At 35.8% G+C, this 288,358-nt stretch overlaps 1 protein-coding gene across 1 annotated transcript; it reads right to left on the bottom strand.

The window, feature by feature from the left end:
- Positions 1–19,991: 19,991 nt before the first annotated feature.
- AKAP6 (A-kinase anchoring protein 6) lies at positions 19,992–234,791 on the bottom strand. The gene is made up of 14 exons (XM_053946534.1): positions 234,476–234,791; positions 202,257–202,508; positions 196,266–198,050; positions 175,591–175,713; positions 160,247–160,343; positions 158,827–158,990; positions 104,927–105,075; positions 98,321–98,441; positions 69,199–69,345; positions 65,520–65,744; positions 47,667–47,882; positions 26,402–29,459; positions 25,993–26,287; positions 19,992–20,951 (listed from the first exon to the last, which is right to left on the bottom strand). Exons 1-13 carry the CDS (start codon positions 234,788–234,790, stop codon positions 26,034–26,036), a joined length of 6,906 nt encoding a protein of 2,301 aa, XP_053802509.1. The 5' UTR covers position 234,791; the 3' UTR covers positions 19,992–20,951; positions 25,993–26,033.
- Positions 234,792–288,358: the final 53,567 nt, after the last annotated feature.

Below are 288,358 nucleotides of genomic sequence, written 5' to 3' on the forward strand. Positions count from 1 at the left end.
TTTAATTTCTCTTATCAGTTATGACAGGCACTTAGCTCAACCTGGCTCCTTCTAAAGTAAGCAGGAGTGCAAACGGTGTATCCAGAAGGCTCAAGAATAGCACTAAGCTGACATTTCTCAATGTATATGTAGCTCACCTCTGTGCCAGAGAGAGATCAAGCCTGGAACCACCCCACCATGCAACTTGGTTTCCATGTGAAGACAGATCAGGAAAGGAGCTGTAACATATCTGAAAATACTCTTGATGAGCACACAGGGTAAAATACCTTGTCTGTTAGACTGGCTTTATCCTTGGTATTACAGAGACAGCTTTCTTTTGCTAAATTACATCACTTGGTTGAAATGCTTTCTTTCTTCTCTGAGTTTTGGGTTTGGGTTTTTTCCTCCCCTTTAAGATCTTTCCATTTTCAATTTCCACAGCAACATGTTAAATCTTGTTTAAGTCTTATTCCATCATTCATCATGAATTCACAGGACTGCCTCCTGAACCTCATGCTCTGATTTTTTTTTATTTTCAGTAGCAAGTGAAGTAATATGTTTCGATAAAAGTGACATTTTGCCATCATCAGCTTATTCTCAACTTGCAAACTTTAAGTCTTCATTTTGGTCTTATTCATTAGATCCTAAAATCATTCCTCAGCTAAAATTTTCATAGGATTCAAAGAGAATTTTCTCTGAATTAAGACTGTCATTTCAGGTTTCTTTGGTGGCTTTTCACTGCAAAATTTTACCTGACTGACGAAGAAGGTGGGATGGTTTTTACACCATATTTATTTTGTATTGGAAAAAAAAAAAAAAAGAAAAAGAAGCGGCTTTCCAGCTTTTTTTCTGAATAAAAAAAAAAATTTAATAATTCAATCTCTTATTTTATACACAGAGCTACTACTAATATCATTATGAAATACACATCCATTTAAGGAGTAGTCAAATCTTTTTTGTTGTAAAAAATAAGGAAGTAAGACACCTGGTACATTAGATGAAGGAATAACTGAAATAAACTCAAGAAACCTTTCTGAATAACTTTCAGTCAAAAAACCCTGAAGTGGCCAAGAATGATTATGAATCTTCAGAACAAACAAACAAAACAAATCAAAAACAAAAGGCAAAACCACAGAAGATTGAGAGCAGTCTGTTTCTAATAGGCTTTTTGAGCATTAAAGCTCTCTTAAAAACATCACTCACAACTGCATGGCTAACGCCAGGAGTGACTGAACTTAAGCTCTGAAATCACAAAGCACAAACCAGTGTCTAAACTTAATCCACATTGGGAGGGGATATTGTACCTTCCTGTAAATGGTAGACTAGAGTGGCCCATTTCTTTCATTCTTTGAAGGTAGAAAATGCTGAAGTAACTTGGAGACATTAAAATAATAAGCCTTTAGAAAAGCAACATTAGTTAACAAATTATTGTAGAACATGGTTCCTCTAGATGTGAGTAGAGCTCTCTTTACAAGTAATTTAACTATCAGACTGGGAGAAAAAATAACTGGTTTTCTGACAGCCAGTTTGGCTGACTCCCCCACCATCAGCAGATGCTCTTGCTCAGGACACAAGTCCCAGCTTTTTTTTCTTTTTTTCATGTTCCCACTATGTGGAATAGCAGGACTCTGATATTGAGCTCTCATTCCTCTGGGCAGAGCTCCAACTCTAAGCTCACCTCATGTGTCTTATGGGTGCCTGCCAGGCAGGTAAAGACAACTGTCCTTTAGAAATTACAAAGCAGATTTAGCAGCTTGTGAATACCTTGTTACTGAGACTGATACACCCTCCTAATTTTTGGCACTGCTCCTTGGAGGAAAAAAGTAATCATGAAATACAGTAGGGATAATTACCAAATTGAGAAGAGAAAGCTTTCAGATGAGCAACAGGCATATTTTGGAGGAGGGAGAGGAGAGTGTTTGCTATTTTTAATTACAGCTCATTAGACACAGAGAATCAGCTCTCAAATCAGTGGGGAGAATGGCATAACTTCAGTAAAAGTCAAATGAAACACCAAAATATCATATAAATTGGAAATTTCTTTGCTCTGTTTTGAATTGTTTTCCTCTACAAATCTGCTTCTCTTGGCTGCACCACTTCATCATATAAACACAGCCTAAGTCATATCTCTAGAGGGAAACATCTGATGCTGAAGATCCAGCACCCATGCCATGAATTTTCTAATGTTTATCCACCTCAAGGATGGAAAATGATTCATTCAAACTTGCTTTAGTCTGGTGCTGTACATCAGAGCTGTGTGATAGAGCTCCTATACATTAGGGCATTGGGCCATAATTTTAAAAATGTTTTACCTGACAGCAGAGCAGGCTGTGTGCTTTCACATCACCTGCAATGTGAAGTAAAGTCTGGAAAGTGGAAATCATTGCAATCTACTACTCAAAAACATGCTTTGAATCCAAATGAAAATGGTAGTTTAAGTATAAATCATCTTAAATATGAATGATCTGCAGCAAATTAAGGCTATAAAAGTAGTAGGCGAACTCCTGCAAGAAAATGATCAGCAGCTGGGAGAGATATGGCAGCTAATTTTTGACCAGGAAGTGAGTTAGAGGCAGCATAGGAATCTGTGGTACAAATCCCACATTCATATCCATAAACCCCTTAAGTGATGCAACCGTGATATCACATCCCTGAAGTATATCTCATTGCAACATGAACACTACAACTGCAGATTTGGTGTATCTTGATGTCATTAAGAGTCTGTCATAGGGCAGTGATTATAGAAAATTATTTATGCTATTGCAACCTCACATTTTATGTTCCCTATGTTAGCATTTTTTTGAGTCCTTTTTTTCTTTGTCATATATTTCTCCTTTTATTTGAAATGTGGAAGTTGATGGATTTGGTGTAAAACTGGTTTAATTGAGATTCCATTTAGATTCTACTCTATAGTATGATGAAATTCCAACTAGTCTAGCACTGTAATTAATTAGAAACCTGTTTAAGACATAGAATGGTATGTCTCAATTTCTAAATTGCCTATCAAGAGTATTGCATTAAATTTTTATGTTTTCATGCGGAAGTAGTACTGATGTCTATAATAAAATGCCTTTGGATCTGGGTTCAGAGGGTGATTTTGAGACTGAGAGGAAATGAGTCCAAGTGATATTAAATGTAAATCATAACATGTACATGAATTCTGACCACTTGTAACCTTTGTGTCTCTCCTTCACACTTTTTCCTCATGTCTCTTTCTTCCATCACTTTCTCATTTATGTGAAGAGCTCTGCTACATGCGAATGACACAAGATTTCTCTCTGAGATACAAGAGAAACAGATAAAGAAAGAACTTCCTTTACATGATTTTTTCAGAATTGCCCTGCAATCCTGTGTAGACAAGACATTCCTCATAACATGTTGGCTCAGATTTCAGAAAGATGGGAAGTAGCAGAAAGGCTAACACAAAGCTATATGTCTACACAGAGCACTGGTCCAGTAATTTTTGGAGACATAATTGTCATAATACCTATCTATAAGAATTAATTGCAGAAAAGAATATGCTCTGCAGATGCTATTAATTCATCGCCATCAAGAGTGCAATATTCTTGCCACAACCAAAAAGGGATCAATAAACATATTTGAAACCAGACTCAGGGTTGGCTTTTTAAGCTACAGTTTCCTCACAAAACTCTTAAGCAAATAGCATTTTCTAGACTATGCAAAAATAGGGAACTGATACGAGTTAGTCTGACTTCTTTTTCAAAGCATTTGAAACTAATTTAAGTAATGTTAACGCAAGGAAATACATTCAATAATTGTTGCTCATGTTTACACTCCTTTTCTTGAAATTCCAAGAGAAATATAAAGTACCTAGCACCTGAAGAACAATATTTGCATGATATAATTATTTTTCCACATGAAAGAAAAAAACGCTCTGTAGAATTAATGGTATTACAGAGTGAGCAGACAACATGATGAAACTGAATAAAGCTTATGAGGCAATGATAGGCATTGAGTGCATGTGTTGCAGCAAGATGATGCAAAGTTCAGGTATTCTTTTTTGGGCCTCCCCTCAGAGTACAAAGTAATAATTTTACTCCTTTGAAACCAGAGATACTCCAACTAAGATTTTCAGGAAGCTTTGAAAGGAAATAGACATTTATTGTAGGCACTTTTGGTAGAGGTAAGAAACATCTTATTGGAGGAGGGAATTACAGGGAAGTTATTCTTCATTGTGTACACATAAAGCAATATTTTAAATTATTTTAATTTTTTTTCTCTTATTATATCTTTGAGATAGTAAGATATTGCATTGATAAGATAAGCATTGGTCTTTGGTGCACTAATTGAGTTTAATATTAGTTTTTCACGTCATAGTCATGCTTTGAGCATGTCCATAGATATATGCCATGGTGTAAGGGAACTAGTGCACACCTAAAACATGAAAAACCTTTTACTAACTTCTACAGTTTTCCCATTACCTACTCTTCTCAAAGCATGCTATGAATCAAATCCTCTGTTTTCATGGTAAAGTAGTACTTTTGAAAGGTAATTTAGAGGTTGAAATCGTCTATTGAGATACATAGCAGAATTAGTAATAATTGTCCAATTTTGCCCATTACTACTTGTCCAATTCACTGACTGGATTGACTGTTTTCAGAGCAAAACTGTCATTCACATTGGAGACCTCTGCAATGGTTACTCTCTTCTTCCAACACTTGAATAAAATACATGCTACTCATGCATTTATGAAATAAATATTATTGCTGGAGTTCAAATCTCTTCTTTCCTATGGTATTAGTTCAGTTAGCTAAGTCTCTACCTACATGGATCTCTCTAATATAGTAGCTGTTAACCTGCATTATCAGATATTTTCTATCATAGCTTTAATTTTCTGTCTTGAAAAGGGCTTTGTTGACTTAGATTGACAAGGAAGATACCAGTTCTTTTCATTTGTTTCATTGACTTTGGTAAGGCACCAACCAGGGAGTGGAGCTACATCTGTCATTTACAGATACACTAGATCTACAGATTCTGTGTAGATTCCCACTAAGTGAATTTATGGTACCATCAGCATGCAGTTCTCAGATGTAGCTGTCTCACAGCTGTTCTGTTGTGGGTTATTCTCATTAATGATAAATTAATAGCATGATAAAAATATCTGGGAAATAATATCAAGAGAGATCAGAAGCCATTTTTGAGCTCTATGACATAGATTTAAAGGGAGAAAAAAGATCCTTAAGTCAGTGAACTTCAGGTGTATAGAATAACACGAAGAGTTTATACGCACGTGCAAATGCCAAAAAGGAGAAAACTATTTTGAACAAATAATGTTAAATCCAGGAAAAAAATGCATCATGTATCATTCCATTAATATTTTCTCTGAGAAAATAAATATGTGAGGGGCTAATCCTGTTCTCTACATGTACAAAACTCCCTTCAAGTCAGTGAGAGTTTTGCTGGTGTTAGAACTTCCTGATTAGTACCCAAATTTATTCAGATTTACAGTTTGAACTGACTCCTAATCTTTCCAGTAAAAATACAACACTTAGTGGTCCCGAATTCAGTGAAGACATCCACATAGACAGATTCTTATTTACAGCCAGAGTGATTTACAGGGGCAGAGACTAAATCTGCCATTAAGATTGTTGACATAGCCTTCCTCAAAAGCAGGCCAAGAAACATTAACGTAAAACTCTCTTCTTATTACTGAGTGTTGTTTATAGCTGTTCTGTCGCTTGCTCATCTCATATAGATTCAGTACAACTCCTCATGAATTCATTCCCCAACGCCAATTTTTGTGCTTTATTTCCGTTTCTGTTAAAGAGACCTAACTGCAGCAAAGTAAATATTTTTCTGGTACTGGAAATATCGAATTTATATACAAATTTCACGAGAAGCTTTTATATATAGGCAGGCCATCAGCTTAATAAGATTATAAACTCTGCTAGTTTCATTAAGCTGCAAGAGTGTTTCATTTGCAGTGGCTTTTTGGACACTGTGACAGTGTACCATTGCACATGAACTTGTGCTCTGAACAAGAACTTCAAAGCAATTTTAAAATCTTTTACAAAATCTTCTTGAATATTCCAGATAGATTCTATTTGCTTGGCATTGTCAGAACAAGTGATTAATTAAAATAAACAAGCAACATCCCGAAAGAGACAAACTAAAATGAAACTCCCTACCACATTACTAGAAAAGAAACTGTAACTTGTTTTACCTGTCCACCAAAAATAATTTGTCTCATCCGGATAAAATATGCAACTTTGGTGAAGAAATAGAAAGAAAAAACATAAAACCTAATGCATTTGTAATTTTGAAGAAAATATGTCAATATTTTCAGCTAACAGCCTGGCTATATAACTTTACAAATACCTTTCAAATAAAGTCTTTCAAAATAAGGGAGAGTTTTATACACCATCCTTCTAAACTGAAGAAGATTGATGATATTTTAGGAAATAATTTTATCCCCCTAAAAAAAAACTACTGTTGCACCTAAAAACCCAAACTAACTTGACTACTTCCTTTCTCCAAAGCAAATAATTAAAAGTTAAATCAGAGAAGCGTGGTAAGTTATGCAATTAATTATTGGAAGAGCATCTGGATCTTGAAAGTTTTAGCAAGCACAAGGAAATAATTGCAGTAGGATCTTCTTTAGGTTTGATACATTTTGCATAACTTTTTTGCTGTTAAATGAATCATTGCTATTTGTCACTCAGATATTTCTGAAGTAATTAAACTACAACATATCCTGGCTTGGTCCATGATATACAGCCATAATGCTATTTCAGAGGTCAAACTCTGTGATAGTCTTGATTATTTCTGATTTATGTCAAGGCAGATGCATGGTTTTTGTATGTGTTCTCCACATCTCTGCTGAGTTTGTAAAACATGCTGAGCACAATGAGCTAGGTCATAACTGCTCTTTAAAATGTGCTTTGCAGAAGATTTAAGAGAAGGAAAAAAGTGGACTACGTATAGGATTTTGTACTCATTGCTGGAAGCATGGTCCATATCACAGTCAGTTTGTATTACAGTAGTATTAAGCTATATGTTGAATTTTGCTTAAAACTCCATTGCTACAATGAAGGATGATCTTTAGTTTCAAAAGCACAGAGAGTGAAAGAAAACTGAGGAGGTAGAGCCACAAGCCATATTATCTGTGGAAGTTATATTTAATATAGGCCTTGATAATTAAAAGTTTTCTGAGAGCTCTGAAAAGCATTCAGATCATCAGATTTAATGACTTTGGGGCGCCTAAATTAGGTGTTTCAAGTTTGGGAGCCTAAATTCAATCTACATGACCTAATTTGAAATCTGTCATTTAAACAGGGGCGATCAGAATTTCTGAAAAACAACTCTCATGTTTCAATACTCAAATGTGGATTAAGATCCCCAGTTTTGAGACCTACATTCAGTTATTTTGCATTAGATCGTGATGTTCTTTCTTTTAGAGCTGCAGAGAATGTGGAGGGAGCCAACAGTGTCTACAGCAGCACTACAGGGGCATTTCTCTATTCAGATCTTGTTTTTGTAAGAATGGATTAGTTTCTGTTGGTTTTTTTTTTTTTTCCCCTTTTCCCTTGAAGTGAAACAACAGGGTATTTTTAAAGGTGTATTATGACATTAGAGGTGTACTGCAAAGTTCTAAAACTTCTTAGAAGATACCTATCTAAGAAGAGAGGAAAAAAGGCTCTTTTGTCAGTCTTGATAACAAATGCTGTATCTTCAGAGCTTTTAACAGGAATTGTAAACAATGAGATGAATAGTTGCTGTTGACAGGAAGAAGTAGGGCACAATTTTTAGACATGGCAAGGATTACTAGAATCAAGGAAACGTGGCAATTAAAAGATTGAGGACATTAACATCCATTTAATATCTTTTATTAAACAAGAAAGAAAGTTATTGTGTCTTAGCTATAAAATATTTTATACATCATAACTGTCATTAGTAACTTGTTGATAGAGATTCTTGTTCATAGAAAATAAATCAGAAAGTTTCTACCTATCAAAAAAACAATGTTTTGAACAAGACCAGAAATGGAATAAAGTAGTGACAGTTTTGTCCCATTAAAGATAATGTTTTACTCTCTTCAGAAGAACATTGTCTGATGTGAATAAATTTAAGAACAAGATGAATACCTCTAAAGATCTTCTCAGTTCCTAGGTTATCCTTGCAAACTGGAAGTTGCCTGCTTGAGTTTTAGTTATGAAAAGCACCTTTGAAAAGCTGCTCAGTGGGCTCACAGGGACAACCAGCCTATCCTTCCCACATTTAGGGATTCTTAAGGGCTCCTCCCGGACTTGAGAGGCAACTTGAACCTGTTTACTTTATAAGGCAGGCAAAGTTTTCCATTGAATAAAATTTTGGCTTAGAGCTCGTTCTAACTGCAAAATTCTGTGTTAGCCATGGGAATAAGCACAAGGTATTTGTCTGCTTAGATTTCAATAATTTATCCTCTGAGGCACCCAATGGATAGCAAGTTTAGCCAAGTAGTTTGAGGGAATGTTTAAACAGAATTTTTCCATGTGTTAAACAAACATTGATGACTGACAGTAAAACATAAGTTAAAGTCATAAGAAAAATAATCACAGAATCCATTCCTATGATAGAGAGCTTTCCAAAGGTACATGAAATCCCATTTGAAGCTAAACAATGTAGCCCATTACTGTCAGAATTTCTTCCCTTTTCTTAGCTTTAGATATTATTTGACTTGGTGCATTTTAAAAAACTATTTTTGCATAGCTGTGAAGTGCTTGGCCATAGCCTGAGCTTCCCAATATGGGGAAGTTTATCAAGTGACATCTCAATTGTTAACTACTCTGTCAAGATAGGAGTATTTGAAAATGTAATTAATAGCTGTTTTTTGTGGTAACGTTGAGAGTTTTATCCTGTATTTCCGGACAATTGCTTTGAAACATATTTCTTAGTCACCTCTGCTTAGAACTTCTCTTCCCCCTCCTCCTTGATCTTTAAAAATGAGGTCAAACTTGAATTTTAGGTCACAGTGGAGAAGTACAAAAATCAGTAACTACTTCATACTGTGCCTTATAATAACCATTCATCCACCATCTTGATGTTTTATCAAAAAGCTGAGAAGCAATGAGTTTCATAGTCACTAATTATTAAAAAAGGCATATCATTTTGATTGACAAATAATTCATCTTATCAATATATGATAACCTGAAGACTTCAGTGTTATTCAAAACTTTATTTATTATTTCAAGTTCAAGACCTTAACATTCTATAACTAGAATAGCTTTTGTATATGTTTTGGTTCTAAGAGGAATCAAAGTAGTTTAAATGCAGCTAAGAAACTTCTGAAAATTGCTTTAGAATTGCTTTAGACACAGCAGTGTCTTCAGAACTCTGAGTACTTATTAAGCATCTCTCTTCATGCAACATTTTGTATTTGTACCCTTGTGGAGTGGGCCCTGCCAGCCAAGGCAGGAGTATGCATGGCTTTGCAACCTACCAGTCCCCTGCAATGTTCCAGCACCCAGAATGAAGTTCTTTATGGGAACCAGAAATTAAATTGCGTTAGTTCATTTAAAGCGATAGTCAATAAAAAACAGAGAGCAGCTCAAAATGAAAAACAGAAGCAGCTTGCTCCTTTCTAGAAGGAAGGGTAAGGCTCCTAGGTGTGATGGCCATACTGGTACTAAAGACAGAAAGAGGGGAGGTAGTAAAAGAAGCAAGCAAGGACTCCAAACCCTAACCCAAATTCAGATCCAGGTTCTAAGGGTTTCAAAATGTAAAATTATAGGCACTTGAAATTGTCCTTTTAATTTCTGTATTCAATTATTTTGCTTTCACTGGCTCTTATGAAAGAGAAAGAAAGAGAGACATAACTGAGGCTGGAAGACTAGCAGAGAAGAGATGAGGAAAGCACAGTCCTGTTCTCTTTGTTGCACCCCTTTGCTATAGAAAACTCACTGCTTCTTTTGCAAACTTGAGAGAGGTCAAAAAAGAAGAACAAATGTGACCCCTAGAAAATAATCTCTTTCATCACTCTTGCTCTGCTAAGGATACACTTCTTGTCTTGCAAATGGAGCCATTTGACAATCATTGCTCTCAGTGTCTGGTTAAGCTTCATCTTTGGTTCTAACAACTAGTGCACTTTTGACCTCCCTGTGCTGTCATAGACATACAGTGGCAAAAAAGGTCAAGGAAGAACTTTTCCACAAAGATTATAGTCTGGCAAACCTTTTCCTCTGGGCAGCCTTAGAACATGGATATTGGCCTTATTGGACTGATTTTAAGGAAATTCAAGGTTGCTGCAGTGTAAGCAAAGACTGTCTCTCTTCTACTGTTGCTGTGGAGCCCCACACTAGTCCCCTTTCTGAGACATGCTTTTCTTCCGTGTATTTATGGTCAGCTTTCTGTGCCTTTCAAAAGGGAGGGGAATAAGAGATTTTTGTTCTCTGCAAAAATATGGGCTTGTCTAGCCATGGTGAGAGCAAAGGGTCCAGCAGTGATTGGAACAGGAAAAGTAAGTGCACTTTTTGGAATTACTAAATTATTCATCTGTCCAGAGTTTATATACAAGCTCTAGAAATACACATAGTAATAAATATTAAAAAAATTAAAGTTTCTGGTTTTACACTAATAAAAACTAAGCCTGTTTTTACACTAATAAAAACTAACCATATAAATGTCTTATATAAATACTCTTAACTCTTAGGTTTTAAAACAAGTTAATACTGAAATAACTATTTCATGTTTGTCTTAAAAAAACATTAAAATCTTGGTCTTGCACAAGTGGCCAGGAATTGAAATCAAGGAACTAGCCTATAATCTAATCTAGGAGAATTATTGGAAAGATCCACTTAAAGATCTTTTCCTGTAATTGTTTCTTCTTTTTCATGTTTATACTCTAATACACATGGTATGCTACAAATAAACTTGGTCTCTGTCATTAGCCAGTACTAAAGGGCAATTTGTCATGTGTTATTACACTGTGCATTTAGCAGCTTGAATTGTGAAGAGGATCTAAATTCTGCAAAATCTAGTGTTGGCAGCAATGATCACGAATTGCAATGCAAATTAAAATATATAGCTAGTTAATGTATTATATAATTTATACATTTCTTTAGAATGTATTATATATTTATATTTCCTTTTTCCAAAATACTTACAACAGTAGAAAGTAAAGATTTAATTATGAAAAAAAAATTGTTTTAAACCTTCTATTTCTAACTGAACCTTGAACTAGATTTCTATGTCTAGAATGACATAATGAAAAATATTAAGTAATATGCAACATCATAGCAAGCTTACCATACTTAAAATGCTAGAATGCTACTTAGCCAAAAGTATTGACAGATGACGAAGTATAGTCTGGATGAAACTACTATAGCATGAGGAAATCACTATGCCTTTTTAAAGCAGACAAATTTATTCTTTAGGCAGATTCATCCCACTTCATTAGCACTTTTATGAGTTCCAATTAGTTGTTTCTGGTTTTCACCTATGTAACAGAAGATTATCTTGCATAAAGACTGGCTATTTATGGGGCCACTGTGGTGTGTTTTCCATCATAACAATACTGCCTTTCTAAGCAACTTATCTTAGTCTCATCCAGTTCCCATACTGTATCTTGTGTCACCACTTATTTATTTATATACTGCTTTCCCTAGTGTATAGAAGACCTCACTACCCAGCTTCTACTTTCCAACACCGCAGAAAAAGAAATACTCAGAGGTCTTTTCCCCCTTTCATTCTAACCATGTTCTCTGTGTTGAGAATAGAATTTCCTAATATGCAAAACAAATCATGATAGTCTGGAGCCTCCTTTATGGTCTAGGCATTACTAGTAGATGAAGCAGCAAGCGCTCCTTTTCCAGAACCACTATTTAGGGATCCTTGTGTAGGAACAGCTTGGCTTCTGTTCACTAAGATTGTCACAATAAAATTCCAGTTACGGACTTCAGACCTATCTTTAAAAGTGGATGAGCATAAATGGAAGAACTTTATACTACATAGGTTTGCTTCTTTTTAAAATTTGGCTGATGAGAAACATAGAATTTGTTTATTTGAGAGAAGGCATACAGAGGAAGTTTTGAGGGTTGTTTGTTTTTACCTTTTAATAACAAACAGATATTCTCCCAAAAACTACTGTATTGTTGCCTCTAGTGCAAGGCAAAAATAACCATACAGTCACAAAAGAAGGACTGGGGAAAATTACTCAAATGATATGTTCATTTGAATGTTTTTGTGTGTTGTCTCATTGGTAATGAAGCATAAGATAAGGACATTTTTATCCAAACTGATGTTTCAGCAAATAATATTGTAAAGATGGTATATTTACGGGGTAGTTTGTAGATTCAAGTGTACAATTCAATAATTGTAGACATTGCAATAGTTCTCCTTGTGGCCCACACCTACCTTGAGAAATGTTTTCCTTTGTTGTGCAGAAGCCACACCAAATCACTCTACTCCATGTGCTGGCTTATATACGTCACTTATAAAATTCTACTTTCCAAGGAACCGATCTGTCATTTCATTCTTTCCTATTAAAGACTGTCAGCTGCCATTCACTAGGGTGTCTGGGAAGTTTCTCTCACATTTTTAAGCCTTTGTTTTCCAGCTCAACACACATATTCAGTGCTGAAAGTCAAGATTTTCCCCAGAGGCCCATTTTTCCACAGCACCAGATCTCTATGTGTTGCAGACACTAAATAACTGCAGTTCTAATACCTTTAAAAATGTCATGTCAAACTTCTTTTTAGAAGAGCTGGATGAAATCTCAGCTCCTGTTCACAGAAGCCAGGGTTCAGCAGCAGATCTGTTTTGATGAAATCTCAGCCTCTGTTCACAGGTGCCAGTTGAAGGAGGTGAGACAGGGCAAATCAAGAACATTGTTCTGGCAGTGCAAGAGTGGCAGGAAGTACGTTCCTGAAATTTTTTGTCTTATATACTTCATGAGTATATAATAAAAAATAATTATTAGAATGTAGATTTCTAAAATAAACATAAACTTTCATGATGTCATCATTTTAATTTTATGATGCTTAAGACACACTTTGAGATATATTTCCTTAGTGTGTTTACTGTCACAGTAAGAATTAGTAAAGATAAATACTGTTGATCATGATTGAAAAAACATTAAAAAATAATTTTAGTGTATACCATATTCTAAAAGAACCACTTGAATCTTTGCGTGAGGATATATAAGTTGGCTTGCTGTTGAAACTATATAGGTTTTTTTCTAAGAAAAATTTTTAATTAAGAATTCCAGTTGCATGCAAAACACAGTTTCTCTCCAGGCTCATTTAAAGACTCATGAAGTAAAAGCCCTGGTACAGAATTGTCTTCAATGAAAAAAAAAAAAAAAAAAAAAAGCATATTATTGCATAAAACTTTCAAAGTATCATGAAAGTCTAAGACAAATATAATTATTATTATCGGTGTATCACCTCAAACATCTTGTTGTAAATGTCATTACATCAGATGAGTTTGAAAACAGTTTTCCATTTTGCACTTTATTTGACAAGGTGATTCACTGTGTAGTGCTGTTTAAGATGTCAGTCCCCATGGAAAGAATTGAATTGTACTGATGTGCTCATGAGCATTTCTCCATCAAAGTATGTGATTAAAGAGGGGGTATTCTGAAATATTGTTACCCAACTGGCCTGAAATATGAGTGTTTTCTCTATTGAAATATAATTTATCACAGTCAACTCCGTGTAACTAAACATGTATATGTTAAATGCAACATATGAAAAGTTGTTTATAATTATCCACAAAATCATATTTGTGATAAGTTTTTATGCTGCAACACAATGGCTTGTCAAGGAATTAAAATAATTTGGTTTTGACACCACATCTTCATTTTCAACAGTGAAATGATGAGTAAGGAAAAGATACCCAGACATTTTCTATGCATTTTTTATGTGCCTTGAGTGTGTCATTGGCTCTTTTTTGATTGCCTCAGTGAAAGACAGAAATTTTCTTTCTTGCTTTAGCCATTTTTGCATTGAATTTGGAAAATTTCCCCCTGTCCTTTCAGCATACAACAGATTTCATCATGGAAAATTAAGTTTGTTCTCCACTGCCATTCATTTGGACCAACCTCCTCTCTTGGCACAGCTGCCCATTCTATATTTACACTCCTTTACAATCTCATTAAGCTATTTGACTCAATAATTTAATGACAAAATGAAATTCCATAGTTTAATTCTATATCATGTGAAGGAGTATAGTATCTCCTTCCATCATGTCTGAATTCACTATCAGTTCATTTCCACAAGTGACTTGTTATTATGTGGCTAGAGGAAGAAGAAAAGACAGATTTTTCTTAACCAAATCATTCATTATTTTGAATGCTATCAAGTCTATTATGTTACAAAATGCTATCAAATAGTTATAGATATATACTGTATAACTTTCCTTCTCCTTTCCTTTCCTTTCCTTTCCTTTCCTTTCCTTTCCTTTCCTTTCCTTTCCTTTCCTTTCCTTTCCTTTCCTTTCCTTTCCTTTCCTTTCCTTTCCTTTCCTTTCCTTTCCTTTCCTTTCCTTTCCTTTCCTTTCCTTTCCTTTCCTTTCCTTTCCTTTCCTTTCCTTTCCTTTCCTTTCCTTTCCTTTCCTTTTCCTTTCCTTTCCTTTCCTTTCCTTCCCTTCCCTTCCCTTCCCTTCCCTTCCCTTCCCTTCCCTTCCCCCTCCCCTTCCCCTTTCCCCTTTCCCCTTTCCCCTTTCCCTTTCCCCTTTCCCCTTTCCCCTTTCCCCTTCCTCTTCCCCCTTCCCCTTCCCCCTTCCCCTTATTTTACTTCTACACAGGCACCATTTACATTTCCTGATGCAGTATATGGTATGGCTGAGGACTAAGCTGCTGATACACTTGCTGCCTTTGTCTTCCAATCTTACTGTGGCCACCAAGAGTGGTGAGGGGCACGAAAATATGTACTAACAAGTTACAATTTGACTTTTCTCACAGCTGACAATAATTACTAAGAACACATCCCTCCCCCTCCGAAGAAATCACACAGATACCCCTCATCCTCTGAGAAGAAACCTCCTCTTCAATAGCCTGTGTTTCATGCAATCAAATGTTAATTAACTGACAATGGTACACCTGATTGATATGCTTGGCATAACTGAACAGCAGATTCAGAAAAATGAGTATTCATGAATAGTATCACTTTACACTTTCAATACAAAGTCTAGCAATAGAGATAAATCTCTTTCAAAACAGTGTATGCTCCTATTATTCTACAAATACTTTAACCAAAGCTAGTTCCCATCAGCCATCCTTGAAGCTCCACCTCCTTCTCTGCTCCTCTCTTCTTTTTCTTTTATCAGCCAGCATGACATTTGTTGATCTGAATCCTCCCTCCAGTTTACTTGGCACAGCTTCAGCATCATGCATCTCCAGGAATATTTATACTCTAAAATTACTGAGTTATACAATTCTAAGTTTATGTTTTAACTTAGCTAATCCCCCCCACTCTCCAGAAATAAAATAATACTGCTTGCTATTGCAAAGGAAATTCCATTTTTAAAGCACTGAAGCGCTTAGAATTCCTCCTGCCAGCCACTTTCTCTTCACTCCAAGCCACTATGGCTCTGGTGCCACTTGCCCACCTTTTAAAGCATTACCTTTAAATTGTCTATTACAAACATAAGTTGCAAATCCTTCATTTCCTTCCAGAGTTGTGCAAGAAGAAAATGTACAAGTGGAGAAATGTTCAGCTTGAAAGACCAGGGGATAAGATGCAGGAATATACACAATGAGCAGCAGGAGGTATGAGAAACATTTATGTTGTCATTTAAGGCAAACTCCTTACAGAAGAAGCTTTCTTTAGTAGTCATATTAATAGTGGCTAATTGAGCTGTATGTGCATGGAAAGCTTTTTAAAGGCTTTGCCTCCACAAAATATGGCCAAAAGCAGCACTGATGGGCTCAGCTGGCACAGACAGCAACCCGACAGAACTGTGACGTTGGGGTTTTTTTGATTCATGCAACCATTTCAACCACTGACATTTCCATAACCTTTTCAGCACTTTGAAAAGCCCTACTTTGAGGTAAGTAAAGCAAAAACTGTAGAGATTTGTCTAACATCACTGTGTCAGGATAAATAATGATCAGTTAATAGAAGTATAATAATGCTACTCAGCTTGGAATATTCTTGATTAAACTACTGGCAGGGACTACTAGGATTTACACAATGATTGCTTTTTTTGTTTTCTTTTCCTTTTATATTTTTTTTCTCCCATTGTGTGTTATTTAAAATCTGCTTGCTAAAATTTCTTTTTAAAGCTTGTTAGAGGCAGATGTTTCTCAGACCAAATTTGGTCCACTTCCTTATGAAGAAACAACAAAACCCATGGCCTCCAAAGTGAATTCTATGTTCAGGTTTTTTATTCAAGAGTAACAGAGCATAAATTCAGGTATATATGCACCATAGCCTGTATGAGAAATTGACATACCACCTTGCCTAATGTTATTTTCAGTACTACTTATCTCCCCATGAAAAAAAAGGTAAATATTTGCAATATATGGTTGATGTTCACTAGAAGTTCTTCCAAAGTCTGATTATTTTTTTCATTCTGTAAATGAAGTGCATCAAGAATGGTTTGTCTTTTTCACTATTTCTTGAAATCTTGTCAAATATGCCTTTCCCTGTCACTTTCATAATGTTTGGAAAATGCTACAACTAGATCCTTGCTGCATTCAAAACACCCTTACACTAATTGCGAGAAAGAAAAATGTTTAAAATATTTCATATGTTTTAAAAATTATTTTCCCTCCATTTCCAGAATGCCACAGAGACATGGGCTCAACATAAAGGCAGAGGCAAAAATATTTACTTATCTAACTGTTCTTTTCATACCATATTTAATTTAATTTTAACCATTGTATAATTCTATAATTCTTGTAAATTTTAATAACTAGTTTGACAATAACTATGATATCACAGTAATATTTGTAATCTAAAATTACTGATTTATACAACTCTAACTTCAGTTTTAACTTAGATTATTTCTCCACTCACCAGAAATAAAGTAATATTGCTTTCTAGTGCAAAGGAAAGTCCATTTTTAAAGCACTGAAGCACTTAGAATTCCTCTAGTACACAGACTTAAGTGATGCCAAGTTCATTTATGGCATAGTCCTTAACACATTTCTAATATCAGAGATAAACATGTATTTACTGAGCAAATAATGGTCACATGAAAAATGTAAGCTTTTCAGGTTGGTAGAAATGGCATAAAAGACAGGGCAACTCTGAAAAATCAGACACACAGCACTGAAGGCAATAGATCAGATGTCATTTGTTGGCCAAAACCCCTCTCAAAGTGATGCTATTATTAGGAATAAGTTTGTTATAACTTGTCAGTGGAGGAGATTGACTTGGCTAAGAACTTGACATCCCTGTTAATCCTCTTGAGCCAAGTGCGGTCTGGCCTAAACATTAATAACCCCTTTTCTGTGCATAATAGCACAGAAAAATTTGCAACATTGTTCCCAATATCTTCTGGCCAAATAAAAAGGGACCAAAAAAACCAAAACCAGCCCTTCTTAGCAGATACATGTTATTCAAAATATGTTGTTTTCATCAACACAGGGGAATTGCAATGAAATGCTAAAATATGTGGTGTGGAAGGCTATGTGCTTCCTGTTACCAAGGAGGAAGGTCAAGATGTTGTCTAAATGACAGCAACTCTTTATTTGAGTTTATTGCAAACCAAACGGGAACAATTTGAGAATATTTTCATGTTGTTTGCATGCTGATGTCTACACATTTATACAATGAACAGCAGAAACAATTGTCAGACCATGGAGACACCACCTGACTTACTTACCAGTACAGTGCTACAGATGCAGTGTATCACTAAAAATCTTTTACTTACCTTGGGAAAAATGCAAACCATTAAGTGGGAAAGACTGGGGACATGGCTTAGAAGGCTATCCATATTTAAAACTAATGTGATTGGAAAAAACATTTTAAACTGTAGTCCCAGACATGTATTTTAGCACTAGTGTTAGCATGCACTCCCTTTGCTTAGAGCTGGAGAGCTCTGGGAGAAATGTGAAGTAGGCAGGAAAAGGAGATCCATGTGTCAGGGCCATTGCTGTCAAATGGCCTCCTCACACATTGCAGATGTTGCTCAAGCATGAGCCAGGGAGTGTGTGGAATAAAAAGCAGCCTGTGGAACTTTAGTAGAGAATAAATTCTGCAGAAAGCTTGCAGCGTTCCTCTCTGCCACAAAAGAATTTCACCAGCAGGAATGAGTTCTATACAGGACTCTCTGCATGGGCTGATCTTAAGGTACTCTTGGTATATCAACATTAGTTTTATACCATACCAATATTTTCCTTTAGGAAATTGCAATAAGGTCCAGCATAATATGGCCATAAGCATGACTTACACTAAGAGAGAAAACAGTCCTGTGTAATATATATATCAGTGTTTCACTTAGAAATCAATTTTTATTGACAACAAAGTCAATTCTGAGAATAAAAAGTGTAAAAGGGTAAATTTTCCAGCCAAAAAAAGCCTAAAAATGGTAACTTTATCTCATGAGACCAAATAATATAGATCTGGGATCTATATAGTCAAATTAAAATGTTCCAATCTCTCAGAGAGGAACCACAGAAATTTGAGTTGGGACCATATAGTATTGCAGATATTGTATGATGAATATGTGCTTTATTGATTTGACAAGTAATACTGTTTTCCCCCAGGAAAAAAGTAAATTTGTGGCAAATGGCCTAATAGAATGGTACAAGTAATTGATGGAGTTATGCACAGTCTGTTGGGTGAGATGACAGATCTGAAAAGCCTCTGAATTATTAGTTTTCCTGTTGCCACAGTGCAAGGTGTGACTATAGTTAAAGTTTAAAAAAATATAGCATAAACCACAAAATATTAGGGTGAAAAGAAGAATAATTATTAACTCAATTCCTCTGTCAAGATAATTTAAAAATCATGGTTGAGATAACTCATAAATAAACATAATTGTCACTGCAAAAATTTTACTAAAATTAGGAGTTATATTTTGAATTACCATATATATATATATATATATGTGTGTATATATATATATATATCTTAAAATATTTAAAATATAATAAAGTGGTCATTAGCTATTTAGTTATACATTTTAGGTAATTATCAGTTAACTTGTTAGACTTGTACCTGATAAAAGACATGCATGTGCAGAAATCTCTGCAGATTCAAAAGGTTCAGATAATAAATAGTTGTTCTTATTTATACTTAAAGATAAGCATTGTTATTGCTACCCTACAAACATCACAGCTTGCTTAAGGCTACACTGTGGAAATTTAAATTGAGAGACAAATAATTTCCCTCTTGCAGTAATAGGAAGCTGTTAACATATTGGAAAACATGAGATTGTTCTTAAATACCTGTTCCTTCAGTTTTGCATGAATCTATCTTCTGGTCAGTGTAGCTTCTCTCTGCTTGTAGCTAAGTAGCATCAAACTGATGCCCATGTTTTAAAGGAGGAATGTTGAAGCTTTTTGTAGAAACCTTTATATAGTTGGAAATACAATGATTAAAGGTCGCATTAGAGGGCATTGTCTGTCTTAAATTTCCTGACATTCCTTCCCAATAGTGTTTCTGGGAGATGAATGCCATGTTTGCAGAGCTAACTTATAAAGCTGGCTGGTTGGCTTTTTTTGGCCACTCAGTATCATTTTAGCAAAAGACAAAAGCACTTGAAATGTACAATCTGAGTCATCAAAACAGCCAACTGCTAGAGTGTCTAGATAGAGCTGATTTGATACGTTTATGTAAATGAATGAAATTTTAAGAATTGTACAACAAACTGTTGCTGATAAACAATGAAAAGATCTGCTATAAAATATTATATGAGATACTAAATATTTGTGTCTCCTTGTTTGGCCCAAAAGACCTACAGAATCTTTAATGACAAAGGTCTTTACCTCTGAGTTAGATAATACAAATCTTCACCAGTTTAAGAGTTCCATATCTCTAAGGAATATTTGCAAAGAAAACCATATTCTTTGGAATTTTGATAAAGCATTCTGTGCTTGGAACGCAGGTAAGACAGATCACCAATTCTGCTTTTTTTTTCCCCAATATACTATGTTTATTATGCCAATTCTAATTACCATGCAATCTAATGGTTTTAAGGCTTATAATTTCCACATCACTGGACATCACAAACATGAAAGCATTTTATACTGTCATTATACATCAATGTTTGCAGTTGGTTATACATATATACAGAAATTATTCACACATCTTAACCTTGCTATTTCCTCCTTTCAAACCAACATAATTTTACTGTGAAAGCAGCTTTTTAATAAATGGTATAAGAAATACAGCAAGGCACACATTTTTTAAAAACTTTTTTTCTCATTACCACCTCAAGAAGCATAAAAACCCAAAATGTTATACTTAATTCAGTAGAATGTCAACAGTTTCTAATATACAACACTATGTAGTTGTTTCTTGAAGTGTTGCATAGATTAAAATTTTAAATTAAATAAATAAAACACCATTTATTTAAATTGCTTAATTTTTAGATGTATTTAATCAGGAGGACCAATGACTTCTTTTTGCTGCAATCCAACAAAATAGTCACTTTAAAAGCAAAATAGTTTCAATAAACTTATGCCTTATACAGATAAATATTAAATTTGATACATAAAATAGAAGAGTACTGACAGGTACAATTCTGAAAAGATTAATCAGACTGACCGTGAATTCTATAGTACTTTAAAGAACAGAACCAGTGGTAAGTAGTACAGGAGCATCCAATTTAGGAAGGGGAGGTCATTAGAGGTAGCTTGGGAGAGGAATCCATATGAAGGCAAATGGTCTTGCTACAAAACAAAATGATCACTGAAATAGGACTAGCATATGCAGCCTGACCACAAAGCCAACATGGACAAACCACATTTGGAAACAAAATTTATCTCGGGAGTCAGTTTAATGAAGGGCAGTGATACAATGGAATTGGAGGTCATCCCAGGGTTTACAGGATGAACCTGCACCTGAATTGCAGCCAAGTTTCTAAAAGGAAACAGAAAAGTAATAGTAGGTTACAGAAAATGAAGTTTTATTTGCAAAACATAGGTCTTCCAGAACAATAATAGATAGCCAATAAATGGTCACATGCCAGAGTCTTTAATGCAGAAGCATACAGTAGGCAAAAAATGACTTTTAACAGCCTGAGGTACGAGTTAGTGTGAAAAAATGAACTGATGTAGAAAAGTCACTGATTTTCAGAAAACTTTGCTTCTAAAGAAACAAGGGTATCCATCTCATTGGACCTTTTCCCTGGATCTTGTCCTCATCTTTATCTGTGAACTTACCTCCAGCATACAGAAGTGCACCAACCAATGAAAACATGGAAATTTTCAAAAGTCAAGCAACAAAAAGATCTATCCAACAATTACTTTAATATTTGTGCAAACATATATAGTAAGACATCAATGGAGAAGAGGAAAAGACTTTCACAGATGTGGTCTGTGAATAGAATTATCAGTATCATCACTGCACTCTTAAATTGTAAATAACTATTTAGACACTTCTAGTACCAGCAATGAGTTAAATTTACCTACTATAGAATTATCCAGCTCAGAGTTTAGGGTTAAACTATTCAGCAAAGAGCATGGGCTTATGATGAGAATTATGAAGAAATAACTGTCAGAATACAGCTCAAAGATTAGTGCAAAGTACATCTCATAGGCATTTCCTAGGAGGCACTCCAGACATGCATTATGTGCCTTCCAAGTTAAGCAGGAATATCTGGATCTATCCAGTTACTGTCTCCTTTGATCTTTTTTTGTTGTAACTGACCACATCCCTCCTCATTTATACAAGAAATACTCTTACTTGGAAATATTGAAAAGCTCAACTGTCTGTTTAGATATTAATGAAGAACTGATCTGAATAAAGCAGAAGATTGTATCAAAAGGTTTCTACAATTCTGGCATGAGTAAGAAAAGTCTCACTGATGGATTTTTCAAAAATGATGTAATTCATAGATTTCAATACAAGATTCTCTGTTCATTTAGCTTTTTTAAAGTCAGGTACTGTAAGGAGCTAAAAAGTCAGACTGCTCTAAACTCTATAAAGAGACTTCATATTGTTTACTTTCCTATAAAAATCTCTAAAAAAAAAGTAAGCAAAAATTTAGATTATTATTGTAGTCTCTAAAAGTAAATTATTATGTATTAACTATTATGTAAACTTGGGTTCTCTTCTCCTGTAGTAAATAAATAACTAATAGTCCTTTGCATTTATGTACCGTCTTTTATCTGTGGATCTCAAAATACATGTATGTATATAAGCTACTCTTCATAGGTCTCACTGGTCATTATTCTCATTATTTTGTTGTTAAAAAAAATGAGACAAGGAAGGAAAAAGTCATACAAAATATCTATTGCTGAGCAGGAAATAACAGTCAGGCGCTTTGAGCACCAGTGCTGGGTTTCTCCTGGTGATAGTGGCAGAATATTCTATCTAATTGTGCAGCACTGTCAGATAAAATCAATTTAGTTTTCTTAAATGCAAGTAAATTATTTTCCCCCTAAATTAAAACTTAAATTTAAAATACAGAAATAAGGAAGTAGCTTTTGGATTTACTTGTAAGAACTAACAGATTACACACAGAATTCTATGGCTTATCTAGAAAATACTTTGGATAGAACACATTCATGTCCTGAATGTATTGATCTCTATGCATATTGACTTTGTAACTAAAAGTTCCCATCCCATTGGTGAGTCATGGGTCACAGTGACAGCAGAAGATCACATGACTCATGTACAGATGGATCTTTCAAGGTGACCCCTAACTGAGAAATAAAATCAGCACAGCTTTATGAGCACCTCTGCTGAAGAACTCTGTGTTGGCTCATGTGAAAGAGTAGTCAGTGCTGTCAGAGATATCTTTGAGCCTGCCCACAGAATTATTATAATTTTTCCACAATGGTCTTTTTATTTTTTTTCTTTTTTTTTTCTTTTTGGTAGCACACTATTAAACAACAGGATTGGAACATTTGACAAAAATATTTATTCACTATTAGTTTTAATCTCCTGATTAAGCCAGAGTAAATACAAAAGCAACCTACATCTGAAACCGTGCCTTTTTCAGCTTTGAATTCTCAGTATGCTTTTAAGGTACACATATAGTATAGATTTTTTTTTTTCTAAGTATTGCAGCTACACATGGAATTACACATTTAAATGAGCTTACAGAACAGGTGCTTCAGTAAAAATAATGGTGTTTGCCATTTATCTTTCAAATTAAATAATGTGTTTTTAAATAGTAACTTTTTTCATAATACACTTATGGGAACAACATTTATCTGTCACATTTTAAAAGATGTATTAGTAATAAATGTAAATTACCTTTGGAAAATCAGTAATTAGCCTCATCAAAAAATAAACAATCTGCCACCAAAAAGATAATCTTTAGCATAGTTAAGTATAATAACTGTTATTTGAATAAGTTAACAAATTAGGATAGATTGCTTCTGTAATTCATTCCCCATAGCATGAGACATGAAGTTAAAGCATCAAGCTTGTGAATGGGGGAAGGGAGCTCAGACTTTAGTGAAACCAAACCTAGCAGCTCATATTTTCATTTTTGGTGTGTCAGAGATAAACTATATGTATTCCTGAACTTTACTACTGGGAATAATACAGTACATAGTTATCATTGAAGTAATGCTATATGTACAAGTTAAGAATCAGTGTATCTTCCTACATATAAAAAGTGGGAATGTAGTATGAAGGGCTTTGTTCTCTTAAAATAATTTGTCAGCCCCTGGGCAAAAGTGGAAGCTATAACATAACCCTATTATGTTGTTGTATCTAGATTCTGCATTATATTTTATTGCATTGTGGGGCATTTATTATTAAATCTATAGTCTGTGTCCAATCTTAGACCTCACACAAACTGCATATTTTCATTTCCAGTATTATGGAAAAAAAAAACATCTAGCTAACATGCTATAAGTAACTATAAAGTTCTGAAGAGTGAGGTAAGTTTATGCAGTATTTTGAGATCCTCAGAGTAAAAGTACTAATGAATTGAAAAGACATGTCATTATCAGGGAAAGAATGAGAACAAGGATAAATTCACACTCACTACAGCAAGTAATCTTCCTCAAAATAATATTATAAAAATTAGTGAAAAAATAAGACAACTAGTAAAACAATAACTCGGAAAGCTTAGTTTCAGTTAACAATCTCAGACTTTTGTCATCATCTCAATTTCCAAATAGAGATTTCTATATACACGTTAGCAATTTAATTTAATTCTAGAATACATAGAATCATCTATGAGTTTTGTAATTCATAGTTGATTTCCATTGCTTTTCCAGTTGTTTGGATATGTCCAAGTATTAACCTAATTGGCAATCAGCAGGTCATGATAGCCTATTTCAAAGCCATTCCTGACATATCCTCTTTGCTATGATGGTTCCAAGATAATGCATTAGTCAAATAGGGATGTGTTGAGATAACAGCAAGCTGTAGACTATTGCTGGCATAACCTAAAGGCTTTGCTGGAAATACATATGTGAATGTGGGAATGCTGGGTAAACCACCAATAAATGGAAAGCCCAAAGCTTAGAAATATAACATAACAAAATAAAAAATGAGGAAGTTAGATCTCTAAGAGCAGCAAAGTAATCTATTTTGTATAAACCAGATGAAATCCTCTGCTACAGCTACATAGTTTGCCATAGGAGAGTACTAATATTTTCCATGGGCAGTGATGAATAACAGCCTTTTCTCCTGCCAACGTCTTGGAATCATAGCATAACTTAGGTTGGAAGGAAACTTGAACATCAACTGGTCCAACCTCCTGTTAAAAGGAAGGCTGTTTTCAAAGGTAGAAAAGATTATTCAGGGCCACATCCACTTGAATTTTGAAAATCTCCACAGATGGAGATTCAAGAACTCACCAAGGAAACCTGTCCCATGCTTAGCCTTGTGTTTTAGTGTAAATTCCCTTTCTACAGCTTCTGGCAACCAGTAGCATTTGGAATTGGATTGGCATTTGGAGTTGCTGTTCTGGCTGTGGTCTGCTGGAGGAGTGTTTCCAAAGACTAATGGCATTTGATAGATCTGTGCTGGCTTTTGGGTCACCAAACAAGTGAGACTCAAAACAGCAGTGCTGCATGATAGGAACTGATTCAAAAGTTGCTTTGTAGATCCTCTTCTGTTATTAAATGTGCAGCTATTGTTCAACATTTATGTGAGGTCAGAAATTCCAGATCTGAATCACTTTCAAACATTGGTAGAGATCAGGACCACCTTTTTGCCTTAGGTTCCATCATCTTATTCATGTTTCAAAATGCTTACCCCAAAATAGAACCAAAGGTTGCAGTACTGATAGTCACAGCTGGGTGACTATCAGTTTCCATCTCCATTAGCATCCCATTATATACTTTCATGATGTTCTAAAGATTTGCTGTTTTGGAAACCTCAGCTTTGGCCTAATGCTATGTTGTAATAAATGTGTTCTTAATAATGTCTTACTGAATTAAAATCATTGTAAACTGACATCAGGAGATGACTTATTATCTCTCTATTCTCCAGTCTGCTTAGCCATTCGTCATGGTTTGCCTAGAAATATTGTAGAACTCCAACTCACTAGTCAAACAAACTAGTTCCAGTAGAACTGGAAGTTCAGCTTTATCAAGTGCTTTTCAACCCCTCCTAAGACCAGATGCCTGCAGAGAAAGGCTTCAATGAGCAGGGATGGTTTCTGGTTCCCTCAGCTGAGGAGGGAAAGAAGGCTGATATATTATGTTGGAAGAATTCCCAGGGTCTGCAAGATAGCAGACTTGTTCCAGAAGGGAGCAGCTCCAGTCAGTGCAAAGCCAAAGGGCATAAAGCAATTAGTATTCACTGCATTTGTTGACTAGTGGCATGTAAACTGGGATTATAGTGTAATCAAAACAAATGACATAGTATTATCATGAAACAGAAGCCCTGGCTGATTATTCATCTCCTTTCATTGTACAAAAAAAGTTAAAAAAAAAAAAAAGGTAAAAAAGGTAAAAAAAAAAAAAAGTGCAACTTGTAGAGTACATACCTGTTTTTAGAATAATCTATGTGTCTGGAGAGGGTTACATTCTATCTGTGCATATTTATATGTCTTTCCTTATGAAGTTTCAGGAGATGTTCTTCACAAGTAAGAGTTTTTCTGTTCTGATGTAAACCATCCTTTTTCTGTGAATGGCCAGGCTTTATCTGAAAATCTGTAGCTGAAGCCTCTTCAGAAGCAGTAACACATCCTTTTTTCTCTTCTGTTCCAGCTGATTTTCCTGCACTACTCTTTTTAGTGCTAACCTCTGGAGAATTCTTTTCCAAACTTTCATTTTGTCCATCTGAAAACAGCAAATCATCATCAGCATTTTTTGAATTACTTGATGCACATTTTTTGTTAGTATTTGGAATATTTATATCATTGTCATCCCCACATAAGAAAGATAAATCCCTACCTTCAGAAGAAGTTTTAACTTCTAATGACTCTGGAGTCACTTCACCTAGTGACTCTGCAGATGTTTCAGAAATAGGGTTAGAAACAGGTTTCTGCTGCTCAACTTGTGCTTCAGAAGAACCATTAGAAATAGACTGCTGCTGCTGCTCAACCCATTCCTCCTCAGGACAGGCTTCAAAGAAACATTCAATATCTTCTCTCTCATCTGTGAAGTCCAGTGGCACAGGAGTGCTGCTCTTTTCCTCTATGTATTTGATTACCTCTCCACAGTCACTATCATGAGAAGAAAGTGAAAGATAAGAATAGAAGTCCCCTTTTCTTAGCTGAATGGGTCTGTGAGAGTGTTCTAATACTTTTTCCTTGATCTGTGCTAATGAAGCTGGAGCAGATGACTCACATTCGGGTTGTGACTTACTTTTCAAAGCTGTTGATGCCATGTCTATTATCTCCCTCACAAAATGGTGTACTGAGCCATCTTCCATGTTTTTTTTATCAAAATCAGCAGATTCACAGTTACAGCACATATCAAAACCATTGGCTGATGAGTTGCATTCTGCTTCGCTGGATTTCAAGGCTGCACAGCAATCAAGAAATTTTTCAGTAGCGTTTATTCTATGTTGTTGACCACTAGGTAAAGATGGCTGTAAAGCTGTATCTTGTATGCCTATGGAATTAATTTCTGAGGAACATTCAAGACAAGGCTTTTTTGCAGGAGAGGAAGTAACAGAGTGATGATCAGGCTGAAGATGACTTTGACATTCTCTTGGAGAGTTCCTGGATCCAGCTGAGGACAGAACAGTCTCCTTGCCATCCATATGTGAATCATCTGAACTGTCTGTAAATGCTTCACAGACACCACACTCATTTTCAGCTTCTCTGACATCAAGTGATGCATGAGTTTTGGGGGTTGCTGCTACTCTAGCAAGACCTTCCTTTTCACTGCCAAGAGTATTTTCAACATTGCCATTCTCCATATCATCCACAAGCTGATCCTTCACAACCTGAGAGATGTCTTTCACTGGGCGACTTTTTGTCCCTTTTTCACGATCACATGGTATATTCTTACTATTGCCATTATTTTCCGATATTTTCTGCACTGAACCATTCAACAGTGTTTCAATGTTTAATGTGTCTGTGGCTTTTGATGTGTCATTACTAACTTCTTTACTGCGCTGAATTTCATCACTGAGGTTACTTTTTCTTTTTTCCCTTGTCAAGGAAAATTTTGGTCTAATCCAGGTTTGAAGCTCGTTTTTTATATAATCAAGTCCTGAAATTAAATTGCATTCTTCATAAATATCCTCATCAGTTGCTATACTGGAGTCGTCATCTTCATCTTTGATACCTAGCTCTTCCTCAGTTAAGGTAAGGGTGGAACTTGAAAGCAAATCACTGTCATCTTCATCATCAGTACAAGCAGAAGTGCAGGAGACATTAACAATCATGCTGACATTGACATCACTCTCATCAGCTACAGATCTATTAAGATGTTTTCTAAATGATGCATTTGAATCTGGTATTTTATTTCTGTGTAGTACAATGTCTTCAGAGCAGAGAGAAAGATCCTCGCTGCTGCTGAGTTCAGTGAGAGAAGCTGCTGAATCTTCATTGATTGAAGATGCAATATCTAGAGAGAGCTGTCCAGTAAAAGACATTTTTTGAGAGCTACTTTGGAGTGTTATATCAGAGATGCTGCGCTTTATTTTTTGATCTGAAGGACTCTGGATATTCTCCAAGCGATTCAAAAGATCTAAAGTCCTTTTACTGAGCTCTCCAACAGAATCACTGCTTGCACTTATGTCTCCAGAGCCATGATGACTAAAAAGATCTTCATTGCTTTTGTAGGAAGTCAGCCAGCTCTCCAAAGAGGCACTTCGCTGAAGACCATCTCCACTTTTAAAAATACCTGAGCTGAACAAATCACCTACTACCGACAGAGATTCTAAAGAAGAACTATGAGATAAAGTGGAAACCTGTCTTGTATTCTCTGTAACAGGTAATTTTTTTACAGTTTCTGCAGATTTACATGAATTGGGATCTGATTCTCCACAGATACTTGCCAGAGTATGATCATGAATAAACCCATCTGGTTGTGACTCTCCAGACTTAAGTTCGGATTTACCAGGTATTTTGTCAAAACAAAAGTCATGAAACAAACTACCCTCTGTATGTGTTTTTTCAATCTGCGATTGTTTCATTATCACTGGTAATTTGAATTTGGAGCCTTGAAGATATGAATAATCATAAAATGTAAAGACATCATGTTTTCCTTGCAATTCTTCTGGACAACCAGGGTTAGACATAGTAATGCTGTCCAAATCCTCATCATTTTCACTTCCACAGCATGCAGAAGGAGCCAATTGGAAATCATCTGAAAGACTAGTATGATCTTCTTCATCTTGCTTTAGTTTTGGTTTTATTACATTATCCACTTGGATTTCCACCTGCCCAATTTCAGGATTACTCTGACTGCTTTCAGTATCATTTAGCAAAAAAATTTCTGAATTATTTGTAGTTTCTGTATCACATTCACTCACTATCCCACTCTCACTCTCAGAATGCCTGCTTATGTTTCCACTCTGATACATGCAGTTATATGGTTTTGCCAATGTGGTACCTCCTATTAGATCTGGCAGGGATTTGGTAGATGAAAATGATGAGTCTTTACTAAGACTTTTGTTTAAAATGTTAGACTGCATTACACTGGAGAGTCTGGATGTTTTTTTCAAAAAAGGCATATGTTTTTTTTCTGATAATTCAATATTATGAAGGCTATAGACCTGATAGATGTGAGGATTTGGAGGGGAAGTAATGTTGGGACAATAAAGAGGAATTCCATGATTACTGATACTTTCATCCTCATTCACATCATTATCACCACATTCTTCTGAAGCAGGTTTCTGGTTTAGATCATCCTTGTTGAGCTCCTGATCAGGATCACTTAAGTCTTCATGAATACTGATGAGCTTATTACTTATGTCAGTTTCATCCCATTCTAGTGCATCTTCACTTGGACCATTTAGATCCATCAAACTGGGATCAATAACATTTAGAGGCTCCTGTAAAAGAAAAGTCAAAGATTAAAAATATTTACAGCTGTACTTTAAATGTGCTCCCACTAAAATCATGTAAGTTAATGGAAGTAAAGTGCATTTTTGGAACAATGATCACTAATAGGCTTTTAATTTTGTTACGCTTTGTGTGCTATTAAAATGATCAATTAAAATGAAACCTATTACATTTTGAAAGATTTCTTAGACTTATTTGTTTCTTCTTACTTGCTGTCAAAATATAATACAGAAATTTGACTTTAATTTATATTAATTGTGGTTAGTAACTTTATATATAATAAGTTTTAACTTGGAATCACACAGGAGGGTGTTAGTGAAAAACATGCAATTATGTTGGATATATGAAAATCTTTCTTAGCCTGCTTAAGTTTAAAATAGTTAAGATGTAAAAGATTTATGAAAACATTTTTGAAATGTTTGTAACAAGCTTCTGTGTAGTCAGTCGTTAAACAACAGATCAGAAGTCTTAATGCATTTTTGCTAGAATTTGTATTTATCCTTTACTTGATAATAAAGGCAGTACAAATGACCAGTAAGACTAATGAATGTTGATATGTACAGCTGAAAGATCAAGTACTACAGGAGTTTCAAATAATGTTTGCTCTGTTACCTTTCTCTGAAAAATGTCTGATAAACAAGTGTGAGAAACTTAATTTTCTTTTTAGAATATTTGTAACTTTCCAGTACTGTTTGTTATTATGACTCAGAACATATGAAAACAAGAATTGATCCCTCTAGAAACATGTGTGGCAGAGGAAGAACACCTTGACAACTTTTCTCACTCACTCACTTGATTTATCAAGTGGCCAACAGTACCAAACCACTTTAAGCCCTTGAAAATAAGACTGAAATGGTCCCTGATTTGGGGGCCGAGCACAAATTAATTTCACTTTATTTTGCTATTTCCTGAGAGGCCTCCATATTAGAGAAGGCTTTGCTTTTACAAGGAGTCTTGTAATAGAATTGTTGACTAATGTAGAATTGTTTAGTTTAAATCATCTGAACATCTGAACAGTGATTACTGTATCCAGAAACACAAACACTTCTTCCAAGAAACCTTTCAACTCTGATCTCTTGCTTTCTCCAATTTTCTTTGAGCAAGTGATGTTTTTAAAATACAGCACTGACATGATGCCAAACAGCCAGAGCAAATCCCAGCAAATATAAAGCAGATAAAATGAAGCTGTAGTCCAACGAAGTGCAGTTCTGTACAATTTTGTTACTGACTTAGACTCATCAAGACCCAGCCAAGGTTAATTGTGGAGAGAAAGGCATGTACTTCTGACTTCAATTCTCAGTTGGAAACTCTCTTTGAAGTAAGAACTAAAGCTTCACAGCCCTTTTGTGAGCTCAATAGTTAGGACATAGATTTTGGGCTGGGACACTTTGCCAGACTGGGCATAAGAGATATGAACCAAGCTATTCTCTCAGGAGAAGCCCTACCTACATGCTGTTCTTAAAAGAAACTTTCTTGTCCTGTGTCATTTTGAATAAAACAAATATTAATTTGGTCATAGATGAGGAGAATTTTGTCCTGTAGTGCTGTGTTTGGCATGTTTAATCAGCAAGAGACACAACTCCAGTGCCTATTTAATTATGGATATAGGTGGCATTGTTTCTGTGCAAGAAACAAGGCTATATCATCCCAGTATGTCCAGTAAACAAGAGGCTAAAACAATCAATGGAAATCAGGTGGAATTATTTCCCCCAAACTGGGCAGCTATCCACCATTCAATGGGGTGATGTGATTATTAACTTATTTGATAAATCAAGACTCTCTCCATCTAAGATAAATCTGTGTCCTCGTGCTTCATTGGGCTTAGCTGTAATGTAGGTCCCTGAGTACTGCAGCTGTATTAAGATATCACATATAATAATGGGCAGAACTGCAGGTGTGAAAGAATTTTTTCATTCTTGGCAGGTTAGGAGGCCTTCGGTATTTCCTGAATCTGTCATTACTAATGTTGCAGCTTTGAGTCTCTTTGTGGATCTACCTACCCCAAAATTTTTATAGAGTACCTTTGCTAGAGTTCTTTCTTTTCCCCCATGAGACACTGGCTAAAGAAAAATTCCTGCAAAAACACCCATTTGTTAGAAAGCTCTGGCTATCGGAGCAGTTCTGTACATTGTGGAGTCCAGAAATCCTTATTTGGATTTGCCAGTTTGCCATGTTTTAATAAAAGCTCCTGGTTTGTACTTAGCTGGACTCCGTTTCCCAGCTGTAGCTGACCCTTAACTAACATTTAAGTAAAATTCAGGAAAATATAATTATTTGAAAACCTGTTAGATTAAAAAAGAAATCATATTCAATGGCTCATTTTCTCTGTGTCATGTTTTATGACACTGTCATACTCAGCTTAGGAAGACATTGCTGTGGGAAGTTTCCTAAGCTGCTTGATTTTACTGTTTTAAGCTTCTGCCAGCTGCAAGAAGAAATTACTGAAGGCAGGAAATCAGCAGCAGGTTCCAAGAATTTTATGTTCCATAGAATCTGATTCTGTTTCAAAACAAAACATTTGGTCCTCATTGGTCAGGAAGATAACCTTCCCTCTGTAAATCAGCACTTGGCTGCTTGTTTGTTCAGCAAGTCAGATGGACTAAAACAATAAAACATGTAGAGTTGTGACCTCAGCCCATTCATCTTCACTGAGTGCTCCCCACTTCAAAGCCTATTTTTTTATTCTTAAAATGCACACGCTTTTCTGAGGCCTGGCATATACTCAGAAGTTTTGCAGGCTTAGCTTGATGGCAGGGGATTTTAAAAAAATATATTTATTTAGTTTAGTTCTATTTTCCTTCTGATTGTTGTTTATACTTGCAAAGACTCTTATGTAGATATGGTCATTTTACTAATATAGATTTCTCTCTCCAAGGAACTGACTAAATTGATATTACTAAATTACTACTGTAGTTATAAACATCATATCCCTTGAAGTACAACTTTAGTGGTTATCAGCTACACTGGCAGCCCTTCCAAAGTACAGGAAAAGTTTTAACTTTGAAACAAACCGCTCAGCTTAAGTCACACACATTCTGTATTTGGCAGTTTTAGTACAGGTATATATTTTCCCTATATTTTTGTACAAAATTTAGTGAACTGTTCAAACAAGGCAGAGATTGAGGTAGTTTTTGGAAGTGCCACACCATAACCTCTGGAATAAATCTCTGGAGTGAAGAATGGAAGGTGGTGTCACTCCAACCTACATTTGCACTGACAGCAGTAATGAGGTAAAAACCCAGGAATTTTTAGGAACCATTTTTATCATATCAGATATCCCTTTTTCAGGCTGCTCAGTGCAGAGGTAGGATGCCAGATTATTAGAGTTATAATGTTAGTAATAGATTATTAGGTCTTGCCAACAGAATGTATAAAATTCACCAACCTTATCCTTTACTTGGTGTTATACAGAGGAGGGTACAAATGATAAATGTCAGATAGTGCCAGAGATAAATTCTGTTTGCTCACTTTACTGGGAAAAATGGTGTTGTTTCTTCTTCTGTCCATGTTTTCATTTGAATGAACTGTATAGTATTGCACAATTCATCTTTTACACAAGGTAGATTAATCTTCTACTGCCATTGTCAATTTGGAAAGCTTTACTTGTGTAAGAGCTGCAGCATGTTTTTTATTTTGCTGCAGTAAATTAAGAATATATCTTTCCTAGAGAGTTTGACTCTTTAGGGAGACTCCAAAGGAAGTTCTACCTTGCCTGGATGAAGGTATCCGAGTGACTTGTCCCAGTGAAAAGAGTCTGTGTATGGCAGGGGGATTGGAACTAGATGATCTTTGAGGTCCCTTCTAAGCCAAACCATTCTCTGACTTAATGATTCTCTGATCCCTTCTTGAACTGCAAATACCCAAAAAGGAAGAGGTCTATCACAGACAGACATGCTGATTTCCACGTGTAAGACAGATTATATTTAAAGAGAGTCCTGGAGGGTGCTACAGAACATCACATTTCAATGGAGTGAGCCCCGTATGCTGACTCCTAAGCCCTGGCTTTGCTGAAGTCTGTGGCAAAATGTTGCAAAGGTACCTGTCCCGTCTGGCAAAAACTTTTTGGTTTTTTTTTTTTTTTTTTTTTTTTTTTGGTCCTGTCTGGCAAAAACATTTTGGATACAGGTTTGTGTAATTGATGGCACTAAATTTCCTGGAATTCAGAAACTTTTGTTTTTATATGTGAAGGAATATGTGAGTAAAAACATATATTTAATTTTTCTAAAAATGGGTAGTTTTAAAGTAGGTCTGAGTGGTCTCTAACATTATAAAGTCACTAAACATGGGGAAAACAAAGGAATAGAGATAAAGATTGGGGTTTTTTTCTTCTCTCTGTACTTCTCCAAAAAATCCCGAGAGACAGAATTATGTCACTCTGTCCCGAGAATGTGAATGTCACAACTAAAATCCACTACATTTAGAGAAGAACTCTAGGATCAGTAAGAAAAGTAAGAAACAGCAAATAGTTTTGACCAAGAAAGTAAAAAAAATTCTCAATGTAATAAGAATCAAAAGATGCACAATATTATGCATATTTCTGTTTTTTTGCATATTGCCACTAGATAAACAACACTTAGGAAGCATATACTGTTGCATGAAACGTTTTAAGTATGATTAAGTGAATAATCAATCAAATTATAGACTCAGAAAAGTGAAAGTTTAAATTAATTCTAATGTACTTGAAAGTGCTGCTTTAAGGATTTTAGCTATTCCTACTTTGAATCCAGAACTATTTTGCTCAGGAAAGCATTCCCATTTCAGTGGGATAACTCTTGTGAGCACAATTAGGTGTGTGCTTAAATCCTTGTAGAGTTGGTGTTTAATGGCTAACCAGTTATCTGCAGAAAATGTTAATGGGAAGAAATAAGGTTATTAAGCCAAATAAAGACATTTCCTCCCCAATGCTCTTTAAGGAAAAGTGTCAAAATATATATATTTTTTTTTTAACTAAAACAAGAATAGTCTAGCTTTTTTTCTGAAGCAAATGATATTAAACAATGATTCTCTGTTTTGGCTTCATTTGCATGTGCTACTCCAGTACAGATACTTTGTGTTGGTGAAACAGGCCTCTAATGTAACCCCTACGTACTATTATATTTTTTTTAAGGAATTAACATGAAAAAAAGAGCTTTTACAATAATAAATACAAACTCTGTTCTTCCTCCCTCCCTGCAACATATCCTTCAGTTGCTGTGGCCAAATTATCCAAACTCAACTGCATTTAAGGGCCAGGGAAAAACAGAAAAAGGACAGAAAACCATCCCCCACCTCCAGGAATGTGTGCACATTCAAGGAAGACAAACATGATTTTGTCTTTTGAAAAATGCAAGCATGCCAAGTACTTCTGCTGAGGGAAATAGTCGAGTACAGTGCCACTTCACCTCTGCCTCACTTAAACTTATTTTCTAAATGGTGTTCCCTGTATCACAGTCATCAGAAAAACTATCCCCATTTCCCAACACCAATTTTTAATATGCATATGCATAAGCATATGCATATGCATAATATTCCCTGTGCATAACACTGAAGTGGCCTACACATTACAATATATTGTCAGAATATCTGGAAGCAGTGTGCTTTATCACAGAGAATGAAAGAAACATACATGAACATACATATTTGTTACAATTGCAATTAAAAGCAAGCACACATTTATTTCCTGAGAAAATAAGATCTAAATCTGTGGTAATCTCCTACTGCATTTTACAACTATTATTGCCTCTCTCAATGACATTACACGCTCAATCCTGCACATGCAGAGTTCCTCCTTCTCTTTTAGGGGTCATGTATGCTTACAGGTAGTGCCAGGGTCCTACACAGGTGGTTGTATGCACAGATTCCTGTACCACAGGAAGGACACTTGACTTTGCCTCTGCCCACTGCAGTCACAGATGTCACCTGCATGGCTCACAGTATGAGCTGGGAACAACAGAGACTCCACTTTTGCTCAGGTCTCTGTGATGATGTTTGAAGTTCTCGGATAATGCTCAGAAATAACAGTCTAAAGGACTACTATTGTCATATCTAGGTTTTAAAACAGATCATTTTCTTTATCATGGCAGCAGCTTTGTGGGCACATCGCCTAAGAACAGGCAAAATAACTGCAGTGGCATTTTAAGAGGATGCCCAGCTGAAAACTATTAACCCCTGCTAGAAGGAGAAGTATTTTAAGTCAGAGATATTGTCCATTCTCTAGGCATTCTTCTGCTATTTCTATGTCACTTGATGCTAGGTAAAATTCTGGGGTCAGTTGTGCCTGCATATGAGTCTTATGAGAGTATTCTAACTCCCTTGGTAAGCTGCCTACAGTGTCAGATGGACAAAAGAGTGAAAGGCTCCAGCCTCTCCATCACACTCCACTCACACATCACACTGGAGTGTACAAGCCAGGCTGAAACAGAAGGTGAGCCACGTCAGCAGAAGGCCTGCAGGAACTAACTTTGATCACAGATCAAGGCAAAAGCAGGGACTCAATGAGTTCAGTCCTTGCTCTGTGTCCAAAGGATCATTGTTAATGACCTACTCATTATCTGTTTTCCATCCTCTACAGAAGCATTTGCCTCTTTTTTTTTTTGCCACCATATCCTTTCTAACATCCATGTTTTTTTATTTGCTAAAGAATCCCTTTAGATGTTACTAGAAAGAAGAACATCTATAACATTTTTATATTGAATAATATTGTCATCCAAATAGGTTTACAATCCCAGACCTATATCCCAAGTTGTGTATTTGGGCTTTTTTTTTGTGATGAGAAAACCTGGTTACATGACATATTTTACCAACTGTTGTTTTTACTGCTTTGTAGCTTTCTTTTCATCTGTCAAGAGGTTACATGACAGGATTTTTTGCCCTTGAATGTCATTTCATATCTCACCTTTACTTCAGAGAAATATATGTTTTTCTTTGTTCAAGAATCCATCACAAGCCCTTTATGAAACTCTTAGAAAAACATTCCTGGCTTTATCTAAAACCAAAATGTTTCCATGCACACATAGTTCAGAACAGAGCAAATCCTGGCACTACTCCTCAGATACATGCCCATGCAAGTTGGTGAGAGTTCATCCATGCAAAGTCTCAGAATTTAACCCAAAAAGTTTCTTTATAGTTAAGACTATCAAATATCTAGAAAAAAACAGGGAATTTGTCGAACATCATATTAATGCCAAATCAATTGCATTCCACATTTAGATGCTCATAAACAAATTTGTACCAGCAAAGCAAAATGGCACAATAAAATCACTGTTGCTTTCTATAGTAAAAATGTGGTGAACCTCGGATCCAGGAAGAAATAGATGATGTCTGGCTTCAGATCAGGAGGCTGAAGGATAGCTTTATTAAAACTATACTAGATTACATTAATATACTATTTAAAGAGATATTATACTATTTTATATACCTACTTCTTACTAGTTACCTAACTAACTTGTGACTCTCTGCTGAGAGTCTGAGACACAGCTGGATCCCATTGGTCATTGAACCCAAACAACCTTCACTAGAATCCAATCAAGCGAGCACTTCAGGTGAACTATCTCTATACCACATTCCACATGGGGAAAACAAAGGAGCAGAGATAAAGATTCTTTTCTTCCCTCTGTGCTTCTCCAAGAAATCCTGAGAGACAGAATTATGTCTCTCTGTCCAGAGAATGAATGTCACAGCTTTCTCTTTGTACTAGTTAAGAGGTCAGCATATTGTTAATAATTGTTAATAATAGTTTTGATTTAGTATCATTTACATTGGAACTGGTACTCCTTTACCAGTGTACTCTCAGTTAAACCAGAACATCTCAGTGGGTGCTGTGAATGGACTCAGTAGATGCAATAGCCATCTCCAATCTACAGCAGGCACATCAGGACACTGAAATCATGGCTTTTTAAAGAACTTTGTTTCAGCAGAAATGAGGGTTTGTGAAAAACTTTGAAGAGTGAGAATCACCATAGAAACATAGACAGATATAAGGTACAAAAGAGCAGGACATAAGCCCTTGGGAACTTGACCTTAGGAGAAACCTAGGAAAAAAGTTTTCTCTTGAATAGAGAGACTTGAATTTCTAAATAAAAAATTCTTCCAGTATACTGGAAAGGGAGACTTTATCTATTATTTATGAATTACAGGACTGCATGAAAAATACCCATCCCTATCATCAGTTTCTTCTTCTGAATCAGTTGAGAGACCACCAAATTCACATTATCAATGAGAATGGACTCCCTGTCTCCCTTATATAAATTTTCAATGCAATTTCTCTGCAATTTCAGTTCTGGTATTTCCTGAAGCGATTGATTCACCATCCGTAAATTTAAGATATCAACTTGAGGGGAGTCAATAAGCAAGTATTGTTAAGTCAAAGTCTAGGATAATACTGCATATTACAAGTACATGCACAGTCTGCCCACCTATGGATTTCCAAGTGCTAAGTTAAACACCACACTTGTCAGTAAGTGGCAGGGAGTTCTGGCAATGAATCAAAATTACAATGGTAAGCACTTTGAGGCTACAACAGCACAATTGCTCCTTGCCACTACACAGACTATGCCTAAAAAAAGCTGCTCTTCAAATGTTGCAATATAGAAACACTGGCCTAATCTCCAAATATAAGCAGTTCCTAGGTAGGTACAGCTCTTTCACCAAGATCATCTCATCTTTGAACTTCCAGATTATTTTCTTTTCTTCTCTTGTAAGTGATGATTATACCTCTCTCTATACATAATAGATGTCAACACAGCTCTGGAGCTGGCTGGAAAAAAAGATTGGAATTTCCAATCTAAGCTAGTACATTGAATAGGTCCTGTGCAGTGTCTCAGGTGCACAGTTTGGTTTGGTCACTTGCAAAATGATTTGATATAAGCATACTTTGTAGAAATTCACTTGGAAAAAGCCAAAGTAGTGGACAACTATATCTTGCTATTGTAAGGGGTTTATACATGTCTGTCTTAGTCTGACAGAGTAAAAAATTACAATAGGGAGTAACTCACTGTTACAAAATCACTATATTGCCACTATTCAACTTTCTTCTCTTACGGGTGAGTTTATTTTAAATGTTACATAGCTTAAACTTGGGCTCAAATCAAAACATAAGTTAAAGATTTCAGTCTATCCACAATGACTATTTTCAGTGCTGGTGAGGCCCAAAAAGTCCAATGAATATTAAGAGTTTACAAAGCAGTAACTGAAGGGCACAGGGCTATTAGTATTAATGTTATCAGTAGAAGTGTTGTTAATATGCAGTATAGAGCTCTAAGTCTTTCAGCTGCAGCTGCTCAGGTTTTTACTGAAGCTGTATGTTTGACATGTACTTTTTGTGTAGTGCTTAGGAATTTTGGAACAGTTTATGGTATTTAGTTTCACACTGAAACAATATTCCACCCCTTTTAAAAATCAAAATGGATTTTTAGAATAAAGTGTCTTTCTGAATTGTTCAGTAAACCAGTAAACCTGCTGAATGAGCTGTGACTCCATAAAGTTTAGGAACTCATTTATTATGTTTGTAGATCAGACACTGCATTTATTCACAAAGTGAATCTCTCAAACTTAGCTTTCATTAGAGCTGCGGGGAGGCCCAGTTCTTCTCACTTTGCTTGAGAAGGTGAAGCTCAAGAAGATAATTAACCATGAAACAATGAGGAGGCTTGCTGGGTAAGCACTAGTGTGAAAACAGTTACTCCTCACAAAGGAGGGGAAATTAGCTAGCTGGATAAAAAAGGAAGTGTCAGACAAGACTGAAAGGACTGCAAGTGTAAGTAGATAGCTCTCGCATCATTAATGCAATTTTTTTAACATTTAAACATCACTGGTTTCTAAATTTAAATGCACTTAACTGCTATGTGTTAGGTGATATTAATATGCCATTTAAAAATAATTTTTCTTAAAACTTTCCATTTTCAAATTTCACCACTTTTAGTCATCCTTCCCACACATGAAAAAAGTCACTGCCTCTAAGTACTGTATTCTTGTTTACAAAGTCGATGTAAACAGAGTGTTCTAAAAAAGATTCTGTTTGCTCATTGTATTTTATAAACTCATTATTTTATGTTAATACAGGTCTTTTTTTATGAACAGAGTTTCTTTTGATTATACTGTTTCACAGAGTAAAAACTTATGATATATCTTTCCTTTCAAAACTTCCTTCAACTTGAACAGTGTTCCCTGAAGCAGCCACATTTTTGGCAGAAATTCAGTTGTATGCTATGCCAAAAGAAATAGAATAAACAAACACTGCTTAACGCAGCTGGCTAGGTAATTTACATATTACTGCACACACCAAACACGAAGACCTGGATATGGATTAGAGCTACAGCAATGACACAAACATATATAAGGAGAAATGAAACTCAGATCATCATTGCTCATGATTTTCATTTTATTATTTAATGTGCATTATAATACCTCTGATATAAATGTATGTGCACACTTAAATATTAAGTAGATGTATTTATTATAATTTCTGTATATATATTTCTCTTTATAGAAAAACTATGCTAGAAATGTCTTGATAAACTATTAGGTGGGTACATTTTTGAAACTTTTCTTCTGGTGAAAGCACACTATCTAAATGGCTGTATTACAGCTTTTGGAAATAGCAAAAACCCCTCCAAATACAATGAAAACATCCCTAGGCATTTTGTAAAACTTCTTCACTGTACACATAGCATAGGTAGGCCTCCAAATCTACAAGTTCATGTGCTTTCAAACAGCAACAGTCATTTTAGGTGAGATCAACAGTCCATTCAGCTGAGTCTGCAGTGGTTGGTAATGAATGTTTATGGAAAAGTTAGAAAACCCTCAAACATATAGAAAGATACAGAAGCTGCCCTCCCAAATTTGAGAAGTCAGCCTGTGGGGACTTTCAGAGTTGGAATTTAATAAGCATTTATTTATGTCCTCTCCATTAATTTGTCTGATTACTTAGTGCAGTCATTTGTATTTTTGCTATCCTCCACATCCTGTAAGAACAAATTTCTTTTTTATTATGCACTCCATGAAAATAGTATTCCCTTTTGATTGTTTTAAATCTCCTGCCTGATAATTTTATTTGGTACCTTTTTCTTTCTGTGTTAAGAAAAAAGAGTAAATAATTGTACCTTAGTTATTATCATTTATTTTTAAAATAGTTTTTAATTGCATTCCTGTCTGCTTAGCACTGATGCAGCTCCTAGAATATCCTATAACAGTGAACAGTGAGATACTGACTATGCATATACTTCCTGAAGATCCTGCAAATATATTTCCATAGTGGCATAAGTACTGTCTTCTATCATCCAATATAGAAGGCCCTTGTAAGATGAAAAAACTGCAGTGCAACCTGTCAGAAAATAAGGTTTCTTCCTCTTTTTCTAAAAACTATTTTATTTGAGAACTCTTGGAAAAAAAAGACCTGAAGATTAGCCTCAGTTACACTCATATACTGTTCCTTGCAGAACTGGATTCATTAGACTTGCAGAGCAACCAGTCATGAATTTAACTAAAAAATCACAAGTTTGTGACTTTCATATTTCCCTTAACTGTAATTTTTAAAATAATCCCGGCCTGAGCAATAGACTTACAATTAGTGGATATTAGGCATCTAAATAAAACACTGACTTCATCCTGCAATTTGAACACAATGCATTGCAATGAGAGTCAGTGTCTGCTGAGCACTATTAAATATCTGACCCTGTACTTAAGTGCCTAAATAGGAAGTGAGTTCTTTTGAAGACCTCTGTCCTTGAAAATTAAAACCTAACCATTTTAGCTTTTATTTTTAATGAGGTATTTTTGCTGTTTAAATGGTGTTTGACAGTTCTTTCAGCATCAGCGTGCTTTGGAAACATCATATTTCCAATTTCTGAATATTATTTATTTTCCCACTAAAATTGATTATTCCTGAGAATTTGTCTGGTTTGGCTGGAGTTATGATTTTGAACTTTCCATCATTTTACAAAGCCATGGCAAAACATGATATCTGCCAGAGTGAGGAAAACAGTGGAATAATATAGCAGATTGGTGAAATGCAGGGAATATTTCACCCTTGGATTGTTACCTTATACTTTTAGTTGCGACAGAAAGATTTGCAGTCCCTGAGGATGTAGTAGAGCCCTCTGTTGAAAGACTTAAATATATTTCTTTTTTTCTTTCTATTCACTCTAAAAACCTACCGTTGCAGGTGGCCACTCAGGAGACTCTCTCAAGAATACAACATAACATTTATCTGAATTTTGACTAACGTTGACTGGATCTGGAATTTTTTTACTAAGATCTGCTCAATAACAACGGTTTTCCCAGCTTTGTTTTGTCAGATCATCCAGACTCTGTGCACTGCCATGATGGCTGCCCTCATAACTATGGCTGGTCCTCAAGAAAATTTACTAGAAACACAGAATTTCTTGCAAGAATGTGGGATGTATTACCTATCTTCAATTAAGTTCAAGAAAAATCTAGACCTAGGATAAGCATCTGCATAACTGTATTTTAGATCCTACGGATGATTGTTTCATGTCACAAATCAGACTCAATGCAACCCAGAAGCTCAAAACCATACACACTTCAAGTATGAGGATGGTGCATCATATTACAAACTCTAAAATCAAATATCCATTCACTTAAAAATTAAATATTTTAAGGAAGCACCAAAGTGAGCAAATGCAAGTAATCAAGACAGTACTGTCATAGACTATATGAAAGATGTCCAATACAAAAACGAAAACACAAGTCATTAAATAATTTGTAATGGCTAGATCATGTAATGGGTGTTCAGCACTTTACAATATGTAGTGTGCCCTTCTCATCCAATTAAGTTAATCATCTCTCAGTACTTTTCTGTGCTAGACACTCCTGACGAAATTCTAAATTTTATGCAAGATTTTTAGCTAGGACTCACAAAATGATGGCTTGTGATTAAATAAGAAACTTTTAGAAACCAAGATTTTTTTAGTGAACCTATCTAGCAAATGACAAAGACATTTTTCACCCCTGAAACAAGGGGGTTTGTGTGTCTTTTTTAAGCTTAGAACAAGTGTCATTCTATGGGTTGAAAAAATATTGCATCAGTGAAGTAAATGTAGAGAAGTGGAGACACCATGCCTAACATTATAAAAAACTGTTTTCTTTCCCAGAAAGCATCACATAAACAGATAAATAGAGTAAAAGAATAAAGATACTAAATCAGAAGCAATATAGTATACTTTAACAATTTGTTCTTCTAAATGCATTATAAAGAAGTAAACCAGGAGGTTGACGGGTAAAAATCCTGAAAAACCATTTAAGCAGGCTCTTTACCTCCTAAGAAACAATCTTGTGGAAAGAAGTGCCTTTCTTTTTTCTTCTTTTTTTTTTTTCAAGTGAGCTGTCTCACCACTGCAGATTTTCCCAAGTCCTTGCAACTCTAATTAAAATGTGGTAATTGGTTATGTTACCTCAATTACCATGATGCATGGACATTGATACAAAGCGACACCAATTGAATCCCTTGGGTGTTATACCCCAAGGCCATCCCATTTATTGTGGCCTTATTATTTTCAATTATGTGGTTGGATGTACAGCATACTTTCAAGCCAATACAGATGAAGGTTCCACTGGACTTTCAGTGTAACGTACACATAAGATGACTCAGAAGAAGAGAATAAATTTTTTTCCATGAGGTATAGTAGTGAACTTGGTGATCAGACAAATTAATATTTCAGACATTTTCAGGACAATGTGAGAATTAGGGCACCTTAACTCAAATCGCCTTAGCTCAAAATCTCCATTTTAAATGCATGAGTAATACTGTCCCTTCAATAATTAGCCCTCTCTGTTGAATAAGAAAAGAAATTGTCTGTTCCATAAAACAGGTATGTTTCTCATTCAATGAATGAGCATTCTGGATAAAAAGCAGCTTCTCCACTCACCAAAAAGGCAGGAATATTGAATTGCAGCTAAAGTAAAATCCATTAGAAACCACAGTTTTTTATCTTTCTCCCTGTCCCGAAAAAGTGAATTTCCACAGTCATCTCATTGTAGTTTTCTATACAGAGACATACCTGATCTGGGCAAGACATGCATAAACTGGAATCCTCTGTAGCAGCTGAAATTATCCATTGAGGTTAAACACATAATTTGCCTTGGGTATACCACTGTCTGAGCAAAAAAACTTTTTAAAAAGTTGCAGAAAACAACTTACATATTTGCACTTGGATTTAATTTATGGGCACAACTATGATTGAATCCATCCCAAAACCATTTTTTAACTTTTCAGTCTTTCAAATAGACTATATCTTCTAAAGGAAAGTGCATAGCGAGTTAAAGCTTCTCCAGCTGTTGAATAGGAATTTTAGATGGCAATTTTGAGTTTAGTTAAATGAAGATTGTTGCTATTGCTATTGCAATTGCCAGGCAGTATTCTTTTTCCTTTAAGACAATTGCTAGCAGGGTCTTGTTAGACAAGCTATAAGGCATCTGTGTAATCCTGAAGCTAAAATTAAGGTGATATATAACATTATATCAGCAAAATATGGAATGATAAATCTGAATGAAAAGAATTTACTAGAAAAAAAAAAACAAATCAAACCAAAACAAAACAATAAAAAAAAAACAAAACAAAAAACAAACAAAAAAAAAAACAAAACAAAAAAAAAAAAAAAAAAACAAAAAAAAAAAAAAAACAAAAAAAAAAAAAAAACACCACAACACCAAAACAAACAGATGGGGGAGATAAAAACCTCTTTTGCTAAAACAAATTAGGACTGCTTCCAGTTTTCTGAGGTTTTTCATTTTATGAATACCTCATTCTATATAGCCAGATTAACCTACTGAATCTAATCATGATTCGTCTTTCTGGAGCTTTTTTTTAAATCTTATTGATAATTTCACATTCTACATAGAACTTTTTGTTTATGAGCTTTTACCTGACTGTAGGTGCATGAAGTACATGTTAATAACTTGTTATTTGTAAACTTATGGTGCCCACTATTGCAAAAGGTGAGCAAAACTAAAAACTGCTGAAGACCAGTCCAAAATGAATGAAGACAATTCAAAAGAAACATAAAGGTTTTCTGTGGTTAATACCAGCATACCTTTGTAATATTTTAAGTGGCCCAGATAAGTGAGTGAATGTAAAAAAGGGCAGAAAGGGGACAAAGGAAAATCCCAGTACACAATTGGAAAACAGTAGAAGATGAAAGAGACTCTTGCACTGAGGCTATACAAGCATCTGGGGCATCTTATTTACTGTCAGCAAGTCAGATGCCATGAATGAGTCAGATGCCATCAGGCTATAAAAACATCTCATTTGTTTTCATAAATTACAGTATTTTGTGGGCAACCACAAAGACAGACTTGTTACCAAGGGATACAGTTTGTGTGCCAAGACTGGCACACCACCAAATTCAGAGATATGGTAGCAGAAGAAATGGTTCTGGTACCTACCCAAGAAATGACTGCACAGGAACTGAGTGAAAAGGAAGGTTAGAACATGCCAACTCAGGCAAGAAAAGTCAAAGAAACATGAATTCTGCAGTGGCTGAAGCATATTTAAATGTTGATAATATGGGTAATTCTATCAGCAAGAGAAACTTGTAGAAACTGACATACTTAAAAGAAGCATTATTATAAAGAAGCCTGAGATGAGAGGTTCCAAAACAAAACAGTCCACAGTGAAAATTAGATGAGCATCATGAGCAGCCATCTAAATGGCTGCTATTTCTTAGCAGAAAGAATGATACACCCCTCAACCAGTGAAAGTCAGCTCAGCCCAGCAAATAAATCCAGATCACCTCAGGCAAAGTGGGAACAAAGCAGAGGGTACCTTGTGAAGTTCCAAGCCTCCAGATATCAAGTGAGATTCTGTACTCATATCCTCACCATGCCTCAACTCCTGATCGATTGCAATCCCAAACAGAAACACAAGACTCCACTCCTGCTGCAAGAGCAGCACCAAGCTCTAATTAGCTGTTAACAGTTTATTTAGAGCAACTGCTTCCATACAGCCACTGCTCACATGCAAAAGAGAATAATATGCATTCATTACAGTAACTTGGACCTCTGTCAGCACTCTCTAACATATCTCACAAACGCAACTTCTTTCTGTTCCAAGTCAAATAGGAGATACATATTTACTAAAAAAAAAAACCAAAAACCAAAAAAAAACCAAAAAAACCAAACAAACAAAAAAAAACCAAACAAACAAAAAAAAAAAAAACCACAAAAAAACACCAACCTGCTGATTTGTGGTATTTTACCTTTAAGATAACACAGTTGGAATGCAGTTCACTCCTTCTTGGGCTGTTACTGACCCAACAATACTCAGCCTCTAACAAAAAAAAATCAGGATTTTGAGAGCTGCCTTTTGGTTTGGATGTTGCCTAAATACTGCACATACTTATTTTTGAAGCTCCAAAGTTCAGCTGTTCTTCTACTGCTGGTCAGATCATTAAACATTTTGTGTAGCACTAACCAAATTTATTAGAGCTATTGCTGCAACACATTAGTAATATGACAAAAAATATTCCTAAAATGGAACTATCACAAAAACATAACCATCAAGAGAAAACCTCTGCTACTGTATTTTCTTTCTTTATCAATTTTTTCTATTCCTCAGCCTCATATTTATCTTCTAACCCATTCACTTGCCCAGCCTATTTCATTGATGAATTCTTTTACTTCTGTTCTCATTTCTTGCTCTCCTAGACTCATTACCATCAAAACTCTCTGCAACTGTTGAGATGGCATTAGTCTTCTTTTATTCCTTGTCTTTCCTCTCAATTAAATGTAATATATTGTTTCAAACTCCTACCTACAATTTCCATAAAGCTTTTTTTCTGGATCCCCACTAATTCTGGATTTTCCTTTAATTCCACTGAAATTTCTGTAATATTTTCTCACAATCTCAATTATCTTCACTTTTCACATTGCCAGTTGACTAATCCCATGCTTGTAAAACCAACGCTAACACTACATTTGCTTTTCAGGGATGAGTTCTTTCCATGCTGCCTCATACAGAGCCCCTTTTGACTTGTCCTAACCATCTGTTCAAACCTCTTCCTTCATCGAGTCCCATTTCTATATCAATATCTACAGCAAAAGAGCCAATAAAACAAACTAGCAGAGGAGCATTCCTATGTTATAAAGTTTTGAAAAAGGCAGGCAAGCAACATTATTGTCACCTTCACCAGTTCACTTGTCCACAGCATCCTTCTCACTAACTCACCATTTCTTGGGCTGTTTAGACTGCATTTTCACTCAGGAACTGCTAGAGATTCTAAACAATGCCTTATGTATCTTCAAACGGTATGACCCTAACTGAACTAGAGAATTATAGCTTCTGTTATTTTTGTAAAGAAACTTTAAAAAAAAGAAATCAAAAGTAGTATTTCACTGTTAGTCAGATAATTGCTAAGAGGGATGTGTCTAGGTTTTTTTTTCCTTTGCTTTGCTTGATACAAACCTAAAAAAACTCTATGACTTATTCCCGAATCTCACCAAGACTCTTCAGTACAGGAACTACATAGGAACTACGTATATTGCTGTCAGTGTAGCTGCAGTATACGGACTTCAGCAGTGTGATAGTTGCACAAAACATGCTGAGCCAATTAATCAATGGTGTTACAGTCAATGGTGTTACAGTAGGGATTATTTTATTCCCACTGCTTTGTAATATAGTTTTATGCTGTAGAAAACCGATCTAATTCATGCCACTTAACGGATGGTTTAAGCAGAGTGCTATTTTGCCTCTTAGGAATCATTTCCCTGAGATAAAAGCAAATTACTACATTTTACTTATATTCAAATAACAGAGGATTGTATATTAATCACATACCCATGGCATTCTATGTGAAATACACATCTACTGCTGGGATGCTAATTAAAACCAGTCTTAGTTACACAGGAAATTCTTTTTCTAAAATATACTTACAGTCAGTGAAATATGTCTCTAGACCCAGTTCTGTTAGGTACTGAGCAACTTAGCACCAGGAGAGGATTGCTTTTTTTACTGGGTGGGATCAGATATGATGAGATTAAATATCCAGAAAATACAATATGTATGTGGGAGTTTATATTATTAAATAATGTTGTCCATACAATACTGTGTGAAAAAACTGAAGATTCACTTGTAGGCAGTAAAGATTAAGAATGGCATCTTTGTCAGAAAAACAACTCAGAGATGGGTATGTTTTTCTCATGCTGAAAAAGTGTTTCTTGTGAAGAATGAAATCCCACAAGACCTTTTTAAAGCAAGCATCACTCACCGAGTCTTTTTCCGATCGCTTCTGTAGCCTGGTTTGCCAGTGGACAGCTTGCATGACAATGGCTTCCCACCTTCTCTCAAGGTTTACGATTATCAACTGCATGGACTGGTGATCTGCATTTAGGTTGCAGGTCTCCTGATCATCCAGGAGGTGCTGGCATAATCGCAGCACAGAGGCTACCCCACGGCGCCTCTGCTTGATCTCAGAGCATAGGGACTGAAGGACAGACAAACAGCAGATGTCAGCATGGAATACTTTGCAAACTAAAACATTAATTTTTATCTGATATTTAGCGGTGCCCAATCTCTGTCTTGCAATATTTTTTTCAGGTCTTCCATAAATTCCTATGCTTCTGTCAAAGCTTAGTGTTTTATTTTCAGATAAATACAGTCTTAACCTTAATAACACAGACAGACTAACACTACGTTCAGTCTTCTTCAAACAAATGCCATACATAGCTAACTGTCTCTATAATGCTGAAAGTTTTATGGTGTAGACTCGTTTATTCTTCCTTTCCTTTTCATTCAACTGGGTCACATCTGAAATTAGTTACCCTGACAGTAATCAGCTTCAGAAATTCTACAGAAAATAAGAGGGAAAAATTGTAGTCATGCAATGAGAATATGTATATTTTTAGAAAAAACAATAGAAATTATGGGTTTTATGTGCCCTGTCACAGGAGAAACATTACAGAAGGAGAAAATTCACTATAAAATTGTTTACAGATGTTTTTTGTTATCATAAAATATTTTCAGGGTAGTTCCATATTCAAGTAAATGTAGGAAAACTGTGACAATTGTATCCCGCCTGAAAAGGAGTTATTCACTGCATTTATTTCATATACTGATTCCAGTGCTACTGAGAATGCAGTCTGACGTAAATTGGACGATGGGAGACAATTGCTAAGCCCTAATATTGAAGCTTGATGGGAGCCAGGATGTGTCAGTTCTCCACCAAAACCCTAAGAAACTGTACTGAGAATCTTGTTGAGCAGCAGAATAAATAATGCATCCTACATGCCAGAACTAGAGTGAGGTCTACCACCTGGAAGCAGTTAATGGCATGGGGTGCTTCCAAGCATGGTTTTATCCATGATTATACTCTACTGTCACTGAACATCAAACCAGCATTTTTTAAACTCATAACAAATTTTAATAATGACATCTATGAAGCTGGGGTACAGAAGGCAGAAATGCACATGAGGATGACTGCTTCAGCCCAGGTTCTGAGATCCTTTGCTTTTATAACATTGCATAGCTCAAACATTCAATAATTATCATAGGGCTCAGCTACTCCTGAATTTAACAGGACTGTGCTCTACACATGGGAGCTTTCCAGATAATTTAAATTGTAACTTGCCAACATCTGTTGCCCTCTGTGGGACACCACAGATGAAAGTGCATGACCTCATGAGAAAATTTGAACTATCACCTTTCTTGAAGACAGGGTGTTTGTCTCTAAACTTCCAGTTAATGATAAGAAGCAAACAAAAAAAAGCCACTACATGTCTCAAAGCTGTTCAGAAGCGTTAACTGATAAAAAACCAGGACCGTTTTTCTTAATTTTATTAGCAAAACAAAAACTTTCTATAGAAAAGTGAATTCCAGTTCCAGTTTTTGTCACTGTTTCTTTAAAAATTGACATTTATAATTAGAAATGTCATAACTCAAAGGAGTATTTTGCTGCTGTTCTTGATCAATAATATTAAGCTGAAAGCATGAACCAAAAGGTTGCTATATACATCTAAAAACATGTATCTTTTCTTTGCAAGGGATAGTGTGCAAAAGACAGGGATTTATTTTAAAGCCTTCAAGAGAAATAATGATTAAACTCACAAACATAGCTGAATTACTAATCTACTTTCACTAGCACTATTGGGCCATCCTAACAGATTGCTTATTAATCAACAAGGGTAAACAAGGCAATGCAATCTCATTTAAAGCAGAAGTTTTAATGCCTAAAAGTATTTGTGTTCAAAATGTTATTCCCGATAAGCCTTCATTAGAAGACATCTTAAAATGATTAAGTACATTTCATTGTAAAGTACACTTAGTATAGTAGCAGGTGGACATTTCATACAGATGTTCCACTTATTGATATAATGCATTCTATAGCTATTTAAATTACCCTAACTCTATAATAGCTAGAATTCTATTACTTCTGTAATGAGAGAACCCTGTACCTTTAATATTTCTGAATTTTAAATAAGGTGAATGACAAATTCCCAAACCACTATTTATGGCAAAATATGACCAGGAATTTTATTATTCAATTTATACCAGAGCTGCATTTTCACTTGTGTTTCCTGAACTTGCCCTTATTTATTTTCCTAGAGTTCATTACTAGTTTCCTTCGTGGTTCTTGATGTAACCACCACGTCTGACACATTTCCTTTCTGATGCTGTTCGTTAGCTTAATGTCAGATCAGGAAAAATACCAGCCAACCAAACCAGACCAAAAAGTCCATCTAAAGTCAGGGTTCTTATTTTACATTTTATAACAGCTAGGCAATTCAGTTTTTTTGGAAGCAACGGTAAGTTATACACCGATCACAGCCAAATTTATGTAGGTCTACATTAACTTCATAGAAGTCAATATAGCTCAGAATCTGGCCCCATAACATTAATTTACCTTGGTCTATCTGATTAAGTCATCCCTTATAAATATTGGTCTTTTCTGATACAATGCCTTTTAACATGATGAGGTAAGGAGAATTGCATTCATAAGCCATTATAGGGGACTTTAAGTGAGGCCTTTACATTGTGTTATCTGAAAGCAGAGCTACAGCGTCCAAGTCATTTCTAATTTATATCAATTTTACACCGGCATAATAACAGTAGCTTTACTGAAGCTATTTCTGATTTACATGGCTGTGACAGTACAATTAGGCCTGTGGCACTTTTGTTTCAATTTTATTACATGATATTATGGTTAATATTAAACAGGAGAAGAATGAAGTGCTTGTATCTAACAGTGTATTGAAATAGTTGGCTATAGACACAATACTTTAAAACCCAGAGAACTTAATCATGTAAAGACATCTTTAAGCCCTATATAATAGCACTAGCAATAATGACTTTAAGCAGTATTAGGGTCTCGTGTTCAGTGTCCTAAAGGGACACAATAATTGCCTATAGCTCATGACATGATACATACACTGGTGTTGTATATCCATCCAGGTTTTGCTATTGTTAAAATGGCATCCTTGTATAAAAACCTGTCAATATAGTAATTGCACATGCAAAGTACGCTTCCAGATTGACAGTTTCTTTAATTATTTGCTTCTGCATTCTACATTGTGAGTGTAGAAGCTATAATTCATGTTTGATAAAAGTAAATTAATTTAAAAATTTGATGAATAAGGAAATATGATGAGTATCTCGCTTGAGCCTAGGGCCTTACTGTTTACAGCTGCTATAGTAAGGTCCTGGGCACTTGAAGGTTCAGAAAATTAGGATGTGATCTAACTGTACACCGAGTTGCATCACTTAGGCTCACTTACTCTTCTGTGTGTGCAGAAGATTTGCTGAAGTGTAGATTAAGAGATCAAACACTTAAAATTTTGTCCCCTCATACTATCATGTGTCCATTGAGCTGTGATAAACGTAAAAACAACCCAAATCTTTGCAAATGTGGGAGAAACAAATTCGCTTAAGTCATTTGCAGTGAGACTTAAATAAATGTATTTGACTTTTTTGCCGTAGGCTAAGAGTATACACAGTAACTGCAACTGCTGTGTATGATGTTGACTTTGTGTCTGAGTCATTTGCTTCATAACAGATAGCCTGATATCGTTGAGGTGTTAGTCATTAGAATGTTTTTATGGTCATGGTTTCCCATACTGAGGATTCCGGTCCATGCTGCTAGAATTTTGGAAGGCTTTACTTCCCCCTGCCTACTCCTATTTTCAGTGCTTTGAAGTTATCACCTGCATAGCTAAAAAGGGCTACCTGAAACTACTTTCACAGCTTGCTAATACCATGACTTAAATCATCAGGAAAAGCCTCTGCTGAGTCAAATGACATCAAACACTCCTTCCAAGTCAAGGGCTAATGGCACTATCTATGGGGATGGAAGTGGCCATGAACTGAACAGAAGGCATAGAAAGGTGGGAAGTCCAGGAATGTTATAGCTCCTCAAGCACCAGTAATTCTCCATCCCTCAGCCTTCCTGCAGCATATCAGCACCTGAGCTGTGCTGCACCATCTGCTCCGCATGACTGAAAGATGTGTATGGGAAGTTAGCTTTCTTACACAAGGTGTAAGATAAGTAGGCCACTGAAACATGTTACATCAAGAATCTTGACCAGGTGTTTATATTAACTATTTAAGACTTTTGATTAATTCAGTGGGACTAATTACGCTTAAAAGTAGTTTAAAAGTCATTGTAAAATTAGTTGAATTGCCTTAAACTAATCCACACAATTTGCCTAATCCACATAATCCACACATTTGCCACATAGGTCATTAAGATGTTTTCATAGCCTCATTTATAACATATTGTTTGGAGAATTCATTTTCATAGAATTTGAAATTTCTTGTTTTCACTCTACAACTGGACTAAATGTTCATGTAGAGATGGCCAGAGTTTTGAAAATAGTTGGACAATGAGAAACAGTAATTTAAACAGATGGATCTTCTTTGTGCTTTCAGGTCCAGAAGAAATGCCAAGGTATACTGAGATAAGTACTATTTCTGGGTTTCTGTGTATGCACGGGCAACACAGGCTGTTTTTAGGAACACAAAAGAAATTCAGCTGCCGATAAATGACCAGATCTAAGAGGAAGTGTCTGTCTAACCTTGGTCTGTTAAAGGCTTACTCTTCCTCCTTGTTGCATAATGTGGGGATGTGAGGGAGGGGATGATACACTTCTGATTGCACCAGTTGTTCTTTGATGGAAGATGGATCTGCTGTTCTTTAGTACAACAATCACATGCAGAAATTAAGGCAGGATCTGAGAATGGAAGTCACCCTTCTGTGTACACCAATCAAACTACACCTCTTAGTATTTATTTGCCTTTTTATGCCTGATTTTTGGCTAGGACAGCATTTTAGGTTTTAAAAGTGATCATGTAAAATTTTTAAGTATCACAACTAACAGAAATAATACATCAATAAAAAGAAACAAGAAAACAGGGAAACAGGGAAAATAAAAGAGGAAATGCTTGCAAAAGTTGAATAAAATTTAGTTTTCAGTGTTGTCTGTGAAATGGCAATGCCTGTTGGAACTTCTCAGGGTAATGCATTCTTGCAGGACAGATGGTGAAAAGAAGAATTTTTGGTTCTGAATGGAAAAGAAAATCAACAATTTCTCAAAAAATATTAATAGGGGAATAATTCCTTAAAATAAAAAAGCTAAATGACAGAGATAGAAAATGAATGATTACTTGTCATGGTTTAGAAAAATACTGCCAAACCTGTGTGCTTTTGCTGATTTCAAGGTTAAAAGAATATGTCACCTAATATGGGAAATCTACTCAGTTGCATACTGTGTGACTTAATCTATATTGAAGCTAAATATTCTATAAGTATGCAGTGAAGTGCAAAAAACAGCAATTGAAAAATGACATGATTAAATGGCACAACATGCAATCATTTGCTCTCAATTATATCAATGTATCTTCTTCATTTCAAGGACGCAGGCAGAAATATTGTTTTTTAAATGCCTCTATTAAATTGGGCACCAATAATAAAATAGATGAGAGCCCTAATAAGCTCATTTGCGTAACATATATCACACACCACAAAACTATTCTCTTCAAACGGGTTTGTTCATAGATCTGTCTCCCAGTTGTCACCAATCATAGCTATAGTAAAAGATTTTAAAGGTACAAAGCTTGCAGACCATTCAGCGAAAAACCTTTGTACTTAACCCTTGAGAGAAATGTAATGCTAATTATGGAAAAAGTATTGATATAATATCTTTCCTGTCACATTTTATTATGATGACAGTCACAACAGAATCTGGGAATGACATTTTAGAAATATCATCTAATTGCAAGTCAGAAATACTGAATGACAATTTAAAGTAGAATATCACTTCTTTCAAAATAGTGAACTGGTTCTCTTCATTTAAAAGCCCTACTTTTAATATATTATAACCACTAAATTGCTACACTGATCGTATCTCTGTAACTGACTGCAAAGTGTTAGGATATTTCTCTTACAAAAGAACTGTGTCTCTTTCTAAACCTATGAAAAATGACAATGAACTAGAAGGAAAAAAGACTTCATTTTTGTACTAGCTTTAGGAATGTACATAGAGGTTTGCATTCTACATATAAGAAAGTATTTAATGAATTATTTTCATTAGCTTTAAAAAGTTACATGGGTATCTGTACTTATTTGAATAAATAATTGAATTACTTATTATTATATGTATTATTAACATAATTATTTATATGCTGTTTTATTATTATTTTAATAATTAAATTCATTAACTAGGTAAATATATTTATATTAAGTAAAATATTTACTTTTAAATAGCATTCCCATTTTCTCTAGAAGTAAAATATATGCATTAAAAACAGTCGCAATTCAGACTAGATGGTTCTGGACCCATTCCATAAAAGCTACTATTATATCTATATGGCATTTTTTACCTTCTTTTTCCTCTTCCTTATGCCTGTTTAAGTACTTCAAAATATTTGTTTGTAAGAATACCATTCAATGGTCTGTTATTTAGCTCATACTCCCATGTAACTGGTAATATGTAATATACTCCTCTTCATAAATTAAAAACACTATTAAAATTCCAGACGTATAAAACAATATGAAGATTAAGTTACTATAAAAGAAACTATAATAGCTTACAGATTGCTTGTATCATTACGAAAGTGCTGGTATCTATTACAGTGTCTCCCTGGAATAAAGAATGCACTTTTGGCAATAATCTGTTAAAAAAAGTGCCCATTATTGTTAAGATGCTCCTATCTTAACTCTAAACTAGTGTGCAATTACAGGAAGATAACTTTTAAAAATAAAAGTAAAATGGTGTTGGATGAAAATGGATCTTCCCTACTGAAATAAAACATATCTTTTCCAAGCCTTATTTTTCTTGAGTTTCATACAGGGAATTAGATTCATTTTCGAAGTGAAGTATTTTGGAGCTATATACTACACACTTTGAAGTCGGGGTGGTTAACTTGGTTCCAGGGAATAAGCCAAGTCACTCAGATAGAGAAGCCAGAGGGGATGGCAGGATGATCCATTTTTCTAGTCTAGCATAGCGTTTATAAATGCCTTTGGTTTGTGTCCTCTTCTTATTTAATTTGAGAAATTATCTTTCCAGTGAAAAAGATTCAAAGGAGAAATACTGCAGAAAGCGCCAATTTTCCAGGGTTCCTTTTTTTGCCCCCGGAAAATGCTACAATAAAAGCAAGCTAATCATCAGACAGGTAGGATAAACATTAGTGTTGTGTTTTGCTTTTGTAGCGAATCCTGAGCTACACTGATCAAAAATATGTTTGCCTATACTGGACATTATAAATTTGAAATTTTTGTTAGATCACCACATTGAGTAGAGTTTCAAATTAAATGTGTAGCCATTCCAGATAGGAAATAAATTCAGGTACAGGTGGAAACTTTTTTTAAAAATCATGTAAGGCATCATTTAGGTTCAACTTGAATTCCAGTCTTTGAAATTCACTTAGAATTACATCTTAAAAGAAATCAAGATGTTTCTCCACATAGATCACATATTAGATAACAAGAAACCCCCTCCAATTTCCTAAAAACCATAGGTATGAATTTCAGGCATTTTTAGTGAAGAGTTAAAACTGTTAAAACTTTGTATTCTGTCTTGTAGCTATATAGGGCTTTAAAGGAAAAACTTCCTTGCATGGATGTACATCAATACCTGTAACTCTCAAGCTAAGGTTCAGGCGTTAATATTATACTTACTCCCTTTTGTAATCTAGTTCCCTCATAGGTGGTAGACATGTATTTTTGCTGTCCCTGTGCAATGGGCCTGGTATATTCCAAAATGTACTGAGAGCTTAGACCCTATTCTGAATTACAGAAAAACATGTCCTGCAGTGTATAGGTATTACCTTTTTTATGGGAAAGCAGCAAACATAAAATAGATTAGACTATTCTTTTGGAGGCTTCAGAACAGGAAAAGGAAAATAAACACATGTAATAAGTAAGGAAAAAGAGATTTCCTTTGGCTTTTTTTCTTATGACAATGAAGTAAACTCTCTGGATACAAAAACACACAGGTTAAGTTGTGCCAGTGTAAACAGAGGAAAATAAATTGTGATGTTTTCATGTATATCTGTATATGCACAGGGACAACAAACAGGTTTTTCCAGAAATTGTGTTAATCTTATTTCCAAAAGGCAGTGCATCCTCAGAATGGATATACATTCTTTTGCCTTACCTTAAGCATAAATATAAAGACAGACCCACAGTTTATGGGTTCAGTTGAAGACAAAACTAAAAGTCCCCCACAAGAGAAGCTACTTAGAGCAGAAGCAACCAGAGCCAGGTAGCACTGTGATAAGTTAGGATCACCCCCCTAAGATGTAGGGTAGCTACCTCAGTACCTAACTTGGTAAATAAGATTAAGATAAGTGATCACATTGACTAGGGAAGTAGTTGTGCCTCTCTACTCGTCACTGGTGAGTGATCTTAAGTCCTATGTTCAGTTCAGGTCTCCTCACTCCAAGAAAGACATTGGGGTGCTAGAGCATGTCCAAAGAAAGGCGAGAGAGCTGGTGAAAGGTCTGGAATGCAAATCATATGAGGAGTGACTGAAGGAGTTGGAATTGTTCAGCCTGAAGGAAAGGAGGCTCAGAGGCTCTCTACAACTACCTGAAAGGAACTTAGTGCCATAGTTTAGTTGACATGGTGGTATTCAGTCCAAGGTTGGACTTGATGGTCTTGGAGGTCTTTTCTAAAATTTATGATTCTGTGATTCTATAAATATGTTAAGTTTTAAATGAATACTAACTTGCCTCTTGTACAAGTTAGATGGACATGACTGCCATACACAGTTTAGTCCCAGGACTACAAGAAGGCTTGAATTAGAAGGAAGGACAGAGCAGGTGATTTGGTCAAGATGAATTGTGAATGGCAGTCAAAAAGCTAAGGGTTATCAAAAATTAAATTGCGGCGTTAGCTTTTGTTCTCCCTGGCTGCACGCAGCTCTTGGGAGCCCGGCTGTGGCGTAGCTTCCATGTGCTGCCGGGGTTTGCTGCCGCGGGTTCCCGGACACGGCTCCGTGTCTCGGGCGCGTGGGCTGGCCAGTCTCTGTTACCGTGCGCTAGGGATCTGGTAAAGCAGTAAGGAATTTGTCCATTTACTCCGTGCTTGGCAGGAACGGTTTATTGGTCACGTGGCACGGTTCGATGGAAAGACGCGACCGCTCCTGGCACTCGCATGGGAGAAAATGGCGCCTGGGTGCCGGCGGGGTAGGATTTTATGGAGGGGCGGGGCGAGAGGATCCATGGGGCAGCTGCCGTGGCCATCCAATAGGGGCAGCTGCCGTGGCGGTGACGCCAGCAACAGCGACCAACCAGAGAACCCCGCAGGGGCAGGCGCCGAGCCTTGGGCTGAGAGGGATCGTGTGGATTGGGGTGGCAGGCACGGGGTCTCCCGGGGCCGGACGGGGGAGTGGTTACAGGAGCGGCAGAGGGGAAAGCCCAACGGCAGGCAGCATGGGGCCAGAAACCGCGGGGGGGAAACGACACGGGGGAAGGGCGGGGGTACACAGGACTCGGCTAGCTAACACAAATAAGAACCCCTAAAACCCAATCCCAGGATGCAACACTGAATGTCTGGCTACAGTGACTGTTCGTCTGTGATGGTCTTAGGGACTCAGAGGTACTCATAGTATTGTGCCTTCAAATGCCAATTGAAGGCACAATACTATGTGCCTTCAATTTTTACACTGCCTAGACGATAAGACTGGGGCGAGAAGACTAGACAGGATGAAAGCAAAGGGGCCATGAAACAGGCCTTCACTTCTTCCTTCACTAATGCTTAGAACATAATGAGGTTACTCTCATTGTGACCAACATACGAAAATAAACATCAATGTGATAAAGGGAAAGATGGTTCCATAAAAATGACATTGCACCATCAGCCACTGACAAAATGCGGTGAAAATCCATCAGATTAGGGGCCAGGCCTTCAGTTTTATTTGACACAAGAAAATGCAGCTCTTCCCTAAGAGAACAGTAAAGGAGCCAGCCTTCAAAGGACAGGAATCCATATACTATACTTTTCCCCCACTGACTTTATGCAGCAAGTATAATCTAAGCCACTCTCCTGTCCCTAGAAATATGGTACCAGTCTACAAATCCCATCCCTGACTTACATCTCATACTTGTGATATATAATTTACCTGTTAAGGACTGCAATAAACACTAAGGAATGTATATTGAGGACCTGTTCTTTTACACTCATATTCTTACTCATACTAAATTACATTTCATCCTGCAAACAATTCTACTATAATCAATAGATTTCCTGGCAGTATCAAAATTATTTTCAGTGTAAGTAAAGGTACTAATACAGTCCATAATAGTACTCCCTATTGGGACTATAATCTTTTAATTTACATACAAAGACAAAACTTGGGAAAACTATCTAGTATGATCCACCAATTAAAGAAAAACCTCATTAGTAGAATTTAATGGCTCCAGAGACACTATTCAATCAATAATCCACTAATATCGGATAGATTTGCACCTGAAAATGCAATGTTATGCCTCCAAAGGGGCAGTTATAGACAATCAAATAAATCGTCTAATCACAAGCAGTAGTACAAAGTGAACCTTGATGGAGACAGTGCAGTGAATTTTTTTAAACTGTCTTATATTCCCAGTCCACGCTGTACTTGTTTTTCTATATGTTATCAGTAACAAAGGTAAAGCTTTGAGGCCAACCAAAGTACCAACCCTCTCTGTAAATTAGCGCAAATCAGTCCTGGCTTATTTTTAGGGGAAATATTTCTTTCTCGTTTTCTTTTCTCATCTTCTTCTTTCTTCTGATTTTCCTTTTTCAGGTTGATAGTAACAGAAGGGAATGATTCTGGTTTTGCAGTAAATAGGTCTTCAAGGCAATAGCAGAACAATAAGCAGTCTCATTTTCAAGGAGTTATTTGGATGGATCAAAAGAAAAAAAAATTATATCTTCAATCATTATGAAAATAATACGTGATAGAACTGAGAATGTTCTCTCAAAAGAAGCCATTTTTTTACTTCTATACAGATGAGTCTTCAAGAGGCCATGACTGAGAGGGAAAAATATAGTTCAAAGTCTGTAGGTGTCATTGATATCAAAGTCTTGGGACAGGAGCCATAAACCCTTCGTCACTATGAAATTGCAAGCTTTACATTGTAGTGTCTAGTTTGGAACAGCTTCCTTTGTAGGCCACTGTCTTCTGTGTTGCTCAAATTGAGTGAGACCTCAAGTCTCTCACCCATGACAAGAGAATTAAAAATAGATCCTCCCAGTACAGTAAGAAAGACAAGGACAAGGGCTCAATTGCCTCCTCACCAGTTCCCGTTAACGAGATGGCTCAAATGAGGACCCTATTGCACATCCAGGAGGACGGAGGACTGAAAGAGAAATTGGGGCTTAACCTTTCTGGAAAATAAATAAACTTGTAATTAGTGTAGAAGAAACTCACAAATCATTCTAAGTTGGAATTGCAATTGTCTCATCCCCAATTCCCTCTGTCCTAATGATAGTCCTGATGATTTCTTGAGAGGGATTCATCTGAACTAATGGAAAATGTGAGCCTGAGCTAGCCATTTAGAAGCAGGTATTCTGAAGTATAGTACCTCTTCTCCATAGCCTAAATTTTCAATTTTTTGGTTTTGGATGCCTAAAATTTGCATCCCAAAAGTACTTTTCTCCCTTCCAATTACTAGAAAAGAAACTCAGATAAGATCTCTGCCCTGTAGCAATTTTTTGGTTTTGGATGCCTAAAATTTGCATCCCAAAAGTACTTTTCTCCCTTCCTATTACTAGAAAAGAAACTCAGAGAAGATCTCTGCCCTGTAGCTAGTCTGTTTTAACATGCCTCTACCTATGCTGTTTGTGGGGCAATCATCTTGGTGTATCAGAAAAAAGGCAACAGTACATAAAATAGACCTAAGAAGTAAGGAAAATATGGAGTGAGGAGACCTGAACTGAACATAGGACTCAAGATCACTCACCAGTGACGAGTAGAGAGGCACAACTACTTCCCTAGTCAATGTGATCACTTATCTTAATCTTATTTACCAAGTTAGGTACTGAGGTAGCTACCCTACATCTTAGGGGGGTGATCCTAACTTATCACAGTGCTACCTGGCTCTGGTTGCTTCTGCTCTAAGTAGCTTCTCTTGTGGGGGACTTTTAGTTTTGTCTTCAACTGAACCCATAAACTGTGGGCCTGTCTTTATATTTATGCTTAAGGTAAGGCAAAAGAATGTATATCCATTCTGAGGATGCACTGCCTTTTGGAAATAAGATTAACACAATTTCTGGAAAAACCTGTTTGTTGTCCCTGTGCATATACAGATATACATGAAAACATCACAATTAGCCACAAAATAGCCACTAGGTAATTCTCTGTCCACCAAAGCATTCAGCGTCCAGAGCTCTTCTGTCCGTCCATTTGTCCCATCAAAGGGAACATTTGAGGGGGAAAAAAGGGTTTAGACAACTAGATATTCTTTAATATTAATTTTGATGTTTTGATTAATCAGAAAGTAAGTAACATTGTAAAACAACCCAGAATTTATGGTTCAGGATGCACAGCCAAAATAAGATGATGGAATGACAGCTGCTATCTCAGCAGAGCATTTATTCTTAAATGGGAATCCGATGTCATATCTGTGTTACCTTAAATAGGGAGAGCCTATTCAAACACAAAGTGAGCATTTTTTCAGTAATAAGTATATTAAATCAAAATCTGAGGTACTTTAAATATCTAAGTGTTCTGTGTTTATATGTATTTGCATATATACAGAGTATTGTGCTTTGATATTTGAGCAAATTAAATCAACTTAGACATCTAACCATGTATTGTATTAGGGCCAAAAACATGTATGTACAGCTGCTTTACTATAAAGATGTGGCTTCCCATTTCAGTGGTCCACAGAAGTGCTACTTTGGGATGGTGGGTCATGGAAATTCAGTCTGAATTCACTTCAAACCTTTGTAAGAGGCATTAGGCTACATTCAACTTTGGAATCCTACCTGGGTTTGTATGATTTAATACTGTATGCCTTTCTATTTGCTAAAATTGAATCCAAACAAAATTTAGGTAAACAATCTGTGAAAAGTTTTAGGTCTCTGAAGTCACACTCCTTTTGAGAAATTTATTAAAACTGGTTTGTTTGGGTTTGTTTGTTTGTTTTTTTTTTTCATCATAGAGGCGTGAAAATGATTAATTCTTTGATTTCAGCTCTGCCAGAATCATTCTAAAAACTGTAAAGGACCCAGCATGCAGTAGTGAAAGCAATTCCTGCCACTGGTAGGAACAGCCAGCATTTTCTTTAATTTCTGCGTCTCCAAACCTTTATTCAACATTAATGGTTTTATTTCATTTTGGCCATAATCTCAAATGCTTCCAAACTCACTTGTGTTTTATTTGACTGAAGTACGTTTAACTGGGTTTTCTGTATGATGTACAGTGCTGACTCTTCTACAAAATTTTCAGTAAATATAAAAAACATTGTAAGACATATTGACTATTAATTACCAATGCAACCTATATTATTTAATCAGAAAGTTCAATTGCCTTAGGCATTGGAGAAATAAGAGATGCTTATGAGAAATACTTTTTTTTTAAATGACACTACATCTTCTGGTATGCTCGTCACAAATGTAGTGGAAGATGAAAACTTACAGTTCTGAGTGGGTCTAGTCATTAGAAATAGTTAAAAGCATCACATAATTTACACTGTTTACAAGGCAAGCAGAAATGGCAACAAATAATATTAGCTGTGGAATTCAATAAACCGTTGACTTTTAGAAATTTCAAATGAGAAGAAATTTTCAACATGTTTTGTATGATTAAGTAGTCTGATTTCTTTAATGGATATACTGACTAAAGTGAATGAAAACCACAAGCTTTCAGTACTACTGAAAGACTATTTTTGTTAAAGACACAAATAAAGATTTAAGAGGCAGGTGTGACTCTACATAGCATTTTGCTTATTGCTTCAAGTAAAACCAGATCAGGAAATGACATGAAATGCACCATCATTTTTGCCAAACACAATTTAGCAGAAAATCTCAGCTAAAATCCTGTTCTGAAGAGGAAAATCTTGCTCCCCATCCAAGTTTGGAAGAGAAAGAGAACAGGTTCCTTTATAAATCTTGCTACTGGAAACACTAGAGGCTTTTCCACTTGTACATGATTGAGAAGGGATTCTGAGACAGACAGGTACTCACAAGTCTAAGCTTCCTCTCAAGTAGCTGGTCTGTGAGCCAAACCCAAAAAAACTTTCGGGGGCTGATCATTTCTCTGTATAAAACACTTAATGTCTTGAGTTTTATTGCAAGTGACAGAAATATATGACCAATTATTTAGGCTCTCTTGATGCTTTTTGAGGGAATTTTGCAGAGAAAAAAGCATGCTTCTGAAGTCCCAGACACATAAAAGAAACACGGCAGACCACTTCTACTGACAAGCTAACAGGCAGATAAATTTCTGGCTAGACCTTACTAAAATGAAACTTGGTAAAACTTTCATGAAAGAATGCAAACTCTTTTTATTATTGCTTCCCATTCTTTACAGCTCCAAATCTCTCCTGACCCACAAAATAGCTGTAAATTGTTAGCTTAGAAAATCAGTTGTGCCAATTATTAGTCTCATTATATCTGGTATTTCAGGGGTTATGTGTTTACCTGAGAATTTTGGATTTCATTTACAAAGTAAGATTCTGGTTCTTGCCCACATAGTTTTCTGTGGAAAGCTAGAAAACTAACTCAAAGGAATCAAAGAGGAACAAAAAGCATGAGCAAATAAAAGAAATACATATTTGTAGCTGTGATGGGCTCAATAATTTGAGGTAATTTTAATTTTTTTTTCTTAGTCTACATTTTGTGTTGCAACAGAAGAAATAACTGCAGTCAGACACCCTGACTTCCCCCTTTACAGCTCAGTGACTTGTATTCATTTTTTCTCCCTTCATGAGCAGAAGCTGTGGTTAGGCTACACTTGATTTTCTGTGAAAACCTTGAAGAGTGATTTAATCTCCATGTATTTTATTTCCCTCATTTCTAAAAAGGGGATGATAATAATACCTACATACCTTAAATGTTTAGTGGGGCTTAGTTCAGTAATGTCTGTGCAGCATGTAGACCTCCTTGACTGGACAGTACTATAGAAATTCTAACTATTATTATTACACAGGAGAATTCCAAAAGAAAATAATGCAGTAGCAAATTCTTTAATAAAAAGAACACTCAAGATTATATGGCATGATTTTCTATTAAAAAGACAAAGTTGAAATAGTTTCCTACTATTGAATTTAACAACTGCTCCTCCCACCACATCGCTCTCATCTTGGGTCCCAACTGCATGTGAGCTACACATTCGATTCATCCTCCAATTGCAAAATGGAAGGAAAATACCTCAAAAATGGAATAACAGTTTTTCCTAAGGCATAACTGTAATTTAAAGCATAACATTATGGAATGAAAATCAATGGCCTTGTTGAGTTTATTTTATTAAAAATGTTTCCCTGTGTACAGTGGCTGTGTGTATTGGGATGGTGCATCATAGTAAATTTCCATTAAGAAACAATGATTCACTTACCACAGTGAAAGCAGTAATAAGGTTAAACTCTTAAGTAGAAAGTAAGTCAAACTAAACCCCAGCAGGTTTTCTACTAGTGGCATAGCTAATGTTTTTGAAAATGTTCTAAATGTTCTCTCTCAAATATATGTATTGTACATTGCAGTATTGTTAATTATATCCATTTTCTCCTTTATACACTTCCCCAGGAGATCAGTGAAGAATGGAAAACTTACTTATAGTGAATTTCAAGTTTAATGAGACAAAGATGGTTCAATATATATGACAAAATGATGTGCTCTCACCATATTTGATAGGTAATTATTTTTTATACTCTAATGGCTACCATTTTGAAAATAATTAATTTATTATTTGTGTAATTAATAGATAATCAACCGAGTAAGGAAGTACTCTGGCTACATCATGGTGAATAACACTATACTGTTTAACATCTCTAGAGCTTTTGGAATGATATCATGTCTTACATGTATAAAAACATTTAATTTGATAGAATTTTGCACAAAATATGTAAGATTGGCATGGTATTATTGTTTCTGTGTGTGTGTGTATATATATATATGAATATTAGAAAAAATAGATTTTAAAAAAGCTTGCCTGAAATTAGATTCTAAATACATATTTCTGTACTTAAATAAATACCATAATTTTCTACAGAAATAAAAATGTCCAGCATTTCCTATGGAAAATATGCATCTATTGCTGTGAAGTTCTGCAGGTCTACTAACAGTCCTTCCTAATCGCTTGCTTTGAAGTTTGCTGATAGATCAAACAGAATCATCATGAGTTTTCCCCCATTAGCAGAAGACTGCAAATCATTTAAAAAATAGTATTGATATCATAATAAAACTTAAAATTGCTTTCAAATGGATAAGTTCAGGAACCTGAAAACCACTGACTTTATCTACCTTGACACACCCTTCTCACTAATTATCATGATTGAATAATGAAGAGTTAAGGAAAGACTAAATGGGAAGAAAATGACATTTCTGCTGTTGTTTTCTTGAACACTTGTACAAAACAAAGTATGTTTAGAAGTGTTGGCAACATACTCTTTCAAGTGCATATTTAAGAAACTGTCCATCCCCTTGAGACTGCTGATGCCCTAGACACCCTGGTGTACTAGTGGAAGAGAAAAAACCTCTTTACCTCTAAAGCTCAACAGTGACTTGTGATTCTTTTCTTATTCTTTGGTCAAAGATCACTTGCAGAATAAAGTGACCTGTAATGATGACTTGGGTGAGGGTTTATGTAGAAATTATGAACAGAAGAAAATTGCACAGTTCTACCAAGTGTGCTTGCTAATTTAGCCCTCTTTCCTGAATGTTACCACTACTTATGGGGAATGGAACAAAACATGCAACCTCCATTAAGTCAGTTGCAAAGCTGAACACTGGCCTTGAGTTGAAAGAGTTTATCATCTGAATAAAGCATTGTGACTACAATCTTTTCCCTCTTTTTTATAAATCTTCAGGCTTAGGCTTAGTATGTGGCCTAGATTAATGCAAATCTCATAGTGTATATGTCTTTTCCACATATCTAGTCACGACAACCTTGAATGTTTTCTCATGTATGCTAAATTTAGCTCACTGTAATTGTTACCTCAGACAGGTTGTTCTTGACTCATATGTGCAAAGATATAGGTTATTAAACTGATGATCACACAAGACCTTAATTACCTTATGCTGAGAGTGAAATTCAGAGTGAAGCTTTCTGTGACAAAATTCAGCTGCTTCTTTTTTTTGCCCCTCCCCATTTCAGGGAGGTTGGAAATAGATCATCTTTAGGGTCTCCTCCAACCCAAACCATTCTATGATTCTATGTTTTATAGTGAGGTAGAAGGAAAGAATACAATTGCTTTTACAATCGTGGTGCAATTAGCCCTCTAAAGACCTCTTTTGCAGAAAATATTTATAAAATAAATATTATTGTAAGGATCAATAAGATAAACATGAGTGAACACATAAATGAAGATGAAAATATATAATTAAATATATACATGCATTGCATTATGTTATGGAAAAGATAAATATTTTATACCACCATAAAGAAGAGTTTCTCTACAAAAGCTACAATAGTTTTTTTATTACCTTAAAATATTGCAGTTGTTTCTCAGCATTCATTGTTCCTTCATTTTCTTGTCTCAGACAGGAATTGAAGATGAAAAGCTCTGTATCTCTCAGCCACCCTTTCAGCTCTTTGATCCTGACCTCCAGCTGCCTTACCAGGCTGCCGCTTTCAGGCGAGAGCAGGTCACGTGGACCTAACCCACTGTGCCCTACCATTGTGTCTTGGATCTTCTCTCCTAGGGTTTTCTAATGCATCAGATAAAAAAAAACATAGATTAGTCTCATGTACCAAAACATATACAGGTTAATGTGCAACAAGAAGAATCTGTTAAATGACTAGAGATGTGGTTTTAATAATTATGACTAATATAAATCAATTTCATTCTTTGTTTCCTTGTTTCAATACATTTCAGTTTTCCTACCCTTGTTTCTCACTTATGCTGCTCTCTCTGGGTCACTGACTTTGCTAGAAGGATTATAAGTTAGTGTTTACTACGAGTAATTAAGGACAGAGGAGTCAAAATTCTTCATAACTTTGTAAACTAGTTACTCTACAGAATTTTTCTGTGGCTTTAGATACTTATGGCTGAGAGTATAAGATCAGTATAAAATCAGTATATACCAGTATATAACTAGTATAAGAGTTACAGGTTTCTAGGCAGCAACAGAAAATATGACAATCACTGAGTTCACCACACTCCTCTTCAAGGTACCATTTAAATTTTTGGAGAAACACTGAGATATTTTTTGAGGTATGAATTGTTAGGTTATAATTTTCATTCATGAAGCCCTGAGGCTGTATAGAAGAACAATTAGGTCACAAAAGCTGGTTTGTTTTTAAAAGTGGTTGAACTCATTCAGACACCAAAAATCCTCACTGTTCCTGAACATAAGGCCAATTTTTTAGGCGACCAAATTAGAATTTAAGTTCTCTGTGTTAAGCATCCACTTTGAGATAATGGACCAGACTAAACATTCGTCTGTTACTGCTAATGAAACTAATTTACTCCAGCTTTTCAAAGTAGTATTTCTAATAACAGAATCACTGAATAACATTTTGATAGTGGATGCCGGGTGCTTAATGAATATTCTGAAGAGGACAGGGATAGAAAGTTACTTTCCTTTTCAGTATTTTGAAAGGCAATCCTTTAACATCAGTAGAGAAACATGCTGTTGCCTGCTTCTCCTATGCCAAGCAGTATTTTATCTGACCTGTAAGAGGCTGTCAGGCTGACACTTATAAGCACTAGATCTGTGTTACTGGTTGTAGAATATTGAATATACACTGACACATCCAATAACCTTTTAAACTGATAATTAGTGTGGTTAATTGTTGTAACATGAAGATACAGTTTTAGGTGACCCAGTATGTCTGTCTGTTGGAAGTGCATGCTATAAAAGTTACTGGAATATAATTTATAACAATTAAATTAGCTTCCAAAAATAAGCTTTAAAACCCAAATAAAATTAGAGCAACAGATATTAATCTGCTATGTGGCATTCTGTAAATCATGTCTTTAGGAGATCATAACTGAAAACATGCTTTCTTGGCAACACCCTTCTATTTTCATGGTGCAAATATTGATAATTTGAAGACCCTCAGTGGAATCCAGCACTAGCTATTGTTTTTATGCTGCAACAAAAGTAGCAGCAGGAGGTGAAATCAATGCCCTTGGAGGGTAGGGTCACAAAAAAGAATTTATTGCCACTTTTTTGTTCTGGAACAGTTTGCAATCATAAATTCTTCATAAACAGAATACTTCAGAGAATGGTCCGTCTTCATAAATATACGACAGAGGACATCAATTTCATTTAATTCACAATTTGTGTCAGCACAGCAGATGCCAATGCCTGCCTTGATAGGGTTGTTTAATATGCAATTGAGACAGAGTAATATTCAGCACAGGGGACAAAATTTCACAGATTAAACTGTACGCACCACTGACATTTCATTCTAATGTATTTCCATTCCACAGTGTTCACCTTAGATGAAAGTAATATTAAAAACCATATCCCTCTATTTTGCCATTGTTAGAAGTTAAAATCCTTGTCTTTAATTTTTTTCATGCCAATTAAAATGTAATCATGCCAATTAAAACAGTATGTCTAGTGCTGTTAGTTTCTGCAGAGGTTTTTATTAAATTAAACAAAACTCTATCAAACTCTGCTTATTATTCATGAAACTGCATTTAGCAGAAACACTGTAATAGTTATATTTTATTTTTCTGTAAATGCGGAAATTAATGGCAAAACTTAATATGGAGGTATATTTTGATTTTAACATACTGAGAAGCAAAGGGCTTCAAATTTTTTTAATACAATTTTCCTAGATTTTAAGAATTATGATCTTATTTCATAGTTTTATATCCTACCAGCTTTAATCAGTGCCACTGAATTAAGCTGATTAAATACACTGAAATTCATAAATGTAAGGTTTACATCTGAAATTATTTTAAAAATAAAAGTTGTCATGATCACATGCAAAAGATTGGGTTAGTAAGTCCTTTCAAAATCAGTAAATTTATTAACAATCAAACAAGTTCAAAATGCTTATGGTGATGCTGCAGATTAAAATTAAACGTAATAAGCTCACTGGTCATAAGGCAAATTTTAACATTTTCTGACAATTTGCACATTTAGAGAATCAAGTGATTAGAAGCAACTCTGCTTAACTAAAAAAGCCCCACCCTCTGAAATGGCTATTGCATTACCATATCATCTAAAGTGACACAAGTCCGTATTTAAAATGCTGTTGGCAGACTGCATGTATATCTTACTCATAATATATTAGAAATATTTTTTTAAACTAGGATAATAGCATGCAAAATTATGCAATGTAACTGTATTGCTAATATCACACATCTATAATTAATCATTTAAAGTAATTTATAAATTTATCTTACCCTTGATTTGAAGTGAAGGCAATTAAAGAGAGAAGTGGATGGAAAAATATATAGTTTGACCTCTCTCTCTCAGCTGTTTTACAACAATAGGACAATAGTGTCTCCTGCACAGTGCCATCACCGGTCTCTGGGTAACACAATCCCTATATTGCTTTTTTTGCCAGATTCTTGTATCTCACTCTTTGGCTGAGACCCAGCCCATCATAGCGTGAAATGAATTACATGAAACTTTTTTGGCTTTTGTCAAAAGTGAGATGAATACAGCAGCATGAAACATATCCTGGCTGTATTCTCAGATTCAGGTATGCAGATTTGTACTGAATCTGTATATTTGTTTTTGAGCCATCAGTGTGACCTGAAATATGCAGTGACAACCCCACTTTTCATCTTAAAGGTATAGTAAATAGTTAAACAGTAGATGCCTCTAACATGTACCTTCAGAATAAATTCTATTAACATTCACTCAAGCATGACAGTCAGTGTATATCAGATATACTGCATTATAGTTGACTTGGTGCATACCCATAATACACAGCATATTTTACTTACATTTTTTATGTATTAAAGAACTAAAATTATTAAAGTCAGACAGGAGACAAGCATGGAATAAAAAAAAATCAACAGAAGAGTAAAAGGCTATGGAGTTTTTATAATAGAATGAGTAGTTTGTTTGAAATATACATGGTGGATTGAAAGAGAGAGATATTTGTGCTCCAAATTAGAAATCAGACAGACAGTGTACTTCAACACACAAAAATGTACACATAACACACAAACAGTAATAAAAATGCAAATACCCCAAGCAGTTCCCATTTTTCATTAATTGAATCCACTTTTTCAAGGAGATCGTTTGGTAGTAAAACACCACTTTTCTTCAGAGCTTCCACCTTACTAAGCAGTTCCATCTTTTTTGGGTGTCTGATTGACATTTCTACATTGTATCTCTAAAATAAAAAGAAATGTATAGTATTAGCTGCTGTAGAGAGTTTTCTCCATAAAAAAATAAACTTTAATTGTATGCACCCGGTTATGATCATGCTCCATCTGACATTTTCTCATTTTATTTTTTTTAAGCATACAATCTTCTCATAACATATCATAAGAGATTTGGGTACCAAGCACATAGAGTTCTGGGTGGCACATCTATGCAGGTGGTTAGCAATTGATTACACATAGTAATATTCACTCTCTCACAATATTCACTTGTACAATAATATCCACTAACACTCTCCCATCAGAATCTCAATCTGCCTTTGTCTCATTCAGGTTAGTGGTATCTTATTTTTAAAATATGCTACTTCAGCAAGTAACACTGAGGTACTTCATGGATAACAAACCAAAATGAAACAAAAAACCGCAAGGAAATAATTTCATACTTATGTTTCCTCTAGAGCTTATTTATTCTCTCTCCAATTGTGGTTTCTGTGTCACACATGGGCCTGAAAATGTGACAGTTTGACCTTCAAAAAACAATTAGAAATAGTTCCCCTAAAACACAATACCAGTTACTTGATTTTTATTGCATCAACCAACAGGAACAGTGAACCGGCCCACAAATTAGAATAGCCACAATGTGAATACAGTCCAATAGTTTCTTCAAGTTGAAAATACCTTCTATTTTTGCTCTGTTATTTATTGTTAAAAAAAAAAAGAAAAAAAAAAAGAACAGAGAAAACAGGTATAAAACTGGAAGCTTCTTTCAGAAATTCTTTCATTGGGCTTTCTAAATATTTAGGTCTATATTATTTACATAGTCTATAAAAATGTGCTCTAATATACAGACAAACTAGAAAATAAATATTTTTCGTAAAACTCTATTCTCTGAAAACCTGACTTGACCATTACGTATAATGGCTACTACAGTGGTTAATTATGTTTTCATAGTTGGTACAGTAAATTAAAAAAAAAAAAATAACACATAGGCATCCACATATACATACACTCCATATAGTTAAGCTAATTAAGTGTGAAAAGACTCATTGAAATGGAATTTCTGATATGGCCAAAAATGTGCCTTTTATTGAAAGAAGAGAGTTCAGCACATATACTTGCAAAGGTGTTTACAAGACTTACATAAATTATGCAAAGCTATTAGAAAATTGCTTCCTAAACATTAAGCTTTCTTTGCTTCAAATTCAGTCAAGAAAACTGCTATTGCAGCTCATACTGAAAATGTTAATAACTGGGCTAAATATAAAAAACGAAACCAAAATTAGGAATGTTTAAAACATGGGTGCCTTTACCAGATCCAAGAGCATGCTCTGTAGGAAAACAAAGCAAAAATACAATTGCAGACAGCTTAAAGAAAATAATAAAGGTGTGAAATCACTGTTTCAGCTAACAGGTTCTCAGCATTTCCATGCATATGTTTGCATATTGTTAGTTTCATATTTTAATCTCTCATTTACACAACACATGCACATCATTTGTATTATGTAAACTTCAGCAAATATTAGTCATTTGTGGATCATAGAGCAAACGTTTTAAATGAGGTGATTTAAACCATTTCTCATTATTAATGAACACTGATCAGGTGTCTGCATATCCAAAATTGCATGAATATGCATGGTAAAACCCAAGGAATTGTTTATAGAGAACTTGCCTTTTGACACTCGCTGTGCTGTGGCTGAGGTTTGAGATGTGTACAACTGTAGGCAGTACCTACCAGGTTGGGCTAGGGCTGGACCCCAAGAGGCAGCACCATTTTATTCCACTGATGTGTTCAACAAGTATGATTCCTGGTCCTGTTTTATTGCCTTCTCGGTTAGAATGGCTGCTGGAGGAGATTACAATCTTCTTTATGTAATCTGATTTCTATTTAAAGATGATATAGCCGAAAAGGATTTGCATAATTATTTCCATAAGTACATGTAATATCAAAGGAAATCCAGAGTCCAATTTGCTAGGCACTGAAACCCAGTACGTGCGACTCCCTTTCTTTTGTCAAGTGAATTAATAGACTGAGGGAGTCCTCTAGCTGTGTGTCACTGGTGCAGGCACAGCCAGTGCAGCTCATCACCTGCTCCAGGCTGGCACTGGCTGCTGCCTGGGCTGGGGATGTTCCTGGGCAGTGCAGGACTGATGATGAAATAAAACACACTGCATGTTTCACAACTACAATTCTCTTGTTAACTTAGAAACAGAAAACATTTCATTTAATTTTAGACTAGATAAAATAATTCAGTGCTGCATAATCCAAACAGTGTGACAGATGTTATAAAAGGTTATTACATTAAAAACTAAATAAGCTAGATTTTATGTGTTGTCTTTGTCACTGTGTAACCTACTGTATAAACAAGCATGACGAAATTGCTGATTGATAGAAAATGCATTATACAGTAACAGTAAAAGATGAGAGATTTCAGTTGATTATCAGATGTATTGGTATATGACTGAGAGTCAGTATTGTTTACTTCTGGATATTTAACATGCAGTGCATATTTTAAGTTAAGGGAAGAGCTTAATGCACAGGAGGTATAGTTTGAGAACTGATAGCATGAGATGCTATTGCTAATGCTATTCTTTAATCCATTAAACACCTACACTCTGAGCAGTTGCATGGAAAAAATTAGCTACTAGCTCTATCAGTGCTGCACAACCCTAGTCTGGTAGGATTACTTAATCCTGTGGTGAGAAGATAATTTAATCTTCAGATTTATTCTTTCCTCAGCTTTAAGTGAGCAAAGACTGCTCTATTGTGACAGTCTGTGGATGTTATTATATAGATTACTGTTTAATAGTCAAAAATGAGATTAAGGAAGTTAAGGTCACAGGTTTCTTACAATAACCACAATAATAAATAAATGGGTAATATTTAATTTCCCACAACACCTGCCATATAAACTTGGAAAAAAAAACCCAAAACAAAACTGTACTGGAAAAATTGCAAAATATTTACAGCAAGATTAGCTGTGTGCATGTCTGCCTGGTTTTGTGTTCCTGAGGACGCTCAAAAAAAATCCAAAACATTGTTACGTAAGTTACAGAATTTGGCCTTTTATTCCTTCTCTCTTTATACGATCAATACTTCTCGAAGCACAAAGAAAGTAGTTAAAATAAATGCAGTACCATTTATCCATGAAGAAGTTTGGCAAAAATATTTAAACCAAAAGAAGTTGAATTCCAAAACAAAGCAAGTTAAAGCCTTATTTTCCCTGATAAAAACATTCTAAGAAATCCAGGCAGGCTGATTGAGACACATTTTTCAACACTTTATGCTAAACTGTGTCTTTTTTTCTCTTTTTTAATTTTCTTTAAAAAATTATATAAAACATTTTTTGTGTGAAAAATCACACCCGAAAATTCTGTCCAAATAGAGACTGGAACAATGCCTTGTAACAGTGTTAATTGTCACCATGGAAACCAGAAGAATAAGCCATTTTGAAACTGGTATAGAAGGCACACATTGAGCAACTCAAGCATTTTTCAGCCTCCCTCGGTGTTAAGGAACAAGATGCCTAGTCACTGAGAGGTCAGAGAAAGAAATCATCATGAAAGGTTCGTAGATGTGCACTGTCTGGTAAACAATAAAAAAATCTGTACATAGTTAACAACTCTGTAAGACTGCGCACTGCATCTTTCAGAAAGAGAAACACCACAAAAAGATGATCAGGAGATCAGCAGATTCCACCCCTTGAGCAAAACTTTAGGGCAATATTATGCGAACCTTGCCCCTAAAGCTCCCTGGGAATTCTGTTGTTGTAATAAAACTTCAGAAGAGAAAAGGGAAAAAAAAAAAAAGCCTGCATGATGGAATTCAAAATAATGCTCTAAAAGCACACAGAGAGATTAAGACATCCATTGTAAGACTTTTGTATGGTGCTTCTGTTGGTTATAGTGAAAAGAGACCAGACATACTGAACACACAGTGGAGCTATGGCTACAAAGTACAGAAGAATTAAGCCAATGAACTTTCTCCATTACTGGAATAAGGGTGTGCTATTTGTAGATGTTCTGCATTCCATCATTCACATGCTAACAAAGTATCTTCAGTCACATGGCACTGTAGGATATACAACTGAGATCGGAACTGACTGACCCCCAACCTTAGTTTTACCTGCATTGAAATTCTAAATTTTAAAGATTTGCCTTTTGGGGTGGTTTAACTGTGGCAGATACCAATAAATACAGACATATAACCTCAGTGTCTGCATGTGCATGTACAGTCAGCAGTGGCTCACATTTGCAAAATATACTGCATGCATAAAATTGAGTAAGTAATATTCTGCAAGCAAATTCACCAAATATGTAAAATAAATATATACATATATATATATACATATATACACATACACATATACACACACACATATATATATATATGCATGCATAGCAATATTTGTCCATCATCTCTTCACACACATTCTCACTTTGCTTTCTGGATAATGTTTGCACTCTTCATGCTAGGCTTCATGGTGGCCCCTTAGGAAGCCCATGCCTAATGCCATTCAGTGGTGAACAAAGACTCTTTTTATTCTAAAGTCCAGGGTCCAAAGCTCAGCTGTATACAAGCAAAGTGAAGGAATCTGCTAGAGGCCAGCCTACCCTTCACAATAGCTCTTAATGCTTCTACCTTTTTGGTACTGTCAGTGTGAAACATTTTAGACACTGTCCAGGAGCTTAGTTATATTTCTTACGTTGTCAATAGCAGTAGAACCTCTGGACAACATTCAAGATCTGGGCAGTGTGATCTGTCTAGATGAAAAGCAGTTTCTGTTTCTTGCAAACTTCATGTATTTCTGCATTAGCAATTTATGGCAAATAATTGCATAGAGAAATTATAAAGACTCCTACAATTGTCCTTGTAAATTAATAATAGGCTTTCTTGATTGGGATAAATTTGCTGCTGAGCCTTTGGAAAAATTAAAAAGTGCAATGTCATTTAAAATTGCCAGAACTCACAGAGCAAATTACATCTGAGGTTAAGAATCAGTTTTTCCTCTTCTAGTTTATTCCATTTGCATGATCTGGAAATCATATTACATTGGCTATGTATTGTTAATTGGACATAGATTGCATTATCTTTGATATAAATCAAACTACAAATATTAAAATGAATTGCAAATTCTGTAATAGAAGATCATAAAACAATCTTTTTTAAGTATCTCCCATTAATAATTTAATTCCAATTATATCACTCGGAAAACTCAAGAAGGAGAGTGCTAACTTATTTCCATTTGCCTTTTTCCCCTACAAATAAGCACAACAGCACAATATGTATTTGTGTGAGAGTGCATGTGCATATGGGCGCACGCCTATAAGACAAAACAAATCTTAGCACTTTTGTCTTAAACCCCTACAGACACCTTAGGTTTTTCTGCTTCAGAAACTAGCAAATGCAGATTACACGTCTGCTATGCATTTCCTTCTGTGGCAGCTTGAGAAATAAACACATTGAAAGAAATATTAAGCAACTTCATGAGCTGAATTTTGCCTACATTAAAAAAATATGCAGTTGGTATTCATTGTTCTGTCTTTTTTTTTAAGAAAAGTGATCCAAACACTTTAAATTTTACTATATATATAATATCTTTTTGAAGACTTTGTGTGCCCTTTAATGAATTTATATTAAATATTTAATACTGTTTAGGGCATATCCACTACTACCAAAAACAGTTATATTCCCAGCAGTCCCACTGTTTCAGGCAGAGGGCTTGATTGATCCTCCTAGCCTGAATTGAGTAGAATGAAAAGAAGCAGTTGGAAAATAGCTGCAATCATTTAATGCAGATGACCTCTGACAGGCTCACAGCTCTTCTATCTGAACAGAAATTTGCATGGGGTCTCTGTGCAGAGGAACAATGTAACCTAAATGGTAGACAATCTTTATTCTAATGAAGTGGGTGTCAAGGTCAATGTAAAACTGCAATGATAAATGGTGCACCACTAGGCAAGAGAAGTTGCATAGGCATTGTAGTGCTTTCACATTAATTGAAGGCTGAAATGCACCGAGTGAAAGCACAAGACTCTCTTTTCACCATAATGTGTTAATGCACAAATGTTTAAATGTTTTATTCAAGCCCCTAGCCTGTTGGCACAAATCTTATTGCAAACAAAAATACAATAGTTGGCCAATAACCAGAAAAATAGAACTTTTTATTAGCTTGCCTTATTTCTTGAATCCCTAACAACTTCCACAATCTACTTAGAGTACCAAAAGAATAACAAGTCTCCAGACACCTAATGTAATTCCCATGATCCTTTTTCTATTTAGGATATCTGTCTTTAATTAGTTCCAAACAAGCAAGCCTTTAGACAAGTCTTCATTAGATACCATTCCCAATGAACTAACTGTGAGAAGAAAAGTCATGCTTCAATATTATTATTTCCTAGATTTCAAGTTTTCTTTTAGTATATAGTTAACATCTCCAGGTGCCTTTTGTTCTCTCAAAGAATTAGACCAGTAAAACTGGGTTTTGTAATGCAAAGAGTTGTGTGCCTAGAGTGGGGACTAAACTACAATCTGTTATTGTGGCTTTGTCAAAACTGCAATACAACTATAATTATAGTACTTCATCAGTCGATCAAGCAATTTGTGGAAGGCAGTACATTTTGTCTTATAAAAATGAGGAGGACAGTAAGCTGCTTTTTAAAATCCTGAGCTGCTTAAGCTTGTTAAGGGTATATTGTTTGCTAATACACTCATTAGCAGCCAGGCATTTTAACTTCATCAATTAAACAGGAAATGGTGTTGCACCATTAGTTTCACAAAATGCTAAAAAACAGATAGCAGTCTACAGTTAAGAATTTTAGAAATTCTATTTTAACCTGCAAACCGCATTATACATTTCAAACTATTTTTATGCAGCGACATATACATGGGGAGTGTGCGGGTCTGTCTGTGCATGAATGTAGGTGGTGAAAGCCCTGCAGATAGTTGTGAAGCTAATTATATACATACACACACATACACCCACTTAAAATTTCCTAAGTCCCCTAAGGATTGCTGCTGAAGCACAACGTCATTTCTTGACACCGATGAACATTTACTCATTTGAGTAATCCCAAGGATGACAGAAGTTTATTCCTGTGAACAACTAGCAGTTCTCCTGGATAACAGGTTCACAGAATAGATGACAATTTTTGAGTATTTATCAGCCTTTATAGTTTTAGGCTCTTCTGTGCAAATAGGCATTAACAATATGATTAGAGATATTAGACGAGGAGCTATAGTTTGTTATTAAAGAGGATCTGCAGTGTTTTTAGTTTCTGGGGATCTGTGAGTGGCACATACTATACAATGCCATTTCTATTTTACAACTAGCCTGAGCAAGGGAGTTTTCCATATGGAAATCAGTCTTCAGGATACTGCAATTCAAAGAATAAACTCCAGTGGAGGGGTGGGGGCGGGGGATGGGAGAATTATAGTGTAAAGGGAAAAAAAAAAAAAAAAAAACAAAAAAAAAACCCACGTTAGTGATGAAACTGTTTAAAAAACTGTACAGCTTCATCTGTGTGTGATTTGTCAGGTCTGAAGCTTTGACGTGCCCAAGGGGCAGACCCCAGCGGGGCGCAGGCTGCAGAGCTAAATAGCTGTGAAAGAAGTCTTAATGTAGGATGGAATTCAAACTAACCTTGACATGACCTCGGGAAAAATATGCAAAAAGTAAAATGAATGCACTCTGCAAGATACATCCTAATTTTGTGGCCGAGCTGGTTAGTTTCACAAACATAACTGGGACTTTAAAAGCAAAATAAAATGCAAGGAAAAAGGGGAAACTTCAGAATTCAGAGTAAAAACTCAAGCAGGCATGGTGTGTTGCTGTGGAGGCATATGAATCATTTGGAAACAATCCAAATAAAAACCAACACCGAACAATATTGTTGTCAGCTTGTCTATTCAGGAAAATTGTTTTTTTAGGTTGAATATAAATGACACAAAGCCAAGATTACATCATTGCATTACAAAGTCTGTTGTGGCTTTTAGCCGAACAAGCCCCAAGGATCTACTGGCTGATGGCAGTAATTCAGTAAGAAGTTTAAAAGGCTTGGTTGTTTTGGGTTTTTTTTTCTTTTTTTTAAAGCTTCATTACTCTAAATATAGTGGAATTTTGCTCAAATAGTGATTATTTAAATTTTTTAAAGCCACATCCCTGAGTTTGTTCTGCAAGCTTACTACTTTATACAAACAATAAAAATTTGAGTGGGTATATTAAGCCTTGATTTGGCTTTATTATGCCTTTGGCCTGTCTTGCACAGTGTTCAGTTAAGCAGGAAGACATCCACCTTAATATAGCACCAACAACTGGCTTATTCACTAGATATATGGAAATTGTAATTGAGTGTCAACTTGCGTTGAAATTCAATCCCGTTACCTTCAGAATGCAATTTTGTAGCAATAGCAGTTATTTGCTATACTATTAACCAGTTTTTAAACATAATTAAATTCCGAGAACACATAGCCAAAATACAGTCATTTCAAATCATATGGCGAGGGTAATCCAGTACCAGGCGTGTAAGAGCCCACTAGATCCAAGCTGGCCACCCACCTACAAATAAAGGCAAACCCTGGCAGACACATTAGAACATGGTGCCACTGCACAGGTTATAGCACACTTCAGGTGAGGCCACAGAGTTGGTACACTTCATGTTTAACAACCCATCAATCTTGTAAACTATGTGTTTTACTGGGATCTTTGCTTTATGAAGGAATTTCTGCAATTGGTCTTGCACTGATAGCAACAATGCTGTTGGTTTTGATTAGGTTTTTGTACCTTGCACCAGAGGTGGGACTTCTGGCACAGACAAATACAGATGCAACCAAAAGACATGCTTAACATGTTAGACATTGATTTAGCTAAATTTACATGTATGTAGTTGCCTGGAGAATTGATATTATTTTTTTTTAAATGGTGCTCCTTAGAAATTAATAGCTACTATACTGTTGGGTTAATGCTCAGTTTTTTGAGGGAAAAAAATCCCCACAGAGTAAGGGAGATTCCAAACTACTGGTATATTACTACAGTTAGTCCATTATCAAGCAGAAAATGCAATTCAAGGTGAAATAAAAGTTTGGCCTGGAAACAAAAAAGGTGTAGTTGCAGCTCCATCCTTGGCTGGATATTCTTGAAATATTATACTGATACACTGTTACATTTACATTTTTACAAACTAAAATACAACATTGTAAGATTATGGAGATTTTTTGGAGATATTCAAAGAAAATAATTTATAACCTGTTATCTTCTCTTCTGCTAAGCTGTGCCTGCTGTTGCAGTATGCATGAAACATAAAATTGGAACTTCTCTACACACAGATTTAATTCCAAATGCACCTACTATTGTCAGGCTGTACGTTACAGGCATCATTCTGTTTTGAAATGGATGTTCTTGTGCATCTATCTTTCAGCGACTGGCTCTTCTGAAGCCCTTATTCCTTTGTTACCCTGCTAGATTGCTAATGGTGATCAGTAATATCCTTCCATGAGAGAAGCTTGACTGAAAATCTACAAATAAATTATTCACTCTTCCAGCAACACTACTGGGATGTGTTTGGGGTAGAATATCTCTGGATCCTCATCTTACCTATTTGCTATATTTTTTCATGGGAGAAGAGGATCCCAGCTGGAAAAATATCCAAATGGAATTTGAAGCTCCTCTGATCAACAGAGGCAGAACTCAGTCTCCACCAAGGCACAGGTAATTCCACAAAGATCAGTACACACACCGCTTCAGGCACAGTGGCTTTAGTAATGCAAATAACTAGACCTTGTCAACTGTGAGGAAAGAAAGTCATCTGTGGCCTGTGACAACAGCCCTACAGTCTTCACAGGCTGGTGAGAGACCTCAAGTCAAGGTCAGAAAAACTCTCCATCTAGCTTGCTCAGTCTCCAATCTCAGAACATGTTGATCTCAATTCCCACTACCTGTAGTATCTAGAGTAACAACATTATTTTTAAAGTAATTGAACTTTTTCCTACACAACAGAACTTACAAATATTTGACTGCCCATCCAAGTGCTGATTGGAAAGGGCGCTGACAGCAGATTTCTCAATTTGCCCTACAGTTATAATGAAAAATGTTATTTTTATTTTAAATGTATATCCTGTACTTAATATGTATTAAAGAAAACGAAAGCTATAGTTTTTACAATGTGCTGTTTGAATTTTTCCTTATAATGTCCCTTGTGTTGTCCCTTGTCCTTATAATGTCAAAGTTGGGACATGCACCAGGGTCCATGAGAAGATGCTAAAAGATCTCCACTATATAAAACACAGGCACATGCTGCAATTCCCGTTACAGCAATACCATTTCAGTGATATCAAAACTATTGCAAACCACATTAAAAAGTAAGTCTTATAGTTAACTGCTTATGATCATCTGCAGGGAGCCATACTCTGAACTTTTCAAGAGACACAGCAAATAATAGTGATTCTCTTTCCAGTACACATTAATGTTACTAAAAGAAAAGGAGAAATTTGGCACCCTACCCCCCCAACCTTATCAGTATTTACAATGAAATAATCTCATTATAGAAGAAGTTTATAAGTTGTTAAGAACTCAGTATTTCATTTCTAATATTATTCTAGGAAAAAACATAGTACTTTTGTACAAAAGAAAAAATATTCTCAATTTGGAATGTTATTTTTATGATCAAATACAAAGTGCTCTCAAGAGCAAATCTATAACAGAACTGCTGACACAGCCTAAAGTATGGCTGTGTGAATGTTGCAGAAAAAGCTATTTCAGAAAACATTTTTAGCAATAGGAGAAGTCTAACTTTGTTTAAACCTGAATTTTTTTTTTTTTTTAACAATATCAAGTAATGTTAACAGCATGCTGAAAATGTTAAGGCTAAGTGTACAGTGTCAAAATAGATTGAATCTCTCTGAAAACTGGAAATTCAAGCTTTTTAAACATAATCCAGATGTTTGGCTTTTAATCATATTTCAAGAAAGAGGAAACTTATGCAATACAAAATTCATACATGCATATTTCATTAGTGTCTTTCCTATCACTGAATTAAAAATTTCTAACATATGTTTTCCTGAAACAGATAATGTTTTAAATTAGAAGAGTTGGCAAGAAGTTGTACACCTCACAAATGTCACTGGAATATTTTAAATTAAAATAAAATATTTCATTTTTTATGTTATTAACAGCTTTGATAGCAAAGGCTATAGCAGTGATCATTTTTGGCCTTATCAATAGGAAGTTCAATAGTCCCTGAAACAAACTAAGCATTTAAAGATGACTGAACAGCAAGAACCAAGGACTAGACTTCTTCAGAATACCTGAGACTGATAACACCGTGACAGACCTGCGAGTATTTAACACAGATGCTTTTCATCTTCTTCATTGGTGATCAAAATAGGACAATGCTGTTTCCTCAGCAAAAACCAGACAATCCTGAAGGTGATAGAACTTTTTCCAAGATATATTTCAATTCTAGAACATTAACAACACCACTACATTTGCTGAATAATATTTTAAAAACTCTATCACAGTAACCATTGTTTCTAAAAGCTAATATAAATGATAAAAGCTAATATAAATGATAAATTGTACGATTTTTTTTAACCTCCAGAGTCTTAGAAAATTAGACTCTGAGTTCATTTGTAAAAATGGAATTTCTGAATGTAATAATATTTTAATATTTTAAATAATTTAAGACAGACAAAACTGAAGCAATAAATATGAGAGGAACTATCACACATATAACAGGAAAAGAGAAAAAGAGAAAAAATTCCTGCCTCTGGCTACCTGCATGAGGCAGTGGGCTTGCTCTCTAAGACCCCTGTATCTTGCAAGGAGCATGTGAAGTGTGCTTGTAAGCCACCACAAGCAGAAATAGGCCCCTGTTATACTTTGATGTGATGGAATGAGATGTGACTGTGGACTTCAATTCTGTGTAGGAATGTTGGAAACTAAATGCAGGACATGCTGAAAGTGTCTTTCTGTATCTCCAGCAGCTGCTGTGCCTAGGAGAGACACTTAGCCTCTTCCAAATGGCCATCAGCAAGGGTATGCCTAATGCAGCCTTTTACAGGCTTAAGCTTGCTATGTTTCAGTGAATTGCAGACTCGCACCAGTCACGTGAGATAGAGAAATTTTTTTTTTTTTAATTTAAAATGGGAAACTGAGGTACAGATGGACACTATGTACAGCCCCAGGGAGGGAAGGTCTCTAATATGGGAATATAAGTCTTCCAATAGTCACTCCACTATTCTGTCCAAGAAAATAATGTTTTCTGAGCTCGTAACTACTTTCACTCTGTTTCACACTACACTAAAAAAAAAAAAAAATTACTTATAGCACTTACAGTATATTTTAGTCACTGCAGAAAATACTGCAGCTCTCTACACATTCTTACATTCTCAATGATATTTAGGAACACTAATAGTTACCTTTAAAAGAATATGAGAATGCAGTGACACTGAACTAATTCTGTGACTGAACAACTATAGAGACAGAAACAAAAGAAACTTATCCCTCTGTTTCTTTCTACTTCCCTCATTTCAGGTGTCTGTTCTCAAGGATTTATGGTGCTGCTATATGTGAACTCTGCTTTTTGTTGGCATGATGAAAGCTGAAAGCTTCTTCTCATCTCTAGTGGCATTCTGCCAAGATATTCTCTGACAAAACTTGGGTTGATTCACAGACCTGACTTTCAAAAATTGTCATAATCTAACCTCCCCACTTGTATAAAATGCACCCTAATCTTATCATCTCTACCTATATTAAGCTCTCAGATTTCTGGCTTGGAGAAAATCTTTTGTTATTGCATCTGTCCCTGACTTCAAGACACAAATTGTGGCAGCAGCTCTCTGACCACAGAGAGCAGGCACAGACCTTCCCAGTCATTTTCCTGGGGAAGGCTGTGAGAAGATCAGAAAAAAGAATAAAAACAATTTGTATCTCCACTTACTACACCAGTTGTTGTACACATGTAGAATGTGTTCTAAAAATTTGTTTACCAAAAAATAATTTAATTAAACATTAAATAGTGTTTAAATAAATGAACCAATTAAGTCAAAACTATATCAGACTAACTATAAAAATTATTAAGTTTCTTAAAAAATAAGATATAATATAATAAAACAATTAATCAACCTCCTACAATTATAAAACCAATACTAATTATTATCCAACTAAAAACCCACAGCAACAACAAATAATAGTAAATTCACAGAATTCCATGGTAAAATGATAATCAACTAGCTTGTTTCACTGTTAGAAAATGTATGCCTCATTCCTAAGTTGAATTTGCTTACTTTTAACTTCCAGATGTTTTATCTTCTTATACAGTTGCCAATAGCTTGAATGTCTGTGAAACCATGAAGTTACTACAAGAATCAAACATGAAAACAGATGACTTGCATTGATCTTGAGTTATCTCTGCTCAGTGTTTCTGGGATTACAATTTAGAGAACCATAACATAGAGAAGATGAACTACTTTTGCAGAGGCTAGTAAACTCAAATACACACATTTTGGAGATTCTTAAGGTGGTTTGGTTTTTCCTAGGAAGCAAATTTTTGATTACATGGCCCTGATATAAATGAAAAACGATGGGTGTGGATTTAATTTGTGCTAATGGACAGTGTTGCCTGTACTTCCATTTTGGCTTATGCTTGTTGGATTCTCCTGATTCACTTAAAGATTGATGTTATTTGTGCTGGAAAAGATAATAGGGAGCAGGAGAATAAGAACATAGGAGCAGGTGAAGTTGAGGACAAAAATGACCATGTTCAGTGTACAAATGCCATACTTGCTCTCATGGAATAATGCCACTGAACATCAGAAATCCTAATAATCAAAAAGAGTTTCATCCACAGCATGAGTATTTTCTACTGCGCACTATCAACTGCTCTAGATTCACTCTGGAAACTGTCAAGTTGAATGTGATCTTGACAGACCAGGGAATCTGCCCCTTCAGGTTTAGCATTTTGTAATGAACAGCATAATGCCTGCATAGTAATAGAATCTGTCTTAAGGCAATTTTTTAAAAAAATAGTTCTGTAAAGATACAGCAACAAAACTGTAGAAATTGATTTCAGCAAAAAACCACCACAAGTTCATGATGACTTATGTTGTCTCACTGAAATGCTAATCTCTGTGCTCTAAACAAACTGATAAAACTGGTGGCTATACCATCAATATTCAAATCTATGTAACACTTGCAATGTCAGTGGTTATAGGGACTTGTAAGTTATTGCTATTTTTATGTCTGAATTCTACTTAAGATGAAACAGGACATGTCTTGAAAATGGGAAAAGATATGCATATATCTGAGAGGGGAAAAAAAAGTGCTTCAAAGGACTGCAGCAGCAGGAAATACCAGGACACAAAACCAGTAGAGAAGTAATATAATACAAAGAAAATTTAGGATATTTTGAACGTATTTCAGCTATAGTGAACTCTAAGAAAGACATGAACTTTTGTCTTTCTGGCATTATCTCAAGGAATTCTGGACCTGCTTTGTGGAAAGCCTGTTCTGGTAGCTATGCACGTCACGATAGCTGCCTGGCTGTTCAAATACAAATTGAAAAGATCTGTGGCCATTAAAAAAAAGATATATGCTTACAGTAATGTGTATTGATGTCTTCAACTTTAACTGCTGTCTCTTTAATAGGTGTTTGTTATGGGAATATGTGTAGGGAATTTAGTAGTTCCAAACAAAGATGGAAAAATGTAAGAAAACAAATCAGAAGGGAGGATAGATAAAGAACAAGATTCCATTGCATATTCTCTGTTTTTCAAAAATTTTAAGGAATATGTTCTATTGAGAATATCAGCAAGATATGTGACTGATTTTTATGGTGACAGAACCTTGGTCAATGATATCTGCACTTCAATGATATGAATAAAGTGATCTCACTTCTAGGTTTAAGTGGCTGTATTTCCTATCTTAACAATCATTTTATAATTACTAACAATTCTAAAAATAAAAAAGTATACCTTGTTGAATACTCCACATTCTTAACACTACTGTTACCTTTTTTCAAATCTATGTCTAAGTCAACTATTTTAGGCCATTTTGTTTGCTATTTTGCTGGAGGTATAATATGTTGCTATAGAACTGAAGTCCAAAGAAATGGAAATAATGAATACGTATTTTAGAACAGGCCATAGAGATTTTGTACATTAAATTACTACACTAGCACTATATTAACCCTATTAAAGTTAATTTTTACAACTCATTGGTGATTGGCATTTGGTACTGATGTTAAAAGAATTGCCATTGTATTGATTTTATTCTATGCTCCTTTAATAAAGTGTGAAGGAAATGGAAGAAGCAGGATTTAACTGTCCTTTGGTAAAATTCTTAAGGTCTTAAGAAAAAAGTTCAACTATTTAAACCACGCAAAAGTCTTTAGGGACATTATATTTGTTTTTAATTTTCCAACATTTCATAGGCCTGAAAAAGTCCCACTAGTATGAATACATTTACACTTGATTGGTACCACAAAAAAGATCACATTCAGAGTACAAATGTCACATTTGCTCTCATGGAATAACACCAGTGATCATCAGAAATCCTAATAAACATTACTGCAGACCCTTCTCAGGACGTGAGTGCACATGCTGACAGCACAGTATAGTAAGCCACCTGCTGGCCAAATCAGCCAATTAGCAATTTTAATCTAATAATTAGAGTATCATACAAAGAAGAGATAAACATAAAAGAAGTGCATAAACCCCATCAACTAAAGACTATTGGAACTAACGTAAATGTATATATACAAAGGAGTGATTCTTCATCTTATTTTAGGTTTTCCAAAAGTGGTCACCACTTGAGTGACTCCACCAATCCACCAGTTGATGAAGTAATGTTCTTTTGTGTTAAAAACACACAGTAGCTATGTTCTCAGGCTTTTACACACCACTTCATAAAGTAAGGTCCCATGAAAGGTCACCTGTCACACTACACCAGTCAGCTCCTCAGGAATGACTAGAGGAGACTCTGGATAAGAAAATCCTAAACTGTTTGTGATTAGCTTCCCTGGGAACACAGGCTAAACAAAAATATGTTGGCTGGCATCACTCCTTAGAAAGATCTAGGAACTAAGACTACTGTGCCCATGGGTCTGGATCCAAATATAACCATACAAAGCAAGAACAACAGTCAATGTACTGACCACACTGTACATTCAGACTCAAAAAAGCAGGACATGTGAAATATAAGGACTGACAAGTTGCAGAAATGCCTGAACAGATGAGTTATTTTCAATTTCCGAAAGATCCTCAACTTCTGGAGGACGTGACAACTAGAGATCAAAACATGGGAAAGTGCCTGGTTTTGAGATTTACTCAATCAGAATCTGCTGGTGTTAAAATCTGCAGCAATAGGATAGCAAATTCTGGCCATGACAGGTTAAGTCAGCAAGCTAAAAGACATAGATACAAAAAGAATTCAAAGATGCAGCAGCCTCTCAAGAACCTGGAAAATGAACCATATGCTCCCGAAGGGAAGAATTTAGAGAGCACAAGAATGTAATGTAGAATGCATGTGACTGGCAAAGGTGTGTGCTCTGTGCTATTTTTAGCCTTATAAAACCATAAATACCAATAGAAAAGCCTTTCCTCACAAGACCTCTACATCAAATTCACAAAAATATCATATGTAGCATCCAAATGGTCTATACTGATTTTAACAAAACCAAAAGCCTGGAGCATCAGATCTGCCATCACTCTGGATCTCCCTGTTTGGACGGTGCAGAGTTGTTCATGTCAGATTTAGGCACCAATAAACAAAACAGTTTTTGAATGGTGTGCAAGTTATTTTAGTAGGATATTTCTAGTGACTGACTTGAAGGGAAGGAAATGGGAAAATGGTAGAAGATTAATTTTCTGATATTAATTCACGTGGGTAAAATACAGGAAATATTTTTCCTCACTATTTAAGCATACAGGGGCAAATCAGAATATTTCAGCTACCATTACAGCATACCTCAGCACCAAAGGCAAGATTTCCTACCATGGCAGTAAAAAGCATTGTCTATGAAAATTATTAATTCACAGAGAGAATACCCTGTTCTTCAGTCAAAATACAGCTTGTGGCACGCACAGCTTTTAGAAGAGATGCAAAAAACTCCTCCCATATACCCCCTAACACAGGCAATGCTTGCTGTTGCTTGTTGCAATTGGACAGCAATGTTCAACATCTCTTTTAATCTGCCTTCACTCAGGAAGAGTTGAATTTAATTAATATGAACCAAACAGAAATGTTTCCATGAACTGCACATTTTATTGCTCAATATTTAGTACTCTGAGTAACTTTAAAATGTGCCAGGAATAGCAAAGCTCATTTATTTAGCATTTGTGCTGTTAGACAAAATACATACATATATATATATGCACAACTGAACTAAATGAAAACATACTTCTTTAAATAGCTATATTCTCCTCTCTTTGCATCTATGCTAAATTCCTGACTATGTTAATATAATTTTATGGAGGACTTAGTATTGAGCATTGATTTATAGAGACAAATTCAGCACTTGAATTGATAAAAAAAAAAAAAACAGGTGGGATGCAGACCTGCCTGCAGCTGAAGGCAGCTGGTGGTGTCTTAAAGGTGAGCTATTGCCCACCAGATAACTCATGGAGAATTACTTCTCCTGGAAGACAAGCGTAAGGTGCATGAGAAGGGAGTTGTACTGTTGCTTCCAGGCGAGACAGAAATTTCTAGTTTCACTGATTTTGGATATCAAAGCTCTCTGAGGGTCTCACTTGGAAGGAATCCACTTTAATTCCAACTTATCCCACACTCATTCACTACTTCTGCTATGGTGCTAGGAAAAATTATAGAGGAACTTCTAAAGGAGCTCTGTATCATCAGGAGATTCTCCTAATGGCCGGTTCCTTCAAATACTTGTACTATTAAATGACTAGTATCTTGCTGCACTGCCCACCCCTCTTCTCCTCTCCCCCTCCTCTTTTTTATTTTCTCTTGGTCATTAACCCTTTTTATTTATCACTTTTTATTGACCATAGCAAAAATCCATAGGCTTTTGCCAAGTGTGCAAAAAAATTATAAAAGTCTTTGTTTGTGTCGGTTAAAGAATGACATCATGAATGAGTTGTCCATCTGCTGTTCTGCTTGTTTTCCTGGGATACTCCTACTTTCTCCTGGCCAGCAGCAAAGTCCTTCAAAAATCAACATATGGCCCCCACAAATGATTCACATTCTTTCATGTTTTCTGCATTTAGATTAATATTCCTGTCCAGGTTCCATTTAAGGATTGTTTACGGATTGCCTCCTCTTTGACATTGCTGTTTCCTATCCTTAGACTGACAACAGCTACTCACTACAGGAAGAGTGTCAGGTCCATGTTACACTGGAATAACCCTAGAAATTCAGAATAATGAGCATAAAAGCCTACAGATACCTGACAAAATACACAACAGAACAATGGCTCTGCTGTTCTTCCAGATCACTGTTCCAAAACATGTTTTTGACACCATGGTGAGCACTGTTGCTCTGAAAAAAGCATTGTAAAATATCCCATGTTTTTGGCATTTTGTGCAAGTATTTTGGAATCAGTTTACACCAGGATTTTCTGACCATTAGCAAACGTTTTATCCATTACTTTCTGTGGGGTCAGGGTCTTGTCTTTGCCACATTGCATTTTCCAGCAGTTTTACTAGACTAACAGAATTCCCTTTTGCTTCTCTCTAGGGTGATTTGGGGGATTTTCAATTTTACATGTAAGTGCTCATCTTCTTCAGATATGTTATATTCAGCTAGAATGCCAGGGAGCAATCACAGTGACTTTCCTATTTCTTTCAGGTACAGCTTTGATTATTGTCTTTCAATTGAAACCAGAGCTTGGGTGAGTAGAATTCTTCTAAAACAACTGTAGTAAACTTTAAGAGATGGCATCTCTTATTTCAGGGGTTGTTTGTTGATTGACTGCACTTATTCACTGGTTTCATCATGATTTCATTGCCCATCTGCAGTGCTTGGTTGCATCTTTCCAGTCTAATTTTGCTCCTTATCAGTGTTGCTCTGCAGCTGACTCTATAATCCAGCTGGTATCAAATTAGTCATTGATCTAATAGCATAGTTGCAAATATAGCAATTGAATGCCTGGCAGCCTTCTGCATTGCTAGAACACTGAGAATCTTTAGATTTGCTTAAGCCACATTACAGATATCTACTTCTTCATTAAAACCTTAAATTCTCAATGGTTTCAGACACTATATTTTAATTTCAAAGGTAACTGTGATATTCAATCTGGCTGTCTGCCTCTTTTTTGTCAAGAACATTTCTATTTCTGCTTTTTCTGTTGCCTGTTACACTACATATGTTGCAATGAAATGCCAACATTTCCAGCCAGTCTGCATCTGCCCTGCTTCCTGGGTTCTTTCAACTTACATCTATGTGTGTGTTCTGCTCTTTCTGTTCTGGCACTTCTCTGGATAGTTCTTCCACTGCTTGGAGACATATATTAGATTGGTTTTACCTTAATGTCTTCCCACTGAATGGGAACTGTGTATTTCACAAGTGATCTTGGCAAAGAGATACAATTAAGAAATGTTTCATGTCTACAGTTACACATGGTTGCTCTAGTTCCTGGCACCTTACCATAGCCTCTTTTTTTGTTTCTGGTTTTGGTTAAGAAAACTTTTTATAGCTTTTAATTTACTTTTCATTATTTGTATCCCTCTGACCAGCTCTTCTTAGAGGCTAAAAATTATATACTCTTGCTTAAAAACCAAAAGAATAGCAATGAAATTTTTTAGGCAACAAAATGTCATCACATGACTGTCCTCTTCTGACCTCTGATGGTGTTTAATTGATCTTTCAACGCATGGTAGCAAGCTTAGAGTTCTTAGGAATGATTGTTCTTCCACCTAAGTAGTAGACACAGTAGAACGTGTCTGGATGAAGGCCATCAAAAAATAAGCAAGTTAGTCTCAATACATGTTCAGCTTTAAAAATTTACCACCAGAAAAATTATATATCTGTAGTAGCCTATTTTTGAGAAAAAGCAATGGGTAAAGCAGAGATAATCAAACTCCAGTGCAATGTCTGACAGAATCTGGATGTATCACAAATGAGTTTCAAACTGGAGTATTGCATAAACATTATACAGTGGTACAAAAAATACCCTCTTTTTATGATATCAGAATGAGTGGTAAATTTAAAGAGTCTGATCTTCATAGCCTCTTTATCCAATCAGTAGAGAAAGAGGTAAGAGAGAAAAGGGTTTTCCTGAAAATATTTCAGAGTACTTAACAAGCTTCTGCTCTGAATTACCCCTTAGAGAAAAGTCCTCATGATAAGGGCTGGTCTACTTTGCTCCCATAGTAGTTAAACTAGTCTTCACATACAACTCCTTGTCCCAGTGTATTACTCGGGAAATGACAACCTCTCCACAGTTTTCCCTGCAGCTTGTGACACAGCTGGCACATGTCCTTCACATCTGTAATAGCACCTGTTGTTCCAGAACAACAGGATGTGAAGGTCTCTACAGCTCTTTCCCCCCAAAAGCATCTCTTCATAGAGCCAAGTTTGACATTTACAGTTCCATGATCTCTGGGATTCTATAGCAACCATGATTTCTGCAATACAACAGCACCCACAACCACAACTCAACCACAAATATTTCACACTGGCCACAGGAGTTGGCCGCAGCCTGCCCTAAGTCTCCACTGGACCCGATGCAGCCACAACTGCAAAAATTATGAATTAAATTACAGTGATTGCTTATTTTACCTTGTTAGAAGGAGAAATTTGGACAAAATGCTGTAGCTATTTTTAGTACAATATATTAGAAGTGTATATGCACAAAGTAAAAATATCACCCAACCTTAAGAATGTAAAAAGCTTTCAAATATATACACATAAATAATTTATATTGATATTTTACATATTTTCAATATATAAATACAGTCTATCATATATATTTATAAAAATAAAAATACAATATGCATACAAATAAATATTTAGGAGATTATAAACTGGTACACTTCACTGCAACTTATTTTTTATCATTTAGACATAAATTCATTGTATATATTGCCACTGAAAGTTTATGGAGATTTAGTGAATTTGGGTTTCATATAGAAAACCTGCCAAAAAGCTATTCTGTGGCCATTTGTTTTTTGTTTATTTTTATGAAAGAAATATTACAGTATTGATTATTTTTGAGGTATACTGATGAGGAGTAATTTGGAAAGAAAATAGTAGTTCCTGTATTATGTTTATGAAGCAAAACAACACAGATAAATCCATGTAGTTCCTATGAGTTTAAAAAAATATATATTTTCTCCTGGACTGTGATGTGGAAAAATAGGGAAGTGCATTAAAATTTGACAACTAACTTGAGGAATAGAGTAATAATACTATTGCCACCTATAATTTTTGCTCATGATATTTTTATCTTCACTGCTTTAAAACAGATGGATACACCAAGCTGCTAAAAAAAAAAAAAACCAGTATCATGTCCACACACAACTTCAAAAATCATGTTGCCATTGTGTTATTAACATTCCTCATTTTATCTTATTTCAGTATATTAACTGGAGAGTCCAGTGGAAGGCAGCTTTAAGGCCTCACTGCCTAGGACCTTATCTTGCTATTTTATAGCAGCAAGGGCACAAACACAGCGCATGTGAAGTTGACTATGATGCTTGACGTGATGACTGTAAATCGTCCACGTTTTGCAGCTGTAGTAAGGAACGGTGATGACAGCTATGTGGTACACATTTACTTTTGTTTGAAGTTAAATGCCTCTTTCATTCTAGACACACTGCTTTAATCTCCAAAAAGCTGCACTGGTTTTCGCTACAAGCTCGGTAAATACTGCATTGCTACAATGTGAAGTTCATCGTCAGCATCATGCTGGGAAGAAGTGAGAGAAACCCACTTACTCTTGGGAAATGCATGAAGCCACTTCTTGCAGAAATACAGAGTCTGCTCTGCAGAAGTTAGAACACTGTCTGTAAAAATGCATGTTTACATTTTAAATATATTGTGAAAGCAACCAAGAAAATGTGAAAAATATTTTTCACATTCTTTTTGTATTCAATTTCTAGATGCTTTAATTCTGTAGATGTGGCAATCGGTATTTTCCTGTTGTAATTATATACAACATTAAAACTTAACATTTCTCTGCTTTAAGTAAGAATTTTCCCAACAATATTTATATTTTCTGCTTTGAAAAATACAAAATTTGCCAGAATTAGCCAGGAATTTAATCCTATTACATGAACGTATGAACCACTGAAGAATGAACTAGTTGTTATAGGATGGGTCACAAAGGAATTTTTACTCTGTTCCCCAGTGCAACTGAAGTGAAAATACTTGTGCAGAAAAATGTAACCAATTTCATCACCCCTTGTAATAGGAGAGTGGGAAACTTTGCTGTGTCAGGTCCTGAACTCAGTTAGTGAACATTGTAATAGCGGTCAGACTTCTAGTGCTATTTGGTATATCATGCATTTTTGAGACCTCTCCTACAAAACATGATTTCCCTACCTAGTGTAGAAAGTCATAGAGATTCTTAATCTGCTGGGGGAAAAAAATCCAGCCTAGCACATGAAAATTACTGAACTTTGTGAAGAACAGTAACTGAAGCCAGTTTTGTGCAAAGTCATTTTAAAATGCATGACAGGCAAAAACATACTACAGTGTAAGAAGCAAAGATTAACTTCCATTGAGACACGTATCAATCCATTTATGTAGACGTAAGTACAGGCATACTATTATTTAAGTAATAAACATTCTATTGTTAATGAGTATCTCTATGGACTTTATTTAGCAGAGCAATCCTTCCTTTTTTTTTTAACATATACTTTGTCAGATAAAATAAAAGCTTTCATTTTGGGACGTAATTTGCTAATAGGATTAAAGTAATTTTTCATAAAGGTGGTGATTTTTGCAAGGTAGCCTAAAAGTTGATTAGCAAACCATAATGACTATTCTGATTGCAATTAAAAAGCCCTTCCAAATGGGTCAACACACCTAAGCGCTATCTGCAGTCATTTAGATTTTAACATCATGGTTATTACTTATTATCAGGCTGCACAATGAGATATTGATTACTTTTAACCTTTAGAGCTCAGAATTCAGGAAAAGTCGAGGTACTAGCACAGCCTACCTTTCCTGTCTTGTAAACTTATGGCCTTTAGTGGAATTCTAATGATTCCTATTGGCAAGACAAAACTGAAATTAGTTTACTCTTTTGGCTCATGAAGAAATGATGACATGCCTAAAAATACTGCATGCGTAGCAGATTTGTAGTTACTCCCTACAAGGGACTCAATCCTGAAGTGTGCTGAGAACTTCCTCTAAACTGACAACCATCATTTTCTTCTGCCTAAAACCGACTGTTTTAGCAACTCCATGCAGGTACTGATGGGTTACCAGACAGACAGAAAGCATCCTGAACTGTGCAGAATATGCAGCTTAGGAGCAAATATCTTCACATTTATAGTTTATAACCAATCCCCTAAGCATATTGTCCAAATATATCACTCTGCAGGCTGTTAATCTTTTAGTAAGTTTTCTTTATATGGAAATTGAACAGCATTGAACAGCAATGCAGCTTCAGTAGATATGTGGAACTTGCTTTAAATGGAACAAAGTAATCCAATTAAACTAATCTGGTTTACAAGTTAAAATGATATGAAGAACATTAATTGATCCTTATAGGCTGCTGCTATTTGAGCTGTCTCTGTTTGCGCAGCATTTGGAACAGCTTTGCACATTTGTATCCTCTAACAGCAGAGAACTCAGGCCCCCAGTTCAGGAGAATTATGGGCAAGAGAAACATACAACTCTTATGTGTTAGATTAATTTGCAGAACACTTGGCATTTTATTGCCAAGTAGTCAAATTGTTCCAAGTTGTTCCGGAAGGTTGTTATTAATAGTATGTTTTCTGAGGAAAGTTCTGTCTACTTTTGGAACTGCATTTCTGTTGCCAAGGAAACTCCTTGAAGCACAGCATTCTAGGAGCACACTGCTGCTTTTGTTTGCCAGTATCCTATTCATATCATCTAAGTAAGCACTTTACATACTTTAGCCTCCAGTTTCAAATGTTGAAGTCTTTATGTATTTATATTACCACGTTAAATATAGTTTGTGCTTCTTTTTAAACTCAGAGACTCTTGCAAGATTATTTTAACAGTTGCATTTAAGAACGGTTTTTTGTGGTTTTTTTTTTTCACAAGTTTGCAATAAATTAGTTTTAATTTGAATAATAGCTCCATAGGTTATAGCACTAGTCCTTAAGTGTTAATTATCTTTTCACTCTGAAATTAATGTAGTCATTTCCTACTGACTCCTCTACACCATTATTGAAGTGCTGAGGAAAACATGTCATTGAGTTCTGAGCCAGAACTGTTGTTGTGATTAATCCTGGTCACATGGCCAATCTCTGCCAAAAGGAGATCACTGAAAAAAGGTGACAAAGACAGTGATTTCCTGTCAGCAAAGAGTACGACAGGGCTGTCTAGAAGTGATGCAAATGAGGGAAACTTTCACCACGGTTTGTTTGATCCACTCCGGGCCACAGCACACTGAGCCAGCGAGAAAGGCACAATGGAGCAGCAGCACACCCAGAGGAGGAAATTAACTACACCTTCCAAGCAGGGATAGAGCTTCCAGCAGGGAAACAAAAACTGCTGGGAGATTTTTCCCCCTCAACTTTTTTTTTTAAATATATCCTTAGTTTTTGATGTACATTTTTGTGTTATTTAATACAGTGGACCACTTCCCCTTGATGAAAGAGCTCAGCAGTTAACCTGTTCAAAAGCTGTACCAACTAAATGCTTTCAAAATCTTTACTACATATGGATCTTTTTCCCATCTATCATAATCGTTGCTCAAGAATTACTAGTAAAAGACTTATGGCTTATGCAGTTTGCATTACAACCACCATACACTGCTTGCAATCAGGAAAAAAAAATATTTATTTGATATTTTGAAATGCTTGGTTAATTTTGTTCTGAACATACTAACGATTTTAACAATCATACTGTACTTATTTGAATAGGGTTTTAATTTAACACAATTAAGTTTTGCAATTAATCTTCAGAGGAAAATGGAAAGAATTATCATTAACTTTTCTGCTAGTATACTTACTTCTAATCTCGACAGTTCTTGTAAATACTGATTTGCTTCATTTTTGAACATTCAAGGTACAGAATCACTCAAGTTCCTACTAAAGGGCTAATTAGCAGAGTTTAAATTCTTTGGGTTTGATCCTCCAGAAACAGCATATGAATACAGCTGAAGTCAATGCATGTTCTGTGTACTTAGAGCTTATAAGATCAGGCTCACATGCAGTAGATTAAAATGAAATAAACATGATACATTTGGCATCAAACTGAGCTGTTATAGAAGTACAAAAAAGTAAGAATCCAAAACATGGAAATGTTCCTTTTAGTTTTTTCTTAATTAATAGATAAAGCATTAGAGGAAAAATACTGTCATCAATTCATTCTGTTACTGCCATTTTATCAAACACTAGCTGATTTTCAAAGTCATTAGCTAGTTTAGGGCTATAAAGCAGAAATCATTCAGGCCTATGTTCTCTTTCCTTTTAAATCTATGAACTGAAACCTAGGAAGTCTAGAGATAGTATATTCATATTCAGTATTACAAAAAGTATGGATATGTTGTTCCTATTATAAGGGCAAAAAAAAACCTAGTTAAAGAGAGATAATAGGGATCCTAGTAAAAAAACTATGGAGTTCCTGGAATATTAGAGAAAAAAAAAAAAGCTTAGAGTTGACTTAAGTGCATATTGCATCTGATAATAGATACTGTAAAAATACTCTAACCATGAAAATATATTTCATTTTCCCATATACAATATTAGCATTTATATATTGCATTATGCTGCTTTAATGTATGCTTGCCCCTTCTGAATTACCTGTTTCATCATTGCTCCTTCCCATTCATAGACTCCTTAGGGGCAATGATTACTGTTGGTAATAGTGATACCACAGCAGGTTCCCTGGCAGGGGCTGCTTGCTGAGCTGGCTCTAGCTGCAATTACTTGTCAGCTCAGCAACTGAGAAGAGAGATCTGTGGTTTTAGGAAAATCCACGAAAATGCAGAGAGCGCAATTAGCAGGTTCACATTTGAAGCTGTAATTGATAAAGAGAAACCAGAGCAAGACCTGTGTTTTCATAACACCCCACATCATTGAGGAACTCTGGTAATAATAGTTGCCTGGCTTTCCTGTCCCTGCAGACCAGAACGGCTGTGCTCTCTGGGAAGTGCAGGCAGTGCTCAGAGCACTCGACCATTCATGACTCAAAAAAAGCCTCCGAATAAAATAGGTGTCACCACTGATTAGAAGAGAGGTTTACTAGGCTAGTTTTATAAAACTATTAATAGTCTTTTTGAGGACATGATTCATTGTCACAAAATCTCTAAAATTAGGGATAGTAAAGAGGCTGGTGATTTATCTGATCTTTCCTTTGCTAGTGCAGAATTGTTCCCTCAATTCCATTAGCTAATGTTATCCTTTGTCTACTTTTAAATGTTATCGGGCTTTCAACACTTTGAGAGGTTGATCATTGATCATTGTCGTGTAGGGGGTTTGCTGTTGTTGGTTTTTTGGTTTTTTTTTTTTTTTTTGGTGTGGTTTTTTTTTTTTTGTTTGTTTGTTTTTGTTTTTGTTTTTGTTTTTTTGAAAGAATGATCATTCTAAATGCAATGCACTTAAGATTTTTGCATTACCTGCAAATCTTCCTCCTGCTTTGTGGACGCTTCTCAGTCATCTCTTATGCAAACTCCACATCTCTAGTTAAGGCTTTTGTTCAGTCCTTAAAAATTTGCTTGCTGCTCTTACTAGAAAGGTAAATGCAGTGAATATTCACTGAAGGAAGGTGAGGAGTCTACTCCTACCTTTCTCCAAGTGGTTTTGTAGTCACCAAGTACCAAATAAGCAGTTTTGAGATGGGGGCTCAAATCTGGTACAGTAGCTTGTGACCTCCTAGCAGAAATTGCAGGACAACTAAGCTGCCTGTTCTTTGGAATCAGTGCTGGTTTGTCTCTGCTGCACAGGCTGTAGATTCAGCTACTCTGTCATACAAACTTTCTGCTTTCAGAAGTGTCATGCCTATCCTGGTTCAGAATTTCATAATATTAAGAAACTATTCCCATTTTGCATATATAATATTATCAAATTTTCCACCATATTATATACTGCACATATTATTAAACTGTTGCCCTTTTTTACTCTTCTCATCATGCACTCAGCCTTACCATCTATAATTATTCTTAGGGGTTACATTTGGAAATAAGAAAGGGAAGTATACTAAATAGGATCTAAAATACTCAAACTGGCTGTTTAATCTTTGTTCCTTCTCATATTGATGGATGGATTGTTACCTTAAAATTCATGTTTATCAATTTATTTTTTTTAGAATCGGACTAAAACTAGCAGTTAAATTAGTCATGGTACAAGCTGGCCTTATACAGACAGGCACTAACTACCAAAACACCTTATTTTAGACTCACAAGAAAATCTTTACTCATTTCTGACATTGTTTATTTCTAAGCCTGGCCAAGGCCAGGTCTGTTATTATGTGATTAAGTCTGATGAAGTACTTACAGTGTTAGGAAAAAGACAATAGCAAAAATAAAAAATAATTGTCAAAGCAAGAAATGGAGGCCAGTGAATGAAACTCACAGACTAAAATTGTTTAGATCCAAACTATATTTGCATTTATAAACATATTTTAACTCACATGACAACCCCTTCTTACTGGGTATTTTAAATAAAATAACTAAAGTAAGAAAGAATAAAATTCAAGGAGTCTATCAAGAAAATAGGATGCCAAAGCAAGAAAAAAATCATTGTATTTAAGAAATTATCAAATCATGCAATCATAGAAGAAAGAGAACAACTTCTATTTGACCTTGAAGGTACCATTTATTTGATAAGAAATAAAAAAAAAAGCTAGAGGGTAGTTGTTTCTTGTCATTATAGTGTTGCTGATTCTGTGGTTAGTTATTAATTTTATTTTTTATGATTCACAATCTGGTCTTTGAAATATGCCATATGCTCAAAGCAATTCAAGGATGACAACTGTCAGAATTACTCCAATAAAAATTGCCTAAATGAGGAAGATTTACTGCAGCCTGATATTTCTGTTGAAAGCCCCTCCTTTTCCCCCACCCCCCCTCGTCAGACCCATAGCTCATCAGACACACAGTGAAGCCTGAATCAATTTTAGAATCAAGGCACACATTTTGAGGAAGTTCTTACAAGTATTATCTATCTAAAAGAAATAATAAATCTTTTGGGTTAGGGCTGCTAGGGCAAATAAAAGAAGCCATATGTGTCTGTATGCATGTATGTACATATACATATACGTACACACATAGATATATACACACACACACATATATGTACATATATATATATATATATATGCTAGAATTAGACCCTATAGCTTCACTCTACAAGTTCAAAATCATGTTGCTCAAATCACAACCAAGTGTGAAGACTTAACATGACAATGTCTACTTTATGTATAACTAATAAAAATTAAATTGGAAGAGTCCTGTATCCTGGCAGCAGCAAACCAAAATCAAGGCAAATGTCTTTCTTCCCAGATGAGGTCTGAAAGGTGGATAAAAAATCCAGCTGAAAGCTCCAATCAAAACACATTTTGTTAAAAGTTCCCATTTCATTTTTTTCCTTCATTTTGTTTCAGTCTATTTATTAATGCAGTTTCATTTATTTCTATTCATCTTGAAGACAAATCTTTGTCCTTCTATAGAATTACACCAAATAGAATGTGATAAAGGGAACTTTCTTGCAATTATGATGTCGGTGCAGCCTGTCAGTGCACAGGGGATGGAAATGAGGTTGGGGACAGGGAAGGGAATTCTAATAGACACCATGATACATACAGTGAACGCAGCGATATCCTGTGAGAGAAAGACTTGTCAAGCTAATCAGATCTTCTATAGCTAGGTAAAGGCAGTAACGGTAGTGCTAACCTTGTAAAGATGCTGCTGCTGCTCCTCTGACATCATCAGGTCATGGCTGTCCATCACAATGGATTCCATGTCAATCAGCCAATCCCAGAGCTCCTGGTATTCTGAATCAAAGTCCAAAAGGCTGTAGATAAGGAACAAAATGTATTATGCATAAATACTGTGTAGTTGTTAAAATCTTGTATTAGAATAATATATTCTTGAAAACTCATGATGTTCCAAGTTATATTTCTAAAGAGACATTCTGTATTTATACAGTGTGGATGAAAATGAAAACTGAAATCCAATTTAAGCCAGTGCCATGACCTAAATTGAGCAGCTGATGCCAAATCGTGACAACTGTTGGCATACTGCATTTGCTTCAAAAATTTTGAAATATAAATCCCCTATAGGTGTTGTTTAATTATTTTTACAGTGCTGGCTTTATATTGAGCAAATTTTGCAACAATCACCTTGATATAATTCAAATGAAAATAACATTTACATCAAAAAATTACTCAATCCATTCAGCCATCCCTCTGCTGTCTATCTGCCTATCTTTGTAAATATCCTACATTTATTTTCATGGATGAGTAGCTAGCATTTCAACTTAACGCCTTAAGATAGGCTTGAGTGAATATGGTAAGCCAGTGAGAACTAAGGCCAGATACAGTATTAGACAGGTGTTCCCTACAGACATGTAAGAAACAAAGGTAAGGACAGGAAGTCAAAACAATGAATCCCTGAATAGCCAGCAATCATTAAAATTCAAAGGAGGATCACTACGGTTTTCAACAAAATAAATCATTAGAATAAGGAGCTTAAAAGGATTAATGTGATTCTCTATTGAAAGCCTAGTGAATAAGTAAAGCATAGATTCTTCTAAAACACTGTGATACAAGACAGAAAGTACATGCTGAAAAACTGCACATTCGTCAAATAGATACCTCTTGAAAAGGGATCTTCAAATTTGCAAAATTGGAACTAACAAAAGCCTTGCCAATAGTATCAAAAAACTCCCATACTGATCAAAGAATAGCACATGTTCCACTAAAGCTAATTTCTCCAATTATTAAGAACTTTTTTAACAACTCCATTAAAAATTGAGCAGTGTTTCAACAGAGAAACAATAAACTAAACATGCTTTTAATGTCATTAGTACTATTGCAGTTTTATTTGTTATTAATTAGAGTACCACGTGTATGGTAATTTTGAAAGCATACAGATAAAGTTGTGACAAGTAGAACTGTCTTTGCTCAAGAAAGCAGGCAAGAGAGAAGAAAGCACTTGCCTCTGTGGTATTATTTTCAATGAATTGACAACAAAGAAAGTATTGTATAATGCACAAGCACTAATTTCTGCTTCTGTAGTAACCCTCTAGTTTAATCCACTGTACTTAGTATACTTTTACTCAATAATTTATGAGGTGCACTTACTTAAAACTGCTGCTGCCCTGAGAAGGTAAGCAGTGTTACCATAAAGAAAGAAGAGCTAGCAGAAAAGGTCAGGTTACTATTCTTGAAATATAAGTCTCAATTGGAGTTCAGGGCTTTTTTCCTGTTTCAGGAGTTATTTGACTCTGATATCATTTGGAAACTAAAAGAAAACTAAACTCCATATTGAACTGTATATTTGGCAATGTTACTGAATCTTCACCCCTTCCTCAGACAGCAGTATTACCATTCTGCATCCTCAGTACCTACTGCTCCTTTTCTTCTCTTCCATCTTATCTCAATATTATTCAAAGACATAAAACTGACAGGCAGTTATTAAAACATATGTTCTATAACAGAAAATGTTAGATTTCATAACCTGAAAATTGGTACAGATTCAGTTGACTTGGATGGTTTGTACCAGTGAAAATCCTAAATTAATATATGAAGATGACACGAAACAAAGCCTACGTAGAGAATTGCATGGGATGCTTTTGGAAAATGCATTAGGAGGTGGACTTGTATTTCTCTATAATAGGCAAGAGACATGCTGCTGCTTTGTGTCTAAAGATCCACATCTTACTTACAGTCCAAATTGGTCCGTTTATTTGTATTGAAATGAACCAATCCTTTAAAGAAACAGAAACGCACTTTTCTTTGACCTTTATAAAAAATGGATAAGCACTAGAAAACAGCTGAATATTTTGATTTCAAAATAATGTTCTAAACAGGAACTCAACACAAAACCAAGAGTGAGAGAAACAGCATTCACTGGAAAAAGCCCAGGAAAGGATACAAGACAAAAGAGATTTGGTTTTCTTCCCCATAGTTTATATAATGTACTTATTCTCTCTTTTTTTTGGTTGGTTGGGGTTTTTTTTGGGTTTTTGTTTTTGAGGGGGTTTGGGGTTATATAATGTACTTATTCTCTCTTGGTTGGTTGGGGTTTTTTTTTGGGTTTTTGTTTTTGAGGGGGTTTGGGGTTTTTTGGGGGGGTCTGTTTGTTTTGGTTTTTGTTGGGTTTTTTGTTTTCTGAAGTAAAATCTAGGAGCTTTTTTAAGCAACTGTCTATGGCAGCTATTTGCCTGAGACTGAAGATAGAGAAGTCAGCCTACAGAGCATCATCAATATTTTTAAAATATGTTTGCAATACTTTCAATGGTTTTAGAATGTCTCTGATATATATTTTTAAAAACAGATTTTTTAAAAATTAATGTCTTGCATCTAAATGAATGAATTTAGTGATCACTATTAAATTACTGTTTGGAAGAGGATGCAAGTTACTAAGCCGCTAAAAAGATATTCAGAAAAAATCAAGAAATTGTAGGACTACAGAGACGTTAAGATTGGAACGTATCTGTCAGTACTTCTGGGGTATATTTAATATTTCTTTTTTATTCAGAATCTACTTTTCCTGAGCTTAGCAGATCTTTCTTTTATATTGCCACAGGCAGAACCAGGAAAAGCATGACTTCTGAAATACTGATGTGTGTCAAAGATGCAATTAGCATGGAAAGATCAAATTTTGGTTGATTATATGAATCCACCAAACACTAAAAAAGGAATAAATTAGTTAATCTGTTTATTGAAAAAGAAAAATATCCTCTATTAAAAGTACCCAAACATTGCCAACAAAAATGCTATAATGTTAGTTAAAGGGCAGGTAAAAACTGCTTCCTTGATGAAGTTTGTTGGTTAATAAGCTAAAACCATTAGCTATGTAATAACTAAAATTACATTAAGAAGTATATTTTGTCTTGGTAAACCAGGAATCAGATATGCAGAGTTGCATGTCTAATCCCTTGAACCCTAAACATATTTCTTAAAATGTGGACACCAATTTATTATTTTGAATGAAAATTCATGAGCACCTTTCTCATGAGAAAACCAGTTCGTCTGTGGCATTAATAAATAAAAGGAATGTGAAGCTATTTCCATCAGCTTTTTTCCCCATGTTTAACATGCACTTCCAGTTTGTAGTATTTTTTTTATGGCATATCTCACATGGCATTTAGAAGTACTGTAAACACACTGGTACACCTACCAAAAAATTCAGCCAGACAAAACGTCCCTTCAAGTTTCTGGGTCATAATTTTATGGAACTCTTTTCACATGTTTTTATTAGGGAGACATAGGAGAATTCAGAGTTATCACCTTAACAGTTTTAAAACTTCCCTGTGTTTGGCACATACTTAAAGCCCTCTCTAATGCATTTCTTTCAAAGTCTCATGCATGAAGGCCCAATACCCACTGATGACAGGATCTTAGGATCTCGCTTTCATGCTGTACAATGGTGCTGTCCATATCTCCCAATAGGACCTGAATGCACTCATCTCCAGTTTGGAGGGGATACAGTATTTCCAGCCCAATTTGCACCTGCCCTAAACAATTTGCACCTGCCCTAAACTACTCTCGGGTATCTCTTACCTCCTGGCTAGCTGGTGTTCTCCTGCAGTGGATACTCATTCTTTCCTCTTCCTTTGTCACTTTGGCCATTTTCAGGCTAATGTATGAAAACCTCTATTGCTGGTTTAACAAGATTACTGTTTCACAGGAAATCTGCAGTTCCTTACACACCCACTAGAATCACACTATTCTGCAAATACTACCTTACCTCAGTGTTGCATCCTGGGCTGGTTCAGTTAGGGGTTTTAATAATGTTAGTTAGCTAGTTCTTTGTACCCCCATTTTCCCCTCACAATGGTCTGCTCCACATTATCTACCATTGGAGCATTCCCATGTCATTCTTGTAACCACCCCCTGTTCATTCCTGAGAGTTCTGTGTCTGTTACCCCATCCCCGTATTCCTATTTGTCCCGGAACCCTGTATCCACCCCTGCTGTGTTCTCATAGGCTGCCATGGTCCATGTCACTCCCCCGTTGCCTGTCCCCATTGGGTGAGGCGGGCTTCCGCCCCTGTCTGCCCGCCCCCTATAAAACCCCATGCTTCCTTTGTTTTGTCACCATCTTGACCACGTGGGCACTAAGAGAGGACGCCACCCTCCACCGCGGCGGTCACGCGGGAATAAACTCTCTCCAGCCGTGAGAGAGTGTGCCTCCTTGCCCCTTTGTCTCCTCTCAGTGTCGGTTACAGAACGCAGCAAACCCACGCGGAGGCTTGGCACTAGAGCCTCCGAACCCACGGCAGCCCCGGTCCAGGGCAGAGCCTAGCTGGGCTGCAGAGCCGCCCAGGACCGGGGAGAAGAACTCAACACCGCACCTCAGTTTAGCTACTTCCTGCACAAACACATGTCATATAAAAAAATTCTTCATTTAAAATAGCTCTTGTTCTCCCTGTGGACAGTCTCCTTTTTCCTAGGTCAGACTTCCACAACAGCAAATGGATAGATACCCTAATTTGTGCAAATAGCCCCTTCTCTGTAGAGATCGCTGTCTCTAGTTAGGTCATGCTACTGTGCAGTTTCTGTCCATGGTTTTTATGCAGTAAGGAACTGTTGCATCAATTATATTTTTAAATAGCTGCAAGGAATTTCAATTTTTTTCAACACAGCATTTCAGACGGGTTCAACTAAAAGTTTTCCAGCTGAATTTAGTCCCCACTAGTTTCTACAATGGCTGAATAAGTGGTATTATTCTGGTCTGATTCCAGCCCTTTGGTTCCTGAAGTCACTGTTGAGCTTCTAAGGCCTGAGATGGCCTTACGGGCCCAGAAAGGCGGCCACAGCACTAAAAAGGTTTGAAATACTAGGAGATGACCATTTCCAGTTCAAAGCATATAATTAAAAGTGAAAATAAGTGCATTTAAGAAACATTTGATTATCACATCTGGTACGTAGAGTTACAAACTGGATTTCTCTGTGAAGCATAAAGCTTTACATCTCCTCCCTTCAGGAAAATTGTCTGTTGATGTGTCTTACATCCTCCTCAATATTCCAACCTTAAGCCTTGCTCACATTCAGTGATGGCTGCAAAATTAGAAGCTGGTTTTGAACGTGTAGCCCTCAGTGTACATTTATATACATATACACACAAATTCTGAACAAATTATTTTTACGCTTGGCACTAGCTGCACTGGCATGTTTGAGAATCTGACAGATTTCTGCATATGTAATCAAGATCTCAGTAATCCTACATAATTAGCCCACATCAACTTTTCTAAAACAGCCATCTTTCCGTATAATAAGAGGGGATGTTTACAAGGCTCATTTATCTTTACAGTTGGTAATTTAATAAAACTGTGTTTCCAAGACCTGAACATTGAGTTAACAATTGGAAAGGGGAGTCCTGGAGATAAAGAACTCATGAACACCTTTGTCAATTACTTTTCTTGCATAGCAAATTGCAGGCAAAAGTACTTGCCAGTTACAAGGAAACTTCTATCAGGATGAGGCCATCCCTAAACAATGAGCACTAGTTGGGTTCTTTGACCTGCTTTTGGCCTACACTATTATGACCCCACAGGTAGGTTTCTCTATGTTCATTTTGGGGCACTAGTGGTTAGAAGATATGGTTTTCAGAAGACCTTAAAGAAAGTCTTCTTCCCTAACTACAGGTTTCCTTGATTGTGAAAAAGAGAGGGAAGCAAGAAGTCATTTTAGCATATTCCAGTGATTAATATGTTCAAAATATTAAGAAAGAATGCTTTTGAATGCACACTTTTACATATGATATACACATGCATATGTGTGCTAACATTAATTAAAAGAAAAAACAAGTAAAGGAAAAACAGTCTAAAAAAAGGGAAAACAGTTAAAATAAATGCTTTCTTGAAGTACAAAAACCTGTATGTTTGAACTACAATTGAATGGCTTCATATTCATATTAGTTAGTCACTAGGAGAAAATGATTATAGAGGTCTTGCAAAGACACAATTTCACTATCAAGATTCTTCCTTGGAAGATGTTAAGAAATCAAATAATATGAAGCTGCTGGAGGAGAAAAGCCTAAAGAAAAAGGACACAATATTTTTTTTTTAATTCAGGTAACAGTTCACTATTAGATAATATTAGGTGTTCCTATGAACAAACTATCATTTGGATAAATTATCCAGAACCCATTATTTTTGCATCCATATATTTAAAAAAAGAGAGCAATAGAAACAGTTTTTCCCTGCCTCTTGGCCTAGGAAGATATATATTGCTTAACTAGTAGTAAGAAAAAGTATAGCATGTTAAAAAAAAAAAAAAAAACAAAACAGATCAGTGAGAATAAAACAACAAAAAGAATAGTTCCCTACCCATTACTTCCCACTGAGTGAACTTTTGACATATCAGCAAACTCTTCCTTTCGCTTGCTACTACTGTTGTACTGCTCACTGTACAGTTTTAAGGACATCTGTTCAACAGCATCTCTTTGTGCTTCCAGATAGCATAGCTGAACCTCAGCCTAGAAAAAGAAAACAAAGAAGGGAAAAAACAAAGCAGAACATTACAAAAATAATTCAGAAAGAATACATTTAAAACAAATATTTTTGGACTGCAACAGTTTTAATCAAATTATTCACACCATTAGTTTTCTCCTTGTATGTGATAGTGAAAAAGGCTGAACCATTAAGTCAGAGAAGAACTACTGCATAATCCCAAATGCTAGAAATGAACTATTGAAGTTTCTATCAGAGAATGTGTTATATATTCCATGAGATGTATATCCAATCAAATGCTGCATAAAAATGTCTGGACATGAATAAAAAAGATATTAGAAACCAAGCACTGTAATAGAACAGGTAGATACATAAAGTTATATTTCTTACAGGTTTCAAGATTTATGTTGTTAACACACTGTCTGTGCTTCATAATTAATGAAAGGCATATTGCTATAGGTATTTTTCCTTTAAATAGTAATAGTAAACAAACCCAAGCAGATTGGCATTATTCACATTCTCCTTTCCTGTATCTGGCACAGACTGATTACTCAGCAACTTTAATTGAAAGGAAAAAGGCAATAAGTGAGATGTGCTGTTTTCCATCAGACTGTGCCTGTCCAGAAGAATGTGGAATAATATTTGGCATCATAACTTATTGAATAGACACTTTATTTATTGCAGCTGTGGTGATCAGTATTCTTCTGGGGCTCAGAGAACCAGATGACACAAGGATAAAATCTGCTGTTTGCCACACTTGCCCCTAGGAACAGCAGAAAGAACAGAGCGTAGAGTAAGTTCAAAAGCACTTTGGGGCTGATATGCCATTGTTTTCTTTTAATATACTTCATTGAAAGAAAAACGCATTACAAATTCTGATAATGCTTCAATACTTTTGTGTAACTACATACTTCTACTTCCATTAGGAGTGGAATGCCTGGTTAACTGTTTGGTGCTATGGCAAGTTAATGCAAATGGCACGGAGGAAATTTTGTATAAGGACTCCCCTGTATTTTCTGCTGTGGGAGACAGGGAAGTAAAGAGTTAATGTGTTTGCTGACAGCACAGCAGAGTTACCAATCTGTGAAACAACAGAAGTCATAAAGAGAAAGTAGTGAAAGGGCTAGAGAGAAGGGCAGTCTGTAAAATGTAAGAAAAATGCAAGCAAGTGAAGGGAAACAGGCACTGAAGAATGTCAGCAGGGAAAGTCTGAAAGAAGGCTGGAATGTCTTTATAAGCCCGTGGTAATAACAGTTTCTATATTTGCTTAGGCCTTGCCTTGGTGTATTTTTTTGCTGAAAAATAATGTAAGTAATTTGGAAATTCCATTTCCTTTTAAAACTTCTCATTCAATCTTTTATAGCTTTCTCTCTCAGCTGCTTCTTACAATGAAATTAGTTATGCTTTTCAATAAATCCCAAGATGTTTTTGAGAAATTTAAAAACAAACCAACATACAACCCCCCCCCCCCCAAAAAAAAATACAAAAAATACTAGCAATTTTCCAGGGAGATAGAAGATAAAGATTCTGACCAGCCTATGCAGGTCTTTCACTGTGTATTTAAATATAATTCAAGGCTTTCATACCTATTTTAAAATAGGGGAAAATTAAACCACAAAAGTTACCAGTGAAGAAACATTATCTAAACTAATTGGGACTGTCCAGTTAGAGTAAAATGTTGAGGTTTGAGAAAGTTATAAAACTACTCTGCTTTCTCAGAAACTATAATAAAATTGCTATTTTTATAATTCAGAAACAACCAAGGCAGCAAATAAACTGCATCACCTTCCTGTTCCCCTTCCACCTGCAAGTGCATTTTCGTCTGAACTGATAAACAGTCCACTTCCACAATATACAGAGGTTCCTGAACAAATTGCTTTTTTGGAAGGATTCTTCACCAGTCAGGATAAACTTTCAGCAGAGTATTTTGAATTTGTCACATAAGGCTATGAATGTATTATTTTAATTTATTCTTACCACAAAGCAGTAATCCACTGTATCATTTTAATTTCCATTATATATGTTGGCATGACACATTCAGTCTAAAGCCCTGTTGTCAGTGACCAGTAAATTTCTAAAACAATTAGACCTATCAATTAAAATCTATGAGTGTTTTCAGCCTAGAGGGGAAAGCTTGTGGAAAACTTGAAGCAAAAAATTCCCTTATTTTCAAGACAGGTTTATAAATCAAGATAAGTAATTCCTACTTTTTTAGCTATGGGTTTTGGCTGGAGTTTAGGTAGAGGTTTTGAGGTCTTCTTGGCTGTTACTGAAATTGTGTATACAACCTTCCTTATCCCCTCCCACCCCAAGACTCCATAAAGAGGGAGTTGCCTAAGATCTGGAACATCACACATCATAATCAAAACTGAGCCCTGAATTGTATGAACACAGGCTATTTCTTAAATAGCAAAACTATCACAATAATTTAGATAATTTTTTCCCCTTGTATTTTTTAATTCCCCATCTGACAATTTCTTCTATATTTTAAAATTAAAATGTTAAAAATAAAGGCAGCAGCTTTTTCACAGGTTGTTCATGCCCTGTTCACTTGCAAAAATATTTGTAGGCAACCCAATCATGAATACGGAAAATGGGAGAAGAACAATTAAATAGAACAGTGGGGGCAAGAAAAAGCAGGACGTAAAGGACAGGTAAATATATGAAGAAGGATAAATAAGAATCCACTATTTCTTCCTTGCAGCTATAAGGCCCTCTTGTACTAAGGATTATGAACTCCATCAACATCATACCCTACGAAGCCTGAATACAATCCAGTTCCTTCACTTCAGAAATATGATCTCTCTATAAATCAAATATTTTTATTTTTAAACCCAATTTCTATCAACGTTTATGAACAATTAAAGCAACTCAAACTCAGACAGCACAGAGTTTCAGATGGATCTCTGATTTCTCTTCTCTATGTATTCATCTTTCTCACTGATATACTTAAGCATTTTTTTTTGTCTCTGTTATACTGATATCAACTGCAAATCCAAAGAGGCTTTGAAGACCTTGAGTAGGTATTGATCAGTTTAAGTCTCAAAAACTACATTTTACAGAATCTGAGCTAACAGGTACAAGGCACAATATAGAAAAAAGTACAGAGCACAGATATGCAATAAACCTACTACAGTTTATTTTCAACTTAAAATCTTTAGTGGCAATCAAGGACTAGTTTTGCAATATTCTGGGAGAATAAAGTAACAACTTTATAAATTCCTAATCAAATATAGAAAAGCTACTTGATTTACATTTAAACCTACATTGTATGCATTTTCAGATTCCACTACATATAATTTTCATTACATAACACAAACTTAAAGAACAATCTCTATAACAAACACAGCTCTATGGACACAGATATCTAGCAAACCCTCAAAAATTCTACTGGGATAAGCATAGTCCCAAATATTGCTAATAGAAATAGGGTGGGAGGTAATAATTCACTTACTCCTAGTGCCACATCTTAGAATTGAAATTCAGTTCTTTTTTTTTGAGGATGTAGTACATCTGAATATGTGAAAAATTGAACACAGAGGGGAAAAATGGTGAGGAATTATACTCAGCAGTAGTTTTTCACTTCATGTTCCTCTTCTAAGTGACCATTTTTGCAATAAAAAGACAATGAAGATGCTGATGAGTCTTGTTACACACTTGTAGGGATTCTCTACCTACTAGGATGGAATGAGTTTAAAATATTCTGTTGTAAATTAAACTGGAATATTTCCAATTACCAAATTACAAAATTCTCTCATTTTCCTGAGCCTGCAGGAATCAGTCTCTGAACAAGACTATGAAAATACTGTAGTCTGAGAAAAAAAAAGTGAAAAAAAAGTCTAGACTAGTGCCTAATACTCAGTTCTAGTGATTGATTAATAATGGTAAATAATTTCAAGGCTATTTTCTAATGCTCGTTTTCTAAAAACCAAGAACTTATAAATAAATTGGGAGAGCCCAGGGTACAAATATGTTCCTTAAGACTGGCTTTGCATGACAACATAAAATGTCCTTTACTATACGGATCACTATATAACATGGAGTAATCAGTGACAATACAAATCAATGAAAATACATTGTATTTCTTGTTAGACCTACATGTTGGAATGACCTTATTCTGAAGTGGAGAAAGACAAGGGATAATGACTCTTACTGTAGGAGGAAGGAGACTGAAAGGTTATATTGTATAATGTGTCAAACAAGAGACTCAAAATTTACACCAAAGTAAATTGGAGATATGAACTCAGAGCTAGTGATTTGCTGCTGCAGATTTTTTTTAATTTTGGAATGTACTAGAATAAATATCATTGATTTGGTGTTGAAAGGAAAGTATTTTCAGACAGTGTCTCCCAGGGAGCACAAGTGATGTGTTATGAACCATGTTATGGTAAGCAAACAATTCTGTGTTTTAGATACACAAATTATATATAATACATTCAGTTAAATTTAAATGATGAAAGTATCCTATCTTGCTGTCACTGTTGAGCAGGATGGGAATGAAAGACTCAAATTAGAAGGCAAAGAGAATGAACTCCCCTTTATTTCAAATGCACCATTCTGTATATAGAGAACATCATGCGGACTAATTTCATTGGTCTTAGAGTAAAAACAAGTCACACCATTGGTGTGCAGTGAATGACGCACGGTAGCAGAACATATCTATAAACAATGTGAACAACAAGATAGATTAGAGAATTATTTACATTCTTTCTCAACTGCTTCCCAAGCTCTCGCCTGGTTAGAAAACCTTTCTCTCTGACTGAGCTGAGAATATCCACATCTTGCATTATCCTTTCTTTACAGTTCTATAGAGAAACTTTACTTCTGCCACACTACACTGTACTTAGTGAGAATTATATAATAAATACAGATATTTCATTCCTCTAATATTCCATTATTTGAACTTAAGCTGAATAAAACCAGCCTCTGAAATTAAAGCACACAATCCAGTTTCTGCCAACAAGGAGGTGGTCAGATGGCCCCAGGCAGCATGTAGACTTAGAATGCTCACCCATACGTATATTTTAAAGAACTGCAAAGTCAGATGTCCCTTTTTAAAAGGATGCACATTCCAGCTTGTCACTCTGTATATCCACAACTAGTGAAATTTCTTGAGATTTAAAATTGAGACTAATTTTTTTCCAGAATAAAGTTGGTTAGAGTAGCATTTGTGTGCTTAAATACTTAAAGCATTTTTTTCTGTGACAATATGCTGAATACTCGTCCATGTATTTATTAGAAGGCTTTATGATGGAACACAAAAAAGACCCTGGCTCTGTCACATTACAGCTACTGAATAAAATTATGTTGAGAAGTATATGGCTCAAAATATCTTCCATGAAGATGTAGATTACAGAAAGCATTCTTTGGCAGGCGAGAATTTGTCCAAAAACTCCATATGGACAGATTTGATCATCCACCACACCATCCCTACACCCAGCCAACAGGTCTTCTATTGAAGAAAACACCTAAGGTAGAAGGAATACTTTCAAGTCACACCAGTGTTTTAAAAGGCATTGTATAATAAAATAATAGGATCACTTAGGCTGGAAATACCTTTAAGATCACTGGGCCATCATTTGGCAGCATTAGGCTTCTTGGACTTAAAGTGACTGCTTCTACGCTAAGTTTAGGCATTTGTTTTTGTCCCCTTACTCTGCATAATTAAAACAGAGACCTTGCTGCTATTGAATACTTTCTTAGTCTGTTGCCCTTCCTGCATTTGGCTTCCTTGATTCTTCATCTTACACACTGTCTTCAGAACTGAATCAAATTAAAAAAAAAAAAAATCCTGTATCCTGAAATATGTTTACTTCGAGCTGAATATTTGAGAGTCCTATTACAAAGGACACACTGTGTTTTGATCATGCAGGAAATTAATTCTGTTAATCAGGGCATGCTTGTTACCAGTTAAAATCTTAGCTAAGTGTTTCTATTGTCATAAATATCAGAAATGTTTTTATATCAAGAATAATGTTACTGCTTTCCTTTTCAGTGTGCTAAAACCATCACAACAATGTGAAACCTCCACACAGAATGAGCAAAATTACAAGACAACAACATTTGTACATATCAAGGTATTTAAACTCCATGTAGAGTTTAAGTAACAGCACAGTGAATTTTAGGTCTGTAAACAGGAGTCATAAAATTAAATTTTAGATAGGTAGGGTAACATTAAACACAACACAAGAGCATGGCATGCCCTGTGCATTATACAGACCTCAGTTATAAACCCAGAGACGCTCCCTACATCATAAATATCAAAAAGCATTGAAGAAAAGTATGAAAGAATTAACCTCTCGAGAGGTTAATTAACACTGAATAGTTTCTGACAACAGCATCCCAAAATTGCCAGGTGAAAAAAAGTCCTTGTAAGAATGGAAATTGAACAAAGGCTGGGACCCTTTTCTACTTTTCTTGTCTTGCAGGTCTGTATCTCCAGCCTGCAGAAAGAGAGTGACAGAGAGTCTAATAATTGGGGGCCAGGTGGGGAACAGGCTTGCTCTGACAGTGGAAAGGCTGGGATGACAGAACAGTGTTTGATAAAGACATGTGGGAGACACAAATTAACAAGGATGCAGATCCAGCCAAACCCATCAACATAACAGAGTGCATTTCTTTGTAACTGCCACATGCCTTCCATCTCCTTCAGTGACACCTCTTCATATGCCACAACAACTATAAACCCAAACAGTCCAATTCTTACAAACCTAGAATTTGTCCTATTAAATTAGCAATTCACCAAAACAACCTTACTTTCCTCCCTGTCAGGAAGGGAAAAAAATTGTTATAGAAGGCCCATACAAAAATATGTTGTACATAAAGAAAGACTGAAGACCTTTCTGGGTCAGCCTCAGGACCCTCAAGCAGTCAAGAGCAAAGACCAGTCATGCACAGAAAGTGCTAAAATTATAAACTTAATCTTACTTAATTAAAATCTCCATTATTTGCACTGTTCTTAGTGTTCCTACCATTTTCTGTGTTTGCACTTCTAGAGCAATGAAGTGCCCTAAAAAAAAAGATGGGTAAAGAGTCTGTCTATCATCCAATGCACGGATACGTCTAAAAGTCACACTTCTCTGTAGGGCTCCTGTACCAAATCACACGGAGCAGCAATGCACCTAGCTCAGTTCGTAGGGCTGGGCATTCAGAATGGCTGTGCTCTTAAGGCGAAAGCTACCCACGTTCAGGATTTAGGACAGCACACTTGTGCAAGAGAAATTCCAGAGTGCTGGTGCACATTCCACCTCCCACTGTTCCCACAGCAGATTGACACATACATGTCTATTTAAAAATAGCAAGGAAAGGTAAGTTTCTCAAAACCAATACTTCCTATGGAAAACTATGCAAAACATCCCAGGAAGGCATGGCAGAACTAACATAAAAATTTTACAGCCTTTTCCTTGTCAGTTTTACCATGCTGTACTAGTAGTACAAAAACAGCTTATTTTTTCCCCTAGTAGGTCCATTTTAAACTTCTATATGCTTCAGAAATGCTACATATTTATTAGCCTAGTCATAAAAATATGTGTGTGCTTAATAACTAGTTCCAAAATTTCCTAGACATATCAACTCACAAAATTGCAGAAGTTTTGACCTAAAATCTTCTTTTGATTCAATGTTTTGAGTCAAATATTTTGAGATGTTCAATAGTGTCAAACATTTTGAAGTCAAACTCCTACACTGTGTTCCTCAAAGACACTCATTGAATGCTTATTTAACTTGTTCTGAAATTGAAGGAGATTCTTTCCATGCCTTGATAGTCTATTTGATGTTACGTTACCCCTAGAGATATGAATGTTTTCTTACTACACAATTTTTTTCCTCCTACAGGGAGAGATTACTGGGAATTTTTATCAGCTTTTTAGATATTGAACTATTAATAACACAAAATTGTGCAATATCAACACTACTCTGTCTCCACAGCACAATTAAGCAAGAATAGTCAGACTCTGAAGGAGGATATGTCAACTAATGTCAATTAATTTATTTAAAAATAGCAGGGAAATATAGACTCAGTATTTTCCCTTTACATTACTTTCCCTATCCATATGTATAGATTAGTTTTAGCAAAAATATTAGTAATTATCCTAGAAACGACAAAACACATAGCTTAATATGTTGATTTGTACAACTGCCTTGCTGTGTATAAAAATCAGGCACAGGCTGCTGCTCCTTTGAGTTTATTTATGCTCCTCTGATGAGGAGCCTCTTGACGCACCTGACACTTACTGAGGTAGAGGGAACTGTAAAAAGATAACTGTTTTAAACATAAAATATCTGTATTGCTAAGAGGTCAGCTTTGCTGCTGCTGACTTCATTGCAATTTGCATACTATTAAAGCATTATCCATAATGTTTGTAAAATTTAATTTTAAAGCTGTGCTGTTAAAGATGTTTACTGAATTGTAAGCACCGAGGACATTTGGGAAATTTGTTAGTACTCTGATAGTTAGAGTATTTCTGCCTCACTTTGCTCCTTATTTAAACCTCTCACAAAAACACACTATTTTGTTTCATTTTATGACAATGAATCTCTTTTTAGTGCAAGCTGAGAAAGTTAAAGTATTCTGCAGTAGTACAGTAATCGAGATCACTTCCCCTCTTATTCTCAATATATTTACATTTGTTAAAAATGTCACTAACTTACTTATTTACTTTTGCTGGGGGGCTGAGATCCAATTATACTCCTATAGTCTAGAGGTGATGGTTATGATTTTCTGCTTCACTCTAATACAGGCTTTCTCATTAAATCTCACAGCTCGGTAATCACAGTCATCACATTTGTGTTTCAGTGCTACATCCACACTCACGTTCTTCTTCCCTGGATTTCCATCCTCCTTCCCTCATCCCCTCCCCCAGATCTTTATTTACTCCCTAGCAGAAACTGCAAAATTACAGATGTATAATGTGCAGATACAGTGTTCGCTTCCTTTTCTCTGCCAGACTAGCACTCTAAAACACACTTCTTTTGGGAAGTACTGATATTAACTCCGTTACTATAGTACATGAAGTACCATTTCCTTTGAAGTATTGTAAAAAAGTTGTCCTTAGATGATAATGGAAAGGATGGAGTAAAGCAGGAACAACAAGAATCACTTTACATACTAATAACAACAATTTAGTTATCAAAACAGTACAGAACAAGCATGCTTTTATACAATTCTTTAAAAAATTTAGCTTCCTAGGGTTCTAATAGTCTTTTCCTATGGTTCAGGAATGCACAGTAGCACTCAGCCCAGTGCCTGTATCCTTATTTCAAAGAGAATCATTCAAACCGACATCCACCCTGTCAAGAATCTTGACTTTGAGCTGCTAATGCAGAATAAAAATCAATATAAATTTTGATCATTTGATGAATATTTACTTCTTTCTTTCGAGCCTGGGGATTTAGAATTGAAAACTGCTGAATCAAGTCATTTTATTTTTTTTGTGTTTGTGCCAACACCAATTTACTACCCTCCTGAAAGTTCCTGAACAAGATGTCTCATGTGGCATACATGTTGGTTTTTCCTGTCAATCACAACTGTGTGCCAGTAGGGAACCATAAACATTTTCCTTTCATACCCTTAGTTCTCCAAAAAGGAATATTTTGATTACTTCCTTGGAAAAAGGTAAACTTGTCTTATTTAGACATACCTTAAAATACCTATGTCTATTTTTCCAGGATAGCTGCTGTGCCTATATTGAAATTATCCATTAAATATTTTCTTTTCAGTATTAGTCACTTCAGACAAAGGAACAGTTTACAACTACTGCAAATAAAGCTTAGCAGCACAACAGAGATAAAAATCTATATTGACTTTATCACTTCCCATACATATTTTCTAAAAAACTGCATGAAAATTCTAACCAATATAATGCACACCAAATGTTTGTTAAAATTAAGATAGCAGGAGATAAAGAGATCCCACAAGCAGGCAATTAAGATATGACTTTAGTTTGCATTTCATCTTTAAAAGAAATGGGCCTTCAATCTCAAAAAAAAAAAAAGAGTTTAGAAAAAAAGTATATGTAAAGCTCCTATGTTTCCATAGTGACTGGGGTGGGGGTAAGAGAACAGGGAAAAGGAAAAACGATGCTTCTAAATTTGTAAAAGATCTAGATTAGTTTTACAAGAACTGTAAATGCAAGCAATTTTTCATCTTGCAAAATTTTTTTATATATGACTCAGTGGTAGACGGGCTTTATCTTGAGCAATTTTGCTGGTCTCTTGTAAATGAAATAAAAGTGGCAGCAGCTGTCTTTCAGAAGGCTGATATAGGTTTGTATAGTCATATGATATTATGGAGACAGATGTTTTAAATAAAATAAAATATTTAGATTGCTAGATACCTTGCTAGATACAAAGGCAATTATAGGATGTCTTTGTTAAATTAAATTTCTCATTCTTTTGAGAAGAAAAAAAGAGAATTGTCCTGGAAACTGTACCAACAGGAAATGATTCTATATCTAAAACAGCTGGAGACTGTAACTAATATAAATTTGCTTGAAAATAAAAATTCTGTATGCCTCTAGAGACATGCAGCAAGATGCAGTAAAACCAGATGTGATAAAATTATTCTTTAATAGTGTGTTTATATAGACATATAAAATATTAAGATAAGATCCACTCATATAGATAGACTGTTCAAAGCTAAAACAAAGTAGCAGAATAATTAAAGCCCAAAACGGTATGAAAAGAGCCATCTTTTTCTAACAATAAAAAATGCCCATTTTGGTGAATGCTGCCTTTTCAGAAACATGTCAGACACCTTAATTTGGCAACAATTCCAATGTGATAACACTTTATAGCTTTACCAAGACAAAATACAGTGGAAAACTTCTCTCAGCAGTTTAAGGTAGATTTTGATTCACATCTATGTTATATATATCAAAGTTCCAAGAATTACTTTAAAAGTAAAGCCAATATCCAGTACTCAAAATCCTTAGCTACTTTGTTTAGGTAAGCTTTTCACAGTACATAAGGGAATTTTTCCAGAGCAAAGACTGTACAACCAGGTCTTACGTGAACCCTTCAAAAAATAAACCACTCCTTCTACCTAGCCCACGTCTAATGGGACTCAACCAACATTCTCTTTCCATTTTGGTTGAAAATGTCGCAGTATAACAGACTGCATTCTGTGTACTTGTAGATTTACTCTTTGTCAAGGCCTCTGTTACAAGCTTGTCATGACTCCAGACTCAAACCTGCACAGCTGATTTGGCTAAAGCACCCAAGCTCTTAACTTATAAAGAAAACATTCCAGGAGGAGTGTGAATGCCAAAATGTAAGAATAAGAGTTTTACAGGTCTGCCTTTCAAATCATCATTCATAAAAACCCATCCAAATTTGCATAGCCACCTTCTTCCTTGTTCTCTAATAAAATGATACTCTAGCATTGCTTGTTCAGTATTACTGCTTGCTTTCTAAGTAATTTTCTTTTGTAATGTAAACAATTAATCAAACTTTCTATCTCTCATACTTAGAAAAATACTCCAGCTACATAAAACCAAACGAAGCATGCTCAAGATATTGGAAATGCTGTATTATAGCCCCTATACAGGAGAAGTAAATAGTGTTAAAGATTCCTTTTAGAAAGCTTCAGGTTGGGTTGCTTTCATTTTTTTCCAATAGCGTTAATTGGCTAAGTGCCTTTGGGCCAGCTAATACCCAGAGAGACCTAATCTCAGTAATCTCGTAAACACAATGATTTCAACAGATTTTCATCAAAGACATGACCATTACATGAGATTCTGTCTGTTTGGTGCTATATTATTTCTCACTTAGAATGTAGTTAAAATTGCCATATTGATATAAGATTTATCATGACAGAGTTCTGTGTTACTGAAAGTCCAACAAAAAGGAGATATTTAGCTATTTTTATTAAAGTTTAGACGGCTGTTTAAATGGATATGAACAAACATTTTAGTTTCAAAATTAAAAGGAAATAGATTGAAAAATATCAAAACCACCCTTCTGAAGTTATAGATGTCCAAAGATGAAATGTGTGTAACAAATGTTCATGTGAATATACATTTACAGATTTTTTTTTCCTTCAAACATTAGGAAGTATAACTGAGATAACAATAACACAGCACAGTATAATAATCATATCTGCTGCATCTTTTTAGTTTAACACCTGACCCATGAAAATGTGACTTTTCTGCAGTTAAAATAAGATGCATAGTGATTCAAGGAATCTGAAGTTCCATTTCCTCAAAAAATATGTCAAGGGAAAGCTTTAATGAAAAGATGCACATTTCCAGTAACCATAAACAAGGCAATAATTACATTTTTACATTAAACTGTTAAAGAAGTTGAATATTACTACATAGGAATTCTGGAAACTCAGATTACAGTAGACTGTAATCTGTTTTCAGAGACAAAAATAAGCATGAGTTCTAAACATTCTAATGACATTACAAAACCGTGTGGGACACATGCTCCATAGAAGTGAAATTATCAACAAGAATCATTATGCACTGATTAATCTAGACCTAACAGAGGTCACAAACTGATAAGTCAAGGGTTATTAACATATTTTAAAATAAATATTTTAATTAATTAAAATGGAGGCATTAAGCCTGAGTGTTACAATGGAAGGTTATATTAGAGCTTTTATTAATAGGCACAGGCAATCTATTAAACAGAGAAGTCAGGACCCATGTAGTGGAATGGTCTAAAGCCTAAGGGTATTTTTAGCAGGATATAGATAGGCACAGGTGAGAGATTATAGCTACACAAGTAACCTTGTGCTCCAGGTCCTCTTTGCTGAGCATGCATGAAAACTGACTTTGTAGTAATCTGTTTCCACAGATGCCACATAGGAATTATGCTTAGAGGTACTTTTGCATTACATGTACACACAAAATTTGGATCCAACCATAAAACCCTACACTTATTCTTCAATTGTGTGTCCAAACCATAAAAAGTTAGCATGCTTTTTTGGGGATCTTGATTTCTTTGTAACTGAACCATCAATATTTCAATGGAGTAGGCTCAGATTAAAAGTTCAAGTCTTGGAGCTATCAGAAATAATTATGCTAGAAAGTTGTATGGTAGCAGGACATTATGGTCTTATTTATGGAGCTTAGGTAGAATTTCCAATCAGCATGATTGCATCTATTTCTAGTGCTTTGTTAATCGCTTCCTGAAGCTGCTCATTAAAAGCTCCTATGTCAACACGTAATGCTGTGGTGGCTGAAACAGAGATTGGGAATACAATCACATCTCATGGCTTGGCTGAGAAGTACCCTGCAACACTGTGCACTTTATCACAAATGCTGTTTTTCCATTTGATAAAATGCCTTACCATGTCATGGAACAGTGGTCATTTATTTCAAAGGAACAAGCTGAATCTTCACCATTAAATGCTGGATGTGAGAAAACATCATTCTATTTCTGTCTCTCTCAACAATGGAATTGCAGTGCGGCCCAAGTACAGCAATTTAACATCTCTCTTACAACAGCCACAGAAGTGATGACAGCCCTAGACAATAATCACTTGCCAATACCACAGTACTTACCTACCGCCTGTGAAAGCTCTCACAGCCGTAGTCAATAATTGAACCGTCCAATTCCACTGTGCTGTATGTGATTGGTGATATTATCCCTTTAAGTGTGTTATTTAAGTTTGCAATGCAGTTAATTGAAACCCTACTAGATGCAAATCAAAAGTTTCAGTCTTAATTGAGATATTTTGAAAATTGAACCCATTGCTTCAGGCAGGTGCTACATGAGATTCCATTAATATAGGTAATTAACATTAGCCTCTGCTTTAATTAACATGCACACTTTAATTAGTAAAGCATTAACCAACATTAAAAAATCTGATCTTCATGCATCACAAAAACCACAGAGTTATGACTATGTTATTTTTTCCAAGACTGTAAATCATACAACATATAAATTATTTTTTTCTTTAAAAACACCAAAATATTTTAAAAATAAAAATAGACATATAAAATGTACATCTGTGTTTTAAAAGAACATTTTAAATGGTGGGAAATATTTCTTAAGAATATCTAAAATATGAAGGAAGCTCACATAATACTTCAAAACTTTTGCCTGAAATTTACAAATGTATATATTAGATACATGTGTGTATCTAGTTACTTTATAAATTAAAATAATTCAGTTGTAATCATAGTCACTGGTTACTACTAACTCTATGGCAGAATCCCAGACAGCATTTTCCAGAGCTGGCATTTTGAAAACAAATGTCCTTTCAACAGTACCAGCTTTGTTTCCAATCATACTCGTTTTATCATGGTATGACTGCAAATGTGTGTGAATATGAACTGAACTTGAGTTTACTCAAAGCCTCTTCTTCAAGAACTAGCCTGTTGCTTCAAATTGTGTCATAAAGCCCACTGCTGAGTGCCATCACCTCTGGGACATCAAGTAACTGGAGAGCCAAAGTGATACCAGTGAGCTGGTTCAAGATCAGCCTTTCTGCACAGCAGCTCTTATTTACAGCTGTACAAGTTCTGTAATCAAGGGAGCTTCACAAGGAAGGGAAAAAGTGCAGTTACACTGATGCTTTCAGACCAAATGCAGCAATTTTTCTTTGATACAGACAAGCTCTTTTTGAGTCTGGATTAAAATTAAAAATTATTTTGAACCATGCTACGTTTCCAGACATATAAGGACATAAGGAATTCCATCCAAGTCCATGTAATTAAATGTTGCAGAGCTCCAGCTAAAAAACTTTCTTTAAATAAAATTTAACATCAGTATATTTCAAAATACATTTCCAAACAAAGCAAAGATACCTTCAACTTCCTTATCCTTTCCTTCTGCTATGTATTTATCCATTTGATCCTGACAGCTTTCCTTCAAATCTGGTAAGTGCCATTTCTGCAAACTCATTATTATCACAAAGAGGATTTCTGATCCACTCAACTCACTTTATTTCCTGTGTTTTCTTTCTCAACATGTACAGGTGGAACACATATTCATTTTTTTAATATAATTCTCAGAATGCTGGATGTGTTGGTTCAAATAATAGTCAGTTTAAACCAAGATCTGATTCTGCAATTTCTGCACATTCTGAACATCCACTGCAATTGCAGTGAAAGGAATGGTTGATGTTAAAGAATTATATACTCTATTCATATTGCATCCAAATTTATGAAGATCTCAAAGACAGCACATACATGTGCGGAGAACAGAATATGTCCTTTCTGAAGCTCCTTACCAGTTCCACATCAATTGGGGCTCTGTTTCTTTTTGTTAAATGGGAAAGAATTTTAATGAAAGAAACATAAAGATTTAAAAAAATATATTTAAAACTGGAAAGATTCACTTAATCAATTTTAAATACTTTTTCTCCACGGGAGTAAATTCTACATTGTGTTTCATATTCGTAGCAAACATGCACACACAACTCAAATGTAAGGCTTTCCAGATACTGAATGTAAAATGCTTCCAGCTAAAAAAAGCTATGTCTGTTTGGTGCAATTTGCCAGATTTTGTGGGAGTCTGCAGGACATATTGTGGAATTTGGACAGTTGTCCCTGAAAGTAAAAGGGTATTACAGCTAAAAGAATACTTTGCTGAGTCCTTTTCATGGCATCCTGTTGAATTCACCATACTTTATATAACCTGCAAAACCACAGCTAAACCAAAACCAACATAAATAACCAAAAATATGTCCTGACCTATATCTGAGTAACTCACAGTGGTCAGAAAACTATTATTTCTTGTAAAGCAATGTGATGATATATTAAAAACAGTGATTTTTCACAATACAGTGTTCTTCTAGGCCTATGCATGCTCAGATTTACGTGTAATGTTGAATATTTTTCCCATGGTAAGTAACAAAGAAACAGGCACAAAATATGTAAAACTGGCCTTAAAAAATTCTAAGCAGCACATTGAGAATCAAGGTAAACTTATCCTGAGGTAGAGAACCCACAGTGTATTGATCACACAATGATCAAGGAGCAATAGAAGCTCCTGTTCCTCTGTAGAACAGTTGAATTCTGCAAAAGACCAGGTCCCCATCAGAAAATCATTCTCAGGTCATCATTACACCCTAAAATAGTTGGTTCTACCTATATAGCTCTTCCACTGTTTCAGAGGAATCCTCCCTATTGTTGGACAATGGGGGCAACAGAAGGATACAATTAAAAACTTCAATCTTGATTGCACTTAATCTGCAAGTGTTGTTGGGTTTGGGTGAGAGTTTCTTTTTGCTTTTACAGCATGCTGCTACTTACATGAGCATGAAGTTTGGGCGATGGACTTTACAAACACCATAGTCTTCATTCAATTGCCACAAAGTTAAAATAGGCATACCTCCCCTTTAAATATCAAAATAAAAGTTTGGAATAACTGACCCAGAAATTCTATCATATAATTATCAAATCTTCATTTACCTGTTCCACCATTTCTGAGTTTCCTTATGCCAACTTGTTCAGACACTTTTTAAAAAATGAACTGGTTAAAACAGTCCTAACATAGTAAAAACATGCACTGGTCATACAATATTATAAATTTGCTACTTCAAAATTTGATAAAGCTATCATGTTTAAAATATAGAAATTAATCTCTCAGACTGGTCAGCATCGTAAGTATGATGCCCTTCATCACCACTGATCTCTGTAAAAACTCTTGTCTCAAAGAAGTTTTCAGTAACAAGAAGTATAAAGGGAATGAAGTGCATTGTATTCATAACATCTTGAAATGTTTCTCCTTTTTTTGTCCCCCTAGTGAGGGCATTAAAGTAGCATCAAAATCTTCTAACACTCCTAACAAAATAGGGTAAACCTAGAAAATGAAGGATGGGTTGCATTCTGTCAAAGTCAATGGAATTTTTCTTATTATTATTTCAAGCAAGCAGAACATGCTGTTACAAATCATGTGACAAAATTAATATATATCTAAATTCATAATTTCAAAAACAAGGATTGTGGATACTAATATTCTACACATTTTTAAGATGGGGAATTCATATCATTGCATAACTGATGGGGTTAGTTACAATATGAGGTTGCAAGCAAAGCAAAGTTTGAAAGCAAATTCAGAAAAGTCAGGGAATTTCACTTCTCCAAAAATAATGTAGGCCACATTTATCCTGAGAAAAACAGGACAATATCATGTTCAGTTACTAACTTGGGCTGGAACTAGAAGTATCAGCCTTGCTTCTCCAATACAGGAAGGAAGGATGCTGGGCAAACAATGCTGCAGGAAGGAAAGGTTGGGGATACAAAATCTTCCCTATGGGAAGTGGATTTTGCCCTCCAGTACTAGCTGACACTCCTTCCAATACAAATTAGTCATTTGTAGCTATAGGTGAACCATGACACAGAGAGGTGCAAACAGCAGGTTCATGTCTGTGACAACCAACTACCTACCTTGGGTTGGGCTTAGAGCCATCTCTGAAGATTTCTTGTCTTTTTCTGTCTAGTAGGTGGTTTGATACAAGACACTAAACTTTGCCTCCTTTATCTATGGTTCATACTTCTTACACACAAAAGTTAAGAGTAATCTTGTACCCTATAGGGTTTGACATGTTCTGAAGCACAACTTTAAACACACCTGGAACACTTCTGTAATGACTAAAAATTAAAAGTGTGTGCTATATAGCACTCAATGCCTTTTTGTTAATAACCACTACTTTTCTTAGGCTAAGAAAATACATAGCTAACATCTTCTATAAAGTGGAATAACAACTATTATTTTTGTTTCTTGAAGGTTTATAGCTAATTTGGTGAATGTGACTTACACTTAAAAAAGTAACAGTGAATAAGAGAATTCACCTTGGAAGTTAGCTTACTAAATCAATTTTTAAATCCTACATTTTATTTTTCTATGTTTAAAATGTCATAGTATAGACACTGGAATATCAAAAACAGTCACACTGATAGACACTTTTTAAAAATAGCAGAGAAGTGTGACCTTCCAATTCCAATTCATACCTGAGTTGCACATAACCCTTTTTAATTACATAAACTCAACCTTGAACTAAAAATCTTACCACAAAGTAGAAGCAATCCACTTAGATGTTGATTTTTTCCCCCTTGTGTTTGCATGGCTGTGCCAGGATCCTGGAAAGAGTAATTTTCTTTCTGTGCTGGTCTTGTTGCTAGCCAATGCGGGCATTCACTATTTGTGCCTCTGGCAGAACTTTTGTTCCCCAATTGATTTGCTGTCCTATTGAAACATTATCAGGAGCATGGGAAGTTTGCTGCTGTACTGAAAGAGAACTTTCTGTTTCCGTTTTCCTTCTTACCCATCTAATGAGAACATCAGTATTAAGAAGCCTCTTTAACAAACTTACCTATTTTTCTTCACTACCTAAGGTAAAAAAAATAGAGAAGCACAATATTTCCTGTTAATAAATATAAACACTACATCTGTGTTTAATTTGTTAATTGGTAATAATTTATTTATAATTTTTAGGCACAATATGCTAATGTAATTCAATGGCAAGACCTGCAATAAGTTAAAATACCCCAGGATTCATGGGCATTTTGCATCTCTCTAGACAAAAAAATGGAAAAGGACATCTAGAAACTTAGCAGAAACTGGAGCAAAATTAAAGACAGGCCAGTTTTGATCATGTATTTCTTCTTGCCAATTGACATACGTAATAGAAAATGGGAGAGAATAGGTTAAATAGTCTAAAAGGATTTTAACCTTAAATTTGACAGAAGCTAAATGGCTGTGACATTGGGTTCTTCTACTTTATTCCAGCTAGTAATCCACCTTCAAAGTTCCTGTCAGGTAAATGACCTTGTATTTCATTAACTGATAATTAAATGGATTTATTCCACTAACGGTTTTAATTAAAATGCTAGAAATATTGATTACCCCTCTCATCCTTATTCCCCCAGATGAAAAAAAGGTTTTAGGAATGTTTATTTAGAGAAGACAGAGAATTAAATTAGATTGAATCTCTATGAGACCTGAAGACTGGTTCTTTCATTTCTGCTGCTCAAGCAGAAAAAGGTTTCAATTTTTTGATGTTTGATTAATTATTTTGAAATCCATTTATGCTTACCTTGGTGTTTAATTAAAAATGTCATTTTTAGCATAATTTAATTGGCTATCTGTGGAAGACTAACTTCAAACTTATATTTAAAAAATGTTGTGTTTTTTTTTAATTTGGGTAAAAGAAACTTTTTACTTATTTGCTTTTGCTGTAAAGGTATCATCTCATGAATGAAGAACTAAGAAGGGCTGAAGCTTAACTGGATTAACTGCATTACTACATTTGAATATGACGATACATATGCTTATGAGTAATGCAGCTTCGTTTGGCTGAACACTTGAATCCATTACCAGCCATTTAGAAACCTTAATCTAACAAAGATGGAGTTAGTCCCTCCAAGTATTTTGGATGTATTGTTACTAATATTAACCAAACTCTCTGCAGTGTGTCCATAAATACTTTTAGTATGAGCTGGAATCCTTTTGCAAATTATTTATTTTCTGTATGTATTACTGGAAAAAAAAGGATTCAGTTCAATTTATAATCAGCAAAAAATACTAGAAATTCTACTTTTAAATATATTTTTTTAAAAAATATCTATCATGTGTGAGTATTTCACTGTTTTCTTATCCAGTTGTGTTACTGATGTAAGTTCTGGTTTCTACATGGACCACTTTCCACAGAAGAATCCACTTTTCTCCTTTTAGTGAGAAAGTGATTAAAATCAAACTGGTTTGTATAATTTCAATACCACATAAGGATACAGTAATAATGTGGTCTTATAAAGAGCATATATTGTAACCACCTGCTAGCCATAAAGTATATTATCTAGAATATTCTCTATGAAACTGACAGTACTTTCCTAATAAAAACACAAACAAAACAGCTAAAGCCCTAATTCTGTAAAACACGTGCTTACCTTCAAGCATTCATTTGTCCCACTGAAGGGCAATAGTATTATTTCCATAGTTACCACTTCAAGTCATGGACTTGCTTAAAGTTTTGGTGACTCAAGGCCTCCACATCTACTTATTTTTCTTTTTGTGTTATTTACTTGTGAATTGAATGCTCCTTAAATATGAATCCGAAATCTAAGAAAAACATGACTGTTATGGAAAGACTAATTGCAGTAGGTGATTTTATTTCAAGTCTGAAAAAGAGGAAAGTTCTCCTTTACAGATATGATATTGGACTCTTAGTCTTGTCAAAACCACATTAATGATCTATTTCACATAGTCAGTACAGTTTATATTTCTCCCTTCTTTCCTCAAGTGTTTAACGAAGAAAAATTTCATAGCCTTATTCCAAGTCCAATGAATCAATTAAAATATTCTTATTCAAAATATTTGTCTCCAGACCTCCATTTCTTTACAGTTATTGTAAAGAAATACAAGCCTGAAATACGGTTAGGTAACAGTGGCTTTTGTATGGTCATGAGTCATTTAAGAATGGAATGGTTAGAGATCTTTTCAATTATTTACTGCCTAAAAGTCATTGTTGGCTTTCAGCAAATTATGGCGAAAAGGAAGCGATGAAACCCCCAGACCAGCTTGTGCATTTGTGACTGCAGAAGACTTAAATTGAGGAGCTGAAGATGAATTATGTAGCATGATAATGCCTGTTGGAAGTCACTAGATGTCCTACTCGCCTGATGTGCTCATTGTTATATTTTCAAAGCACTGCACACAATTTTACTTGTGCAGTTTTCTGTGACAGTGCAAGTTCAGTAGGCAGCACACCAAGTCAGACACCACAAATGGACTAATGGAGAATATTCCTATAGGCCTATTTCCAAATTCATGGCAGCTACTCCAGTGATCACTTGTTTCCCCAGGTTTCCACAGGTTTGCCAGATGAGGCTGTTACTGCTTTTTGCTCTAGATGTGAAATGGAATGGTAAAGTTGGACCTGCCAAATTTCACAGACTGTGTCTGTTCCAGTGAAGGCAGCAAGGCCTGTCAAATCTTTTGGTAAAGAGTCTGCTTCTTCAACATACTAAGTGCCAAGCACATTCCTGTCCTCTTTCAGAGAAGGATGAAAGAACTTGGTCATAGCATTTTATTTCTGAATTATTTTTTTATTGCTTGCTTCATTTTCATTACTGTGAATCCAGGAAAACAGAGTATTGTCTTATTTTCATTTAACTTTCTACTATTGATTTGCTCAATTTTTAAGAGGATCATTTTGCCTTATTTGGTTACATTTTCTATTGTGCAAATTTATTAAGTTACAGAAGAATTTTTAACCATGTGATGCCTATAAATTAAAATTCTGACAACAATGATCTATTGATTGCTTTCCATGTCTACTTCCAATGATGATTTCCAAGAAAAATGCAAATAAAAAATATGTCACTTAATCCAATAACTCATGTGCATGGACAAAAAAGGATTGAAAACATGAACATGCTGAAGCTTTTTGGTAAAGAGCAATCACTATTCAAAACTACAGAAATTACACAAGCAAATCCATGTTAAAGTGCTGCCTTTAGTATTGTTACCATTGGGAGCAATTGAATTTGTTTGTTTTCAGAGATATGTGAAATAATTTTTAAAGATGCACATGGCATAGGTTTTATAGCTTTTTTTTTCCAAAACTTTGAAAAAATAGCTAAGATGAATAACTTTATTTTTAACACTGATATATGACACATTTTAACCTGTCTACACACAAAAGTAGTGCTGTTAACAACTGCAACTTTCTTCAAGTATGCTATGAATCACTGTATTCCTTTTCCCTTTTTTCATGCACCATTGCCACTATCTTACCTTCAGCGGTTTTGCTAGATTTCAATGAAGATGGAACCAGAGGGCACACATTAGAATTTTATATCAGTTCAAGAAGGGGAAAGAAGAAAGACATATGAAGCTAGAATGACATTCATTGAAGGTTCCCTAGGGAAGATAACACATGTTTTTGTCTTTCACCTGCTAGGCATGCTAAATCAGTGCAATGATAAGCTAATTTATGAAATATATTTCATTGAAACCTGGACATCTTTACTGTTGCTAGTTTGGATATTAGCTTTTCAGAAATAGAAGGCAACTAATTTAAAAGATGTGAAAAGACTGGTTTTCTTAGGTATTGCTTACAATATATGTTCACTGGGACTCTGGATTGCAATGCATAAGCATTTTGAAAGCAGTTAGGATTAGGTGAAAGCTAAAATTAATGCTTACAGCTCCTTCAAAAAAGGAGTAACTTTCTTTCAAAACCAAAAGAGGATTCTACCCTATTTTTTTTAAATGTACTGGAATAGCACAGTAGCTGCAAGAAAGGTGACAGTGTCTTACCCAAACAGTATCTCAGCCACCTTCCATAGCAGATGTGCAGCAATTCAACACTGAGCAGTTTGTTTATTATCAAGGCTGTATAGACTGTCTTTTGTTCCTCTCAGGGTCCAGTGCATAAAAGCCAGCTCTTCAGGAGAGACCTTTAGGCTACCTGTGTTTAGGGATTGCATACTAGAAGATTTTAAGACCTTTTCATTTTAAGTGTGAGAAAATGGCTGTTAATGGAACAGGATGCTAACATAAAACTTTACAATTTACTTCACCATCTAAAGGAACACTGGAAAATGCGATACCTCTGTTTTTGTTGAGGAGTTTTTTTTGTGAACAAGAGCACCACAACACTTTACTGTTTTGCTGAACACACATTCACAAGGAATTTAGACATTCCATAACACAGATGTAGAGACATACAATTCAAAATGCATGTACTAGTAGGGTTAAATTTTATAAAGTATCCAACCTGCCTCACAGATAATTCTGTTTAATTTTAACAGTTTCATGATCAGACACAGATGTGAGCTTAATATCAAAGAGGATTTAATGCTTACAACAGTTATGTATCATAATTTATTCTATTTATAATTTTGGTGCTGCATTAACAATTTTTTTATTCTTAAATAATCCAAGCCAAGATTTAAAAAAAAATGGATTTTGAAATACTGGACACATCTTCTGGCTGTACTACTGGGACTTGAAAATTCCTTATTCTGAAAAAAAGAAGCCTGGAGAAATTGGAACACCCAGGAGCTTAACTATCACTGGTAAATATAACTATCTTCACTATACCCAGAACTGAAGGCTGCATTAAAACCTTTGTCTTTAATTAGTCCTTCAACTGCAGTGTTTGTTGGCCCCAGTGAAGTGAGGAACTTTAGACTCGTGAGCAACTTTAGCAAGGTCAATGAAGCAACATACATGCTTTTAGGTTTAGTACATGTTTAAGCATTTCACTGAATTCATGCCACAGTCTCTTTCTGAGCATTTATGCAAGAGGCAAGGGAAAATGTGTCAGTTAAAGTTACCTGTTCATTTGGGGGGATGAATGCTCTCTTTTGCTCAGTCAAGTTTCCCTGGCTGTTTCCATGTCTTTATTGATGTGCTCTTGACACTGAAACATTTTCTTTCTACTGATAATGCATTTTCAATAATTTAAGAGTATATAATAATTTAATAATTTTCAATAAAATAATAGTGTGGGCTATTTATGCCCACACTAACTTTTACACACCAAAAAAGAGCATAATTATTATCCATTCTTATTTATTATTCTTCCATATTGACTTAATACCTTTAAAATGGTTGATCTAAATCAGCCGAAATTTTTACCACCTCAATTCAATTTCCTTTGTGAGAACTTCCCAGAAACTGAATGTCTCTAAATTTTATCTTCAATTCCTGCAGTCTGATGCAAATTGACAGACTAACACATGTGGACACCAGTGTAGAAAGCTCCACTGCAATCAGTAGGTATCTGCTCAGGAATAAGTACTTGCAAGATGAAGATTTTAACATTGAGAAGCTCACATCTACATATGCATGTGTCCAAATTCCCGTTATTGTCTGGGTGAGATCAATGTCCAATTTGGACAGGCACTTCTTTAAAAAGTACCTATAAGTTTGTAGACCCTTGGGATGTTTGGGGACCAAAGTACCTCAGCAACTGTGTCTTTAAGTGACTGCAGCACCACAGTATTTTTTGAAGCCTGAAAAGTATTGACTATCTGAATTCCTCTTTTATGCTTGCTATCAAACACAATATATACCTGTAAACTCTGCCTTTAAAGAAACTGCCACATTTTTTTTTGTTACATTTTATCTCATGATTTCATTACAATTAATTTTCCCCAAAACTAATATTAAATGCTCAGGATTATGGCATTGCGGCATAGTTTGGGGATCATGACGTAGTAACTCGAAATAAATATAATTTAAAAATATATATAAACATAAGAGAAAAAATAGTTGGATACTGAAATGTCTTATAGCCTTTTATAGAAATGTGGCAAGACTTAACTGCAAAAAAGAACCCATTCCAGAATGTAGGACTGTCTGGATTCAGAATGGCAGTTTGGCATTTGTACTGTTGCAAAGGGAGAAATAAACAATATTCTTGATTATTCTAGTCATTTTACTGAAAGGTACTTTTTCAGTATTAGCATGAAATGGCATCTGCTAAAAATAAGCTTTAGCCACTACTGCTTTTTAAAATGTGCACAGAATTATGCATAGGAATTAATAACAGCTTTTTCTACTCTATTTTTTGATGCAGAGTGTCAGAATGGTAGTGACTTCTTTTGACCTTTAGAAAGGACAGTCTTTTGAGAAAGTAGATATTCTTCTTTTATAGAGGAACTGTGTAAACATAAGTAATGTGCTTGTGAACATTTTATGATCAAGATAATAATAAAGGATTTAGCTTCAGTATTTGCCACACAAAATAAATCTTTAACAGAGCCGACTGTTTTGTGACTACTTCAGCTGAATACAGTGGTGCTTATGCTAACTTTATCTTCAGAGCTGGCAGCCCTATGAGAACTCCCAGAAAACCTTTCATGTCATTAGACATTCTCAGCTGGTCTCCAAGTGAAGGAGAATCCAGCCCCTTGTCAAAGAAAATGTCATCATAAGATTACGAGAAAGAGAGGAGTGAAAGTAAAATTAAGTAAATCAGGGAAAATGGAATTCTGAGGAGGATGCGTAAAGTATATTTAAAAAGTAGTGAAGATCAGCATCTTGCTACACATTTGAATATTCCTACAGGAAAAGAGAATAAAAAATTGAACTACTGATCTCCTGAGGACCAGACCACTGTAGGGAGGATATTCTCTTTTTCTAACTGGACAGATTCTGTGTAGCTGAAAACAGAAACTATCAGAAAAAGGTATGGTTATGCAATGAACATTATCTTGGAAGTAGACAGGGTGATTTATATATACCAAATTTTCAACTTGGAGAGGCAACAAGAGTAAAATTTAAAATTATAAATTAGGATATGGAAGGCTAGGTCCAGGAGTATTTTCCTATGATAACCCCCTGGACTATCTACAGGAAAATGGATAAACTTTGATGGTGTGTTACTTTGAATAACTATGAGTTATTCATACAGTGGCTGACAAGAAAAGCCACTGCTAATAATGTTAAGAAGATTATAAACAATATGCACATACATAGCTGATATATAGCTGTCCCTGTATATTGTTTGAATACTTATGATTCATATTCTTTAACTTATTTTCCTCTTGAATGCAGTGAAAGGTAACTCCAGACCAACAAACAGTAAAGAGATCTAGAGGACCTCAGCGGGAAATCTTTTTTCCAGGAGACAATCTGATATAGATAATAAGATAAAAACATTCAGATATACAATTATATAGCTAAACTATTACCTGTTATAAATTATATACCTAAACTATTTTACAATAAGTAGTCTGCTTGTCAGAACTAGTCCCTCTCAGCCTTAGCTGTTGCCAAAAAAATCTGAGATACTCAGGCATTGAAGTGTTGATTTAAGTATGCAGTCTTAAACACTTAGGTCTGAATATTTTTACTTAAGTGACCTTTACAAGGTCAGCATAAATTTTATGCATAACTCTCTGTTGACTTACACCTACTCAATTCAGCACTTTAATATTAGGCTCCCTGCTGTTTAATCTTTTTTTCCAGCCCAAAGTTGTAACTAAAATCCTGAATTTGCCATGACTTATACACATGTTGAATAGCATGTACCTAAAACTTGTGTAAAATTAGAGAGACATATCAGACCCATATCAAGAAACACATGGGAGGGAATTTAGAAACAGAGTTCGAAGTGCAGGCAAGGTGGCCAACTTCTCCTTGCAGAGCAAAGCATGGAGATAACTGGGTAGCAAAAATGGGATTTCTGACATTCAGTGTACTGAGCATAACATTAAAAATGGAATCAATAGGAAATGATGAAGAAAGGCCAAATTTCCTGCTGTCTCCTATAAGCCTGAGATAGAGGTCACAGAGGTCTGGAATTCAGACTGTAAAATGTCTCCTGAAGATACAAAATGTATATAAGATATCCCGCTAGGTTGCTCTATAGGAAATGTAGACCACTGCTTTCTTTGAAAAAAAAAAAAATCTGGGATTGGAGCTGCTACAATTAATCTCCTTCTTGATAGCTTGTTAATTACAGCATTCTCTTAGGAAGCTGAAAATAGAGATTTGATTTCTTACAGTAACTGCTCAGATAGTTGGACTGCATGAGAGGCATTGTCTGCTCTTTCTGCTGAAGCTGAGCAGTGAGAATCAGAAATGTGGGATTCATGATTCCAGAGAAGACAGTTGCCCACCTATCAATCTTCTGAGTAAAGAAAAAAGAGCAAAGGAGAGCCTGTTTTCCTGGCCCTAACCTAGAGACCAATAGAAATTTTTAGCAAAAACTTTTTGAATAAAAGTATGTTTCAAAGAGAAAGAAAACCTTAAAATATCTCCTTTTCAAGAGTGAAAGAGTATTTTCTCTATCATTTCTCCTTCCTTTCTTTATATATTGTTATGGATATTATATATATATATTACATATATTAGACATGTATTCTTTAACTATATTAGCAGTTTTGTATGCACATTAATTTATGTCAGCTGTGGTTGTTTGAACAAAAAACAATGAAACAATGAAGACTAAAAACATAATCTGAGTTTTCTGTTAAGCTGACCATTTTCCAATGTATACTACTACTACTACCATCATGCATTTACACTGGGACGTGTACTCACAGTACTATTAATATTTTAATGGCTTGATTAAAAATTTATTGGGACTTATGCAACAATTTTTTAAACAATTCACTTTTACATGTTGTCAGGACACAGCTTTTCACATAGTATTACAAAAAAGTAACTTCCAAGTTTTATGCATGGGCATTGTTCCAATTTTCTGCTATTGGTACCATCCATTTAAAAGGTAGATATCTAATTTCAAGAATTTCCTTTTTGCATTTTATTTGAATTAAATTTACAATTAAAATCTATGAGAAAAATAGACAGCTACAGACAGGAAGTATCAGTGAAAAAAAAACCCACCTTCTTTTGACTGAAAGAGGGAGGCAAAGAGTTACATTAAAATTTTAAACAGAAACAGAATTCTTCTACCAATGACAGTTTTGGCAAAACTGTGCAAATATAATGTTTCTGACTGCAAGCCTATTATTGAATGCAAGTGCAGAGTAAGGGTAAGGCTCCAAAAGGGCAATGCTAAAGTTACAAAATATAAACCAAACCACTGCATTATAATCTTTCATGTTAATTTTGTTCTCTTATCGTCAATATATAGCCAAGTATAGCAAGAACAAAATAGCAGTAATGTTAGTTTGAAAACATGACTAAAACCCCAAGTAAAGTAATACTGATACCTAGTTAATTAGCTGAGCAGCTTTTTATGCTGTGGAATAGCTTCCCTCAAACAAAAATACTCTATTAATGATCTCCTGTCCTCTTCTTCTCTACAAATGATAGTACATTTACAGAAATCTACTCTTAACCAATTCTTTTCTTAATGATAGAGCTGAATTCTTCAATGGTCAAAGAGCTGGAAACACATTTTTTAGCATAAATATCTTAATACAACTTCTGTGCCTCTTCAAAAAAAAAACAGATATAATTTCTAAGCTCAAGACAAGATTCCTTAGAATGATACAGAGTTGGGTCTCTGCCTTCCATCTTAAGATATGTGCATCTGGTCTCCAACTTTAATACATAAAAATATAGAATTACTGTGTTTTACTGGTTTATTCTTTTGAGTTCACAATACAACAGCCACACATACAGAATTATAGTTCCCAGCAAGATAAATAAGCAGTGATAAAACCTGCAATATATTTTTTCCCCAGAATTCCTTACAATCTTGGGAATTCCTGAAGTGTATTTTTAGCCTTTAAAACGTGACACAGATAACAGCTACTCAAACATGAAGAGATGAAATACAAATGTAACATTTTCTTGAGCCTGTCTGATAATGTTCAAGCATCTTCCACTATTCTCCAACTTCTGCTTTACTGCTCTCCTAATATCTAGGATATATCCTGAGATAACCAGTATGCTACATTTTTCTGTGGATTCTCCAGTAGGAACTCCTTGTCACTGTATAGACTTCTAATTTGCTTGGGACTAATAATTTCTAAAATATTTTGAACTTTTAGCTTATTATTTTATATTATATCTTGCTCTGGCAAACATCCCTTAAGTGATATATGTCTCTATTTCTAATATTTGCAGCATGGGTGACCAGTACTGACTATTTTGGCAATTTCATACATAGCCTATTTGAATACAGGTCAAGGCATGCTTTAATCCTTTTATAAATAATATGCAAGACATTGAACAGACAAAAAAGTATATTATAAAAGTATTATAACTGTATGAATCTCTCCATTTCAGAGAATGCAGAATTTGATGAATAAGTAACCTTCTCTAAGGATTGATTAGAACAGATGTTTATGTTTTTACTCATGTAGCTGTTTATAGATGGTTACAAATGAAAATGGATATATTAAGTTTCTTTCCAGACATACAACAGGCTGGAGAAAAATTATGACAAGTATCTGGGGCAAGCCCTTAAGGTCTTAGGAGAAGGAGGGACTATTCTTTCCCAAGGCCCCATAATCATTTAAAATGATGAGGGTTTTTTTAATGATTTAATATAGTGAGTTGAGCTACATTCCATTAGATATAATTAGACCTAGACAGGAAAGGTAGATCTGAAAAGCTAATGAAATATTATTCAGATTGAATCTAAGATTGTTGATTAGGATAAAGCTAACCCTGATTAGTATAAACAAGATAGGTGTTAGAGATCGTATTTTTTTTAATTTTAATTTCATTTTTATGTTAGTCAGAGGAGACTCATAACTTGTCATTTACTTAAAGAAGGTACATCTGGAAATATTACTTTCTTTATACATCCTAATATATTTTCCTTTCATCCTGTTATACTTGCAAAGTCTTCATCATTTGACCTCTTCCATACCTGTACTCTCATATATATATATATATTTTTTTTTTTTCCATACGACTCCTAAGACTCACCACAATCCTTCTCCATATGGTAAGTGCTCATTTTGAGGTGAGTTGGCACAAGATCAGTGCTCTGCATGAGTCCCACTTAAGCTCCATCATAATTTCTTCAAACAGTTCATAGCTATATAAACCCCAACGTTGAGGGATTAACTAAGATCTAAGTGATGTATAGATTTTGTGCTGGCCTTTCCCATAGCAGTGAATTTCATCTTCTGTCAAGTCCCACTCCCAGCTTTAAACTTTCTTCATACTACTTCTTAACGCTTTCATCAGCTTCCCAAATCCTATGTGTCAAGCAGCCGTTGAATCCTCATACAAATCTCCCTTTAAACCTATCTCTTTCAAAAAATAGCCCTTGTTTCCAATGTCTAAATACATAATGCTTTTGGGACTTGAAAAGTGCTCAGTCTGAAACAGCCTTCCAAGAAAACAATGAAGTGTTGCTAAACTTTGTATTTGTCCCAAAATAAACTTTGGTTTTGGTGTTCAAACAGTGAATTAATGATACAAGATGCTTTTAGCTTACTAGTTTCATGATGGTCCTTCAAAACAGACCTTGAAAGCTTGCAAATTAATTTGAGAAGTCCAAACAACTTTAGTTTGTGAAAAGCCTTTCAGAAACTTGATATGTGCAATCTGAATACTTTTATTAGTCATCTTTGTATGTACAGAATTGTTATTTCTTAATTTAGAAGTATTTATTGAATTAATGGATTGAGGTTTATATTATATTGTCTCAGATTTATTATATTCCAAAAAAGTGTTTATAAAATTATTATATCATGCATTATTCTCACATGAAAACTAATCTGGAAAATATCCTGCAGGTAATAACCTACAGTAGTGAATTTTAAGAGGAACACCTCATCTGCCTCTACAAAATAGAGCTCTTTTAAAAAAAAATACTTGGAATTTTCAGACCAGATAAGTAGTAATAAATAGTAATAGTAATGAATTAAATCATAAAAACCCCTTAAACACTGATAAACACTGTATTATAAATAGAAAATATGTACACACATACATACATATACATATAACATTAGCTTAATTTGTGCCTTGGTATAAATACACAAGCAGAGGGCATTAGGTGTGTAGAATCCAAAGATAGGCTCAGCTAATCAATAAGTGGGTATTGTTTGTGCTTGTGATTATTCTTGTTAATGAATTTTTTGTAAATGAACAGCCTAGACCACAGTTACTTTTTGTAGTCTATGTTGCTGTAGGGGCACACAATGGCATAATGCCATTCTATTTCCAGCCAAGGATAGACGTTACCTTGGATTTATCAGACATAATTTCTATCAAGGCTATTTCAGATTACATTTTAATTCATTCCTCTAATCCATCTACAAAAGACTATTAGTCACAACTAATTTACTAATACAGCTCTATTATAGGAAGTGCTTTCTGAAGTAACTCTGATTTTAATTAATCTCTATTGTGTGCTCAGTCCAGATTTTGGAGTGACAGATACATAAATAGAACAAGACAATGAAACACACAAATACAAATCCTCTTTCTTTCCTGCTTATATTTTAATATGACAAAACAAAGAATTTTGTTTCTTATATATTAACACCTCTGTAATTCTTTTTTCTTCATGGTTTCATACCTTTGCAAGAAATATTTAATTTCTTCCAATGTTAAATTAGTCACAGCAGAGATTTGTGGCAAAGGCTATGGAATTTAAGATACAGTTGTAATATAAGGACAAAATTCAGCTTTGTGCTAAAGCTGTAATTGTGGTGCAGCTGGAAATCAAGGACATCATGGGTCTGCCACTTAGTCATTAAGTCCTGGATGGCCCAGGAACACCTTGCCCAGTCTCTCAACAGAGATAATGGGCTGATTGGAGACAACAGACCAACTTAAGAGGCAACTGCCTGACTGCCTTGCCACCTTCACAAAAAAGTGCTACATTAATTGTTTCATGAGCTCTCCAGGTGGGATTCTCAGTCCTGGAAATTCCTGCAGGCAGCTCCTGCTGTGCCTAGACCAACTGACAGACATTACTTGTACACTTCAAAGCGCTGATTTGCATCCTGGGTGGATAACCTGGTAGGACCAGAAGCTGCCCAGCAGTTTCTGACGCAGAACTGACCAAACGGGACATAAATAATACACTTCTAAATAGTCAGCAGAAACTGTCTCTGCAGATGAAGAAATGCTTATGCAGAAAGATATTCCTTTGTACATAATTAAGACAATAAAGAGATGTTTTATACCGAATTGCTAATAATTGGTGGCAATGGCTCCTTCACATGCAGGACCATGGGCCAGCTAATTATAAAAATTCAGAAGCACATTGAGGAGCCTCATATGAATCAGCTGAAGCCACCATTCCAGAACCCTTGTCCATTGCCACTTGGAATAGGAATGTTTCATAATTGAGGGATTTGATTCTTCATGGGAATGTGCCTCTGTGTGTGTCTCTCCATGTGCATGTGTGTCCACAGATGTGTCTGTGTGTCCACATGTGTGCGTGTGTGTCTGGTGAACGGCCTGCACTCAGTAAAGCTTTGTTATACTTAGAAGAAGACAAACAAACTAGTTCAAAACTGAAAAATTTCTTTTTTCACCCCTATTTTTGCTTTAAATAATTTGCGAACACTTAAACTCTGCAACATGTAAAAGATTTTTTTTATTTTAATTTTTTGGAAACCAGAACACCTAACACACAGAAAAAAAAGAAAGGACACTTGTTAAACAATTCAAAGCAAAGAAGAATTTAATTTTAGAATTTTAGCTGCCTTTCCTGATTTATCACAAGCTGAATAATGATATAAAGTATATAAATGGCAGCTTGCAAAACTAAGACTTATTTTCAACACTGTCATTCCCATAGGATCTGTAGAAACCAGCTTGACTTCTTTCTCCAGAAATTCTCGGAGTTTGTAAGGTCATTAGAAAGATTCTTTTGATGAAACTTCAGGTGCAAAAGGCAGCAAAATCCGCTACTACTGTTAAGTACAAATATGCCAATAGCAGTTATTGCCAAACCCATTCAGACTTACTTCTTAAAATTAATTGATGCAAATTTTTTCATGCTGAGTAAAAAAAAGATAAGAAAAAGAAGTAAAAAGATGAGTAAAAGAAGATTCATGTAGATAATTTCCCAGCACTACCATTTTTCCAATGTGTTGTTAAAAAATATATTTTGGAAAACAGACAGTCTCAAATATATTACATTCATCATTGAGATTAAATCCTAGAGGTAAAAAGATATGTCAAACTATGGTCACCAGCAGAAATTGATTTATTCCTTTGCACAAAGCAATGTTAGGACTGGAAAAAATCAGTTAGGACACAAAAGTATATGGAGGACCAACCTGCGAAGCAAGAAGTCACACTGTCTATTCATTTTCTGGACAGTTGTTTGTATTGTTTAACAATATATTTTGTTGTTTTGTAAAGAGTACTTTACAACAATGATTTATAACCATTTTTTATTGTAAATTGTGACCTACAATATTTTCGTTTTCATCTTGAAAAATCATGCTCTATTTTCTTCAGTGAGAAAAAAGGTGGGATGTTTTCCAACTAGCAACAGTTGTGAGACATTAATATCCCTTCAGACTTTTCTTCTCTTTTATGATAATGAGAATATAAAAAACCAAAAACTTAATTAACTTAAGTTTTTAATTATAGGTATACTTTAATGAACAGACAACTCTGCATGCATGATGAATAAAGCGTTATCTTTTCCCCTTTCAGACTTTATCTTGGTTTTATTTTGGGGCTTTGTTCTGTTCATTTTTGGGTTTTTTTTTCTGTATGATCCACAATCTGAGCAACAAAGTATACAAGGGGATAAATTAATATCTGCTTAACAACATAAACAGCTTTGTAATGTTCTGGATCTATCTTGGTCTGGGATGAGAGAAAACAAGCATATTTTTTCAGGCAGTTTTATCTGAGGGTTACTTTTATCAATTACACAGTGTTAAGTTAGGCAACAGAAAAAAACCCAGAGAAATTTCAAAGGTCCCTTTTTATAGCTAGAGAGCTTCCTATTCAAATAGCTGCACTCAAGATGAACATTTAAGAAAATAATAACAGATGAATGAACTCAGACCAATTTTTCATTTTTTCATTCATACAGTTCTTTCATTCCATTTAAATTAATGTCCATTTGGCTACTTTTCAACATCCAGCTTACAAACATCTTTAGAGGAATTATTTTTATTATGGGTAATAACAATTCCACCTACCAGAATTCATCCTTTATTTGCAATATCAGTTTTCTGTTCTAAATACAGGTATGCCTGGTATAGGATCTATTGAAAAGTCTCTTTATACTTATCTGAAATCATAGTCTTTTGTGGAAAATGTATATGTAACTCTCTGTATTTTTATGCGACATGTCCCCCTTTAAAAATGATTGCCATTTACTGAATTGTACTGAGTTCTATTCTGACACAATTATGATGTCAACATACATAATCTATTAGAGATGGAGCTTTTGAAGTTTAAATAAGCAAAATAATAAAACTGCACATTTAGAAATTATGTGTTTAAATACAGAATTTGAAATATTTAAGAATATGTGCCTTCAGAAAATGTCATATTAGGAGAGATGTAAAAAAAAAAAAAAATTAACTCACTGTTGCTTTGGGAATCAACATCTCTGGAAGCTCTCTGTGCCCTTACTAGAATAGGGGAAAAGATTTGGAAGATTAATTAACTAATGTTTCAAAACCAATGTGTGTGAGTTAAAGTGCATTAACACTCATGGACACTCATTCAGGACTAAAGTGGCCTTAATTTCGTGTAGCTTAATCCTTCTCAAACGAGATAGAGCAAGCCACGGTGACTTCATAGCATCCATATGGGAATTTAATGCTCTTTAGCTTTTGCACAATAACTTCATAAATTTAGTAAGAATTCCTACGTGCTCACCGTGTAAACAAGCTTTTAAATGCAAAAGAAACAGTATCACTGCTGACCATGGCCTGTGGGAGCTCTTCTAGCACTCTTTGCTAATTGAAGATAAATTGCACTATGTTCCACCACATTTAGGTAGCTACCACTGGTCTAGAAATTGAAGCAGACTGGACTTGCAGAGTCATAGAGAGCAACAGAGAGTCAGGACATATGTATCTGATTTTGCTTTGTTTCTGACCTGCTATCTGAACTTCTTAATCATACTGCCATCTCTTTGCCTCTGATTCTCTAACTATAAAACAGAACTACATCTTACTTCCTATTCACTTGTTTCTGGTACACATATAATGTATACACTACTAATATAGGTTTCCCACACCATAAATTTTCTCATAGCTTACAAGTGTGCCCTGAATAGGGGCTAGAAAAGATGAAACTGCAGGTGCAAGTCTGCAGTGCAGCTGTGATTTTCTACATATGTCTGATCAGCACAATTTAAAACTTTGGTTTACAAATGTAACATGTGATAGCAAGATTAGTTCACAATCCCTACAAATCAAAGTCACAAATTGGAACCAGATACTATGTGACACTAAGCTTTTCAATTACAGTTAAAAATCAATGCTTGTGCAGATTTGACTTTTCTGACAATATTGCTCACATAGCACACATGAGCCTAACAGTGTAATTCATATGAGAGTTGTCAAAAGATGACTCATTCATATAGTCAATGATTTTTAAAGGTGTTTTTTTCCCAGTCTTTGGGGATAATATTAGTTCTCTTATAAGGAAGTAACTCTACTCAAGCTGATCTTTCAGAAAATTCTCAAAATAAACTAGACAGCATGAAAATTTGTCTTATTTTATTTTCACTGCACACTTTAAACCCAGAAAACATGAAATGCATATGCAGTGGTACTACCACAGGATGGGCATTATTACTCATTCCAGACTGCTCATACAGCTCCTGTCTCTACCTCTTCTGGGAAAAGTTTCTGACAGCAGCTGAGCTTTTCCAGGAGAGCTCTGATTGCAGCATCAGTTTGCTCCAGGAAAATAAGTTTTAGGTCTGCCTAGCCTGTTCATTCCTGCTGTGTTTTTGTACTTGTAACTTCTCCAGATACATCTTCAGTAACATTCATAACTGCATCATTTGGTGGTGTCATGCATGTTCCCCATTGTTTTACCACCTCTGAAAAACAATACCCATTCATAACAGGTAATGCACAGCAGCTCTGATTCCAGCAAGCTTAGAGCCCTCTTCCTTGTTTAAATAGGCTGGCCATTAAACAAGAAAAGATAGCTATTTTATTTTCTGACCCATTATATTGCTTCTATTCCTTATATTTTTATCATTGCTTTTTCAATTTTTCATCAGATTTAGCCTGCTTCAGATATCTTCCTTCTCCACAAATTCTTTACTCCAGACTACACCATTCCCACGGGCAAATGAGAAAGGACTGTAAATATTCAAACAAACATGAGTTTGACCCCTAATTTTTAGCTACCACGATGCACACATGGAGTGTCTACACCTTCTAGTGTTGTTTTCCCCCATTTCTCCAAACTCCTACCACCAACAATTTTTGTTATCCTTAATCATGGTGCATTTCTACAGACATCACAATTCTGGCAGCCTTTGAGAACTTTCTTAGCTCTACTTATGTTAATCTTTATCCTTAATAAGATCATAACATAGATAATGCTTTGTGATGAATACTATAAAGTATTTTTGCTTTTATCTGGCCAGTGCTCCACCTCCCCACCTACTCATCTATTTGTCTTCTATTAAGGTCTCCTTCAAAGGAGAACCCTGTGGATGAAACATCCCAAAGACATTGACTGTTACTAACACTGAAGTTACTCAAGACATAGTAAAAACTAAAAACAACTGTCTTAACCCATAGTTTTTAAACATTCATATTACTATGGGATGAAAGGTCCAGAAGAAGGTACATTACACAATGAGGAGAATTTAAAGCATCAACAACAGGAGTAGGAGAGAAAGCGTACAGCTCCTTGAGTAAACATTTGTTTACTAGCAAGTTAAATGCAGGAGTTCATTCCTTGTACAATCAAGGAATATATCCACATATTCATCAAAGGAAAAGAAACTTTGTCCTAATAAAGAGGTTGGCCAGAGAGTTATGTCTACTAAAGAAAATAGGAGTTTGGAACAGCAAAGTATTAAAACACCCTAGACCTTAGAGGATAACACTTCTTTTTTTGTGTGTTTACCATGGAAGATATCTTGACCTTCATTTATTATTAGTTTTATACTCTGATTACAGTTTGACAGAACAAGCCCATACAATGTGAAATATAATAGCAAATTGATGGTGATCTTCAAATATATCAGAGCTTGCCACACAGGATAAAGTAACAATTCTCTCTGTCTTCTGGGGATAGGACAAGAACAACTGTGTATAAATGGCTGTAGGGTAAATTTAGTCAAGAGAGTAGGAAAAAGCTTTCAAATTTGCTAAGCACTGGAAGAAATTGTTTTGGATGTTACAGAATACCCAGCACTGTCTGACTGTAAGAAAACGCACAAACAGCAGAAACAGTTCAGATGCTTTTTAACTTTTTGTGCATTGGGTAGGGCAGAGAACTAAATGACCTTACAGAATGTCTATTAATACTTTCTTCTATGATTTTTTGTAAATGTCATGTACCTATGAATTAGAACCACAAAGACTTGCACATCACTTTTTAGAACCTATCTTCTGCCAGTTACAAGGGTAATATATTAGACCACTCCACCAGGTAGCCCCAGGAAAATGCTCTATAATACTGAAGTAGTTCTTTGCACGGAAATATGCACACCACTTTCCAATTTTTCAAGAGGAGTCAGCAGCTCAGTAGATCACATTGTTATAGTGTGTTATGATGAATTATGTTTTCATAATGATGTGACATGTCTAAATGACATAAACCTGGCTTCCTACCAAAAATGTAAAGCCCTTTACTTGCTTTTAAAAGAGGAAAACAGCCATAATCAGTTCTTATGGTAAATTTCTCTGCAAGAAAATGGCAGTAGACCAATTTAATACAAAGTATTCCCCAAGTCTGTACCTATTATAAAACAAGTTCAAAGGATTTTAGAAGGAGAGGATGCTTTCATAGAATGGTATATAACTCCACATGTTGAAACTACAGAAATATATAATCAACAATGGAACTGAAAGTTTAATATTCTCATGAAAGTTTTGGAAACACGGAGAACATTTCCAAAACCCAGGTCTTTTTTTTCCTCTAGTAAGGTCAATTGGCACTTTTCTTCACTAAAAAAAAAAAAAAAAACAAAAAAACAAAACAAAAAAAAAAAAAAAAAAAAAAAAAAAAAAAAAAAAACAAAACAAAACAAAACAAAAAAAAAAGAAACAAAAAAAAAAACCAACAAAAAAAAAACTAAAAAAACCTTTTCAGGTAACAATGCAATAAATAACTACTGTTTGACACTGTTTGCTTTATCTAATGTGTTAACATAAAAGCGGCAAAAAGTCTTTTGGATAGGATGTTCTCCTTTGTTATAAATGCCTTAACCTGAGATTCTTTCCTCCTTACAACTTTATAAGACTGCTAGATCTCTCTCAATGTCATGGGTTTTCATAAATACAATATAGCTTTTGGCTCTGAAATTGTACCTTGAAAAGTTGCCATGACAGCGTGGAGGATTCTGTTCAGCTTGCAATCCTCAGCAGGCTATGCTGCTTCTTTCTTACCCAGGTCTCTTAGCACCTGCCCAGACATGCACTTGGCAATGTGATTAACTCCTAACATAGATCAGCCATGGTTTTGCCTATCGTTCCTCCATGTAAATGAAGCCCTGTTTAGTATTTTGTTCTGGTAGCATGATGGGTTTGATTTTTTATTTTACAGCATGTTACTGTATCCTCAGGTTTGAAAGGCAAGGACAAAAAAATTCTGTTGCAAGAGTAGAAGGTGGTATGACAAGTGATACTCCCTGGATCCCTAAGAGTTAATTTTCCAGTGTCACGTCTCTTCTCTAGTGCTTCAGCCCTTTGGACTTATCCAGTAGCCTATTCCTTAAATGTCCTAGAGAAAATACAACAAAAGTAGTTGGACCAGGAGGATTACTCAGTACTAGCTCAGTCCTACCATGTAGTAGCTGGTGTTTCAGGTTCCTGGGAGCCCCTGCCAAACCCTGACTCTGGTTCCTGTAGTGTCTGGAAGGACAACAGTAGTACTGTCCTTATGTACTTTCAGTATGAGATTCTCTGTACAACAGCACTGATCTTAGTACAGAACTATACATTTCAGAAGGAAATCAGTGCTGTTGCCGCCACACATCAGGTTTTTAAACCAGATCATTTTAGGCACCAGAGGACTGCTTTAACTTAGCAAGTGTTTTGAGGTTGCATACAACAATTTTTATGAAAAGAAGTTCTTTTTGATTCAGATAATATACTGTCTACATTTGCTATGGGTCAAGATGGGTTTTTTTCCTGAATCAGTCACCCAGCCCTAATTCTAATAGAATACTTCTGAATAGTTTTATACTAAGAACTGCTCTGTAGAGACTACTGAAATTATAATATATTAAAGACCCATCAGCCTATCAGAAGAACATGTAATTTTATGTTCATTACTTCTTGGTTCCTGACTATAGAATTTGGATGGTTGCACCTCAATTAAAAGTTGAATCAAAGTTAATATAATTTAAATAAAAACTTCAATAAAAAGTTAAAGTTCTGTTCTTAATAACATTAATACCCTTTAATGACCGCTACGGTCATTACCACTAGATAACTGACCTTCTTGAACCTCTCTTCACATAGAAACCTTTCTCCCAACACAGGCAATTATTTAGCAGTAATGAGTGCTCTGTAAGAGATTATTGTTTAACCAAGTACCTTGACACACTGCTTTTCCCCCGTTATCTCTATTCTTCAACAAATGATACATTTTTTTCTATTGTAGGCTTTTCAGTTCTGACTATAGAAGCCTATGGTCTTATTCTTTCCAATGCAGAAGTTCACCATATAATTGGCAAAACTTCAGATATAATTAAAATCTTGGAAATTAGGGTGCTATGAAATAATGTTTGTGAGCTGCAACTGTGGCCCTGTAAAGTAGAGCAGTTCTGAAGGCAGGTTTGAGATGCCGAGAGATAAGGAGGAACAAAAACAAGAAATATTGTTGGGGCTGAAAAGACACAATTCCTTAATGGCATGTGGAAAAAGAAGGACAAAGAATTAATTATAATAGGACAGAAATATTTAGGACCATAATGGAAGCCAAAGGAAAAAAGTGAATGGAAGAACACATAAAGAAGAGCAAGGAAAACAGGCAAGTCAAATTAAATTTGGAGGCAGAGAACTAAATTTCATAAAGAAAGAAATCTTTTCGGCAGAGTCCTGGAAGCATTAAATGTTAAAGGATATAACTGTAAAAGTGTGAATTACTGGTTCAATGAGCTCAACACAGGTCTGTAAGACGAAACTGCTGCATTCTAATTCCAGCTGGCCTAACAACTCACACTGTAGCTGTGGGGAAAGCTCTTTCCCTTCTTTGCCTTGGTTCCTTTCTCTGTGAAAATTACCTTTTTTCAAAAGGCATTATGATGTTTACATATGCCGTGCTTCAAAAATACTAAGCATTAATAGTTACTAATGTCATTAAGCATGGCCTCTTCCTCAGTTTTTAATATAAGATTCATGAAACACCTTCCAATTCAAATTCTCAAGCTGAAGTACCTCAAGTATTTTGCACAAATTCACTTAGAAATATCTTATTTCTTTTTCCTAAAACAAATCTTACCTAACCAATTTAAGAGAGTGAGCATTTTCTAATTGGTTTATTTTGAATATTCTGACCACTCTTGTACCTCTTCACATGAATAGTGTTATGGTCAGATTGAGGAATATAGACTGAAGAACCTAGTAGAAATACCAGTGTGCTATATTTAGAGATAAGATAGAAAATGTCAGCTGTTTAAAGACAGCATGGCACAATTGTACATTACTTCCTCTATTTTGGTCCAAAACACATGAAAAATAGTAAGTCCTTATAATGCCTTAAGCCAGTATGCAGAAAAGAATAGCCTAAGTGAGGCCTTTGCTTATTTAAAAGCAGTAAATATCTTTTCATGTCCTGGATGAATTCCCATCTGCTCACTGTCTTTAGAAAAAAGGCCTCTAAAACTGAAAGGTGGGGGAACCATTTTCCTATTGCCAATACTGCTGCTATTTAAAAGAAAACAGAGTAGAAATTTCTCCACATTATTTTTTCACATTAATATTTCGTCTCCTAAAGCCTCAGCTTTTTTCATAGTATAAGTGTTACATTGATTGAGGTTCCTCTGTATTTTCTGAATAAGGGGACAACAGAGAACAACAGGAAGAGGGCTTTCAAAGCAAACTGCTTATGACTTGCCTTCTATCTTAAACGACTTAAGCTAGGTTTTTTATTAATGACAATACCACACGAAAGTATAATATTCTATTCAGTTCTAGAAAATACTACAGGTAGGACTGCAATGTATAGAGCCTTGTCAGCTAGACAGTTTACTACAATGGAAGAAAATGGAGCAAGAAGGATTTTTTTATAAGTATAAAATATATTGTTCTTCCAGGCTGTAGTGAAATAGTTTCTATTTAATTGCAGAGAAATCCTAAGAAGGTTACAGCAGTGAAACATTAAAATTCTAAGGGCAACTAATAACATTAAAACTTTATAGCCCCAGATAGAATAATTTAGACAAAAACAACATGAACATATGTTTTGTGTAATAATAACAAACATTTATAGCTGTCAAGAGAGAAAAACACAGGTTTATGCACACCTTAATGGCGTGCATGGGTGAGCATGAGTATATTTAAAACATAATATATTACAAAATTGACAGCAGGCATGACTCTTCTGGGTACTATGTTAAATCAATGAATAAATTACCAAAAGTGTGTTGTGGCTGTTTGGATGTGTAATTGAGCTTAACGTATGTAGTGTTATTTCAAAAGAAACTGTTCAAGGAGTTTCTAGACCAATCCACTATGCATCTTTACTAAGCTGTTTACAAATAACAATAAATGAAACTGTCTCACAGTAGGAAGTTTAGTTATATGCATTACATAAATGGGAGAAAAGTTAATTTTAATATGTTTTTCGGGAATTAAAACCAAACTTATTATAATATTCCTAGGATTCGCTGAATTGGAAATCAATATTTTTCATGTTTAATTATAGATTTATTTTAATTAGCTGATACTTTACAAACAAAAGCCTTTGTAGCTATACATGTCAGGAATGAGTCTACTGAGATAAATATGGATGCTTCATACAGTCCCTATAGTGAAGAGTAAGAATCAATGCCCAAATAAATGAACTAGCAAAAAGACGAACTTAGATTTATTCTGTTTATTGTCTTAATACATTTTCTGTCCAATATCTAAAAGCATTTTGTTACATTAGAAAAGTATGAACTTTTAAACCTTATTGTTCTTGACTAATTAATATCAAAAAACCCCAGATTTGCAAACAAACCCATTAATTGTCATATTTAGAAAAAATTGAGCACATACATCTGTTCCTTGTTTCAGGGCTGTTTCATCTTACTACACACAGAATTTTTAAAAGATAAGTTTACCCTAGTTTTTGCATCTATCTTTACATTTTGCAGTTCTAGTAGTATTTGGGTGTTATGCAATGCTCTAACTGCTTGCCCCTCAAATCTAAGAAGGAAGGGCAGCCTGTATAAAGTAATACAAGTACTCAGTAACCCTGTAGTCTCCAGGAAAATTTGCCAAATCAACAGCAAGGATAGAAAAGACAAGCCGACCTGACCTCAGACACCTTCTTCTTGTCTCCTTCCTCCAAACTGAAATGATAATCCTTGAATGCAAGCAATACTAAATGCACCATTCTAAACTTCAATGATGTATCATAGCTTTAAGTCAAAGTATTTCAGAACACGTGGTGCTGAGGTCTTAATCAGATCTGAACTTTTTCCTTTGCAATTTTCGTTCTCTTTTCTCAAGATTTTTCCTCATTCTGTAAGGGATGATGTAGACTGTCAGCATCAGCCATACTTAAAATTTTCTTAGGGCTCATAAAATCAAGGATTAAGGCATTCTGTGCTAAACGCCTGTCTCCTTTCTACAACATGACTTCACAGAGAAAAAAATAGGATGAAGAAATGAAGTGTACATGCCCAGATGAGCTATTCTTTATGTATGGTGTGATGATGGTTCATAAAGCATGCTATGGGGCGATTATAAAAGAATATGGCATACCACCTGTCTTCTGGTCAGAAAACCCATTTTGCATTTAAAGCCATCTTAGGTTAACTGTAATTAACATTTACAGCTGCCCATGAGATATGGCAAAGTACACTACTACCAAACATATTTTTGTTGCAGTTACTTCCAGGTGTTTAAGGAACAAGTTTAAATTGCTAAATGTGATGCAGTCCCCATTGTATTTCCCACATTAGTTACACTATTTTGGGTAAGTATAATTATCAATAAATGAGCATCTTAAAGCATCAGAGATACTTTAAGAAAGGCTTAATTAAAAATCCAGAAAAATACTAAAAAAACATAAAAAAACCCAAAAAAAAAAACAAAAAACCCAAAAAAAAACCAAAAAAAACCCCAAACAAAAAAAAAAAAAATACCACCAAACAACAACAACAAAAAAAAAACCCCGAAACGGTATTACCCAAAAGTTACTAGACCTGACATACAAATGTATATATACTTTAACATACTAGACCTGACATACAAATGTACATATACTTTAACATAAGCATCTGGCAGGCTTTTTAATGTTAGTCTATATTTCACCAAATGCTCTACTGATTTTTTTTCCCCCCATAATGTAAATACACATCAAGAAGTCAGGTCACACATATATTCTCAGCACCATATTCTGTTGCCTTCTAATAGATTGGCTTAAAAAAACTAGCGAAATCTGTAACATTACTTTGCATTTAAAGATTAAATGTAGTCAAGTATACTATGCCACAAGACATTTAAGAATAAGTCAATTTGAAAATGCAGGATGTCCAAGTAGATTTTTCTTTCAAACATTGTTTTACCTGATTTCTCTTTTGTGACTACCCTAGTGAAGAACAGATGCTTAAAGTACACAGCTGAGACTAGAACTGAAAGATACTACAAGTTAAATCACTGCTAGAAGATGTTCTGAAAGACTAAAATAATAAGTATTGCAAAAAAAACAAAGGGAAATGCCACCAAATCATGCTGAGTATAGAAGTAATTAAAATAATTTTAAAAGAATAAAAGCATGAAGAAGATAAAATTTACCTTTATCTCATAGTATCTTTGTTCACATCAATGTTTTTTTTTGTTCTCTATTACACATTTAATCACTCTTGGACATCAACTATAACAGCAAAAACTCAAATACCTAACTGATAATTAAGCACAGTAATATTTATAAGAAGTTAGTTTATTCTGTAGATAGGAGCATTAATTTAATGCACAAATACAATGAAAGTAAAATTTCTTTTTAAAGATCAGAGGAGTGCCATGCCAGTCACTCTTTAATGGAATAAAGCAGTAATTTTTGTTTTCAGACCAATAATATAAGTTTAATAAAATGGCAAAGTTAGAATGCTATTAACAGAAGCAACAATCTTTAGAGATGACAATTGACAATAGCATCCCTATTGAGCTGTCCTATTTAAAGTACAAGATTTCTATGAGTCTATCTCAAAAGGGAAACATTAGATTTGCAAACATGATTTTTTTTCAAAAGCAAAACATGGTGGAACAGTCTGGCACAAAAAGAAAAGAAAAAAGCATCTCAGTACAGAAGACAATGATAGTTTATACCACTAAATCCTGCACTACCAGAGGTAATTAGGATGAGAAGCATGAGTTGATATTGCATTGCTACTACCAGAGCTAGGAAAAAAATAGACTAGTAGAGATAGAAGATGATAACCTTGTAAGTCCAACACCTAGATCTCATGCCACATCATCTGATCAAGCCAAAATATTTACCATTGTGATGACTGGTAAACAACACATGGGTAGAAGACACATTCAAGCTTTACCATTCGATCTGACCAGCAGCACGTTTGTCAGAAGTCAGACACAATGCCTGTGGCGTGCCAGACTTTCCGTCCCCCTGCACTGCCAGCAGTGAGCTCTGGGAGAGAGTCTCCCCACACACTCCTGTCCTATATTTCACTTGTGATCCTGCTGAAACTGTTTTGAAGAGCAACAGATGGCATGGAGGGAGAGGGAGCAGGAATAAGAGATGAGAAACTGAACTGAAAAGATCTGAATTTCAACTAATTTGCTTTGTTAGTGATCACAGTCTTTAAATTCAACCACAAACTTGTCTTACCAAGACATTTTTAGTCAGCTGGATTCTTTATTTTCACTTGCTTATTTATTAATTTATTTTAGTATGTCCCATCAACTTGTGACCTCAAACTCAAAAATAAATTTTAAAAAAGCTCTTTTTCTGCTGTGCTCTAAAATCTTGATTGAGCTCAAGGGATTCTGAATATGGGTATTCTCAGTTCAGTCAGAGAGAAAAAGAGAGGTTTCTAACCAGGCTGGGCCTGGGAGAGAATTGGAAAGGAATGTAAATAATTCTCTATCTCTCTTGTTGTTCACATTGTTTACAGATATGTTCTGCCACCATGAGTTATCCAGAACACACCAGTGGTGTGAGATATTTTACTTTAAGACCAATGAAATTAGTCTGCACGATGTTCTCTATAAATAGAGCGGTGCATTTGAAATAAATCAGTTTTCTTCTCACCTTCTAACTGGAGTCCTTTTGTTCCTGTCCTGCCTCAACAGTGACATCTGAACACTTATAGAGAAGTAGAAAAGTAATAGCTCTGACAGGCTATCCTACAAATTTCTGCTTTAGACTGGGAGATGTTGACTTTTCAGTAAAATAAATCTGTATTTGTGTGTGCATGTTACTAGAAGTTATTAAATGTCTATTTTTCTAGAAATCTGAGAAGCACATGAAACAATGGGCAGATATGAATAGGTGAAAGCTTCCACCAATATTCAATTCTGAAAATATGTTCTATAAAAAACAAAATAACAAAAATGCAACAATATGATTGTGTAGAGACAGCAGAATGGACAGATACTGGCAAAATAGGAAATCAAGGCTCTTGAGTGGTTAATACTTTGTTTATGTCACTTAAAGAAATGTATTCATGTGAACATTTTACATTTTCAAATACAGGCAAAACCCAAATGGGATTTTTTGCCTAAATAAAACTTGTCAGAGTTGGTCTACTTACACAGGGGAAGTAAAAACAGCCTAACATACTTTCAGAATTCCAGGTAATGATGTTCAAATTCAAATAGCATTATGATAAAATAAGCCCCTTGGGCATATGCTGGTTTAAAGATCTATTCTCATCAAGTTCTTAGTCTGCACTTGTTCTCAGAGGAGAGATTTAGATTTAAAATATCTTTCAAACTGAACTTGATCTATGTTTTAATAGAATGTAACCCTTCTCATTCCTGTAGAAAAAAAGTCATAATTTCTTTGCTAACTATGTAAGCATAACTGCTTCTACTAACAGAGATGGATATTAACAAGGCAATAGCTGCTAAAAGTAATCAATATAAAATATTTAGAATCACCAAGGTGTAAAAATTGTAGAAGCATATGGTAAGTACCACAGATACCTCAGAGTACTTGTTCACATCTTCAATTCAAATATGACTTCTGATATTTTTGCAGTAAATTTTATAATATGCTGGTTTAATAAGTACCTATGTTTCATAACAGGATTGAATATTGTCCTTAATAGTAGATACAATCTAGCTGTAAAAAAATATTATTTTTAAAGTGTGGCTCTCTCAATTTTAAACCTGGTAGTGAGCTAAATAAATCAGAGATAAGATTACTGTCAGAGTCAATGAAAAAAAAATGAGGACCTTCATTACTTTTTAGAAATTTGACTTGTTAAAAATTATTAAAATTATTTTAGATGCTAAGGAAACAGTACTGTCATATAGAACTTGCAGGAGATTGATGGATATACGAGAAAACAATCTCTCTGAGTTATGGAACCCAGATTTGCTTGACCAAGACTTTAGGGACATCATTACTTGAAAAACTAGAAAAATATTTAGTTAACTTGTGATATAGAGAAGTTTTACGAGGCCTCATGTAACCTGAAAGATGAGGTTTAGGATGGAGTTATTATGCATTTGTCTTGTCTCATTGCAGTCCAAAGAGTGACTGCTTGGATTTTTTCATTTTTCTGTGAAGGGAAGTTCTAAATTAAACACAAAATCATTCCTCCTGCCCACTAAAAAGCATACAATTAGGAAATCAAGAGAAAGAGTTCCAATAAACAAGAGTGAATCTACCATGTGGAACCTGACAACACATCTAAGGCCAGGTTTTTTGTGCACCTTTGATGCTTTTGATTCAATTGTTCTGGGAAAAAAACTATTACTATTTGAACAAAAGAAACATTTCCAAAATAGAGCTCTTATAGATATGTAACACTTAAAATCTATCAACTGAAAATTACTTCCAAAAGCAGTGGTCTAGTGTTACATTTACAAGCCCAACTGCATAATCGTGCACCTTCGCCAGGCGTTATCACGAAATTAAAAATTTAGTTATTATTGAAACATTTTACCCTCAAAACATTGAATTAGATTCATCCCAGGTAGCCTCAGTAATACAGACTGTCACCTTCCAGCCAATTGGCAGGAAAGCATTTGGGGAGAACCCACATCCTCTTTCCCTATGAAGCAGCCAACCACCACCACAATCCACAATGGGTTCACAGAGACAAAAGAGAAGGCTACCTATGACATAATTTGATTTACAGCCTTTCCTGGAAGATCTCAGATGTGTAAATCCTTATGAACATCCATATGAAATGCAACATTGTCCCTCTGGAAAAGGAACAATAGTTCTGACCCCTGCTTCTCTCAGGTGTTGAGGAGTAAGCCCTTGTAAAAGAGCTGGCCAAGGTTCAGGTTGCTTATACCTATGCTTGGTAAAAAGGCTGTGGTCTAATGACACAAAAATTCATATTTTATCAGCTTGGAAATGTAAAATCACCCAAAAATTACTAGCTCAGTTAAAGTATTTTAACAAAGCAAGAACTTGTTCAGCTACATAATTCCTTTACTCAAGGATAGATATAAAATAAAAGACAGAAGAATTGTGGCAGTTTTATGAATATTATTCTGTATGAAACATCAATTTAAGGTTATACACATTTAGAAGCTTAAATGAATCATACTGTACATGAGAGATTACTTGATTACTTTGGATTTGCCTGGGTTTTTGAAAGATTCTGCTTAGTTGAAGAAAATTTTGCTTCAAAATATGATGAGTCAGACATTATTGTCAAGGCACTGGTTTTGCCAATAAAAAGCCCTGTACCAGAAAGGTACTAAACAGTACTAAAACTCTGTTTTCTTTCTATCTGTACTTAAATTATCACACAAAATATTTCAGCTAATTCTGAGTCTGACACAGTACTACAGTCAACAAAGTTTTTCTTCTCAGTTGCCACAGTCACATCTTTTATACCCTTCAGCAGATCCCTTTCTTCTTGTTTCTTCAACAAAGACTCACTACAAGTAAGTCCCATTCAATAGTCCATATTCAGACTTTCCTTTTGGCAATGCTAGTTTCTGCTTCTACACTTATTTTAAACCGTCTTTCTCTGTCCTTTTATTCCTCCACTCTAAAATGGTGTGTAGAATTATGATGTCATCTTTCAAATCCTTCCTGAAGATACTTTTGGTTACAATGATCGCTATGTCTGTGCACAGTCTAGATGATGTCTGTAACATCAAAATTACATAACCTATAAAGCAAGGTATTAAAAACTAGAAAATGGAGGAACTTGAAGTTCCTAACTGTGCTAAAAGACACAAATTTTCCTTCCTCTTGCTTCCTTTTTATGTTCTTTTCATTGTTACATCAACATAGCTTGTTTTGATTAGCTTGGAAATTCTTAATGAATGTTTTCAATCCTTTATTTGGATAACAATGAATATCAAAAGAACTCAGTCATGTTTCACATGCTCCAGTAAAAGCACTAAAAGACAGGCTTATTCCTCACAAAACCAAAATTATGTCTATTGATTTACAGAAGGATTTTGTAAATACCACTACCCTTTTCATCTCATTGGCCAACTCATACATGGTTCAAATTCCCACCAAAGAAGCTGACAGATCAAGACTACTGTAATTTCATATACTTAAATACCTAAAGCTAAGCAAAATTATAACTGCAATTAATTTTTTCTAGTACGGCAGAATTAACAGCATTATTTGTACTTAAGACTGAGATGACAGTATCTTTAGTCTAGGCTTCCAAAGTTTCCAAAGATTCAGAATTGAAATGTCACATGAATGCTTTTAAACTGTTCAGCTGTTAGGCACAATAATAGTATTTATGTATAGATAACATTTTAAATATTCAACAATATAAGACTATGCCTCAGTGGCAACATATCAGAACCTTCTGTTCTAATTACAGGAAAGCACTTCCCTATTACCATCTTTGAGGTAGTCAATGGTGAACTGCAGACTTGCTGTAATACTCTTCAGCACAGAAATACATTGCAGGATATTATAAAGCATCGTTTTCACCAGTAAAAGGTAACAACTATTTAACTGTGCCCAAGACTATCCAGTTGTTCTGAACAGAAGAGACTAACACATTCAGCTGAAACTGCAAAGAATTAAGGTGGCAGATGGTAATTACTGATACTGGAAGTAAGCCTGGGTAAAGGTGGTTACAACTTCAGTTTAATGTCTCATCTTTGAGGTGTTGCACTCATGAAATAAAACTCTCTCATATTTAGATGGGAATGTGGCTCATTATGGACACATTAGAGGAAAAAATTACTTCTTCTAAAGCACAAATATAAACTTTTCTTGTACATTTCTTTTCCAAAAAAAGACTTGATTAAGCCATGAGACGATAGACCAGAATGGCATGTGTATCACCAGATGAAAAGCCCTTTCCATATGTCTGTACATCAGAGATGAAAGTCTTATTTCCATTTCATTATTTTTTCAATAATTTGAAATTATTACTGAATAAGTAATGGATATTTATTTGACATTTTATTTCACAGTATTACAAACATGAGACATAGGATTTAATCCACAAGCTTGATCCTGAGATTTTGCATGTAGAAAAATAGAAAAAGGGATACTGTAAGTTAAATAAACAAATCCAGTTTAAGATGTAAAGTTTTAAAATTCTGCTGCAATCTAAGTAACTCCAGCAAGATAAGTAAAATGATCTCTCCAGCATAGGTTATTCCTGCCCTTCCACTAGAAGCAAGTAAAGGAGAAGAGAATGAATGCCAGTTACATATGCCATTTGACAACTTCAAAGCACTACCCATTACAATAATATATGTAATACTCCAATTGCATATATTGGTCACCAGTTTTCCAAGTGCTTATGTAAGTAAAAATATTAGATTCTGAAATCATGGTCTCTGTTATCAGTTGATAATATTTAAATCTGTCTCAGTAATAAACTTCCCTGTTTTTAAAAAATACTGGTATGTTGCTTTTAATATTACAGCCCATGCACCACACTCATGAAATACAGAATTGATAAAAGACACTGAGGAAAAGAAAATTATCTACTCACAAGTATGATATTTCTCTGCACTAATCACAAAGATGCCAAAACACTTCATTTATATATTCCTTTTACATCAAAGTATTAATCTAAATGTGGTAGTCATAGCAGCCTGATTAGGTGGCCAGGACAAGCTACAAGTCTGAAGTAAAAAAGAAAATACTGTTACCATTCTCTAAACTTTGCTCTGCCGTGTTGTCCATTTCACAAATTTGTCTTCGTATGAAAAGACTGAGCAAGATATAATTGTTCTGAGCTGTGGTGTTTAGTCCAACACCTAGGAGGTCTGAGACCAGTGTCACTATAAAACTCTCTGTGAAGCAACATTCCCAGAATCCCAAACAGTGATCAATACTAAACAGCTTCACCAAGTTTTCAATTTTTAAATGAAAATCATTTTTCTATGTACTGAAGACTGTTTGTCTAGAATGATTGTAAAAGCTGTAAAATTATATGCAACTAAGTGGGAAATGATCCTGGAAGCATGAGATGTTTAATTACATATCAAGATTAAATTACACAGGTTTTCTTTTTCCCTTTATACAAAGGTTTGTTTAACCACTAAAAAATTCTGTTCCTGAGCAACCTACTATTTCTGTGTCTTTAGGTTTATTTTGTTAAATGTGTTTTTTTTTACCTCTTCCTCCATATAGGATATTCTTCAAATCCTGACTGCTTCTGTCATTAACCCACTGACGTTTTACAGTTAACACGATCTTCCAACACTGCTTTTTACCTAGAACTGAGTCAGATTTCAATGTTCTGTGTATTAAGTCCAGTGTCTTAACCAGTTACATGCTTAATTTTCTGAAGCTGGAATGGGAAACAAGAAGTGTTTTTCAGTAATAAAGCAATTATTCTGGAAATAAACATGTCCAGAAGTACAAACTGTGTGTGTATTGTTTTTTTTTTTTTTTTTTTTGCAGAGTATACCATTCTTCTTTTGACCTACCAGCCTTTAAGTCCTGATGTTATATTCTGAACTGTTAGCAAAACAACCCAAAAAACTTAATTCAAACATTTACTTGCAGAACAAAGATATCCAGATCTCAAAAATCATAGTAATGAACTAACTGTACAAATGCATGCTGGGAGCAGAAAATGCAAGTGACACTAAGAATAGTATTCCATACAATGTTCAGTGAAGGAGAATGTGTACAATGGGCAAATGCTATTAAGACTTGTATGCTTTTAAAGGACATCAGTTACAAGACAAATTTGCAGGTTCTTCAGAAAGCAATGAACTTTTTCAGCAAACTATGAATTAAATAGATCAGGGTAATATTCGGGTATTTACACTCACAGCCACTAGATATGAAAGTAAATCATGTTGTTTTTCAATACCACTCTTTACTGTTTATTTAAAGCAATACTGTTCCAGTAGTCCTTTTGTGATGGAGAAGTGACCTGATTTAAGAGATCACTTACAAAACAAGTGGTCTCAGACATCTTCAGAAGGTAAAAAAATGAAAAATACACACATATATTAAATCATTCCTCCTATTTTCCAGATATTTTGAATATTATTTTGATTTCCACCAAAAGAAAACATATACTGTAGCTAAGCGTCTCAAGATTCAGAAGGACAGTCTAGTATTGTATGTCTCACGTACTACTTATATTGTTAGATCAGTACTTGTTGGAATGTGTCATTTTTAAAGGCTTCTCAATGGAGTAAGAAGGCAAAACTTTATATCCTTCAATTTAAACTGAATACAGTCATCAATCCTTCATTTATAAAAATGACTGAAAAACAGTTTTAGTAAATACTTAGAGACTTCACTGTTTTCCTAAGATTTTACAGAGGACGCAATATATTAGAAGAGCTTAGGTATCAGAAATGTTTAAAATCAATTCTAAATCTTCTACGGCAATCACTCTAAGCCACTATGAAACTTACATATAAAAAAAGAGAAAAATTTCCTAAGCAAAATCTGAATTCTTTACTACAAATGTTGACAATATATTTCTAGAGCTCAGAACATCCCTTTCCCCCTCCCACTCTTCACTTTTCTCATTAAAGATGCCACAGTGCTATGAAAACATGTTTTAAAAAGTCCTAAGGGAAAAGTTTCCTAGGGTCTTTGAAATTCCTCCTTTTCCTATTTCTTTACTGATTTCTAACACCAACACTGTTTCTGTAGTTTCTCAAAAAAGGCAAAAATAAAAATACCCTCTAGGTATAATCTTTCGATTTTCTATTACACTTCTCAGGCTCTTTTTGGTTTTTGAAACAAATACAAACTGAAATGTGCAGTTATATTATTAACTGTATTTTAGTTTTAGTTAATCTTTTAGTGTGAAGAAATAGATGGTATTCAACCGTTCTACTGCACATACTTACAAGAATCACTGAAATAACCTGCAAATATTTTTAGTTTGATCTCTTTTTTTAGTCTACTTCTTTTAAAATTTACCTGTAGGCACAAACAAACAAACAAAAAACCAAGCCAAACCAAATAAACAAAAAAAGTATTTCTTCAGTTTCCTATCTCTATGATAAAAAGCACAGGGCAAGGAGCTATCCTCTATCTACATGAGAATTTTACTGCAATATAAACCCTGCCTCCATTTCTCCCTTTTCAAGCAAATATTTGAATATAATCATTCTAAGCTAGGGATTCCACAATTTTCATCACAAAAATCCAGCTGGATTTTAGAATACTTGTTACATGATAATTTTGATTAAGCTGTTAAACATTTGGCCACATTGACTTAGATGAGTCAAAATATTCAGAGATATGGGATCATATTACCAGCAGGCTAAAAACAGCTTTGGGCTAGTCTGTTTAGTTTAACAGATCCCATTACAAAACCAAGTGTTGTTCCACCACCTACTTCCTAAAGGAGGAGCTGTATGGCCTAGAAGCACTTTCCATCATGCAAGTGATGAGGGATATCAGTTCAAATTCCATCTCCTGTCTCCTCAAATTATGTTTCCCTGTATTTTTTGTTTCATTTTTCTCCTTGATTCTTCCTCCATCTCTAAGACCATTCTTGCTACGAAGAATTATAGTAAGAAATCACCAGAACTTCTAATATAATCATAGCCAAGAGTCACTCAACAAACTACTCTTTTGGAAGCACTGAATACCAATGCCAAGAATTGTCTAGCATCAGAACCAGAAAATCCACTCGGCACAACCATCTCTGATGTTTCCAGAAAAAGAAGCCATGAATTTTTCTAAACATTTCAGGCAGATGTGTGCCAAGATACTGAGTTACTGGATTGTTCTCCTGCGTGCTCTCACTTAAGAAACAACTCTATTTATGATTGATGGTGATGAAAGGTCATGGACCCTAAACCATTGTGTGCAGTATCCCTACACTGCTTGCATCAATTTGAATAAACATGGTCTGTATTTAAAATGCTCTTACATACTCTAGGTTTGGCAACTGGTAACTACTATAGCCCTTTTTAATAATTAATATCCACAAAATTATGACAGGTGTCAATAACTTACTCTTAAAGTACTTGTATTCAACACAACCACTATTATGGACAACTTAAACTTGGAGCAAAAAGATTTGTGGAAAGGCATATGACCTTCTTCCTACTACAATGGCCATCCCCTAATTAAGCAATGCATCTGATAGTCATTAACAGGAATGAGATAATGAATCACTTTCTCTCTTCTTTGTTAATTTGCTGTAACCAAGCGGCTAATGGATGTCAGAGCTGAGTGATTGCACTGATTATAGTGATTTATAGTTGCAACAAAACAATTTAAAAGCGTTCTGATTATTCATGTTAAAGATGCTTTATGTTTTGTTTACTAAATGTTTTATGTTCCCCCTCATGCCCCTCTACACACAATAAGACAGGTCTTGCTGGAAAACTTGAAAGTTCTAAGATTTTTTTTTTATTGTTTCAGAGTAAGGCATTTCATTTTGTTTATAAAAAAAAAGTTTACCCAGTAGAAATGAAAAGCCTTAGGGTGGAAAGAAAACTTCAGTGGTGCCTAGTTCAAAAGAAGACGGAAATAAGAGGAAATAAGGCAAACTTCAAGCCACTTACCTTAGGGCTCCTAGTCCCTTCCTCATTCTCTGCAGACACATCAGTAGCCAGTATCTCTGCTTTGATGATATCCAGAGCCCTAAGAATCCAGCTGTGTTGCCGTTTGATTTGCCTCTGTAGTTCCTTCCATTGACTTGCAATCATGTGCAGCATGTCCTTCAGTCCTTCTCCAAAATGAAGGGGGAAAAATAAAAGCTGTAAACTCAACAGCATCTTTAAATATTTATTCAAATAATTAGCAGGATATTTAAAATAATAAATGCAACAAGAGTTTTAATGTGTTTTCTCATCAATAAATCTAAGCTTTAGTATTGTTCTTCCTGGAAAACAATGCTATAGAGACAAACACTTCTTTTAGCCATCATGTTAAATTTTGATTGAGTTTCAGCTGACAATTTCAAGAGAAAAATTCCACATAAACTGTCATTTCTCTGCAGTAGGGAACACTGCAGAGAAATCTCTCCCTCTAATATCATCTTTGTCTTGAAACATTTTGTAATCCTCCAAAGACATTGTCTTTACCTTCATTTCCTTTAAATATTTCCTGTAATTTATACATTACCTTTACTTACATCTGTGATGACATGCACTACCCTCCTTAGCTATGGCTGCTCTATCTTTTTGGAACTATACATAGAAGTCAGTAATTTCCTATGGCTTTCACGTTACACAGATATGTCTGATGCTGTGAAACAATAGAGGCACACATATAACATGATGAGAAAACAGCATAGCAAAGAATAACTTCAACCTGGATGAAAAGCATGTTAAGTAGGCCAAAATTAAGATGGCATTCCATAGCAGTATATGCTGATTAAAACCCTATTAGCAGACAAGTCACGCAAACATCTAAAAATATAGGAGGTGGTAGGGATAAAGGGAAATCAGAATGTCTCTCTCCCTCCTCTCAATTTAAGGCCTCTGAAGAAACAGACAAGCCTAACCAAAGGAAAAAGGTATTTTTAATTTTAATCTAGTCCTCATAAATATATTTAAATCAATGTAAGAATTAGTTTAAGTGGTAAAATAAAGCTTTACCAATGCAATTACTCATGCAGCGTATGTAAATACATATATATATTTGAAATCCTAGTTCATTATCTTAATATTATTTCCATAGCACCTACATCAAAGAATATGTCAGTGTGAAGTTTTCAGTGATGTGATTTCAATTGAAACTCAGTCGAACAGCAAGACCAAAATAAAATGAGCAGACTATTTGCAGGCAGTATTTCATTTTATAAGTATCACTGCATTGTATGCAGTATATGAAACATTTATAAATCCTGAAGGTCAATCTGATAATGTAAATATTAATAATACATAAGGAAGTGAATATATGCAGTAATTTACAGCAATGCTTCTTCATTCTTTAATAGTCTGGAGACATAAAGACTTGCAATATTTCAGAAGGATTTACCTGATTTGTGAGATACAATAAGCTCAAGAAGTTGGCGTCCTTCCTCTACCACTGCTTCTTTCAAAGCACAGTGGCTATCTACATTCAACTTAAAACTCTGCAGAAATAAAAGAAAAAAAAGAGAGAGGGGGAAAAATCTCAGCATCAGACATTGAAGAGGCAGTTATCATAAAACACACATACAAAATTACTTGCTGTTTTTTATCAAGAACCACATCCCAATTCACCCAATAGCCAAACTAATCTGTGATACTAAAAGCTATTGATATTTTGGATCTGGGCTCAAAATGTTTCCATTAGATCAGCAAAGTGCATCTGTGTTGAAACAGCTGACAAATCTAGACATTCATTAGGTTTTATGAAAAGTCACAACCCGTAGGCTATATCTGGAGTAACAGTGTTCTATAAAATACACTAAATTTATGCCACCACATATGAGCTCTGTTTTTTTCAGAGTTCTTTGAAATGTTGGTGATAGCACTATTTATGAAACCATAAAAAAATTACAACATTGAATATATTTGCCTTATGTGCACTTATACAAATCTATTAATATTGTGTTCCTGAGTTAACTCTCATATCCATTTTCAAAGAACATATCAGACTGCTTTAGATCTCTGCATTCTTAATTTGTAAAGCAACTATTTTTCAACCTTTTTTCCCCTAATATTTTTAGTAGTCTGCAAAGGATCTCTATTTCAACAGTCAATAAAATATTTTATTTCTTTTTTTTATTATTATTTTATTTTTACAAATTGCATTAATATCTAGTAATAAAGGAACTGGAAACCTGATCTACTATATGTTATGCCATTTAATACACCAAAGATAACTCAGATAAATTTTTTAATCATATTCCAGACCTTCTCACTATACTTGCCTGTAAGAAACAGAAACAAAATACAATAGAGAAAAGGATACTTGCTGTATTTAATCATAAATTGTGTGCAGACCTAAAACGCATACAGGCAACATATTTTCTCTTTGAAATGTCTACAGATTAAATGGAAACAATATTTGACCACTTGGAAAAAAAGAGGTTTTCCTTCTCTTGGGAATAAGTTAACTGACAGAGATGAAAGGAGACTTTGCAAGTGCACATTCTGGTTTTTATAAAACTTTATACTTCTTCAAATGGTAGTGACCATGCTAGAAATGGAGTGATAGGTAGCACAGAATACTCAAGAGCCCTCAATTCTTAAGGAAGCAACCATTTTCTTTCTTTCCTAACCCTTGCAGTCAGGTTGATTGGCATAGCAAAAAAAAAAAAATATTGCCAGAAAAGTAATAAAATAAGGTACTTCTACTGTAATTTTTCATGCTTGAAAAAGGTATATTGCTCAGACAGAGTCTTAACAGTTTTTCAGGCAGCATTGTACCTGACAGTGACAGAATGTTTTTGAGAATTTTCCATTTGAATAAAGAGCAATAAACAGAAATTTTGCTACCTTTAGCATTTTTACTAGCCCAATTCTCCTTGTAGGGACATCTGAATACACTGTTTTGTACCAGCTCCTGAACAACTGGGCCAGTCAAGAGAAGTTAAAAAGGAAAAAAAGATGCCTAGTTTATGTCTGTCCCTTTCTTAAATCTAGAGTTTTATGAACCCAAATCTACAAGTTCTTTTTCTTTCATAAGAGCATGTCTGAACAAGCACTGACAATATTTAATTTACTGTTTACTTAAAACAGGCTTGCACTGAATAGTTTGTAATCATGCACTTCACAGGAAATGCACTATGCGTGTGCCTCACACAGCAAAGAGAACCTAAAGGACCTGAGAGTAGGTTGTGTAATTTCATATAATTGAAGTTGAGTATAGATGCAGCTGGATGTGGCAGTGTCTCAAGATGATGTGGATGTGTTTGATAGGAAAATTGGAAAAGATGAGGTATTCTCTTTCATTAGGAAAAAAAAAAGACACTTGCTGTCCTAGAAAAGATTCATTTAACATAACGCACCAGATACCACAATACAGCTTGATTTTCAGGTGCACCTATTAACCAGTAATAATGTTAAACTGAAGAAGCAAAATAAGATGAATAAAGATGGGGCCAAACTTTTGGTTTCTGACTAGCAATATTCTCCTTGTGCAAAATTCTTATTTTATGGATAAATTATGAGTGACACAAATGTCATGAACATGCATGAAATTTAGCAGAAATAAACTTTTCCCAACAGAGAGGCAGCATGTCATGGTTTAACCCTAGCCAGAAACTCAGCATAACACACAGCCTCTCACTCCCCACTCAGTGGGATGGGGAAAAGAATCAGAAGGGTAAAAGCAAGAAAATTTGTGGGTTAAGATAAAGACAGTTTTATAGGAAAAGCAAAAGCTGTCCAGACATGCAAAGCAAAATGAGAAATTCCTTCACCACTTCCCATGGTTCAGCCATCCCCAGGAAAGCAGGGCTTCATCACATGTAATGGTGACTTGGGAAGACAAATGCTGTAACTCCAAACATCCCCCCCCTTCCGCCTTCTTCCCCCAAATTAAGGTACTAAGCATAATGTCATATGGTATGGAATACCTCTTTGGTCACTCAGGGTCAGCTGTCACAGCTGTGTCTGTATCCAACTCCTTGTGCAGCCCCTGCCTACTTGCTGGTGGCTTGGTACAAGGAGCAGAAAAAGCCTTGGCTCTATGCAAGTACTGCTCAGCAGTAACTGAAACATCCGTGTATTATCAATACAAATCTATAACTTGGCCCCATACTACCTACAAGGAAGAAAATTAACCCATCCAAAATCAGCACACATTAAAAGGAGAGAACCATTCATAAATAAACAGAAGCAAATATTGTTGATGTAGTGCAGTGTGAGTTTTGGATTTAGAATTATATATGTATATACAATTTCTAGTAATTTCCTGTGGAAAAAGAACTGGTCAAGGAACAGTGGAAGGAATAGCCTTCAACCAATGCTCAAGGTTTCTCATACCTGAGGGGCTGAAAATGTGTGACACATGAAAAAGACAAGAGTTGAAGATGTAACAAGTAATACCTGTATATACAATAGAGAAATGCAAATTTGCACAGCTAAAGATAAAATCAGACCAAATATTTGGAATGAAGGAAGACCTTCAAACACAGAGGTCCCCTCCCATCCTGGATATTTCCTGTTCCCTACCGTTTACTTATGGCATTTGGAAAATTGTAACTCTAACAGCGTGTGACCCAGGTACTCTGCTCCCCTCCTCCTCTGATCTTTCCTGATAATGAATGGAGCCTTTGCATGTGAAGAGAGGAAAGAAGAGGAGGGAAGTCAATTAATCAAAGCCATTTTTCCAGGCACATTTGCAGCTATAGAGCAGTCTAAATATCACACGAGCACGTATACATTATGGAAAATGCATGTGCATTGGCCTGACAGCAGCTTTTTAAACAACACATTAATGTCATCCCTAGAACTACAGTGTATAAAATGTAGCTTACAAACTGCAACAAGCAAAATTTCCTTACAAAGTTCTCTTCACTTTTTGTGATCACTATGTACCTATATATAACTATCAAGTGCTCTTATTTAGCAAGAAAGGAAAAGTGACGTAGGAATCATGCAGTTTTGGAAAAGCTACACGACTATAATAAATGTAATTAAAATACCAATGCTGTAAATACAAGGCACCAGGAGTGCTATCTTCTGCTGATGGCATGGGGCAAAGGAGCCCAGCCTTCACAAAATGAAGGCATCCTCTGACTTTCAGGCAACTTATTGATCCAGAAAATTACAATAGTACAGAACATCCATGGGTTAAAAAAGCAGCACCTCCTGACCTGTGCTGGACTCTGAACACATTAAAAATAAAACAGCACTTTCCCAGAATATAATAATCTCTTCCTTTTATGTTACTTTTCTGTACAAGTGGGGATAAAAAAAATTGTGTGAAAAAAAAATTTATTTTAAGTTCTTCATAGGATTTATTTGATGATTGTAGCTACTTAAATTTAGGAAGCTTCTATTGCATAGGTATCCTACACTGTGTACACATATTGAGCTCTGACATGCAACATTTCCCCCTCTGTTCTTAGAAAATCTTTATAATTTGGTAAAACACCTGGGTCTTTACCTATTCATATCTGCAGTAAGGACAGATAACTAGATTTTTTTTTTGTTTGTTTGTTTCCAGAGGCACAGAGACTTACTATAAGTATGATTTTTTTTTTTTACCAGTTTTTTTTTTCACCAGCGTTTTTTACATCATAATGTATCAGTTGACTGTTTCTAGTGTACTATCTCTGAAATGCAAATCAGCAACTAGGTATCATGTGAACCTACAACATACACATTAATATAGGTTAGTTTGGATGACACAGCAGTTTACACCTGTTGTCAGATTAAGACAATGTATTAAAAGAAGTATCTTAATTTTCTCAGTTCAGTACACTCGGAATGTGTGGCACACTGGGGTACCCCTGAAAGAGAACTTTCTTTAGGTTAATTTTTTTATATTTTTAAATACCTTTATGAATAATATTTCTGTTTCTAGAGTATTTTTTAGCGCAATAGTACAGACAATTAAAAATTATCTGTCTTGGATTCTATGGTTTCAGAATGTGAAAAAGGAAGATTAATTTTAAATTTCCTAATAGTGTTTTTGAGAAATCTACACTACTGAAATATGGACTTCTATATTTTCGTATAGTTGCACATATAATTTGGCTACGAATATAGCACTTTTAATTATAACACCCACTGTGACAGATATAATTCAATTGTGAAATTTAGAGTAATGGGAACAGTTGCTGGTAGAAAAGATACGGGATGCCCACTTCATTTGTCTTAAAGGGAATATGACTTGAAACAATTCCTGAAAAATGATTTTTATATGCTTAATGTACAGCTACTTTTGCAAGTCTATTGCTCCTGACATAGTTACCTTCCAATAATTTGCTATGACAAAATACCAAGATATCAAGTTCTGAACTCAATTTTCAGTCATGGAATGGCAACTATTTTCTTCTTCTTTGTCTTCCTTCAGCATTTTTGATGACACAGAAAGTCCCTGTTTGGACAGTGCCTATTATTTAAGAATTTGAGTTAATAATTTAAGGTAATAATTTGAGTTAATAACCTAATAAGCCATGTAATAACCTAGTGGTATTTTCAGATTCCTGAATACTACCTACCAATGACATTCAGTAAATCAAAATAAGAACTACTGTGGAAGTTGTCCTTATATCAACATGGAAATGGTTATACATTTAGCTTCTAGTAAAGCCTCACTTTTTAAATTAAGCTTACTTAGTATTAAATAAGCACCACTAGGATATGTTTTCCTGGGAACTAAATATTACATGTGAAATGGTTTCAGTCAATGTCTCCTTTGTTCATCTTTTCCATAAAACCTAGGTTTCTACACAGAATTTTTAATTTTCTTCTTTTCTTTTAAGCTGCATTTTCATCTGACTGACACTCAACCTGCTAAAAGGAACACAAGCACCATGGAAAGGTTTTATGCAGCTCCATGGGCAAGGTTGAGTCTTACAATAGCAGGGATTCTATCTTTGCTTTTTAAGGAGAGCATGATGAACCCTCCTCTGAAGCAGCAGCTCCCGCAATGTGTTTTTTCTTCTCTTTCTGAAACTAAGAACATATCCTCTCTATAGCAATGATAACCAAGGGGCCAATTATCACCAAATACTAAACAAACCTTTAATGCCTAACATAACATGATCATCATTTGCCTTAGATGAACCACTCATTTTCTTCTGTAACCAGTGGAAACTGTTAGATATTTCTTAAGAGTGAATAGTTAGTGGAAAGCAGATTTGGTCTTCTATCCTCTGCAAGAATGAGAAGACTTTAAAAGATAAAATTTTTTTAGTTTCTCTGGGGCAATTCCTTCCACTGGCCTCCGTAGGCAGATAAAAATGGGCAAAATAACTATATAATTATTTTATGTTGATTCACAATACCAGATTATAATCTAAAATGTCTTTAAAATTGACATAAAACTGGGAACCCCACTACTGAAATCCCATAATCATCATGTGATACAGGCATTGTGCTATTGTAGATGTAGATCAGATGTAAGATGGTTTGACCGCCAGATAATTTCTCTCTGTAAGTTTATCATTCATCTGAATATATTAACTGAAAATTTTGGGGACAAAATGCTTAGTAATGAGCTAACGATAGCAACCCTGGGAATGATTTTACCTTCTGATGATTCATATGCATTCTCCATCTTTCACTTGATCTGTATGTACTTTTCATCTGGGATGAATCAACTGCATTTACGAGGAGACAAACTGCTGGGTGTTTAGTGAACAACAAGCAAAATTTCTTTAAAAGTGGAAATGGTGGAACAAATAAGAAATAAACAAGACTGACCAAGTGTTGATTAAAAGAAAGGTTCCTGTCTGGTTTTGTCTGTTTTATATTTCATGAATCTGAACACCAAGCAGAAAGAAGACTTAGTACAGTATTAGAAGGTATAGTAGATGAGACTAATGGAGTTGAATTAAGAAGGAGAAAATTTAAGACAAATATGAAATTTCCCATGGAAGTCAGATCTATTAGATTGTATAATAACCTCCTAAGAGAAAAAGTGAAAGCCCGGATCCCTTGAGACTATTAAATCTAGACTGGATAAAAATGAGGGAGTAAGGGCTGCAAATGCACTGACAGAGAATCAACCTAGTCTGTCACATGGCCGCAGAATTTGTGTTGGGCATGCAAAATTAAATACAAAGAGACAGGCTCTACTCCAGCAGTCCCACAGTAATTCATATTTCTGTAAAATCATCTCACCCCTTTCTTCTCTGTCACAGCTTCTGCCATACTGGTATTAAACAATCAATGGGGTTTTTCCCTTTGTTACATTTTAAACATGAATAACCCACTCTTCCTCACATTAAATGCTTTAGGTCTCTCGGTTTCTGTTTCTCACTCCACATTCTGTTTGCCACCTTTTAGGTAATTTAGCCAAGTTTTGAATGCATAATTTTAGATGTTGAGAAAAAAGATAGCCCTACTCTCCAGGATGCCTGTTTTGCAGATTTAGAAGATATACAGGCTATTTTTGTGGATATTTTTTATTTCAAAGTCACATAAATTCTTCTGCTGCCACCATTAATTTATTTTTTCTGTATTTCACTATGTAAATTTCTCTTTGATTGTGTCTGTCCAAACATATTTCATTGTCAAAAAAAGTACATATGAGGCTTCCTAAATTGAATCTCCCTTTGTCTATTATCAAGAGACAACAAGGGAAGAACACAGGCAGGAAATGGCATGGATAAAATTGCTACACAGTGAGACAATTCCTAAGTTGCCATAATCATGGTGAATTGCACACGCAGCCCACTGTATACAATTGCCCTTAATAATTTCTTGCCTTCTTGAGATACTCAGAAAATAATCTGCAGAAACCACAGTTTTCTGACTTGTTGTTCTGTCTTATCTTACACATTTCTAGGTACCTCTCTTCCACCCAGAGACACACCATGCCCAAAACCTATTTAATCAAAATATGTCAAAGTTGTATTGCCCCACCACATGCAGAAAAAAAGCCAACCAAGAGATAACCGCTCTCCCAACCAAAGATGAATTCATGGGGCATAGTAGTCTTGGCAAACATGGAGTTATCAAGGGGAAAATAACTTACACATGTATATTATTTAAATCTTATTTAGTTTACTTACTATCAGACCAAAATGAACTCTCTGGCATTAAATAACACTATGTAGTTTTAAAACAGTTCTTGAAAGATTTTAGTTTCAGGGGAATATGAAGGAGATTTAATTTGTTTTACATATGTACAGACAAAAGGTTTCATGCAATTACAAGGTGAACTAAAGTTCCATCTTAGCAAAATATAGCTAATAAATTAAGATCCCAGATTATTAACCCAATTCATTTGTACAATTACAAAAGAGAAAAAAGTATCAGAGAAGATGCAAATAAAAATATTTACCAATCAAAACCTCCATTTCCTGGATTTTCTGTATTTCTCCTGAATGCTTTGGCATTGCAAACACCAAAACACAGACAGCAATTGTGCTACTTTGAGTACTTAAAATGTGAATAATATTATGCCTTTGAGTAACATAGCACAGAACCATGGGAGTGGTCAACAGCTCTTGGCAGGTAAGTAAAAGCAAATTTAAATGTTGCTGAAAGTGTGCTTGTTTGTCCTTTGAGATGCATTTCCAAAAACAAATTACTGACTACATCTATATTGATATTACCAGCATAATAATACTAAAATTTCAGGCGATAGCATGCATTTTAATAGACAAAAAATTTACAATTAACAGAGTTCCTACATAAGCATGATGCAGTTTATTTGTAAAATAAAGATTAATTTCAAATAATTTTTAAAGGTGTTTCAAAAGTTACAATGATAAATTTGTGTAAAGAGCATGACCGGGTTGTCATACACAAAACTCCAAAGCTTCTAAGTCACAACTTATGTGAAGTACTTTTCACTAAATTTTTTTTACTAGGTTAGTGCCTAGTATTTTATAATGGTGATTTCATTTGATTATATTATTATAGCCACTGAATCTCCTGTATGCAAATAATGTCTTCTGCAGGCCAAACACACAACAGACCCAGTGGAATCCCTTTCACCACTCAGACTTACAGTATCTCCATTTTGGGATACTTCAGGACCAGTTTTGGGTAGTGAGAATTGACAGGGAGTGAACATTTACAACATTGTCAAATCAAGTTACCCTGCCTTGTTCAAATGAATTTTAAAAATTTCCCAAAGTTTGAATTCTAATTTTTTAAACCTCAAACATCATGTATTTAAAAAAAAACAAAACAAAACATACATTTGTTCTTGTGGCACAGATCATACCCTATACCTTCATATATGTAGAATACAAGACTTCAAAATCCTCACAAGTGAGAGTTCAGATTTTGAACATTACAATTTCCCTTTTTCTTCAGTAGAAGAAGCAAAGTTATTTTCGGATGACATCCTAATATGCTCTGCTTCTGGTTTAATGCCTCCTCTGTCCAGAGATGATTGTGGCTCTCAGAACTAGAAAAGCTGGTACAGTTATCGGTGAAGTTAGTTAACAAGCAGTACTCTTAAGAATATTAAGTCTCTAGGAAAATTACAAAGAAACTATTTCTCATACTACAGCTTGCACAAAATAAACCTCTGGAGTGGGACTATGTGTACAGGAAGACAGTAAATGGACATTCTCTTCCTTCATTAAAAACATATATAGCAATAACTGATCCAGATCATAATAGATCTACTTCTGTGCTCCTAGGACCATAACCATGGCCCACTCTTTCTCCTTACAAAGAAAAGATTTGTGTCAGCTTTTCTTCATTGCATGACCTTATGGGAATCATCTTTAGATCAATCACAGTATTTTTGTATTGGTCAGGACAGCAGTGCTGTTATTAGAAGGGTAATATACCTGGATTTTCTTTCTTATATACTTGCTTTTACTCGTCCTTAGTCACCAAAAATGTTCTTTAAATTTGAAGAACAGTCCAAACAGTTCAGAAACCTCTATTTTTCACACAGCCAGCAACTTACATTCTCTGGGTTCAGACTATAATACAGGTAGAGCCAAATGTATTGAAATGACAGCAACATTTCCTACATTTTAACTCAAGAAACAGAAAAGTTTACATAGAGGTTATTTGGTTTACAGATTTTGAAAGCTGAATAATAGTCAAAACTGACAATATACTTGCATTCTGCTTGTTTCAGTTGGCTGTCTTACTCCCTATTAAATCGTTTTATTAGCCTGTGAAATCTGCTGAGTTTAGTCTACATCTCTGATTAGTATGATCTGCAGACTGCTTCCAATGGAAAAGGACACATATTCAGGAACCCATGCACACCCAAAATGCCTTTCAAGATAAAAAACATAATAAAATGCAGAACTAAAATTCAAACTAACAATAGGCTAAACAAATTAAAATCCAAATCCCTAAAGAAACAAAATATTAGGCTACTCATGGTGCTCACTTTTAGTGCCATCATCCTGAAGAAAGTATTCTATATTTTGAGGAAATTATCTACATTAGCTGCCATGCACATTGGAAATTCCCATATAGCAAAAGTACAATACATAACTTAGCCATTTCAGAGGCTTTAATACCTTTAATAAAATTACCATTACCACTGCTACTACAAAGACAGTTGGTAGATTCGCCCAAGGCATGTGTATTTAACCTTATTTTCAATAAGAATAGATATTTAATACTTCTCTAAACCGACATTTTTCAGAAAAATGAGATTTTCCAGGGAGATGAGAATGATCTTTTTTCAGACATACCAGTCTTGTTACAAACAGACAATCAGGTATCATGAAATATCACTGAGGCATCATTACTTCACCAACACAATTTCTTAAATGTGAAAATACAATCTACTTTCTGTATGAAGGCATTTGCTGTTTTCAGCTCAGAAATTGCTGAGCTATGATGTGGCCAGAAACATTCATAACGGAGACAGAAAAATTCTTATTTCATTTCTCTTTGGATAATAAAACTCAAGCTCTCTGTATCTTAAGAAGAATTTGGTTCTGAATGGAGATGACATCTTAACTTTATGAACAGAAGGAAAGGAAATGCTAGTGTGAATCAACTTGTCTAATTTGCTTTTAGTAATCATACTAATGATGCTTCCACTATGATATCTTTAAGACTCTAACCAGTAAAGTAAATATGGTGACTGAAAAGGTTAATATAATGAACTGATTCTGGTCTAAAAAGGATTTTAATATGGCACAAAGCTTGTGAATGAATTGGAGTAAATATTACTGACAGGAATCTGAAAAGATAACTAAGAAATTACTATTCATAGATATTATCAGTTAGTGTATCCAAATCACAATTTGTACTGCAGTAACTACATGCAATCCTCACCACTTGTGGTTTTTACAGAACAATATTTGCTATTCTAGTTTCAACTAAACAGAACTTATATTTTTGCCTAAAAATCAAGAAGGAAGAACAGTCTTACTAGACAAAAATGGACAGAAATGCTTGACTACTAATTCCAAATTTCTAAGAAGACTTTAACTTAATTAGTTTTATCTCTACTGAAAAAATACTGTTTACCAACATCTACTAATAACGCAAGAAGTATTTAAAAAGTTGCATCTAAATAAGTGTAAGATGTTGTATTTTTCATTTGCAGGATTCCATTTAAATATCTTGTGTTCCCTAGCACTAAGTATGACTCCAGACACAGAAATTGCTTAGTACAATGACCTAAAAGCACACCACACTACAGTGCAAGTAGGAGTTGTGCAGCAACAAGAAAACAAAGTAATGTGTTATCAACAAAGGAAAAAGTTAAAACTACAGAATTAAAAGTTCCAGGCCTCAGCAAATATATATATTACCTTTTGTCTAAGCCTTTTCCTCAGCGGTTCTTTGCAGCAGCTAACTTACTTCTTTACTGTGCTCAAACAATGTATCTTATCAGGCCATGGATAAAGTTAAATGCCTTTTTTAGCCAACTAAAATGGTCAAGAGATACATGTGGTATTCTCGTTTGTCAAGCTGGTTAGAAAGTCTGCTTTGTTTCACAAGCACAGCAGTACCACCTAGACAGATGCTTTTAGCTCATAAGTTGCCTTCAGGATACTGTTTTTAATGAAAACTGATTTGCATACCACCAAGTCTATGCTTAGAGTCTGATAGCAGCTGATTTTGATCAGGGTGCCAATGGGCAAGATTCAGTGTAACAGAAAAGGAGAGATAGAAAAGATGAAGTGAATCAGAAACCATTTTCAGAATTTCCTTTTTGGTAAGGTAAACAAAGCTATCTTTTCATTAGGAACTGATTTTAACCTAATTGTTCAAAAAATTCAAAACCTGCTTCATTTTTTATCTAGTAGGACTGACTGAGACCTTTGTGGAAAAGTAGATTTCTACTGAAAAACATGCCTGTTTTATGAAAACATATTAGTGTTTTCGACATCTGCTGGCTTGGGTGGCTGCCTGCAGAGTGCCAGATGTTCAAGGGGTGGCTGCTCCATGTCAGCTCTTCCATATGAATGGGAAGCACACAGCTCCCAAATCAGTTTAACCAACATTACTGAGTTGTGAAGACCTGTAAAATTGAAAGAATACTTTCAGTCACTATTTCAGGGATCTCCGAGAGCATTTTCATTTATAGATTTGTGCTTTGGTGTTATCTAAAATGAAGCATATAGCAGCTTTTGTTCTGCAGAACATCAGGGAGCTAGGTTTTAAAATTTGTAAGAAAACTGTTCTCTAATCTGAAGATTGTCTATTACAGCACACATTCAAGATGTAGACTACCTTTCAAATTGTAGAAAAAAAATCATACTCTCTAGCAAAATGTATGGTTCCTCATCGTGGCAAAATCGATGGAGTTTAAGTTGTAACTGATTTTAAGAAAGATTCCAATAGGTCCTACAGTTACTAGTTATAATTGTGGTGTATTTGGGTATCAGGCCTGTGCCTGTGTGCACACACAGTGCATTTAGTTATGAATTCCCCTGGTAGACCAGGAACTCCCCAGCTAGTCTCTGTGGAGATGAGATAACTGGAAAAAACAGACCAAATTGAGGAAATGCTGCCTTCCACCTCCATCACAGTGTGCTCCACTGTTTCAGGAGCTGTCCAGGCAGGACCTTCAGACACTAACAGAGATGCCTCTGCAGGCAGTTCTTGCTGAGCCAAGAGCAATAGACAAACACTATTCGTGTGCTTCCAAGTGCTGATTAACATCTTTGTGGACAGTATTGCCAGGCCAGGTATAAGAATTAACAAGAACAATTGTTTGGGGAATTGTACCAATTTAAGCTGATGTCATGCTATGCTAGAGACTGGAATTGCAATCCTGTTCAAGAGATTTGACTCCTCACGTGAGAATTACTTGATGTAAAGATTTTCAAAAGTTGATGCTGTAGGTTTCTTGTGATGCCTTTTTTTTAAAAAACACACTCTATTTACATGTCTGTGCCACACCATTTCTTGAAACGTCAAAGATGAAGAAAAACAAGGCTGAGTGGAGAGAGATTTTAAAATTCAAACTTTTTCAACAGTTTACATTAAAATCCTGAAGTAACAGTCTACAATTTTACATACTGGAAAATTTGGAAGATGTTCACAACCTTCTCCTTTTCACCTCTGCAGAACTTTTCCCAACCAATGACAAAGGGAACAAGCACATTTTTTGTGTTTTCTTGCTTCTGTTATTTTCTTAAATTTTGATAGAAGAGATTTCATTCATAAATGCAAAATATTCCCCCTTTATAGCACTAATTTTGTCATCACAATAAATGTATTTCAAAAAAACAGTACCATAGTTCATGGAATTGATAACTTGGGCCAAATGCTCAGGATATGTCTCTACTAATAAAATCTACTACATCAAGTTTTCACCCATTCTATGATAAGAAAACCTGCACCAGTGAGGAACCACTTATGAGATATGCTGGTGTAGATGTACTACATAGGAAACAACCAAGACATTTTCTTTGTTTTCCCATCTGGTTTACTACCAGTGTCTGTATAATAAACCCCTAAGTCTGGAACCTAATCGTGTAAAGTTCCAAATCCTTTACTTCAGCATATCTTACGTGAGTCTGACATGGATGAACTGACTGGCAAAAAAAGAAAATGAGAAGTCCCTCACACAAGCCACAGTCACCATGGCCTTACACTGTTCAACTAAGGGACATTTCAACAGTGAGCTTAACACAAATTGAAGCTCATATACTTCTGTTTAAACACAGATTAGGATGTCTGACAGATAAAAGCCACTGAAAAGCTGACAATCTAGTTAATACAAACAACTATCTTCCATGCTACAAAATGCTCTGTATTTCCTGCTGTGTAGAAACTAGCATGATAGCATACATTTTCTGAATTCCAAGAAACAAAACTCAGTTATGGTTTTTCAGGTTATTCAGTGAGTTTTTCACTGGATATAGATGCCATAAAGTAATTATAATATTATCAAATATAAAACAGAAAATGAACAATTCTTTAGATATTTCACTTCTACAGTGAAGTAAAAAAATCCCCACCTGGCTTCATAACATAATGATCCTGAAACAGATGATGATTTTCTTACCTCAGATACACAGAGGGCAGCTGGGAGCTAACTACTGACAGGGGAAAGTGAGGTTGTACAGGTGCCCACATACTCACTTATTCGGACTACCTCAAGCAAGGACAGAGTTGCCTCTGACCTACTATTCCACATTCCAGTCTGATATAGATGGGTTTGGCCTCACCTCCCCAGGAACCTCATGGCAAAGTTGGAAGTAATTTGTCTGCAAATGAGCTACTGGGCTCCTCCCCATGGAAGAAAGGGGAAAAGAAACTGACTGTGAGAGTTACAGTGGTGATTGCCCTGTTACCTGGAATATGTTTCTTTTTATCCAGTCAAGAGTGGAAATTGCGATTCCACTCATAAAAGCTTCTCATCAGAAGTTTCATGTTGCAGAGTACAAAGAAAACAAATTGAAGTGACCAATGCCTTTTCTGAGGTCTCATTTCACGATGTGCTCTGTGCCTTCAGAGCACCTGTAAACACAATGGGAATCATGGGACTGAGTGTGTGCAGAAAGCAAGGCAAAAATCTGAACTCTGCCACAAAACACAAGATCTGCAGCATCAGGAAAAATGAAGTGTCTTCATACTGCATTTGCTAGACTACCATGATAGGCACTTAATCCAGCGACTGCCTATAGGCACTACTACAACAGAAATGTTTAAGAGCAACAGATACAAGAGCTTTCTGTATAGCTGAAATCCCGAAGACAGTTTTCAGTTTGGTTTTAACTATATATGTAGTTGATGTATACTTAATTAATTTAATAATGGTCACTCCCATATTACAGTAGGGATTAAGATGACATTTTTTCCTGGAACGTATCACATGACTTCCTGGGACTGCCAAATAATTTTCTACCATAATATTATCAGAGACTGGAAATGAGGATGATCTTTGGGGGTTTATGATCTGATGTGGGCTCAGCTAATGTACTGTTTCATATAACTGGGGGGTTTAGGTCATTGGCTCAGAATAGTGCTATCACCACATTTTCTTCCATTTCATACTGGTTAGAACCTAAGATTTTGGCAGACAGAGAGGAAATTTCTTAGTTTAATTTTCTGTACCTTTTTTTTTTTTTTACCAGCTAGAGTAGTCTAATTTTTACAAAGTTATCAGTACATTTTTTCAAGTACAGAAAATAATTTGTTGGTATTTTCATTAAAATAATTTGTGGGCATTTTCATTAAAATAAACTGCAATGCTGCAAATCTTACATTAAAATATAGACGCACACTAGTAATTAAAAAGTAATAATCAAATAAAAAGCACAAAAGAACACTTCAATTACTGATAGCAATCATAGTATAATCTTGTCCTACCAAGTGTGTCTCCAGGTAGAGTTTCAGGCTGTCTGTCTCTGCTTTAGGAGGAGTCCAGTTCTCTGTTGTTTCCATGGCTTCATTTAACCAGTGAATGAATTCATCCAGCTTGCTTACAAACCCCTTACCATGTAAGAAAAAAGAAAGAACAAGTAAAGCATTTGTTAGCAAAATGGCAACATGAAAAATGTATGCTCCTTTTTTTTTTTTTTTTTTTTTTTAGCCAAAAGAGTAAAGTTTTTACCTCTTACAACCTAAAACAAACAAACAAAACAATTAGAGAGTGGTCTTCTGGTAACTGAGTAGTAGAACAGCATTTCTGGGAATAATCCAATGTGATATTTTGGGACAAGACAATGTGGGATCCATACGACTGTGATGAAATAGAGAAAACAGCAAAGTTTTAGAGAATATGAGGGAGATATATAAAAAGCTTTATACAAATTATAATGAAAATTGAGCTTAAGACCTTGCACTGAGCAGACTGGGTGCACTATGAGCACTAACTGTTGACAAAAGGACTGAACAAAGCTGTATTAACAAGGTATAAAGAGCCGACCAAGGGAAGAAATTACTTGTCAGAACTTGGGTGTTGTGATTCCTGTTTTGGTTCATAACATGAAACTCAGAGAGAGGAAATCAAACAGTAGATGAGGCAGAATATATAGCATTTAATATAAATATTGCTGATTGCATTTGAGCCACACAGATGGTGCTCCGAAGAAGACAGGAGCTCCTGCTTCTCAGGAGCACCATTTATTTCAAGATTAGTACCAATTATATTGTCTGATTAAAAATAGTGCCCCTGAATTTACATGATTGGATGATTCTATCAGCACATACTGAGTACAGATAATTTTACTGAAGTCTTATCCACCACAAAGCAAGAGAGTAAATGGAATAAACTGACCGTGATGTTTATAAGCACCCTGAAAATTAACTCTGAAGAGGAATATGCATCTATTACAAGTGTTGTAAGACTAGAGTAAGTTAGGTCTAATACTGGTTATATTATTTGTCATTAGCTATGAATTTCTGGCATAGTGGGAATTTTAATTTCCAGTTGGGTAACAACTCAGTATATACACTCAGTACCTCAGTGTCACCACTTTGTTAAATGATTTCTACTAATTATTAGTCCATTCAGATAGCTAAAAGCAAACTAAGCATAGAACTTTTAAACATTCCTGAGTCTCTCAGGAGCCCAAATCCTCTTCTCCAAAGTTGCACATGAAATTGGAATTCTAAACCAGACAGAAAAAAGAGTCTGAGCAGTAGGTGCACAGCTGTGTTATTTAAAGGGCAATGGTAATAACCCAGACCAAGCAGAATCACACTTCCTTCAAAATTCAAGGTAGAAGAGCCTTTTTGGCCCAGCACTCTCAAGAATCAGGGTCCAGCAACCAACTTTTGGATCCCAGGTGAAGCAGCAGTGCTTCTAAAGCAAAGCTAGAGTCTGGCAGGAAGCTGCAGTGCATACTGCAGGCATGACAGCACCCACTTCAGCACTTTATGTACTCCCCACAAGACCTCAGGATAAGGAGACTATTGCTGTCTCTATTCATTGAATCAACTGTATATCAAACCATTATAAGGAAGAAAACTGGTATTTTGCAGGTTTCATTGTAAGTTATTTCCCAGGATGTTCCAGAAAGAGGGAAGAAAGACAGGGAAAGCAACCCAGGGGCTGTGGTGACTGAGACAACATGCCTTTATTCTGGGGCAAGTAATGAAGGCACCTGCTGTCTGCCAACAGCAGGCCATCATACCACAGGGGATATGTTCCCCCATGTCAATCTACGGACAGGGGCAGGGGCAAGATGTTCTCCTTGCTCCATTGCTTACTTCCTTCCAGCTCACAGTAGAGCATGAGATGCCAAACTGGCAGAGGAGCAGGAGATGGAGCTGAGGAGGAGAAGAGCAGGAAGAGTGAAGTCCTTCTTGTCCCTCCAATAAATCTCTGCCTTAAAAAAAAAAAAAAAACAAAAAAAAAAAAAAAAAAAAAAAAAACACAAAAACAAAAACTCTCTCTTGTACATGCGTCATGTCAAGGAAAAAGAGAAAAAAGAAAAAAGAAGAAGAAAAAGAAGAAAAAGAAGAAGAAAAAGAAGAAGAAAAAGAAGAAGAAAAAGAAGAAGAAAAAGAAGAAGAAAAAGAAGAAGAAAAAGAAGAAGAAAAAGAAGAAGAAAAAGAAGAAGAAAAAGAAGAAGAAAAAGAAGAAAAAGAAGAAAAAGAGGCTGGAAGCGCCAGTATCACCTGGCACGTTGGGACCGTGGCAGGAGACACTGTGCCCGAGGGGAGCCCGCGGCAGGGGGGGCAGAGGCCGCGGCCAGACCCGGAGGGCTCTCTTCTGCCAGGCTGCACAAATCACAATAATCCTACCATTTTTCAAATGACGGCTATAAAATTTTATTGAAACCATTCACAAGCGCACATCTGTAGCAGCGGAGCGCGGCGGAGCGCGGGCCGCGGGAAGGGCAGGGCGGGACGGGCGGCGCGGGCCGCCGGCTGAGGGAGCGCCGCGCGCCCGCCCGCGCGCCGTGCCTGGGCCCACAGCGCCACCTCCCGGCGCCGGGACAGCGCGGCGGGGACGGCAGCGACGGCATACCAGCGAAGGGATAGCCTTCGCCTGTCGGTGCGCACCGGGGCACAAATTACAGACAGTCCGGTCTCAACTGCTAGAGAGCGTGAGAAATAGAAAATTATTTGTATCGCAAATTGTACGTGAGATTAAATCTCAGCAATGCAGGTCCCACTTCCTTCGCCCTGAATTAGTGATCAAAACAATGCCCCCGGGTTTTCTTTCTCACAGCGGTGGTCAGGATTCCATCCTACTTATTTGAAGAGCCTGATGCCAGTGGGGAAGGAAGGAGCCGCCTTTATCAGCCAGCCGCCAGCCCCGCGGCTCCCCTGCCCGGGAGGGAGCGGCTCCGGCTCGGAAGCTGAACCCCGTGCAAGGATCCCCGAGCCAGCGGCTCGGGAGGGACAGAGCCGCCGGACGCCGAGCGGCCCTTGCTCGCCTCTGACTCGCTCCCACAGGCTCTGAGGCTGAGGCCAGCGCTCGCCGCCGGCTGTAGCCGAGCTCTGGCACGAGCGACCCTGCCCGGCGGGCCCGGCTGGGCTGGCAGCCAAAGCACGAACAAACGCCGCCTGCTCTCCCACACTTAGAGAAGGAGCGGTACCGGTGGTCCGTGTAGCCCTGTCACAGCTATAGATCATGATCTTTAATCCCCTTAAGGCTCATAACAGAGTAGAACCCAAAACATAACTTATTCCTGACTGAAGGGCCACTGCCCCTCCACAGACTGACCACCACGGAGCAATTGCTGTGTACTCAAGGTGGCCTAGTTAACTAGAGTTCGATTAATTACGTACATATCGTCAGGACACAAACAGCATTAGAATACTTCCTCTTCTTACCATCTCAAATGTTTCCTAGGATATACGTTTTATATAAAAGGTGAAGACAAAACCAGTTCTAAAAACTAATGTGGAAAACATTGTCTTACAACACAGAAAATCTATTATGACTATTTCACAGAGATACTTTTAAAAACAGATTACATGATAAATTATACTAAAACAAAGGATAGACAATCCTAAATCCCAGTCCAGGAATAATCAGTGAAAGAAATAAATTCATAGGATGACAAACTTTAACCAATAGAGGAGATTTTTTTTTTCCTCTTCACTTAATAAGATATTAATGAAAACACTTTACATCACTTTCTAGACACTTCTTACCTTTCTGCCTTTTTAAATTGAGATTATGGGGTTTTTTTCTCTAGATATTTTTCTTCATCATTTTTAAGATGGGAAAAAGGAAAAAAGTTTCAACAGGTAAAAACTTCAGTGAAGGTATGCTGATTTTTTTCTGTGTAAGGGTCTGATCTACACAGCATCAAACTACAATGAAAATACTGTCAAATCTACCCAGCTTGTACTTTGGTAGAAATTAACAGGAAATTAAAACATTGTATTTTCCATCAAAATTTATTGGAAGTTGAAAACTCATAGCTGGCTACACTGAATCTAAAAATTACTGTACAATTCCTCAGAGAGAACAGAAGGGAATAGAACAGAAAAAAAGATGCACCAATATAATCCAGTCTCTGCCTTTAGACCAGCTGGTTCAGTTTTGTAAATACAATAGTTTTGCACTGTGCTAGGAAGCTAGACATAAAAACTTGAGCTTCTACAGCATAAAGTTATTCTTAGTCTACACTGCTTAATAAAGAAACAAATGTTTCTGATCGTTATTGGATGATTTGTAGCTGCTTCTGTAGTAAAGGTTGAAGATAATGATAAAGCCATACCTCACGTGGGAAATTTTTAAACATTGACCTTTAAAACCTTCTGTTTTCCTTTTTTTTTTCATGACAATTTTACAAATTCTCCAAGGGGGAAGAAGAAAGTCCTGATCACATACCCCTGAAAAAAAGCTAGAGCAAAAATGGCTTCATTTGAAATTTAGAACATACAAAGTTGGGTTTTTTTGTGGTCTAATTCTATTTTCTCTGGATGGATAAGAATGAAAAAGACAATTCTAAGTATTGGGGGTGGGGGGGTGAAAGTTTAACTCAGTGTGTCTGCTTAATTATCTCATAAAATGAAAATATACTTAATTCAATTGTTCTGCACAATTAAGGAATTAATTAATTAACTGAAGTATTAAATATAAATTTGATGGGATTTGACAAAATATCTTGACACTTCCTTATTAATGACCAGAACATTCAAATTTTTTGAATCACAAGAATGAGAATTCATTTGCTGAGTCATGCAAAGGCATGCTCAGAGGCCAAAGGCATGCATGGATATTGGGCTGAGGAAGGTTGTGTCTGGAAATGTGCCTCCTACCCTTGTTCTGTTAAACATAAGGGCATATGGAAGATACAGATGCCCCACCTGCTGCACAGGGCTGCAGGGCTCTCTACACCCAGTACAGCTGCACAAAGGATCTTGGTTTAGGCAGCCTGGTTTTGTCTGGCACGTGGGATAACAGAGCAGGAGAGCAGCTGCGGTGCTGTGCCACCCATGCAAGAAACCCTGGGGCATGGGGCTGAAGCTTACAAAGGTGGACAGATGGACACATCTCACGCGCAATTTGTTACATTTCATAGGACTGTGTCATAAAAATGGAATATTTTTAATGGACACAAAAGTAGGTAGTCTTTGGCAACCAAGCAGTTTGTGCCTGACTCCTGTTTGATGGATTCTGTTTAGATATTCCTCCCTAACCAGGATGACTGTTCAGCACACCTCACTGCTCACTACCTGCACCCCACTACTGCCGCTTGGCATGGACCAGGATTTCCTCACTCCCTGTATTTCTCCAACTTCCACAGTCCCCTCCTATGCTTTCCCATTGAATTTCAGAAGTTCACCCCACTTCTGGCCAAAGACTATCCATCCTCTTTTAGAAATATATCTCCATTAACTTCTACTTCCTAGTCTGCAGTAACAGACCTGGCAATTATGTTAATGCCACCAAATGAGTCAATCAAATAAGTTTTGCTATCTGCTGGTCATAGCTACGCTCCCAGAGCTGGTGGCACAGGCAATGCTCGTGGTTTAAAAGGACAAAGTAGAGCTCAGGAGAAATATTATGGGCTGCCAGCAAAATAACAAGGAGTTGACCTAACTGAAAAACTTCTGATAACAACTAGAAAGCTAGTGATAACTACTTAAGTGCTTATGAGATTATAGAAAGGCTCCCACCCCTTTGCATAGTCTCATGCTTCTCAGGGGTGTTGCTCAGACATCTTTTCATTGGGTTGCAATTTTCTGAGCAGCACACAACTAAGACCTTCCAGAAGAGCTTTACTATCACAGTCATGAAAAAACTGAGTTGGCTATTGAGTCACTTAAAACTATGCACAAATGCCTCTCAGCTAGGTTAACACCACTTCTTGCACTAGAACTTTTAAAGTTTCCTAACTTCATTGCAGTGGTTTAATTTTACTTTTACATTACAGGCTCTCTCTCTTTTTTTTTTTTTTTTTTTTTGTCAGATAGGAAAGTAAACAGTTCTGGTGTTCAATAATTTTAGCACTTCAAATGATCTCATCTAGACTTTGAAGTTCAGCTTTCATTAATTGAATGGAATGGGAAAAGAGGCAGTTTCTTTCTCAGCTGCAGCTATCACTTTACAAGTCCAGCTTTTATTGAATATTTAGAATGGAAGTAAACCAAAGCCCAGTTCAGTAGTTTTGAGCTTAGTCCAAAAGCACATTTAGGGTTACCAAATAATAGAATGCAGAAACATGCAATTTTTTTTTTTTTTTTTTTACTGTTGTTACATTAAAAGCAGCAGTATTTTATATGGCTTTAGTAGATTTTTGATATGGATTCCTTTAGATGGGGAATTTGGATATACACACTTAAGGAAATGCATAAACCAAAATTAATATTGCCAAAATGATGCCATTAAACAGAGGAAGCAACTTCATCCAACTAGCATCTTATGAAAAGTTTTACAGTACTGATACTAGATCAAATTTTGGGTTTCCATTTTGAGGAAAAAAAAATACCAGATTTATTGTACCTACATGGCATGGGTAGCAAATTTATTTCAATATTTTTTGGCTTGTAATTTCAAGCTATGCAATTTTAATGCCACTCAATTTATTAGTCTTACATTTTCATTTTACATGTATGCTGGCTTAAGACACTTTTGGTCATTGCATTTCTAAAAGTACAAAGACCTTTTAATGACCTAAAATAAGATTAAAATCAGAATAAAAGCAACACTCCAGACCATTAAATGCAAACATACTAAAATTTTCTGCCATGATAGCTAAGTCTGATGGTGGAAGGTCTGCTCTGTTCCACAAGCCTCAGTGTGAAAACACCAGACAACAGTGCTTATTAAATCACTACCCCAGACCTTTTTTCTTTCTACCTTCCCTTTTATTACACAAAGGGAGTTCTCTTCTTAAAAGAATTGGTTATGAGGCTGTGTGCTTAAAAATGAATGCCCAATTTTGTTGCAAGCCGACAGTGTTGTAAAGTTTGTTCCCAATTTACAAAAAGACTGAGCTCACAGAGGTGTCTGTGTACAAGGATGGGCTGGCTCTTAGGGCACTTCTATCACAGAATACATTAAGAAAACCCTTTGTCTAACCACAAAAGGACTTGCATATTAGTCTCAGGAGGAACACATTCCTGCCCATGGACTTTATTTTCAAAAGGATAAAAGTGCTCTTTCTTCATAGGCAAAGGTAAGTCAAAGAAATCCAGGTACTCAAGAGGATGAGGCTGCAACAAACTGCCACGGTCAATTTAATTGGAGGCAGAGCCAGAGGCAACAATAAAACCATTAGCAATACAGATGTTAGGGGTCCCAAAGGAACCAAGATGCCACAATGGAAAATATCCTTTGTGCGATATTGTCAAGATTCTGTGACAGGCAGTGACCTCACAGAAACATAAAACTGACCAAACACATCCATAGGATGGAAATATTTAACAGGTGGTTCAGGATACATTAAAAAACAATTCAGAAAGAGAACTTGGAAGGCTCTCTCCTAAAGAAGTGCCACATTTACTCAATAGCCCCAGTTTATGAGAATGTGGGCCTTAAATGCTCCCTCCAAACTGGGTAAAGATAAAGATCAAATACTTTTCTTAGTGGACATCCATGTGAAGACATAACTTCTACTTCTATGTATTGTCCAGTTAAGCATTTCAAAGACTGTTAAATTACACAAATCTTTCACGAGTGCCACCTCGAGGCTTTGTGCTCACCTACCACACACAGCAATTATTATTAAAAGCATTTTCTCTAATGGGCATCTATTGAACAGGCCATGAATTATATGGTTATGGAACAGAAAGTTCCAGAACCACAGGATAGTCATTGGCTCATTACTTTTCCAGGGTTTAGAGTCCAAGCTATTTTTCCATACTGTATTCTGACTATAGCAGGAAAAGCAAAAAAAGATTTTTAATTTCTCAGTTTCCTAAAGCCTTCTAGGTAAAAGAGCCACAACCATAAAGTATGAAAAGTGAAGAGAAACATGGGAAGTGTTACTATTTAATCCATTATAAACAGCTATATTTGACAACAGTGCATGCAATTGTGCTATAGAAAGTTCACTGCCCCAGTGGTACTGTTGACTGTGTTTCTGCTTTTAGACAAAAAGCAGATTATGGTAACCTGAATATTAAAAATCACTCTTTAACGTATCTTTGTAGATACTTAAACTTTTCCATGATGCTACAAACAATTCTTTCTTTACCTTATGTGTTGTCTTACCTTTGGCTCAAGGTGAAGATCTACTTTCTCTTTAAAAGTACTATCACAAGGCCTTCACTGCTGTTGGGAACTTTCAAGATCTAAAAAAGGAATTCTCAGTACCAGCAGATTCACTGTGGAGCAAAGATAGATATGGGAAAACTAAGCCAATTCTTCCAGAGAACCCTGTTCTAATTTTTATGTTAGCATAGAAATTCCAGAACAACTGGTAACATTTCCCCCAGCCTTTTAAAGGATTAGTGAACACCCAGAACCACAGAAATAAAATCCATGGGCTGGAAGGACAGTGCTGGGGAGAAGCATGTAGCCATGAGGCAAAGAGTACTGTGCATAGGAATGCAATACAGCAGCATAGGAAAAGCCAGTGTCATTGTGACTTTGCATGGGTTGAAAAGCAGGGGGGAGTGGCAGAGAGAAGGAAGCAGAAAGACAGGAACACCTGATTTTTCCATCATTTATAGAATCCTCTGGTATGAACCGAACAGCAGTACAGGCTGGTTGTAAACCTCCAGAGATGCCATCTGCTCTGACTGCAATGGCTGCTGGCCTCTCCTCATGCTGACGTGGCCATGCGTCCCACCTGAGATGTAACGTTAACAGGAATGGAGCCAGAAAAATTCCTGCATTCATTCAGGTGAGGACTGAGGTCACGCTGAGAAAATATGGGTGCCGTACCTCAAAAGCCGTGTGAGGTTCAAAGCACTCCTGAGGACTGAGTAAATAAATGAGCACATCCTTTGTGGCAGGGAAAAAATCTTACATCTGCATTCACATTATGGATGACAGACAGTAATTTTGCTTATCTGCATCCTAAATTATCAGGTCCACTACTTTGAATTCCAGTTATTTCCGAAGTGGGGCAGTGGGCATGAGCCCTCTGGTGGATGCAGCATGTGCCACCTGCCAGCACTACTGAGCCACCGGGAAGAGTGGGAGGACACTGACCAAAACACATCCCTGTACCCAAACAAGCTTCATCTCCACTGGCTTATGCAGGCACACAGATACCGGCTAAAGAAGCAAATACTTTCCATTGTTCTAATCAGCACCAGCTTCTATCAGAAACCCTCTAGAGTGTGGATCTGTATTAAAATGTTTATAGCATTCAACTCATTCAGCGTTCTGAGTCTGGATGAAATAGCTGGGGTTCACTGGAAAAAGGTTCCTTAGGGAAAATATTGAAACTATGGAGTGAATAGTATAAGCAGCAGAAAGGAGAAACCCATGAGTTAAGGGATACCAAGAGCCCTAAAAATGAGACAGAATGAACAGACTATAAGGAAATGGGGCATATGCAGGGAGAAAAATGGAGGAGGAGGAAATACAAGGAAAAGAAAAAATAGCTATTTATAGTTAGTGAAAAAAAAAAATAAGTGTGATGTTCTGTGGGCCTTTGGCAATAAAACGGGCAGGCAGAAGCTCTGAGAGTGGAACAGTCAGAAGTCATGATATTGAGTGATCTGAGTCATGTACAAACTTCTCAAGGATCATACAAGTCTGGTCTTCCAAGTTCATCATACTACTAGGATTGACATATAGTTTCTGAAAATATATTTATTTACAAAGAGCAAATGTCTTTTATTGATCATGTCTCACAGAAACTCTCCTTGCTCTTAAAATAACTTTTATTCTGAGTCATTTCTTTTCTACATAAAATTCAGGAGGTCTAAGCAGAATCTAGGAAACAAAGAAAGATGTCCAAAGCATCTAATACAGGATAGGTTTTGTCTTATGTATCACAGAATCAAATATACTAAACGAAAGCCTTTTCAGCTGATACTTTTTATATGACCCTGTCTAAGTCAAAGACATCATATTTAAAGATCAGCTAAGACATGTGAATGTTTTTAGGTCACATATTCTTGTTTCATTCAGTAAACCAGGGAGCAAGAATGTCTCCAGAAATTTGTAGCCAAGGATGTATCAAGAAAAGGATGAAAACCAGCAAATAAATCTGCCCGAGCCACAAAAGACAATGCCAGTAATTCCCAGAAAGGAGGACTTCAGCTCTGCATCAGCAGCAGCAGCTGGATGGAGTGTCTGGATTCTGAAGGGACCATGAGCACAGCACAGGAGAGGGGCCTGTCTTTGGTAAAAATGCCAGACACCAAAATGAGCTATTATGTACTGTATAAAGGATAGTGGCACAAAGCTGCAGTAAATTGCTATCTACTACACAGTCTCAATTTTTTTTTTTTTTTTTTTGTGCACTCTAAACTAGAATAGAAAATGTAGAAGTTAGTTCAGGACCTCTTGTTTGAAAGTACAAATTTATTATTTATTCTACAGGCAAACCTAAAATCAAGTCTCCTGATAAGCATTGTTCCCTTTCTTTCATTTTGAAATGTTTGTTACTTAGCAACCTTGATCCAAACTCTAATGATAATGGAAGTTTCTAAATAAGATCTTAATTTTCAGCAAATTTAGGACTTAGTCTGATGCTTTGTGTAAAAGTGCTGCCAATATAACTATGGATGTTGAAGCAACCTACAGTGATGTAAGGGTACTTGGAAGTAATGTATTTCCTCTTCACGTAATTATTTTAAATGTTGTGTTGACAACATAATTTATTTTTAGATTTTTTTTTACAGCTAATGTATGTATTGATTATGAGATGAACTGCATCCAAAAGACAAACTAATCTCAATGTACAACTTTATCCACATTATGGCCTTTATGTAATAGATTAATATAAAGCTATAGTCTGCTCTGAAAAATAGGCAGTTTTGGACGACCATCATTCCTTGGTTTGCATACCCTGAGTGTTTGGGCTTCAGAGAGTGGACTGGGGGTGGAACACCCTCGTGCAGCTGCTATTTCCAGCTGATGGTCAGCTGCTACACCTTGCACATGCGTTGGGCACTGGAGGACACTCCATTTGCACCATGGTGGCACCTCTCCTAACTGGTCCCAACATTTCCTTCTTCTTTGATCTCACAGTTGCTAGAAATGAACCTTGTTCCCCAAGCATTTAATTCCTTGAAAGGTACACATGGTATACACACATTATGTTGCGCCTGTAGCCTGAAGTCTAAGTGGAATGATGTCAATTAAACAATGCTTTGTAAAGTTTCAAAAATGCTACGTTTTCCTAAACAAAGAATAAATCACATTAAAATAATGAAATTAGTCAGATTTTATACCCTTACACCATAGCACAAAATTAATTCCATGGGCTTTTCAGTGCCTTTTGAATAAAAGTTATGTTCATTATTTTTACACAAAATGTTTGTTAGTTAGCTAGTAAGTGACAGATAAAGAAAGAAAGCTACTATATTCTTGACCTGATGGTCGCAAAGCCAAGGTTGATTATGTAGATAATATTACTCTAGTTCTCTATTTCAACATTAAATTTGTTGGGATAAAATACATAGTAAAAAATTCCTTGGAGACTACACTAGAGAAAAAAAATTATATTAACAGATAGGAAACGTTCTAGCTTATGATTTAGTTATTCTCCGAGTTTCTAACAAGCACGTTACTAAAGTTTTGCGGGGCTCATTCATTTGAGAAGGACATTAAAAAGCTGTAAAATAAGTGCAGTAAGCACTTCTGGCCTCGAGAGGGCAATATATCACCACGTCTGAAAAGTTTTCGAAAAAATAAAAAAATCACTTTTTACTAAAATAGAACAGATGCTGTTTGCTTGTGGGCAAGTGCTAAATATATTGACCTCTGCTGTATCACTGACATGACTTAAGATATAATGACCACCATTCCTTTTCAAAATCAGAACGTTTAATTCAGCATTTCCTATTTTTCAAGGCTAATTGTGTAGAAGAGGTTAAGTCTGCCAGCTCACAAGAGATATTGTAATTCTTTGACCCATGAACTTGTTTTGCAGTTAAAATTTCTGAATTTTAAAAAAAGGGAAATTATGATTGCCACTCTGCTAAATATGGCAACAGTAAGGAGAGATTAAGATTCACCACCTCTTCTCTTTACTCCATTATTATTCCTCTAGTTCCCTCATTTAGCCTCCTGTTATGCACCCAGTTCCTGTTCACCTGCAGTCTCCAAAGAAATCCTGTCAGTATTAGTTCCTCTATTAACTTCTTTTCATTTGCTTCCTAATTTATCAACTTTCCATTTTAGATAGCTTCTTTTTTTAGTGGTCTCTAGGGGGCCTTCTTCTACACCCTCTTTAGACCCTAATTCTGAACATTTTTTTATCCACACATTTAGACATATTTACAGAACAAAATTAACAAACAATCTCGGGACTTTTTTCCTTTTGTCTTCTTTATTTTTAATTGCAGAAGCTGTTCTGTTTTTTACAGATTTACTTTTTATCCCCTGGCTTTCTCTACCTCAACAAAGCTGCAAGAGATTTGAACTACAATACATGACCCTAGTTTGGACTTACCTGAGACATTTTTAGGTTAGCTGCTATAATAGTCTTGCAGCTAATGGTGCAACAGATGATTTTAAATTACCCTGGGTGTCTTTAGTCATTTATAGCTCAGTGCGGAAACATTCATGTAGTCACATGCTGGCATCAGCAGAGAAAAAGCACTTAGCAATATTAAGTTACTGTGACTTGAATATCTACACTGTCTGCTACTAAAAATCTGTCTCCTTGGTGGTTCTCCCAGTGTTAGCCTGGAGAGACTCCAAACACTGGCCAAAGGAAACCAGAAGCAAATCTAGCTCTCAGTAAGGTTGGGAAAACCTTACCTGACCTGAATGTAAGTCAGTGATCAAAGTCTTTATTAACAATTTAGAAAAATTCAGATACAACTCCAGTTTGATAGATGAAGAATACCTCAGCTATTTGTGAGGTTTATAATCTCTGGTCCGAAACATGAAGCAAAGACAAGAAAACAATTTTTTGCCCTTTTGGTTACTTTCAAAATAAATAAAGAAAAACTGCATAAGCAGACAGACAGTCTGAAACAAGCCTCTGAGAGACAGTTTCCTGACCATATTTACCACAAATTATATTCACTCTGATGCCTAATGATGACAACTATGATTTGAGAGTCAGCATGATTTAATGGTTCATTTCTGATCATAAGATACTGGAAAGGATGAAGGAAAGAAAACTAGTTGCTGTCAAAATATATAAAGACACACAAGAAGAAAAAGATATGAAGAGATTTTGAGAAGTTACGCAATAATCTTATGTAAGTGGATTTGATCTCTCCTTTCAGGTTAATCCTCTCAAGACCCTTGCTCATTTGTCTTGCTCTGACTCATCTCTAGCATGTACACATTTTAAGGCAATGAAGTGTAAACAGTAGATACACTGGAATTTGATTTAGGTGAAAATTAGTAGCAATCTATTATTTAAAAAATTAAATATTTAGAATACAGCATAGTGATTTTTTTTGTATACTGTATGTTTCTGGAATATCCTGTACTTCCTCATGGAAGATACATAAAACATGAGTACCAGAGAGAATAAGTATATTATGTAACAGAACAGCTAGACCTTAAAACATTGTGGAAGGCATACCTTATGAATGTAAATGGCAATGAGCATTCTCTTTCACCCCTTTGTATTTACCATTTTAAAGGGAATATTAGTAATTTCAAATGTAATGGTTTTCTGTTTAATAATGGAGGCACTTCAAGGAACCATAAAGTCAATACAGTAAGTAATTAACAGGACAGATCTGAAGTTATCTCAGACTCTTCACAATAACCAACCTTTTCCCCAGCACCAGCACCTGTAAGACTACAGTTACAGATGATTCAATCCTAAATAACAGAAGATCCTTCTTAAACCACCACACTCATACTGAAGTAAATTCCCAATAGCAATTTGACTCTGTTTTGAAAGCCTCTAAACCTACTTCAGTGGTTTCTGCATGTCTTTCTCTGCCTTCATGAGAAAACTGGATGCACCAAACAATCACAAAGAACAGAGCGTCTCTGCACTGATAGAAACAGGTATATCATAAGATCACCTTGAAGTCACCAGTGATTCATTGTCCAAATTGCAGCTGTGTCCCTGTTGAATCTGGAGCCTCTGTTGGCTATCCAGGTAAGTCACCTGGCACCCACTGCTCACCCTCCTGCCTATTCTTGGCTACAGTGAGAGTAAGTCCACCTCTTGCAGTCGTACTCTTCCATCTCTCCACCTTCAACCCTTTACAGCCTTTAGCCTAATAGGAGAGATCCACAGATCTTCAACCAGTATCAAGAAAGTTTCCAGTTCACAAATAAATAACGTGGATGGCTCTGATTCTAGCTTGTGGCTACGCTGTGGTATAGATGATTAAGACGTGACTCTGGGTTTTAAAGCCAATGGTCACATAAAACTGATCTGAGTGACTGTGTAATAGTGGAAATGGAGGGCTCACAAACATTTATGCAAAAGCAGCTGCTTCTTGTAAGCTGTTCATAGCCATCCCTGTGGTATCTAAATATGTACAAAAAAAGGACAGAATTATGAGGCTTTTTGCAGTCAAAGGTCTCACGTCAGATGTGAGCCGAACATTGCACATAGGCATATCCACTACCACCAGCTCTAAATGGTGCTCAATGCAATGCCACTAAAATTATTTGGGAGCAGATTTCTTTCTATTTCTTAATCTCCCTCTCTTTCCCCTCCCTTCCCTTCCCCCTGTCACAAATTATTTGGAATGACTTGCCAAATCCTGAATGTAAAAAATCCCTGATCTAAAACTACTCACTGCCAAATCATTCTGAGGTCTTTACAGTGGAAATTCAAACCATTCTGAACAAGCATATGCTTCACAATAGATGTGTTTCATTAAGGAAGCATAATTCCTGCAGTCAGTTGTAGAGTTAAAAATGCAGAATTCTCACAGCTTAGATAGAAGCTGCCATTTTTTGGAAATTGCTGGTTTCAAACATGCTCAAACTATTTCTGGCAAAGCAAATGCCAAAGAAAAGTGAATGTACTTGGAGGAGCTGTTTAAAATTCAAGCAAACTGTTAGGAACTAAGTGTTTTGGAGGAACAGAGGGCTCACTGTATTTCAATATCTTCTAGCAAAGCTCTATTTGTCTGCCTAAATGTGAGACTTCCATATGTATACAATATTATTGATTAATAATGGTTCAACCAGCTTGAAAACTGAGGGATGGGCTTTTGAAGCAGGGAAGCATCATCACACTCAAAACAGCAAAGCACAAACTTGTCTCTCAGCACAAAATGTGAAGTGACATTTTCAATTATGCTGCACCAAGCAGCAAGGCTGCTGAGAAAACTGCAGAGCTGCCAAGGAATTTCTGGATCTGATACCTCTTTCACTTACTGTTTTTTATAAACTGGTCATCAACCAAAAGCAGTATTTCAATCTAAATGGTATGAAGCAGTATAAGTAAGATTCAGAAATGAACAGATTTTGGCAAGCACACTGTTAGGAAAACTATGAAATCCATTTATTTTAAAAAAGCAAATATTAGAAGCACTAAGTTATTGAAAGCAAGAGATATAAGGGGAGCACTACAGCGCTTCAAACATTCTTTATCTGGTAATTCAAAAAAAACAGGTCTGTGCCATGTTGATTATGTTTGCTTTTTTCCTCCCATTCTGACATTACTGATTTCATTCCATGTTTTTCTTTGTTACCAAGCTTCAGAGTTATCAGTTCCTATTAGTTTTTCTCTGCCTTAGCCCCACAGCTCAAACTGCATTTGACCTCTGTGCAAGCTTTTCCCTCTAATCAACTCCAAACACAAGTAAACTTCCCCTAAAGCAATCCAGCTTCTACCTTAGCTATATTGGTGTGTTTTCAGTCCACTCTCTGTCCAGAAGCAACTCTGCCCCCTTTCAGCCTAGACAAATTATTTCCCCTTTGTGCCAGCTCTCCAAGCATTTTTAAAAAAAATGGCTCTCCACTACTCAAATGGACTTCAGCCACATCTCCAACACAAACTTGCTCTACCAAGTCCACTTAGGCACTTGAAAAAGTCTACCATTTAGTTACTTTTTATGACTATTCTCTAAAAATGGAATTTTCCACCCCAACAGACCAGCTATTTGTCACAGTAACAAGTTTAGATATGATATTGCAGTCTCCTCTTCAGGTTGGACTGATCCTTAGATCCTCCTTAACAGGAAAGTTATTCCCATTACTACAATTTAAAACAGGGGTCTTAGATCTCTGTTCTCCTGAGGCATCATGGGTTCAAGTGGTTACAGAAGGGTGAGGGGCTCTGTGCCTGGGTCCTGGAAGGCAGTAAAATTTTTATCCATCTCTTTGCTGTAGGAACCCTGGGGCATGCTGTAACTGGCAGCTGAAAAACCCATAGAGCAGTATTATTTTATCTCCTTATCACACCAAGAAGGTGAGGAGCCAAGACTGACTGGGCTACACAGACAAAATATGGAGCCAATGGAGTTCAGGACAAGTTTATGAAATGTGATGAACTGAAAATATGGGATCAGTCGATATCAAATTGCTTCTTGCAGAGGAAATTCAGCTGCCTCGTTCAAAAATGGAGCCTGTGATAAAACAAGCTATAAATCTGTACAACAACAACACAAAAACAAACAAAAAAACCCCAGCAATTTGCTCCATACAATTAACCCTGAGGCCTACAAAGCAAGCACATCTTCACTTAAATGAAGTGCCTTGCAAATGGTTACATTTCTAACCTTTTTAATAGTGCCCTCCAAAAACAAGTAGATGGAATTATTAATGACCACATATTACAGCACAAGGGTATCAGTATAGTCAATCTAGTATCAATTTCTGGAAAAAGAGATAAAACTGCCTGAACAAAGTTACTTTATTGATATTATATTTTATTCACATAAAATAATTGAAAATATATTGCCATTAGATCAGTCCAAAATAAGTTTTTGCTCCAAATTTTTCAGTTTGCACATAAAAATGGGGGGGGAACCCAATTATTAATATGATTTTAAGGAAAACTTCGCTTTCTCACAGAAAGCAAACCTTGAAGCATTCTGAAACTGATACTCTGAAGTCCCAGTGTTATATATGAGAAGTGGCAAAGAGCCAAATTCTTCTAGCAAAGAAGTCTATTGGCATTGTCTGTGAGAATGCTGCTGTTATATCTGTTCCCCTTTGAGCTACTGTAACAGAAACTATAGACCTTAATCTGCATTCTAAAATTCATTTGGGGCAGCTCCTAAAAGCTGAACTAAAACAATGAGGGGAACTTTCAGAATTTGTTATCACTCATTTTCACATTTAACGCCAAAAAGTAATTTCTGAAACATAAAAGTAACAGCCACATAAATTGTTTTGCACCCCAGAATGAAGGTGCCCATTACTAAGGGTACCAAAAACATGTGCCAGAGGGTTACCTGCAGTGCAAGACAAAATATGACAAGATTTTGCAATATTTCTTACAATGCAAGAAAGTAGCCCTATGTAACAGCAAATGGGGCAGTTGAGCAGAGTTCTATCTGTAGACAGACAGGAATATTAACAGCACGATAATGCCCATGCAAGGACATCAACCTAATCTGCAAGTATGAAAAATAACAATTTATCAGTTTCTGCCCATGACTATTATTTTTATAACTAAGAAATTATTACAATTTCAAATAAAATGCTTAAGCATATTTTCAACATATTACCTTCTGTGAAGATATTACCAGATTTATACTAATTCAAAATTATTCCCATAATAATCAAAATACCAAAATTTCCTTGTTTTTCCTATTACCTACCTAAAATATTACTTTCAATGATTTTGAGGCTTCCAGTTGTTTCTAAGTTGTCATAATCCCAAAATGAAAGACTAAGTTATTTTAGTTTTGTTTACAATCTTAATAAATAAAATACATCATGCTAAACATTTGCAGCAGTGCAACTGGATTGGATTACTAATGAGAATGAGCATGCTTCTTCTGTCCTCAAAATGAAGTTCACCTTCCAGATCTGACTTCTTCAGCACAAAACTGCTGCTAACAAAAGCAGTATTGAATTATTGCTAAAACATATTTGTAAAATTAGGAAACTCCATTTTGAGTGGGATACATCTTAGATAACAGCATTAACACAAGAGCCAATTTACAGTAATTGAAAAAAGCAATGACACATTTGTGATTCTTGTCTCAGGATATTATGAACAGGAGATCTAGTAAAAGAAAGAACTTAACTGTGATATAGGTGTGGCATTTTTCCTTAGATTCCTCTTTGTTCAAAATATCTCATAGCGTCACATAATAACAATATTTTATTATTACTTATGTCAAACTAAAGTATCTCAGCAAGGCATCATATTGTCACTAAGGCAGGATTTACCTTGGTTAGAGCTTTTGTAAAAGTGAAAAACTGGTTTCTAACTAGTCTTACAAGAAGAAGACTTAATAACTAGCAACAACAGAAAAACTTAGGTAAATAAGCAGCTTGGGGAAAATTATATTTCTTTAAAATAGTATAATTTTTCTTAATTATTTCAAAATTTTTCACCTGGTTATTTTTATTCACTATTCAGGAAACACATTTAGTGAAATATGAAACTTACTTATGTGCTGCTTTTAAGATGATGGAATACTGAGCTCTCTCTTCCTAGCAGTCCCCTTTGCATCTGCTCTTCTTTCTGTTTTTTTTTTTTTTTTTTTTTCTTTCAACCAGAAACACTGAGAAGTTGTAGAAAGTGCAGTGTCAGCAGCAGTCAAGTTCCTCAAGGACAAGAGCAGCAGCTGGAGTCACTAGCTCGAAGGGTTGACCCTGGCCACAGAACAGCTAACTACTTTTAATTGCTGTCACAAGCTCAATCCACTCTCCAGAGGAGGTGAGGAAAAGATGGAAAGGAAGAGGGTGTTTACAGCTGCAGCCAGTTGTTACAGCTGATTCTTATTCCTCCATTCTGGTAGGACTGAAATGCAGATGCAAGGAATCACACAAAGACAGATGGCCCCTCAAAAGAGAATTACCTTTTCAAAAAGTTTGATAAAAATAAATATGGTGATTTGAGAGTATGATACAAGAAGTTTCTCTGCCACCTGTTTCGTGCCAAAAGGAAGCCAGCATCTAGTGGAAGGCACTGGTCCCTAGACACTGAACAATTCCACTGTTAAACAGGCTCTGGCAGTGTCATTTGAAAGACAGCATCTTACGTATTCACAAGCAGCTTTGATGGGCTTTGTTGCTTTCACAGAATGACAGGCTCTGTATCTGTCAGCTTCAGCTGGACTAATTTTCAACACTACACAGACTCAAGGACAGAAACAATTTGCACTTACTAAGACAGTTCTTTCATCAAAGTCTGGAAGATGAGCCTCACCCACGAAGACAGAGGTAGAAGTTTGCATCATTACACACTGCCCTTAACAGCTGACAGCTGCTGCACCCCTCATTTGTTTAAGAAGAAATTTCTCTTTCTGTATTTTCTACCCCTACTTTATATTCAAATATCTCTAGCTCAACTACTTCCCTACTAGTCATAATATTTCCCATGCCTTCAAAAGTTACAGAAATTGTGCTTGGAAGAAGGACTTTCTGGCCATACAAAACTAGTCCTTTTTCTCAGCTCATATACAACCTGATAACACAGAAGATATTGCAGATATCAGATTTAGCACATAGATACCAAAATCACCCTTTAATACACGTGTTATGAATTTTAAAGCATTTTGAAATCTAATAGAGATGGAGCCTTCTTTTCTGAAAACTTAAATGCCATTGAGGATGGACATGAGATGTTCTGAGGTGAAGAGTTCTCTGCAATGGCCAGGAAGATGAATCACAAAACTGAAAGAAACATTTACTGTGAATGTAATCTAAGAATTATATTAGTAAGATGGCTAGATCTTTATTTGATTATTCATTCAAATCCACCTCCCTTTCCAAAGTTTATCTTTTTTTGCAAAAAGACTTCTCAGTGAAGTCCCATCTCATTGAAATTTGATGGAATAGTATATAATTATTGCTCTAGCATATTGCACTAATACATTGCTATTATTTAAGAAGAATTATATAAGTTAATAAAAAAAGAGCGATGCTTAGTTCCACCAACACAGGAGGGAAAATAATCACTGCAGGGGAAGAGAACTGATTAAAAAGAAATGTTGCTATTATACCCAATTTGACAGGAATCAAGATTCCTATTCTTGGACTAAAGCAAATCTTTTTAATGAACAAAATAGGCAGATGGTATCAAGTATAACTTCATTCAAATACTGCAAAGATCCCTGATTCTGTATTATTTTACCCTTTATACAAAAAATAACTTGTCATGTACCCAATCCTGGCAAAGATAAGTGCTGTTGGTAAAATAATGGTTTAAAGGCACTGATGTAAGTAAAATAATATAGGCAAATTCGGTATAGTTAGTTAAAGTTACCTTCAGTCCATTATAATTATTGTAATTATCTTCTCTACTTCCAGCAGTCACTAGATAAGATGATTTTCAGCATTAGAAGAAAACAAAAAAGCAACCTCATCCCTGCCAGCAGCTTCATCTCCACATACAGGCTTCTCAAGAAGATAGTAAAAGAATATAGGATTATTGCCTTACCTCAATTTTTTCCCATATGGTTTCATAATTCTCTTGATGTTGTATATCTTGCATCAGCTGATGAATTAAAGCTGATTTATTTGAAGGAGAAGTCTCAGTCCCAGTGGGCTGAGTGGCAGCAGTCCTTTCTGACTTTTCTTCAATGTATTTTTTAATGCAAGATACAGGCATACAAAGATCTTCATCAGAGAGAATATCACTGAGAGGCCCAGATTCAATACTGTCACCTAAGGAGGATACTATATCACTTGAAGAACTTGGTGAAATTCTACCCCTTTTTTTGTGCTTTTTTGTCTGGTATGTCGGATACATTTCTGAATCTGAGTTCATTTCTGACAGCTCCCAGTCATCAATATTTTGAATGGTTTCTCTTCGGGGCTTTTGGGGCAGCAACTTTGTCAAGTTTTCTAGTTTTAAAGCTAATACTTCAGTCTGTTTGAGATGTGAAGGAAGTGCTAAATATTCATCAGATCCATACCACACCTCATTGTCCTTAGTGGTTTTCTGAGTATAGTGTGGTGCTGAAGATAAGCTTTTATTTTTCTTTCTTCTCAGCAGAAGAGGGGATGAGCTGGAAAGCTCAGAACCAGCTGAAGAAACACTCTTTTGGCTATGTGTTGGTGAGCTGAAGGGCTCAGTTTTACCTTGTGATTGCCCATTTGGATCTCTCTGGTTACAAGAATCTGATGATGCATAAGAATCTGTTTCTGTCTCCTCCAGAGACTTAGAGCTATGAGAAGTAACTCCATTCTGCAGAGAACACCCTCTTTTTTTCAGCTGGGTTGATGGAGCTGTGTTACACATACTTCCAGGTGTTACATCAGTTTTCACTTTCTCTGGAGAATCATGAGACTTCTTGTGCTTTGATTTTTCTTTACAGGTGTAGAAAGTACACTTTCCTAGAATAATGGGACTGTCTTTGAAGTGATTATTTATTGTGTACTCAAGATTTTTATCACTTATTGTATTTAAGCAATCGTATGACTGACTAACTGCTGATGGACTGTTGGTATAGGGCAGCTGTAAAGCTAGGCAAAGCTTGGACCTGTCTGGCGGATCTAACAATGAGGGTGTACTTCTACTCATTTCATTTTTAACTATTTGAGAGATTTGCCTTTTTAAGTCATCGGCTTCCATATACTCTTTAAACCCATCATCTTTCAGAAACAGACCTCTTTTTGGCAATGTAGGCTGCGTGGGAGAGTCTTCATTATAGTTAAAGCAGTCTCTTATTGACCTCTTAGGTGTTGAATTTTCACAGTGAGAGTGTTTGATATTTTCACCAGTGTGCGGTGGAGGACTGCACTCTGGATTCTTTGATATGGAAAGTGCTTTGCTGTCAGTAGGTAAAACACCATTTTCAGAGAAAGGTCCTTTAGAAAGAGAGGAATTTCCAGAAGGAGATGCTTGTGAGAGATCACGTGATGCTTTCTTGTCTTTGGTTTCTTCCCCATCTTCTGCTGAAAGAGGTACATGATTTTCTTTCTCCTTCAAAGCTTCATTACACTGGGAAGCAATGGAATCTGTTGCTACTGCAAGTAAACCCACACTTCTGATAAGTTCTGGAAATTCCTTATCCATCTCACTGTAGTTCCAGGATTCAAATGATTTTGCTTTCCCTTGGCCAGAGGTCATATCATCCAGAGCACCAAGCAAATCCTCACTAGGACTGTAATCAGATAGTTCAAATGCAGTAATACCACAATCCAGAGACAAGTAATTTTGAGAACATTTGATGGTTAACTGTCCAGAATCATCAACTTCAGTTAAAGAGTCAAGACGATCCTGAAATACACAAAGAAATGGTATATTTTTGGAATATTAATTTTCATACACATAACATACAAAGTACTGAAACAACAATTCCTGTGTTTCACTGCATATAACATCTAGAGAAGGGTTCATCACTGACCTGTCTCTTTTTGCAGTATCCTGTAATAAGCTAACTATTCTGAAGTATTTGGGAATTAAAAATGAAATTTTTAATTAAATTGAAAATTGAAAAATGCCACATTTCAGTCTGGTACAGCAAGTTACCTAAAACAGCAACTCACTTTTGTATTGGTATTTTCCTCATTTAATTCTGCTTTCAGTTTTACTTACTGTGTAGGTGGGGATTCAGAAATTCTATACAGCAGACTTGAAGTATTTCCTGTGTTAACTACATCAAACAGGAGCTGTTTGATGGCAGCTGCTGAGTGTACTAGTCTCCTTGTTAATCTTGTATTCTCAAAAATCCATGCTGTTCTACCATCTTTCAGATGATTGGCAGAATGCTTTTTCCAAGCATCATGCAGCCATGATGGACATTTTTTCCCATAATTATAAGATAGAGACTGCTAATTACACTTTGCTTTTTTTGTAGCATTATCACCTGAAAATTTATTTGCCAGATATTTAGAGCACAAATGAAGAATGGCATAAGGAAAAGAAACTATAATGTTAAACCTCCAGCCTGACATGCTCCCTTGTCAATATTTTCTCAGTGGAAGTCCTTCAATCTCAGAAACATGGACATAGTCAGAGGAGACCATCTCACAGGTGGCAAATGAGATTTTAAGATCAAAGTCAAATTAGTGCTTTTAAATATTTTTGGTCTTTTTTGAAGGACAGATGAGATTAAGATCCAAAACTGAATGATAAAAAACATTCACAGCAAAATTATATTTAGTATATAATGTAAGCATATTTTCAGTAGATCTTCTAATACACAGGACTTTTGCTTATAGAGACCACCTTAAAAAAATATCACAAAGGGGAGAAATTCATGTTCTAGGATTCTAATTTTACATGCTTAAATCAGAATACTTGTCTTTCTTTCCAGGTTTGTTCTGACAATAGTTTTTTGAAGCAAACTCCTGAGTATCCACAATAGGTTTATGTCTGAATTATTCTCTGGAATAACTTGTCTCAATACACTGCCCAAATCCATAGTTTAAAGACCCTTAGCATCATGCTTGAAGAAGGTGCAGTAACCACCTAATCTCTCCTTCTCACAATAAACTACATGGATTTGGTCTGAACAGGAATTATATTGATAAAGAAGGCTATTGTTTGCCAATGCCCATAAAGATAAAAACATACAATATCTGAGCCCTGTACTCTATCCACCCCCCCTCTTTACGTAAAGTAAAAGTAGAATAAAATCCTCCAGCTAGAAATATTTATAGAAAAAATTTACTAGAAGGGTATCAGCCATAGTCTTGGATACTGAATGTATCTCTTCTTTAGCAAATTCTATCCAGATGTAGATCCCATGCCACAAATTTGGCATTGTCAACAGCTCAGAATTAAAAGGGGAATTTTCTATAAATCTGTCAGATTTATATATTGGAGCTGCATTTGTTAAGGAAAATAGTGACTAAATAAGCTGCATTGCCCTTCTAATCTCAGGAAATGATTAGAAACTGTAAAACCATATATAAATCAAAACATTTCCAAGGCCCTAAGGGCCTTTATTTTTTTCTGAGTAATGAGCTCTATTCCTTTGTCTCTTAAAAATGTGTTTGTTTACATTAATAAAATTTACAATCATATGCATTAAACCATCTTACTTGGTCATTTCCAAGCAGCCTCTGGAATGTGTGCTTCAGATGAGCTTTATTTAATGCCAATATTATAATGGTTTTTTAATTGTTTTTATCTCAAAAAATTATTAAATATAGTTATCTATATGGCCACCAACAGGAATGCTCTAGTTAATTTTTTTTCCTTTTCACGTAGTAATGCTTATTTTAAAGATCCCAACACTAAAAAAACCATGGGTAAGAGTGATACAATTGTCCCTACATTATATTTATTTTTTATGTTCATCAACTAAAGCCAGTATCATTATACCTCATAAAAAGCTTGACTATGTGAAGATTAGAAACTGCAGAGCAATTTCTGTGGACCTATTCAAGCAATAGGGCAGAAACTTGATATCAACTTTGTGTCCCTGCTATTGCTAGCCATTAAATTTATCAAATATTATTTATATTTTAATTGGGGTGGATTAAAAAAAATAATGTCAGTATATTTCATGTCATAGTACCATGTAAGCCTATCTGGAAACATATGTTTTCTCTACTGAAAAATAATCTTTTCTTCCCCAGTCAGTCCTTCTCTCTATAGCAGGGATGTTTTTTACAGCAGTTGTAATCAGATCCAGATGGAACATTTCCTGTTTCTTAGTATCTGAATATGCAGCTTCTTTATGTCTTGAAATTACCATGTCCTTGTCATAAAATAATGACTTCCCACTAATTCACAAACCTGGGTATAAAGACAAGAGTAGATTTCCTTCAGACCTGCAAGCATTTTACCAGCAAGGGCAAAGCAGAAACGGAATCTGAAAGAGCCAGGTGTGGGAAATATTAAAGGTAAGATTTCCAGAAAGCTGTAAAAGCAGGCCTTTGAAACAGAAAGAACAGAAAACTTAGAGCTACCTGCAGCTGCAAAGTCTGAAATTAGAAAAGTTACAATAGTGCAGCAAGGAAGGGCATGAAACAATAGTTTGAGTTTTAGGCTTGGCTAAGATAGACCTTAAGACTGCAGAAAAATAGGCTTAGCAAGATAGTAGAAGGTTTTAAGCTTAATAATTAAGTATTGTGTACTGTTAATAGAGAGCATACAAGCAAGCATTGTGTGAAGTAGGTGTATGTACATTTTTAGTGATTAGCTAGAACAATTGTCTGTAAGCTTTAGCAATATGCTATTGGCTAGAAAGTTTTTAAAGTCCTCTGTAACAAAGAAATGTTTGGCTGCTGCTGGCAAGACGTGAGCTGTTGTCATCTTCCTATTGTCTCAGCCATGTAATGAGACTGATGCCACAATAAAGCTCAAGGAATGTATCCCAGCAGTCCCACCCTGTTTGTGAAAAACCACCAACACAGCCAGATATGTACACTTCAGGAAGAGGGGGTGTGGAAGGTGGGCCTGGGCATCTCTGAGCATTGATTTCTGGACCACCCCCTTTGTTGTGCCAAAGAAAAATATAAAACCCAACACAGAGTAGAGCAATAGTCACATTCTCTTTGAACTTGAGTATATGAAATTCAGGACAGGTCTAGGGGACTTCTGACTTCCTCTGTAACAGAGGTCACAGAATTCACATCACTGATCTAGAGGTCTCTTTCTGTAAGTGCACCTAATCATTACAAAAGCATTTTATCTTAATCTTAGGACTAGCAAATTGTCCTAAGATTGTTGACATTTATGTATTGTCAACATGCTATGTATTAACCATTAATTATCCTACCTATCAAAAACATCCATCTTCTTTAAATTTAAAAAAAAAGTAGGCCAATAGTGTCCTTCTAACTAAGTTAATTTAGTAATGATAAATTCAAAGGAAAAGGCATTTTAAATGAACCCAGCTTTACAAACCATTTACAGGTGTGTTAATTTGGCATACAGTCAGAGTAAACAGTGTACAATTCTTGCATCATTGTTTCTCAGAAAAAATGCATGACTGTTTAAAGGCATAATGCAGAATTGCCACTCAAATAAAGACCATCATCTTGCTATAGAGGAATGTTGACCTAGGCTGGAAAGTTTTGGAAACATTTTGTAAGCTTCACATTTGTGTATGCAGAAAGGAAATGTCTAAACTTGCGCTGAAGAAATCACTGCACACTGAAATTAACTTTTGAATTGGCTGCAAACCTTAAATACCCAAGTGACCAGATGAACAACTTTGGAACAGATGCACCTCTGTAACTCTTTCAAATCCATTCTGAAAAATATTTCAATCAAGAGAAAACACTGCTAGAAAACATTAGTATGCCACTAGTATGACATTTCTGAAAGTTGATCTTAATTTGCACTAATTTGGTTCAAAAGAACATGTATCAGCCAAAAATTAAAAAAAAAAAAATTAAAACCAATTTCGCAAAATATCTAGAAGTAAGTCATCCTTAAAGCTGTCATCCTAGCAATTTTAAATGTGCAATAGGGATGAGCTGCTTCAAACACAGATAAAACCCTTCAAATTGGATTTAGCTACTGTACCTCCTTAGTCTCTTCAGAAAATGCTTGCAGAATATCAGTCTGCCTGGTGTAGTTTCCATTGGCGTCCTGTAGTCCCTGGAGAATACGTTCTCTCAGAACCAGGACAGAAACACGTAGCTGGTGCCAGAGTAGTTGCACTGTATGGATATCGACTATCACATTGACAGAGTAAGACAGAAGCTTCAGGGAAAACTCAGTCTCTAGTAGAGCATGAATTTGTTCAACATGATCAGATATATCTTCACAAATATCCTGTAATGGAAAAATAAAGTAGATATTTAGCTACAGGCATGGTCCTCCCATGGATCAGATCTACTTTTCATGTACTTTTAATTAAATGCAGAATAGATTTTTTTCATAGAGGAAATATACTGTAATTAATACCTCCAGATTTTTTTTTCTTTTTTTTTTTTTATTCATGGCAATGCTACAGCAACTGAACCAGCAGCTGTCCTATTTGGCAGTACTGCTCAGTGAGTGCAAAGACAGCATACAATAAAGAAGGATGGCACAACAAGATCACATGAATCACAAGCAGAAAACTAACACCATAAAGTGACATCCTAGAAGACAGCAATAGCAATGAAAGTGGTAAGATTGCCAGGAGCTATCTCCCTCTGTTCTACACACACACACCAGTTAAAATGCAAAGAATCTGGTCTGTGCCATCATGAAAGAAATTCATTTGGACAGAATTTAAATCCAACCTCTATAACCAAGAAGGACACAAGTCTGGGATAGACTCAATGGGAATAAGCTATTTCTGCTACCCAATGCTGTCTGTGGTGGTGACAAGGCACTGATTTTTGCACAGTCCTGCTCTGGGCACAAAACTGAACAGAAAAGGGAAAAGGGGGGGAGAAAAGGGAAAAGGAGAAAGAAGGACAACAGAGAAGCTGGAAACATCTGTGTTGAGAAAGGAGAAAGAAAATATGGGTTACCAGATTATAAAGCCAAAATTTTGATGGGATGGTATCCTCCAAATTTAAAATTAATGTTAGAGATTATTAAGGTTATGCTGCATACAAAGTAAAATAAATTCAATCTACTCTTCATTTTTTGTGAAAGGACAAATCACAATGCTAAGGAACATTTAGGCATATACTATTGAGCAAACATCACTCTATTACACTTCTGTTTGAAAACTATGTGTAAAAGGCATGTTATATACAAGTAAGGAAATGTGACTAAAACACTGAAAAAAAATTGGCACTGGATGGACCTAGAAGTTTTCTCCAACATCTCTGGCAGTGACCTAAGGTGACTTAATAACATACTTAAAGTCAAGACCTACTTATAAAAAATATTAATTTCATTCAAACCTCCTGAAATCTTACATATATATATATATATATATATATAAGTGAAAATAATCGTGATTTTGCATTTCAAATTTACTATTGAAACAATTCTATCAGACAATTGCAATGAAATCTTATGTCTCTGATGACTGGGGTTTTGTATGGCAGTAGAATAACAGGAAAATTAGTAAACCTGATTATTTCTAAATTAATAATACAGCACAGTACTTTAAGTTCAGATTTGGCATCTTCAGTATGAAAGGAAAGACAAAGTATTTAATATGTAATTGCACGTCTGTAACAAATTAAACCAAATTTAAATCTCTAGATAGTATTAAATAATTCTGTACAACAGATAGTACAATATTAGCTGTTATCAGGTGCCATTATTAGGGACTCATTTTAATAAAACACTGACAAGTTACATCAAGTCCTATGCAGAAATAGTTCTCAGAAATGCCAGATGAGCATAAGTCTTTGGGGTTTCAATGAGCAGATCATTGCAGATGCATTGAGAGAAAGGCAGTATCTCTTCCCCTGTACCCTCAGTCCCTTGCTGTAACAAGCAGCATCTCTATTTGCAAGTACAAAACACACAGCCTCACCGGCCAACATGCAGTGCTGCAAGTGCTCAGTGCTTCCAGTATCCACACAATTCCAGGTGAGCAAGTGGACACTCTAGTGACCAGATTAGTGTGCTCATCTAATGCTATAAACATGCAGACAGAGCTAAAACTCTCTGAATTTTGGAAAAAGATCATATTATCCATTTATCCAACTACAACTGATACGCGACTGAAAAGCACAGCTGTAATTCTATGTTGCTTCAAGTGTTTAAAGAATATTTCTAATTAATTAGTTTAACTCAATTTGCATTTACTTCTTCAAGATTCTTAATGTTTTTTCCTCTTGGCCATAATGCAGTTTAATTTTCATTTCAGTTATTTAAAAATAGCTCATGTCCAGTAACTGTAATTTTGTAAATTAGACACAGTCTACAGAAAAGTACTTAATAGACCTCCATTTAGACTATGTATGTGAAGAAGCTTAGGGATGTGCCAGACTCCAAAACAAGTTTTTAATATTTTCAAGCTTTACACATACAGTTACATGCTGAATTCAACTAACATATGAATTCTCAAAGCAGTTGAAAACAGAAAGCCATAACAAGAAAGAACTAACAATGAAAAAGTGTCTTCTGACAATTGCTTGATAATGTACTGAAAATATTAGTTAATGAATCTAGATTATACTCTAAATCAAGACTTTAGACCCACACTTCAAACAACTTTTCTCTTGATGTCCCATTATGCTGGCTACAAAAGCATCTCAAATTTCTGAAGTAGACAAACTTTCCACAAAAAGCCAACTTTGTACTGAAATGCAAATCCCAGCACCAGTAGGGGTTTGAAAGAAGCAGATATTTGAGAGCATATGCTGTTAATTTTTGCATGGCTTGCTAGAAGTTGCTCATTTTTCCTCAAAAAGCAAAGTCTACTCATTACTGTGGCACAAAGCAACAGCCAAGGGCTTTATATACTAACAAGGCAATTAACAGCTCCTTACAGCTTCAGTAACATGGACAGAACCTAAGCCTGAAATTGGTCACATTCAAAATCACATTCTCTGATCTTAAATAAGACTACCATGTCAGTAAAAGACAAAGTACCAGCTCTTAAAGGATTTAGGTTATAGACAGTATGGGTGGCTTACATAAAGCTTGTAAAAAATAATTTAGGCCCCTACTGATACCCTCTTTCCTTGATTTTAATTGTCATATGATGGTGTGAAGGTGAAGGCTGTGCCAATGACAGAATAACTGTATAAATGTTAATGCTAGCCTTCAGGAGAAAATACTTATAAAGAAATGCTAACTTTTGCCATGTAAGTTAATGCTGAATAGTGTTCAGCAGAACAGCATTAATAAAGCTTCATCCTACTTACCTGCATCTTTTCTCTGAACTTGCCTGGCACAAACCAAGCATATCAAGGGGAAACAACACAATGTCAAATCCAGCTGACATTTTCTAGTTACACTTTTTCTTTTTACTGTACCTGATGTCTAGATCTACATATAATTCAATAAAATTAAATAATTACACCTAGCACAGCTTTGAATTCAATAATTTTCTGTAATAATTCACACAGTTCAAATAGTGCACAAAAAAGTCATGTAAAAGTTATGTAAGTTCATGATTTTATTGAGACTCAGCATCAAGACCTGGTACCATGGTTTCATTCTCCTCATTTTTCCTAACTCCTTGTAGGTGACAGCATTAGATAGAGCAAAAGCAGCAGAACACTGTTTTGTGCCTTTTTACACTTTGTATTTATAAATAAAGAAGAGTAGTGTCACGAGATAGTACCTAAATGCTGCCATGAGTGCCAGTTGCTCTTACCAGAAGTGGCAGATAGATAAAATAAATCATGCACTTTTAAGTAATAATCTACTGGCATCTGTTTCTAAATAAACATAGTTCCAGGTCAACAGTAATAATATAAAACCTATACATAGATGTGGACCAAATCTTCCCCATTTTAATAGTACCTAGTTTCATATCATAATAATGTAAGATAATTTAATTTTTAGATAATATAATTAGATTTTTAGAAAGCACCATTGCCAAAACAATTTTTAGAATCATTAATCTCACATGTCAGCTAGGCTTTTTCATACTGTTTTTACACTGTTTCATAGTGATATTAAGGTAAAGATTTTGTCATCCTCTCATGGGCTTTCCTGTAGCACTGACTGTGGAATTTCTCAGGCTACAAGGGTTGTACCCCATTTGGCTGCCAACTGCCCACTTCACTCAGTCTTCCAGACAGCTGATTCTGTAATTTGCAGCTGCTGAATCCTTCAGCCTGCTCATAGCCCTCCATGTCAACTAAAATAGCCTGAATCGCAAACACTGCAGTAGATGAAGAAAAAGAGCATACACAAGAGTCAAGAGTCAGTGAAAACCACTTTGATGTTGACTTTCAAAAGCATTTTCTCTCTGGTCCCTAAGAAATTGTATTAAGATGTACATGAAACTACTGAAAGATGAAAGGTTGGAATATGTTGCTTTAGAGTTAGTATCAGCAACAGAGAAGCTATATTGGAGATTTTTTTTCTTTGAACTTGCAGTAAAACCTCAGCAGGAAAAACAGATTGCTACTGCATCTCACAACACTGTACATGTAAATATAATCTATGATTTAAGAAAATTTCTATCTATTTGGTCTTTTAAGTGCTTTTTAATTCTTCAGAAGACACATATTTCAATCAGAATGTACAAATTCTTCTCTTCAGGAAAAAAAATTTTTGAATACATGCTACAGAACTTTTAGGTTTGTTACTTTAATTGGACTTGAAAATTACAAATTAACTCTCTGCACTGCCCTTTTATGCTTATGCATATATAAAAAAGGAAAAGAGAGATTTTTATTTCTGAACATCTTTTAGAATGGTCTTTTTCCTTTAAAATGCACTCTGACTTCACAAAGAAACAGTTTCTCATTTTTCTCATCCCTTCCTGCTGTACATGCAGTGTTGCAGTAAAGATAAAACTGTTCTCTCCTATTATCGGTGAAACCTTAAGAGCAAATGCTACACATAATTTTTTGCAGCTATTTTTTAAGTAAACAATTAAGTCAAACAAAATAACCATACATGAACAATCCAGACTTTGACTAAGCAGAATCAACTGCCAGGGGAAGGCCTGGACTGACTCTGAGTTACCAGCCTGTCAAAAGGCCACTGAAGTACTCTGGTGCACCTTGTATGGATGTGGCACTCAGTGAGTAAGGGAAATGAATGCATTACACTGGGTGAAGAATGCAGAGGAAAGCAGCTACCAGGAGGGCTCTGAGTTTACTGACCCTTGCCTTCTGCTGACACTGACAGCTTGGGAATACCTTGGTCTTCAAAGCTTCTCTGCTCTTCCCTTATGATACTACGCATGCTACTGATAGTTTCTTTTCCTGGCCCACCATCATTTTCTGCACATTATTCTCTTTACCAGGTTGGCTTTTATTTTGATTAATTTACTCTCATTATTTTAAGTGAGGAACATTTTAATTATTGCAAAATTCCAGCAAGTGGATCTAATATAATCCACTTTCTATTGTACAAATATTGCTACTGAAAAATGCTCAAAAAAGTTTTGAAAATAAATACTTGGTTTGTGGACTCTAAGTAGGCATGTTTCAACTGTGTTTTGTTATCTCAGGAATTGGTGAGTTACATTCTTATATCCCTGTATTTAGAAATAATGTGAAAAAGATGTCAAATAATCAGTTCTTTGACAGAGCTGCTAACATAGAAATGGTTTCTATGTAACTAACAAGCACAGTTTCTCTGTGATAATTTATTAGTTGTTTATGTGTTTTACTAGTTTGTTTGTTGTGTAAGTATATTGGTTGACTATTTTTCTGCAAGGAAGATGAGCAAGAAGAATGGAAGAAGATATGATATCACACGCCAAGCATTTCAGGCTGAGGAAAAATGCCTGAAATGTTAATGGTGAAACTCCTGTCCTGGGATTCCAGCAATTTGCATTTGTTTTGCCATATGGACCATTGCTGGGGCCAAAGGATCGAACATACTGGGAACATGCAGAAGGATCCTTTTGTCCAGAAACAGGGCAGTTGCTGCTGGAAGTTATTCCAGATCACTTGCCAGGACCAGCTGCACTGTCCTACAAACCTAGGCTAGCCTGTACTTTTTCTGCAGGAGGGAATGGCTGCAGGGAAGAGAGGCTGCTATCAAATGTTTATTTCCCCTATTAAATTTAATCAGTAATTTAATGGAAAAAAGATTTTCTGAACACAGCATTCACCATAGGCCAGATTCTTAATTACAAGGAAGCATTTGGATCACCCAGGAATCTTCAAATAGCCGATGCACAAAATCACTCTTAAGGCCTGTGGTGGAACTGGAGAGTCACAGGAAAAGTTATGGCAGTAAAATGAGGCACATCAGAGGTGTATTGAAAGAGAATTGTGTCTGGGCTAGCCCCTTCTGAGATATTCCTGACAACAGGAACACTGATGTGTGAATTACATTTGTGAAAGAAATTGCAAATCCAAGGTGAATGTAGCAAAATGTTGTTGAGGGAAGTGATGCAACCTCTGCAACTAAATATTGTTTTCATATTCCTGAACTTCCACTGGTTCTACTGTGCAATGTGCCTACAGGTACCACCTAAAAACCCTTTGAAAGCTTAAAAAAAAAAAAAAAAGATATGTTCTTGTATCCCCAAGCCCAGTGTTTAGAGAATTTTCCTATTGAAGTTATCACTGTACAACATTCCTTCTATGCATAACTGTACAAATTTTCATTTATCTTACTTTAGTCATGATAAAGCAAACTGATTTTTATCAAGGCCTCACTTTGAAAATTTTAAAAGAATTAAAACTTGATATAAAATGTCATATTTGTGCTGACTGAAGTCTGGTTTTGTACTACACTTTGGAAGACATCATTGCAGAGGTACTGTAGAAAAGTTCTTCACACAAGAAGATAAACAGTGCTGAACTGTGCAATAGAGTAGCAGGTTTTGTTTCTAGCTACTTCTGACAAAAAAAAGAAAAATACCAAACTCCTGTGAAAACCTAGTAAACCAAGTGGTAGTAGAGCTAAGTTGGGGGAAAAAAAGGCATTCTTTAAATGACTGTTCATTGAATAATGGTAATTATATATATATTTCTAAATTACACTGCTTATTTAATATCACAAAGAAATCAGAAAAAATTATGAGCTAGCTTTATACCAAGCACATTCATCATGTGTTATATATACATATCTCTAAATGGAATATCTATTCATATTTATGAAATGAAAGAGAGAAGATTTATTAAAACATCTTTCAAATACCCTGTAATACTCTTCACACAACTCTACTTTTTCTACCATAATAGAAGAATGTAGGATATATTTTCCATCTCTCTTGATAGCTACCTTTGAGTCTTACTTTTTTTACTCTTTTTACTCAATGCTTTGTTGCTTTCTGTATACCATATATACTAAGTGTAATTTAAAAGCATTTCTAACTATTTTAAATTATAAACACACAGAAATAAAAATTGAGGGTGCAAATGGAAGTATATTTTCCTCACAGTGAACATTTATGTTCTGCAGTAGCTAAGCCAACCAGTTCCTGGTAGCCTGGCCAGGACCAGGCAGATTTTGACCCCAAAGTGTAGAGAGTACTTCACTGGCTGTGAGGAAACCCCAACTACCATTCCAGGCAATACATACAAAAACTTAATTCTATAAAAAAATCATGTCAGCTATTTCAAGAATCAGAAAGACCACTCCTATTATTTGACCATAACTTCCATAATTTTATCTACAATATGGAGCAGCTAGCAGAATTCAATGCTATTGCACGAATTGCTCAATAATTCTCCAGCAAAACTGGTTATCCTTTTGAAAGCAGTGATTTTCAAACATCTATGCTAGCAAACTATTAACCCTGACAGTTCAGCTTTGAATGGGTCCCACTCTTGTTCTCTCATAATTTTCAGTTTGAAGATGATTTGGAATTACTCTTGGCATAGAATAAGAAAATTTCAATAATTGTTTAAGCTTTCTGCAGGGCCATAGGATCTTCATTGTCTGAGCTCTATTTTCAGGTGAGACAATCAAAATAGGGGCATCTATCTTATTTTTTCAGTTTATAGATTTCTTTAAAATACTCAGGTTTTTATTACATTCAATAGATTTAATTAGGGTCTTAGAACAGCTGCTCTCAAGAGAAGATTAAGTAAAAGAAAAAATTTCTTGGAAAAAAGTCTCATTCTTGAAATAATGAAGTTTTAAATTACAAACAAAATGTATCACTACATAAATAGCACAAAGTATCTTGCACAGCATTGAACTACTGAATAAAAGGAACTTCAGGTTCACACAGGAGAAAAATTCAGGCCTTCTGCAGAGGCATGCAGAACACAACAGAAAAATTTTAATCAAAATATTTTGACTTGCTTAGGCCAAAGCATACTAACCCCATTCACTGAATGACTTGATTGAAGTTTAGTGACTATAACAGAATTTAATAAAGGATGGTGAGACTACTCTCATCTCAAATGAGATGTGAAGAGTCAGAAGTGAAGAACTACCATCTGTGCCAGGTCTTCTATAATGAAAATTGATAGCATGATAGGAAGTTTTCAAGATAAGTGGCTGTTTATATCACTGCAGCTAAGTCTCCAAGAGCTTCTGTGACATGTTTTTGAAGTTATTTTCCATCAGTCATTATTTGGGACAGCAAAAGCGACAGAATCTCTCCTGGTCTTTATTACCAGACTTCAGTTTATTGGCACTGTGGTTCCCTTTTATGTTGTTCAATGAATCACAGAATCATTTTGATCGGGAAAGACCAAAAGCTAGCATTTAATCAATGCAATCTTATGAGAATTACAGAGATTTTTTTTTTTTTTTTGCTTGGTTTAGTAACATGGTAAAGAAGACTTATTTTGCATGCTGCTTGATGTCTGTGACCTTCCTGCCCTCTCTCCTGAATGACAAATATTGAAGTCAGTTGGAAAGCCCTTGTAGATCTTCCAATGAGTTAGTAACAAGTACAAAGCACTTAGAGCATCTGGAGGAACTTCCTGTAGTCTGAAACAGCTACCACCTACCCAGCATACCAGGAGGATTCTTCCATTCTGGATATCACTTACTGTATTGTAAGAGTCAAGGTTAGAATGTATAAAGCTGTGCTATAAAATAATTTAAATAAATAAATCCCCACATACCACATTAAAAAAAAATACACACACAAACAAAAAACCAAACCAATACAAAGCAAACAAACAAAAAAACAAAACAAAAAAAAAAACAAACAAAAAAAACCCCACACCTAAATTTGCTATATTGAGGAAAAACTATTCAAAAGACTAGAAGAAAGCTATTTTACATACTTAGCATCTTAAGTGAATGAAGAAATAAAGAAATTGATCTTAGGAAAAAATATATGTCTTAAAGACATCTAGAATGTACAAGATTTTTATTCTAATTTCAATTCTGTAATTGCATAAGGAATTTAGTTAGTTAGTTATGGATAGAACTCTTTGGGCAGACTAATCAAGTCCCTTCTCACAGAATCAGAAAATGGTTTGGGTTGAAAGGGACCTTAAAGATCATCTCATTCCAACCCTGCTGCCATGGGCAGGGACACCTCCCAGTAGACCAGGCTGCTCAGAGCCCCATCCACCCTGGCCTTGAACACTTCCAGGGACGGGGCAGCCACAGCTTCTCTGGGCAAGCTGTTCCAGAGCCCCACCACCTCCCCAGTAAAGAACTTCTCCCTAATATCTAACCTAAACCCATTTCTCTTTCCATTCAAAGCCATTTCTCCTTGTCTTGTCACTACAGTTCCTGATGATTATGATTTTTATGATTCCTGATTAGATGAGATATTAAAAATTGTTCCTCATTAGTTTCTGATATGTGTGACATATGTCACAGAGAATGTTCCTGTGGGTTTTGACCTGAAATGCAATAAAGACAAAAGTAAAAAAAAAAACCCTGCCAAGTTTACATCCACAAAAGGAAAAATAGGGTAGGAGTTTTTGGAGGCTTTTTTGGAAGGAATATAATGGAGATTAAACTGGAAATCTGGTCTTAGGGACTGGCATGACATTCAAAGTTATCTGAACCATTCAAACCACTTGCTTACATAGGACCCTACATACAAAAGCAACTAACATATATTAACTAGTATTTCATGCTATCTGATTATTTCCAAATCTCACTGTCGTCATCCTGCATGGCTATAATGTTAATACAGATGTATATTTATATAATGTTAATACAGATGCATATTTATATCTGTATATATACAGATGTGTATAGTATCTTTTAAAAAAAATATGTCCATAGTATCCTTGAATTTTTGATTTAGATGTAGAAAGTGTGCTGTATAAGTAACAAATGATGAAAAACTCCGTTTTGGCACCACATTTGTAGAAAATTGGTCAGAAATATTTCTAAGATAACCTAGTAAAAATTGCCATATCTACAACCTAAAGCACTTCCTTACAATAAAGTTGTCTCTTCGAAAACTAAAATTCTCTGTCAATAATAGTTCTTGTTCTGGCTGCTTATAAATATAAGCATGACAGACATTAGCATTTTAATACTAGAATTGGGGCTCAATATTTAAATTAGACATAATCTTTTAGTTAGAACTATTCAAATACACCGTACTTGTAATTTAGAAACATGAGATACAACACTGTAGAGCACATTCTAACAAGATATTCCTACAAGGCATATTCCAGTGTGACAGTTCTGAGAAGACAGCTTGTGCTCTGTTAGGAGAACTCTAACAGTGCTGATTTTCTGCTTTACTGGTGTAAAGCACTGACACACTTAATGGCTGTTAAGACATTGCTGCTTGAGAAAGTACTTGTGCAGTACCCAGTAGGACTGAAGTGCTTTGAAAGAAGGAGGAAATGAGCAGCGCTTATCTAAATATTTATTCATTTCTATGTATACATGTGTATATATAGGAAAATATATTTATTATAGATTGCTAACTGGAATAAGATCCTTGATTTGTAAAGCACTTCATAGTCAGTGTCATTTCCATCTTTAGGAATGCAAGACAGCACGGCCTGTGAGATACACTCTTTCTTATGCTGACAGTGAACAGTATTACCTATGAACAGGCTTCTTTATATACCCTTTTCTTTTCAAGCTAAAGAGATAAGTCATAAATTATCTTTGTCTAGACTGTAGCTTTCAGTGATGAGTGTAACTCTTGCCACTGTGCAGGCTCAATGAGAAAGAGAAAGGTTGTTTCCATGCCTGGGCTTGTAAAGCAACTCTTTGAAATTCAATAACCAAACTTGTCTGTGCAGAAGTTAATGAACCTAAGTGGCTTCAAGCTTCTAATATGTGTTTGTGCTTTTAAGTCGTGTAAAAATATATATTTCCTGCAAAAATAGTCATCATCAATTTAGCCTTGAACTGAATCCTAAATTTAGACAAAGACAAATCTTCCTCTGATAATAAGATTCACAATAAATGACAGTGGATCCCTGAATTGTGGCATTCTGAATACAGACAGGGAATAAGAAAGGTAAGTGGCACATAAATTGCAAGTGTTCCATATTTCCATATTCTTCCTGTAACAACTGGACTGGCTCTGTAGAGCCCTAGCTGGGTCACAAGCTTTCCTCTGAGCTGAAGGGGCCATGCCAGGCTGGGCTGGATGTGAGCCTGGAAATACAGTAATCCCTGCTCAGTATCGCTCCAGCTAACAGCCCTGCCAGAGCCTGCCTCACCCTGCCCAGCAGGGCAGCTGCACTGCCTCCCCCTCCTGCACAAGTCATAGAAAATGCCCGTGGACACTGAGGGACTGTCTCATTCTGGTAGGTTTTACTGTACAACAATCTTGAAAAGAACATTTTGTATTTTCAACGCATTTCAAAAATACAATATATTTCTGTTCAGGTCATCTTCTACCAAAACATAAAATCCATAAGGCTATAGAAAAACAAAAAATATTTTCCTTTTCTTGACAAGCCACAGTCAGATTAGCCAATCTTGGCAAGTTTGAGTAAAATGAAAGGAGAATTGGTATTTTGAAACAATCTTATTTCTCTTACAGCTCCCAAATATTAAGGCCTTTGCACAGACACATTTTCACCACTTCATCAAGAATTTTTTGAGACATTGAGTAACTGAGCCAATGGGAAGCTCGGTCAGCTGAGAAATTCTTGAAATAGTATTGATAACAGCAAGTCTGTCAAACCTAATATATTTATATATCCCCTCTACATACATTCTCTTAAAATTCTACCACTGACTATAATTCAATATCCTGCCCAACATGAATCAAAAATGTCCTACATTAATCAAATGTTAATATGTTATGTAGAACATTGTGATTCCTCTCAACCATTACTATAAATTAACTTCCAGCAAGAACACCTACTAAAACCCATACCAACTGTTTAGCTCTTTTAATAAGGGGTCGAGGGAGGCCACAGTTCTTAATAGAGGCATCACACTCCAAGGCTGAAGCATGAAGGATGGCAGAACATTACAATTGCTCACTGTAATGACCCTTTCCTGAAACATTAATCCTACCATCCTTTGAATTTCAAAGAATGAAGAATTTCTAAAATTTACCATTGCTGTTTATATTTCACTATGTCTTTTACAATGTCAGATGGAATCAGGATCATCAAAATAATTCATAAATTTCAGCTGAAGATGTTTATAATTTATGAAAATCATTTTGCAGACTTAAAATGAAATTCAGGTATTAATCAGAATTGAACTTGACTCTACAGTTTCTGATTTTGTCTCTGAGGTAAACATACTGCAAAAACAAAGTAAACCAGAAATATTCATTCCTGAGAAAGTTTCTTCAGTTTTCAGCAAAGACAATAGATATGGAAGAGGCAATTACCATACCAACTATGTATCTCATTCAAGGCAATCACATCAACATTAAATGCAAAATCGGTTTGCACAAAAAGTTATCAAGTCAGAAGAAAGGCAAAAGAAAATATCACCACAGATGTGACAATAAATGAAACATAAGCAGAGACAAAGGAATTGAGTAAGCAAATTTTAAAAAGAAACCTCTACATGGCAAGGACTGTGAGCAATAGCAAGCAGTTTGCACATGGAGGGACTGCTCCAGCATGAACCCAAGAGTGCTGAATAGGGATAAACAGCAGATCCACTTCAAAATCACACTCCCAATCCAAAATAAAATGGTAATATAGATATACCCACAGAAGAGCAAAAATACCCCTCTAGTTCTTCTTAAATGGAATAGAATGAATTCAGACTCCTACTTTACTGAAACATCTCAACAAATGAAGCAGCAATCAGAAAAGGATATGAAATAATAGCAATAATAGGCACCTACTACACTTAGTCTAGTATTAAGCACAAAAAGCTGTAGCAGAATTTTCCACTCCTTTCTAAGCTTTAAATGAAACTTTCACAAATAGCACTTTGGAGAAGAATATGGCAACTGCCATTACAGAGATGAAAAGTACTAATTTGTTTAGCCAGCAAAGTCTAAACAAGAGCAATTGGCCACTGACGCATGGGCAGCTGAAGAGCAAAAATAAAAACCTTTTAAAAGTCAATGAAAAATTCCTGTCCAAATAACAGATGCAACTGCTGCCATAATCTATGGGCTGATTTCCCATTCGTCTGGCACCTTGTAGAATCTACACGTCAACAATTCTCTATCCAGTGCCAACTTTTGCTTCAGAGAAGTCAAAAACCTTTATCATCTTAAGCCAATGCAAATCTTTGAAGAAAACAGCCTTGGCAAACCAAAAAACTCCTGAACTTTTCCTGTAGACACAATTTCAAAAGAATGAATAATTTTGCAGAGAGAACAGATGCTTTTGAGCAGTCTGAGCATATTCCTCAGGATATGACACACACAGAATTGTGAGCTGAGAACAAAACTAAAACAAAGGGTATTTGGAAAGCATACAACCCTCAGAATACTTTTTAAATGGTCTTCTGAATTACTGCAACTGTGATAAGCAACAGATTTTTCAGGACATTTGGTGTCCTTATGAAAAGCTACAGACTTTATTAGGGTTCTAATAGAATTAATAAAATCTGCATATAATGATGAAGTTCCTTGTTTCCTATTACTTACATTATTTTCAGTCTGATGGTTTCCTAAACCTTTACTAAACACCTCTTTCCACAATATAGGTCAAAACTGTAGCCAAAGTTATGCAATTAGACTCTTAAAGTGTCTATTTCTAACTATACTGTGACCTATAAAAAGTTAGCTGAGTAATGTCTAAGAGACTAGAGAAGATTGAGCATTAGGTTTCACCTCAACACCCAGTAAAAAGCGAAAAATCTCCACATGGAAACAAGAAACCAAGAACTTTACACATGACAAACATATTCTTTACCTTCAGAAGTGAAAGGTTTTAATTGTTTAAGCCCAAGATTGTGATTGCAGAAACTTTATAGTGTATAGAACAGGGAGTGAAAGAGACTGAAAAATTCAGAAATCTACATCTACACAGAAAAAAAAAGTGTCAATTTTGCAAGTTAGATTCACAGTGCACAGAAAACACAATGTACTGTTTCAAACTAACACATTTAGGTCATGCAATACTTCTAAAGAACTTGAAAACCAACTGATTTATTAAAAATGCTTTTATTTAAAAAAATCAAACTGAAAATTTATTGCTTCATACTTTTTTAGCGTTTTGTAAAATATTTCAGCTTAACGGTGTCTTACCTCATTTATACTGGAAGGAGAGTTTTCAGTTATGAGCTTTGCAAAAAAAGGACTGTCCCATTTCCTTTCCTCAGCTAAAGGAGTTACATGCAACCAGCAATTCAAAAAATATATGTCTGTTTAAAAGACAGACAAGTAAGCCATAGATGATCTGTAACCCAATCCATCTTCAGTGTAGAGTCAACAGCTTTTGTTTTACATGAAATGTAGAGAATTGTCTGCTGCCTCTACGTGTGTTATTGTGCAGATCAAGTTTAGGCCTGTCTGCTCTTCCCCTGCACGTTCTGAGCTACAGTAGTGATTTCTCAACATCCAGATCTGCTGTGTGGCAGCTCACTGAAATTTCAGCCGACACTTGGAGACTTGCAATTAGCAAGGTTATTTTAAGCACTGACCTAAGTTCCAGCAGAATGTTGATGGCATTATGACAGGAAGGAATCCAGTATCATATCAGTCACTTGGTAACACTGTAAAGCTGATCTTGGAGACCAGACCCTCTGATTCACAGCATAAAATTGAAGATCTGACCCCAAATTTACTTCAGCTTTTGTTTTTAAGCTTTGACAAGAGTGGAAATATCTACTTGGTTCACATTAGGAAACTTAGAACTTATTTTAGGACCTGGTAGATCATATGCTTGGAACAAATGTATTAATAGGAAGTTATTACTTCCCTAATGGAGAGAGTCATTACTTACTAAACAGAGACTGTTACTTTTGCAATGTTCATATTTTTACTAATTAACTATTACATTCTAAATGGGAGAAGAAAATAACTTAGAGTTGTTGAGCTTATTACAGCTGGACTCTATAACAATACCTTTTCGTTTCCCCCTGGTTATTTTGAAAAGGGCTCCCTCTTCTGTACAGGCCTTTGGTAACCCTGGATTCCTTTGGAATTCTCTAGCTGTCTAACTATTTCTAAGTCATGTTTAAAGGCTCAGTCATACCTCCACACCCTCATTTGCTGTTCATTCTCATTCCTCCCCCTTTCCCCCCTCCCTCCTTTCTTTTTTTTTTAATTCATGGATCAGCTTTCCTGTTCCCACCCATCCTCATACTTGCAGTAGTGGCAGACCTAACCCCACACAGGGAACCACAACAAAGAGCTCATCTGACTGTATAGATTAGAGCTGTACTGGTCAGCCAGTTCATCTGTGTGCAAACACACCCAAGAGGAGCTTTTCTGAAAGCACTACAATCAGAAATGTTATTAAATGAGAGAGTTTTGTTTAAAGGAGAGTAAATGAAGAGAAGAAAAAACAAACCACAAAACCAACCAGCCAAACAAAATCTAAAAAAAGTTGCTGCTTTTGCAAATTATTTCATAACTTCTACACATCACTTATCACAATGAAACTGCTCCTTTGATGTTGTAGCAAAATTCACTGAAGGCAAAACGTACTTTTAAGAATACTAAGAAAACAATGGTGAAAACAACATAGACTCCTGTTGTCCTTTTAAAATATCAAAGCTATCCTGAGTTACATACAAATTTGAGATGGCATTCAAAACAATTAGCAACAAGGCAACCATTAGAGATATCCCAAATAGCAAAATCTAAAATACAGCAGTCAAAGTTTTCAAATATATCACAAGATGAAGAGCTGGAGCTTTTGAATGAACTGACCATTCATATACTTTTGAGATGGTCAGCTCTCAGAAGGATACTGTAGACACCCCAGATAGCATACAGCACCTGAATGCATAGGCAGTGCTGAAATCTGAACATAAAGACAGAAACATTACTGTCATAATTACATAACTACCTTCCTTCAAAAGAGTAAGTTTGAGAGAACATTTCTTATTAAATACCAGAACGTAACAATTTGAAGACATCATGAAAGCATTGGCTTGCTACTGCAGCTTAGTCTCAGCCAGTAAATACTCTAAGGAAGTTAAGAAAAAGATTTTTTTTGTCTTGCTCAGACATCCTCTTTTTTAAAACTCGGGAAAAACAAAATCTGCATTTAAATAAATGTATTTTCTATTTTAAAACTATTCCTGAGCATATAAATAGGGTGACCTCTGTAGAAGCAAGCCAAAGTCTTAAAAAATGAGGGTAAAAGATTTTGACTGAAAAATGGCAGTAAAATCACCAGTAAGGCAATTTTTTTCCCCAGTGCTTAATAAAAAAGGAGATTAGGACTACTGACTTCAGAGTAGAGGGGAGAAAAATTTGACTGTAACAGTGTTTCCAGCTTTGGCCATAGTTGCTTGGTCTGTGCTCAAAGATTATATCCTACACTGCATTACTCATTTTACTCAAGTCATTTGAACAGTATTATATGAATATTTCTGGCTAAATTAAAAAAAAATCATTGCTCAAAATTATTTCAAATTATTTCAGTGAAATTTCCTTCCATTTCAGCCTCAAATAATTCTGGATTTAGAAATATTATATCTGTCCTAGGAAAAATGAGTTTTCATCAGTTGCTAGTATTCAAAGAGATAGTTACACAGGCTACAGTAGATTGTATCCTTTTTGCAATGTGAAATAGATTTTCTAAGTTAGTTAAAACTGTAATTTTATTTATAGGAAACAATAGCATAACATGTTGACATGCTATTATTCTACCAGGGTTTCCTCTGGTTTGGGGCTTAAATTGTAAAATACTGAGAAAGAACAACTGAGGGTGAGTGGCTCAGTTCTCTCTTTGAAACTTGATTCATACCTGCCTAATAGCAGGAAATCCATTTTTTTAATATCAGGTAACACCAAGAAACATATCTCAGAACACTGTTTGCATTACTAGGTAGTTTTGATTTGTTAATTGCAATCCCTGTTCCAAGAGGGAGCACTAGATGAGTTAAGTTGGGTGAGAAAGGCACACAGTCTACTGCTGAGTGTGAAATGGACTACCATCTTAATTAGGAAAACTATAAAAATCATAAAATCAAACCATGGTGAAAGAAATACAAGCAGAATAATATATTATTCTGTTATATATTAAAGTGAGCTGGCTTTAATAATGAAACACTGCATAGAAGGAAGACAATGCAGCAGAGCTGCAAGGTTTCATCATAAGTGTTTTGAAAGATCTTTATTGGTAACTGCAAAATGGGACACATTTTTAGTGAGTTATTCTGGAGATGGAAAAGAGAGAAGGCCAGAAGGAAAACATCTGAGGTTAGTATTAATGAATGAGTCATATGTTTTCCCTGAAATACAATCCTTTGGGAAGGGTTTGGTAAAATGTTCAATGAAGTGACACCCACAATCAATTTCATCACTTGTGTTGACTTATACAGTCTAAATGAAATTACTGAGGGGGCACGTGTATTATTATTATTTATTTATATATTTATTTGTTAATAATGAGGGGTTTGGCAGTTATTTTAGAGGAAAAAAATTTCAGAACTTATATGAAAGGCTTCTAATTTCAAACTTGTAACATCACTTCTTTCAATTATACCCTTCTGCTTGAGATTTAATTCCTATGCTTTTGCCCTTGAGCTAACCTGTACAGACAGCCTACAAAACTTTTATTATGAATTCAACATTTTTTATATAAAAGACTAAAAATGCAGTCCTTGTGCGCAACTAACTTGATCTTTTATGAGTATAGCAAACTGACCTGGGTAAGAAGAATTAAGCTAGTTTCAAATTTTCCAGTTAAAGAAATCTTCACTGGTAAAAAAAATTATTGATTTAAATCAAAATTTTGCTATGAAATTTCTACTGGAAAAGCACCTGAAAAGCAGAATAGGCTTTCTCTCCATTATATCCACTCTGTATAGGTGACTCAAAAGTGTATGATTAAAAAAAAATTGGTTTACAACACTCTATTACATTTCTGTGATTCTCAATGGCAATAAAAGAAACCAAAATTCAGATCTCTTTTCTACTTGGTATTGACTGATTCACACAAGTGTAGCTGTCCTTGGAGTACATCAAAGACCTACACACGTAATTCAAGGTGGGTATCAAGAAAAGTGTTGGATGCATGATCTTTGCTCCTTCTAAAATTTTTAAGACAAAATTCAATTTGTGGATTTGAAAATAGCAGAATAGGGTGGTTTTAGTCTCTTGCAGGTAATATAACCAAGTCTTAATACAGAAGTGGGAAAGTTCAAACATCATGAAGATTCAATTAACGGATAGATTTAGTATTTCCCCTAAAATTTTCCCTAAGCACCCCACTAAGTCATAAGCAAAAATGGAAAACCTTTCACTTACAAACAACAAATAGATTGAAAGCAAAGCAGATTAATTTTAAAAATACAGTTTTTGCAGTCTCCATAATTAAAAATTAAAGTCTAACAACAAATCTCTCCCGAATGCTTGTCCAATTGCCTGTATTTGCATTTAATATCTTCAGAATAACTACAGGAAGAAGTGCACCTATGTGAGATGAAGAGAGGTAGCAGACATTAACCTCTCCTTTTGAAAAAGGAAACATCACTGAATACCACCTTTGGCATTTTCATTACTGTAATTTAAATGGAGTATCACTGAGAATCACTTTTTTCACTGCATACCTATTATTAGGTACCCCTTGGCTGCAGCCTATCTTCCATTAGTACCCAGCCAGACTGAAGGTTTAATCTGCTCCTCCCTGCACTTTCAAATTCTTTCTTTCAGGAAACAAGGAATTAAATGCACCTGCTTGGAGTGCACACATTGACTCCCTTGTTATTCTAGCAAACAGCTGAACTGAAAACAGTTGGAGCTGCAGATTTCACTTACACAAGTCAAGCTTAGAATCCTATTTAAAAATCCTCAATGCATTATCATTGCATTATCATTACAAAGTATAAGCTGACATATTTGAAGACATATACTGCAATTCAAAGACTCTAAGTGGAGTCAGACTTGTCTGTTATAACATTTCATCCTCCTCCTGACAAACCAAAAGATAAGTAAGGTTACTGCAGAGGAACACTTTCTCTAAATTGCATCCATAAAACTTCACAGAGAACAAATAGAATAAAGAGGTTGAACAAGGACTGCACTTTTAGTCTTTTATATAAAAATACTGAGTTCATAATACAAAAACAGTTTTCGATTTTGCTCTGAAGGTTTTAATAATGTAAAACTCTAAACATGGTCCTTGCTAGGAAATGAAAGGCTGGCTAAAACTGGTTTTCCTTCTCCTATTCCAAGCAATTGATTGTCACATTCTAAACATTTCTAAGCAATGGGATTACATCATTCAATTTTTTTTAAAGAAAACAGCTGTTACATCCAATATTCATGACCTCTAAGTTTTCCATATCAAGTTATTCAGCTGTTCTTTCAGTCCATGTGAGTTGCAGTGAAATGCAACTGTGTAAAAGACCAAATAGTTTTATTCCCTAGTTAAATGAATGCCCATATTGTTCCAAAGAAATAGAAAGAGAACAAAACCTACAAAAATCTTGGTCTTATCACTGCTTCAGTGGACTGGAAGCCCCTTATTCATCCCACACATAAAATCAGTACAGTATTTTGTTGCATATTTCACATTGCTTCTTATTAGCATTTGATGTGCACAGCTGTATGTGCTATGTGTGAATAATTCCTACAGAACTTCATAGAAAGAAAGGAAGGGAAAACTCACACAGAGATTTTTAAGACACAGCACAGATACTTCTGAAGATCCATGCCAGGTCTCATAATCAGCTACCTCAAATTTAGCCTATCTTACATTGTTTTCACTGGTTTTGTTTGGATTTTTTTTGTTTTTTTCAGGGAAGGATGAGTACATTTGGATAAGAGGAGTTTATCATTTAGAAACATATTTAGATAATAGATATTTAGATGGTCCTAAACTTATCAAAGGAAGTTAAACAAAATCCATTACTCTCCGTAATTCATAAGGACATTTCTCATGCTGAAATTTTATCATGCTGGGTACATTATGTCTGTAGGATGTTGCTAAATTGACGTCCGCACCTCTTCCAGAAAACTGATTTTGTAATAACTCTTACCACAAAATATAAGTGCTCATTTTGATTTGAATAAATTGGGAACTGTAAGCAAAACAGTAAGAGAACCATGCTGTTACAGAGAGAGAGTTTGCCTTAGGGGCTGCCTGGGAGGGTGAGGGGTGATAACAGCAGTGCTCTCACGGATGGGTTGAACTGCCATAACTTGCTCTTACCACTGATTTCACTGCCAGTTTGTTTTGGACATCCTACAAGCCACGTTGTGTCTGTATGGTCTGCACTATGTCAGGCGTACAGTGGGTGTGCCGTGTAAACAACTCCAAAACAGTAGGCAAAACCTACCAAAATATTAAGTTACCCAGTGATCCATGCAAACCCGGAGAAGCTTTAATTTTGTATGCAAGAAGGAAGGTCTGGGGTTATAGGTATCTCCATCTTCAGGGACACCCAATTTAAACACTGTCTCCTGCTAGTAGTATTACCAAGCCGGCATTTTTCTGACATAGAGAAATAGCAGAAATTCACTGTAGATATTGAATGTTTCAAGGCAGCAAAAGTATATATGTATGTACCTAAATGCACACATATTTCTCTGAGGGTTCTATGTCATCTTTATCACTACAAGACCAAGCATTTTATTTTGCAAATATGCTAAACTTGACATTAGTAAAGACAATTTTTTTCAGATAAATATTAAAAAAAAAAAAACCTTGCAAATCACTATTGGTAATGCTCCAAAGTTCTGTGTATGTGATAGCAAATTTTTCCCATTCCTCCCTATTTCTTTTTTCCCTCAGCAGCACTGAGCAGCTCCTGCAGCACTAGATGGTGCTACAGCACAGCTGCAGCAGAACCTGCTGCCTCTGATGTCTGCTGGACCTGAAATATCTCACTGCTTATTTTAATATTGAAGTTACTGAATATGTTACTAAATGCTATTGCCCAGGGCCTCTGGGTTTTGTTTCTTTGTTTTAACATAAGTTCTAGTTTTCTAGGACACTGTGCTTTGTGTGGTTTCCTTGCCCATGCTGTAAGAATAGAAATAAGGAACAAGAAGAAAATTGACATACATAATAAATGCAATTAATTACAGGCAAAGTAATTTTTTAAGCTTATCTATCACTTATCTACTTTATCTTATACAGTGAACCAAGAAGACAAATAGCAAAGATATTCCTACAGTACGACACAAAACTTGTACCTTGTGAAAGTAATTTTTCTAATAGAAATAAAATGAAATAAATTAGTTACAGAAGTAACTACACAAAGCACAACATTATAAATATGTTATTTGCACGTTAAAAAGTAACTCAAATGTGTTATTAAACTCCCCATTTCTGTACTTCCATACAGTTCAACAGCCTCCCAGGCATATTAAGTTGCCTATGTGCACATTTGCAAAACTATATTTAAATGTCCATTAGTTTCCTGGCTTTCTTTATATTACTAAACGCAAAGATTTTGACTTTGTGTATTTCTTTTTAATTTATTACTATTATTGTTGTATTTTTGTTCTTGTTATTATTATTTATGTTTAGTTGGCCCTGATAGGTAGACTTCCATGCACTGGGTAATTTGCCAATTGCAACTGGTCCTGCAAGAGAGCAAAGTCCATTTGCTGGGAACAGTTTGATGAAGTGAGGCCTTCAAAGAAGACTCAAAGCATCTAATAATTGCTGTTTAATGGAGAATTCTTAGAAATTCTTGTAGCTGTTTAATTTATAGCTCCTTCTCATTTGCAGTATTTCACTACCAAAATTAAATCACCTCCCTTCCATAAATGCTAAAAGCTGTATTTCCTATTCAAGGGCAAATTATTTAATCATCAAGGCAACAAAACCATTAGTCATTCAATTATAACAACTGAATCGTCATCTCTCATAGGGGAACAAACAAAACTAAGCATAAAACCTCCAATAAAATCAGCAAGGACATATTTTAATAATGCAGGACTGTGTCAACACAAAGCCAGGTGCCAACTACCTGGATGCTGCAGAAACATACCACGACCACACTCAAAACTCTCAGAAGTAAAAGCAAGTCCTACACCCTAATAACCTATGCATTCATTGATTTGAGCATACTAGAATATATAATAAACACTTTAAACTGAATATTTTTTATTCTTTTATGGTCATAGACATTACACAAGACCAGATTTAAAAAAAAAATGCTCTACACAGAAGTAAGGCCCATGTGTAGTACTGTCATCTACTTCCCTCCTTCATTTTTAATGCAGTAAGTATTCTTATACATGCGCTCTGTCAGACTCCTGCTCTCTCCCAGAACATGGTGCTGGTCCAGGTTAAGAAAGGAAGCAGGGATTTTTGAAGCAGCAATTCAGCATGGCAGCAGATGACTCAGCATTGTGCTTCAGCAAAGGACAAACAGGAAGAAGAAAATGAAAAAGGACAGGAATCAGATGGGAGTTTTGGAAGACAAAAACTTTGAGAGAGAAACTATAAATAGCTGAAAGGAAAATAAAACAGGAGAGAGAGGCTGGAAAACAAAGCTAGCAACCAACAGCTAGGACATGATTTGCAACCTAACAAATAAAAGTCCCAGGCCAATCTCCACCTGAACCTGATGTGTATTCTTGTGAACCAAGGAAAATGTCTTTTTCAGATGTTTGTAAGATAGCCATATAACATGGGATTTTCCTTGGTAATTTTCAAGCAACATCTTTAATAACTTACAGGTGGGGCTCTTTCATTCTGATTTGCTGTCTCCTACATCACATAACACAGTAGAAAAGAAAATCCATCTAATAATTGAGAACTGATCAAAATTCACAAATCACACCCAAATACTGTAAATACAAACCTGAGCACAGTAATTTAAATTGCAGTGGAGAGCACCATGAAGTCTTTGCTGCTCAAATGCTTAGTTTGGTGATTTAGCTATTCATTAGCTTAAAAAAAATGGGAAAATAAAACCAGCATTGAGAGATACTATAAATATTTAATTCATAATTAGGACCAAAACTGAATCTTGAACAAATTAGAGACAGGGAAATTATTCTTGCAGATCTCAGCTGAAAATCAAAAGCATATAACTTATAATGTGGTAATGTGGTAAAAAAAAAAGTCTTCATCACTTCTTATTCTACCTGAAGTTTGAAAGTAATACAGCATGGAGTATTTTGCAAGGTTTTTGAAAGCAAACAATCTCATTTGTAACCAGAAATGCAATGTTCCTTTGGAGAAAAGCAAGTGGCTCCCTTCCCATGTATTCTTCAATTTACCTGTGTTTTAATTCCTCATACTGAACTGCTGGTCTAGATTCCTAAATAAGGTGAACACTTGAAGTACTCTTTGAAAAGAAGGTTATATTTGTAATAATACATATGAGGTTACCCATTTTACTGTGTAAAATTTGGTATTTTAATCCAATGTATCAAAATTATCTATTTCAAGCTAAGATTCTAGTCCTGTGTGAAAAAGGGATCCTGTACCTGATAAAAGATAAACAAATGTGCAGTAAACAGTTTTGTCTTCAGTTAAACAGTTAAACCAAGCATCTGAACTTTTGGGAAGTCCCCACAAATACTGTATGAAAGAAGTGCAGATGACCTCAGCAAAGAAAGCATAGGCTAGCTACAGTGGTACCATGTCTGTACAAATCCTACTGTGTTGCCCTTGGAAATAGCCCTCTTCCCTTTGTTTTGTTATGAGTCTTACAGTATCTGAAAATATTCTTAAATGTCCAGATTGCAAAATTCATTTATGGCCTAAAAATCCTAGATTTAATGAAAAGGATTTTAGCCTTGCTTTCTTCCTCAAAATACCTGAGGAAGAGCAAGTAAGAATGTTCAGTTTAGTATCTCAGCTCTATGATGTTAGAGCATAGTTGGCTCATTATTTTGCAGATTTCCATTTGATGATTTTGTCTGCCTAGCTGCTGGACAGTGCTGAGATGTAGAAAGGGATGTCAGCCATACCTTTCATACAAGCTGATTATGTGGTGTATCGACCACTTTGCTCATCCCACACAGCTTAATGGTCTTAAAATATGATTCTATTTCTTTATTTTGTGGGGGTTTTGGAAACTTTACTGTACCCAAAAGTACGGATACTTGGGAGCATTTAAAATAAAACATTTCTCCTTGACTATAATTTCTTTTTCCCAAAGGGTACTAAGCGTACTCTGTCACATCAGGAGATTTTCTTCTGTGTATAAATCGACATATAAACACAGAGTAACCCCCAATATCTATGAAGCACAAGGTGAACTGCAAACACAGAGGTCTTACACACATTAATGGTGCACTACTGTGAACTGTAGTATCATTTCTCTAATATTATAGGGCAGGTAATTCAGAAGAATTTTTGAGAAAAACCAGAAATGCATGAGGAATAAGTGCATATGCAAATGCTGAGGTAGTAGTGGCACTGTGTTTCTGTTATGGTACTACAAACATTTACATACAAATACACTCACACATATATATCCCCATATATGTATGTCAGTTATAAAAATAACATATTTCATAATTTCAGATCACACTCACACTGGAAATGCACATATAAAATCATCTTTTCCCTATACATTAGTAGATAAACCATGATTAAATTTACAGAACGCATTATGAAGAAACTTGCTTTCTTGCCTATGGAGTATCTGCGTTGTTTTTTATCAGAAGCAAATGTATTCATCTCTACACAAAGAGATGAAAGGCCACACCAAAAGAGAAGACTGTATCTTGAAGCTTGCTTCAAGCCCTTTTGAAGTATGGAACCACAGTGAAGGGCATGCATGGCTCCAGAGCCAGCTGAGGAGAATAAAAGTATATAGCTCAGACATTTATGTGACACCTTTCCTCAGCTAACACAGATTAACAAAAGGAAGTACACTGCTCAGTGGGAAAGGAAACTTGCAATGTACTACGAGTAGATTTTATATTTTGTGAAAATTTATAAATGTTCTGTCAAAACTTGAGAGTGCTATGATTGCTGTAGTAGTAGCACTGTAATGGGTGCTGCTTTATACCTTTTGAATTACATGTGTTTTCCAAAAACAAAAGGAAACACGTCCAAAAAAAGAAGTGCTCCATCTTTTGAAATGCAAGGATAATAACTGACTACATGAAAACTGCTGTCTTTCTCTAGGGAATCATTGACAGGGAGAAACTGGCAAGTATTAGTTCTCCTTTTGCCTTCTCCACAAGAAAATACACAGAGCCAGTTTGTTTTGCTGACTTACAAAGGAATCACATCAATCCACAGCAGGGTTTCTAATAGTTAGCTACTGAGAAAGGGATTTCATTCTGAGGAGTAATTCACGTAATGCAAGAGGCAAATATCCAAGGATGTTTAAAAATCACCAACTTTCAGAACCTGTTCTTACTAAAATGCAAGTTTGTTATGTTATTGAGCTATTCATGTAGCATTTTTTGCATTCAGACAGCAATCATCCTATAACCTGAAATTTCTTCTGTCAACTCTCCATAATAAAAGCTCAGAAGGAAATTTTAAACATAATGTAACAAACTGAAAAATAAAAAATTCTTATATTTTGTGCAATTTTCTGTGCCTGACTGTGACTGTTCCTTTATGCCAAATTGGAGTTTTTGGATCTCTATTATAAGTGATATGTAATTATAAACTGAAAAAGTAACAAACCCAGCCCCTATAATGGCTAATAAGAAATACAGCCACAAAGGCTCCTGAAATTTACAAAGCAAGAAAACACCTGTGAACATCATAGTTCACAATGCAGATCAGAAATAGGTGACTGTTATAATACATAATATTATTCTACCTTGTAACATAGATTTACACAAATCATCAAGAAAAAAATCACCACTAGCATTTATGTGGCACTGTTTTTGTGTGTCTACGTTTGCTTACACACACACATGTATATTTGCACAGATATCCATAAAAAATTCTTGCAACAGTCATAGCTATCATAAAAATCTCCTATTACTTACTTTTGAATGAAGATAATTATATACTGCTAATGACCTCTCATTTTATAATTTGACAGTACTAAATCTTACTCACACCGCTGAAATAGTGTTAATTTACAGTTTCCCAGGAAATCTGAATATCAGTATGTGTTATTATCACAGACACAAATACTAAACAACTAAATACTAAACATCCTCTCAGCAAATGTTTTTGTTAATGAATTTCCCATTGATTTGACATGCAAAATTTTTTCATCATAATGAAATTTATATCATTACATCATTGTATCCAGTAAACATTTATATTTTAATCAGACTAAGATATAGGCTAGAGGAGACTGTAATAGATAACATCTGTGCTGGAATCTGACAGTCACTTTAATATTTCTCCAGAGACCATTGGTAGAGCATATTAGCTCATTTTCTACAGCTTATATTAACATATTTTAATGTAGGAGCAATATGGAGACAGGAGAGGAAGAAATAATAATTGTATTGGTTCAAAGTGCACTTAGATGCATTCATGCCTTGGTGACAGCTAAAACAGAAATTTTGGAGTAAGTATATGTTTCAAAAGTGCAAATATCCAAATGAAAATGAGATTTTTGCAGAGTTTTTATTTTAGAACTAGAAGAAAGTGTGAGTGTTTTTTTCCTCATCACAGGCAAATGTTCACCTTTTTATTTTGAGTCTCCTGACTGCTGAACAATGTAAATGTCTATTTTAGGACAACCACAGCATTGCAGATACTGCTGTACTCATATCTACAAACTCCCTGAATTACACATCACCCTTCTCTGTCCAAATACATCACTGAGAACTAATGATTGCATTTCCAAGGATAGAGATCCTTGGAGAAAATATCACAGGTTGCAGAATTTTTGCTCAGTGTGTCATTAGGTGTTTGCTTTGTAGAAACTCAAATTGAGCTGCTCATATTGCCCCTTGCTTTAAGGGACAGCTGCTCAAGTAACTGTTCCTATTGTCCCTTGCTTTAAGGGAAGGGCTTAGATACTCCACACATTGTTCAAAATTCCTTTCCAAAGGCCATGTATATGGACCTCAAGTGAGTCTATCATGTAACATATGCCTTTTCTTTTTGCTTTTTTTTTTAATCTGTTTTGCCCAAGCCCAGATGGAATATCCAGTGCTGATGTTCTACCACTCCAAGGAATATTCAAATCCCTTTGAAACAAGAACACTAATTCCAACAATTTTTATTGGTCACCTTTCCTGCCTCTTCAGAAAGAAAGTCCAAGCTTAAAAGGGTCCAGAATTCTGTCTGCAACATTTATTAATTATTCATTTATCCTGATAAATTATGCAAGCCAGATCTTCCATTATCTCTGGGGCTACCAGTTAAGGCTTCTCCAGCTTTTAGCTATTTTTATTCCCTTGATACATAGATAACAGCAGACTAACCAAATAGTACTCACTTTGCTACTCATAAACAGATAGGAACTCATTATCAATTTTTTTATTTTTCATTAGCTCCCAACTCTTTGAGCCTCTTATTTTATTCTAACCAGCAGCTTTCTATCTTAATTTGACCCAGTTTTCTTTAGAAGGCAACTGAATCTCCAGTAAAATACATATGCTCTTTCTGTGCTCATACAAAGCACAGTCCTGCATCATCTTGCTCAGTTGCCATTTAGCTTACAGATGTCTAAATACCACAAGAACACCTCTGCTGCTCATTTCAGTGAAAGTATTCCACTGCCTAAAATTCTGCATTTTTGAGCTCATACTGCCATAAATCCTGACAAGTAACTTTGCACTTAATTTCTAAACTTAATTAGTACTAAGAAAAAATTGGCTTGATCATCACTTTCATCCTTGGAGGCACTGACCTGGTAGGCAAGTGAACAGCCCAGGATTGCCCTCTACACAGAATTAGCCTCTGTTTATGTGTGATAAAACATAGCAAGGGATTAGGACAGTTTTTGAGGGATGTGGGGAAAATGAATTTTTTTCTCTTAGAGAGAAGACAAGTTAGCTTAAGAGCTACAAAGCCAAGATGACTTTTACACGTGTACTATTATTGTAATAGAGCACATTAAGATGTGGTAAACAAGTCACATCTTTTTCCATAAAAATTTAAGTCTGAGCAAGACTGTAGAATTGCCAGACAAGTTGGAAGATTTCTAAGCAATCTGATTGTTTGACCAGATAACATCTGAGAAACACAGATCTATTTCTGCTATTCCTTGACTTTTTTCCAAATCAAAGAATATCCTCAGGCCACAGGGGAAAACTGAAAATTTAAAAAATGTAGGCCTACTAAACTACTCAGAAAATTTTAAAAAGCTAATTAAAGAGGAGAGGATGAGATAGATATCTACTGTACCCTGAGTTTTACATTTTTTCAAAATGTTCATAATGTAATGGAGAAAGGAATAACCTGTATCTAACTGTAGATATATTACACTCTAATAGACTTTAAGATCTGGTTTTGATAATTTCTCACACTGTCCTCTTAGCCAGGATTTAAATTCAAGGAAAAGGAGCAACTAAAAAGTCTTTGTCCCTCAAAAAAGTAGAAACAGAGACAGTGAAAGGATAATGGTTACATGATATTTGATCTCTATCCAAAGTTAATGAAAATTGTCTGGTAGGAGTCAAGAGGAAAGATGAGAGATCCAGTCAAAAGATGCTTGTGACTGACCCAGGCACCCTGGAAAAAGATGAGTGAAGTGTCTCTACTTGGAAAGAGAGACAACAGCAGGGTCTGCAAAAAAGACTATCATAGCATAAACTGTGTTTGGTTTTGTGTCAATATATGGTTTCTATGGTTCAGACATTAAAAGCAGGGGTGGAGTGCTTTACTCTAAAACAGGTTATAAATTAAGAGGCACCTCAGATACAGAATATTACACTAGATCATCCCAAATTACTGTTTTTTTCCCAAAAGATACAAAGCAGCTATCAATAGTTTGAAACAGTAGACCCTTCCTTGTGAGAGTTTAGGGATATAAAGTAAAGCAGAACAGGAGCTGAATCCAAGTTATAGCTCAGAAGGATTCCAAGAAAGATTTTGCTGTAAAAGCAAATATATTTTTCTAAAAAGATAAAAAACTAAATGGATAATGAATGCATCTCAGCATTTTAAGACAATACAAGGACACAGAGAGCACATCTACATTTGCTTGTAGCAAAACCGTAATTTTTAAAAATATCTTTTATGATATTTGCAATTGGTTATAGCTACACCAAATGTGTTAGAGCGATGTAAAAGTATCATAGAACAGTCTGAGTTAAGAGTGATGCCAGATGAATGACTAAAATAGGGCATTCTAGAATCTGAAGAGTTACAGGTCATCCAACTATCTTCCTGAAGCACTCCTGTGAAGCTAAGCCTTCCAGGAAATTTCCCAAGGGACAATATAAGAAAAACTTCCCACTCATGCTATGTGGCTAGTTCTGAAAAAGGGCATTGTAAAAGTGAGACAAACAAGTATTTTCAAAGGATCAGTGGTGGCTAGTAAAATTCTAAGTCATGTAGCATGAAAAGAGACTAGCAACAAACACCAAAATCCCTAGAGAACAAACCACAATAAAGAAGCAATGCTTTTGCTTACAGTAAGAGCAGAAGCACAGACAGATCTGCAACTGAGATATTGAGAAAATTTCCACAAGAGAGAGAGATGATCTGTGTGCTGAGCAATTTTTCCAAGGAATAATATAAAGAGTCTGCTGCAGCCTGGATCCCCAATCCAGTCTTATCACCACAAGCCAACTGACAGCCAGAGGAAAAAAATCAACTCTAAGCATCCAAAACAAACAGAAAGCTTCATGAAAATGGAATCAGACATCTCCTGGCTGAGGAGAACAAACTATGAGAAAACTAAGAATTGTTTGTCTTGCTGCTACATTTGCATTTTGAAAATTATATTCAGAAACCATTATGTTATAGACTTTTATCCAGGATCTGTATAATTTATTTTTCTCATTATGTTTTGGGCAAAGGAGCAGAAAGACGACTTCTTAAATGTGCAGATGAAAAAAATGAGTGTACTTGAAGGAGATACTTGTGGAATGAGATAAAAGAAAAAAAAAGTTTAATAATGGACAAAGGTAAAATCCTACATGTAAAATTTCATGGACGAGAGAGAGGTGAAAAACCCATATTGTGGGAAAGGAGACTGGGAGATGCAGTGGATTACAAGCTGAATTTGAATCAATGATCTTCTGCTGTTTTGGAAAGTAAGAAAATACTAAACTGGTAGGTGTTGTTTGAGAGATACGTGAAACACTTTTTCCAGTCTACTCAGCAATGGTCAAGCTTCACACTGAGCCCACTGTCAAGTTCCAGAAGAATACACATCACTGGGATGTAGCCCCTCCAGGAATATTATCAGAGGACAACAGAAGACAAAAAAAATATCTGTATGAAGCTGTAGTTGGGTTTTTTGTTTGGTTTGGATTTTTTTGTTTCATCTTTTGCTTAGTTTTTGTTATATAGTAGATAAACTATTCAAAATGTATCTAACGTCTATATTATATTACACCATATAAAATAATGTCTCAATACTTGTTTCTATAGTCATATTTCTTCTTGTCTGTATACAGTTTTACAGGTCAGCAGGTCACAGAAGTTCTGTGTTCCTAATGTGTTTGTTAAAACTTTGCTTCATTTGTTTACATAGCTAAAACCCTTAGGAAAGTATTTTATGAACTCCCATTGACTCTTGTGACTTCACAAATAAACTGTAAAAAGAAGAAAAACCATGCTATTCATTCACTGACTGATAAATCAAATGTATCAGTGAACATATGAGGGTGAGCTGTATGTACAGAATATTCTCATTTCATAAGCAGGCACAAATCAGTTCTGCTTGCACTCTGAACCAGCCCAAAGCTGTGTGCAAACACTACCCACAGCTCCACAGAGCTCCAGTTTCAGCTCAGCACTGCCCTAATACAGCCACAAGCAATTCCAGATCAAAACTACCACCAAGCCCAGCAAGACTTCTCATGTCTGCCTGCAGAAACCTTTTCACAGTGTCTGCTAAAAACTTACTGCACATTGCGGATTTAGTCCTTTCTTCTTGTCAAAAGCTGGCAATGTCTACCCTAAATTTCTTAGAAAAATGGTGGGACCATTACTAAATCAAGATCAGCTCTCTATTTGCTTAGGACTGATGACCATTACTAAATCAAGATCAGCTCTCTATTTGCTTAGGACTGATTACAGTACACTCACCCTGGTTAGTGTTAGTATACAGTGTTGTATTTTAAGACAGCTTACAGCTACAGTCCTAAAATAAACACAAATAAAATACCATTGCACTGAGTGTGAAGGAAGACTATGTTCACATAAACAGGCCTCAGAATGCAACTCTGAAGACAGCTCGCTCTGAAGAGATAACATTTGTGCTATTTTTGGAGACTGCCACCTTCAAAAGCATGCTTCATCTGCTGCAGCAAACCAGGCCATGCAAATGAACATACACTTATGGTCCCAGGCACTAATTATTTGAATTTTGCCTTGAATTTCAAATGAATGGCCATGTTTACTGGAATGTTAGGAATTCTACTGGAATTTTATATAGCAGTTTTAGATACAGAAGCCCATTAAAATCAGTGGGAATATTTCTGGGCACTTGTGAGATGTCCAGTCAGGTTATTGATCATATTTTATTGCTTGTTTTTGGAGTATGAACACGTTCATGAATATGGTTAGGACTGTTGAATTAAGTGATGAGCAAATAACGTTGCAAAAATTCTGATAATTGAGTAGCTTCTATTATCTCCCTTAAAAGGATTTATTCATTTTTTAACACAGGCCGTCAGATATGCTTCAGCAGTTAGGAAAAGCCCTTTCATTGATTTTGCTAACAGCAGAGTTGAATGAGGCACATTAACTGAGAAGTCTGTGGTCTAAAATCCATCATACCTTCAGCTGTACCAGATGCACATCCACGTGCTTGCTGTCCGAGTCCTGCTGGACGGAGTAGGTCAGGTCCCGGACCCTTTCAGACGTCATCCGAAGCCAGGTCTCAATTTCCGGCAAGTGGAGAACAATCTTCCAGTCAGCCCCGGTGTGCAGAGGAGGAGGCTTTTCATACTGCTGCCCAGAGTCAAGGTCCTTCATGACATCCCCTTCCCCTTCTTGTTCCACTGTAGGAGTCATGTTTATGAGCATGGGAGAGGCATCAGATGGCATCGGATCCAGTTCCTGTGTTCTCATGGGAGAAAGTGCTACATCCATGGCTAACGTGTCAAAGCCTAAACCATGCTTCTTTCAAAAATAGCTGCAAAGATAAAAAGAAAACATGTCACTGTTTTGAGACCAAATTTAGCAACAAAATGCTCAAAGACAAGGAGTAAATTATAATGTCTGAGATGTACTGCACATCTAAATAAATTCTTCACCCTAAAAATCTAGACTGGAAGTTAAAGACTAAATAGATTTTTTTCAAAATAACTTTGTTGATTTGAACATCATCTTCGTATGAGAAAAGTAATGAATACTGCATTTCTCTCATTGTAATTTCCAATTGTAATTTCTCATCTAATTTTCAATCATCTTGGAAATTATAGTTTTCATTAATGAAAAATATGTCCTGATTTTTTACAACTTAAATATACGAACATTGGCAAAGTCAGCAGAACTTTACTGAACTCCACAAGTTAATACAAGACTGGTATTCATAAACTAGTACATAGCATAACCTATTCCTTGGCCTGCAATTTAAGACAAAATACAGAATATTTCAAGATTAATTTAAATTTCCTTACTGTACATGTAAACAAAAAATTTGCACACAAACTCGAAGCAATTACTGAGGACACTTGGTTGATTTATTGATTTTCATTTTGAACTTTAAAGTTTAGTAGCTTTGTTAGATTAAGAACTGTTGCAATAAGCAACAACTCTAGCAAAACATAGATGTGATAATTCCCAAGGTCAAAACATGTACCTAAAAATAAAACATCATTTTACAAAGTGGCTTTATGAAAGCCCAAATGCTGTGTCATTGATATACACTTATGAGAGCCACTGGACAAAGTAAAACATTTTATTTTGTGCCTCGTCCTCTGTATGTTCCAGTTACTTTTGTACTACACACGAAGGCTGCCATAAACCCTATGCATAAAAAAAGAAAAAAACAAAACCCCACAAAACCAAAACAACTAAAAAATAACCCCAAACAACTTTACTTATTTAACATAAAATCTATAAGATTGTAGAAACACAGACTTTTCACTGTTCAATCAACATTGTGACTACTGAGTTATAATCCTAAATATTTCATGTGGAGTCTCAGCATCCAGAGACTACTCCTGCAGGCAGTGAGAGTATCAAAGTATCCAGTCACAATTTCACTTGTCATAGCCAGGAAGGAAAAAAAAAATTATATTTTATGTTAATTTTATTTCCTTCCCTGCCACTACTTCATAAATCAGTGCTTGCACATCTGTCACACTCACAAAACTGTATGTTAAAGTTATACTAAATATTAACACTAAATATAAATTTGGCACTTCAGAACAAAATTTTCTATCAGTGCAATCAAGCAAAGGAAATGAAAGAAGAATCCAGATATTCTCAGTGCCTGCTGTAGTACAGTTTCCAAGTCTTTTATTGAGTTGAGTCATTCCAACTCTCAAATTTTGAAAAATTATGAATTAAATTGTGTTAAATAAAATGTTCTGCAGCAAAGCTGGATGAAAGTAGTATTGCAGGATGCTGAGTATTTTTTAAGTTCATCTCTTTACCTTGCCTATTTTTCAGCTTAAACTCTGTTGCGACAAGTACTCAACATAAATTGTTAGAAAAAAAAAATCAGTGTAATATTTTTGTTTGAGACATTGCTGATTATAGCCCCAGTTCTAAAGCATAGAATTCACCTGTTCTAACAGCCAAACATATTATTTACATTATTTCCTTCTGAAAGTGAAATTTTGGTGAAACACATGTAGTCCTTATTTCTGCATGTTTACTGTTAAACATGCCTACCAGAGAAACAGCTGTGAATCACTAAATGATACCAAAGCACAGCAAGAGCAGAGCAATACTGACACTCTTGCAGAGTTTTTCAGTATGACTCAGCTCTAGTAAGGACATTAAAGCAATTAGGAAACAGAAATGAAAACACGCTCCTGCAGAAGCAAACAAAAGCTGGTCCGTGCTGCATGCAGAGCGCACTTCTAGCTTTCATGCACTGAGTGGGCAATTAGCAACATTAGGAACCTGCTGACCTGGTTTTTGTTACGATGTGCTCGACTCTGTAAGAGTGGCTCTCCAGCATTTCAGCTAATGCCTCCTTAATCCTAGCAGCTCTTACAGTCAAGGCCTTTACATTCTTCCCTTTCTGCCAGAGCACAAGTTGCAACACTTCAATTAAGAATGTGTGGAGAAATTCTAAAATAAATAATTCTTTACATACTTTTAAAAAACTATACAAAAGTAATAAAATACACTGTGGATACTAACTAGCAAGGTCTGTGAGAGCTTTAAAAAGCTCACAAATGCTCGAAATGAGAAACTTGCAGCTAGAAATGACTGAATCCAAATACTAGGACACAGATTTCTTTAAATTGATTCTTGGCAGAATGAAAAGGCATCGTCATCCAACTGTGCTGCGAGAAAGGACAACCGACAGGTTCTCCTGCGCTCTCCAAGAACACTGCACCGAAGGCGGGCGGCCCCGCTCGAGCTCCTAAAAGCGCCGGAGAAAGCGAAAGCTCCGCGCCCCTCCCGCCCGCAGCCGCTCCGCCCGGCGCGGAGCCGCAGCTCCGCCTCGGCCCGCCCGCGCTGGCACGGCGGGAGGGCGCCCTGCCGGCACGCCCTGGATACCGGCAGAAAACGGGAAAATCCCCCACGCCCAGGTGTTTTTACAAAATTCTAATGTTGGAGTACGAAATAGCAAACAACAAGGCCCAGCAGCAACAGCCAACCTCATAGACATATCTATTTTATGCAATTCAGGAGTTATAAAACTTGCCGAAACACTCTTGATCAGAAGTAGGTTCTGCTAGAAAAAAGGGATAGGAAGGGATGATCAAGTTAAACAATACTTTGGGATCACATGTTGATATTTTAAGTGACTGATTTAAATGCTGGCCTTAAATTTGGTTATATTTTTGGAGTATTTTTGTTTTTCCAGATTCTGTGAGATGTACAAATTGTGAATTGTAAACCACTACAATAAGTGTTAGAACGCATATCAAAACTGAATAATTTTTTTAGAGGTGATCTTTTGACCATTGCAAAAATAATTTTTGAAATGAGGTAAAGAAGGGAAGTTTTTTTTTTCCCTTCTAAGCAGGACCTTATCACTCCAAATTTTTTTTATAAAACTCAAAAGCTATGGTCAATCTCATTTTCTGCATCACAAAATCCTGGTAGCATCAATGACAGTTTTAGGTGGGCAAGCCATACCAAATCACATTCCAGCTTTTTTCTAAGCCAAACCTTTTCTGTACCCAGAGAGTTACACAAACAAGCTGATTTTAAATTTGCAGCGAAATAGATGAAAACACAATGTCAAATGTCCTGATCAATAAAAAAGTTCCATCTTTCAACATGTGCAGGGCATAACCTTATTTTCATCATCACAATTAGACAGAGTTATGATACCATTATTTCTAAAAACTACTTCTCCAATTATTTATTTCTAACACTTCAAAAGCTACTGTTTCAGTCTGCTGAAGAGCACATTTAAGAACTATATTACACAGCTACCAGCTTGCATTCCTTTTGGTGGGAAAAAAAAAAAAAAAAAGATTAATTGAGCATATTTTTTTGCCTTGTGTTAATTCTTTGTATGCAGTTCTACATTGTCATGGATCCTTGAATAAAAGGTGAGAGATCCTGTGTAAGCACATGCACACATATGCTTTCTATCTTCATCTTCAGTAAGTGCATTACGCCGAGCAGATGGCTGATTACCTTCCACTAATCACACAGACAATCTCACTTTCCCCTGCTCTTCCACTCAGTCAGATGCCAACACTCTTGCACAAAACATAGAATGTCTGTGTCAGCCATAATATAGTTTATCAATCACCACAAGCCTTGGAAGGCTTCTCGCGCTCATTCTGCTCCCCAGTTGTTCACATTTCCCTTGTTTATAAAGTGCAGGCCACATTCACTCTGCCAGCTATCAGATCATCCACATTTTCCTCCAATAGCAGTTAGCTCCTGTCAAACAAAGAATCATTAAGCATTTTAAGCCATAGAGTAGTCCAGTCATTGATCAGTGGTGCAGACACTGGGTCGAATGAATGTTAATGAGCTCTAATTTCCCTTACTGTCACATGGTGTTAAAATCAGCTGTAATCACTATACAGCCACCTGTCTGTCACATAAATAATTTAATTCAGTCTCAAAATGCCACAAAAACTCAGAGAAACTCCATCACTAAATAATTTTGTCTGCTTGCTGACTTTGAAATCTAATGATGTAAATTTTAACATCAAATTTAACGAGCTCACTGATGCTGAATTTTCTTGAACAGATACAGTGAAAATGAATGTCTCACACAGGCAAGTTATATTGGAAATGTCTTTTCCATTTCAGTAGTCTCAGGAATTCCCTGCCAAGTTATAAAGCTCATTATACTTTTCCTTGAAAATGTAATTAACTGCATCAACTACAAAGAAAACTATGTCAGTGCACAAAAAACCTGAAATATATCATGTCAGTTACATATAGAGCAAATTGAATTTAATATCACAGTAAGCCTATCTATACTACACTGATCTTGTTGCTGATTTCCTATATGATTTAAGAAATAAACTATTTGAAAAAATCTTTGAAAGACCCGAATTCTAATGGACCCAGTTTAGGTTTTTCTCTTCATATCATTCCTCGTGAATTTGTTTGAGAAATGCCCTCCTTTGCAATTATCCTATTATTATAGTTAAAATTTTGAACAAATTGGACAATTTTTCATTTAGGACTGCATGGCCTCCTCTTTCATATGTGAGACTCTGAGAAAGTATATCTGATAGGGAAAAGGATGATGCCTCAATTCCTTCAGGATATAGACCAAAGAGGCTTACACAATGATTCCAATATTAAACATGAACACTAACATGAATCATGATTACAGTTTTTAATGTGACTGATTTAAAGTCCATTGAAAAGTCTGCCCCCAAGGCTTTAATGGCAGCGAAGCCAGACCATCAGTTTTTAACTGTGGAAATCCAACCATGGATGTTCAAATTCCTGATTATGTGAATAAATCAGAATTTAAGACACCACAATGACCCAACATGATCTTTCTTATTTACAGTTTCTTTTTCTAATACGAGGTGACGGAAAATGAGGAACTTCAAAGGCAAGTGTTCAGCCAGAAACTGGAAATTATTGTGGCAAATCAGGGAAAGTGGAAATTCTGTTGGAGGATTTAGCAAAGGATCTGTCAAACTGATGGCCTAGAAGGAGAGACTATGAAACAAACCATGGACTTAATGGACTTCAGTCCATGAGGTCTAGGCTTTATATACCCAGGCAATCTCCAAGAAGCCACAGATAAAACAGACAAATTGCTTGTTGTGGTGTGCATGACCTTCCATTTGGAATTTATTTAGTTCTTAGGATATCCGATTGTAAAGAAAGATTCTGCAGATCCTTTCATATGATGTTTATATCATGAAAACTTGTAGAAACTGTAGCAGAATGAGGCAACACCATTTTTTTAGAGGAAAACCCCCCCATTACTTTTGAAAAGGATACTACTGGTGTTTTCCAACAAAATGCTTTTGACAAGATCCAGTGTCAAAGGCTAAATGAGTCTAAACAGCCACAGTATAAGAAGGAAAGTCCTTGAATGGACAAATAATGAAAATAGTAAGCAGTGGAAAGAAGAGCAAATGCAGATCACAAGCAGGGTTTCACAGATACCTCTGCTAAGTGCTATGCTTCTCAATAAACAGATTAATAACCTGAAAAATGGGTGAAAATCAAGTGGAAAAGGTTTATAGGAAGTACTGAAATACTTGGGATAAATATAAACTGAATAAATAAAAGATGTCACAAGGCAAAAAAAACCCATGCAATAACACAAGATTAAACTTAATATAGACAAATATTGTTATGTATGTGAAAAAGAAAAAACAACCCAACCACAAAAAAGGCTATGTCTTGCCTGAAACAGTGCATTAAATTTATCTGCTCCTAGCTCATATAATTTTATGTTCTCACTTATAAAAAAGCAGGGAGGCTAGCTGGAAATGATCCCATTAGACAACTGCCATGAGGTACATCAGAAAAAAAATTCTACACTACAACATATACAGACATTGAAAACAATTGTGTAGTGCCAGACTCATACAGACAGAGAAACATATTCAGAGAGTCAAACACATGATATTGTGATGAGCAGTTGTTTCCTGGTCCTTTCTAACTCAGTACAGGTTTGCCCTGCAGTAAGTAACAGTGTCTGGGAGATGATGTACAAAGAGATTAGTATTAAAATGGACAAAGGCAAATTAGCTGCTTCACATTAACTCATCATTACTTCAACATTCTTTATTAGCTAACTGCTCTACAGCATCTTAGGCTTTTGTTGTCCTAATTTTCATTCCAGAAAGACAGCAGTACATAGCAACAACTTTTATACACTGATTTTTGAGCACACATGTGAGTGGGTTTTTTGGTTGGTTTTTTTTTATTTGCATATTTGGGCAGGTTGTTTTAGCTTTCCTGGATAAAGTCATCTTTATCATTCTAGTGGCTAAGAGTGAGCAAAACACTTGCAAATATAAAATAATTTTTCTCTTCGGCTACAAAAGTCAGATGGTGAAGGATGCATAATAACTACTCTAGCAAGAAGATGGTGTCTTGTTCCAAAATTTTTCTCTGAAGAGATAGTGTGAGACATCTTTTAAATTGGAAGATAGCAAAATCAAGATTAGGCTTGGCCAAATACTAATCTGTATTTAAAATGGTCTTTCAGTATAGACAGAGGCAGTGAGATATAAGTGAGAACATTCTGAGCTGTTTCTCCTATCACAGCAGAACGAAAGAAACTGGTGCAACTCTCAGCTCAAAGTTAGGGCAAATAAAAATAATGTTTCACTTCAATTTCACACTCTAGTTTCATTGCAAATAAATGCTAATCACTTCAGAGAAATCTTAACATTTTTTCTGAGAAAATTTTCCAGGGGCTAAATTAGCTTATTCCTTTTAATTATGGAAGCTGATTATAAGAAATTAATTATATTTATCAAGGAGCAATACGACCTCATAATAGATCAGATAAGAAGAACTTTCTCACATCTATTGTACAAAGTATGTCAGTCACAGCCAATGTCTCACTGCCTTGCAAGTCTTACATCTTTCTCTAGCAGAAAGAAAATCATTTCAGTTTCTTTCTTAAATATGTTACAGGTACTGCAATACTGGTTGTTCTGTCAATCAGTACAAATGTTATTAACAAAACAAACCAAAAACAACCTACCTGCAGAATTTTCAGGGCACAATATTGGCATGTCAGACCCAAACATGTAACTTGAGGCATTTAAGTTGCCCCAGCCCCTATACTAATGATAAAATAGATCAAAAGAACCACAAGTCATGCCATCATTTCTGAAACTAGTCTTGTTACACTAAATTTTAATAATTTTATGATAATAAAGGTAGAATTTTGAAGAAACTGGTACTTTTTGGAATGATGCACAATGCAGCTGCTGAGACCAGAGAGCCTTTATGAAAATCAGTCTTCTGTGTTATATGAGACACAACACTCTATGACTAGCTGGCCCTGTAAACTCTCACTATCATGTGAAGTTTAACTATAAATAATTTAGCTGTTCAGTATAATATTTTCTCTGGTCTTCTGAAGAAGAACACCAAAGCAATTGCTTTTTTTTCTCAGTTTGGGGATTCACAGAAATAGACTAAGTTCTTTGGACCAGAAGCTGTTTTTTTTGTACTGAGTCATGCTCGTGAAAGGTTCTGCTATATTGCTTTGGTTCATGGTAGTGGCTCATATCAGTAATACACTATCAAATGTGTGCATGCCCTTGTTTCAGGCATTCAGCTATCACAGTAATAGTGCAGTGTAAAATAGTTTATTTTGGGGATTAATTTTTAATGCATATTAAAATAAGATACTTGGTGTACTACAAGGATGACCCATGGCTTCAGTAACTATTCTGTAAATTCTTTCCTCCTCAATCATGATGTAGATAAAATCCTGCCACTTCATGTTGATTTACTAGTCAGCTAAAAATAGATATCCAGTCCTGTTGCATAATCAGTCGATTGACAACAACACACAAAATTAAGGCACAAATGTTTTTACCCTTTTAAGTAATTCTCATATATTACACTGCTTTCTTTTGCCATAAACTTGATCAGGTACACCAAAATTAGGTTAAGTTAGAAGAAGAATAAAAATTTTGGTGGTTCTGAAAATTCATGGTACGAAATTATTTCTTTAAAACCTTAACTAGTTAAAAGATGTTAACATAAGTTAACAATCTCCAAACTGCAAACTGCTGTGAATAAAAGTTTTGGTTTAAAGATGAACTATACCTGCAATTATAAATTTTTAAGTAGGATAGGACTCTTTACTTCCTAAAGGCAAGCACAGGAGGGGAAAGTCTATACTATTCAGCACAACCAATAAAATGGTAAGGTTGTTTTCAATGTTTGCACACAGTGTCTCGTTATCATGGGAGGCACCTGCCTCCATTCTAAGGCTTTACATGGTGGACTAGATGATATTATAACTGTACTTAAGAAATGACACAAGAACTCTAGAAAATATGGCTAGAAGCATCAATGCTGTCTGCATGAGGGAAAGGGAAGGGAAGGGGAAGGATACAGATTTAAAGCTTGGTGTGTCACTATGGGAACAGGGACTCTGAATGGGAATTCTACCTACTCTGGGTAACTTTTTTTCTTTCTTCCTGCCTTCCTCAATGATTTTGACTCTTATTCTATGATAACAGGACAAACAGACACCCAAATATAGAAGCTTCTTTGTAAGAGCAAACAGCTAAGATGGTGAAGAGATCACCTTACAATAGTAAAAACCATCTCAAAGATGACCTTGCACAATGGGTCCTGACCAAACTGCACTATAAGAGCAGATATCCCAGAACCTGACCACCTGCGCTGTAAGTTGCAACTTGATTTTCGTAGTCATCTTATGGGCTGGCACAGAAGAGAAAGATGTCAGTCTTCAGCTACAGAAGCTACTTGTATGTGAGAATAAGCAGGTTTGGATATTTCTGATTCAGATCCTTGAATCTCTGTAACTCAGAAAGTATTGCCTTTGTTTTCTGCCTCATTATGACTGGGCTACACAATGTCCTTCTGCACAATGAAAATGTACAGATAGCTGTGGTTGTTCATTTTGTTTCTTTTTTTCTCCTGATGTAAAAATACATGTAGCATCATGTTCTGAGACTTCTCTGAATGCTTTCAAGCATAGAATAGTCTCCTAGAAATGTAACTGGGGATTTATATTAAATTTTCCAGGACCAGAAATAATTATACTAGGCAAACAGGATCTTAAGATACCACTTTTGTCATAAGAGTAGCTCGAGAATGACAGATCTTACCCCATCTGCTGCCACCAGCAGGTGATAATTGCACCAGCACATTTTATGAGTAAAAGAGCTGCAAACTCACCCTTCTCCACATGGTGTGCACTTTTAGTCAATCTGTACAACTCACATAATTTTCTTACTATTTTCAGAATTGTACTGAACAAGTTAATAATATGAATCAATTAACAGAGATGCCATAAAACAGTCCAGAGGAGGTCCATTAATTTGCTATGCAAATTACATTTTAGATCAAGCAACTAAAAAACCAGTAGGATGTAAACTCTTACTAAAAAACTGAAATAATTGCATGAACTGGTATTTTGTTTGGTTACATTTCAAGTCAGTATCTCTCTCTCTCTCCCAATATATATATATATATAATTACTGCTATTTCCAGTTCAGCAACTTTTCCATCCTACTACCAATTTTGTGCAAGGTGCATGAAAAAGGAAGACTATAAACGGACAGAAGAGAGAAATAGTCACTTACCCAGCAGTAATAGCAATTGCTGCCCATGTTATTATTTAGAGTTTTATTCTATATTTTCTTGTTCTGTTTGACCTTCAAATTTTGTTCATGGAAAAAAATTGTCCATTATGATGGAATAACACCTAGTTCAAAAAACACATTTCTATCACTTTTTTGAACACACTGCTACAAATCAATCATATGTCTTCAATTTATGGGATATTTTTTAATTACAATTTTTGCTCAGGAAAAGCAAGTTAAAGAGGCAGAATTTGTTCAGACACCTGTGTAAACATACAGCTGTGAACTGTATGCATGCAGGATATTTTATTCTTCCAGAAAAAAATGTTATTATGGAAAAATGCTAAAAAGCAGAAAAATAATGCACAGTCATTTTAGAAGTGTATGCATGGTACATGCAGATGTATGGTAATGACTGCAATCTCAGATGAAATTTCAATAATAATTTTTTAAGCATGAAATATTTGAATTTATAAAAAGTCATGCCGTTCTCTATGTGCTTTCCTAACCTTAATAATTCTTTATTGAAAATACTGTGCATCTCTTTGTGCTCTATGTAGCTTTTAGTCTGGACATTGGGATTGAAATTCCATGAGACTTCCTCCCACCAAATGTCACTGCTTTTTAGGTTTGAAATGTTCGCAAAACAGAATTTCTTCCATGACATTTATTTGTTCCTGAACTAAACCAAGGAATTTGGAGGTGCATAAAAGGCTTAAAAATACACTAAAAAGTTCAAAACATGTTAAACTGTTTTCTCAAGGCTATTCTGAAATAGTTCTTGGGGAGTTTAAATTCAGTTACTTGCTGTTGGCAACCTGTGGCGCACTAAACCATGCAGCTGTGACAACTTCAGTAACACAATGAACACGGGTTTTCAGCATAAGTTAAAATACTGACTTTTTTTTTTGCCTAAAAACTCGAGTTTTTGATCAAAGAGATGGAAAACTGAACATGATTTTATGGAACCTACAGCTACCTGAAATTTCAGGATCATCACTTGGGAATGTTCAGACCTCAATTCCAACAACTGCATTAAAAGAAGTTTATGAAAAGTAAAATTTAACTGGAACAACTAAGCAAGCTTCACTCAAAACACCTCAAAGTTCTGTTTAAGGTGCTTTCTTTCACAGCAGATGCCAGTTCCTAAAAGTAGCAGGAATTAGAGCTCTTGCTTTAAGATACCTGCAACTATTTGTGAATGAAGGAGGAACTACTCCACCACTTTTTCTTTCCAAATACAAAGTGGTTTTATCCAGGCATGACACTTGACATTTAGCAAATATGATTTCTTTTTGTGTAGCAAGTAGTCAAGTATTCAGTAAATTGTTCAGTTGCAAAGAAAATAGAGGAAAAATATTATTCTGCTTGCTTGTTCTTCATATGGAACATGGGACTGGAGGAAAACCTTCACAGAATTCTGAATTGCACAGCATGTGTGACTATTCTTATTAGGACAAGATAAAAGACACATTTCTGTCCTTTCAGCTTTGTAAACCCCAGTCAGGGATAGATATTCAGGAACCTAATTTAGCGGGTAAAAAAATGCAATATATGTCCAAATTTAATTCTGAAAAATGTGTTTTGACTAAAATTTTTAATGACACACTCTCTGCTCTGTTTAAACATCTGTTAAATTCCAATTTGCATGTGTTATTCTACTTTCATGATATACACACATGTGATTACTAACTTGAAATAAGTTCTGACCAGCCATAGAGCATATGAAATGGCAAAAAGTCTCAGAATTAATGGCCTTATCTTTTCTTCTGCTGAAATATCCACTTTCTTCAAAGCTAACATTACAGAAGTGCACTTTCACTTATTCAAAGACATGTAGTTTATAAATTATTATGCCAGTACCTATTTCTATACCTCTTTCATGGCAGTGGGTGACTTCAGTGCATTGCAGGTATAGTTAAAGTCTGTAGAAACAGACGTACATGAAACCAAAGCAGTAAAGAAAATTATGTTAATTAAACATCATTGGATTTGCACATTTCAGTCATCCCATCATTTAACAAGTCCATGGAGGGTGATATTTCCTTGGATCTTTCTTTTTTATCTTTCTTTTCTCCTGGACATTTACACTTCTGAGAAATGGAGACAAGAATTCAAAGAAATAGTAATATGACTCAAAAACACCCCTTAACTATGTTTCAACAAGTTAGTGCAAGATCCAACCTAAATGTAAGTGATAAAAGATATACTTGTATGTATTGACATTATAATATGAAAATGTAATGGTCAAAATTAGTGATTAAAATACACCTAACATTTAACACTGATTGGAACATAACTTTTGCACGAAGCATGTCTCCTACATTGTACAAAAGTAGCCTGACAGGTTTAACAAGGAAAGAGACAATCTGTGAAGAACATTTGTGCCTATTCTGCCCCTCTGCTCTGGTGAGAGCCCATCTGCAGTGCTGCCTCCAGCTCTGGGGTGCCAGCACAGGAAGGACACAGAGCTGCTGGAGTGAGTCCAGAGGAGGCCACAAGAGGGATGGAGCACATCTCCTGTAAGGGAAGGCTGAGAGAATTTGGGTTGTTCAGCCAGGAGAAGAGGAGGTATCAGCATGACCTAATTGCAGCCTTCCAGTAGCTGAGGGGAGCTACAAAATGGAGAGGGACTTTTTACAAGACCATATAGTGATAAAAAGGGAATGGCTTCAAAGTGAAAGAGAACAGCTTAAAGTAGATATTAGGAAGAAATTCTTCACTGTGAAGGAACAGGTCACCCAGAGAAGCTGTGGATGCCCCATCCCTGGAAGTGTTCAAGGCCAGGTTGGGTGGGGCTCTGAGCAATCTGATCTTGTAGAAGGTGTCCCTGTCCATAGGCAGGAACTAGATGACCTATAGCTCTCCCTTCTAACTCAGATATTCTATGTTTCTATGATTATTTTTAAGTCTGTTTTGATAAAAATGGATTCAAGCTGGTAATTTCATGTTTAGGACTATGTTCCCTTCAAGCAGAAAAAAACAACACATCAAACATTGGTTAGCTGCTTGAGCAAAGAAGTAGTAAGGGAAAAAAACCTGCAAAAATAAGTTAAAAAAACCAACAGTGGTCTAGATCATAAACTCAGACAAGATTTTGATGAGCTTCAGTTATTCTAGCCTAGTGACTGAATTGATGGGCTGGGATATTCCAGCTGTCAGAAAGTTATCAGGAGAAACAGCAGAAAATGATAGAAATGTCTGTGTTCCCAGCAGCTGTGGAATTAAATGCTATTTACAGAGCTGGATACAAATGATAACATTTTTTCTAGAAAAATCTTGAAATCTGTGAAAAGCTAAGAGTTAGGGAGGGGGGATGAACAGTTTGCTGGGAAGATAATTTCCTCTGCAGTTGCCAACACAGTTAAGATGACATGGATGCTTTCTGCATCACTCTTCTAATTGGTAACTACACCCCTTGAATGTTTTAAACAGAAACAGATGTTTCTGTCTTGAAGTTATTTTGCAAAGCAAAAGGGAAACAGAACCATGGATGAGTGGATCTGTTGGTCTTTTATGTTGAGAAGAATTGATTTTGCAAGGATTACAAATACTTCTTCATGGAATGAAAACTATGATAGCTTAAAAACTCCTCTGAGCTTAGAACAATAATTTATAGGATAACGTAATAAGATAATTGTCCTTCCCAAGCTTGTTCTTCCATTCACTGATAAACACATTTAGGAGGAACAAAATCATATTACAAGATGGAACATATCATAGGAAGACAGTTACAGAGAGATATTCTCCTGCTCTAGTGCTGTCATTCATGCTCTCTATTGAGTACATGAAGAACAAACCATGGCAGACACCTTCTCTCTACTGCTCATTCTGTATTTGTTGAATAAGTAAATCACCTTCTTATACCTGTTTCCATTCTTTGATGAGCAAATTCCTCAGGCCAATAACTCTTTTCAGTGTACACCAGAGGCAACAAAGTGCAGCCAGATTGATATCTGGGAATTTAAGGCATTAAAGGTTATAAACAGTAACTTAGAACGAAGGGAAAAGCAAAGTAAAATACACTGTGAATATACAAATCTTACACACCACAGGGGCCTTTTTCAAGTTTGTCTCAAGCAAATTTAGGTGTTTCCTTTTCTGTAGTCCCAAGAAAGTACCAGAACTGCAAAATCATTTCTAGATTTGCTTGATATTGTAATTCACTCATGTTCACTGCTCTGTCATTTTTAGCCATTCCATGATCCTGCATGGAATATCCTACAATATCTTTCTTTGTTCCTTTGAGGAGCAGGTGTAAGGGCATTATGATCTCCTCCTTGAGAGAAGATCATACTCGTTATTATAATGCAGGTAAATAATGATATCACATGCTTGTTTGTTTAACATCCCTTTATACAGGCCATAAAAATGTACATAATTAAAAAATCATTATAGTCTGCTATTCAGTAACTCTGCAATGCAAAATGATTCTAAGTGGTTGCTTACTAAGTAAAGGGAAGGTCTGTAAGAGCAAGACAATAAATAACTGGGAAAAAAGTTCAGTCATGTCAGCATGAAAAAAAAAAGTAAAAACGTGAGTGGGTTTCAGAAGCAGCCCTAATAATCACTTCAAAAAGAGGATTTTATTTGATAGACTTTTTATAGCCACATACATAGTTAAACTTTGTTTGTTTGTAATTATTTTGAAGATTCTCAATGTGATTTCATGCGAGCTTGGGCAACAGAGACATCCACAATTTGATTAGACTGTAGTCTCATTAAACATCTATGACTAAACAGCTTTCTACCCCTTCTCTTGTCATACTCCTTTCTAATTGAATTAACTTCTCATTCGTAAAATTGGGTTAGGTTCTTTTTAAACTCATCTACAAAACAACCTCATACCCAGTAATTCTTAAGTAGCAACCATTTCCCTGACCCACTAGAAATGGGAGAACTCAACACATTTGTTCAAACACCATTGCCCATGCCATACCTATGCAATGTCTAGGATATTGGCTATGACATAGGAGCTACAGGAAAACTGATCTTCAAGATATAGACCAGGCATAATACTCTAGGATGGTGCAAACCTAGTCTTGGTGACAGTGCCACTGCAGCAGAACTTTAAAACCTGTGTTAGAAATACCTTTCCCTTCTCACACCAAGTACAAATCATGCATGTGCCAGCATCAAGCCTTGCACAACTCACCAGAAGCGTTCTGCCTGTTCGTTCATGAAACAACATTAACTGAATGCAGCTGAACAGTTACTCCACAATTTACTGCTTCATCAGTAAGAAACTGTTGCCCCATACATTAAAAAAGTAGTTCTAAATGCCAAGACATGGAATTCTTTTTGAGGGAATATTCTCTCTGAATATGTTGAAATCTGGAAAAATTTACCTGGCTAGTTTATGTATCACTATGTAACAGAAACATACAGATGAAATAGAAATATATATTAAACTAGTAAAATGTTTTTAGTGTGTAAAAATATCTGCATGAACAGTAACTGCATTATGAACTTCACCTTAATTTCATTTTTTAAATATAAATAGATACTCAGAAGAGGACAATACCAAAGTGGCAAAGCAAGAGAAGAACTCTGGCATTTGCTGTTGCTCTCTGTGGAAGTTCAAATGTATGTTTTGTTTCAAACATCTTTGTTTTTGAAAGAATCATTTTGGATTAACACAGCATGCTAGTAATTGGCATTCTTTTCTGTAACACTAATGACCCTGTTTTATCTTGTTACCACTTTCACTCAGAATTGGAACCAGCTTCTTACCTACCAGAGAACAGAGAAAGAGGACAGTATTGAACATTAATTTAAAAAGTTAATTGAAAGAGTAACTCTTTAGGGTAGTACACCTTGACAGTCTTTGCCATCCCTCTGCTGCCCTGAATCTCTTTCTGGTTGAAAAAAAATCTACTCATCTTTAACAGATACAACTGAAACAGGACTGGAGGCAGGAGATGCACTTCTCCAGTGAGGAAAGAAGAAACAAGGTGAAATACTGCAAGTGTTCCCATAACAGCCTATCCACTTTCTGAGCTGATTGCTTCTATTCAGGCACATAGGCAGGGTTTCCTGTGGCAGGAGTGTTGGCCTGTTAACCCCAAAGTCACACTTACAGTGAGGAGAGGTAAACACTAATAAATCATGGAGTGTTTTTTCAATAGAAATAAAGCACACACCAAAAGGAGCAAAGATGTGGCTTGCTAGCTAAGGATCGTGGGAAGAAGCATTTGGTGGGGAATCAAACAAGGCTGTTTTGAGTGAGATCCCACAGGGATTAGCAAGGCCCAATGCCATTTGACATTTACACCAGTGATTAGCAAGGCCCAATGCCATTTGACATTTACACCAGTGATCTGGAGGCAAATATTAAAACATTGCTCATAATTCTTGCAGATAGACTGGTGGAAAGCTAAAGAATTATCAGTCTGGCTACAGCAAGAAGGCCCCCTGCTTTTCAGACGAGTCCCACTGATGGCTAAGGTCATGCTTTCTGAAAACTAGAACAATAAACAAAATGCATTTTAATCTAAACAAATGTAGGGGTGGACACCAATGATCAAGGAATGCAATCAATACCTAACACATGGGAGAATCTTGGGAACAGTAGGAAAAAAATAGCACTGCCTCTGAATATAAGAAGTTGTGAGAATGGAATGTTGTGTGGAGGTGTGGGATACACATTATAAAAAAAAAGTTGAAAAACTGGAATGTGCATGAAAAAGTCCTTGAAATAAAAAGATATTTAAAAACAGCAAAACTCATGTATGAAAGTTGAAGCCAGGCAAGTTCAAATAATGAAAAAGTCTCCAGCAATAAGGGCAATGAATCATGATAATCAAATTACTGAGGGGAAAAAAAAAAAAAGAGTGGATTCCCTGTCTGTTGTTCAAGAAAGATAACAGTTTGCCAAATGAACTTGGCCCAAACATTTACAAAAATTCAACAATTTTAAAAGCTAGAGACTGTTCAGGAAATTAAAATGTCAGAAAGGTTGCTGGAACATAAAGGAGGATTTCTGCAGTCAGAATTCAGACCCTTGGGCCAAAATACATTTCACAACACTACAGTAAAGAATGCTGAATGACCAGAAAAACAGGGGTCTGACTCTTCTGATCATGCTGTAAAGAATTCTTGACTTATTGTCATTACTGTTATGAATATCTAGTATCTATTTTAATTAAAACCTCTCTTCTGCCACCAAATGAAGAGATTCATTAGTAAAAACATGCTGTTTTGTCAATAATTAATTTTACCATCTGTTAGAATTTTTAATAAATTTTCTGGTGTGGCAAGAAGAAAATTTTATTTCAGAGCATTTTTGAAGGAAAAAAGAGACAATTTAAAGAAGCTTTACATTAAGTACACTTTTTAATATTTATGGAGATTATTTTTTTCTTAGTCTGTATCTTTCTATATTTCTATAGAAGTATATTTCTATATAAAATTCAGTCTGTACAATTAAAAAAATAATGGATTAAGGATTTTTCTTTAATCCATTAAATAAATTATTCCAATAAACTTTCAGCCACTAAATTTTTCCAGATTTTCAGAAAATAGGCAACAGACATCATCTTCAGGACAGTCTTTAAATAAATGTTTCCTGAAGTAGAGCTGAAGTAACATGACTGGTAAAGTAGCAAGCCTGTTCTGGGTGCCTTCTTTAGGTTATATTACTCAATACATCATGCTGGTTTGATTCAGTCTACTAGTAATAGAACTTTCTGACACTGAAAGTAAGTTTCAAAAAGAGGTGTTTATTGTAAGTGACAAAGAATAGATCTGCTTCCAAAAGTGCATAGTCAGAGAGTCAGGAATAGTTAGTCTGTTGCAACCCTTGGAAACACAGCCTGACAGAAGGAGGAAAATAGACCTCTTCTTTCATTACTTTTCACCTATTTCATGGAATGGTTCTGTTTAATTCGTAACATACTGAAGCAGAATCTGAACATTCTGTGCTTACATTCATAACCATTTCAAAAATATTGCTATATATTCTGTAATTACCACAATTTTGTCTATTGCTTTGGTCTCTGTTACTCATGGTTTCATTCTAATAGATTTTTTTTCATTTGACATGTAAGCAATTGAAAATTCACTGGCTCACAGAACTGCTCCATCTTTGAAGAGCTGCAGAATTGTTTATGTAAATATGGTTCTATACAGCAAGCCTTTCTGCAATTCCTGTGAAACTGCTGTGACACGCCATGTGATTGTTGTCAAACCACAGCCATCACATATAGTATAGACTCAGTCTAACCCTTTCCGAAATGGGGGATTTATAACCTCACTTATACATTGTACAAACTGCACATCAGATCTTTTCTGTTAAGCTTCAGAATAAAAGAATAACAAAGCATGACTCACAGCCTTGAAAAAAAACATGCCCCTCTCTTGGGGAAAAATACACGCAATCTCTACAGCAATACACGCAATCTCTGAGCTGCTGGCATGACTAAACAGTAAGAATCTGTATCAGCTGCCATTTCCACAGCTTCTGTTTGTACAGTATGAGATATGGAGCTGTCAATGGCTGTTTGCAGGAGGTATAAATAGTCCTGTTGGATTCTGCATTCCAAGCTGATAAGTTTTGCATCTCATGTTGTCAGTAGCTGCTCACCCTGCAGAGGGAAGTGAGCCACAGCCTCCCCCAGGCACCACTGCCACATAGCTGGGTGTGCAGACGTGAGTGCTACCATGCCATGGAACTATTGCCAGTGCCACAGACAGCTGCACACGCATTCCTCACAATCTTGAGAACTGACCTTTATGCCTGATGGACTCTTGATGGCCATGCTGACCGTTGCTTGTGTAAGTGAGAAAATCTGTGCCCCATGCCTAAGGTCCTTTTAAGAGGGAAGGAGACAGAGGGCAGCTGGCAGGGCCAGCTGACCACAGCTGCTTACCTGCTGGAAACCCTGCTCCAGCATTTCCTCTAGGACATAGAAACAGTAAGAGGGGAAATTTCTCCTCTATTCCAGACAGATCAATCAAGTATTGTTACACTGCACTTCACACAACTCTCCCCCAGTCCAAATTAGGAAAAATTAATAATTTGTGTATGTGATGGACCATACAAAGGTGACCTGACAAGGGCATTGTGGGTGGTTTGGTGTTACTGTGCATAAAGTGAAACCCCAAGCTACAATGTTATGGGCTATGTAACCCTAACACTACCCTGCTTCCCTAGCTCCATCACACTTCCAGCTGTGCAAGCCCTGGCAGTTGAGACTGCATGCCTACTGCAGACTCTGCTAACAAAACCCTATATCTGTCATTTTACCACATTACTTTGAAGAGCCATAGCAGATTTGCTCAGTTTTTCTACAGCATTTGTATCATTCTCTTCAGAGGTCCTTTATAACTACAGGTGTTAGGTGTGTTCAGTCATCAGTTTTATTAGATCACTGTGTTATGGGCCATTGACACAAGTTCTCTCTATCACCGCCTTTGCTCATTTTAAAGTTCACTATGTATTACACCTGTAGCACAGTAAAACCACTTTTACTATGTTTAACTAAAAATTGCCCTTAAGGTGTCAAATATCTAAATCACTGCTTTCCCTCCCCCATGTTGTTTTTTTTCAAAAAATATATGTAGACATGCTAAAATCTGAGTATACCAAGCAAGGATATTATTAAGAAATAATTTAACTTTTATTCAAAAGTTCACTGACATTCTGCACCATAAACAAGAATGGGGGGAAAATTCCTTTGGCAGTTACTTTACAGCTAATATTACATGTTATATCAGAAAAGGCCAGATTAAACTCACATTCACAAGTGAATTGTGGCAGCTACCAATTCCACCACTCATACATTGTTCTTGTGGCTCATTTCAGCACCCATGTTAACTTGAAGATTTAAAATTTATGTTTCAATAAAAGGAAAGCCATGAGCAAATGGATGGTGGGGAGGACAGGGTTTTTTTTTTTTAAAGACAGACTAGACAGACTAAGGTTTGTGTTCTCACCTTCAAAATACTGCTTATGCAGTTATTTCAAGAACTTCTATTGTGGCAAAATCAGATGTAAATATTTATGTAGTATTGTCTTTTTCCTGTTTTTATTTTAACCTCCTGTTGTTTTGACAGTTTCCTTTCAACTTTTAATTATCAGGCCACCTAGCTCTACATTAAAATGCCCAGGATCAATGTGCCACTGCATATTTAAATGCTCACTCATGAATTGGATGTAATGTGCAGAAGCAGAATCAAAACACAAAGTCATCAGTAAGTTTAGGGAAGTCAATGCATTCTAAGATACCATGCTGTAGCACTAGATGAAATATCAGCACAATCTATCTTGAATACTGATAGCACATTGTGAAAACTGTGTCCTTACAAGAGGTTTCATTCCCAGGCAGAAATAAGCAGTGGTTAGCTATCACCTAAATAGACAAGAAAGTGGACATCAGTAGGCCAATATGAGATTATCATGGTTCCTTCTGGCTGTAATAGCATTTTGATGAGTAGTTTGTGGATTGCCCAAGACTGCAAAATTATAGGAAGGCCACACAATCATTAACATCATCCAAAACTATTTCAAATCCCCAGGAAGTTCCTGAGATTTAGAGCAAAGTACTTTGCTTACATGAGTTTAGAGTTGGGTGTTTATTCAGGTGTCCAATTCTAGCATCTAGCTGCTAATTTGCATTGTGAAAAAGTGTGACAAGTGTGAAATGCCTAGCATCCAGGAACATCTCTGAGGAGCCACAGTCCCATTCTGGAGCATGTATTCAGCCACTTAAATCTGTTTAATACTTACTGGTCATCTCATACCAAGACCCCAACAGGATGCATAAATTCCCCAATGTCTTCCATAGGAAACCACTACAGTGGAAGTGATCAAAATATGTCACTTCCACAGACTGAACAGAAGGCTCTTTTAATCAAAGCTTGAGTTTGGAAAACGTGATCAAAGTTGCTTTCTTGGAAAGTGAGACATATAAATTCCCAGAGTGGAGAAGGGGTTTGAAGGCAAATCTCTAATTTCCCAAGAGATTGTTTATTCTCTAAGTTACTGGGCTTGTGGTCTGAACTCATCTTTTAAGCTGCTTCACCTGGCTGCAGTAATGAAATACACAATGCACAAGAACTGCTCCCCATCTAAAGGTTTGAGCAACTCTTATAGGAAACTGAAGATATGTATCTCATTCCCAAGGTAAAATTGATATCTTAAACAAAAAGGACTAGATTGCAGCATGAAATTTTTGAGTCCACCTCATGCTTAGTACATTTTCCTGCAAGATGACTCCAATTATTTCTCCACTAAGACTATCTGTATGTGGTGTGAAGTCTTGGAATAATCTTTTATTCCAAGGCAGAAAAAATAATTGGCAAAATGCAAAGCCACAAATGTCTGAGGAGAGAGGTATTTGAGCTAGGAGAAGGAATGTGAAGGAATGTTCAAATTATAGCTTTATGTCATGCTGGGTTTGTTTTGGAGGTTTGGGGGGTTTTTCAGTTTAAAAAGGTCCTTGTTGAGCTACATCAAGATCCTCTTATTCCTCCATGTAGCTGGAGTTTAATTTGATGTTATTAATTCTACAGGGTAGAAAGTCCTTGGAAGTTACATCTTGAACTCCAGCAATACCACCCTGCTCCTTTGCTGGTTCTTGAAAATGCTGTTACATGCTGGATGGTTTTGCTATTAACTTTTTCCAAAAATCAGATACATTTTTTCTTTTTCAAAACCCCCTTAGTGCGATGCTCAACCATGCTTGATTTGTGAATAAGCATTACCAAGCCTTGCACCAAACAGGAAAATTGGAGGATGAAAAACATGTATTTAAAACATCTTTTTAAGGCCAGAGCCAGCCATTTTTATTTGATCAAATTCTCCAAAGCTAGAATCTGATACTAAGAAACTTTTCTTTATACTTTCAGGTTATAAGTGCGGACTAAACCAGTAATTTCTCTATTTATACCACTTACCATGATTTGCATGGGGACAAAAAAAAAAACTCAGGGATTCCTGTGGAACAGATAAAATGAAAGAATATGTTTTAAATGCAGGCGGACAAGGACATAAGTCAGAAGCATCTTTTAATATCTCATTACAAGTGTGAATGTGACTGAGAAACTTCACATGATCAGATGACAAGCCTAATTAGGAGCATGCTGCTAAGGCAAGAATTGCACATTTCATAAGATCATAAGGAAAGAATATTTATTGGTCCACAGCAAGGAAAAATAAAAATCCTGACATAATACCTTTCTGAAAGCTGCAGCTGTAGCCTATCTCTCCATCTATGTGCCTTCCAAACAATCTCTTACTCCTGTAAAAGATTTCACTGACACTTGTCAGGTTGTTTTCAAGCAGTTAGGCCTAGATTTTTTCCCAGGTTGCTCACAGAAACAAAATCCATACCATGACAGAGATATGGTCTGGTGAGAAGCTGTTTGGAGTTAATGATCTTTAACTTCTGCTCTTCATATTTTATACACCTACATCTACAGAAATGACTTGTGCAGGATTTATGCAAGTGCAGGGTGGCGGGTGGTTGCTTTTTTAAAAGAAAAGATTGAAAATCAATAGAAGCACAATGTGAGATAAGCTAGTGCTCCAAATATAGCACTTTAGGTACATCTGAACAACTAAAAAGTACCACCCAGAACCATTTTCTTTCTTTCTTCACAGAGCTGTATGGTGATCAGCTATCTGATCCTCAAGCTATCTGTCTAGGACAGCTATATGTCCTCAAAACAAACAAAGGAATTCATAGCTCAGGAGGACCAAAAATTAAAAAGCACCTTTAGGATATCTTTGCATTTTTCCAAGTCCTTATACTGCAAGGCATCTTCAGTGCCCAGAAAATGTAACCCAGACAGGTGACCTGTTCAAGTCAGGTCTTCCTGAAGCACTGCCCTCTTTGAGCTGTTCTCTGACAAAGCAAAAGGGTCTGTTGATAACCTTTACTCAGCTGAGGTTTCTTGCTTAACTGCTTGTTAATCCTGCACAAGTACCATGCATCTGACTGGGGAATGGCTTGTTTTAAAATCACCCACTCTTTGTTCACAAGAGGAATAGCCACCAGTACAGAGTGTCTGCTAATACCTTCTCTACTTCTCTAGATTGCCCTGTAGCTTCACCTGTAACCTACAGCAGGTAACACTGTGATGTAAGGTAAATTGCTGCCCCGTGATAGTAAGTATGTTCAACATACTCCTATGGGCTATAGCATAACGGAAGCAGAGGTGAGGTTTGTTGCACAAAATCTGTAAAGGAAATAGTAATAATAGGCACCCTGGAAACAGGGCATGGGGCAGCAAACTCCTTTACTGTTAGGATAAAACCCATCTGTCAATGATCTCAAGCTGCAGATAGAAAATGATAGGAGCTGCTCTTTGGGAGAGACCATGCTCTCACAGGGAGAAGGAAAAGAGATCCCAGTCACACAGAGAGTAGTTTAACTGCTCTTCCATGACCTTCACTAACTCAGGGACAACCTGCCTGCAGGCAGGGTCTGCAGGGAGGAAACGGCTGGAAGTTGTTTCCTTCAAGTGCAAGTCTCTGAAGTAATAACATGTGGTGTTGGTCCTCAGTCTTATGACCCAGCTGTAAAGAGCAGTTAAGAGCTTTTGTGTTCCTCATATTTCTTCATTTAGGGACATTCTCTTAAAAATATACATATATATATATATATATATATATTATATATTATATATTATATATTATATATTATATATATATATTATATTATATTATATTATATTATATTATATTATATTATATTATATTATATATTATATTTTTATATATTTATATATTTATATTTATATATTTATATATATATATTTTATATATATAAACATATCCTTTTTTCACTAAATCAATGGAAGAAACTGAAATACAGGCTGAGCATGAGACCACAGTGCATCAGAACAGAGCACCCTCTGCAGTGTTACCCTCTGCTGCTGGGTAACAGAATTACACAAGTGATGAGAGCGATGGCATATATTGCAAAGAAAGGAAAAGAGAAGGGAACCATCTATGCATATATTTTGCATGCATTAACTTAATGCTTGCTCATACAAAATCGAAAAGATGCCAAATTTGTTCCAAGTAAATACACAAATCTGTTTGTTTAGATTAGCAGCAGACTGATTAACATAGTTTTGACAAAACTTTTGATAAGTGCATTGGAATGCACAGAAAACCAGCACGCACACTGGTCTATGTTTGCAGTAAATCTTTAGGAGAAAACATACAAGAGTTTGCATAGCTGGAAATTTTTGGGCACACCATGCTCTCAAAAACACATGACCTCTTAGAAGTCCCAGCTGTCTTCCTTTGAACTGCACTCTTATCAAATGAGAGAGGATGACATGCCACAAATAGCCCATGGTAAACATGCCAAAGAAAGAAAAAACAACTCCCCAAACAATGTTTCACTTCACTCAGGCATGACTAAGGCATGCTTTGATGAAATTGCATCTTATCTTCATAATTTATGTTCAAGTAGCTTGCAGCAACCAGAGTCAAATGAAACAAAGACCTGAATGCATGTAACTTACACTTAAAGCGATAATGAGGATGGCTTTTTTTATGAGTATCATAAAAAGCAGTAAGCAAACAATCACAACTGACTAATGAACTGATCCAGGGTCTTGGGAGAAAGATTTCTGTAATAAATACTGGAACCACAACACTACATTGTAATGTTAATTAGGTACCTAACAGTTGGTAGGCAAAGCAGCTCTTTGATTCGCTTCTATAGTACAAAGAAGGGAACAGATCCCCATGGCTTTTCGTAGGCACAGCATAATTTGAAAAATGAGAGCAATTCTGTAAGTATGATTAACCAAATGAAGTGCCATTTGTTTTGGACAAGATCATGGGCAAGGAAACTAAAGAGCTCAGGCTACACAGGAGTGCTTAGAACACCTGCAGATGTATGCTTAACTCATATTTAATAGATCTGATTTTCGAACATTTGTTGGAGGTAGACAATGAAATACAACATGTAAAACTAATTTGAGCTGTACTTTCTATGTAAGGTGCTTCTGGGGAAATAAAGCAATCTAGCAATATAAGGGCTTTTAACCTATGATTGGTGAATTATTTTGAACCTGTTTAATAGTTGAAAAGGAAATTGACATTTTTTGATCATTGAATGTTCTGTCATGATGCATGCAGTCTAAAGCTAGAGCACTGTTTTGTGATGAGGGAAATGTTGCACTTTGTGTGAACCTTTTGTAAAACCCCTTTATCTCTTCAGCTTGCAAAACTGCAAAGAAATCATTAAAAAAAATATAAAAACTACGTTCCTGCTCACATTTCCAGGTTGAATACAAAATTTACCCTTGGAAATTTCAATAAGTAATGCATGGTAAACTGCAACCAACTGCAAATTTCACCCACATGAAGAGTTTTTCAAAACAACATCTGCTGAATGGCTGTTGAAGCAAAAAAAAAAAACATGCAAGACATGAAGACAAGCATCCTGCCAGTATTAAGTTCATCTTTTACAGTATGCTTTTAAAGTCTTATTTTAAAGATACTAAAGCAACTTAAAGAAATTCTCACACTTTGTTTTTAGTATTACTAGCAAATCTATATTTCTCTTATATTTTGCAAAAGTGCTGTCTCCCTCTCCCAAAAGAAACCCGAAGAAAAATCAGCTTACAGTATTTACCCATCTGGAAAACTTCATGTCAAAAGTTGTTCTTTCATCAAGGTTTTACACACCACTTTACACTGGTATATAGAAAAAAAAAATCACCTGTATATAAATCTAAATGTATTTGTATCTTTATGTGACCTTCCAGACACAAAGAAATAGGTCTCATACAGGACAATATCTTGTCTACTAGATAGATTGTATTTTTCCCTGAATGAGCACAGTTTACAAAGCCCCAATAGTTTCCACATCCTACGTATTTTGCTGTGACCTACTTATTCCTATTCTTCACAGTCAGAAAATAGCCACTGGATGAAGGAAAGTTAAATAGCCATTATATTAAATTTTGCAAACCTGCCAGGTAAATGGGGGGAGGGGGGAAAGGGAAGAAATACAGAAGAAAAGGAAGAATCTCAAAACAAAGTACATGAGCCCCTTGAGGTTGAGCATCAGACCCAATTAGGTTAATAGAGTTTCACTGATTTGCTCCAGTTGCAAAACTGGTTCAAGTCTGTGTGTTCAGAGATGCAAGAGACACATTGTACCTTGTTCCCAGCTGAGCCTTGGTTCCAGCTGTACCTTGTTACTAGCTAAATATATAGTGAAGAACATGCCTCACACTCCTGTCACTAGAATGCTTCTGGATACTTCTCCCACTACAGTGGTGAATTACCTTGATCAAATGTCTTGGTCGTGGTGTTCTTTTAAGCCTTCCAATCCTACCACAATATTCACATATCTTTGCTTCCCAATTCTGTCTCACAGCTCTAGCTGCAAATCTAATCCTGCACATAGTCTCACCTTCAGTGGTTTCCCAGCACTTGGCTCTTTGGATGAGTCAGTGGTCTTTGCTCTGGGTGGTATCCAGCCTGCAGTTTGAACATTATGAAATTACAGTATATTTTAAGCACAGAAAAAAGCATCCTAGATTGCCATCATGGTACATGCAGCTATCAAACAGCATTAGAAATATACATATGCTGTATAAGTGTAAGTCGTACATAAGCATCTCAGTGATTAAAGTGCTAGTGGCTGGTCTACACCAATGTTCCTATGAAAGCAAGGCAAACAGTAAGAGTGAAATAAAGACTGAAATTAAGAACATGTCTGGTGCCCCTAAAATAAATTTTTACTACAAGTTAATTATGGTTTTTACAGGTCTTCTCTCTAAGTGATCTGCTAGCCAATAAAAACACTGAGATCCAAGCCCTAGGTAAGTCTGAGAGAGAGATTTGACCTCAGTCTACTTCGGTACAAGTTAAGGATTCAGGAGTTGACAGTCCTCCAGTGCATTCATGGAGGCTTCCCTCCACCTCCAGATACATTCTCCTGTTTCCTCTTTCTGCCCTTCTTTATTAGAAATGCCTTGCATTGTCTTGAATTTTACCTCCTAGTCTACTCAGACCTATTTCTACGTTCAGAACATTTCAACTTGTGAGTTTGTGGGCCCCAAGTTGGGCAACTCCCTGGGGCTCCCCTGGCAGGGGCGACCCTCCTGGAGCAGTTCTGTGTCAGGAACGAGAGACGCATTGGACTTTTTCGGTCTTCAGCTTCTGTTTATTGTTATCTTATCAAAACTTCAGCAAACTGCACCAGATTCTGCATGCAGGAAAAACAGCACAAAAATGGCTAGCAATCTCGTGTTACAAGGCTTTTTAAGTCTAATCAAAAACGAAGCTACCCAATTAAGAAGTGACACCTAGATTATTTCCCTTTCTAACCCAATAACTGACCCCTAAAGACCCACAATGCAGATTTTTCTACCCAATTACAAGATACCACCTAAACCGAGGAAGAAGAAGAAGAAAAAAAAAAAAGAGCTCAAGACAACACCCTATATCCTCCATCTTGAAACCATCTATAACATACTAAAAATCCCAAAACCTAATTTTCTTACCTATGTGACATACTACACTACTCTCTACAATCTATTTCACACTTTTGTGGTTTCTAGTTTACCTTGAGGCTTTGGAAGTTTTCTCCATAAATGAGGGTCAAAGCCAGTGCTCCCCTGGAGTCAGGATACCCCAGAGCAGACAGAGAAATATTCCTGGTGCCCTGGGTTTCCACACAACTGAGAGGCTTGACCTGACAAGTCCTCTTTCTGACATGCTGCCCACAAGCAGAAAGAAAAAAAAAAATTAAGATTCTGGACAACCTCAGAAAGTGACTAACAGTAGGGCTCTTGACTTTGGAGTGGCATTAGGATGCAGCAGTTCCACCCAAAAATTTCAAGCAACAGCAGATAGTTATCAGAGGATGCCTCTTTGAGCACATAAAAAAAGTTTTTTTGGCATGCACATGGAAAAACGGTGGCTTATAAATTCAAAGGAATACAACAAGGACTCAACTAAGAGGAGTTTGACCTTTTCCCTTTCCCCCTGGCTACATTTAGATGAGAAAGTAGAGGTAGTGGAGAACTATCAGCTCCAAGAACAAGTGAAGGCAAAGATGTGGGGTTGGTGTCCACACCCGCCTTGCTGACAGATCTATGGCTCAGAGTTTTTAAGACTACAGTGACAGAGAGAAAAATCAGAAGGCATTAATTACTATAGCAAGGGCAAAACCAGGTAGGAGCTAAATTATAACATAAAGCAAGTCTTGCCTCTTAAAATCTCATTTTGCTGTTGACATTAAACCTTGAAGAACTGTGTTTTTCCACTCTTACGTCCCAGATATTCAAGAGAGACTGGGAGCAAAAGTAAGCATAGAAACAGCAGACAATTCTTTTTGGCAGAACCAAGTGTAGGAATTAATGCAAGCTGAGCAGAATATACAAATGCAGGCATACTTGTCTAGATATGATTTCAGTATGTGCCATTGATGACATCAAGACCAGTACTGAGTAATTTTAAGAAAAAGTCAATGTATTAAGGCTGCTATCATCCATGACACTATTCAAATCAAAAAATTTTCAAATCTTCTTGTATTGCAGGTCTGAAGACCTACCAAATGTTGACAGGACATGACAAAGTTTCATCTGCACTTCTTTTATGCTTTTGTTACTCACAAGACTTCTTAGAACTTAGAATGTGTGTAAGTCATCAGAAAATACAGAACACTTCAAACGAGGTGCCTGAAAAGCCTCTTTCAGGCTGGATCTTGAAGAATACGACACTGGCCACATTATAGTGCAACTGATGTCTCATTATTGCTAGGATCCTTTATAGCTACTGCAAGGTCCCTGCCCTGTTTCTGGATTAATTGTTCCTAATTTCTGTTTATCACTTCTTATCCTGTTCTGTGGTTAAACTAGTTGGAGCAGTTTCTGAGCAGAGAATCTAAGCCTATACCTCAAGTCAATAAAGAGCTAGCATTTCCTCTATTCTGGGACTCAGTAACATCAAGGGGGAAAATTTCTTTTCCACCTTCAGACAGAATAATAAAATATTGTTACACAAAACTCTGCTCCAGTCAAAACAAGGTATGTCCACAGGAGTGAGTGTGTGGCAGCAAAAGGCACAAGAAAACCTGAAGAAAAGAGAAGTGGTTGGAGGCAAGCTGCTGCAGGAGCTACAGAGAGAACTGTCAACCAGTCAAACCAGCTTCTAGACCAGCACAACAGCCAGGGCTGGTCTGCAGCTGAGCAGGTGCTGCAGGAGGTTGCAGCAGACTGCTCTGCCCATTATTTCCATAAGGAGAGGGGGGAGAGGCAGTGCTGGGAGGTAACAGCTGAGCAAACTGCAAGCCAGGGAAATGCTGAAGCAGCTGCTGGACAGCAAACAGGCAGCAGCAGAAAGTACCCATCACAACAAAATCGAAATACATGTACAGAGTTACTGTATTGTATTCTGCTTCCAATTCACTTTCTGCCTTAATTAGAATTAATATTTTAAGGTCCTAAGAGAAATCCACCTTACACATGGCTGCTCTTGCAGTAATAAGGATTAAATCAATCCTTTCTTCCTTTCTTCCCCACTGGGAGCAAACATACGGCTTCTGAGAGGGTTTGACCCATTTCCCATCTGCCAGTGACCAAACTAGAGGTAGTGAAATGCAGCATCAGCACCCATCTATGAGAATATGGAAAGAGACCTCCTGAAATTAAGATGAACTGATTCATCAAGCAAAGATTTTGAAATAAAGGAAAGCTTTTTAGTATACCAGAACTCAAGTACAGTTATACATCTGTATGAGTACGTTAGGATTTCATATAAATTTGAGTAATGCTATGATAATACAGATTCTTCCATAACAAATATTCAGCTGAAGTTATTAGCCAGTCTTTGAGATCCCTTTCATCATTATTTTAGTTGCTTGTAGGTGCTGCGCATGGATAATTTTGAGGTGGACACTGTTGGTCATCCCTACCACACAGCAGGATGCAGTGAGGGGCTTCTCAAGCTTGTAGATTTGATTACTCCAAAAGTAGCCACATTCCACTAATAATAATTCAAGTCAATAAATATATTTATTATATTTATTTTCATTTATTTTTAATATAAATATATTTATTGACTATATTTAGTGAAGTAATCCACTAATGCAGCCTTTCTGTTTCAGCAGCTGAAGTTCTCTGCATTAATGTGCTATATGGTGCAAAGCTATCAAGTTCATTTATTGTTGTCTCAGGATTTCTATATCCTGAAACAACAATAAATTGTTGTCAAATAAAAATATCTATATTTCTCAATGCACTGCATTATGGAATTGCCAGCAGCACACTTGTCCCAGGACTCTCATCACAGGATAAAAGATATTTAATATACGCACTACAGTTTTTTGGAGCTGTGAAGCATTATTTTTCACATCCTTATAGTCACTCATGTCCATCTTTTAAAAATATGTGGAAACACAGAGAAGATTTTTATTTCAGTGTAGATCTATGAAGCAGCAGCCAGCCAAAGCTTGAGTATAGGCCTTTTCAGGTTTGCCATCATATCAGCTGTGAAGGAATCCAACTCTGCATTTGTACAGTTCAGGAACAAATTATTACATGTCCCTTCCTGCTGATCCATTTCTCCAAATTCTCTGGAGAACTTCACCCTTCATAAAACTTTCATAAAAAGCAATGCACCTAAATTTGCATTAGTCCTAGTAACATTAACAGAAGTTATCAAGTGCTAGATGACTCGCATCAAGGGCTAGATTTAGACTGCTAACTCAATTATCCAATGCTTTTCATTCTAGAGAGCAGTTTATGTTGTTCCTGTCTTCATTTATTAGACCATATCCATCACTTCTTAATTTAAGGAATTAAACAAAGAGCACTTTTGAACGAAAGGTAAGAATTGTGAAAATAAAAATAAAGTTTTTAGCTCTCAGTTAAATTCCAGTCATTCAGAAATTGTCTGCTACTTTGATTTTAGGACAATTGAAGTTCAGTGTCTGATCAAAGCTTCGAGAGTTCATAAATTTAGAAACACATTCTTGGGCTTGGTAACCAGCATAATGTTTCCTAAGGTAATTAGAAATAATAGCTTCACTGATTTAAGAAAGTTATGGTGTTACAGTTATACAGGCAGTAGACAGAAGACACCAAGCATGTAAGAGTGTTTTCTAGTATTTAATTTTTCATTTGGGTCATGTCAGAAAAGCCACAAGCATGTATTCCCAGAGTACTTCACAATTTCAAACTGCAGAGCAAAGTAGGACAAAATGTCCCAAAAAATTCACATCACAAATTGTTTTGAGGCTCAAGCAAGCCACATATTAGCCACAGGAATGTTTCTTTTGCCTTCTGAAAAGCCTGAATAGCTTGACAAGACCAAATAACTCCAAAAGACCAATACCTTTTCCTACACATTAAAGCTGCAGTCTTCAAACCTACCTATTTTTAGCTGCAATTCAATTTCTCACTTAGATTTTAATTCTGTTGGTACATATAATACATTTTTCTTTAGGAAACTGTCACTGAAAGAGACTGGAATGGCTGTCATATTTAATATTAACTTTATGCCTACTATTAAAATTTCATTTATTTTTATATCTAAAAATTTTTATTCTGAAAACTTTATAATCCTAGAACTACATACAATTCTGAATTCAATGTGATTAGGGAGATTTTTTTTTCTGTAAACTTAGAAAACTTGAAAGAGGTTTTAAATACATAGCCAGTGTTACAGCTTTTGCTGCTTTTTTGATGTCAATAACCCTTAACCCATTAATTTCAAACTTGTCATATTTTTAGTCATTTCAGCACTGATACGAAATTTCTCTCATCAACATCAGAAACTGTGCCTTTAATGGCAAATTCTCTTTCCTTATTGCTTAAAATTTGTTTGTATATTTTTAACTAAAATCAGCTAACTAAGAAACAAGACTTTAAAAAACATAATCAAAGTGTTATATTAGCCTTGCACCTACATTTCTCAGAATAAAGTAGTTCAAGTTTTAGAATGTTTCTAAAAGATTTTTAAATTATGAAAAAATGAAAAGTTCTGCCATAAATTACTCTAAATAAAAATCTAAAGGATGAGAACCAAAGTGGCTTTTTCAGTCTTATTCCAGGATTTTTTTTTTACCTGGGAAGCCATAAAGAATTTTAAATTCTGGCTCATGTAATTGTATTGAAAAAATTTCCTGGGTCTCACTCTGGTCTATGGATAGTTCAGCTTGCCAATTATGCTACCAGGTCCTTCTGAATACTTTTAAAATCCTGAACAATCTTCAAACTCCTGAAGAAAATGTATTATTTCCCAGAGAAAAGAAAATCATTTGTCTATTAAGCTTGTCTGCCAAGCTGGTTAAAAAAGGAATGCCTAGCTTATATGCTCCAGCTGTAAAAAAATATGAAATTGTGGCTCTCATTTAGTTTCACGCAGAGGAAAATATAATATATGTCAGAATTTTAAGTCCTTCGGTGCTATTTTAAATATAGTGTTTTACTAGGCTTGGATTTATTAAGGAGATAATAATTCAGTATTGTGGTCTAATAGTCATGGGGAAAAAAAAGGTCAAAGTCAGCAGTAATTAAATTGAGCTACATGCTAGAAGGCTATAGCTATTATTGTCAGAAAGCAGCACATCTATTGGCATTGTCTGTTGTTTTGCAGAGGGCAAGCAGCCTATTCTTTGCAGTATCTGAAATATTAAATGTAAAGCCAGTAAAAATACTTTGTTTACAAGCACAGAGTTCTTTTTAAAATCACAGCACATAAGATTTTTTTATGTGGACTGATGCTAAAGTATATAGAGGACAGATCTATTGTTTGTGACAGATGTTCTAAAGGAACACTGATTTTAATTCAATTCTTCTCTATTTACTTAAATTATGTTTTATTCATCTATGATAAAGCATTGACACACAGACAAAATGAATGGTGAAGAAAACAGATGCACAAATTTTTATTTGTTTATTGTTTATTTGCTTCATTAGTTAATTGGCTGAACACTTCCATAATGTTTAGTGGTCAATCCTTCATTTTCAAAGGGTTCATGTAACATTTCTGACCCCAAAACACCTGTCTAAACAAATAAAGGGACAACTGCAAGTGAATTACAAATACAAGACTAGCACCAAACACAACCAAGATTTCAACACCCTGAGCTTGTGAGCCTAATCGATTTAACCATTTTAATTTTTACATTAAAATATAATATAAATCTGGATAACACTGGGCACAAGTATAAATGGGGGGAGGAGTTGGCAGCCCTGCAGAAAGGGCTGGTGGGTGCTGGATGGCAGCTGCTCAGTGCGAGCCAGCAGCCTGTGCCCAGGCAGCCCAGAGGGCAAACCCCATCGTGGGGTGCATCAAACCCATCACCAGCCAGCCAAAAGGGGACATTACCCCTCTGTACTCAGTGCTGAGGCCTCACCTCAAGTGCTGTGGGCAGGTCTGTGTCCCACAGTTTAGGAGGTGAAGGTCCTTGAATGACCAGAGGGGAGCACCAAAGCTGGGAAAGGACTAGAAGGTATTTCTTATGAGGAGCAGCTGAGGACTTAGGGCTTGTCTAGTCTGAAGAAAAGGAGGCTTAGAGGCAACACCTCATTGATCCCTACAGCTTCCTGAAGAGGGAAGGTGGGGTGGGAGGTGTTGAGCTCTTCTCCTGCTATTCAGCAGCAGGACAGATGGTGCAAATGAATGGTTCAAAGATGTGCCAGGGAGGTCCAGGCTTGGCATTAAGAAGCATTTATTTAATTTATTTACTGAGAGGATAGTCAAACACTGGAACAGCCCTCTTAGCTGTTGGTGTTTGATGCCACAAGCCTGTCAGGGTTTAAGAGGCATCTGAACAGCATGCTGGTTGGCCTCAAAGCAGTCAGACAATTGGACAAGATGATCATTGCAGGTTCTTGACAACTGAGCAATTTTATTCTACATTATTAAAAATCAACAAGTAGAAAGGTTGATACATTATCTTTTGTTATTCTTGATATTTCAGACAAGAGAAAGATAATTTTTTTAATCTCTGCAAATCAATAGTTTATTTTTAGACAAAACCTGCTCATATTTAAAAGACTACAGCTGATATTTCAGAAAGTTCATTCCTTATTTGGCAGGTCATTACATTGCACTGTTTCCTTCTTTTCACCCAGAAAATAAGTTTTGTGTATGGTTTCAATGTGGTTCTCTTCTAGCCCCTAAAACACAGATGGAGACAATATCTTTCTAGGTGGCAATGATACACAAAGTTTTTCCTAATTACAGAACACCCTGTCAATTTATTTTGTCAATAACTGGCTTCCTCAATATCATCAAAAACTATGGTGGAACTGTTATTGCCTCTTTTGATATATAACTGTGCATTAAGGACTTACTCATTAACTGCAAGCTTATTACAAGAGGGTAAGGATACAGACCTAAAAAGCTTTGTAATGGGATATACAGCATTTCACTTAAGCCATTCATCCACATCTGGTCTAGCTTAGCAGTGACCTAAAATCATTACCGTATGAAGGCTCCTTCCTAAGTTATGCAAAAGGAACCATTTAGTCCAGTTTTTAAACTGAGGACATATCCACATCACAAAGGACCTATTAAAATGTCTTGCAGAGTCTCCAAGGATTTAAAAAATGAGCTTGCTTAGCTGAAGCTAAATTTATTGTTACTGTGTTCTTAAATTGCTGCTGATTCATTTCTGCATGCTGTAACCATACAGGATAAAGCCAGTAGATATATTTTTTGCATATTGCACTTTTTAACTCTTTAACCTTATTCCAAATATGATTAGAAATAGTGCCTCATATCCATTAAATAGCCACAGAGGAGTTTGCAGTGTTCCTGTTACTTTGACAGGAGCTGAGGCCTATGGGGTCATCAAGCAGCAGTTCTGGCCTGTTTATTTCAGCTGTTACCTTGTTGTCCCTTGGCTTCTTGTAGCCAGCAACCCAATTTTTACCCCACTTCTGCCTGGGGTAGCTCTGGCCTAACTCTTTTTTTCCGGCTCTGTGCCCCTTCTCTGAGGCTTTGTGCAGGCTCTGTCAGCAGCCAGACTGTTCCCAGCTGCCTTTCTGCACCTTCCCATGGAGCAGGAAGCCCTGATACCACAAACACACCCTGGGCACATTATTTTCTTCCTCACAAGTCCCTTCCCTGCCTGCCCAAGCATCCTCAAAGGATATTGACTGCCTTGTTTAGCACTCCCCGCATATTTCCAGCAGCAAGGATAACATCTCAAAAACCAAAAAGTTTGTTATAGGTCATGTAGGAGGTCACGGCACAATTCTTTAACATATCTGCCACGTTCCTGGTACATCATTTGGCAGGCCTGCTCTCAGTCTTGTGGTAGCACAGTGGCCATTTGGGGTGGGGATATTTTGTCTGTCTGACAATGTTTATGGTGTTTATGATAACAACAAGCATAGAAATATAACACTAATACCAAAATGGATCACACTACTGTGTTTGGCTTATTTGTTTCTAGGATCTACCAAAAAAAAAAGCCCTGGCATTTACCGTAACTACTGTTGACCTCTACAAAATCAGGTTGAATTACATCAGCAGATGGAGTTGTGATTTTTGACCCTAATGTTCTTACTGCCTGTGTACTTCATCATTGTTATCCCTGCTTTGTCATTAAATAGGACTTCATTCCCTAGGGCTACCATAAATTATTCCCATAAATTCACATTTTAAGTTTACCACCATGCTATAGTTCAAAGAATTCACTGTACAAAACTTTGTTTCCTATACATCAAGGACCTGTTATTTTTACATTCAATACTAGGATTTTTTTTTATATTTCAAATAAGAACAAAACAAAATCAATAAAATGCTAAGACATTATCAACCATTACCATTCCACATAAAAATTAGTAATTTTTTCAATTTTACTTTCAAGTCATGGATACCTTACTTGGCCTTTAACAAAATAAAGTCACTTCTTTAAAGCTTTTGACACATTCCTGAAGATTTTGGCTACTTTACCCTTTTAAAGCTATATTTCAAAAAATTGAAACCAGGATAAAATTTGATAAGATTGTTTTATCATCTCTCAAGAAGACAAAATACTCATGTTAGCTTCTTGAAAAAATAGTTTAAAACCTACCTGCATAGTATTACTGGTACTCAAATCATAATCAGCTTTCCAGTAAAAAAAACAAAAAAAAAACAAAACAAAACAAAAAAAAAAAAAAAAAAAACCAAAAAAAAAAAAAAAAAACCAAAAAAAAACCACTCTTTAGTGCTTCACAGTACTATAATAGCAACTGGAACTTCACAGACAAAACTAATAATATTTTCATTTTTTGGCAGGAAATTGAGAAGCAAGATTATTCCCAAATCTTTACAGTCCTACAACACTTTATCAAACCTTTCAATCTCAAATGAGGCACATACATTTCTAATGTTTTTACTTCTTCCAAGAATTCAGCTTGGCTTTGTTCAACTTCATGACACTTTCCTTGGGGAAATCACAGAATCAGGAAAAAAAAAAAAAAAAAAAAAAATCCACACAACATGGGAAGATATTGGGCCTGAAGCTTATTCATGACCCTAGTAAGCCTTGAATAAGATCTACAGATTCCTATTTCCATTAGAAGTGAAACATGAGAAGTCGGCAGGAGTTGAGTTAGATCTGTACAAGAGCTGAGCAGCACCTGAGGCAAGATTCAGTGGCATGCCTGTAATAGGTGCAGCAGAGAAATAATTGTGAGAGGGAGTAAGTGCTAAGGTAGCTTCAAGAATAACCTAATGCTGATATTTTGGAGCAACTCCAAAATGTAATTTATCAGCATGCAATATCATCACTGGTAAGGAATCCCACTCACTGCTGCTGTGCTGCAGACCCTGCTCCTCCCAGCCCCTGCACAGCTCCCAGGGGAGCTCTGACAGCCTTCCTCCTCATCACTGCTGCAGGAATTATCTCACTGGCAGCCATTAAAGTACCATTATGCCTTGTTAGCTCCCTCACTCTTCTTTTAAAATTAAAAAGAACACTCTCAGAAGCTTGAATTTTAGGCAGAGGTGGGGGGGAGTGTTAATCAAGTTTTCCATACTGTGCTAGATTTGTTACTTGGAGTCAACGTCCCTGGTGAACACACATCTGTGTCAAGTGAATGATTAGATATCAGTCTTCTTTCCTACCTTGTACATCTACTCCTATAATCTCTTTAAAGAACAATGTTTTTCCTCATGTTGAGAAAGGATATGATTGGTATCGTATTACCACCCAAAAAAGTGTAATAATCTGTGATTGATAACATTACTGGACTCTTCAGACTGTCAAGATGATGGAGTTGCTAATTGATACATAATTTTTTATCAAGTAGCTGGTGACCTGCCCTATATTTACATGTTTATCAGCTTCCTAAAAGGTCACTGCACAGAATTTCAGCGTTTATCACATTATCTTTTTTATTCCATTTGAATCTAACTTTGATTCTGTGATGTCTTAGAAGATCTCTTAGAAGAAGAAAGCAAGCTACCTTCTGCTTGTGTCCCAGCTGGCAGTTATGAACTATCAGTCAGAAAAGGAGGACTTAAATAGAGTCCTGTGGCACAGGTTTTATTTTCCTCACTTTCAGTAAAATGATTTGAAAGGCTGGAATAAATCACTGTGCATCCTGGCCCAGGAGATAACCACCTCTGAGTATTCAATACAGCCACCATTTTTCTCATAAAGGGATTTATTCTAGCCAAAGATTCTTTTCTCGGCTGCCTGCAGGGAGAAGTGAAATGCTGGACTTTCTTCCACTGGGCTGTCAGGACGTGTTATTCTGCTGATCAAGGATCTTCAAGTACCCAACACTAATCAGTCCAAGACAGGCTAATTATAATCCCTGAGGCCGCCTCCAGTCTAGGAAAATATTGCTAAAAAAAAAAAAAAACCTATGAGGCTTGCCAAGCTGGCATTTTTCCTAGCTCCAAGTGGTATCAAATTTCACTTTCAGACTGTATAATTTTCAGGCTGGATATAGCTGGGGGAAATATCATTTCACAGGCTGAAGGTTTGTTGAGGTTCTCTATAACCTCTACCTTCCCTGTGGTTCTCCCATACCAATGAAAGCACCTGTCAAATAAAAAGTTATTTTATCCTCATACTTTTTCTTAAGTAATGGCTGTCCATAGTTTGAATTTATTAAAGATTGGTTAAAACTATGTGGTATTACTCAGATTAAAAGGATCCATCAACAATTAACAGTCAGTAAGAACACAGGGAAGTGCACAATTCAATTTCTAAACCATTCAATAAAGTTCAAGAAAACATGCTGTTGGAGTTCACATACATCTAACAGTAGTTTTAGGTGCTGAGTTTAGCAGATTAGCTTGTTTAATTTACATACTAAATACATCCCTAGATTTAATTTTTAACAATACAAAAGATGAATATAGGAATCAGAGCTACATGCCATAGGTAAGACAAAACTGAAGGGGATTCTAAATTGTATTGGGAGTCAGAAAACAGATTAATTTGAGGTCTACTTTTACTCTTTATCACTGAAAAAGTGCCTTTCTTGCTATGTTCCTCTTCTCTGAGATATTAGCACATTAATTGGAAATGTACACCCTTAACTTACTTGACACAGCTATTCTGGTTTCAAAAATAAATATTTATTAGACTGGAAAGAGCAATATCTCCACAACCCAGGGGACTGCCTAATTCAGAGCAGATGCTGGTCCCATGTATCTCATTTTAATGCATATCCATCTGTCAATAGTTCGTTTGGGTTGTGTGCTCTCTGAACAAAACCTAGGCAATAAAGTTTCATGAAGATGTACAATTGGTGTTTTGATGAGTCTGCAATGACTGAAAAGAGCAGACTTGTAAAACAATTCTTATCAATCTCTACTTTTGGAAAGGAGCCCTTGGAGATCATGCAACAGCATGGCAGGTCCCCCATTCACAAAAGCCAGTAACAACTTCTTACATAGAATGGCATACACATATTGCCTCAAGCTTTACAGACCAGGTGGTGCTGCCTCTGTCCATGTGGAAATCACTTCGACTCAATCAGAAGAGATATTTTCCTGGTCTTTTCAAACTTAACTGTAGAACTCAGCTGATATTTTCAATTCAGCAGGCTCAACATAGTTGAGCATACACTACTTATAAATGTAATTTTTTGCTACCAAAATCACTGAGCTTTCAATACATTTTGTAAATGTTCTGCTGTGCAATCTTTTGCCTAAGACCAAAAATCCCCGAAGCTAGTTTCCTTGCTTTAGGTTTAACACTGCATTTTCCAGCACCCACATTTCTTCCATTGAGCCATGTTCCTTGCACCATTCTCTCTGGCATCTGCTCCTTGCCTGTATGTGTACCTCTGTGTGTGAAGTCAAATTGGCAGTGGTGTCACCTGGCACATACACAGAGTGGTTTGCAAAGGCCGTCAGTGTCACTATGTCCATTCCACAGGTGGCAAGCAAGGGGCACAGCTACAGAGGCAATGTGAAAGGGGCCCATTCAGTATCAGAGCCACAAGCAGTTTCCAGTGCCCTTGATTCAAGTATCACGGGCCATTCACTACCTTTCTTGTAGCTTATCACTTTTCTGACCAACTTTTATTCTCTAGCCTGTTACACTAACATTTAAACCCAGGAATTCCTTATACTAGTTTCAGTACATTTGCATGACATCACAGGAGGTAGAACACCTAAGATCTTTACTGAAAAAAATACTAATTAATACCAGTGTTCTATAGAACTCACCATTCAGGCCCTCAAGGTGCTGACAAAAAATTCTCTATATTGCCTAACAGGAACAAGAGACATCTGAGGGAGATTTATCTCTGCTGATTAAAGTGACTTTACAAGTTACAGCAAAGAAAAGGGATTACATAGCTGGGACCAGCAAATGAAACTAACTTCCAATCCAATTCAAAATGACCTAACTAAGTAGAACAGAAGGAATAATTAAGAGGTTTTCAGTGTAATTCACAGAAATACAAAAACCAAGCCTCTCCATTTATTTAAAAGTTTACTTTGAAAAGCTACTGCATTGCACATAGGCGCAAAGGACTTCAGGGGTTAATTATTTTCTTCTGAAAGAGCTAGCACCATTATTGCTGATACACTGTTTATACATCAGGCACAGAGTATATTTAGATTCCACCTTCTCCAGATACAAGAAAACCCAAAATCCCCTAATTATTTTCAAAGGTTATCTGTGCATATTAGCATCAAAAAACTGCCTGCTGCTTTTAATGACCTAATAAGATACTAGGATGAAATTTTGAGAAGGAATAAGACTAGATGGCATATTAAGGATCTATAGAATAAACCCTGCATATTTTAATAGCTGACCCTTAAAATGGCAACTTACATATCTGCTGTGTCATTGCCTTAGCAACAGACTAGATATGCTGAAATCTGACAGATAGCAGGCTTTTCTAGCTGAAGCTATGGGCTTTAAGGGGAAGGCTTTTTGCAATCTAAATCAGATTTATTACTCTAAAAGAAATGGTATGTTTTAGGAGACTAGCAGTGCTGCTTAAAGTACAGGAAGGACACACACTAGCTAGTACAGCCTTGGCCAGGGAATTCGCCTTTTCAGCAGGAAAAGCTAAACATGATCTAACACACTTGAAAATTGTAAGCAGCCTGGAGTAGCTTCATGCACCAGCTTTGAAAGATGTCCTTATTTGAAAACATTCTCAACAGACCATAGTTATTCCATCAATAGCACTCAGCTCTGAAGTACAGCTTTTCAGGACAACAACTAAGTGTCAAGAAAAGTTTCTCATTAGTTTTTTTCATTGTTAACTAGTATTTTGTTTGAGTTTCTTTGAGGCTCATTTTGCAATATCAGCTGAACAACAATTTTATACAGTCCTCATACTTGACAGTATCAGGCTCCTTTCTTTTTGGTTTGTGTTCATTGTACATGTTCTCTCAGTCTCTCAAATACCTGTCAAAAACATACAGCTATATATATAATTGAAAGGGAGAAAATGTAATACAATTGACTGTTCAACAGCATTTCTTGGTGAGCTGTTACCAGCATCTAGTGTTGTACTAGGAAATGCAAAAAAAGGCATCTGTCCTTACTTCCCAATTTTCTACCTAATGAGCATAATATTTCAGTTGGTAGGTGTATTATTTACTTTTTTTTTCTATTTTGCAGACATGTTTTGTTGTATCAACTGTAGAGAATTGGTAGAGAATATTCTGTCACAGCAATCTGTTAAACAAATGAGGAGCACTTATCTAGCCAATAAAGGAAATGCTGGTTTAAAACTTTCAAAACAAATATGGGGTTGTATTGTGCTGTGGGGTTTTCTTTAAACCAAGAAGTGCACAGAACATTTTCCTTTCTGTTGCAAATTAAATGCATGAAGGTGCAGTTTTTTTTTTTTAATCAATACAGTCAAGGTTTGTCTAAAACAGTATGATAAGCAGACACTCCTCTGTTGAAAACTAGAAAGTTCCATGCTTCTCATGTTAATTTGCAGCCTAGTTTACAGCAGGTAACAAGCATTTTTTGCCTTAAATCCCCTGAAAGTTCATGATGGATCTCCACTAAAAGCTCAGCTTCATCCACAAAACCATTACCAATAAAAAACAACCAACCTCAGAAAACAAAAAGAAGCACAAACAGGAAAATACAAAGGCAGAAAAAAGATTATAAACTTTTTATGTTCTATACAAGAAACAGGAAAAATAGCTTTTTCTCCCAAGTCTGCCAGAGGTTTTCCAAGAAACTTGGGCATGTGACTTATACCTTGTAAGGAACTATTTAGGAAAAGTGAGGGAAAAAAAATTATTTACCTCAAGTTAAGCTGAAAATCAAGGCAAACAAGTCAGAAAAGATTTGCCTGTTTCTCAGGGAAATCATTACAGCCCCTAGCACTGTAAGGGTTCTACCCAAGCTTCAGTGGAGAGATCTGAATTTTGTTTTTTTAGAACATAGTAATAACCCACAAGTTTTCTGTATCTAAACTTTCATGAACCACTTTTTAGAAACCGTCCAGAACAAATGCAACATTTCTCCAGGGGATTTAAATAAGAAAAGAATGACGACTTTGTAGAAGAGAGCAATTGCAGTCATACAATTCAGGAACATACAGTCATACAATTCAGCAAGCTGGAAGGAGAAAGACAGAGGAAGTCAATATATGATGGAATTGAGAGGAGCTGAAAACAAATACAAGTCTAAGATAACCTGCAAGGAGGACTTATAGAGGCTACATGGGATGCATTTTAAGACTGAAGTAGAGATTCAGCTGTAAGCTTTTAGACCAGAGAAAATATGCTGCAAAAATCACAGAGAGAACAAACAAACAAACTTGTATTCAGATACTAGCTGATACACACCAAGCTGGCAAAAAAATTGATATTAATATCTGACAGCACATAAAGCAACTTCACATCTGTATCCTAATTCTCAAACTGTGAAAACATTGAACTTACAAGAGAATCAGTACAGGGCAGCTCTTGAAAGCCAAAAACAAAAAAGTAATAGATATGCAGTAAGACTGAAAGCAGAACTTATTACTGCAGTTGGGTGCTTCCTCAGTCAACTGCTAGGAGTTCTTTTAGTACAATCTCATGCTAACAAAGGCTATCTTTCCAAGTGTGTCAGCTCCCATAAGACACAGTACCATGGAGGCTGAGAAAAAGTATTTTACAGAGCTATTTCCTCATTGAAATCACCATCACTTGAAAGACCTCTTTGCCAAAGAGAGAATGCACATTTCAGCTAAATGCTTAACATACTTTGGGTCTCTGAGAAAGTAGCTGGATGTAGAGCAGCAGCAGTGCTGGGGGGTCAGTAATTCCTGTACCTGCTGTCCTGAGAGCCAGGATCTTCCCTTTCTACTGCCTCACCCTACAGAGCAGTGGGTCTTCCCGAGCCAGCTGCTTGCCCTGAGTGCTCTCACCAGTCCCAGAAGCCCCTGGGCTGGCAAAGGTAGGGAAGTGTCAATATAATTAACAGTGCTCACTCTCCATCATCTTGAGGCGGATACTCTCCTCAGGACACAAAGATTATCCCTCAGCTTGTAGATATAAGGAGTGTCCTCCAGCTTATCTCCACTTTCAGGCACTTTTAGAAGACATTCTTTACACAGCTGAGAGAAAATCCCTCCTTGTCCACCACTGGGACTGAACACTGGACAAGCAGGAGGCAGCAGCATTTTGGCCAAGTCTGCCAGGGCAAGCCTGCATCTGACACATGCCATGAAAACTGAGTTCACACAGAGCAGAGAGTATTCCTGGCTTGAAACATCTTGTCTGAAAATGCCAGACATTGTAAAGTACACAGAGCTGAATTTTTTGACCTTGGAGGGATGAAAAGCTGAGTCAGCCTTGCTGGGATTCAAAGCACTCAGGAGTCAGATATTTGAAACCTGTCTTTCATGCACCAAACAGGAAGGGAAGAGCTATCTGGATTGTTTTTTATTTCCTCTTTTCCTCAGAACCAAAGCTTTTCGGAAAGCTTTTTAAAAATAAGAAATTTTGCTTCAGGAAAGCACATTTTGATACTCAAAGAGTGATTTTTGTGATGACCTTTCTGACATTATATATACACATAAATAGGAACATACCAAACTAGTTGAAGGATTTATATTACACACTTCTAGCAGGTTTTTTAATGGATATGAAATGGGGATAGGTACTTTTATTTTTAAATCTACAAAAAATATAAAATATAAGACTGGATATAAGAAAGACAATACTCCACAGGTCTTTGTCCAGGAGCACAGATCAAACAGCATACATGCCTGTGCAGCAAGCAAGGTACAGGTAGCCTTTAAGCACTGACAAAACAGAAAATGACTACAGTAACAGCTTGGTAGGGTTAGAAACACAGCTGAGGTCTGCCTTGCCCTCTGCCAAAGTCTCCAAGGCTGAGAAGCCCAAGATGGGAACTGCCTTTTCAGGAGAACTCTGGATCATGACCATGATGTCAGATATGATGCCCATCCATTGCCACTGTCACCCACTGCATGTCCTGCTCCCTCACTAATCTAGTCTCCTTTTGGCTCTCCATCCAGCTCAGCTTTTGCACTGATTCCTTCCTTTCCTGTGGCAGGAAAGACTTGGCCCAGTCTGGGTGACTCATTATAGGGGCAACATTTACAACTTTCTCATTTTCTGCAGCTAGAATCTGCTTTAATGAGTGTCTGTTTTTATAGAAAAGCAAAAGTCACCTTTACTCTGTCCAGTCCACAGAAATGTTAGTATTCAGACATAAATTAGTTGCAAGATGATTTCTTAATGTCATCTTTTCATTCATGTATTATTAATTTTGTCCCAGTAACACCAGTACAATATCACATTAGAAAATGCAAAGAAATTTCATTATAGAACATGGGCCATACTTACAATACCAAATATAAATATAATATTTCAAGAGAAACACATCTTTTAATACACATGATTTTTTTTCTTTTAAAAGAGACTCTGGAACTTCAGACATTCTGCCCCTCCTTGAAGCTAGGAGTACCCAGCAGAGACTGGGGAGGGGGCGGGGGAATCAAGCCCAGAATTTTGTCAATATTTCTTTCATGACACAGCAGTGACTTTTACTGAAAGGTGCAAGTAGAGTAGGACATGGCATGGCAATTTTTAAAATTATTTCTAATTCTTCCATTATTTTGAAGGAAATATTTCACCAGCATTTTGGAAATGCCATCAATTCTAATCAATACCTGAGCATTTCTGATAGAGATTTACTTTGACTAGACTTTCAAGAGATGAGTTTCTGAACACAGCTTCATTCCAGATCTGTCAGAGGTGGGAGGCACAGGACATTCACCCACTGTTCTACTGTAACTTGACCTACAAAAGATGAAGTTCATGGCATGGATTAAGTTCCATTAACTCCTCTTTAGAGAAGAAAGAAAATTTCCTTCCATTGAGGGCACGTTCTGATCCCCTCTAGGTAGGCTTTGCATTGTTGTATGGTAAAAAAAAACCTACAAATTGTTAAAATTGTACCAACTTCCATTGCTGTGGTCAGGTTTTATCATCAGCTCCTACAGCTGCTTTGGGAAGAACCAAGCTTCTGTTTCTCTCTGCATTGAGCGCTAAGCTATGTAAGAACTACTTAATTGATGATATAATAAAACCCTTCAGAGCAAAGTAAAGATTAAACAGTGACATCCTTTCAGTTCACTAGTACACACCCATCTCCAGCTCCATGTCAGTATGATTCTGCATATACAGAAGAGCTCTGGCCTTCAGAGTAACAGTCCAAATGTAGCTACTACAGGGAAGAATACATGTATTTACAAAACATATTGCCTTCAGGAATGGTATAAGGCCAGCTGTGAAACAAAGCTGAAAGCAGCACAATTTTCACACTGTCAAATGCTGTCTCACTTGTACCAGTTATGAATCTGCCTCAACAACAAGCAAAATTGTATTATATCTTTAGTGTTTCTACATTTGGTCATGCTCTGACTCAGGCAATCAGGCTTGCTTTTCATAGTAACACTCTCTTCATCACTCTATACTTTTCCATATCCTCACATACAGATCTCAGTGCAACACTTAGGCCCATACAAAAATTAACAGGAAGCATTCTATAATCAAAGTATTCAGCAGGAGTCAAAATTTGCCAAGATTACCAAGAATCAAGTAGTGTCATCACAGCTCCATTATTAGCAGGTGTTTCCCAGGACAAACAATGCTGTAAGAAGTGTGAGGAATAGAGAGTAACACAAACTTTTTTAAAAAGTGTTTAAGAAACAACATGGTTTGTATTGTTGTTATTAGAGGGAAAAATATCCTTCACTGAGGGCTTCATAGTAGATCATGCCTCCATTAATACCATCAAAAGTTGTTCTTTTTTACCCAGTATGTTTCCCCTAAGTTTGAACACTGATCTGAGAAATTCTAGTTGTGATCAAGTCACTTCAAAAGCCTAATACATTTATTATTATTGATGATACTAAAAGCATAATATTTAAACCAGAAATATCTTACATCCATGTCTTCTTGGCTGTTCTTTTATGATCCCTAAAGTTGCACAGTAAAGGCATTGCTCACCAGCTCTCCTCACACCTGATTCTGACACTAGGCAGACATCAGCTGTCCCGCCCCACCCCCATCCTCCTGCTAACTCATCCCTTCCGAGTTTGCCTGATGGGAACACAGCAAGTGCAGGAGACCACTACTTTCATACTGTAAAATGCATCACAAATAAATAAAACATAACTAATAACTAATTTACAGTCTTTTGCTCCGTGTTTTGCAGTGGGGGAAAAGCCCAACAGATGTACCCAGATCATGCTGAAAAAAGCATGTGTGATTCTGTACAGACTGCCTAATTAAGATATAAGAGCTCTATTCCAGCTTGTGCCAGATAAGACCATCACACACCCCCCTATGAAGAGTAGTCAGATCTCATTATATTTATTATTTTATCAAATAGAAGGGACCAAACTCCACAATAAATATTGATATCACTATAAAATTAGCAGTTGCTTTTTCCTTGCTGCACTTTTGAAATATAAACTACACAGGGAGAAACAGAGCCAGAGACCACTCCCTAATTCCTAGTGGACATATTGATCAATTAAAATGACATGTGTCTGGTCTTTTCTTTCCTTCTAACAGCAAGCAGCTGAAAGACAATATTTCAAACATGCAAAATCAAACAGTGTTTTTATATACCGTCCAGCAAGATTAACTTGAATTTAAGCAAAATAAACCTAGCCTCCAGAAGCAAGACCTTAATACAACATAAACAAATACTGGACACTGAAAAGAATTACTAAATACTGTAGACATTTCTTCAACAAGCTTTCTAAATATAAAAGATATGTGTTTTCTTCCCAAGATAGAGATGGAAATCTTTTTAATTATTCCTATTACTTTATTCATTGCAAACCCTCTCAGAATGCTTGAATCTTTGGCTACACCTTTTACTGCAGTTGCAGCAGAAAAAAAAGCTTGTTTTCTTTCCAGTAAAACATAGATCTAAAAATTCACTAAACTCATAATTTTAAAAACAGAGTCAAAGAAAGTAAAGCAGTAGAAGAGCTAAAAGCTACTGTCCTTCCAAAATATTTGGCTATTGTTCAACAATTAAATCTATGTTTTGCTTTTTTAAGAATGACAGTAGAAATAGGACAGTACTGAACCATATTTAAAATCAATACTGTTCCAGTTGCTTGTTCAGCACCATTTGCACAGTATTTTCTGTGCTATCATGCTATGGAAGACCAAAGAAAGTAAATAAGTGATGCTCATACTATTCAGATAAAATAGGTTCAAAGAGGAGCTAAACATAATAGGAATGCTTAAATGAAGAGACAGGGAAAGGAACAAATTATGTTTATGGCATTAGAATTGAAAACAGCTATTCTTTCCATTTAAGAAAATCAGACAGCAGCTACATTAATTAGATTGTGAAATTTAAATATGTTATCTTCAAATATTCAGCCTATTATCACAAAAGCAAAGGCAAGTCTAAACATTCAGACTGAATGCGTTTTCTGTAGGCCTTTGTCTTAGCCTGTCTGCCTGAAAATAATACTTAGGCATGCAGCATCTTTCTTCAAAATGATTTTTACAAGGCAAAACCCACACACTTACATTAGGAAAACCTTATAAAACAGGAAAAAAAATAACCCTGAAATTAAGAACAGCACAATATTTTGCAACTTACCACGTCCTGTTCAAATCATCCTCTTTTGATGTTTACGGCACATCTGTAAGATGCAATACTAGGAGGTGCCTTGTGTGACCTGCTGCATGATGCTGTGACATCAGTTCAGATGATGCAGCTCATTATGGGAAAGACTGCTGTTGCTATGGCAACCGAGATGTGATACGAATCCTTACTGCATTTCCAGGGGAGTCCGAGACAATACGGAAGCCCTTTAAAGAAACAGACAAAATGCAAACAGGCTTTTAAAGTATGGTGCCACAGATTTTAGAGCCCATGTTAGTACATGCCTGTTGTTAAGGAATATTTTCAACAAATTATTCCTATGGGGCAATACAGAATTGAGATGTATGAGCTATGAATTATTTCTACATTTAAAATTTAATATCATGTGTACCAATTTAAGAACAAATTTTATAAGTCAAATTTGGTTATCATGCAAGGGAACCTTACTTAAAATAAACATTCAGCAGCATGATTTTAACACTAAGGCTCTAAAGGCAGTAGTTATTGAACAGTATTTTAAGAAATATATATTTTTACTCTGCCCCACCCTGCTCCCACATCCAAATCTGTCACTTACAAGAAAAATCTTGTTGCTAGGGAAAAACACTCGATACTTCAAAATGAGCAGATTTAACACTGTTGAATGAATGACAAAGAGTTTTAAAAAAATGCCAGGGAGGTGGCTTTCTATTCAGAAGAGGGTAAAGAAGTTTCTAGCCAACCAAGTAAAAATCTCCTTATCATTTTTCAACTGTAGGACAAACCGCACTGCCCTCTGCATGCTGAGTAGCCTGGCTTTCATCTACCCATCAGACAGAGAGATGAGTGAAGATTTTGAAAGCTATGGGCAAGCTGCTGCTAGTGCCCAGTGGGCCACAGTTCTGCCAGCCTCCAGGTAGAACAGGAAGGCTGGCAGAACAGAGAGCCCCTCCCCATAACCCTCCTGAAGGCCTGGGGCTGGAGGCTGAGCCTGTAGCCATCACCTTCTGCACCAGGACCTGCTCACATCCTCTGTTACAGTAGTGATGAGAGAAGCAAAGGTTATGCGAACAAGTATAAAAGGAGCTGCCTGGAAATTAAAATTCACAACTAAAGAACCACCAGCACTATTTTGGCCACTTGCCAGTTCTATCTGGATGAGAAAAGTTTCTGGCAAAAACTGCTTTCCCTAGCCATGAAAATCCCTTTATACATGGTAGGAAAGAAAGTACACAAAAGGCTGGACTCTATATACTTGAAGCCCAGAGTAAAACAAAAGCTCAACTTGAAGCAAGAAGCCCCAATGCCTTAAAGACATCCGATAACGTCCGAAGTGCATGCCCCTTCAGTCCATTTGACTTTAGCCTGTGAGTAAAAATTTTGATTATTGATTTCAAAAGAAACCATAGGAAATAATAACACTCTCTTAGCCACCACTCAGCTTTGAGAGAAAGAAGAGACTTTGATACCTTCCGATTAACGTGTTGCAGTTGAGACAGCCACGATACACAGAACATCATCATACAATTTCAGAACACTTCAACCCATATACAGAGCAACATCACCTCACTTCAGAAGGCTGCAAGCATCTGCCCTTATTGGTCTTCAGTCCAACCTTTTATGCCCCTCATGTTCATGCACTGCCCCTGTGTGCCCTCTGTTCCCTTTGGTGGTTGGTCAGTGCCTGGGCACTCCATGGCTCATTGCTCTCAATGCTGCTCACCTGCTTCTCACAGCTGTACCCACTGGGGATGAGGCTCAGCCCCAGCCCCACTCCCAATTACCACAAACTGGGGATGAGGCTCAGCCCCAGCCCCACTCCCAATTACCACAAACTGTGTGCCTACATTAATGACTTAAATAAAGTCTCTCCATAAATCTGGGAAATGTCATAGACTTCCTAATTAGTGCTGGCTTGACTTTGTATGGTCTCATTTCTGACAATTTCTCTTTTCTAATATTAATCCTATGTCATTCTAAACAATACAATAAAGCTTTCGAACTGACTCAGTATCAAATCCAGTCTAGTGATCCATAATGAAGAGTTACTCACAAAAGAGCTATAGCTCTAGAATTTTGAATGTTTGAAACTTCCTTAGGTCTCTGAGAATGTAATTCACAATTTAGCAGGGGACAACACAATTGAAACTTCATTTTTGGTAGACTGACATGAAAACTAAGGTATGTCATTTAAGTTGGCAAAGTTTATGTTGTGCTGCATGCCATTCTGTTCAAATAACTTGAGTACCTGAAGTTTTCCATAAAGGAACTATTTGTATTTTCTTAATTATTATTTGATATGATTTCTACTACCTTTATTGCTATGGAAATGGAGTTGAAAAGAGGCAGTGAGCTTTTATTTTTCTTAGGAAATGGAGGGAATTCAGAAACATCATTATGGCAAGCCAGGAGTCATAATCTAGTTGATACCAGGGCTCTGCCTCATGCCCATCAGTCTGCCCCTTTGCTCCCAAACACTGGGAAGTGACAGTGGTGGGGTGGGCACATCGGGGTGCACACCTGGGGCCAGCCCCACCATGGTAGGTAGCAGTGCCCACCAGACACCCTTTTCCAGGCTCCTGCTCCAGACTCTCCAGAGGGCATCTGGCTGCACGTGACCTTCATGTAAACTTCTCTGGCAGGAGTGAAGCAGCAGCATATCTAACATGGACACAGAGGAGAATGGAGAGGGAGGAAGGTCAGGAAAGAACAGGGAAAATATCAGGCAATTTTTTACAAAGACTTCTGCCTACTTATTGCTAACTATAGGCTGTGTGTGTTTGTTTATTCGCATATGCAAATGATATGTAAATGAAGACAAAATTATAATGTTTTTCCTGATTTTTGAATGTTTGCTATTTTTACAATATCAGTCTGTTGTTAATTTTCCCAAAAATTATTTCTTATGAGACAAGGCACATGTTAGATTGGGTGCAAGACAGCTACAACAGGAATGTCCCAGGCTGAGTGTAAACTAAGTACTTTGTTGCACAGATCTAATGATATTACAGTGGCTCTACATGGAGGACTGCAACCACAAGATGCTAAAAGGAATTTCTACCTTATGAATACAAAAGGTAGCACCCACAAACTTTACAACCTCCTAATTAAATCTGCAGGTCTAGAGGAAGATAGCTGGACCTAGCTGCTTTGGATCCTTTTTTTTTTTTTTTTTTTTTTTAATAAGGAAAGAAAAAATGAAGCTGACATATCTTCTAGATTTAAGCTTTAAAATTGCTTTAAAATTCCTTACAAATCAGTGGAAGAGGAGGTGCAGAGAGAGAGCCCAATCTACCCTATTACCTCACAAATACATTGATCATTTTAAAGTATCACAAGCAGGTTTCCAAGACAAAAGCGCAGGGTTTTGACTATAATTTTTTCTTATCAAAATAGAAATACTTTATCCTACTTTCAATCATAGCAACTCAGATTAATGATAGGCATAAATTATCAGTTTTAAATTCTGATTTTAATTACATTCCGGCTCTCCAACACATGTTGTGTCTTTCCTTTTCTCCACGTTGGGACCCCCAACAGTTGTTCTGAAAGGATTGATACTCACCTGAAAAGGAAGAAGTGTTTCATCTACCATCTGCCATTATTTTCCCTCTTGGTCAGTTTCTGTCACATCTAACATCTGCACAATCCACAAGGTTTTCAGTAAGCAAGTCATGGTCATTCAAGTAGGCATGGCCTTAACTTCAAAAAGTTTCATTTCCCCTCAGTAAGATCAATAATAAGCCAGAGACTAACCTTGACATGATTTACTTTCCATTTAAATATAATCAAGAAAATGAGTTAGGAGTAAACTCACAAACACAGATAAAAAAGTAAAATGTTAATGCAGACCTTTTCTCTGCATAATCCAGCTGTTTTCTTCTGTGTTGTTTTCCCCTTGAAATAAAGAAAAGCAATTGCTTACTGCTTGCCAGCTACCCTACCCAAACAGCCAAGAGAGAAAGGGGAAGTATGGTGAAGGACCAAAAGAAATGAGAATTGCATATTCTGAATTACCTGTCAAATAAGCCAGAAACAGGCTTTAAGTTAAAATACATAAAAATCAAAATCACAATTTTCTGAACGCTGATACACATCAGCAATGTGCAACGACACAACAAAGGAAACCTTAATTCTCATTCAAGATACTGTAATCCACTTCAAGAACCCATGTCCCAGATTTGCATGGAGTGCCTTAATTAAACAGCTATATATACCTGAGTTTTTATTCCACTGTTGACTTTGTCAGAAGTAAAGGGTAGAGCATATACCTTGATGCCAACTCTATCCTGTTTCCCTAAATGGAAAGGGATATTAATCAGGATCTTATTGAGTTTATTGTATTGAATCCATCAACTGAAGGCTGCATTGCAAACATGAGTTATATACAGTTATTCCTTGCCTAAACTCATTAAACACCTATTTCTACCTACATTGTTAGGTAGGGAATATTTTCCATCCTGTCAGGTCATCTGAGCGTCTGTTCCCACAGTAAGGGAGACTAGGAATGGGAGCTGCTGCTCTGGTGCAAAACTGCACTTCATATGTAGTATAAAAAGCAGCAGTGCTCCCACAGCTGCACAACCCAAAGACACTAGTCAGAGCCATGCATCAGTTTAAGTTTGAAGCCTCTCATTTGTACGAAATCATTATACAGAGAAGTCCCTAGCTGCACAATGACCACATTCACACTTGTTACTACAGCCTGAAGGGGATCTGGGTCACTGTTTTCCTATCTGCATCTCAGTCTCTAAAGAGGCATGAGATTAAAAGGCTGAAACTGAGTCTCCTAAGTAGAACTGCCTTGCTTCATTTTTAGAAGATTAATAAATTAGTAACTAGTAGCGCATTTTTCTTCTTTCCCAATAATATGAATGCATCTAGTGCTAATATCCAGCAATAAGTCTATTCAGAAATACCTTCACAAATTATTTTTTTTAAATATCAAGAACACAAAGACAGTAGTTACTCTACAACTGGAAAGATCACCCATATTCTTCATCCATATGGTAGAATTAAATCTTTCCATCCAGCATAAACTTTATTTAGTCACAAGGTATTGTGTCAGAAAGCAAGGCAATATCCTCATTCCCAACACACTGAAAGATTACAGCAGGGATTTGAGTAATTGTACACTTCTGTCAGCCACTAGTGAGCTGAGATCCTCATATGGAGAAACACATAAACTCCAGGTGTTGTGGTTTAGCTCTGGACCAAATGCTATGTTGTTAGAAAACTCCAGAGCATACAATATTGTGATGTTAGTGTATTTGTTTGTCTTCAGTCTCATGCTTTCAACCACCCAAGAAGTATATTATTAACACAATAAGAAAATGCCCTAGAAGGTCGTCAGCTTATTAAAATAACATTTATATGAAAAGAAATTGGCTTGAGATTTTTCTCTTTATGTTCTCAAGTACAACCTATATGCAATATAAAGCTCACTCACTTCTAATACTAAAACTTAAGCTTTCCCAAATCAAGTTGTAAATCTTGCCTCCAAAATTTCTGCCTACTCCATCCTTTAGTATAATAGGCAGCACCAGAAGTCACAGTCTTGGTTTTTGCCCCTGTTACAGCCGTATCTGTTGACTCACTGCATACCTCATTGTGCGCACCTTTCCATATTTTCTGAACTTGTTTCTCATGTTTCTTCTCTGCTTATACATGTCTTAATCAAAGTTGAGACTTGATCATTTCATGTCTTGAAAACCACAAAATCCTTCTCTCCGAACACCAAAGATCAGTTTTGTCCTTCTCCATTCAGTCTATCAACAATAAATTCATCTTTCTGGCTCATTTTACAGTGATCTTTAAATCCCTAAGCATTAAATTAAATTTAATTAATTCTATTTTTACTTCAAACACTCTGGAAAACTCTGCATAGTTTCATCTTCCTGTTTCTACAGAATCAACTACTTTTTTGCTTTGCCAGTAACTTTCCAGCCTATCCATTCTACAAGCACTTCATTTTCCACTTCCTCCTGCCAGCAAGAAAAATGGCCACCAAAAAAAACCCATAATATCATGAACAATTTTCACACTCATTCACACAAACATTCTACTAATATTTCTTTGCACAGTTCTAACCTGATTTATAAACAAGTAGGAAAACAAAAACTCGACTGCCATCACTGAATTACTTCCATGCTATTCTTGACCAATGTGTTCAAAACATCCTATTTTGCTTCCTCCACTTCAGCCCTCTCCACTCAACCTATGAAACTCCTCCCTGTTTGCTTCACATGGTCACTATGTAT

The sequence above is a fragment of the Vidua chalybeata genome, chromosome 6 (assembly GCF_026979565.1).
Source record: "Vidua chalybeata isolate OUT-0048 chromosome 6, bVidCha1 merged haplotype, whole genome shotgun sequence".
Classification (NCBI taxonomy): Eukaryota; Metazoa; Chordata; class Aves; order Passeriformes; family Viduidae; genus Vidua; species Vidua chalybeata.

What these genes read in the sequence shown, in the direction of transcription:
- AKAP6 (XM_053946534.1), bottom strand. Translation starts at nt 234,790, where the DNA reads ATGGATGTAGCACTTTCTCCCATGAGAACACAGGAACTGGATCCGATG. An exon ending in AGCAGCAGCATCTTTACAAG is followed by an intron (nt 69,346 to 98,320) that starts GTTAGCACTACC and finishes TTTTTATTTTAG; the next exon opens with AGATACAATGTAGAAATGTC. An exon ending in AACAACTGCAATATTTTAAG is followed by an intron (nt 47,883 to 65,519) that starts GTAATAAAAAAA and finishes TCTGTCCTTCAG; the next exon opens with TCCCTATGCTCTGAGATCAA.